The sequence below is a fragment of the Ornithorhynchus anatinus genome, chromosome 21 (assembly GCF_004115215.2).
Source record: "Ornithorhynchus anatinus isolate Pmale09 chromosome 21, mOrnAna1.pri.v4, whole genome shotgun sequence".
In the NCBI taxonomy this organism is placed as follows: Eukaryota; Metazoa; Chordata; class Mammalia; order Monotremata; family Ornithorhynchidae; genus Ornithorhynchus; species Ornithorhynchus anatinus.
The window spans coordinates 21,898,563-22,178,382 of record NC_041748.1 but is presented as its reverse complement, the minus strand read 5'-3'; the positions used below and the strand labels follow the sequence as shown (position 1 = coordinate 22,178,382).

The 279,820-nt window shown below is 56.2% G+C and overlaps 7 protein-coding genes and 1 long non-coding RNA gene across 17 annotated transcripts; 4 read left to right on the top strand and 4 right to left on the bottom strand.

The window, feature by feature from the left end:
• The first annotated feature begins 3,349 nt into the window (after positions 1-3,349).
• Positions 3,350-30,010, top strand: CABP7 (calcium binding protein 7). The gene is made up of 5 exons (XM_029049292.2): positions 3,350-3,510; positions 24,508-24,651; positions 27,678-27,790; positions 28,547-28,700; positions 29,435-30,010. The coding sequence occupies exons 1-5, from the start codon at positions 3,402-3,404 to the stop codon at positions 29,560-29,562; spliced, it is 648 nt and encodes a 215-aa protein (XP_028905125.1). The 5' UTR covers positions 3,350-3,401; the 3' UTR covers positions 29,563-30,010.
• Positions 30,011-32,508: 2,498 nt separating this feature from the next.
• On the bottom strand, positions 32,509-33,725 carry LOC120639085. Its single transcript, XR_005661269.1, has 2 exons — positions 33,686-33,725; positions 32,509-33,518 (listed from the first exon to the last, which is right to left on the bottom strand). It is a non-coding gene; the product is annotated as an uncharacterized LOC120639085 (long non-coding RNA).
• Positions 33,726-33,805: 80 nt separating this feature from the next.
• ZMAT5 (zinc finger matrin-type 5) lies at positions 33,806-42,149 on the bottom strand. Its single transcript, XM_029049628.2, has 6 exons — positions 42,061-42,149; positions 36,204-36,401; positions 35,474-35,536; positions 34,455-34,535; positions 34,145-34,265; positions 33,806-34,001 (listed from the first exon to the last, which is right to left on the bottom strand). Exons 2-6 carry the CDS (start codon positions 36,328-36,330, stop codon positions 33,872-33,874), a joined length of 522 nt encoding a protein of 173 aa, XP_028905461.1. The 5' UTR covers positions 36,331-36,401; positions 42,061-42,149; the 3' UTR covers positions 33,806-33,871.
• Positions 42,150-44,479: 2,330 nt separating this feature from the next.
• LOC100088975 (cytochrome b-c1 complex subunit 9) lies at positions 44,480-47,953 on the top strand. Its single transcript, XM_029049222.2, has 2 exons — positions 44,480-44,684; positions 47,718-47,953. The coding sequence occupies exons 1-2, from the start codon at positions 44,535-44,537 to the stop codon at positions 47,757-47,759; spliced, it is 192 nt and encodes a 63-aa protein (XP_028905055.1). The 5' UTR covers positions 44,480-44,534; the 3' UTR covers positions 47,760-47,953.
• A 9,431-nt stretch (positions 47,954-57,384) lies between these two features.
• On the bottom strand, positions 57,385-101,460 carry ASCC2 (activating signal cointegrator 1 complex subunit 2). 3 transcript variants are annotated; one of them, XM_029049386.2, is made up of 19 exons: positions 101,412-101,460; positions 75,001-75,101; positions 73,801-73,959; positions 72,698-72,868; positions 71,919-72,048; positions 70,763-70,830; positions 69,831-69,941; positions 69,438-69,550; positions 68,512-68,586; positions 66,898-67,005; positions 66,672-66,740; positions 66,468-66,542; positions 65,435-65,603; positions 64,138-64,370; positions 62,910-63,029; positions 61,510-61,731; positions 60,003-60,105; positions 58,702-58,781; positions 57,385-58,008 (listed from the first exon to the last, which is right to left on the bottom strand). In XM_029049386.2, the coding sequence occupies exons 2-19, from the start codon at positions 75,079-75,081 to the stop codon at positions 57,852-57,854; spliced, it is 2,244 nt and encodes a 747-aa protein (XP_028905219.1). In that variant the 5' UTR covers positions 75,082-75,101; positions 101,412-101,460; the 3' UTR covers positions 57,385-57,851. The 3 variants fall into 3 exon arrangements, with proteins under 3 accessions (XP_028905219.1, XP_028905220.1, XP_028905218.1); XM_029049387.2 differs by lacking the exon at positions 101,412-101,460 and adding an exon at positions 94,441-94,545; XM_029049385.2 differs by lacking the exon at positions 101,412-101,460 and adding an exon at positions 81,302-81,383.
• A 2,117-nt stretch (positions 101,461-103,577) lies between these two features.
• On the top strand, positions 103,578-200,608 carry MTMR3 (myotubularin related protein 3). Of its 6 annotated transcripts, XM_029049490.2 has the most exons (23): positions 103,578-103,752; positions 123,594-123,716; positions 152,883-152,957; positions 157,132-157,205; positions 163,124-163,213; positions 165,814-165,930; positions 169,746-169,778; positions 173,299-173,381; positions 173,938-174,104; positions 180,329-180,425; positions 181,020-181,133; positions 187,555-187,757; positions 187,873-188,004; positions 189,814-189,925; positions 190,248-190,443; positions 191,588-191,773; positions 192,117-192,287; positions 193,160-193,308; positions 194,975-196,325; positions 196,676-196,786; positions 197,122-197,210; positions 198,377-198,403; positions 200,268-200,608. In XM_029049490.2, exons 4-23 carry the CDS (start codon positions 157,203-157,205, stop codon positions 200,437-200,439), a joined length of 3,603 nt encoding a protein of 1,200 aa, XP_028905323.1. In that variant the 5' UTR covers positions 103,578-103,752; positions 123,594-123,716; positions 152,883-152,957; positions 157,132-157,202; the 3' UTR covers positions 200,440-200,608. The 6 variants fall into 6 exon arrangements, with proteins under 6 accessions (XP_028905323.1, XP_028905324.1, XP_028905327.1 ...); XM_029049491.2 differs by lacking the exon at positions 152,883-152,957; XM_029049494.2 differs by lacking the exon at positions 169,746-169,778.
• Positions 200,609-203,286: 2,678 nt separating this feature from the next.
• On the bottom strand, positions 203,287-222,515 carry LOC114806156 (acyl-CoA dehydrogenase family member 11-like). The gene is made up of 14 exons (XM_029049496.2): positions 222,235-222,515; positions 216,038-216,270; positions 214,327-214,426; positions 213,914-214,031; positions 213,644-213,786; positions 212,765-212,914; positions 212,414-212,508; positions 209,933-210,032; positions 208,353-208,493; positions 207,955-208,047; positions 206,621-206,728; positions 206,156-206,327; positions 204,948-205,014; positions 203,287-203,789 (listed from the first exon to the last, which is right to left on the bottom strand). The coding sequence occupies exons 1-14, from the start codon at positions 222,463-222,465 to the stop codon at positions 203,663-203,665; spliced, it is 1,878 nt and encodes a 625-aa protein (XP_028905329.1). The 5' UTR covers positions 222,466-222,515; the 3' UTR covers positions 203,287-203,662.
• Positions 222,516-227,106: 4,591 nt separating this feature from the next.
• On the top strand, positions 227,107-261,868 carry HORMAD2 (HORMA domain containing 2). Of its 3 annotated transcripts, none has more exons than XM_039915097.1 (12): positions 227,110-227,316; positions 227,420-227,549; positions 232,253-232,356; positions 233,424-233,571; positions 235,084-235,147; positions 235,309-235,345; positions 241,457-241,477; positions 242,146-242,169; positions 243,941-244,008; positions 245,844-245,995; positions 246,612-246,831; positions 261,093-261,868. In XM_039915097.1, exons 3-11 carry the CDS (start codon positions 232,306-232,308, stop codon positions 246,689-246,691), a joined length of 645 nt encoding a protein of 214 aa, XP_039771031.1. In that variant the 5' UTR covers positions 227,110-227,316; positions 227,420-227,549; positions 232,253-232,305; the 3' UTR covers positions 246,692-246,831; positions 261,093-261,868. The 3 variants fall into 3 exon arrangements, with proteins under 3 accessions (XP_028905350.1, XP_039771031.1, XP_028905348.1); XM_029049515.2 differs by having other exon boundaries at positions 227,110-227,325; XM_029049517.2 differs by lacking the exon at positions 242,146-242,169 and having other exon boundaries at positions 227,107-227,325.
• Positions 261,869-279,820: the final 17,952 nt, after the last annotated feature.

Sequence of the window (279,820 nt, the reverse complement as noted above, 5' to 3'; positions counted from 1 at the left end):
AAGCCGGGCCCGGACGCCGGGCCTTCCGCCGCCGCCCATCCCCGTGCCCCGCCGGGCCTCGCCGAGGCCTCGGGGCGCCGGGCAGACGGGAGAAGGGGGTCGGGGCCGACCGGCTCGCGGAGCACGGGCTCCCCCGGCTCCGGACTCTCGTCCGTACGACGGTTCCCCGTCACCCATACGCCGCCGGGTACACACAGCCCACACGCCGCCGAGTCCGTAGATGGCGTCGCGCGCATCTCCGGCACGCTCCCTTCTGGATCCAGAGACGGATCTCTGACTCTTCCACCTCCCCGCCCCCCCCCCCCGCCCGCCGGATCCCCGTATCCTAGCCGGGCCGCTCCCATACAATGCCCCCGGTACACGGGCGGCCGGGCCGCTCCCACAAAATCCCCGCGGAAACAAATATCGAGGCCTCTCCGGCCGCCTCCCCGGGTACCCGGATAGCGAGGCCGCTCCGGAGAGATGTGCGGACACGCCGATGAGCCAGGTGGCTCCCCCCAGATCCCCGCGTGCACGGTACGGTCGACCCATCCATCGTATCTGTCGGGCGCTCGCCGCGCGCCGAGCAGCGCACTAAGCGCTCGGCGGAGTACGACGCGACGGAGTCGGCAGTCACGCTCCCTGGCCTCGGCGAGCTTACGGTCGAGGGGGGGAGAGAGACTTTAATATCGACAAATGAATTCCAGAAATGGACCTAAGCGCCGCGGGGCCGAGAGGTAAATAAGGGTGCGAATTCTAGTGCAGGAGCAAGCGCAGAAGGGTGTAGGAGAAGAGGAGACGAGGGCTCAGTCGGGGAGGGCCCCCCCGGAGGAGACGGGCTTTTAACACGACCTCGAAGGTGGGGAGAGCGCCCCCCGGTGGGCTACGGAGAGGGAGGGACGTTCCAGCCCAGAGTCGGGATGCGGGCGAGGGGCCGGCGGCGAGACAGCCCGGTCGGCGGTCCGGTGAATAGGCCGGCACTCGAGGAGCCGAGGGCGCGGGCTGGGCTCGGGGGGGTGGGAGGGGTCGAAAGCCGACGGCGAGGGGCTTCCCTCTGTCACCCAGGTGCACGGGCGATCGCCGGAGGGTCTCGAGGAGGGGGGGAGACGCGGACCGAACGGTTCTGCGGAAAAGCGATCGGGTTCACCAGAAGGCCCCCGGGACTCTAAGCTCGTTCTCTAGACCGTAAGCTCGTCGTGGGCAGGAGGTTGTTCTACTGTCCTCTCCCAAGCGGCCGGTACAGCGCCCCGCACACGGCGAGCACTCAACGAATGCATTCATCTGATGGATCTTTTAAAAATCCCCGTATACGCAGATAGCCCGGGGGGGGGGGGGGGTCTACCAATTCTGCCGTACGCTCCCAAGCACTCGGCACGGTGCCCCGCGCACAGTAAGCGCTCAGAAAATACAATTAACTGATCGATTTCAAAAAATCCCCGCATACGCAGAGAGCCCAGAGGCTCCCACGGGACCCCCGTGTAGCCTAGAGCCTCCCAGGAAATCACCGTGTACGCAGAGAGTCCAGAGATTCCCATGAGCTCCCCGCGTACACGGATAGGCCAGAGGCTCCCTTGAAATCCCCGCGTGCACGGAGGGCCCAGGGGCTCCCACGGAATCTCTGAGTACACAGATAGCTCAGGGGCTCCAGTGAAATCTCCGTGTACCCAGAGAGCCCCGAGGCTCCCGTGAGATCTCCGCGTACCCAGATAGCCAGGTGGCTCCGCGAAATCCCCGTCTACGCGGCCGCCCACGTACCCGACTCACCCGGACCCACTCCTCGACGCGCGTGGCGACGACGGGTCCCAGTCTTCCGTTAGCAAACGGGGGTGGGGTCAGGGGCGCTTATCGAACGTCCGCCGAGCGCGGGACACCGTGCCAGGCACTCGGGAGAACGGCGTGGTAGCGAGCCAGGCCTCGCGAGCTCTCGGGAGGTTCCCGGTCCAACGGGGGGAGACAGACAGATGCTCCCGGTGGAGCGAGCGTGGAAGCAGACGGAGGAAGTCGGACGCGTAACGGGTCGGGGCGCGAGTGTGTCCGCGCCGCGGACCAGAGCGAATGAGCGAGTCGGCTCAGAAGACGGACCCCCTCCCCCAGGTCCCGCCCCCTCCCCAAGGGGTCCGGGGCCGAGGCAGGGGGTGGGGAGCGAGGGCCGCCAGGCCGGGGAAGGGAAGGGAGCCCCGGGAGCTCCGGGCCGAGAAGCGGCACGGCGCAGCGGCTAGGGCCCGGGCCCGGGAGCCGAAAGGTCGCGGGTACCGATCCCGGCTCCGCCGCCCGTCTGCCGCGCGACCTCGGGTGAGTCGCCGCGCTTCCCCGGGCCCGTTACCCCATCCGCGAAACGGGAACGGAGACGCGGGCCCCTCGTAGGACGAGGGACCGTAACCGACCCCCCACTGGCCCGTATCCGCCCCAGCGCTCGGCAGGGTGCCCGGCACGCAGAAAGCGCTCGACGGGAGCCACGGTCGTCATCGCCGTCATCAGACGGAGCGGGGGGCCGAGCCTTCCGAGGCCTCGGCCCCGCCGCCCGGTCCGGGCCTCGGGGCCTCCGGGCCCCGGGCCGAGGGCTCCCCGACGCCGCGAGGGCACGAGGCCGGGGGACCCTCCGTGGAGGAGGCGGGGGCCCGAGGCCGCAGCCGCGCGTCCTCCCGCCCCGGGGGCGCGGGCGGGGGCCGGGGAGGAGAGGCCGAGCGGGGGCTGGCCGCCCGCGGCCCCGGCCCCGCCGACCCCCGTGCCCTCGACGCCCCGATCCGCCGGCCCGGGGCGTCGCCCGCGCCCGGCCCCGGCCTCCCGCTCCCCCTCCCTCCGCCCTCATCCTTCCGGCCGGTCCCGCTGGGGGGTCGGGCTGGGGCCGGTGCCACCGCCCGGGCATTCCTGCGCTTCCCGTATCTCCCCGCTCAGACGTTCCTTTCCTTGGCACGGGGGCGGGAGGGGGTGGGCTTGCGTGCCTGTGTGTGTGTCCGGTGATGGAGGGAGGGAGGGAGGGAGGGACGGAGGGAGGGAGGGAGGGAGGGAGTGCGTCCTGGAGGAGGAGGAGGAGGGGGAGAGGGAGGAGGGAGAAAGGGGGAGGAGGAAGGAGGGCAGAGAGGCAGGCTCAGCCTCACCGGCGGGCGCTGGGAGTGGAGAGGGAGAGCCGGGCCGAGCCGCTCCGGGGAAACTTCGGCCCCGGGCTGGGAGGGGAGCCCCCCCCGTCCCCCCTCCCGGCCGCCCCCCGGGCCACGCCCCGCGCCTCGGCCCGGCCGGGCCGGCCGGACCGCCGGGATCAGGCGCCGCTCCCCGAACCCATGGCCGGGGGCGCCGGGGGCGCCGGGGCTCGGGCCGGGGCTCGGGCCGGACGCTAGCCTCCGGACAGCCGCCCCCTCCCCCGACGGCCCGGGCCCCCGGCCGCCGGGCCTTAAAGTTCGGGGGCGGGCGCGGGGGGCTCCAAGATGCCGTTCCACCCGGTGACCGCGGCGCTGATGTACAGGGGCATCTACACCGTCCCCAGCATCCTCTCCGACCAGCGGCCCGTCGACATCCCGGAGGACGAGCTGGAGGGTCAGTGGCCGCCCCCGAACCCCGGGACCCCCCGAGCCCCTTCGGGACCCCCGCCCCCTTCCCACCTGTGCGCCCGCCAAGGCGAGGATGCGCTCTGGAGTCGGGGCGCGTCGGGCGGCGCACGTCCGGGGGAGGGGGCCGGGGAGAGCGGACCCCCCCCCCCCCGCCGCCCCCCAGACCCCGGGCCCGGGGGACGGGGGCTGCGGGCGGACCGGGGCCCGGGGGAGAGAGGGGGGAGGGGAGGGGGTGCAGAGCGTGCCCGCGTCCGTGTGCGCGCCTCTGGGGCGGGGGGCGGGAAGGAGAGAGCCGGGCTGGGTCGGAAGAGGAGGGGGGCGAGAGCGTCCCCTCCCCGCGGCCCGGGCCCGGCTCCCGCCCGCTGCGGCAGCGGCCCCCTCCTCCGTCCCCGGGCCGGGGGGCCGGGGGGGGGGTCGGGTGGGCCGGGGGGAGAAGGGTCGGCGCGGCCCCCCCCCCGTCGCCTCCATCGCCCGGCCCGGCGCGCATCGGCATTCCGCTCGCGTCTCCGCCACGATCCCGTCGTTGGGGACCGGAGAAGGCGGAGGGGGGCGAGAGGAGAAGGCGGAGGGGGGCGAGAGGGGGAGGGGGGCCGGTCCCCAGCGCCGCCCCCCGCCCCGATTCCTGCAGCCCCCCGCCCCGGGGGCTCCGGGGACTCGCACCTTTCCGCGCGGCAACAAGTAGGTTAAGGCCCGGTGGCCCCGCATGGGATTTGGGGGGGGGCGGGGGGGTCGGAGACTCCGCTCCCCCCTCCCCCCACATCACGGCATCCCCCCCCCGCGGTGCCCCCCCCCCGGCCAGAGACCCCCCACCGTCAGGTGTCCCTCTACCGCCTCCCCGAGGGGCTATTTTTTTGGCATTCCTTATCGTTATCATTATCGTCATTACGGCATTACGCGCTCACCGTGTGTCGGGCGCCGTCCTGAGCGCTGGGTTGTTCGGCCCCCGCAGGGTTCTCGCCTCCCGGGGACCCCCGTGACCTCCGCAAAGCCCCCCGGCCCCTCGGGCGGCGACCCCGCCACCCGGAGGGCTCCCCGGATCCTCCACTGGGCCCCCCCCCCCGCCGACGGAGCCCACCCCAGGCCGCTCGCCGAGCCCTCCTCCCCCCATCCCGCCGCACAGAGTCTACCCCGGAGTCCCCCCCCCCCCCCCAAGGTTAGGGCCTCCGCTCCGCTCCCCGGGGAGGAGAAAGACCGGGGGGCCCCGCGGGCCGGACCCGGGGCCGGGAACGACAGAGAAGCCGGGATCGGGGGTGACCCGGGCCGGGGACGACCGGGGCCGGGGACGCCCGGGGTCGGGGACGCCCGACGGCGGAGACGTCGGGGCGAGAGACGTCGGGGCCGGGGCCGAGGGGATGCCGGGGTCGGAGACCGGGCCCCGCCGGGGTCGGCCGGACCGGGGCCGGGGCCGCCGGGGCGGGAGACGTCGGGGCCGGGGACCCCGGGGCCGGAGACGTCCGGGGCCGGACCCGCCGGGGCGGGAGACGCCGGGGCGGGAGACGCCGGGGGTCGGGGACGCTCAAGGCGAGAGGCGCCGGGGCGAGAGAGACACCGGGGTCGGAGAGACCGGGGCCGGCCGGATGGAGTCCGGGGCGAGCCGGGGCCAAAGCCCCCGGGGACCGGGACGCCGGGGTCAGCGGAGAAGCCCGGGTCTAGGTCGACTCTTGAGGAACCGCGGGGGGGGGGGGAGGGAGGGGCGGCGGGAGGCTCGGGGAGACAGCGGGTCGGGGAGGGAGCCCGGAGCACCCTGCCGGCAGAGGATGCGTCTGTTCTGTCGTTCCGTCGTCCTCTCCCGAGCCCTCAGCACGGCGCTCCGCACGCGGTAAGCGCTCGGTGAACGCCACCGATCCATCGGAGCGGAGGAAGCCAAGGGGCGGGCTAGGCGGGGAGAAGGGACGCCAGGGGCCCGGAGCTAGGACCCCCGCGCCCTTTCCGCTCCCGCGCCGCGTGCCCTCCCGCCCCTCTCCGGAAGCGGCCCGGCGGCCCCGATGAGCTCGGAAGGACGCCTGGACGTCCGCCGAGGGAGACGGCGACGCGGCGGGAGGCGGGCGGACGCGGCCGTCGGCGGGCCGCGGACCGGGCCCCGGCCCTCCCGGCTCCCGGGTCCTTCCCCCCCGGGGTACCCTGCCCGGAATCCCCACTCTCCCGACGGGGGAGACCGAGACACGGAGAGGTGGAGTGACTCGCCCAAGGTCACCCAGAAGGGCCAGAGGCCGGGCTGGGATCAGGACCCGGGTCTCCCGGGTCCCAGTCCCTTGCTCTTTCCTGCGGGCGGGGAGGGGAGGGGAGGGTTTCTTCAACCCTGCGGCGTGGGGAACTTCCAGAGCAGCGTGGCCCCGTCGATCAGAGCGCCGGCCTGGGAGCCCGAAGGACCCGGGTTCTAATTCCGGTTCCGCCGCCCGTCCGCCGTGTGACCTCGGGCGAGTCACTTCACTCCTCTACGCCCCGGGGACCTCGTCGGGGAAAAATGAGCCGCGAGCCCCCCGTGGGCCGGGGACCGTGTCCAACCTGATTACGTCGTAGCTCCCCCGGCGCTGAGAACACAGTAAGCGCTTGGCAGATACCGCGGAAGAAAAAGAGGCATACGGGCCCGGGGCCGGAGGGGGTAAAATTTGGAGTAGGAAGGGATCCTCGGAGCGGAAGGTCGCCTCTCTCTTTCTACAGGCAGTGTGGCCTGGGGGAGGGAGCTGGGGGGGGGGGGGGGGTAGGAGTCAAGGGAGCGCTAGCCAGGCGGGTGACCTCGGTTGAGTCGCTTCCACCGTCCGGGCCCGTCTCCTCTCCTGTGAGACGGGGCTGAGTCGCCACCCCCCCCCCCCCCGTAGATCGTGAGCCGCGAGCGGCGCCGGTCTGATCACCTCGGGTCTGCCCGAGAGCTCAGCGTTTAGTGCTTAACAGAGTCCATAATCGCCGTCATCATTTGAAGCGTCTCTCCGTGGCGGGCAGAGCCACTGCCCAGGCCGCCTCGTCGGAGCCGGGGAGACGACGGAGAAGCAGAGTGACCCAGCGGAGAGAGTCTGCGCTGGGTCTCGGAGGATCCGGGTTCTACTCCCCGCTCCGACGCTTGTCTGCTCTGCGACCCGGGGCAAATGGCTTCATGTCTCTGGGCCTCGGTGACTTTCAACTGCAAAATGGGGGTGAAGACGGTGAGCCCCGTGTGGAGAGCGGGTCCGACCTGATTAACCTGCACCCCGCGCTTAGCGCCTGGCACGTTGTAAGCGCCTAACAGAGACCAAAATTTTAGAAAAGGGGACCGAGAGGGAGCGGTGGTGGACGGGGGATCGGAGTCTGGATCTCCCAAGGGAGGAAGAGAGCCGAGGCGGTGGCGGACGGGAAACCGGAACGATCGGGGGAATCGAGTGCGGTCAGGGCGAGCGGATACGCCGACTCCCAGAGATGAGAGTCCCCTGGACTAGGAAGCTCGGTGCGGACGGGGAACTTATCTGCCGAGCCTGTTGTACCCGAGCGCTTAGCGCGGTGCTCTGCGCACAGTAAAGAACACTAAGAATTATGATATCTGTGCGCGATTCGTATCCGTTAAGGGTGAATGCTCAGTAACTGCCACTGATCGAAGGGAATGGAGGGGACGGTGTGAGAAGAGCCTGCAGGTGAAGGAGAGGAGTTAAATGCAAGGCCCGGACTAGACTAAAAGCTGGAAAACGATAATGATAACGTTGGTATCCGTGAAGCGCTTACTATGTGCCGAGCACTGTTCTAAGCGCTGGGGGAGATACAGGCTAATCAGGCTGTCCCGCCTGGGGCTCACACCTTAATCCCCATTTTACAGATGAGGTAACCGAGGCACAGACAAGTTAAGTGACTTGCCCACGGTCACACAGCTGACGAGTGACAGAGCGGGGATTCGAACCCATGACCTCTGGCTCCCGAGCCCGGGCTCTTTCCACTGAGCCACGCTGCGCAGAGGGCGGTGGAGGGAGTCGGCGGGACAGGCCGGGGTAGGGCTGGGGGGAAGGGGAGGGTCGGGTCAGGGTCGGGGAGAAGGAGCGGGCCGGATTTGGGATAGGACAGAGTCGCAGCTTGGGTTAGCGTCGGGGTGGTCTCGGTGAAAGAGCAGAGGCCTGGGAGCCAGAAGACACGCCGGATTCTAATCCCGCTCCTCCACTTGTCCGTCGCGAGACCTTGGGCAAGTCTCCGGGCCTCTGGGCCTCAGTTTCCTCACTGCTAAAAGGAGATTCGAGCCCTGACCTCCCTCCCCCTTGGACCGTGAAGCCCCGTGTGGGCCGGGGACTGTGTGGAACCTGCTGATCTTGGACCTGCCTCGGTGCTTAGCACGGTGCCTGGCGTAGCGCTTAACATGCCACTGTTGTTATTATTCCAAGAGCACTGATGATACTTATGGCTTTTGTTCAGTAATGGTAATAATGGCACTTAATAATAATGATAACGTTGGTATTCGTTAAGGACTCACTATGGGCCGAGCACCGTTCTAAGCGTTGGGGTGGATACAAGATAATCAGGTTGTCCTACGTGAGGCTCACGGTCTTAATCCCCATTTTACAGGCGAGGTAACTGAGGCCCAGAGAAGTCAAGCCACTTGCCCGAAGTCACACAGCTGACAGGTGGCGGAGCCGGGATTAGAACCCGTGACCTCTGACTCCTAAGCCCGGGCTCTTTCCACCGAGCCACGCCGCTTCTCCAGCGCTTACTATGTGCCGGGTAGACACAAGATGGTTTTGCCATCCCTGTCCCTCACGGAGTCCAAGGGGAAGGGAGAAAAAGTATTCTGTGCCCCCATTTTTGCCGATGAGGAGACTGAAGCACAGAGAATCTAAGTGATCTGCTCAAGGTCGCACAGCAGGCAAGGGTCAGAAAGGCAGGATTAGAACCCAGGCCTCCTGGCGCCCGGGGCCCGTGCTCTCCCACGGGGCCGCGCTGCTTCTCTCTAGCCCCCCCGGAGCCTCCGCTTCCGTTTCTTCTCCCTTCTCTTTGAGACCAACGTAACACGGGTCCCTCCCACCCGGGTTCCCGGCTCCAGACCCCCGAACCCGATACCCCCGGTCGCTAACCCCCCTGCCCGGCCCTTTGTGGCAACCAGGCCCTCGTGCTGTTGCGTAGCGCTTCGTAGGATAACAACAATGGCGTTAAAGCGCTTACTAGGTGCAAAGCAGCGTTCTGAGCGCTGGGAGGGGATACAAGGTGGTCGGGCTGTCCCGTGGGGGGCTCCCAGTCTTCATCCCCCTTCTACAGACGAAGTAACCGAGGCAGAGAGAAGTGAAGCGACTTGCCCAAAGTCACACGAAGGCCTCACTCCCCTATTCCTCCGCCCTCCCTCCCGTCCGTAACGTCAGCGTCTGTGACCCCGGTAGACCGCAAGTCTTGGAGGGCAGTAACTGCTGCTCCACCATCCCGTACCCCCGTTAGGGGTTCGGTCAGTGGTACCGACGGACGAATCGATCGGTTGGGAGCCGGTCCGCTTGGCTGGGCGGTCTTGGGGGGCCGGGGGGAGGACCCGGCGGCCTCGGGGGGCCAGAGATGGGGGCCTCCCCTGGATTTTCACTCCTGCTCACTTCCCCCTTCTCCCTTCTTTCCTGATTCTCAGTCCCGCCCTTCCCTGCCCCATCCCGACACCTTCTCCCAGAAGCCCTGTGGTTCACCCCATGCCCTGGGCAAGACTTCGTCCTCCTCCTGCCCCTCAACGCCTCCCTTCCGTGGATGGGACCCCCTTGGCTCTTCTCTTCCTCGTCCAGGCACCCCCTCCCCCCCCCCCCCCAACATCCTTTTCCCTATTCCTCCCCCGGCTCTCGACCGGGGAGGGCTCCGGGCAGGGCCTCCAACTCTGAGCTCCCCTCTCTCTCATGGTACGCGTCGACCCCGTACTGTGGGTCAAACGCTGTTCTAAACGCTCGGGTAGGCGCAGGTCAATTAGGTTGGCACAGTCCCCGCCTCACAGTCCAAGTAGGAGGGCGAACGGGTATTCCCACCTTACTGCGGAGGAAACTGAGGTGCAGAGAAGCAAAGTGACTAGCCCGAGGTCACGCGGCAACCAGCTGACGGAGCCGGGGTTAGAGCCCAGGTCCTCTGACTCTCAGAGCCGGGTTCCGTCCGCCGGACCCCTCTGCTTCTCCCCTTACCATTCATCCGGTCGTATTTATCGAGCGCTTGCTGTGGGCACCGTGCTAAGTGCTTGGGAAAGTATAACACGACAACAAGCGGTGATATTCGGCCTGCCCGTCCCCCTAACCGTCCCCTTTCCCTCGGCTCCGGGTCCTTCGGGGGAGGGAGAGAAGCTGCACCTGGGAGTGGGGAGAAAGCCCCTCTGCCCCTTAGCAAGATGCGGGGACAGGGGCTGGGGGAGCGGGAGAGGGGCGGCCTTCGAAGCGGCAGGGCGAGGGGGGTGGGACCCACCAAGGTGGCTCGGTCTCTGGCAAAATCCAATTCATTTACCCTGTTCTGCCTTCCCGGTTTCCCAAGGAACCGGAGGCTGACCGGAGAGGGCGAGTCGGAAGGGACAGGCGGGCGGCCACCTGACGGAACCCGCTGGAGGGGCTGGGACCCCGGCACTCGAGCCCTGGTCATAATAAGAAGAAGAATGATTAAGTGCGGCAGATACATGATAGTCAGGTCCCACTCGGGGCTCACAGTCTAAACAGGAGGGAGAACAGGGAGTGGAACACCATTTTTGCAGATGAGGGAACCGAGGCACTGAGAAGGGAAGGGACTCGCCAAGGTCGCACGGCGGGGAAGTGGTGGAGCCAGCATCGGAACTCAGGTCCTCTGACTCCCGGGCCCGGGCTCTTTCTACTAGGCCGTGCTGTTTCTCGGGAATCGCAGCTGTGGTGTTCGTTAAGTGCTCCCTATGCGTTAAGCACTGTATTAAGCGCTGGGGCACCCACGAGTTTAATCGGGCCCCACACGGGGCTCACAGTCTACGTGGGAGGGAGACGGGGATTGAATTCCCGTTCGGCAGATGAGGGAACCGAGGTCCTACAGCAGACGAACGGCAGAGCCCGGGACCGGAAGCCACCTCCTTCCGACTCGGATAGCGGACGCTTTCCCGGCCCGCAACGGGTTTACGGCCCGAGGTAGGTCAGGGTGGGTTTTCGGTGGCCCCGAAGATGCTCCGTTAGTCGTATTTATCTAGCGCTTACTGTGTGCAGAGCCCTATTCTGAGTGCCCGGGAAAGTACAATACGATCAGTCAAACCATCAGGCACATTCACTGAATACCTGCGTGCGCTGTAGTGAACGCCACTGGGTGTAGAGCACCGGGCCGAGCACCTACGGGAGGCGGAGAGCACCGTCCCGACCGCTCTGGAGACTAGAAGACACCACCGGTGTCCTCAAGGACGTTCTGGTCCAACTGACGCTACTAATGATGGATTGTCTTGGATCCATAATGATGATGACGACGACGACGGTATCTGTTAAGCGCTTCCTAGGTGCCAGGCACTGTGGTGGATACAAGCAAATCGGCCCGGTCCCTGTCCCCCGGGGACTCAATCCCCATTTTACGGATGAGGGAACTGAGGCCCAGAGAAGTGATGTGACCGAACCAAGGTCACACAGCAGGCAAGTGGTGGGGTCAGGATCGGAATAGCGGGATTAGAAGCCGGGGCCGGGGGGCGGTGAATGACGAGAGCCAGTTATCGGGGCGGGATCCGGGTCGCCCGGCTAAGTAAGTGGCGAGGGGGCGGCTACGGACCCCCTCGGGGAGGCAGAGGGCGAGCCTCGCTCGGGGTCTGGGGGAATCGATCGTATCTACTGAGCGCTTACTGTGTGCCCAACACTGGGCTAGAGCAACGTGGCTCAGCGGAAAGAGCCCGGGCTTGAGAGTCGGAGGTCAGGGGTTCAAATCCCGGCTCAGCCGCTAGTCAGCTGTGTGCCTTTGGGCGAGTCACTTCCCGTCTCTGTGCCTCAGTCACCTATCTGGAAAATGGGGATTAAGACCGTGAGCCCCGCTTGGGACGGCCCGATCACCTTGTATCCTCTCCGGCGCTTAGCGCATAGTAAGCGCCTTACAGACGCCATCGTTATTATCGTTATTACCCCTGCTTGGGAGAGGACAAGACAACGGAGCTGGGGAAGCGAGAGAAGGGAGAGGAGAAGCGTCCAGAAACATCAGTTGAAAGCGTAGGAAGGGGAAGAGGATCAAGCACTGCCCCACTGCCCCTGCATCTGCTCTGGACAGATGCCTGGGGGATTCACAGTAATGAATTATGATGAATTATAATTGCTGATTCACTATCACACTTCTATTGAAGAGTATAATCATTATTATATTTCCACGATAATAATCGTGGTATTTAAGCGCTTACTACGTGCCAACCGCTGTTGTAAGGGCTGGGGTAGATACAAGCTCATCGGGTCGGACCCAGTCCCCGTCCCACGCGAGGCTCACGGTCTCGATCCTCGTCTTCCGGATGAGGTAACCGAGGCCCAGAGAAGGCGAGTGACTTGCCCAAGGCCACAAAGCGGACGTGCGGCAGAAACAGGATCGGAACCCAGGTCCTCTGCCTCCCCGGCCCGAGATCCTTCCACTAGGGCCCGGCGATTCTTCTATCCGCTGGGATCTCTCCGGCCCCTGGGAAGGAGGCTGGAGTCTCACGCGTTCATTCATTCAGCCGTATTTACTGAGCGCTTACCGTGTGCAAGAGCACTGAGCACTTGGGAGAGGACAATGTAACACTACGGCAGACTCATTCCCACCACCCCACATGGAGCTTACAGTCTGGAGGGGAAGACAGAGATGAATGGAAAGAAATAGATGACAGATAGGGACATAAGGGGGATGGGAGGGGGGGGGGATGAGTGAAGGGAGGAAGTCTCGCCTGTGTCCATGCCAAAGGCAGTTCCTGCAGAAACCTCTCTGGCCGGGCTTGGGGAGAGGAGGGGGATGGATGGATGGATGGATGGATGGATGGATGGATGGATGGATGGATGGATGGATGGATGGATGGATGGGAAAGAAGGAAGGGAAGGAAGGGAAGGAAGGGAAGGAAGGGAAGGAAGGGAAGGAAGGGAAGGAAGGGAAGGAAGGGAAGGAAGGGAAGGAAGGGAAGGAAAGGAAGGAAAGGAAGGAAAGGAAGGAAGGAAGGAAGGAAGGAAGGAAGGAAGGAAGGAAGGAAGGAAGGAAGGAAGGAAGGAAGGAAGGAAGGAAGGGGAGAAGGAAGGGGAGAAGGAAGGGGAGAAGGAGGGAGGGAAGGAGGGAGGGAGGAAAGAAGGGAGGGAGAAAGGGAGGGAGGGAAGGAGGGATGAAGGAAGGGAAGGAAGGGAGGGAGGGAAGGCAGGGAGGGAAGGCAGGCAGGAAGGCGGGGAGGGGAGGGGAGGGCGGTGGTTTGCCCTCTGAGCCCAGCAATGAGCTGAATCTATAGAATAGAGAACTAAGAATAAAGTCTAAAGAAGCAGCCCGGCCTAGTGGAGGGAACCCAGGCCTGGGAGCCGGAGGGACCTGGGTCCTGGTCCTGGCTTTGCCACTTGTCCACTCTGTGACCCTGGACCAGTCACTTCACTTCTCCGTGACTCAGTGACCTCATGTGTAAAACGGCGATTAAGACTGCGAGCCCCAGGTGGGACGGGGCTGTGTCCGACCTGATTAGCTTGTATTTACCCCAGCGCTTAGTACAGTGCCCGGCACATAGCGAGCGCTTAATGAGCACCCGCACCACCCCCGCCACAGAAAACAGCACATTTGCAGACTGCTTTCATCCCAAGTGTTTGTTCAGTCATCACGACCTCCCCGAGAGGGCAGAGAGAGGTAGGTGGCATCGTAACCGTCTTGCGGATGAGGTGACCGAGGCCCGGAGGGGTTGTGACTACTCTCCCAGGTGCTTAGCACAGTGCTCTGCCCACACTAAGTGCTCAATAAATACCACCGATTGATCGCCGGAGGTTTCGGACAGCTGGGACTAAGACAGCGTGGTCTAGTAGAGAGGGCCCGGGCTAGGGAGTCAGAGAACCTGGGTTCTAATCCCAGCTCTGCCACTCGGCTGCTGTGCGGCCTGGGGCAAATCGCTTCACTTCTCTGTGCCTCAGTGAGCCCATATGCAAAGATGGGGAATAAGACTGTGAACCCCATGTGGGGCAGGGGCTGTGCAGTCGGTCAGTCGTACTTACTGAGCGCTTACTGGGTGCAGAGACCGCATTAAGGGCTCGGGAGAGGACAGTAGGTCGATAAAAAGGTACGTTCCCTGCCCACGGCGACCCTACGGTCCAGAGTGGGAGACAGGCGTTGATATAAATCAATAAACGATGGGTCTGGACGTAAGAACTGCGGGGCTGGGGTGGCGGGCGATGAATGAAGGGAGCGGGTCAGGGTGATGCAGAAGGGAGTGGGGGGAAAAGGACGGGAAGATTTAGTCCAGGAAGGTCTCCCGGAGGAGATGGCCCGTCGATAAGGCTTTGAAGCAGGGGAGGGTCACCGTCTTGTCGGATCTGAGGAGGGAGGGCGTTTCGGGCCAGAGGGAGGACGTGGGCGAGAGGTTGGCGGCGAGCTAGACGAGATCGAGGTACAGGGAGTAGGTCGGCATTTAGAGGAGCGAACCGCGCAGGCTGGGTCGGGGTAGGAAAGTAGCGAGGTGAGGTAGGAGGGAGCAAGGTGATAGGTCGGATCTACTCCGGTGCTTAGTACGGGGCCTGGCACGTAGTGCTCGACGGATACCGTTAAATAATAATAATAAGCCTCCCCCATCCTTCATCAGGCTCGACTCCCCCTCCCCCGGGGAATTATCCCAACATTTGTTCTCCGCCGGAGCCGGGTTCGCCGGCTCGGCACAGACAGCCGCGGCTGGGCTACTCGCCGGCTGCCAAGAATCGAGCCATCTGCGCGGCCCCCTCCCCCGCTCCCCACCCCCCATCCCCCCCGGGAGCCAGCTGGGCGCGCCATTCGGCCCGGTTCTCCAGAGAGGGGCCGGGATTCGGCCGAGGACGACGGAGCGCGGCGTGACACGCCGAGGGGGCCCAACTCCGCGTCCCCCCTAGTCCGAGCGCCCCTTCCGCCTCCCCGCCTCCCCCGGCCCGACCCCCTCCCCTCCTGGCTCTCCCGGTTCTCTCTGAATCACCCCCCCCCCCCCCGTCTCCCCTCCGGACCCCCGGGAAGGTTGTCCGAGAGGGAGTCACACCGGCCCATCACGGACCGGCGGCGGAGAGAGGCTGGAGGCCCAGGCCCGCGAAGGGGAGAGGAGGGCGGGAAGGAGAAAGACCCCGACGGGTGCACGGGTCATTCATTCCGTCGCGTTTATGGACCACTTACTTTGCGCAAAGCACTGGTCTAAGCTCTCGGGAGAGTACGACAAGAAACGCGTTCCCCGCCCACAACGGGCTCAGCGTGGAGAAGATGATAACGATCACGGGAATCGTAACGGTATCTGTTTAGAACTTACTAGGGGCTAAGAGGTGGGGTGAGCGGGAATTTCACCTCTCGTGTGCCAAAGTGTGGAGGCGGAGGGCCCAGAGAGGTGAAGCGTCTTATCCAAGGTCACCCTGCGGCTCGGCGGCGGAGCCGGGGACGGACACCCGGAGAGGCTGGGAGGGGCTGGAAGAAGCGAGGGAAGAAATGCGCAGAGGGGACAGCTGGGACAGAGACATAAGGCGAAGAGACGGAGAGACGGATACACCGAAGAGACAGAGACAGACCTGGAGGCAGACAGAGACACACAAGGAGGCAGGAAAGGAGACTGAGGCGGAGACGGAGAGAGACACAGAGAGATAGAGAGGCAGATGGAGACAGAGGGAAAGAGAGGCACGGGGAGGCAGACGGAGACACACAGTGAGACAGAGACAAAGAAAGAGAGGCAGAGACAACAGGGAGGCAGAGAAGCAGACAGAGAGAGAGAGAGAGAGAGAGAGAGAGGCAGGCAGAGGCTAAGAGAGAGGCAGAGACAACAGGGAGACAGAGAAGAAGACAGAGACAGAAAGAGACAACAGGGAGACAGAGAGGTAGATAGAGACAGACACAGGGAGACAGAGAGAGGCAGAGAGAAAGACACCCAGAGACATCCAGAGAAAGAGTCAGAGAGAGAGAGACTGACAGAGAGAACAACGAGCAGACGGAGAGAGAACAACCCGGGAAGAGGGGAGGAAATGACCAGAGAAAGGGTGTGAAGGAGAGGGGGAAAGCTGCTCCGAAGGAGGGTACGCAGTCAGCAGGGAGAGAGACGGAGAGAGAGGGGGAGAGCAGGGTCTGCCCGAAGGAGGCATTTGGGCCATCTGCAGAGGGACGGCAGGGTCTGGAGGCAGGGAAGGAGGGGGAGGCGGGGGTAAGACATGAGGAGCAGAAGCCCCCTTCCCAGGAAAGCTGGTCCAGGCCTCAGGAAGAGCTGGGGAGTCTCAGGGCCCGTGCGTAGGTTCTCTCCAAGCCCCCGGCCCGGCGGGGCCCCCCAGGGAGATTTCCATCTCTGCCCCCCTCCCCCCGGAGGGCAGAACACGGGGTGGGAGGGGCTAGAGCCGGGCTCTCACCCCCGCTCTGCCACATGTCTGCCGGGCCTCCTCGGGCGAGTCACTTCCGCTCTCTGTGCCTCCGAAGCCACGAGAAGCGGCGTGGCCCAGGGGCAAGAGCCCCGGCCTGGGAGTCAGGGGAGGTGGGTTCTAATCCCGGCTCCGCCACATGTCGGCTGGCTGACCTCGGGCAAGTCACTTGGCTTCTCTGGGCCTCGGTTCCCTCATCTGTCAAATGGGGACGAAGGCCGTGACCTCCGCGCGGGACGACCCTCGTCCCTCCTCCGGCGCTTGGAACAGAGCTCGGCACCCGGTAAGCGCTTAACACATACCATCGTCGTCATTATTGACCTCTCTGGGCCCCCCGGGGGAGAAGATTCCCCCTTACCCCATCTCTTAGACGCGAGCCCCGAGTGGGGCAGGGACCCTTGCCGATGGGATTATCTTCTGTCGACCCCAGCGCTTGACTTACGGTGGGCGTCTAATAAACGTCGGCGTGACGATAACGCCGCTTTCAGAGATGGGTCCCGCTCAGCAGGAGGGGGAGCGAGAGGAAGCGGGAGGCCTGAGCCTGCCCTTAGCTCTGTTTTGGGGGCCTTATTTACGTCTGGACGCGCGGGTTTATCGGTTTGCGGGACTGCGGGTGTATCTGTTAATCTGCGGAGGGCCGGAGGGGTAATTGTCTGAGCGGTTTATCTCTCTGCCGGTGTGACAGTGTTAAACTGCTGGGGTGTGTGACCGCGTCACTGTGATTAATTGTGTGTGTGTGGTGGGGGGGGGGGGGGGGAGGCGGTGTTTGAAGGTCTCTGTGTGGTGTTTGAAGGTCTCTGCGTGATGTTTAAAGGTCTCCGTGTGATGTTTGAAGGTCTCTGTGAGTTTCTTGAAGGTCTCTGCGTGTTGTTCGAAGGTCTCTGCGAAATGTTTGAAAGTCTCCGGGTGTTTCTTGAAGGTCTCTGCGTGTTGTTCGAAGGTCTCTGTGTGGCGTTTGAAGGTGTGTGTGTTTATGTGTGGGTTCTGATCCTGGCTCAGCCACTTGTCTGTTGTGTGACCTTGGACAAGCCACTTGACTTCTCCGTGCCTCAGTTACCTCATCTGTAAAATGGGGTAGAAGATTGGGATCCCCATATGGGACAGGGACTGCGTCCAACCCGATTAGGTTGTATTATCAACCCCGGGGCTCAGAACGGTGCCCGGCACGTAGTAAGCGCCTCACAGATACAATCATTATTAGAATTATTATTATTATTTCACCGAGGCAGCCCTGGTGGATGTCGCATTGACCTGTGAGCTGGGACTCCTGGTTTTTATTCCTAATCTGCATTCTGAGGCAGGATAAATCGAGCAGCAGCAGCAGCGACGATACGTACCGAAGGCTCCCTGGGTGCGGCACACTGTGCCGAGCGGCCGGGAGCGGACGCGGGAGGTAAGAGACACAGCCCCTGTCCTCGGAGGATCGGAAACTTACGGAGAAGACAGGCCCCAGATCACTCAATAGATAGGAGGGAAAAGATGCGGGGAAGACGGATGGGAGAAGGAGAGAGAGCGTAAATAGCGGAGGGCGTAAATCGACGCGGACTCCGGGGCTTCCGGTGACCGCGTGTAAGCCGGTGGAGTCGCGCTTTGGTTCGGAGGCTCGGTTGATGGTGAGGGCGAATCCCAAGGGGTCGCAACGACATTCCCATCGCGGCCCCATGGAAAACTCAGCCGGGGACCCGTTCTAGCCGCCCCCCGGGGCCGAGGGTCGCTTTGAGACCGGCGACGAGGCAGGGGAAGGGGAGCCGGACCCGGGTGAGAGTTGTGCGGTCGGCAGCGGCGCCTCGGGACAGGGACCGTGTCCAACCGAATTAGCTTCTATCTACCCCGGGATCTGGTACAGTGCCCGGCACATAGTGAGCACTTAAAAAATGCCATCATGATTATCTATGGTGCCGGAGGCCGCTCCCTAACGATAATAATTGCGGTGTTCGTTCGGTTTCGCGGGCGGGGAATGTGTCTGTGGTACTGTACTCTCCCAAGCGTTTAGTGCAGTGCTCCGCACTCAGGAAGCGCTCAATAAATGCCACTGACTGAAGGGGCAGAGCTGGAAGAGGAATCCAGGTCGTGTGACTCGCAGCCCTGAGTCCTTTTCATTCGGTCACACCGCTTCATTCTAGGTACTTCATTCTTCATTCATTCTTGGGAAGCAGCGTGGCTCAGTGGGAAAGAGCCCGGGCTTCGGAGTCAGGGGTCATGAGCTCGACTCCCGGCTCCGCCACTCGTCAGCTGTGTGACCGTGGGCGAGTCGCTTCACTTCTCTGGGCCTCAGTTACCTCATCTGTAAAATGGGGATTAACTGTGAGCCTCACGTGGGACGACCCGATGACCCCGGCTCTCCCCCAGCGCTTAGAACAGTGCTCTGCACCCAGTAAGCGCTTAACAAATACCGACATTATGTATTTACTTATTATTCTCTGGGCCTCAGTTACCTCCTCTGTAAAATGGGGATGAAGACCGTGAGCCCTGTGCGGGACAGGGACCGTGCCCAACCCCATTCGCCTGTAACCACCCCAGTGCTCACTACAGCGCCTGGCACATAGAGAGCGCTTAATGCCATCGTTATCGTTGTCGTCAGGAGGAGTCCGGGCAGCAGGAAATGGTCACGCAGCAGACGTGAGGCGGAGCCGGGATTAGAACCCAGGTCCTTCTGACTCCCAGGCCCTGGGCTCTAGCCATTAAGCCGCAAGGCAGTTCTCTGCCCCCATCGAGGCCGGGGCCGGAGTGGGTCGGAAAGCTGCTCGTCTCTCCTCCGCCCCAGGAGCCCCGCCGGACGAATGGATGTCTTTTCCCGCTCCTCCCGGCACGGCTCCGTGCAGAGCACTATACTGACCGCTTGGGAGAGTCCGACACGACGAACGACGAGCAGACATTCCCTGCCCACAACGAGCGCAGTACAGTTAGTACATTAGCAAAGCGTCGGGCGCCCGGAAGGCGTTAGATGAACCCCTCTGACTTGACGGCTCCCCCCGCGCCAGAGCTCCCCTCGGCGGTCGAGCTCCCGGCCAACTCTAGAAACCAGGAGGTCTGCACGCTGATCGGCGGTCACCGGGGCTGCGCCGTCCCCCACCGATCTCCGGGCCCGGGGAACGGCAGGCCACGCCGCCGCACGGCGGCCCAGAGACCCCCCCGCGCCTGACACGGGGACCCGCACGCAGGCCCACGGACACACTGACTCTAGGATGACGAAAGGGGGGAGCTATTCATTTGTGACACGGACACACCCGCGCCCTCTGGCGCTTGGGGATTTATTTGCCCTACTCTTCGTCGTCAGTGGCGCGTGGCTCAGTGGCAAGAGCCCGGGCTGGGGCCTCAGAGGTCATGGGTTCAGATCCCAGCCCCGCCGCCTGTCGGCCGTGTGACCTCGGGCAAGTCGCCTCACTTCTCTGTGCCTCGGCTCCCTCACCTCTAAAAGGGGGACGAAGACAGTGAGCCCCACGTGGGACAACCTGACGACCTTGTATCCTCCCCAGCGCTTAGAACAGTGCTTTCCACATAGCGGGCGCTTAACAAACGCCGTCATTGTTACCGAGCGGCTACTCTGTGCTGAGCACCGGACTCAGCGCCCGGGAGAGGACGACAGAACGGAGTTGGCGGACACGTTCCCGGCCCCCGACGAGGTACGGGGGAAGCGGCGCGTTCTAGGGGGAGGAGCGGGGGAGAAAGGGGAAAGGAATCGGGAGACGCGGGTTCTACCCCGAACTCCGCCTCCGGCCTGCTGTGCGACCTCGGGCAAGTCACCTACCAGCTCCGGGCCTCATCTGGATAACGGCCTTAAGATGGACCGCGACGCCCCACGTGGGACGCGGGCCGGGTCCGCTCCGATACCCTATCTACCCTAGCGTTTAGCGCGAAGCGCTTCGGAAACGCACCTCCCAAAAGGCGACCGTTCATTCCCTTGCCCATTATTTTTCCCTTCTCTTCTCCCTCCTATCTGTAAATGAGTCTGGCGCTGTTCCACTTAGACTGCAGGCTCTTAGTTGGCAGGGATTTTGTCTCTTAAATTTATGGCCCTCTCCCGACTGTTTAGTACGGGACTTGCTGAGTTGGTGCTCCGTAAATACCGTTGATTCATCGCAACCTTTAAAGCCGTAGCGAGAGAGGGTTATACGCACACACGCCTGACAACTTGAAAGCATTCACGCTCCGGGCACAGCCCCCTGCCCCGGGTCGGTGCCCGCAAACGCCGGACGAGAGTACTTAGACCGTGAGCCCCATGTGGGACTCGGATCTACCCCGGCCCTTAGAACGGTACCGGAAACATAGTAAGCGCCTGACAGATACGATCCTAATAAGATTAGGTCCTTAATGCACCCACGGGCTCTTAGTCCCCGCATTCCTGTTTTGCAGCGGGTGAAAACACCGCAGACACACACACCCGCCGCCCCCTGCCCCCCGGTTAGCACGTTGAATGGAATAAGGACATCGCGTGACAAAAACCCACACCGTCTTTTAACTCCTGACGCCGAAACGACACACAGACACGCGCGCGCCAACACCAGTCGCCTACCTAACGAGGGTGCGGCACGGCGTGGTGGGTAGAGCGGGGGCCTGGGAGTCGGGAGGTCACGGGTTCTAATCCCGGCTTCATCCGTTGCCCGCTGGGTGACCTCGGGCGAGTCTGCGGCCCTCGGTTCCCTCGTCTGCAAAAAAAAAAAAAAAATGGAGAGGAAGACTGGCAGCCCATTGTGGGACGGGGACCGTGTCCAACCTCATTGCCGTGTATCTACCCCAGCGTTGAGAACAGCGCTTGGCACACGGTAAGCGCTTAACAGGTACCGCAGTGATAATTTCAAGAGAGTGGTTCTCGGAATCGCACGCACACCCGACCGTATCCCTTTTCAGAACGCGGCTCCTGATGTAGGTCCTTGGCCCGGGTCCCGGCGCGAGAGACCGATCTCTCCGTCCGTCTCCCTGGGGGCTGGGCCGGAGAGGGCCCCCGTTCCAGGAACTGGCTAGCGATCATATCTGGGCAGCGGCCAGAGCGGGCCGAGCCCGGAAGCAACGAGGGAGCTGCCAGCCCGGGGCGGAGCCGCCGCAGTGGAGACGCTCAGTGATGATAATAATCGGAGACGGACCGCGCTGTAGTGGATCCCGGCGCCGCGCTTGTCCGCCGGGTGACCTCGGCCGAGTCGCTTCGCTTTTCTGGGCCTCGGTGACCTCGTCGGTAAAATGGGGATTGGGGACGTGAGCCCCACGTGGGCCAGGGACTGGGTCCGACCCGATTTGTCCGCATCCACCCCGGTGCTCACCACGGTGCCTGGCACAGAGCAAATGCTCAAGTACCACGTTTATTAGTATTATTAACATACTCGTGGCCCCCGTTAAGCACTAAGCCCCGTACTCGGTGCTACACTCTGTACTCGGACCCAGTCCCCGTCGTCCGCGATGCTGACGGCCTGAGAGAGGGAGGGGGCCGGGCGTCTTCTACCCGTTTTGCAGACGACGAAACAGGTCCAGAGGGGAGAAGCGTCGGCCCGGGGCGGGCAGGGGGCCAAACCAGAGCTAGAACCCCGGGTCTCCTGACTCGGTCAATTTTATCTGAGCACTTACTGGGCGCAGAGCACTGTGCTAAGCACTTGTGGAGAAGCAGCGTGGTTTAGTGGATAGCGAAGAGGCCTGGGAGTCACAAGGAGCCGGGTTCCAACGCCGGCTCCGCCACCTGTCTGCCGTGTGACTTGGGGCTAGTCACTTCACTTCTCTGGGCCTCAGTTACATCATCTGTAAAATGGGAATCAAGACCGTGAGCCCCAAGTGGGACAACCTGATGACTTCGCATCCCCCCCCCTCTCCCAGCGCTCAGAACAGTGCTGGGCACATAGTAAGCGCGTAACAAACGTCATCGCTATTCTCTGCGCCTCAGTTACCTCATCTGTAAAACAGGAATTAAGACCCTGAGCCCCATGTGGGACGGGGCCTGTGGCCTTCCTGATTATTCCACGCGCCGGAGAAGATACAAGTTAGTGTTTAGCTTACAGTAAGTGGTACTTACAAGCACCACGTTACAGAGAAGCAGCTTGACAGAGTGGACAAACCACGGGGCTGGGAGCCAGAAGGTCACGGGTTCCAATCCCGGCTCCGCCACGTGTCTGCTCTGTGACCTTGGGCAAGTCACTACGTTTCTCTGGGCCTCAGTGACCTCGTCTGGAAAATGGGGATTGAGACCGCGAGCCCCACTTGGGACGGGAACCGGCCCAACCCGATCTGTCCGTATCCATCCCGGTACGGTGTCGGGCACGGAGTAAGCGCTTAACAAATACCATAATAATAATGATAGAAGAGGCACATTCCCTGCCCACAACGAGCTTACCGTTTCGTCGGGAAGACTGCCTCCCTGTGAGGGCGGAGCGTCTCCCGTCAGCGGTCCCCGGGTCCTCTTCGGAGCCGGCTCCACGGCCCGAACCCCCGGGGGCGGCTTCCTCCGCCGGCGGAGGAAGGGGCTTCCCGGCTCTGGCTCTCCTCCTGGGGGCGAAAGGGTTACGGCGAAGACCTTGCCGTGGAAGTCGCCGGCGGACCTCCTTCCCAGAATCCCGCGGACCGTTCCGCTCGGCGACATTTACAGTCCCGGAGACGGTAATTGAGGGGAGTTATAGCTCGGGCCTGCCAGCCCGGCCCACGTGGCCGGCGGGCCGGGAGGAGGGGACGGGCTCTCCGGGCCGGAGTGCCGGACCGCAGAGACCGGCCCCCCCCCCCCCCCGGTCCCTCCGCCCCCCCCCCACCTTCCCCGCGTCTCCTTCCCTGCCAAGTGGGCTGTGGAAAGGCTACGTGGTCCGGCGGCAAGACCCCGGGACCGGGAGTCAGGAAACCCGGGTTCTACTCCCAGCTCCACCGCCGGTCCGCTGGGCGACCTCGCGGGAGTCACTCTGCCTCTCTGGGCCTCCGCTTCCTCATCTGTAAAAACGGGGACGAGATCCCAGCTCTCCCTCCCTCTTAGACTGGGAGCCCAGAGTGGGCCAGGGGCCGACGTGACTCCTGGGTCTCCCGACTTCTAACGCCAGACCTCTCGGGCCACGGTGAAGGCTGGGGCGGAGATGGGGGAAGAGAGGAAGAGGGGACGGAGGGTTCCGAGGGTCAGCCTGGGGCCGACTCCTCAGGCTAGCGGGGAAGACCTCAGTCACCGACGAGCCCGGAGGGGGACGGGATGCCCGGGGCTCCGACGCGAGGAGTGGGCGGAGAGTGGACGCGGAGAGAAATGGCCTCTTCGCTAATGAAACCGGCTCTTTCCTCCTGGCTCTTTAGCGGCTCCGGAGAGCTGGGGATTTTCCAAGTGCTTTACCGCTATTCATTAGTTGTTCGTTAGAGTTAATGAGTTAAATCCCAGGAGGGAAAGAAGAGGAGGAAAGAGGTATGGGGAGAAAGAGACGCAAGGAAGGAGGGGACCAGGGGAGAGGGTGGCCCAGGAGCGAGGAGGGAAGACGGAGAGGGAAAGGGGGAGAGAGACAGAGAGACAGATAGAGGCTGAGTGGGTGGAGATGGAGAAGGAGAGAGATCTGAAATATCGGGAGAAAAATTCTCTTCCGCCAACAAGTTAGGAACACCTCGGACGAAGGTTTTTCCTGCTCACTACCGACAGCTTAGAGGTGTGATGGAGAGAGAGAGACAGAGGCATCAAGGAAGAGGATGACAGAGACCTGAGGCGAGCCGAACGAGGACGAGAGAAAGGAACGGAGAGAGTCGGGATCTTGTTAGAGGGCCCTGGAGAGCCAGTAAAACGGGGAGGACGTTGACTAGCGCTAATAATGATAATTGTGACGGTATTTATTAAGCGCTTCCTCTCTGCTATGCGCCGGTTCGGATCCCGGAGGATCAGGTAGGACACAGTCACCGGGGCTCTCGGACTGAGCGGGAGGGAGAGCGGCACGGCGTGGGGGGGGGGGGTAGAGCGGGGGCCTGGGAGTCAGCGGGTCACGGGTTCTAATCCTGGCTCCCCCACTCGTCTGCCGGACGGCCTCGGGCAAGTCACTTCACTCCTCCGTGCCTCAGTTCCCTCATCTGTAAAATGGGGATCAAGGACCGCGAGCCCCGTGTGGGACAGGGACCGTACCCAATCCGATACGCTCGGATCCTCCCCAGCGCTCGCATCGGTTCCTGGCACACAGTGAGGGCCTGACGGATACCGTCATCTCTTGGGCGCTCGGGGCAGCGCCCGGAACACAGCGAGCGCTTAACCGATAGCCGAATTATGATTATCCCCATTTTGCCGCCGAGGAAACTGAGGCCCGGAGAAATCGAGCCACTCGTCTCAGGCGAGGGGCAGAGCCGGGACCCACCGCCCCGGGGCCATCTTCCCGGCCGGCCTCCTCGGCCGGTGGGGGAGTCGGAGGGAGAGGAAAGGGGGCTGGGGCCGGGGCGCTCCGAGCGATCGGGTGCCAGTGGGGCCGTGCCGCGACCCCCGCCCGCCCCCGTCTGACCTCCGGCTCCAGGTGGGCGCCCGCCGGCCCCCTGAAGCGGCGAGGGGCCGCCGCTCCCCTCCTGGGGTGGGAGAGGGGCCGGGGAGGGGCGGGGCGCGTGTGGCGAGCTGGCCGCCCCGGCCCTGACCCGGCTGTGTCCGCTCCCGCCCGCAGAGATCCGGGAGGCCTTCAAGGTGTTCGATCGGGACGGCAACGGCTTCATCTCCAAGCAGGAGCTGGGCACGGCCATGCGCTCTCTGGGCTACATGCCCAACGAGGTGGAGCTGGAGGTCATCATCCAGAGGCTGGACATGGACGGTAAAGACCCCCACGGCCCCCGCCCGCTGTTTTTCCCCGCTCCCGGTCCCCCTCTCCTCTTCCCCACCCGACTGCTCTCCCCCACCTTGATCCCAAGCCCCCACGTCCTTCCTTCCTCCAGCTCGGTCTGCCCAGATCTCTCCCCCCTCCTTCCCCCCTTTCATCTCAGCCTCCCTCGTTTCTTTTCCCCGGTTCCCTCTTTTAATCTGTTTCGCCTTTAAATGTCAACTGCCAAGCGGCGGGCTGAGCCCCGGAGTCGACGGAGACCATCGCGTCGGACACGGCCCCCGCCTCGCGGGGGGCTCACGGTCTGAGAGGGAGGGCGGGGATCTTCTCCTCCATCTTACAGATGGGAAAACTGAGGCCCAGAGAGGTGGAGTGCCTCGCCCGAGGTCACCCAGCGGGGGACAGAGGTGGGACTGGAAACTGGGGCTCGCTGGTCCCACTAGGCCACGCCGCCCCATGCTTTCCTCCCTGCTTCCCTTAGCTTCTCCAGTTTCCTCCTCCCCAGCAATCCCTCCTGTTTTTATCATTAGTAGAAGTCACAGAAGTAAAAGCGGTAATAATAATAATAATAATAATGCCGATATTCGTTAAGCGCTTACCATGTGCCAAGCTGGGGTAGATAGAAGGTAATCAGGTGGTCCCACGTGGGGCTCGGTCTTGATGCTCATTTTACAGACGAGGTAACCGAGGCCCAGGGCAGCGGAGTGACTTCCCCTAGGTCACCCAGCAGGCAGGAGGGCGGAGTCGGAATTGGAACCCAGGTCCTCCGACTCCCAAGCCCGGGCTCTCTCCACTAAGCCACGCCGCTTCTCCGTAGTGACACGAGATCTCCTCCGACCTCTTTTTCCCCGCCCAGGGTTCAGCGGAGGCCCCGTCTCCCTGTTCCGACGGCTCCCGGGATGCCGGCGTTTTCAAAGCCATCGGAGAGCCGCCGTCGCTCGGCAAAGGGGATATTTTCTCCAAGCGGGAGAGCCGCCCGTCTCTCCCGGGCAGACGCGCGGTGACAGCCCACGGTGCCGGGCGGGGGTTGGGAGGAGCGGGCGGGAGAGTCCGAGGACCTCCGTCACGGAGTCGGAATCCCTCTTGGGCCTCAATCCGTCCGTCCATCGATCCGTCCCCGGTATTTATGGAGCGCTGTGTGCAGAGCGCTGCGCTAAGCTCCCGGTACAATAGACCTGGAAGACGCAATCTTTGCGTAGAAGGAACTTCCAGTCTAGGGGGCCCGTGTGCTTCCAGTCTCCGCAGTCCCCTGCTCTGGGAATTCTCCGTGCCGTAGGTCTGTCGGTCTCCCGTTAGACGGAGAGGTCCCCGAGGGCAGGCAACGGGCATCTTGCTTCCGTCGTACCTTTCCGGGCCCCGAATAGAGCGCCTAGCCCTTAGCAGGCGCTCGGTACATACTCTCGATCGACGGGTCGGTCGGTCTCTGGAATCCCGGGCCTAACCAGGTGCTGCCCCTCTCTCTCGGGCTCTGAAAACTCACCCTCTCCGTCTGTGTTTTCGCTCCCGGGTGGGCTCTGGTCCCGTCCGGCCTCTCCTTCCCTCTGGGTTTTTCCTCCCTTTCTTTCGATTTTGAGGCGGAGAGACCGAGCGCTCAGTAAATACCATTGAATGAATGACCCCCCAGGTTATTCAGGGGGCCGGTGGCGGAGGGGAAACTTGAACCTGGACCTCCTGACCTCGAGCCCTTCTTCCACCCTGACCTCTCTTCGATCAAGCAGTCGATCGATGGTACTTACTGAGCACTTACTCGGTGCAGAGCACTGTACTAAGTGCTCGGGAGAGTCCAATGAGACAGAATTAGGGGCACAATCCCTGCGCACAAACAGTTTACCGTCTAGAAACTCCTCCCGTTGCCCTTCGCTCTCCACATTCTCTCGTCTCTCTCCCTCTCCCCACCTCTTTTCGGACACAGCCCCCGTCCCAGAAGGGGCTCGCTATCTCAATCCCCATTTTACGGATGAGGTGACTGAGCCCAGAGAGAAGAAGCGACTCGCCCGAGGTCACACAGCAGGCAGGTGACAAAGCCGGAATTAGAACCCACGACCTTCTGACTCCCGGGCCCAGGCTCTAGCCGCTCTGCCAGGCTGCTCCTCATGACACTACGAGCCCCCGTGTAGAACCTGATCGCCTCATATCTACCCCAGCACTAAGTACGGGGTTTGGAATGAAGTAACCTGGTATCATTATTAGTATTTTATGGTATATATTACTGCTTACTGTGTGCCAGGCGCTATTCTAAGCGCTGCGGAGGTTAGAGAAGCAGCCGTGGCTCAGTGGAAAGAGCCCGGGCTTGGGAGTCGGAGGTCACGGGTTCGAATCCCCGCTCCGCTCCTTGTCAGCTGCGGGACCGTGGGCAAGTCGCTTAACTGCTCTGTGCCTCGGTTACCTCATCTGTAAAATGGGGATCAAAACTGTGAGCCCCCACGTGGGACAGCCTGATGACCCTGTATCTACCCCAGCGCTTAGAACTGTGCTCTGCACATAGTAAGCGCTTAAGAAATACCAACATTAATTAATTACAAGATAATCAGATTGGACACAGCCCATGTCCCACGTGGGGCTCAGTCTTAATCCCCGTTTTACAGAAGAGGTAACTGAAGCGCTGTTTATTATTATTACTCTTCACAATAACAACAATCTATTGAGCGCTCACCGCGTGCGAAGCACCGTAATGAGCGCTTGGGAGAGTACACTATAACATCGGACCCATCCCCCGCCCACAACGGGCTCAGAGTCTAGAGGTCTAATAATAATAATCATTATTAGGTACTCTATCCTCGGTAGGTGCTCAGTATACCCCGTGGAGTGACTGATCAAGGGAGAACTCTGCCACATGCGACTCTATCACACTGTTCTACTGCCCCCTCCCAAGCGCTTAATACAGTGCCCTGCACACCGTAAGCGCCCAATGAATACGGATGCTTGATGGTTTGAGAAGTGGAAGGAAGGGAAGCGGGGAGAGGGGGCAGGAAGAGGGAGGGAAGCCAGGAAGAGCGGGATCCGCCGGTTTCTGTCGGCAGGGGACGGCCAGGTGGACTTCGAAGAGTTCGTCACGTTACTTGGGCCGAAGCTGTCCACGTCCGGGATTCCGGAGAAGTTCCACGGCACCGATTTTGACACCGTGTTCTGGAAGGTGAGGGGCCTCGCGTCCCCCCTCCGCCCCCCGCCCCCGCCGGACCAGAGTCCCGCGGCCGGGAGACCCCCCCCCGGGGAGGCGTTAATAGACACAGATAAGTGGTGACGGATACGGACATACGGGCCCGTGGGGCCGGAGGGGGGATGAAGGGAGCGAGGCAGGGTGACGCGGGAGCGGGAGAAGAGGAAAGGAGGGCTTAGTCAGGGAAGGCCTCCCGGAGGAGGTGCGGGTCGAGATGGGGGTGGGTCGGATCTCGGGCCGCCCCTCTGTTCCCCACAGAAGCCCCCCCGGGTGCGGATTCTAGCCGGGCAGCCCCCCGCGGGCAGCTGATTCGAGAGCCCACCCCCACCCCCTTTCCCCTGCTGCCATGCGAAGCCACCCCCGGCCTGGCTCCCCTCCAATAGGCCCGGACAGCCCGCGGGCCCTGATGCCACCGATAACCACTCGTTCATTCGATCGTATTTACCGGAGCGCTTACCGTGCGCAGAGCACTGTACTGAGCGCTCGGGAGAGGAAAACACGACGACGGACGGCCGCCCGACGGGTCCCCGCCCACATCGGCCCGCCTCCGCCGTGACTCCCGCGGCGCCCGAGCCCGGGGCAGGATTTGGAGGGGACGGTGCGGGGGGTCCCCCGAGACGAGCCCCCTGCCCCGCGGATCCCGCCCGACGGAATCCGCGTCCCTGTCTCCCGGGGAGGTCGGGGGCGGCCGCGCCTCAGCCCCTCGCTCCCTCCGTCCCTCCCCGGCCGCAGTGCGACATGCAGAAGCTGACGGTGGACGAGCTGAAGCAGCTGCTGTACGACACGTTCTGCGCGCACCTGTCCATGAAGGACATCGAGAGCATCATCACCATGGAGGAGGAGAGCCACCTGGGCACGGCCGAGGAGTGCCCCGTGGACGTGGACAGTGAGTCCGGGATCCCCGCCCCCGCTCGCCCCGGCCCCCCGAGCCTCGGCCACCCGGGCACGGCCGAGGAGCGCCCCGTGGACGTGGACAGTGAGTCCGGGACCCCCCTCCCCCCGCCCCCCCCGGGCCCCCCGGTCTCGAACCCCCCGGGCGGACCCACCCGCCCCCACTCTCGCCCCGTCCCCAGTCCCTCAGACCCTCCCGCCGGTCCCCCCCCAGGGCCCGCGCTCCCTCCCGGCTCCGCCACCCGCCTGCCGCGTGACCCTGGCCGAGTCACCTCTCTTCTCTGGGCCCCCATTTCCCCAGCGGAAAATCGGGATTCGATCCCTCTCACTTAAAGTGCGAGCCCCACGGGGGACGGGGGTCCGTGCGTGACCTCGTCGACCTGTATCTACCCCAGCGCTGAATGCGGGCGCTGGGCACCTAAGGAACGCTCAACCAACACTGCTATTGTCGTCACCCGGTTTTTTTTTCCAAATGGTATCCGTTAAGCCCTTCCAACGTGCCAGGCGCCGTGCGAAGCGGTAAGGCCGACGTCATCCCAACGGACACGTCCGCCGCGCCCGACGGAGGTCGCCGTCTTAGGAGCGGTGATAGCCTACACGATTCACGATAATTAGCGCTGACTTCTTCCCTCTGTCTCTCTCCGTCTCTGCCCCTCTACCTTCTTCTCCTCACCCCACGTCCCCCCGGCCCCGGCGGTCGCCCCCCCGTGCCCCCTCCCGCCCCCCCAGCCTGCTCCAACCAGCAGATCCGGCAGACCTGTGTCCGGAAGAGCCTCATCTGCGCCTTCGCCATCGCCTTCATCATCAGCGTCATGCTGATCGCCGCCAACCAGGTCCTGCGCAGCGGCATGAAGTGATGCGAGGGCCGGGGGGGGCGGTCGCCGACCGGATCCCCCCCAGTGAGCGCGCGCACACGTACGCCCCCGCCCCCCACCCCCAAACACGCATGCTGATCGACGCCAACCGGGTCCCGTGCAGCGGCGTGAAGCGACACCGAGGCCGGAGGGGTTGGCCGACCGGACCCCCGGACCCTCGGACTCCCTCAACGCACCCACTGATGACCGTCAACCGGGGCACGGAGCGACGCGAGGCCGGCTGACCGGATCCCTTGACCCTCGGACTTCCCTATCGCAAAAAAAAAACCACACGCGCGCACCGATCGCCGCCAACCGGGCCCTAAATAGGGGCATCAAGTGATGTGAGGGTGAGGGCACGGGCCAGACCGGACCCCCCCGAAAGCCCAGACTCCCCCAAAACACACACACACACACACACCACATAAGCAAATAAACAGCTCAGAGAACACACGGTACGGCATACAGACACGCACCTGATCCGATCCCCGCCTTCTCCGGGCCGCGGTCCGGCCCGACCCCCCAGAACCCGGAACCTCTGACCCGAATCCCCCCTCTCCGCCCTCCCGGACCGTGGCCCGAACGGGCCGCCGCGGGGCGACCGGCCGGCCGCTGTCCTCCGTGAGGGGGGATGGCCCGGCGGGGGCGGGCGGGACGGGGCCCGGCCTCCCGGCCACGCATGGCATGGCTGTGCCCCCAGGGCACTCGCGCCGGGGAGGGTCGACGCATGGAGACCCCCCGAGGCAGACCCCGGGCGCCGCGGGCCCCTGCGAGGGCCGGGCCGGGGACCCCGCCGCCCCCAGAGACCACCGCGACGACGGATGCCGATGGCGACGGTGACCACGGCTACGACGACCGAGATAACGGCGACGATGCTCTCTCTCACGCTCTATTTACGACAAACCAAAACCATCTTGTGAAGCAATACACCCCCCTCCCCGCTCCCACCCCCGCCCGGGCCCGGCCCTGACCCCGGGGCAGGTTTTCTATCCAAGTTGTGGGCATCGCATGGACCGGCCCCGTCGCCAGCTCGCCCTCCAATCCTCCTCCGGGTACCGGGACCGACGGGGGGGTCGGGAACCCCGGATCGGCCCGACGGAGGGGACGGTGGGGGGGGAGCGGGGGCCCGGGACCCCCCCGCCCCCCAGGCGGGACGCGGGTTTGAGGGGGAGATCGACCGACCCTCGGCTGTTCCAAGAAAGCGACTCGGAGCGCCCGGGGCTCGTCTCCGCCGGCGTCCGCCCCCGGGGTTCCCGCTTTCCTTTTGGGGTGACCTCTGAGCGCCCCCCTCCCACCGAGTCACCCCCTGCTGCTTAACCCTCCCCCCTCCCCCCTTGACCTTCGGTGGCGACCCTCACCCACCCCAGGGTGGGGAGAGGGAGGGACGGAGCTGGTAAGGTAAACTGTGGGGGGCCGTGGGGGGGGGGGGGATCCTCTCGTCTACCCTTCCCCTCTAGCCCAGACCCTATCTCCCGGCCTGCGCCCCCGACCTCCCCCAACCCTCTCTTTCCAGTTGTGGTCACTGGTCCTTGAGCCTGTATGTAGCATCAACCTGTTACCGTCGTTCTGGTTTTTCAATCTAAATAAAGGTGGAATTTATAAACGGAAACCAGCCGTCCCCCGGTGTCGAGAAACCGCAGCGTCCCGGAGCCACGACCATTCGACCGCAACCGTAATTCGACCGACGACGCGCGCCGCTTTAGCGTCCGTCTCTGCCACTAGACTGTACGCGGCTTAAGGCGGGGGTAACGCGTCTACAAACTGGCCTTTTTTTTTCAGATGGTATTTATTAAGCGTTTACCGTGTGCCGGGCACCGTTGAAGCCTTCGGGGAGTTGCGAGACGCTAAATTTAATCAGAGACAGGAGGCCGTAAAAGAGCATAAAAGATGTTTGCAAATGCTGCAGTCGAAAGGTCGACTGATGGGTAGACCGGAAGCTTCTTGCTGGCAAAAGGTAGGGGTTTATCTGGTAAACTTCAATACGGAAGCGGGGAAAGGTGAATTAATAAGCGTGGCACTCGTCAAGTGCTGACTACGAGTCGAACGCTCCGCTGAACGCGGGGGTGGATTTCGACGCCATCGGATCGGACCCAGTTCCCGTCCCACGTGGGGCTCGGAGGAGAGGGAGAAAAGGTACTGAATACCCCTCTTACCGATGGCAAGACTGAGGCACAGGGACGCAGAGTGACTTGCCCAAGATCACGTAGCGGACGAGCAGCGGAGCCGGGGCGAGGACCCAGGTCCTCTCTGACTCCCGGGCCCGGGCTCTTCCCGCTTTTCTTGAATAACTGAAACCACGGATAAGGTCGTTTAAAGACCCCCCCCCCCCCCCTTAGATCCCACGAGCCTGAATGAAGAGGGTGGGAGGAAAACGGGGGGGGTAAAGCGTGGATTTGGGGTGCAGGGAGGTACTTCCTGGGACTCTGAAGAAGGGGAGAGCTGTGGTAAGCTTCCCGAGGAAAGGGATCGGGTCTATCAACTCTACCGTATTCAACTCTCCAGGGCGCCCGGTACGGTGCTCCGCACAGGGTAATGCCATCGCTCGATTGACTTGGGGAGTTCCCAGATGTGGGAATACCACGGAACGATTGTGATTAAATGTCGGGGAAGAGCGGGGACAGAGGAGGGAGAGTCACCGTGATTTTTGGGTGAATCTGGGAGGATCCTCACGGGGACGGAGGAGGGTTGCCGCCGGCTGTGGCCCCCCCGGCGCTTCCCGGGGTGAAATCGACCACCCGGGGGGGGGCAGGGGAAGAAGAGGCAGCCCCTCCCCACCCCTTCTCACACACACACACACCTACCAGTGATGCTCCCCTGGCCCCCGGAAACTTTCCAGGGGAGGGTCCCCTCCCCTCCAGACCCTCCTCCGCCTCCCTGTCCTTGAGCCCCGCCACGGGGGCATGGGGGACAGGCGGGACGGGGCTGAGAACCGCAGGAGAGACCCAAGTCTCCGAGTCTGTATTATTTTAATCTCCCCTGCATTAAAAATGCATCTCGTGGGGCAGAGGGAGGCCATCCATCGAGCGGGCGAGGGGAGCCCCCGCGGGGCCGCACGGGGGAGGCGGGAGGGGACGGGGGGGGCTCCCGACCCGGCTGCTCTCCCTCCCACGAGGCGACGCTCTCATTAGCGCAACGATCCACCCGTCTGGAGCTCGGGACGACCCGGACGGAGCAGAAGCCGGAGCCGGGAAAAGGGGGAGCGGGGAGAAGCCACAGTTGGGGGCGAGGGGACCGGGAAGGGCCGGGATTTACCCTCCCTCGGGCCTCCCCGACCCCTCTCGGCAGCTTCCACCTGCTCCTCGGGCCTCAGCCGGGCTACCGTCTGACCGCTCAGCCCGGCGAGGGGCGGCCGTGGGGGGGGAGACTGAGTCCCGGGCTCGGCCCAGGGCGGGAGTAGAAGAGGAAGGAGGATGGGAGGACGCCGCGGCGGGGACCGCATATCAACCGTACTTCCCGAACGCACGCTGGGTGCGGAACGCTGGACTGAGCGCTTGGGAGGGGACGGTACGACAGAGATGATTCAAGTGGGGTGGGCTGCAGGCCGCCCCCGACGGGGGACGGGGGAGTTCAATTCCCCACCGCTGCCTGCCGGAACGGGTCCGTTCATCGTGGCGTCGTCCTCTCCCAAGCGTTTGGTACAGTGCTCCGCGGACAGTAAACGCTCAATAAATAGGGCCGAACGAATGAAAAGCCCCCGGATGTGCAGAGGGGGGGCGGGCGACCGTCTGTCCCCGGGCGATCCCCGGGATGTTTGCTTTTCTTCCTCTCCCTCCGGCCCGGGCAGAGCGGGCAGGAAGCCCGACGCCCCATCTCACCTGCAGGCGGGGAATCCCGGCCGGGCCTCTAGTGCCAACGCCGCCGTCGGGTGGATACCGACCCCCCCGGCGGGAAGCGGGGGCCCCAGCCGAAGAGGAGGGAGGTTTTCCGGAGGGGTTCTGGGGCCGGAGCAGAAGCCGGAGCTGGGAAAAGGGGAAGAAGATGGGGGAAGGGCCGGGGAGGAGCCGGCTTCAACGGGGCCAAAGGGGAACGGTGACTCCGCTCAAGTGGACACGGTCTGACCGGGGCACGGCCCCCTCCCCGACCCCGCAGCTAGTAATAAGAAGGATGGTATCTGTCAAGCGCTTACTGTCTGCCAAGCACCGTCTCAAGCACCGAGGTAGATACAAGGTAAGCGGGTTGTCCCCCGTGGGGCTCGCATTCTTCATCCCCATTTTGCAGATGAGGTAACTGAGGCCCAGAGAAGTGGTGACTTGACCGCAGGACGCTCGGTTCGCTCGATTCTTTATTGACAAGTGGGGCCCGGTGGGCCGCGTCAGCCCCACTGGGCGCCGGACTGTAGGGCCCAGCCCCCCGGGGGAGGGGCCCGCAAGGAGGGGGGCAGCTCTTGGACGGGGGGCCACCCCGGCGGGTACTGGAAGACGCTGGATTTCGCCGACAGAGCCCTGGCGGGGAAGGGTGCGCGGGGGAGAGCCGGTCAGTCGACGCGACGGCGGCTCCGGTCCTCCCCCGCGGACACCCTCGCCCCGAGAAGGTGTGGCCGCCCTCCCTCCCTCCCTCCCTCCCCGTCAGCGCCGGTCGTCCGTACCCGCTGCTCTGGGCCGCGCTGAGCCGCGAGGCCCGCCTCTCCAGCCACTCTTCGATCCCGGCCTCGGGCCCGTCCGCGCCGTCCAGCTGCTGCTGCTGCTGCTCCCGGGAACGCCTCTCTTCTGTCGGCGCCGGGAGACCGGATGACGGTAAACGCGCCGCCCCCCCCCCCCCCCCCCCCCGCGCGCAGCCCCGCCCTCCCCTGGGGGGGGGGTGTCACCCGCCGACCCCTGTGCTCGGCACGCGGTCGGCACCCCCGTAACGAGATGGATCGACGGGAAGATGGGTCCCCGCGGCGGGCCCCGGCTCACCGTGCACTTGGGCGCTCAGCCTCTCCAGATCCCGCTCTGTCAGGTGGGAGAATCTGCAGTTGGAACCAAAGTCACACTGGCCTGGAACGACAGCGTGGGTCGGTCGGCCCCGGCGGAGGTGATCGTTATGGATGACGTTGGTGTTTTAGCGCTTACTATGTGCCGACCACTCTTCTAAGCGCTGGGGGAGGTATAAGGTCTGTCCCACGTGAGGCTCGAAGTCTTAATCCCCATCTTAATCCCCAACTGAGGCCCAGAGAAGTGGAAGTGGTTTGCCCCAGGTCACCCGGCAGACAGGTGGGGGAGCCGGCATTAGAACCCACGCCCTCCGACTCCCAAGCCGGTGCTCTTTCCACTAAGCCGTGCTGCTCTGCCGATCCCCATCTTACAGAGGAGGAAACTGAGACTCAGGGAGGTTCAGTGACTCCGCCGAGGTCACCCAGCTCGGGGCAGAGCTGGGACTCCGAGACGCCCCGGCCCGAGCCCTTTCCACGAGACCCCGGGACCCCCACGAGACCTGGCCCCCGGCCTCCATCCCCTCCCCGACAAGTCCCCCGCGGTAGCCCCGCCGGCCTTCGGACAAGCCTGCCGGCGCGAGAGGCGACGTTATCCCATTTCCTGACCCGGACCCATCCCCGACCCGGCCCGGCGCTGGCGGCCGTATTTACCGAGCTCCCCCTTGGCCTACCGCTCTTCAAGGTGCCTGGGAAGGCTTCCCCTCGAGACTGTAAGCTCACTGTGGGCAGGGAATGTGTCTATTATTATATTGTGCTCTCCTGAGCGCTTAAAACAGTGCTCTGCACACAGTAAGCACTTATTGCCAGCGAGTGAACGAATGAAAGCGACCTGTCCCTTGCCCACAAGAAGCCGCTGCCCTAACGCGGAGGGGCAGAGCCGAAAACGTTCCCGGTGGGGGGGGGGGGGGTGGATTTGGAGAATCCGAGGCCCCGCCGAATCGAGGGTCGTACAAGGGTGCGGAGGGTGGGCGACGGTCCGATCCCAAATCCCCGGCTCCTCACCCGTCTGGAGAAACTTCCGGCAGGGCCTCTTGTTCTGCTCTTCCACCAGGACGGCGGCCGCGTCTGTGGGAGACGGGGGGAGACAGAGGTGGCCGAGGGCAGGACGGAGGGAAAAAGAGTGGGGGACGGGAGGGCATCGTTCCCCTCGGAACCCGCCATCCCAAGGGGGAGGGAGAACGGGGAGGAGATCCCCATTTGACAGATGAGGAGACCGAGTCGAGGAGACTCGACCGGGGTCGCCCGGCAGGCGGCCGCGTGGGCAGGGCCGGTCCTCGGCGCATCCCGTTCCGGCGGCGTGGCGGAGGACGGGTGGGCGGAGGTGGAGAGATTCCGTCTGCCACCCAACCGGCCTCGCGGGGGGGAGCCGGCCTCGTCGCAACCGTCCCCCCGAGCTGGCACCGGCAGATGCCGGGGAGGGAGGCGCCCCTCGCCCGGGCGGCGGGGGGGCGGGGAGACGTTTGGCGGAGAGGGAGGAGCCGGCTTCCCTCCCGCTTGCTGCACGCGCCTAAGTGCTCGATACACCCCACTGGCCGATTACTATCTGTCGAGCGCCAACCGAGCGCAGAGTAGAGTACGGTCCTGTCAACCCCTCGAGGAGTTCCCGGTCCCGTTGGGGAAAGGGTCTGTTTTCCGGAGCGGCCCCCCCGACTCTGAGCGAGCGACCGAGCGCGGGGCACCGCGCGAAACGCTCGGGAGGGCCGCCCCCTGCCCTCGGAGCCCAGGGACCCACCTCGGAACCGGTCGAACCAGCCTTTCTTGGCTCGGAGGTGCTGCACGCCGTTCAGGTGCTTCTTGCGGTTGTGGAGGTTGTCTTGGAAGGAGCGGTCGCAGTAATCGCAGAAGTATCTCTTCCCCATGGCGGGGCCGCGGGGGTGGACGGCAGGGGCCCCCCGCCCGCCCTACTCGACGGTCCCCCACCGGGCACGGCCTGAGGAACAAAGGAGAGGGAGGGAGAGTGGTTAGAACCCCTGACGCTCAATCCTTGCCTAACCCTAAAGGCCCCGGTTGGGTCTCGCGCCGACCCTGCTTTTTGGGTTAATGACTGTGGTATTTGTTAATTGACAATAATCACCATGATGATAATCATGGTATTGGTCAAGCGCTTACTGCGTGCCAGGCATTGTACTAAGCACTGGAGTGGACTCAAGCAAATCGGGTTTCAACGATAATAATAATAGTAATCATGGAATTGGTCAAGCGTTTACTACGTGCCAGGCACTGTACTAAGCCCTGGAGTGGACTCGAGCCAATCGGGTTTCAATGACAGGAATGATAATAATCATGGTATTGGTCAAGCGTTTACTATGTGCCAGGCACTGTACTAAGCACTGGAGTGGATTCAAGCCAGTCGGGTTTTAATGATAATACAGATAATAATCATGGCATTTGTTAAGCGCTTACTGTGTGCCGGGCACTATACTAAGCATTGGGGTGGACACAAGCAAATGGGCTTTTAATGATCATTCATTCATTCATTCAATGGTATTTATTGAGCGCTTACTATGTGCAGAGCACTGTGCTAAGCGCTTGGAATGGACAGATCGGTAACAGAAGCCAATCGGGTTTTAATGATAATAATAATGAGAATAATCATGGAATTGGTCAAGCCTTTACTACGTGCCAGGCATTGTACTAAGCACTGGAGTGGATTCAAGCCTTCGGGTTTTAATGATAATAATGATAATAATAATCACGGTATCGGTCAAGCATTTACTATGTGCCAAGCACTGTACTAAGCACTAGGGTGGATTCAAGCCAATCGGGTTTTAATGATAATAATGATAATAATCATGGTATTGGTCAGGCATTTACTATATGCCAAGCACCGAGGTGGATACAAGCCAATCGAGTTGGACAGAGTCCCTGTCCCGCGTGGGGCTCACGGCCTCCATCCTTTTCCAGATGAGATAACTGAGGCCAGGGAAGTAAAGTGACTTCCCCAAGGTCACACAGCAGACGAGCGAATTAGAATCAGAGAAGCAGCGTGGCTCAGTGGAAAGAGCACGGGCTTTGGAGTCAGAGGTCATGAGTTCAAATCCCAGCTCCGCCACTTGTCAGCTGGGTGACTCTGGGCAAGTCACTTAACTTCTCGGTGCCTCAGTTACCTCATCTGTAAAATGGGGATTAAGACTGTGAGCCCCACGTGGGACGACCTGATTCCCTTGTGTCTACCCCAGCGCTTAGAACAGTGCTCGGCACATAGCAAGCGCATAACAAATACCAACATCATTATTATTTAGAACCCGGCACCTTCTGACTCCCAGGCCCGGGCTCTCTCTGCTAAATCTCCCAAGGGCCTAGTACAGTCATCGGCTGATGGATGGACGGATGGATTTCGCCCACTCGACGAGGAGGAGCAGCCTCGGGAAAAGAGACGGCAGAGGGGCTTCAAAACGGAGGCTGAGCCGTCCCCCCGTCGGCCCCGAGACGAGGGCGTCCGACAGATGGGATCCGGCATCGCTAAGAGGCCGTCTTGCCAATAAACTGACGGGAATCGAAACGAAATCGTAAAAGATGAAACCCGAATGCGGAACCAAGCCGTTGCCGGCTGGGGGGCTGCGGGGGCGCGAGGCACCTAAGCCCCGGCTCCACCGGACGCCGAGACCCCCCGGCCTCGGACCCCCGGCCGGGGGTTGACGCCTCTCGGCTTGAGGCGAGAAGCCTTCCCTGATTATCGGAGTCCCTCGGGACCTTAGTGCAGTGCTCCGCACATAGTAAGTGCTCAATAAATAACCATCACGGTGATGTTTGTTAAGCGCTTACTATGTGCCAGGGACTACACCGAGTGCTCGGATTGATACAGCACGGGCCTGCGAGTCGGAAGGACCTGGGTTCTAATCCTCCGGCCCCGCCACCTCTCCGCCGTGTGACACTGGGCAAGGCAATTAACTTCTCTGGGCCTCGGTCTCCCCACCTGGAAAACAGGGATGGAGACTGGGAGCCCCACGGGGGACACGAGCGGCATCCAACCTGGCATCTACCCCGGCGCTTAGCACAGTGGCAGAAGCCCGGGCTTGGGAGTCGGAGGGCATGGGTTCGAATCCCGGCTCCGCCACCTGTCTGCTGGGTGACCTCGGGGAAGCCATTTAACCTTTCAGTGCCTCGGTTAGCTCACCTGCAAAATGGGGATAAGGACTGTGGACTCCACATGGGACAATCTGACTACCCTGTATCTACCCCAGTGCTTAGAACAGTGCCTGGCACACAGTAGGCACTTAAATACCGTAATTATTATTATTACAGTACGTGGCACATAAAAAACGCTTAATTATTATCATTATTACAATAATTATTATTGCTTCCCTAGAAGGCTACCCCCTCCCCACATTTTTTACAACTATATTTGTTGAGCGCTTGCTCTGTGCCAGGCCGTCCGCTAAGCACTGGGTTGGATACAAACCAAGCAAGTTGGACCCAGTCCCTGTTCCACGTGGGGCTCGCCGCCTTAACCCCCACTTTACAGACGAGGAAATTAAGGCCCAGAGACGTGAAGTGACCCGCCCCAGGTCGCACAGCAGACGGGCGGTGGAGCTGGAAGTAGAACCCAGGTCCTCCTAACTCCCGGGCCCGGGATCCATCCACTAGGCCAGGCTGTATCAATCCGAGCACTTAATAATCACGTTGGTATCTGTTAAGCGCTTACTCTGTGCAGAGCACCGTACTAAGCGCTGGGGGAGATACAGGGTCATCAGGTGGTCCCACTTCGGGCTCCCGGTCTTCATCCCCAGTTTACAGATGAGGTAACTGAGGCGCAGAGAAGTGAAGCGACTTGCCCACATGTAGCGCCTGGCACATAGTAAGCGCTTAACAAATACCACCATTACTATTTACTGAGCACTCGTTCATTCGATCGGATTTACTGAGCGCTTACTGTGTGCGGAGCGCTGTACTAAGCGCTGGGAACGGACCATTCGGCAACAGAGAGGGACGATCCCTGCCCAACGACGGGCTCCCGGTCTAAAAGGGGGAGAGAGGCAACAACACAAAACAAGTAATAATAATGTTGGTATCTGTTAAGCGCTTACTATGTGCCGAGCGCCGTTCTAAGCGCTGGGGGAGATACAGGGTCATCGGGTCGTCCCACGTGAGGCTCCCAGTCAATCCCCATTTTCCCGATGAGGGAACTGAGGCCCAGAGAAGCGAAGTGACTCGCCCACAGTCGCACGGCTGACAAGCGGCAGAGCCGGGATTCGAACTCATGATCTCTGACTCAAGATTGATCAAGAGAACCATAGATATATATTCGTCATTAATGAAATAGAGAGAGTAATAAATAATATAGAGAAATATCCACACGTGCTGGGGGAAGGGGAATGGAGAGGGGAGGAGGGAAGGGAGGGCTCAGCACTCACTTTGTGCAGAGCACTGAACTAAGGGTTTGAGGGACTACAATAATCAGGGAAGGCTCCCTGGAGGAGAAAAGGCAATGGATTTACCCTTCTGGCGGAATAATCCTGGGTTTCGAGGGGTGGTTTCCTCCTTCCCTTTTAGAGCCTGATCCAATTTGAACCCCTCCCCTCCACACGAAGTGAGAATTCACTGATAAAGGCCCTGCGAACAAGGGAAAATTCACACTCTCCTCTTTGTGATCCAGGTGTCACCCAAAAACCGCCCAGGGCAGGGACCTGGAAGTCAAAACCAAAGAGGCAGTGCCATCTCCTAGAAAGAGCCCCGGCCTAGGAGTCCGAGGATCTGGGTTCTAATGCCGCCTCCGCCGCAGCGTGGCCAGTAGAAGCGGCGTGGCTCAGTGGAAAGAGCACGGGCTTTGGAGTCAGAGGTCATGGGTTCGAATCCCAGCTCCGCCACTTGTCGGCTGTGTGACTGTGGGCGAGTCACTTAACTTCTCTGTGCCTCAGTTCCCTCATCTGTAAAATGGGGATTAAAACTGTGAGCCCGTGGGACAACCTGATTCCCTTGTGTCTACCCCAGCGCTTAGAACAGTGCTCTGCACCTAGTAAGCACTTCACAAATACCATTATTATTCCAATAAATGGGGATTCAAAAATATTAGCCTCATGGGGGACAATCTAATGACCCTGTATCTCCCCCAGCGCTTAAAACAGTGCTCTGCACATGGTAAGCGCTTCACAAATACCCTCATTATTATTTTTATTATTATTAAGTGCTTAACCAATACCACCATTATTATTATTGGAGAAGCAGCGTGGCTCAGTGGAAAGAGCACGGGCTTTGGAGTCAGGGCTCATGAGTTCGAATCCCAGCTCTGCCACTTGTCGGCTGTGTGACTGTGGGCGAGTCACTTAACTTCTCTGTGCCTCAGTTCCCTCATCTGTAAAATGGGGATTAAGACTGTGAGCCCCACGTGGGACAACCTGATTCCCCTATGTCTACCCCAGCGCTTAGAACAGTGCTCGGCACATAGTAAGCGCTTAACAAATACCAACATTATTATTATTATCAAGTGCTTAACAAATACTGCCATTAAGTGCCTAGCAAATACCACTATTATTATTGTTATTAAGCGCTTAAATACCATTATTATTAAGCGCTTAACAAATACCACCATTATTATTATTATTAAGTGCATAACAAATACCACCATTATTATTAAGTGCTTAACAAATACCACTATTATATTAAGCGCTTAACAAGTACTGCCATTATTAAGTGCTTAGCAAATACCACTATCATTATTATATTAAGCGCTTAAACAACACCACCATTATTATTAAGCGCTTAACAAATACCACCATTATTACTATTAAGCGCTTAACAAATACCACCATTATTACTATTAAGCACTTAACAAACACCATCATTATTACCATTAAGCGCTTAACCAATACTATTATTATTATTAAGCGCTTAACCAATACCACCATTATTAAGTGCTTAAGCAATACCACTATTATATTAAGCGCTTAACCAATACCACCATTATTATTATATTAAGCGCTTAACCAATACCACCATTATTATATTAAGCGCTTAACCAATACCACTATTATTATTATACTAAGCGCTTAACCAATACCACTATTAATATTATTATATTAAGCGCTTAACCAATACCACTATTATTAAGCGCTTAACAAATACCACAGAAGCAGCGTGGCTCAGTGGAAAGAGCCCGGGCTTTGGAGTCAGAGGTCATGAGTTCGAATCCCAGCTCTGCCACTTGTCAGCTGGGTGACTGGGGGCGAGTCCACTTCACTTCTCGGGGCCTCAGTGACCTCATCTGCAAAATGGGGATGAAGCCTGTGAGCCCCACGTGGGACAACCTGATGCCCCTGTGTCTCCCCCAGCGCTTAGAACAGTGCTCCGCACATAGTAAGCGCTTCACAAACACCAACATTATTATTATTATTCTATTAAGCGCTTAACCAATACCACCATTATTATTCTATTAAGCGCTTAACGAATACCACCATTATTATTAAGCGCTTAACCAATACCATTATTATTATATTAAGCGCTTAGGCAACCCCACCATTATTTTTATTAAGCGCTCAACCCACAGCACCATTATTTTTATTACTCTTATTATTTGGGCAAGTGTGCGGCTGCGGATGGCATCTGTTAGGCGCCTAGCGGGTGGCGAGCCCCGAGCGCCTCGGTTCCCTCACCCGTCCGAGGGGGATGAGGCCTGTGGGCTCCGAGCGCGCAGCGTTTGGCAGAGAGTGTGGGGGCCGGCCCCCGTTTTCCGGAGGCCTCGTCCGCGGTCTCCCCGGCCGCCCGGGGGCGGGATCAGAACCCAGGTCCTTGTGACGGCCAGACCCGGCCCGGGCTCCGCGGGGGGAGGCTACCTGCACGGCCGGGACCGGCCCACCGCCACGACGCCCTTCGCCTCGGGCCTCACGTGTCTCTCTGCCCCAGGCTCCCGGGCGTCTCTCTCCTCGGGGTCACGTGTCTCTCTCCTCGGGGCTCACGTGCGTCTCTCAGGCGTCACGCGTCTCTCTCCCCTCAGGGCTCACGTGTCTCTCTCCCCCAGGCTCCCGGGCGTCTCTCTCCTCGGGGCTCACGTGCGTCTCTCAGGCGTCACGCGTCTGTCTCCTCGGGGTCACGTGTCTCTCTCCTCGGGCCTCACGTGTCTCTCCCCCAGGCTCCCGGGCGTCTCTCCCCTCGGGGTCACGTGTCTCTCTCCTCGGGGCTCACGTGCGTCTCAGGCGTGAGTCACGCGTCTCTCTCCTCGGGCCTCACGTGTCTCTCCTCAGGGCTCACGTGTCTCTCTCCCCAAGGCTCCCGGGCGTCTCTCTCCTCGGGGTCACGTGTCTCAGGCGTCACGCGTCTCTCTCCTCGGGGTCACGTGTCTCTCAGGCGTCACGCGTCTCTCCCCCCTCAGGGCTCACGCGTCTCTCTCCCCTCAAGGGGTCACGTGTCTCTCCTCAGAGGTCACCTGTCCCACGGCTCAGGCGTCACGCGCTTCCCTCAGGGCTCACGCGCCGCTCCCCTCAGGCGTCCCGCGCCTCCCTCCCGCACTGCCTGCTGGGACTCGTAGTCCTTCCCTCCCCGCCGCCGAGGCCTCAGCGAGCCTCATTCATTCATCAATCCATCCATCCATCCATCCATCCATCCATCCATCCAATCGTATTTCCTGAGCGTTTACTATCTGTAGAGCACTGGACTAAATACCGGGCGTCACGTGCCTCCCTCCCGCACTGCCTGCTGGGACTCGTAGCCCTTCCCGCCCCGCGACAGAGGCCTCTGAGAGCCTCATTCATTCATTCATCCATTCATCCAATCGTATTTCCTGAGCGTTTACTATATGCAGAGCGCTGGACTAAATACCCGGCGTCACGCGCCGCTCCCCTCAGACGTCACGCGCCTCCCTCCCGCACTGCCTGCTGGGACTCATTCATTCATTCAATAGTATTTATTGAGCGCTTACTGTGTGCAGAGCACCGTGTTAAGCGCTTGGAATGAACAAGTCGGCAACAGATAGAGACGGTCCCTGCCGTTTGACGGGCTTACGGTCTAATCGGGGGAGACGAACAGACGAGAACGATGGCAATAAATAGAGTCGAGGGGAAGAACATCTCATAAAAAACCATGGCAACTAAATAGAATCAAGTCCTTCCCTCCCCGCGACAATGGCCTCTGAGAGCCTCATTCAATCATTCATCCATCCAATCATATTTCCTGAGCGTTTACTATGTGCAGAGCACTGGGCTAAGTACTCGGCTTAGACAATTCGGCCACAGAGACCATCCCTGCCCAACGAGGGGCTCAGTCTTTTAGACTGCCTAAAAATCTAGTCTAAGAGACTAGAGAAGCAGCAGGGCTCAGTGGCAAGAGCCCGGGCTTGGGAGTCAGAGGTCATGGGTTCAAATCCCCACTTGGCCACTTGTCAGCTGTGTGACTGTGGGCAAGTCACTTCACTTCTCTGGGCCTCAGTTCCCTCATCTGTAAAATGGGGATTAAGACTGTGAGCCCCATGTAGGACAACCTGATTACCCTGTGTGTCCCCCAGCGCTTAGAACTGTGCTCTGCACATAGTAAGCGCTTAACAAATACCAACATTATTATTATTATTAACAAACACCAACATTATCGTTATTATTAACTCAATATCGCTGCCTGTTTCCGGAGATCCTTGGGAGACTACGATACCCACCAGGCCTTGCGAGCGTTCGAAGAGCTCGCGAGGAAGAGGGTCGGCGCAGGCGCAGAACGGGGGGGGCAGACACAGAGGGGAAGGGGGGCGTCGGCGCAGGCGCAGAGCAGGAGGAGAGCGGGAGGAGGGAAGCAGGCGCCGAGCAGAAGGAGGGGGGCGTCGGCGCAGGCACAAAGCGGGGGGGGGAAGGGAGGGAACCGGCGCAGGCGCAGAGCGGGAGAAGAGGGCAGGCAGAGGGGAAGGGGCGGCGACGCATGCGCAGAGCGGGAGAGGCGGGGCAGGCACAGAGTGGGAGGGGCGTCGGCGCAGGCGCAGAGCGGGAGACGAGGGGCAGGCACAGAGCAGCGGGGCGGTCTCCGCAGAGCGGGTGGAGGGGGCGGGTCCGCGCAGGCGCCGAGGGGAAGCGGCGGGTGTGCGCAGGCGCCGAGGGGAAGCGGCGGGTGTGCGCAGGCGCAGAGCGCGGCTCCCCTTGGGCGTTGAGGCAAGATGGCGGGGGGCGAGCTGACGGGGCGTCTGTATTCGCTGCTGTTCCGCCGCACGTCCACCTTCGCCCTGACCATCGCCGTGGGCGTCCTGTTCTTCGAGCGCGCCTTCGACCAGGGCGGGGACGCCATCTACGAGCACCTCAACCAGGGGGTGAGGCCCGGGGCCGCCCGCCCGACCTTGGGCGGGTCACGGGGTCAGGGGGACCCAGTAAGCGCTCAATAAGTACGAATGAATGAACTGTACGGTTCCAAACGCTTAGACCAGTGCTCTGCACCCAGCAAGCGCTCCATACGATGGGAGGAATGAAGTGTCCATGGCAAGCGCTTAGGACAGTGCTCTGCACCCAGTAAGCGCTCAGTAAGTACGATGAGATGAATGAAGTGTCCATTGCAAGCGCTTAGGACAGTGCTCTGCACCCAGTAAGCGCTCCATACGATGGAAGGAATGAAGTGTCCATTGCAAGCGCTTAGGACAGTGCTCTGCACCCAGTAAGCGCGTAATAAGTACGATGAGATGAATGAAGTGTCCATTGCAAGCGCTTAGGACAGTGCTCTGCACTCAGTAAGTACGATGGGATGAATGAAGTGTCCATTCCAAGCGCTTAGGACAATGTTCTGCACATAGCTCTCAGTCAATGCGATGAGATGAAGTGTCCATTGCAAGCGCTTAGGACAGTGCTCTGCACCCAGTAAGCGCTCAATAAGTACGATGAGATGAATGAAGTGACCATTGCAAGCGCTTAGGACAGTGCTCTGCACCCAGTAAGCGCTCAGTAAGTACGATGGGATGAATGAAGTGGCCATTCCAAGCGCTTAGGACAATGTCCTGCACATAGTAAGCGCTCAGTCAATGCGATGAGATGAAGTGTCCATTGCAAGCGCTTAGGACAGTGCTCTGCACCCAGTAAGCGCTCAGTAAGTACGATGGGATGAATGAGCTGTCCATGGCCTCACTCTCCCCCTCCCCCCGCTAATAAAAACAACGGCCGCATTTCTTAGGCGCTCACTATGTGCCAAGCACTGCTCTAAGCGCTGGGGTAGGCGCTCATGCATCCCATCGTGCTTATTGAGCACTTACTGTGTGCAGAGCACTGGCCTAAGCGCTTGGAATGGACAATTCCTTCAATCGTATTTATGGAGCGCTTACTGTGTGCAGAGCACTGGACTGAGCGCTTGGAATATGCAATTCATTCACTCAACTGTTTTTATTGAGCACTTACTATGTGCAGAGCACTGTACTAAGCGCTTAGAGTGTACCATTCGGCCACACAGAGAGACAATCCCTGCCCGATGATGGGCTCACCGTCTAAAAGGGGGAGACAGCAAAACAAAACAAGTAGTCGGGCATCAGTAGCATCAAAATAGATATATAGAATCATAGAAATATACACATCATGAATAAAATAAATAGAGTAATAAATATGCACAAATAAACACAAGTGCTGTGGGGAGGGAAGGGTAGAGGAGAGGGAGGGAGTAGGGGGAAAGGGAGGGCTCAGTCTGGGAAGGCCTCCTGGAGGAGAGGAGCTCCGAGAAGGTAGAAGATAATCAGGTCGGACACTGTCCACGTTCCTCATGGGGCTCGCGGTCCTGATTCCCATTTTACAGATGAAGGAACTGAGGCGCAGAGAAGTGAAGCGACTTGCCCAAGGTCACACAGCTGACGAGCGGTGGATCTGGGACTAGAACCCACGACTTCTGACTCCCAGGCCCGGGCTCCTTCCACTAAGGACCTAGCACATTGGGTTTAATAATAATAATTCCGGCGTTTAACCGCTTACTGCACGCCAGGCACTTTACTAAGCGCTGAGGTGGATGGGAGCTAATCGGGGTTGGACACAGTCCTTGTCCCACGCGGAGCTCACAATCCCAATCCCTGTTTTACAGATGAGGAAACTGAGGCCCAGGGAAGTGACTCGCCCAAGGTCACAAAGCAGACAAGCGGCGGAGCGGGGATTAGAACCCATGTCCTTCTGACTCCCAGGCCCGGGCTCTACCCACTACACCGGCCTGTACTGAGTACACTCTTTGTACACAGTAAGCGTTCAATAAAGACGGTTAATAATAATACTAATAATAAGAAATACCTGTCATTCAGTCACATTTATTGAGCACTTACTATGTGCAGAGCACTGTACCAAGAACTTGGGAGAGTAGAGCAGAATTAGGGGACACGTCCCCAGAACAAGCTTACGCCAGGTTAAAAAAAGGACGAGGCGTTAAGCAGGGCAACTGGAAACTCCGCTTCGTGACCTTGGCGGCCAACTTATCAGTAATAATCATCGTGGCATGTATTAAGTGTATCTTTAAGTGCTAAATATTGGGTTAAGCGCTCAGGTAGATAAAAGAGGATCAGGTCAGATACAGTCTCCGTCCCACATAAGGTTCCCAATCCAAGGGGCGATGGAGAGCATCAACCAGAAAGAGTACTAAGTGCTTACTATGTGCTGTACACTACTAAGCACTTGGGAGAGAACAACGATTAGACCCCGAACAGGTATTTTAGCCCCAGTTTACAAATGAGAAAGCTGAGGCCCAGCAAATAATCGTGGTGTTCAAGTGCCAAGCACTGTTCTAAACACCGGGAGATAATTAGGCGGGACACAGTTTCCCACACGAGGCCTACGGTCTCATTAGGAGTGAGAGCAGATACTAGATCCCCACTTTACAGATGAGGTAACTGAGGCCAGATTAGTAAAGCCATTTGCCCCAGGCCCCCAGCAGACAGGTGGTGGAGCCGGGCTTGGCACCCAGATAATAATGTTGTTAGTATTTGTTAATCGCTTACTCTGTGCAGAGCACTGTTCTAAGCGCTGGGGGAGATACAGGGTCATCAGGTTGTCCCACGTGGGGCGCTCAGTTTTTTAATCCCCATTTTCCAGATGAGGTAACTGAGGCACAGAGAAGTGAAGTGACTGGCCCACAGTCACACAGCTGACAAGTGGCAGAGTTGGGAGTCGAACTCATGACCTCTGACTCCGAAGCCCAGGCTCTTTCCACCGAGCCACGCTGCTTCCCCACGTCTATCCACGTGTGTCTCCTTTTCGAGACCGTGAGCTCGTTGTGGGCAGGGAACGTGTCTTATCGTTCTATTGTCCTCTCCCAAGGGCTTAATACAGCGCTCCGCCCACAGTAAGCGCTCAATAAATACGACGGACTGACTGAGCCTCTCTTCCCCTTTCAGAAACTGTGGAAACACATCAAACACAAGTATGAGAGCGAATAGGAGCCGGAGCCACCGCGTCGCCGAGCCGCGGGCCCGGGCCCCACGGACCAGAGCCGGCCGCCCCCCGGCCACCGAGCCGACCTCGGCCGGGACGGCGGCCGGCGCGTTCGGCCCCGGCGGACTCCTGGCCGGCCCGCGATGGAAAGCCGGCCGGGGCGACACCGTCCCCCAATAAATGTCCGTTTTCTTCACGGCCCTGCCTCTGGTCTCGGTGCTTTTCCTCTCCCTCCGCTCCCCATCCACCAGCCTTGGGGTGCACCGTTCAGCTCTCTTCTCCCACTTCACCCCAGCTCGCACTCTTCTCCCCCTCTAGGCAGCCCCGTTGACGTCTCACGCCAGCAGGGTCACGTCCTGCCTGGATAGCCCTCCCTCGTGATATTTTTTTTAATGGTATTTGTCAAGTGTTTACTATGTGCCAGACACTGTTTTAAGCTCTTGGCTAGGTTCAAGGTAATCAGCTTAATAATAATAATGGTACTTACTATGTGCCAGACACTGTTCTAAGCTCTTGGGTAGATAGAAGGTAATCAGCTTAATAATGATAGTCTTACAGGCACTGTTCTAACCTTTTGGGTAGATACAAGGTAATCAGCTTAATAATAATAGTAATAATAGTATTTGTTAAGCACTTACTATGTGCCCGGCACTGTTTTAAGCTCTTGGGTAGATTCAAGGTAATCAGCTTAATAATAGTGATGATAGTATTTGTTAAGCACTTACTATGTGCCAGGCACTGTTTTAAGCTCTTGGGTAGATACGAGGTAATCAGCTTAATAATAATAGTAATAATAGTATTTGTTAAGCACTTACAGGCACTGTTTAAGCTCTTGGGTAGATACAAGGTAATCGGCTTAATAATAATAATAGTATTTGTTAAGCACTTACTGTGTGCCAGGCACTGTTTTAAGCTCTTGGGTAGATACAAGGTAATCAGCTTATTAATAATAATAATAATGGTACTTATTAAGCACTCTGTGACAGACACTGTTCTAAGCTCTTCGGTAGATAGAAGGTAATCAGCTTAATAATAATAGTAATAATAGTATTTGTTAAGCACTTACTATGTGCCAGGCACTGTTTTAAGCGCTAGCGCAGACACAGTCCATGTTCCACACGGGGCTCACAGTCTTAATCCCCTTGTTATACACGAGAGAGCTGAAGCACAGAGCAGGGAAGTGATTTGCCCCAGGTCACACAGCGGACAAGGGGAGTGGGATTAGAACCCAGGTCCTCGGATTGCCAGGCCCGTGCTCTATAACCCCTAGGCCACGCTGCTTACGTCCGACCAACTGCTGCTCTTACCCATCTTTAAGGCGCTTCAGAGAGCACCTCTCCTCCAGGAGGGCTTCCCCAATGAATCATCTCCCTCCTTCATTTCCCCCTCAAGTGGCACTTAAACAGTTCCTATATCACCTAGGCACTTCGGTTCCGAGAGGCGGCGTGGCTCAGTGGAAAGAGCCCGGGCTTGGGAGTCGGAGATCATGGGTTCGAATCCCGGCTCTGTTTGTCGACTGTGGGCAAGTCACTTCCCTTCTCTGTGCTCAATTCCGTCACCTGTAAAATGGGGATGAAGACTGCGAGTCTCACGTGGGACCACCTGATGACCCTGTATCTCCCCCAGCGCTTAGAACAGTGCTCTGCACATAGTAAGCGCTTAACAAATACCAACATTATTATTATTCTGACCCCCATCCCTGCCTGGAGCCCTTATGTGCATATCTTTCTAATAAATCAGTTTCCTCTCTGTAATTGGCTACGTTTGTCTCCCCTCCTAGACCAAATTTCGGGTGGGCAGGGATCGTGTCTGTGATATTCTCCCAAGTGCTCAGCACAGTACTCTGCACAAAGTAGACACTCGGTAATCAGTCAGTGGACCTGAGTCCCTACTACGCAATCTACTGTAATAATAATAATGTTGGTATTTGTTAAGCGCTTACTATGTGCCGAGCACTGCTGTACGCGCTGGGGGAGATACAGGGTCATCACGTCCCACGTGAGGCTCCCAGTTAATCCCCATTTTCCAGATGAGGGAACTGAGGCACAGAGAAGTGAAGTGACTTGCCCACAGTCACGCAGCTGACAAGTGGCAGAGCCGGAAGTCGAACTCATGACCTCTGCCTCTGAAGCCCAGGCTCTTTTCCACCGAGCCACGCTGCTTCCCGTGACTGTACCGTGCTGTACCAAGTGCTCGGAAAAGGACAGGAGAAGCAGTGTGGCCTAGTGGATAGAGCACGGGCCTGGAAGTCGGGAGGACCTGAGTTTTAATCCCCGCTCTGCCCCTTGTGAACTGCGCGACCTTGGGTAAATCTCTTCTCTGGGCCTCAGTGACTTCATCTGTAAAATGGGGATTAAGACTGTGAGCCCCCCGTGGGACAGGGACCGTGTTCATCCCGATGACCTTGTATCTACCCCAGCGCTTAGAGCAGTGCCTGGCACGTAGTAAGTGCTTAACAAATACCAACATTATTGTGGCTCAGTGGAAAGAGCACATGGACTAGGGAGTCAGAGGTCATGAGTTTGAATCCCAGCTCTGCCGCTTGTCAGCTGTGTGACAGTGGGCAAGTCACTTCACTTCTCTGTGCCTCAGTTCCCTCATCTGCAAAATGGGGATTAAGACTGTGAGCCTCACGTCGGGCAACCTGATGACCCTGTATCTACCCCGGCGCTTAGAACAGCGCTCTGCGCATAGTAAGCGCTTAACAAATACCAAGGTTATTATTATTACCCACCCCAGCACTTAGTACGGTGCCTGGCACAGCGTAAGTGCTTAATAAATACTATATATTTTTAAAAAAGGCATTAATCCCTGTTCTCAAGGAGTTTACGGTCTAGTGGAGGGGACAAGACGTTAAACTAGAGGCTGGGGAAGCAGCCAAGTCTAAAAACCTGGACATAGGTCCTGTGGCCGAAGAGCTGGCAGTGAGGACTGGAGCCAGTCGATCGAATTTATCGTGTGCTTACTTTGTGCGGAGCACTGTACTAAGCACTTGAGAGAGTAGAGGAGCAGCATTGCCTAGCGGTAAGAGCGCAGGCTCGGGAGTCTAATCCCGGCTCCGCTTAGCCGTGTGACTTGGGGCAAGCCACTTCACTCCTCTGTGCCTCAGTCACCTCCTCTGTAAAACGGGGATTAAGTCGTGGGACAACCTGATGACCTTATATCTACAGGACTTGGCACATAGTAAGCGCTTAAATACCATCATCATCATCATCATTACAATCTGACACCTTCGCCGCCCACAGTGAGTTTACAGTCTAGAGGGGAAGACGACACAGGTCAAGTGCCTCGGTGACAGACGGAAGAAAGAACAGAAGAGAGAAGGAAGCCTGGAAGAGAGAGGATTTTAGGAGAGCTTGGAAGACGGGGGGAGTGGCGGTCCGTTTTATGCCGAGGGGGGAGAAAGTTCCAGGCAGGAGGGAGGCCCCGAGCAATGGAGAGTATTGAGTTACCTTATAATACAGTCGGTGTAGACGTGATCCTCGCGCACAAGCAGCCTACGGTCTGCGAGAAGAGATGGACGTTAGGATAAATGGCAGATGTGGAAAATGCAGCCCAAGGATTAAGTGCTGGGGACCCTGGGACGGTTATCGGAGGACTCGCGGGGTCCACGGCACGAGTGCAGAGTTGCCGGGGGTGTGATTTCGGGAGGGTTTCGAAAGCAGGGAGAGTGGCGGACTGTAGGATGAATTCCAGGCTTGAAGGAGGATGCGGGCAAAGGGTCAGTGGTGACATGCAAATTCCTGAAGCATTCCATATTTTTAGCCTCCCCTTTTCCCGCCGCTCCCTCTCTGCTCCCCCTTCGCCTCCCCTCGGCACCGTGCTCGTTTGTATATATTTTTATTACCCTATTTATTTTGTTAATGAGGTGTACGTCCCCTTGATTCTGTTTATCGTGACTACGTTGTCTTTGTCCGTCCGTCTCCCCCGATTAGACTGTGAGCCCGTCATTGGGCAGGGATCGTCTCTATCTGTTGCCCAGTTGTCCATTCCGAGCGCTTAGTACGGTGCTCTGCACCTAGTGAGCGCTCAATAAAGACTATTGAATGAATGAACGAGATGGAGGTGTAGGTTGAAAGCGGGGTAGTGGGTGCCGACTGGGTCACAGAAGGAGTTCAGTGAGGTCATTTTGCTATATCGTCCTCTTCCGCGGTGCCCTGCCCCCAGTAAGTGCTCAATAAATACGACCGACTGACCGACGTAAGGTAGGAGGGAGTGACCTGAGTGAGGGTCTCGAATCATCATCATCATCAATGGTATTAATTGAGCGCTTACTGGGTGCAGGGCACCGTACTGAGCGATTGGGAGGGCCCAAAACGACAGTTGGTCGACTGGTTTCCCGCGCACAGCGAGCTTACGGTCCAGAGGAGGAAGATCTTAAAACAAAGCCAGATGTGAGGAGTTTCTGTTGGGCAGGGAGACGGATGGGCAACCGCCGGAGGATTTTGAGGAGCGGGAAGCTGTGGGCTCGACGGTTTTCCAGAAAAATAACCCGGGCAGCGGAGGGGAGTACGGGCCGGGGAGGGAAGGCTCTGGAGGCCAGGAGCACAGCCAAGAGGCCGACGCAGGGGTCGAGGCGGGATGGGATGAGATCTCGGACCAGGGTGGGTGCAGGGAGAAAATAGCGTGCTCTCGAAAGCGCTCAATAAATACCATCCATCGATGGATTTCGTACGGGTGATAGATAACCGGGGCTATGATTGACGTCCCAGGTTCGGCATCTAGGCCGCTCAAGTTATCGCCCGGGAAGTTCGGATCCGACAGTTATCTGGCAAAACCCTTAGCGGCCCTGGCTTCTCGTCGACTTCACGGTCCCGTCCCTCCTCCTGCCTCTTAGATATTCCTCACCTGGTCACGACCTGCTCCGACGCCTAAATCTGAAGTCAAAACCTCAGTTCCTCCTTCCCGAACCAACACCTGTTTGTTTTTTAATGGCATTTGTTAAACGCCTAGACACCCTACTAAGCGCTGGTGTAGATACAAGCCAATCAGTTTGGACCCGGTCCCTGTCCCACACGAGGCTCACAGTCTCGGCCCCCATTTTACAGATGAGGTAACTGAGGCACAGAGAAGTGACGACTCACGGTTATACACAGACAAGCGGAGACTGGATTAGAACCCGGGTCCTTCCGACTCCAGGCCCGTGTTCTACCCCGCCCCCCCCGAGGAGCACTGTGTGCAGACTGGGTGGTAGAAGGAGTTCAGTGAGGTTATACTGCTATATTGTCCTCTCCCAATCACTTGGTACAGTGCTCTGCACGCAGTAAGTGCTCGGTAAATACTATTGACTGACTGAGGTATTGATTTTCCCATCACCGTTAACACCACCGCCGTCCTCTGTCCACTTATCATCCCCGTGGCATATACTGTCCTCTCCCAAGCGCTCAGTACAGTGCTTTGCACACAGTAAGCGCTCGATAAACGCGACTGAATGAATTTCTGACTCCTTCCTCGCTCTTTCACCTCCTACGTTCAGTCTGCCTCAAAACGCTGCCAGTTCTCTCGGATATTTCCCAGATCCGCCCTTTCCTTTTCCCCTCATGGTCACCCCTGCTGCTTCACCTCCCAGCTGAGTGGATATTCGTTAACCACTTAAATGTGCCAAGCACTGTTTGAAACGCTGGGCCTACTGAAGGCCCTGTTGCCATCGTTCTCGTCTGCCCGTCTCCCCCGATTGGACCGTAAACCCGTCAAAGGGCAGGGACCGTCTCTATCCGTTGCCGATTTGTCCATTCCAAGCGCTTAGTACAGTGCTCTGCACATAGTAGGCGCTCAATAAATACTATTGAATGAATGAATGGAGACTCCACCAGGTTCCCTGCCTCCATTCTCTCCCATAATAACAACGGTGGTATTGGTTAAGCGCTTACTATGTGCCAGGCACTGTATTAAGCGCCGGCGTAGATACAAGCAAATCAGGTTGGACACCTAATACTACTGATGGTATTTGGAAGCGTGTGCTCTGTGCCAAGCACTGTTCTAAGCGCTGGGGTAGATACGAGTTAATCAGGGTGTCCCATGTGGGGCTCACAGTCCTCACCCCCTTTTTACACATGAGGGAGCTGAGGCCCAGAGAAGTGAAGCGGCTCGCCCAAGGTCACACAGCAGACAGGTTCTTTTAAATACCATAAAAGAAAAATAAGCCTAGTGGATAGAGTAGGGACCTGGGGGGTTAGGACCTGGGTTCTAATCCTGTCTCTGCAACATGTCTGCTGTGTGATCTTTGGGCAAGTCACTCACTTCATTTTCCCTCAGTTGCCTCATCTGTAAAGCAGCGTGGCTCCGTGGAAAGAGCACGGGCTTTGGAGTCAGAGGTCACGGGTTCGAATCCCGGCCCGGCCACTTGGCGGCTGTGTGACTTTGGGCAAGTCGCTTCACTTCTCGGTGCCTCAGTTCCCTCATCTGTAAAATGGGGATGAAGACCGTGAGCCCCACGTGGGACGACCCGATTCCCCTGTGTCTACCCCAGCGATTAGAACGGTGCTCGGCACACAGTAAGCGCTTAACAAATACCAACATTATTATTATTATTATTAAAATGGGGGTTAAGAGTGTGAGTCCATGCGGGACCTGGACTGTTTACACCCTGATTAACTTTTATCTACTCTAGCGCTTAGTACAGCGCCTGGCACATAATAAGCAGCCAACAGATACCATCGAAATAAATACATTTCTTGACTGGAAGCCCTGTGAGGTCAGTGGCTGCCTTTTGTTTCTGCCGTACACTCCCAAGTGCTTAGCCCAGCGCTCAGCTCTTCAGAGGGCACCCGCTGCAGCGCTCGGCACACGGCGGGTGCCCGGTACGGCGCTCACTAATACCCCTGATCCAACCCCACTGGCATACTGGTGGTTTCTCTTTTGAACCAAAGAGGATCTTCCCACGAAAAGGACAGAGGCAGAGTGAAGAAACAGGACGAGGAACGACGCCGTGTTAAGTCACCTAATTCTTGGTTTGCTCACGGGTGACGTCTGGTAGTGGTACTTAGTAAGCACTTACCGTGTGCCAGGCGCTCTCAGCTGCCTTTGACACTGTGGACCATCCCCTTCTCCTCCACACGTGATCCAACCTCGGCTTCACTGGCTCCGTCCTCTCCCGGTTCTCCTCTCATCTCTCTGACCGTTCATTTTCGTCTCCTTCGCGGGCTCCTCCTCCCCGTCCCCTCACCGTCGGGGTTCCTCAAGGGTCAGTTCTCGGTCCCCTTCTGTTCTCCGTCCACGCTCACTCCCTCGATGAACTCATTCGCTCCCCTGGCTTCAACTATCGCCTCTACCCGGATGACACCCAAATCTCCGTCTCCTCCCGTTCTCTCTCCTTCCCTCCAGGCCGGCATCTCCTCCCGCCTTCGGGACGTCTCCACCTGGGTGTCCGCCGGCCACCTCAAACTCAACACGTCCAAGACGGAGCTCCTTAGCTTCCCTCCCAAACCCCGCCCTCTCCGTCACTGTGGACGGCACCGCCATCCTTCCCGTCTCACAGGCCCGCAACCTTGGTGTCATCCTTGACTCCGCCCTCTCCTTCACCCCACACGTCCAATCCGTCGGCAACTCCCGTTGGTCTCACCTTCACATCACCAAGATCCGCCTTTTCTTCTCCATCCAAACCACTTCCATATTAGTACAATCAGTCACCCTGTCCCGCCTCGATGACCGTATCAGCCTCCTTTCCGATCTCCCAACCTCCCGTCTCTCCCCACTTCAGTCCGTACTTCACTCTGCTGCCCGGATCGTCTTTCTACGGAAACACTCCGGGCACGTCACTCCCCTCCTCAAAACTCTCCCGTGGTCGCCTGTCAACCAACGTAACAAACAAACACTCTTCACCCTTGGGTTCAAAGCCGTCCATCCCCTTGCCCCCTTCTTACCTCACCTCCCTTCTCTCCTTCTCCATCCCAGCCCGCACGCTCCGCTCCTCTGGTGCCGCGAACCTCCTCGCCGGGCCTCCTTCTCGCCCGTCCCGCTGCCGACCCCAGCCCACGTCCCACCTCTGGCCTGGACCGCCCTCCCTCCTCAAATCTGCCGAACAATCACTTTTGCCCCCCTTCAAGGCCCTACTGAAGGCTCACCTCCTCCAGGAGGCCTTCCCAAATCCCCCTTTTCCTCAGCTCCCCGTCCCCTTCGCCCCGACTCCCTCCCTTTGCTCTCCCCCCTCCCCGCCTCATAGCACTTGTGTGTATATATATATAATTCTATTTATTTACATTAATGCCTGTTTACTTGTTTTGATGTATACATAAATAATTCCATTTAAATTGTTGTCTGTCTCCCCCCTTTCTAGACTGTAAACCTGGTGTGGGCAGGGATTGTCTCTATTGCCGCACTACCCTTTCCAAGCGCTTAGTACAGTGCTCTGCACACAGTAAGCGTTCAGTAAATACGATTGACTGAATGAATGAAGGTACTGCATTGAACACTGAGGTAGATGCAAGATGATCAGATCAGATACGGTCCCTGTCCCACTCGGGGCTCCCAGTCCAATAGGGAGGGCTATTATAACAACTGTCATTTTTGTGAAGTGCTTACTACATATCATACTCTGGCCTGATCATCACTGGGGTGGGCAGAAAACCATCCGGGGAGAGTCAGTCTCTGTCCCACACGGGGCTCAGTCTAATGGCGGGGGGGGGGGGGGGGGGAATCGGGTGTCGAATCTTCATTTTACAGATGAGGAAAGTGAGGCCCGGAGAAGCCAAGTGACTTGCCCGAGGTCACTAAGCAGGCAAGAGGCAGAGGCGGGATTAGAAACCAGGTCCTCTGACTCCTAAATTTGGGCCAGTACCTCACCCTCCCTTTTAAATGTAGATTGTGAGCCCCTTGAGAGCCAGGGACTTTTCCCCGCCCAGTTTTACCCACACTTAGTACCGTGCACCGGGTTTGTGTTTAGAGCCCAGGCTTGGGTTCTAATCCCGTGGCTCGGTGGAAAAAGCCGGGGCTTGGGAGTCAGAGGTCGTGGGTTCTAATCCCGGCTCCGTCACTCGTCGGCTGTGTGACCTGGGGCAAGTCGCTTCTCTGTGCCTCAGTCACCTCATCTGTAAAATGGGGATGAAGACTGAGCTCCACGTGGGCCAACCCGATCACCCTGCATCTCCCCCAGGGCTTAGTACAGTGATAATAATAATAATAATAATAATGTTGGTATCTGTTAAGCGCTCACCATGTGCCGAGCACCGTTCTAAGCGCTGGGGTAGACACGGGGGGAATCAGGTTGTCCCAAGTGGGGCTCACAGTCTTAATCCCCATTTTACAGATGAGGTAACTGAGGCACCGAGAAGTGAAGTGACTTGCCCAAAGTCACCCAGCTGACAAGTGGCCGAGGCGGGATTCGAACTCATGACCTCTGACTCCAAAGCCCGTGCTCTTTCCACTGAGCCACGCTGCTTCTCAGTGCTCGGCACACAGTTAGCGCTTAACAAATGCCATTATCAATTAATCAATCTCCCGAGGGGAGGGACGTCCTCAGACGGCGCCCCGGGCCTCTGTAGGGGTGGGGACACAGTGACGCGCTGGGCTGGGGGTTTTGGCCGCCGGCACGTTGGCCAGGAAAACCATCTGAGTCGTTTCTGTCTTTGCGGCCTGTGTCCGCCCCCGACGCCCGGCTCTCGGGCCCACCGCCGTCCCACGGACACAGGCCTGGATGGTTCTAACTCTTTTATTTGCTGGTTTTGTGCTCTTCCCGGAGGCCCCGCAGGACCCCACCGCGTGCCGGCCGGAGGGGGGAGGGAGAGGTGGACGGGGAAGGAAGGGGGCGCGGCCCGAGGCCCGGAGCGGCTGCGGTGGTGAGCTGCGTCGCCCGCATCCGCCCCATGAGCCCGGGCCCGGACTGCAGGGTGAGGCCCTCTTCCCGGGACGGGGGGCTGGTACCCTGGTGGGGTGCCCGGGCGAGAGGGAGGTTTTCCTGGCCGCCACGAGCGGAGACGGAAGTGGTCCGCCAGCCCCCACGCGACGGCGGGATGGTCAGGGTAGACCAGCTGGGGCTGACGGAGGGAGGGGATGGGAAAGGGGTGGAGCAATCCTGGGGAGGAAGGGGGAGGAGGGGAGAAGACATGGCTGGGAAACCTGTTAGCCCTTCGCCCCGAGGGCCGGGGAGGGGACAGGAGCCCTTAGGAGGGGATCATGCCCTTGCTCCTCTTCCTGTCCGCCATGTTCCGCCGGTTGTGGTTGGCCCTCGCCCCCTTGTTGGCCTCTTTCTTCCGGCGCTCTTGGCCGGTCTTGGGGTTCCCGGCGCCCGCCGCCACCGCGGAGCTGTCGTGCTTGTACCTGGAGCGGGAGGAAGGCGGAATGAGTCCGTCTGGGCGGTGCGCCGCCCCGGGGCGGGGAGCGGGCCGCCCGGCGCCACGCGACGCCCGTCCTCCGCGGGCTCTAGGGCCGGGGTAGCTTATCCCCACCCGCCGGACGACCGGGAAACGTGGGCCCAGAGAGACTAAGCGACCTGCCCCGAGGCACCACTGCTCGGGGCCCCGGCTGCATTTTCTTTCTGAGACAGATGGCGGGGGGTGGGGCGGAAAGGGGCAGCAGTGGACCGGCCCCCGCTCCCCGCTTCCCAGGACTCAGGGGCTCCCAACTGGCCCCAGTCTTCCCCCGCCACGTCGGGTGGAAAACGGCTCCGTGAGGGCGGCCGTCAACCTGACCCTTCCCTGAAACGAGGCCGTTGGCCTGACGCTAAGGGGCCGGGAGGGAAAGGGGAAGGGTCACTATTGCCTTCAGCCCATCTGCCTCTAGACTCTCCCAAGCAATCAGTAGAGTGCCCTGAACACAGTAAGCGCTCGACAGATATGAGACTGACCACCGAAGCCGGGCTCGGGACAGAGCCGGGTGAGGCCGACGGGCGTTCGACGCCGGGCCTCGGTCAGAGCTGGGTGAGCAACTGCGGGGGGGATGGGAGGGAGGGGAAGGGGGCGGCAGGGTGACCAGAGGCCGGCAGGGAGGGGTCACCCCGGCCCTGGGTCTCACCCTCTCCTGGCAAGGAAGGTCATCCTCCTGGCTTCGGCCCGCTCCCTCAGCACGGCTGGGTCCTGGATGAAGTGATCGGGCTGCGGGGAGGGAGGGAAGGGAGCCGGCGGGGTGGGTCCGGAGCTGCCTCTCCGCCCCGTCCCCCTCCCCGAGGCTGCACTGGGTCAACCGGCTGGGCCACCAGCCCACCCCGTCCACCTCCCTTTCCCCGGGATTATTTAGGGTGCCAGCTGCGAAGCACTTACTACGTGCCAAGCCCCGTTTTAAGCACTGGGGTGGGTAGAGGGTAATCAGGTCGGACACAATCCCTGACCCACATGGGATGATCCCCGGGTTTCTGGGATCTCTTGGGATCCGGCCAGGAGGGTCCCACGGGTGTCCGAACCGATTCCCGACGGGTCCAAGGGGGGAAACTGGAGCCCCCGGCTGAGCAGTTGGGGGAGGCAGGGATGCGCTGGCCCCTGGCAGCCCCGGCACCCGAGCACCCTACGGGGACGCGCAGTCCGCGGCCCAGAAAGGATGCTCCCCGCCCGGCCCGGGAGGCCGCTTCTTCCGGGGGCCTTCCCGGCGGTCCTGTGGCCGGCAGCCTTGTGGGCATCTGCGTTATGCCCACCAGCCTCGGTGCAACCCAGTGGTAGACCCACTGGGAGAAGCAGCGTGGCTCAGTGGAAAGAGCCCGGGCTTGGGAGTCGGAGGTCACGGGTTCAAATCCCGCCGCAGCCACTTGTCCGCTGCGTGACTCTGAGCAAGTCACTTAACTTCTCTGTGCCTCAGTTCCCTCACCTGTAAAATGGGGATGAAGACCGTGAGCCCCACGTGGGACCGCCTCATCACCTTGCACCCTCTCCAGCGCTTAGAACAGTGCCGTGCACATAGGAAGCGCTTAACGAATGCCATCGTTATTATTATTATTACCCAACCGTGATCCTCCCTCGTCCCTGGGACAGGAGGCGGGGCCCGGGCCCGCGGCCGGGGGCGAAGGGGGCCGATGAGGAAGGCTGGGATGGCGACCGGGAACGCGTGAATGGCCACGGGGGCGGGTGGGCTCACACACGGAAGGCTCTCCGACGGCCTGAGGGGCCGGGGTCCTTCTCGGCACGGTGGCCATCGCTCCGGAGGAGCGGAGGGGAGAGGACGGGTGATGGTGACCTCCCCGATCTCCTGGCCCCCGGCTGCCTTGGATCCCCCTTAGGGCTCTTCTGGAGCCAACCGGGAGCTCCAGAGGTTAACGGCACCCACGGGGGTCTTTGAGAGTTTTTCTGGAGCCCCTCCTGTCCCGAAGCCTCCGGGGAGCCCGGTACCTTTGGGGCGTCGTCCTCGGCCTCCTCTTCCTCCTCGTCGTCGTCGTCTTCCGGCCTCTCGTTGGGCACTTTGGTTCTCAGGATCCGAGGGATTGTGAAAGGCCTGGAGGAGGGGAGGGGGGAGCGACGAGGAGACAAGAAAGGAGGGAGACGGAAAGCAGAAGAAACAGGGAGGAGGAGGAACAGGGAAGGACAGAGAGATAAATCGATGATATTTATTAAGCGCTTACTGTGTACAGAGCAGCATACTAAGCGCTTGGGAGAGAGCAATAAAACAGAGTAGGTAGACACGTTCCCGGCTCACGAGGAGCTTATGAGATCATTCAAGACATGAAGAGAAGCAGCACGGCTTAAGGCACAGAGCCCGGGTCTGGGCGTCGGAAACAGCTGGGTTCTAATCCCGGCTCCGCTAACTTGTCGGCTGTGCGACCTTGGGCAAGGTCACTTGACTTCTCTGGGCCTTAGTTCCCTCATCTGGAAAACGGGGATTAAGACGGTGAGCCCCATGTGGGACAGGGATTGTGTCCAACCTGATTAGCTTCTACCCACCCCACTGCTTAAAACGGTGCTTGGCACGTAGTAAGTGCTTCACAGATGGCACCATAAATAAATGCTCGATAAATAGGATTGATTGATTACTCAACTGTTGAGGCCCGGTACGATTCTAAGGCCTGCAGTAGGTAGGTGCTCGATCAATACTGACCCGTTACTTGGCTGACTGAAGGCAAAGGTAGGTTTTTTCTGTGTTTATTTTTTTTAATGGAATTGGTTAAGCGCTTACTATGTGCCAGGCGCTGTACTGAGTACTGGGGTGGATACAAGCTAATCAGGTTGGACGCAGTCCCTGTCCCACATGGGGCTCACAGTCTTAATCCCCATTTTGCAGATGAGGGAGGTGAGGGATAGAGAAGTAAAGTGATTTGCCCAAGGTCCCCAGCAGACAAGTGGCAGAGCCAGAATCAGAACTCAAGTCCTCTGACTCCCCGGCCCGGGCTCTTCCCATTTAGGCTGAGAAGCAGCGTGGCTCAGTGGAAAGAGCACGGGCTTGGGACTCAGAGGAAGTGGGTTCTAATCCCGGCTCTGCCACTCGTCTGCTGTGTGACCTTGGGCAAACCTCAGTGCCTCAGTTGACTCATCTGTAAAATGGGGACTGAGGCTGTGAGTCCCATGTGGGACAACCTGATTACCTTGTATCTACCCCAGCGATTAGAACATAGTAATCGCTTAACAAATACCATCATTATTATTATTATTATTGGAGTTATTAAGCCTCCCTGGTTCCTTGGGGGGTTGGGGGACGATGAGGAGAAGCGGGAGGTGGGGAAGGCCGTGGGGTCTGAGACGAGCAGGGGCTGGATCTCCGCTCGGATGGACGGCGGGGAAACGGAAGCTTTGGGTGAGGAACGTTTCGGGGGGCGGACCCCGCAGGCGAGCCCAAGGACCCCAGGGAACAGGCGGGAGCTGCGGCGGGGGACACGAGGGGACCCCGAAGACGGGCGCCACCCACCTGCGGCTGATGAGCTCGTCGTCCGAGTCCACGTCGTTGGCGCCCACCTGGTTGCCGTCGTAGGTGTCGTCGTACTCGTCGTCGTAGTCGTCGCGGAAGGCCTGGCCCTGCCCGTCCTGGACGGGCACCTCGTCCACCACCACGCTGTACTGCTCGTACCGCCCGCGCTGCTCCTGCACCGCCCGCTTGTCGTTCAGCAGGCTGCGTGTGGGCTCCAGTCTCCTGAGGACCGGGCCCGGGCCACCCCGCCCCGCGGCCACAGAGATGGAGGCAGGGGGGAGGGACAGAGAAACGGAGAGAGAAAGTGAGAGGGTGAAGGGGAGAGGGAGGGAAGGTGAGGAAGAGAGAAAGCGAGAGAGAAAGGGAGGAGGGAGGGGAAAGGATAGGAAGAGACGGGGAGAGAGAGATGGGGGAACGAGGGAGAGAAGGGGAGAGAGAGAGGGAGGAGAGAGGGAGGGAAAGTGAGGAAGAGAGAAAAACGCAGAGAGAGTGAGAGGGTGAAGGGGAGAGGGAGGGAGGAAGCGAAGGAGAGAGAGAGACGGGGGGGGGAGAGAAAGGGAGAGAGAGATGGAGAGAGGGAGAGGGATAGAAAGACGGGGGAGAGAGATGGGGGAATGAGTCAGAGAAGGGGAGAGAGGGAAGGAGAGAAATGGAGAAAGAGAGAGGGAGATGGGGTGAGAGAGAAAGCAAGGGAGAAAGCGAGGGAGAGAGAAGGGGAGAGAGGGATAAAAAGGGATGGAAAGAGATGGGGAAGAGAGAGATGGGGGAATGAGGGAGGGAGAAGGGGAGAGAGAGGGAGAGAAATGGAGAAAGTGAGGGGGAGAAGGGGAGGGAGAGGGAGAGACAGAGATGGGGGAGAGAGATGAAGAATGAGTGAGAGAGAAGGGTAGAGGGAGAGAAATGGAGAGAGGGAGAGGGAGGGATAGAAAGAGACGGGAGAGAGAAGGGGAGAGAGATGGAGAGAAAGAGAGAGAGAAAGTGAGGGGGAGAGGGAGGGATAAAAAGATGGTGCGGGGGAGGGATAGAGAGACAGAAAGAGGGGGAGATATTATTGTATTGTCCTAAGCTTTTGGAACAGTGCTCTGCACCAGCAGACTGTAAACTCTTCGAGGAAAGGGATGGTGTTTCCCAACTCTATTGTATTGTCCCAAGCACTTGGTACAGCGCTCTGCACACATCAGACCGTTCCTTCGGGGCAGGGATCGTGTCCTCTAACTCTGTTGGCCTCTCCCGACTGCTCAGCACAGTGCCTGGAGCAGAGTTGGGGCCGGAACAAGTGCCGTTATCGACGTTACCCGATATCCCCCCAACCTCCACCGACGGCTGTTCCCCCGGCTGCCGCGGGCGCCCGGACCCGTCCCCCCGGGGTCCCCAGAGTCGGCGGGGGCCGCCCCGCTCACCTCCTGCCCTTCTGCACCCGCGACAGGTCCACGGAGTCCCTGCTGAACACGTCGAACTCGTCGTTCTGGAAGACGTTGTAGCGCGACGTCACCAGTGGCGTTGGGTCCGGCTCCAGCTGCCTGCGGGAGGGCACGGGACCGGGCTGGGCGCCGCGCCTCGCCCGCCCCGCTCCCCGAGGTGCCCACCGCCTGCCACTCTGCCCGGTAGCCCCGGGGTCCGGGACGCCACGAGGCCCGGCACGGCGTCCGGCATGGGCGGATGGGTAGGGGGATCCTCTCTGGTCCCAGACTGACAGAGTTCGAAGTCCCTCGCCGTGTGACAAATGAATGCCGCCTGGTCCGCCCGCCCCCGGCCACGTCTCCCCCCTCCTCAAAAACCTTCAATGGTTGCCCTTCCACCTCCGCATCGAACAGAAACTCCTCACCAACGGCTTTAAAGCAGTCAGTCACCTTGACCCCCTCCTACCTCACCTCATTACTCTCCTACTATAACCCAGCCCGCGCATTTCACTCCTCTAATGCCAACCTTCTCACTGGACCTCAATCTGGTCTATCTTGCCACTGACCTCTCGCCCACATCCTGCCTCTGGCCTGGAATGCTCTCCCTCCTCGGATCCCACAGACAATAACCCCCTCCAGCTTCCCAGCCTTATCCAAGGCCCATCTCCTCCGAGAGGCCTTCCCTGACTAAGCCCTCCCTGCCTTTCCTCCCACTCCCTTCGACGTCGCCCTGACTCGCTCTCTTTCTTCATCCCCCCTCCCAGCCCCACCACATCTATGTCCGGATCTGTAATTTCATTTATTTCTATTAACGTCTGTCTCCCCTTCTAGAAGCTCGTTGTGGATAGGGAATGCATCTGTTTATGGTTGCACTGTACTCTCCCAAGCGCTTAGTACAGTGCTCTCCCCCTTCCCCTCCCCTCAGCACTGTGCATACTTGTATATATTATTGATTACCCTATTAATTTTGCTGATGAGGTGTATATCTCCATGATTCTATTCATCTCGATGATGTTTTGTTCTGTTTCTCTTCGCTGTCTCCCCCGTCTGTGAGCCCATTATTGGGCAGGGATTGTCTCTATCTGTTGCCGAACTGTCCATTCCAAGTGCTTAGTACAGTGCTCTGCCCATAGTGAGAGCTCAGTAAATGCTACTGAATGAATGAATGCCGAGTCAACGGTAAGCGCTCAATAAGTACGACCGACCGGCCCCCGGCCCCCGGCTCTACCTGTTGAGGGTGCGGTCCAGCCGGCTCAGGGAGGGAGCCAGCCGCTCCTCCAGGATGTTGTTGATCACCTGCTCCGCGTCGTAGCCGTAGTGCTCCAGGCAGGCCAGGACGAAGCCCTCCCCGAGATCGGGCAGCAGGTCTTTCACTTGGGAAATCAGGGAGTCCAGCTCCACCCTGGACAGGTGGACCGCGGGGGCCGCCGCCCCGGCCGCCCCCGCCGTCGCTCCGGCCACCTGCGGGGCGAGAGAGGGGACAGGCAGGATGGAGGCCAGGCCGGGGCTGAGGAGGGACGGGGTCGGGGAGGGACGGGGCCTTGGCCTCGCACGGGGAAAGGATTTCCGGAAGGGTGGAGCCCCTCGTCTCTTTCCCACGGTGAACAGCAACCCGACTGGGCGGGGCACTGGTCAGCAGCAAGGAAAGCGGCGAGGCCACGGGGAAACAGCACCGGCCTGGGGACCTGGGTTCTGATCCCGATCCACCACTCGATCGCTCGGTGATCCTGAGCGCTTTTCCCTGTCCTCATCTGTAAAATGGGGACCATTCACTCATTCGATAGTATTTATCGAGCGCTTACTCTGTGCAGAGCGCTGTACGAAGCGCTTGGAATGGACAGATCGCTAACAGATAGAGACGGTCCCTGCCCTTACCAAATGCCTGTTCTTCCTTCTCTTTAGCCTGGGAATCCCAAGCGGGACAGGGACCGTGTCTGACCTGTCTTGTACTCAGCCCTGGCGTTTAGTATATAGTAAGCACTGAACAGACACCACGATTCTTTCTTTCTTCTTTTTTTTGATGGTATCCGTTCAGTGCTTACCACGCGCCAGGCGCTCTACCGCACGCTGGGGAAGCCGGTCACACTGGATGCAGTCCGTGCCCACGTGGGGCTCACAGACCTAATCTCCGTTTTATAAATGAGGCCGCTGAGGCCCGGGGACGGGAAGTGGCCTGCCCAAGGTCACGGAGCAAGCAGAGCGGCCGGGGCCGGGTTTAGAACCCAGGTCCCCCGACTCCCGGGCCCGGGCTCAATCCCCTAGGCCACGCTGCTTCGTTATTACGGTCAGAGGTGGGTATTCAGGCCCCCGGGCCCCTCGCCCTGCCCGGGGGAACTCGTGTTGGAACCGAGGGGGTTCTGTTATGACCTCCTTACACCATCCGTGACCTTGGGCTTACGGGGATCCCGGCAGGGTGGCGGAACAGGAATTCAGCGGGGCCCCCCGCCGGCCCACCGCCCTCTCCGCCGGGCACCACCGGCGGGGCCGGGGGACAAAGGCGGAGGCCCCCCCGGCGGCCGGCATACCTCCGTCTCCTCCGGGCTGTCCTCCGGGCGCTCCCCTCCGCCGCCGCAGGGCTCTGCTGCCGCTGCCGGTTCAGCAAGGTCCCGGGGCGGGGCCCGGGCCGGCCTCCTCTCCACCCCTTCCCAGGCGCCCTCCACGGCCTGGAGGATGTAGGCTGTGCGGGTCTCGTCTCTGCCCGGCGGGTTAAGGGCCCCCCGACGCTCTCTCTCTGGACCCTCCGGCCGGCCCCCGCTCGGGGAGGGCCACGGGGCCCCCTCCCCCTGGGACTCCCTCCCCCAGCCCCTGAAGAGGGCCGGTTCCCGGAGGGCGATCCCCTCGACTGGGCTGTTGCCGCCAGTCCCCCCCGCTTGTGGCGTGCCCCCCCCGCGGGCGCGCCTGGTCCCCGGATGCTCGAGGCCCCGGGCCTGGGGTCATTCCGGCCCCGCTCTACGGCACGGTGGGAAGCCGGGAGCGGGGAAGGCCGACGGCATTATGGCTCTGCGGGAGGACTGTTAAGTGCTTACTCTGTGCCAGGCACTGTACTAAGCACTGGGGTAATACAAGCTAATCGGGTTGGACACGGTCCACGTCCCACGCGGGGCTCTCAGTCTTCCTCCTCATTTTACAGACGAGGGAACCGAGGCCCAGAGAAGTGAAGTGACTTGCCCGTGGTTACGCGGCAAGTGACGGAGCCGGGATTAGAACCCACGTCCTTCTGCCTCTCAGGCCTGCGCGCTATCCACTAGGCCACGCTGCTCTTTTTGCGTCCCTGGCTGGTTTTGGGGGGCGGGGGTCTAGCCGGATCCAGGGGCCCGGGGGGGGGGGGGACGGGACGGTGGGCCTCACGGCTGTCTGACTCCAAACTCCTCATCCTGAGAGTTTCCCTCAGAGGCTGAAAGACCCCAGACGGCGGCCGGCTGACCCATCCGTTCTCTGAGCCCGGTCCCCTCTCGGACCTCCGAAATTCCGGCCCCTTCTCCGCCGGCCGCGCTCACGGTGAGCAGGTGGCCGCCGGGCCTCCGCCCCGGGGCCCGCCCCGCCGTAGCCGAAGGATACAGGGCCGCCGAGGCCTGCTCCAGCAAGCTCACGTCGTCCGCCACCGGGAACAGTTCGTCGTAGTCTCGCAGAAACCTGCCGACCAAGTGGCGGGGCGGGGTTGGGGGTGGGATCCGGCACCCCGCGGACCGCCCCCCCCCGGCTCCGCCCAACGGCCCGGGGGTATCCCGGGCACCCCGAATCGCGCCGGTGGCCCGCACCCACCTCTTCTCCTGCAGGAGGGAGGTGAAGATCTGCAGGAACTCCTCGATGAACAGCTGGATGTTGTCACAGCTGCAACGGCACCGCCGGGAATAAACGGGTCAGGACCCTCCGCCCGGCCCGCCGAAGACTCCCCCCCGGAGGGCGACGGGGCCGGTCCGCCCGGGACCTCCTCTCACGAGCCGGGACCGCCGGGGTGGGCGTGAGGCCGGGGGAGGGGGGTGTCTACCTGCTTTCCAAGATGGGTAGGAGGCACAGCTGGTTGATGAGGATGTGAAAGACCCCCACCAGCTTCTTCCGCGAATGGGAGAGTCGCTGCCACAGGTCAGCAAATAGCCTACGGGGGAAGAGAGACAGAGAGGGAACGGGGGACGGGTCGGGCCAAGCTCTCTAACCCGGCTCAAAGGCCGACCGGCCTACAGGGCTTTCCCTGCCCGCGGCCGGCTCCCCCGGCTCCGCCTGCCGTCCGGTCCAGCCGTGAGAAGCGGCGTGGCCCGGCGGAAAGAGCCGGGGCCTGGGAGTCAGAAGACCTGGGTTCTAATCCAAATGCTTGCTGTGTGACTTTGGGCAAGTCCCTTCACTTCTCTGGGCCTCAGTTCTGTTCTCCCTCCTATTTAGACCGTGAGCCCCATGAGGAACAAGGGAACGTGTCCAACCTAATAATAATAATAATAATGATGATGATGATGGTATTTGTGAAGTGCTTACTACGTGCCAGGCACTGTTCTAAGCGCTGGGGGAGATACAAGATAATTGGGTTGGACACAGTCCCCGTCCCACATGGGGGTCACAGCCTTCATCGCCATTTCACAGATGAGGGAACTGAGGCACAGAGAAGTTGTGACTTGCCCGAAGTCACAAAGAAGACAAGTGGGGGAGCTGGAATCAGAACCCTCGAGCTTCTGATTCCCAGGCCACTGCTCTATCCACTAGGCCATCCACTGTATCTAACCCAGCGGTTAGAACAGTATTTGATACGTAGTATGTACTTAACATATATCCTAAAACCCAAACAAAATAATAGTAATAATGGTAGTATTTAAGCAATTACTACGTGCCAGGCACTGTACTAAGCGCTGGGATGGATACAAGCAAATCAAGTTGGACACAGTCCCCGTCCCAGGTGAGGCCCACAGTCTTTATCTTCATTTTACAGGTGATGTCACTGAGGCCCACAGAAGTGAAGTGACTGGCCCAAAGTCACCCAGCAGTCAAGTGGCAGAGCCGGGATTAGAACCCACGACATTCTGACTCCCGGGCCTGGAGTCTAGCCGCTAGGCCGTGCTACGAAACTCCAAGTTTGCGGGAATCACCACGGTAATCGCCCACTATCATCGTTCATTCACTCAGTCGTATTTCTTGAGCATTTTCTGTGTGCAGAGCACCGTACTGAGTGCTTGGGAGAGTTACTATTATTTAGGGCCGTCGAGTCGTTTCCGATTCGTGGCGACTCCATGGATGTACTTTCCCCGGAACGTCCTGTCCTCTGCCATAATCCTCAACCTTTCTAACGGTTCTTCCGTTCTGGTCTCTCTCCATCTAGCTGGCCGTCTGCCCCTTCCGCCTTTTCCCTGGACTTTTGCTAGCATCACTGTCTCCTCCGGAGAATTCGTCCTGCGACCCATTCCCCGCCCACAACGAGCTCACGGTCCCACTACCTCAGCTGCTGGGTCCAATCCATCTCCAGTCACCTCCCACCCCACCGAGCACAGTGCCCGACCCAGAGTAAACACTTCAAGCCTCCCCTAATTAAATGAAATCGCCTAATTAAATGAAATTAAGACGCCCCCTCCACCCCCACCATCTGGGGCCGGGTGGCCCGCACCCCTCGGACCGTCCTTACCCGCTGTCCTCGAGTCTCCTCTTCTTAATGGCGGCCTCCAGCTCAGGGATCGCTGCTTCGTAAAATGAAGCCAACCTGGGAACGCACAGCCACGGCGGGTCACTTGTTCGTTCGTATTTATTGAGCGCTGACTGTGTGCAGGGCACTGTACTAGACTGCTAGACCACCCTCTAGACGGGAAGCTCATTGTGGGCGGGGAATGTCACTGTTGATTGTTGTACTGCACTTTCCCAAGCGCTTAGTACAGTGCTCTGCACACAGTAAGCGCTCAATAAATTCCACTGATCCAATGAATGACTCTTTTCCTTGATTCCCGTGGCGACTGACTCCTCCCGCTGGTTCCGAGCCGCCCGGCCTGTGGACCGCTTCTCGTCCCCTTAGCCTGGCTCTCGAATACCCAGGTCGGGGTGGCGACAACTGGATATTTTTACGCTGGCCTGGAAGCCCCATCTAATAATGATAATAATAATAACAAAGGTACACGTTAAGTGCTTACTACGTGCAGAGCGGCGCCGGGGGACACATTTCTCATCCTCCATGGGGCTCACACTCTCCCCCTCTAGACTGTAAGCTCGTTGTGGGCGGGGAACGTGCCAACCGACTCCGTTCTGTTGTCCTCTCCCAAACGTCCAGTCCAGTGCTCTGCACGCAGTAAGCCCTCCGTAAATACCACTGACCGATCGATCGATCGGTTGGTCCGGACCGGGCCTCGGCGGGGCTCCCGTGGGATGCTCCAAACCTTTCCGGGCCAATCCTCCGTTCGGAGAGGCCGGGGAGAGTCGGGGTGCGGTCTCTCTTTGGTCTATGGGGTTCCCTCAGAGGTGCCCGGTGGGAGGTGCTGGGGGACGGGGCGGCCGGGATGGCGGTTCAAGGGGGCTGTTGGAGGAGAGGAGGAAGAGGAAGGGGCACCGGGCCCAGAGTGTCACCTGTAGCAGAAGTCGTGTTTCTGGAAGGTTTGGCAGGCCTGAGGGAAGACGTCCAGAAAGGCCCACAGGGTGGTGGAAGTGTCGCAGAGGTACAGCACGATGTCCTTCAGCTCCTGGCGGCAAAAGGAAAACCGCGTCGCTCTCCAAGGCCTCCCGGCAGCTCTGCCGAGGGGCCGGGCGGGGGAGGGAGGAGGGAGAAGGCGGGGTCGGGGCGGCTTGGACGCGAGGACGGGTTTCGGATCCGTCTCCGGTCCCTCCGGGACGAGGCGGGAGTTGGGATGCCGTGGCGCGGGATGAGAGGGAGACGCGGGTCCGGGTCACCCGCGGGGTGGTTCCCCCTCGGTCGCCGGGTCGGACTCCGGAGCAGGGCTGGGCGGGGGACACGTGGCTCACCTCCAGAGGCATGTGGCTGGGGGTCGTCCGGCCTCGTTCCCCCAGTTTTTGGGGTTCGGCGGAGGCGGCGTCCCCCCGCAGGCCGCACTGACGGAGAATGCTGCCCAACACCTGCACAGAAACGGAGGCCCCCAACCTCACCCCGGCTCCGCCTCTCCGGGCCCCCCGCAATGGGGAACGGTCGGGTGCCCAACTCATCAGCCCTCCCCCTTCTTAATAATGACAATAATAACAATAATAGCGGTATCTGGTAAGCGCTATGTGCCAGGCACTGTGGAAACCGCCGGGGCGGATGCAAGCTAATCAGGTTGGACACAGTCCCTGGCCCGCACGGGACTCCCTGTCTTCCCATTTTCCAGATGAGGGACCCGAGGCCCAGAGAAGCGAAGTACCTGTCCAAGGTCACACAGCGGTCAAGTGGAGGAACTGGGATTAGAACCTAGGTCCTTCTGACTCCCAAGCCCGGGCTCTATCCACTGGGCCACATTGCTTCTCAGCCCGATTTTTCTAGACTGATCTCTCTCCACCCTCTGCCCTCGTGTCTGAGGAGGACACTCGACTGAATGTTCGACGGACTGATTCCGATCTTCTACGTCCACCTTTCCCGCTGGCCTGGGAGCCCCTCGTGGGCGGGGCCCGCACCCCGGGTTTCTTTCGTGCTCTGCAGGCGCTCAGTACATAGGGCAGACCAGCCGGGGCCCGGCCGGGGAGGTGGGCGGCGCTGACCGTGGACTAGCTGAGGAGAGGCCGGCAGCGCGTTGTGGGCGGGGAGCGTGGCGCTTGTACCGTTCCGTTGACCTCTCCTGAGTGCTTAGTGCAGTGCTCTGCCCTCAGTAAGCGCTCAGTAAATACGACTGACTGACCGGAACCCTCTTCCGCTGAACCGTCCACCGTTGGCCTGTCCCCGCCCGCCCCGGCCCTCGAGCCGGTACCTGGAGGACTGTGGGCACGGTTTCCTCCAGGTCGCTGTAGTAGCTCGCCTGCTGAACAAAGACGTTTTCTAGAAATAAGAAGCAGAATTAGGGTATTTACTAAGCGCTTACTAGGTGCCGGGCACCGTACTAAGCGCTGGGATGGATACAAGCAAATCCCCGAGGGCGGGGACTGGGTCTACAAACAGAACTGTTCTCTCCCCAGCACCCGGTCCGGGGCTCTTCACCCAGAGGACTAATCTCCTTAGGGCAGGGATCAAGTCTTCTGACTCTTCTGGACTTGTTTCAAGTGCTCCGTACAGTGCTCTGCGCATGGTAGGCTGTTATTTGAGAAGCAGCGGGGCTCAGTGGAAAGAGCCCGGGCTTGGGAGTCGGAGGTCATGGGTTCGAAACCCGGCTCCGCCACTTGTCAGCGGTGTGACTGTGGGCAAGTCACTTCACTTCTCTGGGCCTCAGTTACCTCATCTGTAAAATGGGGATTATGACTGTGAGCCCCACGTGGGACGACCTGATCACCCTGTATCTCCCCCAGCGCTTAGAACAGTGCTCTGCACATAGTAAGCGCTTAACAAATACCAACACTGTTTATGATTTAGTATTTATTATTTCCTTGAGGGTGGGGACTATATCAACCTCTTCTACTTCCCTCTCCCGAGCACTCAGTCTTTTTTCTCATCCCCCACTCCCTTCTGCGATGCCCTCTGCTCTTCCCCCTTCCCCACAGCACTTATTTATATAGCTCTCATTTTATTTATTTATATCAATGTCTGTTTATTTGTGTGGATGTCTGTCTCCTCCCCTGTAGATCTGAGCTCACTGTGGACAGGACAGTCACTCTTTATCGCTGTACTTCACTTTCCCAAGTGCCTAGTAAGCCCACACGCCCACGGTAAGCGCTTAATAAATGCGACTGAATGAAGGAAGGAAGTATCCCATGAATACCCCTGATGGAGTCGGAAGAAAGAAAGGCCCTCTCACACCGTAAGCTCGTGCTGGGCGGGGAATGCGTCTACCAGCTCTGCTGCATTGTCTTCCCCCAAGCCCTTAGTACGGTGCCCTGCACATAGAAAGCGCTCAATAACTACCACTGACCAAGACGATGGAGCCCGAGGGCCCCCGCCCCCCCGAGACGGAGCAGCCCCCGGCCGGAACTGACCGATCATCTTCTGGAGCAGGGGTCCGTTGCCCTTTCCGAAGAGCACGCAGAGGTCCAGCATCTTGGGGATGTCAAACAGGAAGTTGTCGTACAAGATCTCCCCGAAGGCGGACGGGGAGATGAAATGATCCTGAGGGAGAAATGGAGAGATCGATCCATCGGCGGTACTTATTGAGCGCTGACCTGGGCATCTCGTCGCCGACCCGTCGCTCACGTCCTGCCTCTGGCCCGGAAAACTCCTCTTAACCAACAGATGGTGACTCTCCCCGCTTCAAAGCCTCTCGGGAGGTCCAACTCCTCTAAGAGGCCTTCCCAGACTAAAGCCTCCTTTCATCTTCTCCCTCGCCCTTCTGCATCGCCCTGACTTGCTTCCTTCATTCAACCCCCCCCCTTCCAGCCCTATAGAACTTTTATTATTATTATTATTATGGTATCTGTTAAGCGCTCACTGTGCCAGGCACCGTACTAAGCGCTGGGACTTATGTCCATGTCTGTCGCTTTTTTAGCTCTCTTAATGTCCGCTTCCTCCTCTAAACTGTAAACTCGTTGTGGGCGGGGAATGTGCCTGTTTACTTCTTTACTGTCCTCTTCCGAGTGCTTAGTCCGGTGTTCTGCACACAATAAGAGCTCAATAAATACGAGTGAATGAATGAAGCGCAGAGCGGTGGACCCAGCGCTCGGGAGGGTCCAACCCAACGGAGTCGGCAGACACACGCCCTGCCCACAGAGGGCTCGCCGGCCCGAGGGGCGAGGGTCGGGGCCAGGGGGCCGGGCCTTACCCTGGACTCCTTGTGCGTGGACATGCGGAGGAAGGTGAGGAAGACGGAGCGGTGCAGACGCCTCTGCAGGTCGCCGACGGCGGAGGTGGGGGCGGCCGCCGCGTCGAACTTGCGAGGGGCCGAGCGGAGGTAGGAGTCCAGGCATTTCTGCAGGGTCTCGTCGAAGATCACCTGTGCCGACGCGGTCACGGGGTGAAGCGGGCCGGGGAAGGTCAGAAGGCAAGTCGGACGATGCCCATCTCCCCCGCTCGTCTGCTGCGAGACCTCGGATGAGTCACTTCTCTTACGCTATCTGTTAAGCGCTTACTATGTTCCAGGCACTGCCCTACGCACTGGGGTAGATACAAGGTCATCAGGCCGGACAGAGTCCCTGTCCCCCACGGGGCTCCCAATCTTAGCCTCCATTTTCTAGAGGAGGGAACCGAGGCCCGAAGAAGTGAAGTGACTCGCCCAAGGTCGCAGAGCAGACAAAGGGCGAAGCCGGGACTAGAACCCAGGTCCTTCTGACTCCCAGGCCCGGCCTTGATTCGCTAGGCCGGTTCTCTCATCTGTAAAATGGGGATGAAGACAGGGGGCCCCAAGAGGGACGGGGATTGTGTCCAACCCGATGTGCCTGTATCCGCCCCAGTGCTTAGGACAATGCCTGGCACATAGTAGGCGCTTAACAAATACTATAATAAATAATAATAATGTGGGCATTTAAGCGCTTACTATGTGCAGAGCACCGTTCTTAGCGCTGGGCGAGATACAGGGGAATCAGGTTGTCCCACGTGAGGCTCACAGTCTTAATCCCCATTTTACAGATGAGGTAACTGAGGTACAGAGAAGCTAAGTGACTTGCCCACAGTCACACAGCTGACAAGTGGCAGAGTGGAACTGGAACCCACGACCTCTGACTCCCAAGCCCGGGCTCTTTCCACTGAGCCAAATAAATGTCTCTGATCAGTTGATGACCGACATCGCCGAGGTGGAGCCCGCCGAGGGAGACTTATCCAGACCCCTGTGAGCCATCTCACCTGCCGGGGGCCGACTCCCACGGGGTCACCCCAACTGCCGCGCCCCTCATCCTCCCCTCCCACCCCTCCACCCGCCTCCCGCGTTACCTGGCACCAGAACTGGTGGTGGGGCAGCGCCAGGAGCCAGTCGAGGTCATCGGCGATGAAGGTGGCCCTTTCCAGGAACTCTTCCACCAGGGCCGGGGTGTCGCTGTCGGGGGGCGGCTTGTACAGCACGAAGTACCGCTCCGCCTTCCGGGCCGGATGCTGCGGGGACCCAAGACCCCCGTGGGCCGCCGTCCGCTGCCCCGCCCCACGGGGCCGGCCTTCCCTCCGCCCGGGCGGCCCGCAGGGCCCCCAGCAGGCAGGAGGACCATCGGTTTTCCCGGGCCCGGACCCTCGCCTCCCGGGGCCGAACCGTAGCCCGGATCCTCCTTCCGTCTGCGGCCAGAGAGGGGATGGAGAGCCGGGAGGTCCGGGCGACCTCTGACGGAGGCGGGGAAGGGGCCGGGGGAAGGTGGAGAGAAAAGACCTCGCTTCCGGGCACAAGGGGGAAGGCAGGCTGGCCCAGAGATCCCCCCCAGCTAATAATAATTATTAATATTATTATGGCATCTATTATGGGTTTGGCGGGGAGGGGCCGCGAAGGGACGAAGGCAGCACGGTCTAGGGAGTAAAGCCCGGGCCTGGGAGTCAGAAGGACCTAATAACAATAATAACTGTGGTATTTGTTAAGTGCTCACTATGTGCCAGGCACTGTATTAAGTGCTGGGGTGGAATACAAGTAAGTCAGGTTGGACACAGTCCCCGTCCCCCGTGGGGCTCCCAGTCTCCATCCCCATTCCAGATGAGGTAACTGAGCAAAGAGCAAAGGGAAGTGACTCACACAAGGTCACGCAGCAGACAAGTGGCGGAGCCGGGATTAGAACCGATGACCCTCTGATTCTCAGGCCCGCGCCTTGCTGCTTCCCACGGTCAATCAATCAATTGTATTTATTGAGTCCTTACAGTGTGCGGGGCACCGTACTAAGCGCTTGGGAGAGAAGGAGAAGGAGCGGGCCTAGCGGAAAGGGCCTGGGGGCCGGAGGACCTGGGTTCTAATCCCAGCTCTCTGCCACATAACTGGGGTGTGACCTTGGGACAGTCATTTCACCTCTCTGCCCTCAGTGAGTGCTAAATAGATCCGAGTGAACGACTGACTGTGCCGAGGTGGGGACCGGGGGCCGGCTGGCGGAGCCGGGAGGGAGTCGGGGGACGGGACCCGGAGAAACGAGCGGCCGAGGGCGGCGTGCCCGGCGGGCGACTCACCAGCGCCGGGAGAGTCCGCGGCTTTCCGGTCTTGGGGTCCTGGTCTGGGAGCTGGAGTTGATCCAGGGGCAGGGCGGGCATTATGTCACGGGACGCGACTCCTGAACCGATTCAGACACACAGAGGTCAAGGGCGGGAACTGAGGCCGGTTCGCTGGCCCGGGCGGATCGTCCCTGCTCGAGCCGGAGGGACCCACGTGCGAGCCCGCTGAAAACCACCATCAGACAACCACGGTCTGGAGACGGGTCCCAACCAGCCCCAAACCAGTCTGGGCTCTGTTTTTTCCCTGAGGAGATGTCCTACCAATTCCTACTATTCCTTCTATGGCGTAGTGGATAGAGCCAAGGCCTGGGAGTCAGAAGGTCACGGGTTCTAATCCTGGCTCTGCCACTTGTCTGTTGCGTGACCTTGGCCAAGTCGCTTCACTTCTCTGGGCCTCATCTGTAAAATGGGGATCGAACCTGTGAGCCCAGATGGGACAGAGACCGTGTCCCACTCGACGTGCTTGTGTCCACCCCAGTGCTTAGTACAGTGCCTGGCACACAGAAAGCGCTTAACAAATATCATAATTATAATTATTACCTGCCCGAGGTCACACAGCATTCATGTGGTGGAGCCGGGATTAGAACCCACGGCCTTGACAAATACCGTCATTATCATTATTCCTAATTACTATCATTTGGGTATCGGTTAAGTGATTACTGATTAGACCGTGAGCCCGTCATCGGGCAGGGATCGTCTCTGTGGCCGAACTGTCATTCCAAGCGCTTAGTACAGTGCTCTGCACATAGCAAGCGCTCAATAAATATCACTGAATGAAGTGCTTACTATGTGTCAAGCACTGCTCTAAGCGCTAGGGTAGGGGTCGGGCATAGTTCCTGTCCCTCATGGGCTCACGGTCTAAGTAGGAGGGAGAACGGGGATGGAATCCCAGTTTGAAAGCTGAGGAAACTGAGGCACCGAGAGGTTAAGGGACTTGCCCAAGGTCACACAGCAAGCCATTGGCAACGCTGGTATCGGAAACCAGGTCCTCTGACTCCCAGGTCCTTTCCAGAAGGCCAGGCTGCTTCCTACCCGTAGTGTCAGTTTAGTGTCGGAGAATATATCAGTTTATTGTCAGAGAATATATCAGTTTATCGTTGCATTGCGTTCTCCCAAGTGCTCTGCACGGGGTAAGGGCTCAGTAAATACAACTGACACAGACCCAGGCTCTACCCACTACCTGCTGTTTGCCCTCGGGTCCGTCACTTAACTTCTCTGTGTCGGTTCTCGCTTGCCCTTAGACCGTGAGTCGCCCCGTCGGGCGGGAACCGTATCCGACCTGATTATATTGCGTGAGCGCTTTGATAGTCGCCCCAGCCCCGCAGCGCTTAGGGAACTCTTTTATACTTCACGATATTACACCGCCTGAAATTTTAATGCCTGTTTTCCCCCTCTTGACGGTGACCTCCTTGTGGGAGGGGACCCCATCTCCCAATTCCGTTGTAGGGGACTTTCCCAAACGTTCAGTTCTGGCCAACTACTTCATTAAGAAAATTTACACCATCAGGTGTGAGCTCCCCAAAACACCCCCACCCTCCTCCATCGCCCCTCCTCTCGGCCCCCTCTTCAACTTTCCCATCCTTCCCAGCAGTACCTCCGGAGGAGATCTCCTCCCTCCTCTCCAATGCGACCCCCTCCACTTGAGCGACGGATCCCATCCCCTCCCGCCTTATAAAAACTCTCACCCCTTCCCTCCTTAACCACCACTTCAATCGCTCGCTCTCCAACGGCTTCTTCCCCACTGCCTTCAAACACGCCCGCGTCTCCCCCATCCTAAAAAAACCCCTCCCTTGACCCCACGGCCCCCTCCACTTATGGCCCCATCTCCCTCCTGCCCTTCCTTTCCAAACTCCTGGAGCGAGTCGTCTACACTCGCTGCCTCCAATTCCTCGCTTCCAACTCTCTCCCGGCCCCCGTCCAATCTGGTTTCCGCCCCCTTCGCTCCACTGAGACCGCCCTCTCAAAGGTCCCCAACGACCTCCTGCTTGCCAAATCCAACGGCTCCTGCTCCATCCTACTCTTCCTCCACCTCTCCGCTGCCTTTGACGCCGTGGACCCACCCCTTCTCCTCAATACGTTATCCAACCTTGGCTTCACTGGCTCCGTCCTCTCCCGGTTCTCCTCTTCTCTCTCTGGCCGTTCATTCTCGGTCTCCTTCGCGGGCTCCTCCTCCCCTCCCGTCCCCTCACTGTCGGGGTTCCTCAAGGGTCAGTTCTTGATCCCCTTCTGTTGTCCACCTACACTCACTCCCTCGGCGATCTCATTCGCTCCCACGGCTTCAACTGTCGTCTCTACGTCGATGACACCCAAATCTTCGTCTCCTCCCCTGTTCTCTCTCCCTCCCCCCAGGCTCGTATCTCCTCCCGCCTTCAGGACGTCTCCACCTGGATGTCCTCCCGCCACCTCAAACTCAACACGTCCAAGACAGAGCTCCTTATCTTCCCTCCCAAACCCTGACCGCTCCCTGACGTCCCCGTCACTGTAGAAGGTACGACCATCCTTCCCGGCTCTCCATCACCCTGCCCCCTCCTACCTCTCCTCCGTTCTCTCTTTCTACCGCCCACCCCGCACGGTCCGCTCCTCCGCCGCCCGCCTCCTCGCCGTCCCCCGGTCTCGCCTATCCCGTCGACCCCTGGCCCGCGTCCTCCCGCGGTCCCGGAACGCCCTCCCTCCTCACCTCCGACGATCTAATTCTCTTCCCCTCTTCAAATCCCTACTTAAAGCTCACCTCCTCCGAGAGGCCTTCCCACACTGAGCTCCCCCCTTTTACCCTCTGCTCCCTCTACCCCCCCCTTCACCTCTCCGCAGCTAAACCCTCTTCTCCCCCCTTTCCCTCTCCTCCTCCCCCTCTCCCGTCCCACCCCCTCGGCACCGTACTCGTCCGCTCGACTGTATATATCTTCATCACCCTATTTATTTTGTTTAATGAGATGGACATTACCCTGATTCTATTTATTTGCCACTGTTTTTTTCGAGATGTTCTTCCCCTCGACTCTATTTCTTGCCATTGTTCTTGTCCGCCCGTCTCCCCCGATTAGACCGTAAGCCCGTCAAAGGGCAGGGACCGTCTCTATCTGTTGCCGACTTGTCCATTCCAAGCGCTTAGTACGGTGCTCTGCAATAAATACTATTGAATGAATGAACGAACAGGCCCGCAACCTTGGTGTCATCCTTGACTCCGCTCTCTCCTTCACCCCACACGTCCAATCCGTCACCAAAACCGGCCGGTCTCACCTTCACGACATCGCCGAGATCCGCCTTCTCCTCTCCATCCAAACCGCTACCAGGTTAGCACAATCACTCAGCCTGCCTCGACTGTATTACTGCATCAGCCTCCCTTCTGACCTCCCAACCTCCTGCCTCTCCCCACTTCAGTCCGTACTTCACTCCGCTGCCCGGATTATCTTTCTACAGAACCGTTCTGGGCATGTCACCCCCCTCCTCAAAACTCTCCGGTGGTTGCCTGTCCTCGATCGAACAAAAACTCCCCATTATTGGCTTCAAAGCTCTCCAGCACCTTGACCCTTCTTACCTCACCTTTCTCTCATTCATTCAATCATATTGAGCGCTTACTGTGTGCAGAGCACTGTACTAAGCGCTTGGAATGTACGATCGGGCAACAGATAGAGACGATCCCTGCCCAACGACGGGCTCACAGTCTAAGAGGAGGAGACAGCAAAAGAAAACAAGGAGTCAGGCAAATGATGGTATTTCATTCATCCACTCCAACACATTTACTGAGCGTTTACTGTGTGCAGAGCACTGGACTAAGCGCTTGAAATGGGCCATTCGGCAACAGATAGAGACCATCCCTGCCCAACGACGGGCTCACGGTCTAAAAGGGGGAGACAGACAGCGCATCAAGGCAAGTAGACAGGCATCAATACAATCAAAATGAAGAGAATCATTGATATAGTCACTCAATAGTATTTATTGAGCGCTTCCTACGTGCAGAGCACTGGACTAAGCGCTTGGAATGGACCATTCGGTAACGACAGGCTCACGGTCTAAGCGGGGGAGGCGGACGGCAGAGCAAAACAGAACGAGACAAAAAGAAGACAACATTATCACGATCAATAGAATCAAGGAGAATAAACCGGGTAGTAAATAATATAGACAAATGAGCCCAGTGCTGAGGGCAGGGGCAGAGGGTTCTAATCCCAGCTCCATCACTTGTCCGCTGTGTGACTTTGGGCAAGTCACTTAACTTCTCTGGGCCTCAGTTCCCTCAGCTGTAAAATGGGGATGAAGACGGCGAGCCCCACGTGAGACAACCTAATGACCTTGTATCCTCCCCAGCACTTAGAAAAGTGCTTGGCACATAGTCCTCACTCTAGGCTTCAAGGCTCTCCATCACCTCGCCCCTTCCTACCTCTCCTCCCTTCTCTCTTTCTACCGCCCACCCCGCACGCTCCGCTCCTCCGCCGCCCACCTCCTCGCCGTCCCTCGGTCTCGCCCATCCCGCCGTCGACCCCCGGGTCACGTCCTCCCGCGGTCCCGGAACGCCCTCCCTCCTCACCTCCGCCAAACTGATTCTCTTTCCCTCTTCAAAACCTTACTTAAAAATCACCTCCTCCAAGAGGCCTTCCCAGACTGAGCTCCTCTTCCCCCTCTACTCCCTCTGCCATCCCCCCTTTACCTCTCCGCAGCTAAAGCCTCATTTTCCCCTTTTCCCTCTGCTCCTCCACCTCTCCCTTCCCATCCCCACGGCACCGTACCCGTCCGCTCGACTGTATATATTTTTGTTACCCTATTTATTTTGTTAATGAATTGTACATCGCCTTGATTCTATTTAGTTGCCATTGTTTTTACGAGATGTTCTTCCCCTTGACGCTGTTTAGTGCCATCGTTCTTGTCTGTCCGTCTCCCCCGATTAGACTGTAAGCCCATCAAACGGCAGGGACCGTCTCTATCTGTTGCCGACTTGTTCATCCCAAGCGCTTAGTACAGTGCTCTGCACATAGTAAGCGCTCAATAAATACTATTGAATAAATGAATAGTAAGCGCTTAACAAATGCCATCATCATTATTATTACCCCAGCGCTTAGAACGGTGCTTTGCACATAGTCAGTGCTCAATAAATACCAACATTATTAGAGAAGCAGCGTGGCTCAGTGGAAAGAGCCCGGGCTTGGGAGTCAGAAGTCATGGGTTCGAATCCCAGCTCTGCCACTTGTCAGCTGGGTGACTGTGGGCGAGTCACTTCACTTCCCTGGGCCTCCGTTCCCTCATCTGTAAAGTGGAGATGAAGACTGAGAGCCTCACGTGGGACAACCTGATCACCTTGCATCCTCCCCTGTGCTTAGAACAGTGCTGTGCACATAGTAAGCGCTTAACAAATGCCATCATTATTATTATTACCCCAGCGCTTAGAACAGTGCTTTGCACATAGTAAGCCCTTAACAAATGCCATCATTATTATTATTACCCCAGCGCTTAGAACAGTGCTTTGCACATAGTAGAAGCAGCGTGGCTCAGTGGAAAGAGCCCGGGCTTTGGAGTCAGAGGTCACGGGTTCGAATCCCGGCTCAGCCTCTTGTCAGCTGGGTGACTGTGGGCGAGTCACTTCACTTCTCTGGGCCTCAGTTACCTCATCTGTAAAATGGGGATTAAGACCGTGAGCCCCACGTGGGACAACCTGATTCCCCGGTGTCTACCCCAGCGCTTAGAACAGTGCTCGGCACATAGGAAGCGCTTAACAAATACCAACAATATTACATAGTAAGCGCTTAACAAATACCCACATTATTATTATGAGGAGGAGTAGCACAATGCTTGTCACATAGTAAGGGCTTAATAAAGCCAATGATTACTACTCTTATCATTACTCGAGAAGCAGCAATGATTATTACTCTTATTATTACTCGAGAAGCAGCTCAGTGGCAAGAGCCCGGGCTTGGGAGTCAGAAGTCACGGGTTCGAATCCCAGCTCGGCCCCTTGTCAGCTGGGTGACTGGGGGCGAGTCACTTCGCTTCTCGGGGCCTCAGTGACCTCACCTGGAAAAGGGGGATGAAGCCTGGGAGCCTCACGTGGGACAACCTGATGACCCTGTGTCTACCCCAGCGCTTAGAACAGTGCTCCGCACCTAGTAAGCGCTTAACAAATACCCACATTATTAAAGCCAGTGATTATTACGCTTCTTAGGTCCTCCTGAGCGCCAGGCCCGGGCTCTCCCCACTAGGGGGCGCTGCCACCTCCCGTTGGCGCCCCCCCCCCCTCCCCCCAGTGCTCCCCTCTCCCCGCCCCTCCCCCCCTCACCTGCGTCCTTAGGCGATGCGGCGGGTGGGAGAGCGGGGCCCTGCCCGACCCGCCCGGGGTCAAACGGCGCTTCCGGTGGCCGGACCGGAAGCGGCGGGGCGGCCCCCCCCTCCCTCCCCCGGCCCATGAGGCAGCGCGGGAGCCCCCGGGGCCCCGCCCCCCTCCCCTCAAGGAAGCCGGCCGCGAGCCCTCGAGCCCCGCCCCCTTTCGCGCCCAGCCCCACCTCCAGCCCTCAAGCCCCGCCCCCTTTCGCACGTAGCCCCGCCCCATCGAGCCCCACCCCCTTTCTCACGTGGCCCGCCTCGAGCCCTCGAGCCCCGCCCCCTTTGGCGCCCAGCCCCGCCTCGAGCGCTCAAGCCCCGCCCCCTTTCTCACGTGGCCCGCCTCGAGCCCTCGAGCCCCGCCCCCTTTCGCGCCCCGCCCCGAGCCCTCAAGCCCCGCCCTCTTTTCCAAATAACCACGCCCCGATCCATCGAGCCCCGCCCCCTTTCGCACGTAGCCCCCTCCCCATCAAGCCCCACCCCCTTTCTCACATGGCCCGCCTCGAGCCCTCGAGCCCCGCCCCCTTTCGCGCCCCGCCCCGCCTCGAGCGCTCAAGCCCCGCCCCCTTTCTCACGTAGCCCCGCCCCGACCCATCGAGCCACGCCCCCTTTCTCACGAAGTCCCAGTGGAGCCTCAAGACACGCCCCTTTGGGCGTCCAGCCCCGCCCCGATGCCCAAACCACGCCCCTTCCGAGCATAACCACGCCCCAAACATCAAGCCACGCCCCCTCGCCCGCCACGCCCCTAACCATCAAACCGTTCCCCTTTCGCGTCCAACCACGCCCCTCTAACAAGCAAGCCACGCCCCCTCAATCGGCCAACCACGCCCCAACAACCAAACCACGCCCCTTCCGAGCCCAGCCACGCCCCCAACCATCAAACCACGCCCCGTCACCCCGTTTCTCAAGTGACCACGCCCTTAACCATCGAGCCACGCCCCCTTTTCCGCATAGCTCCGCGAACCCTAAAGCCACGCCCTCTGTAGCCCGTAACGTGGATTCAGTTGGATGCCACTCATTCGATCGTATCTAATAATGTTGGTATTTGTTAAGCGCTTACTATGTGCAGAGCACTGTTCTAAGCGCCGGGGGATGCAAGGTGATCAGGTTGTCCCACGTGGGGTTCACACTTTTCATCCCCATTTTACAGATGAGGTCGCTGAGGCACAGAGAAGTGAAATGACTTGCCCAAAGTCACCCAGCTGGCAAGGGGCGGAGCCGGGATTCGAACCCATGAACTCTGACTCCCTCTGTGCCACGCTGCTTCCCCAAATGGTGGCATTTGTTAAGCGCTTACTATGTGCAAAGCACGGTTCTAAGCGCTGGGGGATACAAGGTGATCAGGTTATCCCACGTGGGGCTCACAGTTTTCATCCCCATTTTACAGATGAGGTAACTGAGGCACCGAGAAGTGAAGTGACTTGCCCACAGTCACACAGCTGACAAGTGGCAGAGCCGAGATTCGAATCCATGACGTCTGACTCCCAAGCCCGTGCTCTTTCCACTGTGCCACGCTGCTTCTACTGAGCGCTTGCTGTGTGCCTAGCACTGTACTAAACGCTTGGAAAGCACAACTCGGCAACGGACAGAGACGATCCCTACCCCAAAAAGGGCTCACGGTCTAGAAGGTGAACTGTCATCCCAACCTCACCCCTGACTCACCCCTGACTCTCATCAGGATCTCCAAATGTTCGCCCTAATAATAATAATGTTGGTATTTGTTACGCAAGTACTATGTGCAGAACACTGTTCTAAGCGCTGGGGTAGATACAGGGGAATCGGGTTGTCCCACGTGGGACTCACAGTCTTAATCCCCATTTTACAGATGAGGGAACTGAGGTTAAAGAGAAGGGAAGTGACTTGCCCACAGTCACACAGCTAAGTGGCAGTGCTGGGATTCGAACCCACGACCTCTGACTCCCAAGCCCGGGCTCTTTCCACTGAGCCACGCCGCCCTAACGTCCGGCCCAGCCTGGCTGGAACGGAGGTGGCAAATGGAGACGCGATTCCGGACCTCCTCTAATCCTGCCTCGGCCCCCCCCCCGTCTGCTGTGTGACCTTGGGCAAGTCGCTTCACTTCTCTGGGCCTCGCCAGTCCTCTAGACTGTGAGCTCGTTAGGGGCAGGAATATTTCTGCTCTTGTACTGTACTCTCCCCAAATCTTAGCACAGTGCTTTGCACCCAGTAAGTGCTCGATAAATACGACTGAATGAATGAATGGGGATGAAGACCGTGAGCCCCACGCGGGACGGGGACCGTGCCCAACCCGATTTGCTCGCCTCCACCTCGAGGCTTAGTACAGTGCTTAGCGCGTGGCCAGCACTTCCAAAATACCACACCGTTTATCATTATTACAAAGGTAACACAGCATAATGAAACGATTTCCTCAAAACCTCGGACGGACCGTGGTGGCTTCTGCTGGACCGGCCACCGTGGCCACGGTTGGGACTGTGGATTCTGAACTGAGGAGCCTGAAATTCATCTGCCTCAGTACCTTATCGATCGGTGGTATTTATCCATTCGTTCATTTCATTCAATAGTATTTATTGAGCGCTTACTATGTGCAGAGCACTGGACTAAGCGCTTGGAATGGACAGATCGGCAACAGATGGGGACAGTCCCTGCCCTTTGACGGGCTTACAGTCTAATCGGGGGGAGACGGACAGACAAGAACAATAGCAAATAAATAGAATCAAGATAGCAATAAATAGAATCAAGATCGAGCGCTCTTTATCGGGCGCTCACTGTGGGCAGAGCACTGTGCCAGACCCTTGGGAATGGAGTTGGTATACGCGGTCCCTGCCCACAGAGCGCTTGTAATCTTCAGAGGAGCTTATAGGTTACAGACCGCGGGCTACCCTGCAAAGAGCACCGGCTTGGGAGTCAGCAGTCATGGGTTCAAATCCTGGCTCTGCCACTGGTCAGCTGTGTGACTGTGGGCAAGTCACTTAACCTCTCTGGCCCTCAGTTCCCTCATCTGTAAAATGGGGATGAAGACTGTGAGCCTCATGAAGGACAAGCTGATGACCCTGTATCTACCCCAGCCCTTAGAACAGTGCTCTGCACATAGTAAGCGCTTAACAAATACCAACATTATTATTATCTTTGTTTTTGTCTTTGTGATTTCTTCGTGCTTTGTTTCATCTCCCCTAATGTATCTGTCCCAGACTAAGCCCCCCTTTTCCTCATTCAATCATATTTATTAAGCACTTACTATGTGCAGAGCACTGTACTAAGTGCTTAGGAAAGCACAGTACAACATTAAAGTCAAAAAGACCTCTCCAAGCCCACACAAACATTACTCATTGTGCTGCTATGGATGTTGCCCCTGCTGCTATCTTTTTGTTTGTTTGTTTTCCTCCTTGTCCCTTCATTCTTACGAAAAAAAGTCTCCCAGACATATCTTCCTGATCACAGTATGGTGGGGTGGCTTTTCTTTGGCAGTTGATGCTCTGTTTTCTTCTGGGATTTAGTGCAGTCTGAAGCTTTAAATATGAACGAATAAATGTCACTATTCCCCTCTCTACCTTTTTATTTTTAGATTGAGAGTTCCCCTGCGGGACAGGAGCCATATCTAATTTCCACTGGATATTCTTTCCCAGCACCTCTTAGAGTGCTCTGCACATAGTAAGTGCTTAATAAACGCTATCACGACTACTAATTGGCAGCCAAGGGAGGCAGCGGAATGAAAGGAGATGTACAAAAAGCGTTGTGGGAATTGGGTGACTATCCAAGTACTTCAAGGGCACGGATCCAAGGGTGTAGGAGGAATAGAAGGGAGATGGAAAGTTTGTCAGGGAAGCTCTAGACTGTAAGCTCTTGTGTCTACCAACTCTGTTATAGTGTATTCTCTCAAGTGCATAGAACAGTGCTCTGCACACAGGAAGTGCTCAACAGGTACGATTGACTGCGATAATTTGATTAGGGCTTTGAAGGTGGGGAAAGGAGCTGTCTGTCGGATGTGGAGAGGGAGAGAGTTCCGGGTCTGAGAGAGGACGTGAGTGAGGCGTTGGAGGTGAGGGAATAAAGCCTGTGGTTCATTAAGGAGGTTGGCGTTAGAGGAGTGAAGCGTGTGGGCTGGCCGGTAGTGGGAGATTAGCAAGGTTAGGTGATGTCCAGTCTGCACACTTTGCTCCTCTAATGCCATCCTTCTCACTGCGCCTCCATCTTCCCCTGCCCGTGTTCCGCCTCTGGCCTGGAACGCCCTCCCTCAAATTCCACAGACAATGATTCTCTCCACCTTCAAAGCCTTAGTGAAAGCCCATCTCCTCCACTCGGTCTTTCCTAAGCTCCCCCTTTCCTCTTCTTCCACTCCCTTCTGCGTCTCCCTGACCTGCTCCCTTAATTCTTTCCCCCTCTCAGCTTCAGAGCACTTGTGTACGTAGCTGTCATTTATTTGTTTATATTCATGTCTGCCTCCTCCCCACCCAGACTATAAGCTCACTGTGGGCAGGGAATGTGTCCGTTAATTGTTGTATAATAATAATGATGGCATTTAAGGGCTTACTATGTTCTAAGCATTGGGGGGATACAAGGTCATCAGGTTGCCCCTTAAGGGGCTCACAGTTTTAACCCCCATTTTACAGATGAGGTAACTGAGGTCCAGAGAAAGTTAAATGACTTGCCCCAAGTCAAACAGCTGAGCAGAGCCGGGATTAGAACCCATGACTGACTCCCAAGCCCGGACTCTTTCCACTGAGCCACGCTGTATTGTATTCTCCTGAGCCCTCAGTCCAGTGCTCTGCACATAGAAAGCACTCAATAAATCGGATCAAATGACTCGAATGAATGAGAACCGACCTAGTGCCCTGAATCAATCAATCGTATTTACTGAGCGCTTACTGTGTGCGAAGCATTGTACTAAACGCTTGGGATAGTACAACAACAGTTACATTCCCTGCCCACAACAAGCCTACAGTCTAGAGCGGGAGACAGGCATTAATATACATAAATTACAGATATATACATACGTGCTGTGGATTCGCATGTGTGCTTGAAGCCGATAAAGAGGAGAGTTTCTAGTCTGGTCTCTAAAGCCCCCAAATAGTCACTTTCTGCCCTTTTCCAGTCCTCCTCGCCCCCATACACACCCCCTAAAATCCCCATCCCCATTTCGCCCCCACACTCACCGGGCAGACAAGGTTAAGTAAGGTTTAATTGCTAAAGAAGAGGAACTTGTATTTCAGGGAGCAGCTGATCAGAGTCACGTGTACCCCTCAAACAAAAGGAAACGTGACGGACACACCTTTTCTCTTCTTCAGAATGGGCAGTCTGGTTCCCTCGGCCTCCTCAGACTCGGTTTTAACCTGCTTTATTTTATTTTCATTCATTCACTCATTCGATGGTATTTACTGAGCACCTACTGAGCACTGTACTGAGTGCTTGGAAAGTATAATTCAGCAATAAAGAGAGACAATCCCTGCTCACCCCGGGCTTACAGTCTAGAAGAGGGGAGACAGACATCGTAACCATTAAACAGGCATCAATGTAAATACAATTATGGATATATACACATCAAAACAAGTTAACAGTCATCAATATAAATAGAATTATAGATATGTTCTATTATACACAAGCGGTGTGGGGCGGGGGGTGGAGCAAAGGGAGAGAGTCGGGGCGACGCGGAGGGGAAGGGGTGCTGAGTAAAGGGGTGCTTAGGTCTGTATTTTACTTATTTATGTATCTTCTCATCTTTCCAAACCCTGGCTGTTACCAGTTGTCTCACCGGGCTCCCTCCTTGCTCCCCTATTGAAAATAATTTGTGTCTGCTTGTCTGTCCCCCTACCATTTATGAATGTCTCTCTATACTCGATTACTTCCTCCTATCTGTAATTTATTTTATTATCACCGACCTGGGCTAGATTGTAAACTCCCTGAGGGCAGGGAGAGGCAACAGGTCTAATTCCATTGTACTTTTCTAAGGACTCAGTACAGTGTTCTGCACACAGGCGCTCAATAAATACCTCATCCGTAAAATGGGGATTAAGGCTGTGAGCCCCACGTGGGACAACCTGATTACCCTGTATCTACCCCAGCGCTTAGAACATTGCGTGGCACACAGTAAACGCTTAAATATCATCATCATCAGGTTATGGGACCAATCTTACCGCCTGAAGTGCCTAATTATGTCTGCACTCTCCACTAAACAGTGGTTTGTTGCTATTGTTCTTGTCTGTCCGTCTCCCCAGACTGGACTGTGGGCCGGTCAGGGGGCAGGGACTGTCTCTATCTGTTGCCAATTTGTACATTCCAAGCGCTTAGTACAGTGCTCTGCACATAGTAAGCGCTCAAGAAATACTATTGAATGAATGAATGAATGGTATGTGGGTTATGTTTCTGGGTTCAGCAGCAGAAGCATCAACAGCGTTTCTATTCTGAGCCGTGACCCCGGGAGCGTACACGGAAAGCCAATCCGCCAAGGCCGGGCCTTAAAATAGACCCTTCAAGGACTCAAATTCCACTTCAACCAAGTGCCCTGAACTCTACTGGGCTCCACGCGTGGCCAGAAGGAAGCAGCCTGGCCTAGAGGAAGAGCCCAGGCCTGGGAGTCAGAACGACCTGGGTCCTCATCCCGGCTCCGTCACTTGTCTGCTGTGTGACCCTGGGCAAGTCACTTCACTTCTCCATGCCTCGGTTTCCTTATCTGGAAAATGGGGATTAAAACTGTGAGCCCGACTCTCCCCCACTTCAAAGTCTTATTGAAGGCCCATCTCCTCCAAGACGCCTTCCCAGACTGAGCCCCACTTTTCCTCATCCTTCACTCCCTTCTGCTTCACCCTGACTTGCTCCCTTTGCTCTTCCCCCTTCTCCCAGCCCCACAGCACTTAGGTAGTCATCTGTAATTTTATTTATTTGTATTGATGTCTATCTCCCCGCCTCTAGGCTGTGAGCTCGATGTGGGCAGGGAATGTCACCGTTTATGGTTGTGCTGTACTTTCCCAAGCGCTTAATACAGTGCTCTGCACACAGTAAGCACTCAATAAATATGATCGAATGAATGGACGAATGAGTGACACGGACTGTGTTCAGCCCCATTAGCTTGTCTCCACCCCAAGGCTTAGAACAGTGCTTGACACATAGTAAGTGCTTAAAAAAGACCATCATTATTAGGCCACAGGCTATCTGGCTAGCTGCTTTGGCTCTCAGGTGACAGTTTGGCCACTGCTGATCTGTAAGCCTGAGGCAGGGATCGACCACTGTGAAGGATTATTGATTCCCGATCACATTTAGTAAGCGCTTCCCTTGGGTGGTGGGAGATAATAATAATAATAATTGAGGTATCTGTTAAGTGCTTACAATGTGCCAGGCACTGGGGGGGATACATGCAAATTGGGTAGGACACAGTCCCTGGGCCACCTGGGGCTCACAGTCTCCATCCCCATTTTACAGATGAGGTGACGGAGGCACAGAAAGGTGAAGTGACTTGCCTAAGGTCACCCAGCAGACACGTGGCAGAGCCGGGATGAGAACCCGTGACCTTCTGACTCCCAGGCCCGGGCTCTATCGACTAGGCCGTGTACTAAACGCTGGGGTAGATCCAAGCTAATGAGGTTGGACACAGTCCGTGTCCCACTTGGGGCTCAGAGTCTTAACCCCCATTTTACAGAGGCGAGAGCTGAGGCCCAGAGATGTGAAACAACCTGCCCAAGGTCACGCAGCGGCCAAGTGGTGGAGCCGGGATTAGGACGTAGGTCCTTCTGACTCCCAGGCCCGGGTGCCAGGCACAAGACCACACTTCTTCTCAGTATGCCAGCTTTCACTCATTTATTCAATCGTATTTATTGAGCTCTTACTTCTTTCTGGGTTGGCTAAAATGTCCCTCGGGCTCTCTCAAGGTTCTAGTCGGGAATAGAATGCAGCGTTAACGAAAAGTTCACGTGGTGGAAAGCAGAAGACAAATAAGATATTCAAAAAGAGAACAGTTAGAAATTTGTTTGGATGGAAAGTGATTTTACGGCCTGGCATATCCTCGCTCTTGTTTCCACCCCGGCCGCCGAATCGCAGCAGGCCGGAGTCACTGAAATCGGTCAAAAAGCCGAGAGCAGCGTTCTCTGAAATCCCGTCTCAATCAGTCGTATATTTCGAGGACTTACTGTGTGCAGAGCACTGTTCTAAGTGCTTGGGAGAGGACGGTCGAGCAGCATTCCCTGCATACAGGGAGTCTCCATGGTATTGGCATGGAATGGAGATGTTTGAAACTTCAGAGGTTTCATGGCACAAAGTGAAGCAGTGTAGCGTAGTGGATAGAGCCCGGGACTGGGAGTCAGAAGATCATGGGTTCTTGTCCTGGCTCTGCCATTAGTCTGCTGTGTGACCTTGGGCAAGTCACCTCACTTCTCTGGTCCTCAGTTACCTCATCTGCAAGATGGGGATTAAGATGATGTTTTATGATGAGGGACTGGGTTCAACATGAGTAGCTTGTATCTACCCCAGCGCTTAGTACAGTGTCTGGCACATAATAAGCACTTAACAAATACCATGGGGGGTGCAACCTATTTTATTCAAAATGGAAGGAATTTGGGGTGCAACCTAAACAAAATCCACCTCCCCTCATATTAGCAAACTGGATATTTTTCTCTCTGGGCAAAAGGTGAATCACTTCACTGAAGCTGTGGAGTGAAATATGACTGATGTATAGAAGGGGATATCATCACCCTATTTTATAATAATAATAATTTTGATATTTGTTAAGCCCTTACTATGTGCAGGCATTCTACTAAGCACTGGGGCAAGATACAAAGAAATAGGGTTGGACACTGTCCCTGTCCCACACGGGGCTCACAGTCTCCATCCCCATTTTACAGATGAGGTGACGGAGGCACAGAGAGGTGAAGTGACTTACCTAAGGTCACTCAGAGACAAGTGGCGGAGGCAGGATTAGAACCCAAATCTTTCTGACTCCTGACCGCACCTCTTCTCTTTAGGCTCAGTGGAAGACATTTCTTGGAAAACAGAAAAAACCCTTAAGATTGCCATTCCTGCTCTGGAATCTGCAAGTTTCCTTGTGGGCAGGGAATGTCACTGTTTACTGTTGTAATGTACTTTCCCAAGCGCTTACTACAGTGTTCTGCACACAGTAAGCACTTAATACGATTGAATGAAGTTTAAACTTCCCATCTATCAGGTTTTGGCTTTTTTTTTTTGACTTGGATCTCTCTCTCCACCCTTTTTTGCTCTCTGTACCCCTTTTTCTCTCTGTCTCTTCTCTCTTTCTCTTCCCTCTCTGTTTCTGTCCCTTTCTCTCATATAATAATAATAATAATGGTATTTGTTAAGCGCTTACTATGTGCGTATCTCTTTCCCTCTGCCTCTACTGTTCTTTCACTCATGTTTCTGTTTCTTGGTGTGTGTGTCTCTGTCTCTTTCCTCAATCAATCAACTGTATTTATTGAGCTCTTACTGCGTGCAGAGCACTGTATGAAATGCTTGGGAGCGTACAATACCAAAGAGTTAGTAGACATGGTCCTTGCCCACAACGAGCTTCCAGTCTAGAAGGGGAGAAAGATAGTAAATTATGGATTTCTTTATAATATTTATAAGCTCTTACTGTGAGTCAAGCACTGCTCCAAGCCCAAGGGTAGATACAAGTTGATGAGGTTGGAAAGAGTCCCTGTTCCACAAGTGGCTCACAGACTAAATAGGAGGGAGAACAGGTATTTCAACCCCATTTTGCAGGTGAGGAAACTGAGGCCCAGAGAAGCCAAGTGACTTACTCAAGGTCATACAGCGGGCAAGTGGCGGAGCCCGGGTCAGAATCCAGGTCCTCTCATTCTGGTGCCCAGATTTCTATCCACTAGGTCACGCTGCTTTACATATTTACATAAGTGCTCTGGGGCTGAGGGTGAGATGCATCAAGAAGCTGCAGGGCTCAGTGGAAAGAACACGGGCTTGGGAGTCAGAGGTCATGGGTTCTAATCCTAGCTCCTCCACTTGTCAGCTGGGTGACTTTGGGCAAGTCACTTCTCTGTGCCTCAGTTTCCACATCTGTAAAATGGGGATTAAGACTGTGAGCCCCATGTGGGACAACCTGATCACCTTGCGGCATGTAGCGTGGCTCCGTGGAAATAATAATGTTGGTATTTGTTAAGCGCTTACTATGTGCAGAGCACTGTTCTAAGCGCTGGGGTAAACACAGGGGAATCAGGTCGTCCCACGTGGGGCTCACAGTCTTAATCCCCATTTTACAGATGAGGGAACTGAGGCACAGAGAAGTTAAGTGACTTGCCCACAGTCACACAGCTGACAAGTGGCAGAGCTGGGATTCGAACTCATGAGCCCTGACTCCAAAGCCCGTGCTCTTTCCACTGCGCCACGCTGCTCCTCATAAAGAGCCCGGGCTTGGGAGACAGAGCTCATGGGTTCGAATCCCGGCTCTGCCACTTGGCAGCTGTGACTGTGGGCAAGTCACTTCACTTCTCTGCACCTCAGTTCCCTCATCTGGAAAATGGGGATGAAGACTGTGAGCCTCATGTGGGACAACCTGATTACCCCGTATACCCCAGCGCTTAGAACAGCGCTCTGCACATAGTAAGCGCTTAACAAATACCAACATTATTATTATTATTATATCCCCACCCCCAGTGCTTAGAGCAGTGCTTGGCACATACTAAGTGCTTAACAAATACCATCATTAAGGGGTGCAAATTCAAATGCCAGGGTGATGCACAAGGGGAAATGATGACTTCCTCTCTCTTTTACTCCCCTCATCCTCTCTCTTCTTTCTCTCCCTCCCTCTCTCTTCTCTGACTCTCTCCCTTGATCTCTGTCTCTGTGTCTCCTCCTCTTCTCCACCCTTCTCTCCATCTCCACCCTCTCCCAATCAAAGTTCAACTCCAGCCCTGTGCCTCATTCATCCTTCTGCCTCAGCATATGATCACTGTAGTTAAAAAAAACAGGTTACACTAGTCCAACATCAACCTAGTGTACTAGTCACGCTTAACCCCAACATCCTCCTTAGAAAAACAAACGCCAAGACAAAAGTTTGGGCTTTCTATCTTCTAGACGTCGGAGAATCGAGCTGCGCGAACCGTACTGGAAGATCAAAGATGTTTAGGATGTTTGATCTTGTCCAGTAGGGATGTCTGGATTGCGTTAGCTCCTCCTCATCATCAAGCGCTTACTGTGTGCAGAGCACTGTACAAAGCGTTTGGCAGAGTAAGACAACAGAGTTGGCGGATACGTTCCCTGCCCACGACCAACTTCCAGTCTAGAGCAGGAGATCGGCTCTGTCACGTCACTTTGAGACTGTTCGAATCAATCGATGGTATTTATTGTGCACCTGCTATAATAATAATAATAATAACGGAGGCATTTGTTAAGCACTTACTCTGTGCCGAACACTGTCCTAAGCGATTGGGAGAGGGCAATATGACAATTAGCGGACACGTTCCCTGCCCATAACGAGCTTACGGTTATTTTTCTGACCTCTGCAGGTTCATGGAATTGGCTTGCAAAGACTTTTTGAGCTCATGGGTAAAAGACAGACAAGATTTGCTACGATTAAATGGGTCTCGAGCTCCTGCGCCAGGAACTTTTTCATCGTTTTATCTTAACTGTTCGACAGCATTTCCTCTTAATTTCCAGTGCATCAGTGTTGATTTTCTTTTGATGCCTGGAATTCTGCCTGGTGCCATCACACCCGTAACTGACTCTACATGAATTCTGAAGAATGATAATGCTGTTGAAAATCTGAAATAATTCATCGATGGCTCGAACAAAATAATAGCTCCGAATTCTTCTGCCTTTATCTGCATTTACATTTCAGAAGATACAGAAGATACAGGTTGTTCCTTCCAGTCTGCTGTGTGACAGACTGGGCAAGTCATTTCGCTTCTTTGGGCCTCAGTGACCTCAACTGTAAAATGGAACTTAAGACAGTGAGCTGAATGTGGGACGGGGACTATGTCCAACCTAATTACCTTGTATCTACCTCAGCGCTTAATACAGTGCCTGGCACAAAATAGGCATTTAACAAATACCACAATTAAAGATTGATTGATTTCTGGTGCTCTCTGGGAGTAAATTTAGGCCTGAGAAACAACATCGGTGAGAACTAATATTATTACTATTATTATGGTATTTGTTAAGCACTTACTATGTGCTGAGCACTGTTCTAAACTTTGGGGTAGATACAAGGTCATCAGGTGGTTGTCCCACATGGGCTTTAATCCCCATTTTACAGATGAGGTCGCTCAGGCACAGAGAAGAGAAGCTACTTGCCCACGGTCACACAGCAGGCAGGAGGCAGATTTGAACCCATGCCATCTGACTCCCAACCCCGTGGTCTTTCCACTAAGCCACACTGCTTCCCCAAGGAAGGAGTGTGGGTCTAGTGGCTACAGCTGGGCCTGGGAGTCAGAAGGACCTGGGGTCTAATCCCGGCTCCACCACTTGCCTGCTGTGTGACCTTGGGTAAGTCACTTTGCTCCTCCGGGCCTCCGTTCCTTCATTTATAAAATGGAGATTAAGAATCTGAGCCCCATGAGAAGCAGCGTGACTCAGTGGAAAGAGCACGGGTTTTGGAGTCAGAGGTCATGAGTTCGAATCCCAGGTTTGCCACTTGTCAGCTGTGTGACTGTGGGCAAGTCACTTCACTTCTCTGGGCCTCAGTTACCTCATCTGTAAAATGGGGATTAAGACTGTAAGCCCCATGTGGGACAACCTGATTCCCCTATGTCTACCCGAGTGCTTAGAACAGTGCTCTGCACATAGTAAGCGCTTAACAAATACCAACATTATTATTATGTGGGATGTGGACTTTGTCCACCCGACTAGCTTGTATCTTCCCCAGCGCTTAGTACAGTGCCTGGCACATAGTAAGCGCTTAAGAGAAACCGTTAAAAACGCAAAAAACTTTTAAGAGATCAAAGTCTCCCACAGGCACAATGCTCTCCCGCTTCTGCGCGTCACCAGTCCCTCCCCCAGGAGCCTCAATTCACACCACGTCCGAACTGCCCATTGTGCCCTGGAGTTTTTTAGTTTGTTTGTTAAATAATATCCAATCCAGGGGGGGAAAAAAAGAACCATTAAATGAGAGAGGGAAACAATGAACTGGGAGGTTTCAATGAGGTTTAAGGTTTAAATCGGGCAAGCTCTCACCTGCTCTTTTTTCTACGATCTGATACCTTTTTCAGTGGAGGCGGAGAAGAGACAGGAGCGATACTTCAGCGGACGTAGTAGGGGAGTTGGACGCCAACCCATCTTTTCCTTCCCCCACTGAAGGCTCAGGTTTGACGTCAATTGATGCTTGATAATGTTTTTGAGTGGTTAATGAGCTCCTAGCACTGACAAGGGGGCCTTAGAGGATAGGTGATTTTTTTTTAGGATGTTTTGAAGGTTGGAGGAGTGGTAGTCTGCCCTATAGTGAAGCAGTGTGGCCTAGTGGAAAGAGCCCGGGCCTGGAAGTCAGAGGATGTGGATCCTCAACCCGACCCCGCCACATGCCTGCTGTGTGACCCTGGGAAAGTCACTTCTCTGGGCCATAGTGACCTCCTCTGTAAAACAGGGATTAAGACCGTGAGCCCCATGTGGGACAGGGACTGGGTCCGACCTGATTACCTTGTGTCTAACCCAGTACTTAAAACAGCGCTTGGCACGTAATAAGCACTTAAATACCACGATTATTACTATTACCTGAAGAGGTAGGGAACTCCAGGCCAGAGGAAGGACGTGGGCGAGGGGTCGTAGGTGAGAGATGAGATCGAGGTACAGAGAGTAGTTTGGTGTTAGAGGAGCGAAGTGTGCGGGATTTAAAAATTTTTTAAATGGTATTTGTTAAGTGCTTAAAATTCATTCATTCAGTCATATTTATTGAGCAATTACTGTGTGCAGAGCACTGTATTAAGGGCTTGGGAGAGGATGATATGACAATCAACAGACATTCCCTGCCCACAATGAGCTGCAGTCTGGAGGGGCAGGCAGACATTAACAGGAATCAATAAATGACAGATAGGGACATAAGCGCCGTGGGGTTGGAAGGGGGGAATAAAGGGAGCAAGTCAGGGAGATGCAGTAAGGAGAGGGAGAAGAGGAAAGAAGGGCCTAGTCAGGGAAGGCCTGTTGGAGGAGATGGGCCTTCAAATAAGGCTTTGAAGTCGGGGAGAATGATCGTCTGTCTGATATGAGGAGGGAGGGCGTTCCAGGTCAGAGGCAGGATGTGGGCGAGAGGTCGGGGGTGAGATAGACGAGACCGAAGTACAGCATGAAGGTTAGCGGCACCAGAGGAGCGAAGTGTACAGGCTGGGTTGTAGTAGGAGAGCAGCGAGGTGAGGTAGGAGGAGGCAAGGGGATGGAGGGCTTTAAAGCCGATGGTAAGGAATTTTTGTTTGACGTGGAGGTAGATGAGCAATGGATCTAAGACTGTGAGCTCGTTGTAGGCAGGGAATATCTGTTTACTGTCATATTGTACTTTCCCAAGCACTTAGTTCAGTGCTCTGCACACAGTAAATGGTCAATAAATATGATCGAATGAATGGATGAACCACCGGAGGTTCTTGAGGAGCAGGGAAACGTGGACTGAACTTTTTTGTAGACAAATGATCCGGGCAGCAGACTGTGAAGTATGAACTGGAGTCAGGAGCAGCATGGCCTAATGGAAAAAGCCTGGGCGTCCAAAGACTTGGGTTCCAATTCCAGCTCTGTCGCTTACCTGCTGTGTGACCTTGGGCAAATCACTATCCTTGGTCTGTGTTTCAGTTGCCTTATCTGTGAGCCCCATCTGGGACATGATTATCTTCTATTTACCCAAGCGCTGTGTACACTGCTTGGCAAATAGTAAGCACTTAAACATCACAATTATTAATAGCAACAATAATAATTAGACAAAAGTAATAGCAGGAGACTGTCCAATGTGGATGGGGGGTAGTTCAGTAAGCACTCAATAAATTAATTCATTCAATCCTATCTATTGAGCATTCACTGTGTGCAGAGCACCGTACTAAGTGCTTGGAAAGTACAATTCAGCAGTAGAGAGAGACAATCCCTGCGCACACCGGGCTTACAGTCTAGAAGTGGGGAGACAGACATCGAAACAAGAAAACAGGCATCAATATAAATAAATAGAATTATAACTACTCATCAGACCAAGTAAACAGGCATCAATACAAATAGAGTTATAGATATATACGTATATACTTAAGTGCTTTGGGCGGGGGAGAAGAACAAAGGGAACGAGTCGAGGTGACGCGGATGGGAGGGGGAGTTGAGGAGTAGGGGGGCTTAGTCTGGGAAAGCCTCTTGGAGGAGGTGAGCCTTCAGTAGGGCTTTGAAGTGGGGGGGAAGAGTCATTGGTGGATTTGAGGAGGGAGGGCGTTCCAGGCCTGAGGTAGGACATGGGCCAGGGGTGGACAGAGGGACAGGCGAGATGGAGGCGCAGTGATAAGGTTAACACCAGAGGAGCAGAGCGTGTGGGCTGGGATGCAGAAGGAGAGAAGGGAGGTGAGGTAAGAAGGGCAAGGTGATGGAGAGCTTTGAAGCCAATAGTGAGGTTCAATAAATACGATTGAATATTTCTGACTTTCTCATAGCTTCCCATCCAGCTTTCTGACTTCATTCCTACTTATTGACCCTTTACTGTGTGCAAACCTGTACTAAGTGCTTGGGAGATGACAGTGTAACAACCAACAGACACGTTCCTGCCCACAGCGAACTCACAGTCTAGAGATAAGTGGGGTATTTAAGTGCCTACATGTGCTAAGCACTGTCCCTGTCCCACACAGAGCCTTGAAGCCTAAGGGGTAAGAAGACTGGGGACTGAGGAGAAAACCAAGGGCCAGAGAGGTGAAACGACTTGCCCAAGGTCACACAGCAGGCCGGTGGCGGAGCCGGGATTAGCAGCTAAAATCTCCCAGCCCCCAGGTCTGGGTTCTGTCCTTTGGACGCTGCGGCTTCTCACCGCGAGAAGACTAATGGATTGCAGTCTTCATTCTGACCAACGCGGATTTGGTGTTCAGTTGTGGGTCCCGCTGGGACGGATAGCAGAAGGGATTGGAAATCATCCATCACACCCATTCTCCTTATGGCAAGTCATTCCATCTCATGTGGCTCTTGGGTTGCCGGTTTCTAAATTGGCTCTAATAATTAGTACCTCCCTTTCGCAGATGCTGAACCTTAATTACTATTTGCAAAGCAGCCTAAGATCTTCGATGAAAGGCAGTTTGAGGAGATGGTATTGGCGTGAGTAATCAGGCTGGAATTTATTTGGGAGGGCACAGTGTGTCATATCTAGAGAGGGGAAATATGGATTTTTAATGGTAAACAACTCAAAAATTCCTCCAGATCTCACTTGGTATTTCATTAGCAATGCCTCTGGACAATTCAATCAGTTAATGAATCAGTGGTATTTTTTGAATGCTCACTTTATTTTAATGGGATTTGTTAAGCGCTTACTATGTGCCAGACACTGTACTAAGTGCTGGGGTAGATGCAAACTAAGCAGGTTGGGCACAGACCATGTCCCACGTGGAGCTCCCATCTTAATCCCCATTTTTCAGAGAGGAAACTGAGGCACAGAGAAGCAGTGTGGTCTAGTGGCTAGAGCCCGGGCCTGGGAGTGAGAAGGACCTGGGTCCCAATCCCGGCTCTTGACACCTGTCTGCTGAGTGACCTTGGGCAAGCCACTTCACCGGGCCTCAGTTACCTCATCTGTAAAATAGGGATTAAGATTGAGGTCCACGAGGGACAGAGACTGTGTCCAACCTGATTAGTTTGGATCTACTCCAGTGCTTAGCACATAGTAAGTGCTTAATGAATGTCATAAAAAAAAAAAGGTTGGAGGCAGCAATCTCCATTCCACATGGGACTCAAAAATCAGGGAATGGATTTATTGTACTCTCCCCAGCGCTTAGTACAGTCCCTTGCATAAAGTAAGCTCTCAAATATGATTGAGTGAATAAATGATTTAAAATCTAGAGGAGAGAAAACAGGTATTGAATCCCCATTTGCAGATATGGAAGCTGAGGCCCAGAGAAGGGAAGATTTGCCCAAGGTCAAACAGCAGGCAAGTGTTGGAGTCGGAATTAGAACCTAGGTCCCCTGAATCCCAGGCCGGGCTCTTTCCACTAGGCCACCCTGCTCTCCTAACTGTTGTGGATGGGCAGAAATATGGAAGCATTTATGCGTCGGGAGACTGGGAGTTAATCGGGGAAGACTTGTTGGAAGAGGTGGGCTTTCTGAAGGGCTTTGAATCTGGGGAGGACTGCGGCCTGTGGGATCTGGTGGGGAATCACGAGAACGAGGGGACGGAGACCGGGGACTTGAGAATGAGATACGATTAAAATCAGTCGGTGGTATCTATTGAGCTCTTACTTTGTGCAGAGCGCTGCACTCAGCAATAATCGATCGATCAGTGGTAATTATTATTAATACTTGTGGTAGTCGTGAAGCGCTTACTATGTGCCAAGCACTGTTCTAAGCGCTGGGATAGATATAGGGTAATCAGGTTGTCCCATGTGGGGTTCACACTTTTAATCCCCGTTTTACAAGTGAGGTGACTGAGGCACAGAAAAGTTAAGTGACTTGGCCAAAGTCACAAAGCAGATAAGTGACGGAGGCGGGATTAGAACCCACATCCTCTGACTCCCAAGCCCGTGTGCATTATATATAACAATAAGAATATTATAATTAATAAATGCCACTGATTGAGCGATTGATTACTGCTTAGTACAGTTATTAATAATTATAATATTTAAGTGCTTACTTTGTGCCAGACTCTGTACTAATCACTGGGGTGGATACAGTCAATCAGGCCGGACATAGTCCCTCTCCCAGGTGGGGCTCACAGTCTCGATTCCCATTTCACAGACGAGGCAAGCGAGGCCCAGAGAAGTGAAGTGCCTTGCCCAAAATCCCATAGCAGAGAAGTGGCGGAGTGGGGATTAGAACTCAGATCCTCCCGACTCCCAGGCCCGGGCTCTATCCACTGGGCCGCACTGTTTCTCTTGCAGGGAATATCTTTGGGATTAAGTTCAAGGCAACCTGATCTGAGCCGGTCAGGTGCTGTTAGGTGACTTGACCAAGGGCTCTCCTCCCCAATTTTAGAAACCCACTTCAAAGAGGCCCAAGGAGCTGGACAAACAACTTCAGCTTTGAGAGTAGCAGGAAGTAGCTTATAAAGCAGGTTTCTTTGAGGCGTAAGAAGGGCAGCCTAGGTCACCGAGGGAAAGAGGAAGGCCTATAGAGTCCTTCTGAAGCCCTGATTAAGTCTTTTCTCCCCCCTTTTAGTACGGGTCTATCAATCGCATTTATCGATTAGTTGCAGTGGATAGGAAACTCTACTTAGGGGTTGAGAGTTGCAACAGAGATAAAACGCATAATCCCTCACCTCAAGGAGTTTACAATTAGATTGTGAACTACCAAATTGGGTCTACCAAATTATTACACTCTCCCGAGCATTTAACACAGTGCTCTGCCCACAGTAAGCACGATCTCAGTGTCACCGGTTGATTGATTAAAAGGAATTATTTTTTTTTAAAGGCATCCTTAAGTGTTTACTCTCTTCCAGCCCCTGTACTAAGAGCTGGGGCTCATGGTGGAAGGGTTTTTTTTACATTTTAATGGTATATGCTAAACAATTACTACAAGCCTTGTGCTGTATTAAGCTCCAAGGTACAGACAAGATAATCAGGGTTGGAATCAGTCCCTGTCCCACATGGCGTTCACAGTCTAATTTTTTTTTTTAAGTGGTATTTAAAAAGGGCTCAGTCTGTGCCAGGTGCTGTATTAAGTGCTGGGGTAGATTCAAGATAATCAGGTTGGACCCACCTAAGGGTCACGGTTTTAATCCCTATTTTAGATGAGATAAATGAGACACAGAGAAATTAAGTGATTTGCCTAAGGTCACGCAGCAGACAAGTGGCAGAGAGTTGGAGAGAAAAGAATTAAATTCCCATTTTACAGATTTTTCACCTCATGAATGTAACGTGAGAAGTAGCATAGCAAAGTGGATGGAGCAGGGACCTGAGAATCAGAAGGTCCTGGGTTCTAATCCCAGCTCGGCCGCTTGTCCGATGTGTCCATACCTCACTCGGCTGCCCAGATGATCTTTTTACCGAAACGCTCAGACCATGTCACCGCCCCCCTCCTCAAAAATCTCCAGTGGTTGCCTATCCACCTCCATATCAAATAAAAACTCCTCATTATTGGCTTTAAAGCTGTCCATCCCCTTGCCCCCTTCTTACCTCACCTCCCTTCTCTCCTTCTCCATCCCAGCCCGCACACTCCGCTCCTCTGGTGCCGCGAACCTTCTCACTGGGCCTCATTCTTGCCCGTCCCACCGTCGACCCCTGGAACACCCTCCCTCCTCAAATCCACCAATGACTCCCGCCCCTTCAAAGCCCTACTGAAGGTTCACCTCCTCCAAGAGGCCTTCCCAGACTAAGCTTCCCTTTTTTCAGCTTCCACTCCCTTCTAGGTCACCTTGACTCGCTTCCTTTGCTCTTCCCCCTCTCCCGGCCCCACAGCACTTATAATAATAATGTTGGTATTTGTTAAGCGCTTACTATGTGCAGAGCACTGTTCTAAGCTCTGGGGTAGATACAGGGTCATCAGGTTGTCCCATGTGAGGTTCACAGTCTTAGTCCCCATTTTATAGATGAGGGAACTGAGGCCTTGAGAAGCGAAGTGACTTGCCCAAAGTCACACAGCTGAGAGTTGGCGGAGCCGGGATTCGAACCCATGACCCCTGACTCCCAAGCCCGGGTTCTTTCCACTGAGCCACGCCGCTTTTCTACAGGCTCACACTCTGGGGGGAGAGACAGACATCGGTTAGACTGTAAGCCCGTGAAAAGGCAGGGACTGTCTCTCTCTGTTACCGATTTGTCCATTTTCTAAGCGCTTAGTCCAGTGCTCTGCACGTAGTAAGCGCTCAATAAATCCTATTGAATGAATGACAGATACAAGGTCACCCAGACGACAGATGGCGGAGGTAGGATTCGAACTCACATCCTCTGACTCCAAATCCTCGTTCTTTCCACTAAACCACGCTGCTTCTAATAATAATAGCAATGATTTTTCAGTACACTGCAGGCATATTTGAAGTCAGCTCTGGGGTTACTAAAATGGAGTAAAATGACCTAGGTGTCAGGAGTGGTGGGGGCTGTGGGTCAGGGCCAAGCGAGCCATCGTCCAGTCCTCAATCTCCCGGGGGTCGCCTGTCGTTGGCCGGCCGCTAGGGGGCGGGGCGGAGGCGCCCCTGCGGAGCCGGCCACGCCCCCATAGCGGCACGTGATACGTCACGTCCAATCATAGAGAGCCTCCGACGGAGGCCACGCCCCCTTTTGAAGCCCCTCCCCCTCCATTACCTCATCTGTAAAATTCATTCATTCCCTCGTCTTTATTAATATTAATAATAATGTTGGTATTTGTTAAGGGCTTACTATGTGCAGAGCACTGTTCTAAGCGCTGGGGGAGATACAGCATTATTATTATTATTACAGGGTCATCAGGTTGTCCCACGTGAGGCTCACGGTTCATCCCCATTTTACAGATGAGGTAACCGAGGCCCAGAGAATAATAATAATGTTGGTATTTGTTAAGCGCTTACTATGTGCAGAGCAGTATTCTAAGCGCTGGAGGAGATACAGTGTAATCAGGTTGTCCCACGTGAGGCTCACAGTTAATCCCCATTTTACAGATGAGGTCACTGAGGCACAGAAAAGTAGTAATAGTAATGTTGGTATTTGTTAAGCGCTTACTATGTGCAAAGCACTGTTCTCAGCGCTGGGGGAGATACAGGGTCATCGGGTTGTCCCCCGTGAGGCTCACAGTCTTCATCCCCATTTTACAGATGAGGCAAGTGAGGCACAGAGAAGTGAAGTGACTCGCCCAAAGTCACCCAGCTGACAGGTGGCAGAGGGGGGATTCGAACCCATGACCTCTGACTCCCAAGCCCGGGCTCTTTCCACTGAGCTACGCTGCTTCTCTGAATGTTTTATTTATTCAGTAGTATTTATTGAGCGCTTCCTGTGTGCAGAGCACTGCACTAAGCGCTTGACAAATAGTACCAATAGCACTTGTTAAGCGCTTACTATGTCCCAAGCGCTGTTCTAAGCGCTGGGGAGGATAAAGCAGCAGCGTGACTCAGTGGAAAGAGCCCAGGCTTGGGAGTCAGAGGTCACGGGTTCGAATCCTGTCAGAAGTATGACTGTGGGCAAGTTCCTTCACTGTGCCTCAGTTACCTCATCTGTAAAATGGGGATTAAACAACGGTGAGCCCCACGTGGGACAACCTGATCATGCTGTATCTACCCCAGCGCTTAGAACACTGCTCTGCACATAGTGAGCGCTTAATACCAACATTAGCTCCTTGTCAGCTGTGTGACTGTGGGCAGGTCACTTCACTTCTCTGGGCCTCAGTGACCTCATCTGTAAAATGGGGATGAAGACTGTGAGCCTCACGTGGGACAACCTGTTGACCCTGTATCCCCCCCAGCGCTTAGAACAGTGCTCTGCACGTAGTAAGTGCTTAACAAATACCAACATTATTATTATTATTATTATTATTATTACAAGGTGATCAGGTTGTCCCAAGGCGGGGGGGGCGCTCACAGTCTTCATCCTCATTTGACAGATGAGGGAATTGAGGCCCAGAGAAGTGAAGGGATTTGCCCAAGATCACAGTTTATTCCATCAAATTTAGTGATTTATTCTGTTGCCCAATTGTCGCTGCCAATCGCTTAGTCCAGTGAAGCAGCGTGGCTTAGTGGAAAGAGCCCGGGCTGGGGAGTCAGAGGTCATGAGTTCGAATCCCCCCTCTGCCACTTGTCAGCTGTGTGACAGTGGGCGAGTCACTTCACTTCTCTGGGCCTCAGTTCCCTCATCTGGAAAATGGGGATTAAACTGTGAACCTCCCGTGGGACCACCTGAGGACCCTGTATCTCCCCCAGCGCTTAGAACAGTGCTCGGCACCTAGTAAGCGCTTCACAAATACCATCATGCTCTGCACACGCTGAATGAATGATAAATAGGAGGGAATGAATGAATGAATGAATATGGGAGAGCATACGTAGGGCGACGTCAGCCCCGCCCCCTCAGCGGAGGACGTCGACGTAAACCCCGCCCACGCGGGGAGGCCACGCCCCTCTGGGGAGGACGTCGACGTCAGCCCCGCCCCCTCATCGGAGGTCCCTGACGTCATCCCCCCTCGCGGAGGCCCCGCCCCCTTAGCGCGGGTCGTCGACGTCAGCCCCGCCCCCCGGGAGGGGCGGGGGCGCGCGCGGGCTCGCGGCCGCGCCCCGTGAGCGCGCTCTGTGTGGCCGCTGTCGCCATGTTGTTGTGGTTGTGAGAGGCGGCGGCGGAGCGGCAGCGGGAGGAGCGGCGCGGGCCGGCGCTCCGGAGCGGCCCCGGGAGGGAAGCCTCCACGTCCCGGGAGGCCGAGGCCGAGCCGGGGGCGGGTTTCAGCATGTCCGGCTGGCGGGTAAGGCGCCCCCTCGGCCGGGCCGGGCCGGGCCCAGGCCGGGCGGAGGATGGGGGCGGGGGGCGCTGGCCGGGGGGAGGGGCTGGTGCTGGCCAGGTCCGTCGGCAGGGGGCGTCCTCCCCCCCCCCCCGTAGGGGCTGTTGGGAATGGCATGGCTGTTGGGCGTCTTCACCGGCAGGGGGCGCCCTCCTACGGGAGTGGCTGTTGGCATCTCCGCCGGCAGGGGGTGCTCTCCCATAGCAGTGGCTGTTGGCATCTCCGCCGGCAGGGGGCGCTTCCTCAAGGAGGGGCTGTTGGCCTCTCCGCCGGCAGAGGGCGCACCCCAATGGGAGTGGCTGTTGGCATATTTGCCGGCAGGGGGGCGCTCTCCCATGAGAGTGGCTGTTGGGCCTCTCCGCCGGCAGGGGGCGCCCCCAAGGAGGGGCTGTTGGCCTCTCCGCCGGCAGGGGGCGCCCCCAAGGAGGGGCTGTTGGCCTCTCCGCCGGCAGGGGGCGCCCCCCAATGGGAGGGGCTGTTGGCCTCTCCGCCGGCAGGGGGCGCTCTCCCAATGGGAGTGGCTGTTGACATCTCCACCGACAGGGGGCGCTCCCCCAAGGAGGGGCTGTTGGCGTCTCCACCGGCAGGGGGCACCCTTCCATGGGAGGGGCTGTGGGACGTCTCCGCCGGCAGGGGGCCCCTTTCACCCAGCCCTTCAGTGGGCAGGGATGGTCTCCATCTGTTGTGGATTTGTCCATTCCAAGCGCTTAGTACAGTGCTCTGCACCTAGTAGGTGCTCAATAAATACGATTGAACCTTGGGCATCCCCGCCGGCAGGGGGCGCTCCCCTAAGGAGGGGCTGTTGGGCATCTCCGCCGGCAGGAGGCCCCTTCCAACGAGCCCGTCAATGGGCAGGGACCGTATCCATCTGGTGCGGATTTGTCCATTCCAAGCACTTAGTACAGTGCTCCGCCCAAAGTAGGCGCTCAATAAATACTATTGAATGAACCTTGGGCATCTCCGCCGGCAGGGGGCGCTCCCCCAAGGAAGGGCCGTTAGGCATCTCTGCCAGAAGGGGGCGCCCCCTCCCCCTCTAAACGAGCACCCCCTTGTGGTCACCGGATGTCTGTTCCTTGTTCTATCCCCCTCTCCCAAGCGCTTAGTACAGCGCTCTGCACCCACTAAGCGCTCAGTAAAAATACAATGGACTGACTCCCTCCCCCTCACCCCCGCGCTTTGCCCCTCATCGTCATCATCATTGTAATAGAGGTATTTGGGAGACACGGACAATGTACTAAGCATTGTGCTAACCCCCCCCCCCGTGTAGATACCTTTTAGATGGCAGCTCTGTGTCAGCAGGGAGTGGCTTTTCTATTGTTCTATTGTCCTCTCCCCAGCGCTTAGTACAGCACTCCGCTCACAGAGAGTCCTCAATAAAGACTGACTTACCTCACCTGGGCCCTTCTTTGTTAGGGCTCTGCCCATCATCATAATTGAAGTAGTTGGGAAGCACATACTATGTGCCCAGCACTGTGCTAAACACCCATGCAGATACCTCCTGGACAGTAAGGTCATGGGCAGGGATTGTGTCTATGGTGATGATAATGTTGGTATTTAAAGCACTTACTATGTGCCAAGCACTGTTCTGAGCCCTGGGGTGGATACAAGGTCATGAGGTTGTCCCCTCTGGGGCCCGCAGTCTTCAATCCCATTTTACAGATGAGGTCACTGAGGCCCAGAGAAGTGAACTGACTTGCGCAAGGTCACACAGCTGACAAGCAGCGGAGCCCGGATTAGAACCCACTACCTCCCACTCCCAAGGATGGAGTCTTTCCACTGAGCCACTCTGCTTTTCATAATAATGTTATTTGTTAAGCACTTACTATGTGCCAAGCAGTGTTTTAAGCGCTGGCTTAGTGGTAAGAGCCCGGGATTCAGAGATCATGGGTTCCAATCCCCCCCTCTTCTAATCAGCTGTGTGACTTTGGGCAATCCCCTTGTCTGTTACCTCCTCTCTAAAAAGGGGGATTAAGACAGTCCCATGTGGGACAACCCCATTGCCTTGCATCCTCCCCAGGGCTTAGAACAGTGCTTGGCACATAGTAAGCGCTTTAACCAAATACCACCCCCGCTGGGGTAGGTCAAAGTTAATCGGGTTGCCTCTCCTGGGGCTCACTCTTAATCCCCATTTTTACAGAAGAGCTAATTGAGGCCCCGAGAAGCTCATTAACTTGCCCCAAGTCCCAGCCGCTAAGTGGCGGAATCAGGATTAGAACCCACCACTTCCACCTGGCCAGCCCTTGCTCTTTCCACCAAGCCTTGCTGCTTCTCTCCTCCTCTCCCGAGCGCTCAGTCCAGTGCCCTGCGCCTAGTCAGCGCTCAATCAAGGTGATAGAATGAAGGAATTCAAGAGGATCGAGTCGGACAAGGGGATCCGGTCCCTGCCCCACCCGGGACTCCCCGTCTGAAAGGGAGGGGCAGCAGGGATTGACATTATCCCCATTTAACAGATGAGGAAACCGAGGCCCAGAATGAGAACCCAGGTTCTCCAACTCCCGGCTCTTTCTGCTAGGCCTCCCTGCCCCTCCAGGGACCCGGTGCAGGCAGATTCCTTCTTGCTTATTCTTTGGTAGGGCTCACAATAAATGCTTAATAAATACCGCTTCTATTATGAATTTTGCCCCTAATAAGGGCTTAATACATCGACCACCACCTCGTGTGTGGATAGATCTGCTCTCCCTATGCAGAGGGATTAATACAGTGCTCTGCAAACCTTAAATGCCTAACCCACTATTAATGGCCGGTCCCACGGGGTAATGGTTAGCTCTTTGAACCCGACAATCCGAGTTCCAATCTCCGTGGGAGCTTGGTTTTTCTCTCCTAGACCGTGAGCCCGTCGGGGGCAGCGATTGCCTCTGTCTCGTACTGAATTCTGTCTCCTGAGCGCTTAGTACAGTGCTCTCACCCAGTAAATGCTTAACAAACAGCAGATGAGCGCCGATCACGCGTGCACCTACGAGGTCCCGAGCCGCCCACCCCCGCCCCCCGGCCGGTGCCAGCCAGGCCCTTCCGTGCCCCGGGAGCCTCAGCGACGCGAAGCGGTCAAGCCCACCCCACCGAGGTGAACGTGGAGAGGATTTTTGCGGAGTTTTCCCCACGCGAGAGGGAGCGACCCAGGCATCACTCACTGCGGCACCAGCCGGGCAAGGGAGGCCCCGCTGCCGCCGCTCTCCGCCGCTAAGCGCTGCGATCTGCTGCTTCCCAATGCTGCTCTCTGCCACGCCAACGGGCCCAACTCCATCCTGCCATCTGCCCCCTCCCAAACCAGCGCCTTTTATCTGCTTTAGCTGCCCCAGCTGGGGGTGGAGGGTGGGGGGGGGGGTCCTACATGGCGATCCTTGATTGGTCCAGGCCCGTTACCGGGTAGAAGAGGGAGAGCAGGCCACACCTCCCCCAGCCCGGCAATCACCTGTCTCAGGTGGCTTGGCCCTTCTCTTCCTCCTCCTCATCCCTGGGGGGGGGAATCGCGCGAGCGGTCGCTAACAAGGCAGCTCGCTGGGGGCTCACGACACGTAAACGCTCAATACCTTGGGCGCCACCCTCATCACCCTCCCCGTCCGGAGGGCTCGAGGGCAGCGCTCTGCTCCCAGGAAATGCGGAAGAAATAATAAGCGTGCACATCAGAGCCACGCTCATTCAGTCGGTTGTATTTGTCGAGCGCTTCCTAGGTGCGGAGCGCTGTCCTAAGCGCTTGGGAGGGCGACGTCAGACACAACCCCCCGTCCACAATGAGCTCACCATCTTGGGGGGCGGACAGACGTCAATATAGATAAATAGATAAATTACAGATAGGTACAGATATCTGTAGAGAAACAGCGTGGCTTAGTGGAGAGAGCGCAGGTTTGGGAGTCGAGGACTGGGTTCCGATCCCGGCCCTACCTCTTGTCAGCTGTGTGACCTTGGGCAAGCCACTTCTCTCTGCCCGTTACCTCGTCTGTAAAATGGGGATTAAGAGGGTGGGCCCCGCATGGGACGACCCGTTGACCGTGTATCTCCCCCAGCGCTTAGAACAGGGCTTGGCACGTAGTAAGCGCTCAACAGGTACCGTTGTTATGATTATTATTACACATCTACGCAGAGGGCCGCGCGTAGCGCTCTGCGCCCAGTAAGCACTTAATAAATACTATTACTACCCTAGCCCAGGCGTGGGAGCCAGAAGGTCACGGGCTCTAATCCTGGCGCTGCCAGGTCCCGGCTGTGTGACCTCGGCCAGGTCACTTCCCTTCTCTCTGCCTCAGAAACCTCGGCGGTAAAATGGAGATTAACGCGGTGAGCCCCACGTGGGACAGGGACCGTGTCCAACCTGATTAACCCGGACCTGCCCCAGCACTCAGAACAGTGCTTGACACATAGTAAGCGCTTAAGAAATGGCATCATCCTTAGCGCAGTGCTCTGCACACAGTGAGCACTTAATAAATACTGTGACTACTATTACTGAGCGGGAAACGTGCTTGATAAATATCTTCACCCCCCCCCCGCATTACTGCCTGGTTAAAAGCTGTCCCGGGAGACCCCTCGCCTTTCGCCCTCGACCCCCCCCTACAGAGCAGACACCCCCGAGGGTTTCAACTTTTTACGGGGGAAAGTGGAACCCGACGTCAAGGCGCCTCGCTACGTGAAATTAAATGAAATTGTGGCACTCGTTAAGCACTTGCTGGGTGCCGAGCACCGCTCTAAGCCCGGGGGGTAGATCCGGCGTGGACCCAGACCCCGTCCCACGTGGGGCTCCCACTCTCGTCCCCGTTCTCCAGATGAGGGAAGGCCCAGAGAAGGGAGGTGACTTGCCCAGGGTCACCCAGCAGAGGAGAGGCGGAGCCGGGATTGGAACCCAGGCCCTTCCGACTCCCCGGCGCCGGCCCAAGCGACTCCAGCCGCCGCCTTCTCGCTCACTTCCCCCGGGGAATCTGGTCAGGAGGTGATTTTTGTTTGTGGGCCCCGAAATAAGGGGTCTTGTGTCGGAGTGTTGGCGTTTCCGGGCCAGGGCGGGCTCTCCGTTCCCGGCCGACTGAGCGGGGAGCGGGGCCCGGCTTGTTTCCTCTGCGGCCTCACTGCTGCGATCGCGTCAGCCTTCCCCACTCCAACGAAAAAGTGGAAAAAGTACAGCCGCACCGTCGGGGTGTCCCCTCCGGCCTCTGCCGGCAAGGAGACGCCGTCCCCTCCTAATTCGGGGCGGGGACGGCAAATCGTAATAATCATGGTATCGGTTAAGCGTCCACTAGGGGCCAAGCGCTGTTCTAAGCGCCGAGGAGATGCGAGGAAATCAGGTCGTTCCCCCATTTTCACCGTTACTCTTCCGAGCGTCTTAATCCCCGTTGTACAGATGAGGCGATGTAGGCCCGGAGAAGTTAAGTGATTTGCCCGAAGTCACACAGCTGGCAAAGAACCTTTCCATCTTCAAGGAGGAATTCGGGGTTCTCTCTCAAGTTTTTGGAGGACGAACCCAGAGGTGATCCCGGCGGAGGTCCGAGGAGCCGGTCGGCTTTCCTCGCTGGCGTAGCGCGCCGGTGACGTTCTCTTAATAATGATAATGATATTTATTAAGCACTTACTGTGTGCAAAGCACTGTTCTAAGCACAGAGGGAGATATAAGGTAACCGACGTGGGGCTCAGAGTCTTAATCCCCATTTTACAGATGAGGCAACCGAGGCACAGAGACATTCGGCGACTTGCCCGGGGTCACCCAGCGGCGGGGCCGGGATTAGAACCCACGACCCCTGACTCCCCAGCCCGGGCTCTTTCCACTAGGCGCCGCTGCTTCTGGTCTCGTGGCTTCTCTTTCGCTACCCTCCTCGTAAACCTCCTCGAATTTGCGGGGTACCGGACCCGAAGAAGGCGACAGGTTTTCGGTAGCGTTCTCCGTGGATGGGGCCCGGCTGAACTTCAGCGGGCGTGCCTGGCGAGAAGCGCTCTTGGCGGTGGAGCGGCAGCGCGGTCGTCCTCTGCCGAGCGCTCATCTCGGGGCCCCGCAGGCCGTAAGCGCTCAGTAGATAACGACCGGCCCGTCCCGGGCGGCGGGGGGATGTTTTCAAGCAGACCATTTAGTGGCTTCTCGCACCAGGTGGAGGAGATGGATCTCCCGGAGGCGGGACACTACCGGGCTCCGGTTTTGCAAGAAATAAATCCGGCGCGCCGGTAGCGTCAAAAGAGACCAATTTTGAATGGCGTTGGGATGTGCCGGGCACCGAACTACACGCTAGGGTGGGTCCAAGCCAAGCGGGTCGGACACAGTCCCTGTCTCCCGTGGGGGCTCGCGGGCTTAAATCCGGCCCCACCACGTGTCTGCCGTGTGGTCTTATGCAAAGAGAAGCAGCGCGGCTCAGTGGAGAGAGCACGGGCTTTGGAGTCAGAGGTCACGGGTTCGAATCCCGGCTCGGCCAGTCGTCAGCTGTGGGACTCTGGGCGAGTCACTTCACTTCTCGGTGCCTCCGTTCCCTCATCTGTAAAATGGGGATGAAGACCGCGAGCCCCACGTGGGGCAACCCGATTCCCCTGTGTCTACCCCAGCGCTTAGAACAGTGCTCGGCACCTAGTGAGCGCTTAACAGATACCAACATTATTAAATAACGATAATAGTGATTCTGAGCGCCGGATCACTTCACTGGGCCTCAGTTGCCTCTTCTGCAAAATGGGAATTAAGAGGGCGAGCCCCGACTGGGTCCCACCTGGAGAAGCAGCGTGGCTCAGTGGAAAGAGCAGGGGCTTGGGAGTCAGAGGTCAAGGGTTCGAATTCCGGCTCTGCCACTTGTCAGCTGGGTGACTGCGGGCGAGTCACTTCACTTCTCTGTGCCTCCGTTCCCTCATCTGTAAAATGGGGATGAAGACCGCGAGCCCCACGTGGGGCAACCCGATTCCCCTGTGTCTACCCCAGCGCTTAGAACAGTGCTCGGCACCTAGTGAGCGCTTAACAGATACCAACATTATTAAATAACGATAATAGTGATTCTGAGCGCCGGATCACTTCACTGGGCCTCAGTTGCCTCATCTGCAAAGCGGGAATTAAGAGGGCGAGCCCCGACTGGGTCCCACCTGATGACCTGGCATCTACCCCAGCTCGTGCTTGGCACAGAGTAAGCGCTTTACCGGTACCGTTACTATCAGTATTAGGAGTAGCAAGCGCCATTTTCCAGATGAGGGAACGGAGGCCCGGGCTCCGTCCACTAGGCCGCACTGCTTCTGTTGGCGGGGGAGGGGGTCTCCCCGGTAAGTGGAGTCTTTGCCGGTTTGCAGAGGTGGGCGTGGGACACGGCCAGGGGCCCGGCCCGGCGCAGATAGGCGCAGCTCGCCAAGCAGCCCGGCCTGGGCCGCCCCTTATCTCCGGGCCTGCCGGGTCCGGCCGACGAGCCGGTCTTCCCTCATCCCCCCGCGGAGGCCGGGATCGGCCCCGGGGAGGGCAGGTGGACGACGGGGGCCGTCGGCTGACCCCCGGGGCTCTCCGTTCTATTTGAGGTGGCGGGGAAACGGCCGATTCTCGGCGTTGGCCGGCCGGCAGGTTCTCGCCGCGTCGCGAGGGAACAAGGATGGGAGTTTTGGCGGAAGCTCTCGGCGCCCCGGGCCCTCTCGCAGGTCTTCCCCGCGAGAAGCAGCGTGGTTCAGTGGAAGGAGCCCGGGCTCGGGAGTCGGAGGTCGTGGGTTCAAATCCCGGCTAAGCCACTCGTCAGATGTGTGACTTTGGGTCACTTCACTTCTCCGGGCCTCAGTTACCCCGTCTGGAAAATGGGGATGAAGACTGTGAGCCCCCCCCCCCCCCCGTGGGACAACCTGATCACCTTGTAATAATAATAATAATGGTGGCATTCAAGTGCTTACTGTGTGTAGAGCACTGTTCTAAGCACTGCGGCGGGGGGGGGGGTACGAGGTGATCAGGTTGTCCCACGCGGCGCTCACAGTTTTCATCCCCATTTCACAGGTGAGGGAACTGAGGCACAGAGAAGTTAAGCGACTTGCCCAAAGGCACACAGCTGACAAGCGGCGGAGCCGGGATTAGGACCCACGACCTCCCCGGCGGTTAGGACAGTGCTTTGCACGTAGTAAGCGCTTACCAAATGCCATCGTCATTATCATTATCCCCGTCCCCCCGCATTTCAAGCAGCTTTCGTCAGTGGGCAACTTTTCGACGGATCTGAAACGAATGCGGTGTCCAACCAGTTCTGTCCTGCTTTATAGTAGTTATCTGTCCCGCGTGCGGAGCTGAGAGAACCGTTAGTCCCTGACTCTTTCGTAATAATAATGGCACTCACTGAGCGCCTACCAGGTGCCGTGAACTGTCCCGAACGCTGGGGTAGAGACAAGATAATCGGGCCGGACGCAGTCCCTGACGCACCCGGGGCTCGCTCTCTAAGCCGGAGGGGGGGACGGGCGTGAAATCCCCATTTTACAGATGAGGAAAGTGAGGCAGCGAGAAGTAAAGTGACTTGCCCGGGGTCACCTAGCGGACCGTCAGTCAGTGGTATCTATTTAGCGCTTCCTGTGTGCCGAACATTGTACGGCACAGCAGAGTCGGCAGACGCGTTCCTTGTCCACAAAATGGCAGAGGCGGGATTAGGACCCAGGTCCCCCGACTCCCAGGCCCGGGCTCTCTCCCCTTAGGCCCCGCGGCTTCTCCTCACCGCGTCGCTTCATACAGTCCTTCTTGAACGGCGGGGACCCTCGCCTCGGTAGCATTTCTCCACTTGAGCCTCCGCATCACGCGCAAACGATCTGCAGAGCGGGTGCAAGTTACAACGGCAGCAACGTGTTGCGCCTGCGTAATTCGCACGGTGTTGAAATGGAGTGGAGCGTGGTACGGGGGAGGAACTGGGGAGTTCGGGTCCGTAGCTGCCGGGCTTCTTCTTACCCCTCCGAGGCTGTAAGCTCCTCGTGGGCGGGGGTTGCGTCCGTTCACTGTTACTCTTCCGAGCGTTCAGCACACGGTAAGCGCTCGGTAAATAGGACCGAACGAACGAGGCTGCAGACGGAGCCAGTGGATCCGGATGACACCTCCGGTGCGTTCTCTTTATTTTTACCGACGGGGCCAAGGTTGCGATTTTCCATCCTCTGCCGACTCAGGTCAGTCATTCGGCTGTATTTATTGAACGCTTCCTAATAACGATCAGGGCGATCGAGGCATCTGTCATGCGCTTACTCTGGGCCAGGCACTGTACTAAGCGCCGGGGTGGATACAAGCGGATCGGATTGAACGCAGACCCCGTCCCACGCGGGGCTCACGGTCTTCAACCCCGTTTTCAGATGAGAGAACCGAGGCCCAGAGAAGGCAAGGGGCTCGTCCGCGGTCGCCCGGCGGACAAGTGGCAGAGCCGGGATTCGAACCCAGCTCCTCGTGAGCCCCGGGCTCCAGCCGCTAGGCCCTCCTGCTTCTCTTCCTGCGTGCGGAGCCCTGTCCTAAGCGCTCGGGAGAGTCCGGTATAACAGAGTCGGTAGATACACGTTCTCTGCCCGCAACGAGCTTAGAGCCTGGAAGGGGAGACCGACGTTAAAATAAATGACGGTTATCGCTCTGAGGGCTGATGGGCGGAGGGCGGGGTGAATAAAGCAGGCAAGTCTAAGTGCGAGGGCGACGCAGAAGGGAGAGAGAAATAGAGGAAATGAAAGGTTAGTCGGGGAAGGCCTCTTGGAGGAGATGCGCTTTCAGTAAGGCTCCGAAAGCGGGGGAGAGTCGTCGTCTGTCAGATGAGGAGGGCGTTCCAGGCCAGAGGCGGGACGGGGGGGCGAGAGGTCGGCGGCCAGACAGACGAGGTCGCGGTCCGGCGACCGTGGCCTTCAGAGGAGCGGAGTCAGGGAGCCGGGCTGCAGTTGGAGACGGACCCGGTAAGGTCGCTTCTAGGCCGGGGGCCCGTTGTCCGGCAGGGATCGTCCCTGCCGGTTGCCGAATGGCACCTTCCCAGCGCTCAGGACGGTGCCCTGCACACAGGAAACGCGCCCCAAATACGACCGAGTGACCCAACGTCCGTCTGAGTCGTCTGAGGATTAAACCCGAAGCGGATGGCGGGGCCGGGGGTTCCCGCCACTGTGGGAGCCGTTGGAATAGGTGGTCCTCGGGCGAGGGAGGGCTGCGGTCGGTTTCAGGTGGTCTTACCTCTGCTTTCGTTTTCCGTCGTGCGGCGAGTGCCGTGGTGAGCCTTTCAGCCTTTTTCGTTCCCCCCAGCGGTATTGGTTGAGCCTTTACTATGTGCCAGGCACTGTACTAAGCGCTGGGGTAGATACAAGCTCATCGGGTTGGACAGAGTCCTTGTCCCGTAAGGAGTCGGCAGTCTCGATATCCGTTTTCCAGGTGGGGTCACCGAGGCCCAGAGACGTGAAGCGACTTCCCCTAGGTCTCTCAGCAGATAAGGGGCCGGGATCCGAACCCAGACTCCCGTGCCCGGGCTCTATCCGCCAGGCCACGCTGCTTCTCCTTCGTTGTCTTCTACTCTGGAACACAGAGCGGGAGACGACGGCGGCGTTTTCCCAGGCCGGCCAGAGCTCTCTCGCTCCCAGATTTTGAATCCGAAGCCTCGAAAGGGCAGGCTGTTCGGCAGATTGCAGGGCCGGAGGTTTCAAGCCGGGGCGGGGTCACTTTTAAACGCTTGATATTCACCTCCGCATCAGCCCCACAGCACTTACGTACATTTTCCTAATCTCTGTCGATGTGCGTCGTCCCCCTCTAGACTGCCAGCTTGCCGTGGGCCGGGACCGTGTCTACCGGGTCCGCTGTGTCGTCCCCTCCCGAGCGTTCGGTAAATACCACCGGGCGATCGATCTTCAACCGGAAAAAATGACACGAGGCACCGGGAACGGGAAACAAAAAAGGCACCAGGTTCGACGTGGGCGTCACTAGGCTCTAAGCTCCTCGGGGCCAGGGATTGAGTCGAGCAGCTCTATCGTTAGTCGTTCATTCATTCAATCAGTCATGTTGATTGAGCGCTTACCGTGTGCAGAGCACTGTTCTGAGCGCCTGGAAAAGAGAGGCAATCCCTACACGCAACGGGCTCACAGTTTAGAAGCGGGGAGACAGACAGCAAAACAGGTAAAACAAAACAACTGTCGTTAGCGTAGTCTCCCAGGTGCTTAGCACACAATTCCGCCCACGGTCCGGGACCAGCAGATAATGATGATAATAATGTTGTTATTTGTTAAGCGCTCACTACGTGCAGAGCACTGTTCTGAGCGCTGGGGGAGATACAGGGGAATGAGGTTGTCCCACGTGAGGCTCACAGTCTTCATCCCCATTTTATCGATGAGGGAACTGAGGCACAGAGAAGTGAAGTGACTTGCCCACAGTCACACAGCTGACCGATTGATCGATTCAGTCATATTTATTGAGCACTTACTGTGTGCGGAACACTGTACTGAGCACCCGGGAGAGGACAGTATGATGATAAACAGATCCATTCCCTGCCCCACGGCCAGGTTGAAGTCACAGGGGAGTCGTGCTCCTCCAATTTTCCTGGGAACGTGGAGACTAAGCCGAGGATCTCTCCCCGTCTGGGGAAGCGAGGCGGGATGAATCCCGGGTGGAGATTCGGGTCCTTCCATTTTGGGGTCACCCCCGACCCTGGGACTGGGGGCTTTTGCAGCCTGTCTGGAAGTTTCCGCCTCCCACCCCCGCCGAGCCTCCCACCTCCCCCCAACTCCTTGTGCCCCAAGTGAAATGATATTAGGTAAAATCAATCAATGGTACTGATTATAATAATAATAATCATGGTATGCGTTAAGCGCTTACCGTGTGCCAGGTACTGGGTTGGGCACAAGCAAATGGGGTTGGACCCGGTCCCCGTCCCACGACTCAATCCCCATTTTATAGGTGAGGGAACCGACGTCCAGAGAAGTGAAGCGACTCGCCCAGGGTCACCCAGCAGACGCGTGGCGGAGCCGGGATTAGAACCCGTGACCTTCTGACTTCCAGGCCCGGGCTCCATCCACTGCGCCGTGCTCCTTCTCTAGTCAGACCTGAAGGTGGATTTTTCTTCTTCTCGGCCCCACCGTCCGGCACATCTTACGTGCGGAAGATTCCGAAGTTGGGAATCCGGTTTGAACTTCCCCCGTTCGGGGCCAAGTCGAGCTGGGGGCCGACCGTCTTAACTGACGACCTGGGCTGAGTTTAGGAGAGTGGTAATAGGAAGCCTCTGATTTCATTTATCTTCGAGGTCTAAATGAATTCAGCCCGTGGGCAACGTGGCGGTGGAAATGCGTAACGGTAATTGGAAATTCATCTAAGCATTTAGAGTCTCCATCGTTTGCAGTCTAGGGAAGCGAGAGGAACGGAAATCAGTTAAATTCCGCAATAATTGGAAAGGGTTGGCGCAGAGAATGGAAGGTGAGCTTGAAGTAGGGAAGTTTGCTGTCCAGAGCCGCGGGCCTCTGCTTGGTTTTCTCCCTCCGTGAGATCAAAAATCGGCCTGACGCTTTTGTGACTTTCGCGGCCCAACAGAATAACAGCAAAACCTTCGATTTCTCCTGGCTACCTTGTGGGCAGGGAGCGGCTCCCTCAGCCTCCTCATATCGGGCTCTGAGTCAGTCAGTCGTATTTATTGAGCGCTTACCGTGTGCAGGGCACCGTGCGAAGCGCCTGGGAGAGGACAACAGAGTACAGCAGACGTATTCTCTGCCCACAGTGAGCTAGAGGGGGAAACGGACGTGAATATAAATAAATACGTTATAGATTTGAACATCAGTGCCGTGGGGCCCGGAGGGGGGATGAACAAAGGGAGCGAGTCAGGACGACGCGGAAGGGAGTGGGAGAAGGAGGACTTAGGCGGGGAAGGCCTCTTGGAGGAGACGGGCCTTTAATGAGGTTTTGAAGGTGGGGGAGAGTCATGGGCCGTGGGATGTGAGGAGGGCGGGACTTTCAGACCAGAGGCGGGATGTGGGCGAGAGGTCGGCGTCCAGGTAGTCGAGATGGAGGCCCAGTGAGAGGCTTCGACCGGGGAAACGGTAGAAGAGAAGAGTATCTCCGTCAGCGCCGTGGGGCCGAGGGCAACGGCCACCTGCGCAAGGGGAGAGTGAAAGCCCGGTGGCGTTTCACACGCGGGTGGGCCGGATTTGTGTCTCGCGACTCGTTTCGGTCTTAACAGTCACGAGTAATTAGGCCGTCTGTGTCGAGCGCTTACTACGTGCCGGGCACTCTCCGGGACATCGTCTCGGCTGTTTCCGAAGACGTCCTCGGGTGGCTCAGGACGGTTTTAAGTCGCAAGAGAAGCAGCGCGGCCCCGCGGAGAGAGCCAAGGCTGCGGAGTCAGAGGACCCGGGTTCTAACCCCGGTTCTGCCGCAAGTCCGCCGAGTGATCTTGGGCGAGTCACTGGCTTTTTCTGGGCCTCAGTGACCTCCTCTGTAAAGTAGGGATTAAGACTGGGAGCCCTATGGGGGACAGGGATTGGGTCCAGCCTGACGGGCTTGTATCTTACCCAACTGCATAGCGTAGTGCCTGGCACGGAGGAAGTCATTAACAAATGTCCTTAAAAAAAATACAGAAAAGGCAGCCCGAGAAGTGGAGCGACTTGCCCAAGGTCACGCAGCAAAAAGGTGGCAGAGCCGGGATTAGAACCCGGGTTCTTTTGACGGCCGGGCTCCATCCCCTAGGCCACGCTGCTTCTACATCGATGCCCGTGGGCATCGCGGGGAATTGCCGTCCCGGCTGTATTTGGAAAAAACCTGCAAGGTTTTGGAATCCCATTTTCTCGGTTGAAATCCCATCTCCGGGCTGAGGCTCGGCACGGAATTCTCTTTCTCCCCTGCCCCCCCCATTTAAAAACAGTACCCGTTATTGTTATTATTATACTGAGTGCTTACTCCGTGCCAAGCACTGTACTAGACACTGGGGTCAAATCAGGATAAGCAGGTTGGAAACGGTCCCTGCCCCGCATGGGGCTCACGGTCTACGTAGGAGGGAGAACAGGGATTGAATCTCCGACAGGTGAGGAGACTGAGGCACGGAGAAGCGAAGTGACCTACCCAAGGTCACAAAGCAGGCAGGTGGCGGAACTGCCACAGAGAAGCGGCGCGGCGTAGTGGATAGACTCAAAAGGTCATGAGTTCTGATTCTGGCCCTGCCAGGTGTCTTCTGTGTGACCTTGGGCAAGTCACGTCACTTCTCTGGGCCTCGGCGACCTCGTCTGTAAAATGGGGATCGAGACCGTGAACCGTACGTGGGACGGGGGCTTTATCCAACCCCATTTGCTTGTATCCCTCCCAGCGCTTACTGTAGCGGTTGGCGCTTAGTAAGCCCCTAACAAATACCACAATTATTATTATTATTAATAATAACAGGGAGTTGACCTCAGGTTCTCTGACTCCCGGGCCCGGGCTCTTTCCCTCAGGCCACTGGGCTTGTTCCGAAACTGAGCTAAACTTGTGGCTCTTTTGCAAGCAAGACACAAAATGGCACTCAGCCCTCCAACCCCGGGCGGGCAACGGGGCGTGTTATTTTCCCATTAAACCGCACGCTCCTACTACGTGCATTTCAAGCAGGGTGGTGGAGCGGATAGCGCTCGGGCCCGGGAGTCAGAGGACCTGAGTTCCAATCCCAGCTCCGCCACTTACCTGCTTGTCGTTTGTGTCTTCAGTGCAAACCTTCCTGAATACGCGGACAAGCTTTTCCTTTTGAAGATACGTGTCGAAATCTCACCGCTCTTTGGATAGATCGCCCGGGTCTTTGGCGCTCAAATGACAGTTGTGACATTTATCCAGAAGCAACGTGGCATAGAGGATGGAGCCCGGGCCCGGGAGTCAGAAGGTCGTGGGTTTTAATCCCGGCTCTGCCACTCCTCTGCTGCGTGAACTCGGGCAAGTCACCTCACTTCCCCGGGCCCAAGGTACCGTGTCCAACCTGGTTTGCTTGTATCCACCCCAGCGCGTAGTACAGTGCCTGGCACATAGTAAGCGCTTAACAGACGCCGTGATTATCGTTAGTGTTGCTTAGGAGTCGCTTTCTCTGTGCCACGCGCTGACTGCGATTCAAGGTTTTGAGATCAAACGCCGTCCCTGCCCCACAAGGGGCTCACGGTCTCTCTGACCCCCCCCTTTTCCAGATGAAGAACCCGAGACCAAGGGAGGTAAAGTGACCTGCCCGAGGTCGCCAGCAGAGGAGTGGCCGGTGAATGAGAAGCAGCATGACAGACTGGAGATTGTAATAATAATAATAACAATAATGGTATTTGTTAAGCGCTTACTATGCGCAGAGCACTGTTCTAAGCGCTAGGGTAGATACAGGGTCATCGGATTGCCCCACGTGAGGCTCACAGTCTTCATCCCCATTTTACAGATGAGGGAACTGAGGCCCAGAGAAGTGAAGTGGCACAGGATAAGCGCTTAAAAAATCACAATTACTATTATTAATATTACTATACAGTGGTAGCTTTGAACGCGAAGAAAAAGATCATAATAATAATACTGTTGGTATTTGTTAAGCGCTTTCTGTGTGCAGGGCACTGTTCTGAGCGCGGGGGCAGATACGGGGTAATCAGGTTGTCCCACGTGAGGCTCACAGTCTTAATCCCCATTTTACAGATGAGGGAACTGAGGCACGGAGAAACGAAGTGACTTGGCCACAGTCGCACAGCTGACAAGTGACAGAGCCGGGGATGCTGTTATAATTGCCCTGAATATTTTCCTTTTGGGAGAGCAGACCGTTACGTGAGGTGCTAAAGTATATATTTTTTTAAATGGTTTTTTTCGAGGTGCCAGGCTCCGGACTAAGCGCTGGGGTAGATATAACCTAACCGGGTTGGACCCAGTCCCTGTCCCACTTGGGGCTCACAGTCTTCGATCCCATTTTGTAGATGAGGGAACTGAGGAAGGTCCAGAGAAGGGAAATGACATAACCGAGGTGACCCAGCAGACAGGCGGAGGAGGCGGCATGAGAACGCGGGTCCTTCTGACTCCCGGACCCGGGCGCAGGAGGTGACGATGAGAAGCAGCCTGGCCTGGCGGATAGAGCATTTGCCTGGGAGTCAGCGCTTAGTGCCCTGCACAGAGGAACAAATACCATAATCCCCGCCGTCCCATCCCCCTCCAAAAAAATAAATAAAGCCCGTGCCTCGGTTTCTGGTGGGCACGAGCGCAAACTACGCGCCGTTTCCTTCTCTGAACCGGCGGGAATATGGGGCCGAATCACCCTCCCGGCCCCCCACCCCTCGCCGCCTTCCCAGTCGGTGTACTTCCGGTGTTCGCTTCCCGCTCTCTCCTGGAATGTTTTGGTCCCTTCACTTTGTTTTTCCCCTCATACTCCCAGTCTCCGTTTCTACGGGTCTTAGGCCATTGTTTGCAGCGCTGGATGTGCTGGTTTTGTAGCCAGAGTAAACTTGGCCTTTGTAAGAAAAGAGGACAGAAAGCACTCATTTTCAAGGAATTTGCGAGCGGCTTTGCCCTCCGCCTCCCGGCCGGCGGGCGGGAGGGGGCGATGGGGGAAGGGAAGGTAAAACCGAGGGAGTGCCGGGACCTGGGAAGAGACAGAGCCTTGATTCTATAAGAGAAGTAATAATAATAATAATAATAATAGCAGTGATAATGATAATGTATGTTTAAGCGCTTACCAGGTGCCAGGCACTGTACTAGGCGTTGGGATGGATTCCAGATGATCAGGATGGACCCTGTCCCACATGAGGCTCCCGGACTAGAAGGGAGATGAGGCATCGGATCCCCATTTTTACCGGCGAGGAAACCGAGGCCCTGGGAAGTGAAGCCACACAGCAGGCGAATGGCGGAGCTGGAATAAGAACCCAGGTCCCCTGACTCCCAGGTCAGAGCTCTTTCCACCAGACCACGCAGCTTCCAGGAGGCCTTCCCAGATTAAGCCCCCCCCCGCCTTCCTCTTCTCCCACTCCCTTCTGCGTCGCCCTGACTGGCTCCCTTTGCTCTTCCCTCCTCTCAGCCCCACACCTCTTAGGTCCATAGCTCCAATTTTATTTATTTCTCCTGATGTCCGTGCACCTCCCCCGCCAGACTGTAGTCTCTCGTGGGCAGGGAATGTGTCTGTTTATTGTTGTAGTGTACCCTCCCAAGTGCTTAGTACAGTGCCCTGCACACAGTAAGCGCTCAGTAAGTAGGCTAGAGTGAATAATGAAAAGGTACAATGAGAGGACTGGAGGGATCTGGGAAAAAAGAGAAGTTTGGTTCTAGAGCCTATTGCTCCAACCCTCCTCCCCAGAAGGCTGCGGTTTGAAAAGGGTCTCCCTGTGGGCAGTCAGTCAATCAGGGGTATTTATTGAGCACTTCCTGAGTGCAGAGCTCTGTACTGAGTGCTTGGGGGAGTCCAGTACAACAGAGTTGGCAGATACATTCCCTGCCCACAAGGAGCTTGCAGGTCTAGAGGGGGAGACAGACATTAAAATAATTAAAGAATTCTGGGTGTGAGCGTTAGTGCTGTGGGGCCGAGGGAGGGGTGAGTAAAGGGGGCGAGGGGGACCCAGAGGAGCGGGAGAAGAGGAAAGGAGGGCTTGGGGGGGGAAGGCCTCTTGGAGGAGATGGGCTTTTAATGGGCAGTTAGGGAGCGCTTGGAACAGCGTTTGGCACCAAGTAAATGCTTAACAAAGACCCCATTTGTTGTTATTACAGAAGGGGGACTGGGAGGGCATAAGCGTAAGCTCACTGTGGGCAGGGAATGTGTCTGTTAGATTGTTCTGCTGTACTCTCCTAACCAGTACCGCTCAGTACAGTGCCCTGTCCCCGGTAAGCGCTCGATAAATACAACCGACTGAGACACGTGTTTGTACCTCTATTAAGTGGTCGTTACCGTGTCGCTTGAGGAGAGGCCGTGGGCCCTATTTCTGCCTCTGCCCTTGGCCACCTGTGCCCCTGTGCTTCTCCTCGGAGAAGCAGCATGGCGGCGGAGATAGAGCCCGGGCCTGGGAGTCAGAAGGTCGTGGGTTCTAATCCCGCCTCCGCCACCCGTGTGCCTGGGCAAGTCACTTCACTTTCCCTCGTCTGGAAAATGGGGATCGAGACCGTGAGCCCCTCAAGGGACAGGGACTGCGTCCGACTCGATTTGCCTGTATCCGTCCCAGCGCTTAGTACCGCGCCTGGCACATAGTGAGCGCTTAATAAATTCCATCATTATTATTATTAACTTGGGCAAGTCACCTAACCCCTCCGGGCCTCAGCTTCCTCATCTGTAAAGCGGGGAGAGGCTCCCCGCTCTCTTCACCTCTTGGCTTGGGAGATCCCGGGGGACGGGGATTGGGTGCGACGCTATCACCATCCACCTCCCCCCCAGAGCCTCACGTGTTTTCCAACACCAAGCAGCCTTTTTGGTAAAACCAGGCTTATTATCGTGAGGTTTAGAAGCTAATACCGAGGGAGGGAGAAGAATTTCCAGCTCTAATATCTGTAAAGAAATAAATCGAACCAAACCTCTCTCTTTTCCCAGATGCCCTCTCTTCCTCATTGCACCTCTCTGGGAATCAGCGTGGCCTGGTGGAAAGAGCCCTGACCCGGGAGTCAGAGGACTTGGGTTCTTATCTCGGCTCCTCGACCTGCCTGCTGTGTGACCCCGGGCAAGCCAAGTCACTTCCCTGTGGCTCAGTTTCCTCATCTGTAAAAGGGGGATCCGATACCCGATGTCCCTTCTGCTTAGACCGAGAGCCCCATTTGGGACAGAGGCCATCCTGATCATCTGGAATCTATCTCAGTGCACAGAACAGTACATAATAAGGGCTCAACAAACACTATATTGCTGTTATTATTAATAGTAATGATCATTTCTCTTATAGACACAAGCCCCCACCTCTTCCCAGAGCCCTCCACTCCCTTCATGCCGGGGGAGTGGATAGTTACTCCACTTCCCATTTCGGGATCGGGTTGAGGAACGCTGTCTGAGAGCAGGGGCCGTGTCTTTTGAAATCCCCAAGGAGCCGAGCTCAGGGCTCGGCCCGCGGGTGCTCGCTGAGCACCGTCGACGGAGAGAAGAGCGCTCGGATCGGAGGGAAAGTGGTTTTGTTTATCCTAACTCTGAACTCATCCACCTCGAAAGGCAGGAGAAAATGAATTCAGGGCAATTTCCTCTGAAATGTTCATTTTTCGAAGGGGCCCTGTGAGACGTTCAAAGAGTGCATTCCTGCAGAATATGGGTTTTCTGGTCAGCAGACCCCAACAATAACAATAATGATGATGACTGTGGTATTTTTTAAGCGTTTACTGTGTGCCAGGCATTATATCAAGCACTGGGATAGATACAAGTAACTGGACAGTCTCTGTCCCGCGCAGGGTTCACGGTCTTAATCCCCATTTTCCAGATGGGGTACCTGAGGCCCAGAGAAGAGAAGTGACTTACCCAAGATCAAACAACAGAAAAGTGGCAGAGCCGGGATTCGAACTCAGGTCCTTCCGACTCCCAGGGCCCAGCTCTGTCCGCTGATCCACGCTGCGTGTTGTGGGGGTTTTGGGATAAAAAGACATCTTGCTTAGAAATTCCCTCAGTGCACTAAGTAGTTCATTCCCTTGACCTTTCAGGGGATCCTTGAAGTACAAATTCTCTAGATCGTGGAGGGCAGGGAATGCGTCCCTTTGTTGTTATATTGTCCTCTCCCCAAGTGTTCAGTCCCGTGCTCTGTACACTGTAAGCGCTCAATAAATACAATTAACCGACTGACTGGATTCTTACTGTTGGCGCTCGCTTTCTCCCTCACATTTCTGCGTTCAAGGGAGGGGAATGTGGTCCGATTCCGTTATGAAAGCATCAAAGCCAATGGCGCTGCGTCTGGGAAAAGTTCAAGCACTTACTCTGATTATTTTCTGGGTCCCGTCTCGGTGGTCCCGGGAGTTTTGCCGTGAACAAGGCGGGCCTTTGTGGTCGGCCGGCCCTTCTGACGAAGCCGCCCTCTTTGTCTCCGTGCAGCCAACTGTCCGTCTCCATTAGAGGACGCTCCACCGCCGAGCGATGCTGGGCCTATCCAACCGGGAGAGAAGTCCCCCGCTCCTGTTGGGAACGAGATTCCAGACTGGCCCGCTCTCTCTCAAGGTAAACGTTTCGGGGTCGCCGTCGCCCCGCTCACCGCCGGCGTGGCCGTGGCGTCCGGCGTGGGGATTATCGAGTGGGTCGTCCGGTGGTGTCCGATACGGTAGCCGGTTTGCCTTCGGGCCGCCCGCTGGAGTCCCGGCCGATCCCTCGGGACTCCGGGGAGGGGTATCGCACGCCTCCATTCGGCCGTTTTTATTGAGTCCGCTTGGGAGAGGACAGTCTCTAACAACAGAACAGACACGTTCCTGTCCACAGCGAGCTCACAGTCTGGAGGAGAGACAGACAAAAGTATAGATAAATACATTTCAGATATATGTGTACCATGGGGATGGAAGGGATTGAAGGAGCAAATCAGAGCGGCGCAGAAGGGAGAGGGAGAAGAGGAGAGGAGGGCGCAGACAGGGAAGGCTTCTTGGAGGAGATGCGCCTTCAATAAGGCTTTGAAGTGGGGGAGAGCAATCATCGTGTGATGGCGAGGCGCTCGGTCGGGCCCCAGCGTCTCTGCTCTCGGCAAATCTCCCGAGATGGGATGGGCGGCAGAAAGCTGGGCATCTCAAACCGGGGGCCCCCAGGGACAATTCCATCAGAAGGCGTAGGGAAGCAGCACGGCCTAGCGGATGGAGCCCGGGCCCGCGGGTCAGAAGGACCCGGGGTTTTAATCCCGGCTCTGCCACTTGTCTGCCGTGTGGGCCTTGGCAGATCACATCACCTCTGCGGGCTTCGGTCCTCTCATCCGGGCAATGGGGATCACGGCCGAAAGCCCCGTACGGGACGGGGACCGCCTCCAACCTGATTGACTCGTATCTAGCCCGGTGTCCAGCGCCTGGCTCATAGTGAGCGCTTAACAGATACCATTGAAAAAAAAAGGGGGCTCCCATGGGCCGGATTCTCCTTTTGAGTTGAACCAGCTGGGTGGAAGATCAGCTTTTCGAGGCTGAGAGGATTCTGCTTCCCTCAGATTCAAAAAAGAACAGATCCCTAACAAAGCATCTAAAGTTTTGTGTCCGGCCTGGGGGGAGATGCGAAGAGCCTAGCTCAGGCCCGGCCTGGAGCGGGCGAGCGAGCGGGAGTCAGGCGGGAGTCGGCCCGAGAGTTGCCTGAGACCCACCGGATTCCAGAGGCGCCCAACAGGTCTGAACCCAGACCTGAAGGGTGGGGACCCGCTCCGCCCACCCGTCCCTGCCCTCCCCACAACCACCCCGCCCCGCCCCGGCATCCGGATATTCGTGTCGCTCCATGGAGCAGCGAGGCCTAGTGGAAAGAGCCCGGGAGGCAGGCGGAAGCAGCGTGGCGAACCGGAGAGAACGGGGACCTGGGAGTCAGAAGGTTGGGGGTTCTAATAATAATAATCTTGGTATTTGTTAATCGCCTACTATGTGCAGAGCACCGTTCTAAGCGCTGGGGTAGATACAGGGTCATCAGGTTGTCCCACGTGAGGCTCTCGGTCTTCATCCCCATTTTACAGATGAGGTACAGAGACCCAGAGAAGTCAAGTGACCTGCCCACAGTCACACAGCTGACAGGTGGCAGAACCGGAATTCGAACCCATGACCTCCGACTCCCAAGCCCGGGCTCTTGGCACTGAGCCACACTGCTTCCCGTCGCGGCTCTGCCACTGGTCTGCTGTGTGACCTTGGGCCAGTCACTTTACTTCTCCAGGCCTCAGTTCCCTCATCAGTAAAATGGGGATTGGGACCGTGAGCCCCATTTGGGACAGGGACTGTGTCCAACTCGATTTGCTTGTATCTCTTCCAGCGCTTAGTACAGTGCTCTGCACATAGTAAGTGCTTAACAAATACCATCATTATTCTTATTATTAAGCCACTTCATCTCCCTGGGCCTCTGGTTCCCTCATCTATAAAAGGGGGATTAAGTGTGTGGGTCCCATGTGGGACAGGGACTGTGTCCAACCTGCTAAACCTGTACCTACCCCGGTGCTTAGAACAGAGCTCAGCACAAGGAAGCGCTTAAACAAGTACCACAATAATAATAACGATAATAGTAATAATGATTATGATTACCTCGGGGTTCATCCCCGCGTCCTCTTCCCCAGCTCTCGGCCTTCTTCCCCCAGGCTTGGGGTGCCAGGGCCTCTCCGAGGGGCGCGGAAGCCAACGCCGGCCCTCAGGCTCATACTTGTCAGCTGTGTGACTCTGGGCAAGTCACAGCCTCTCTGGGCCTCGGTTCCCTCATCTGTGAAATGGGGATTAAGACTGTGAGCCCCACGGGAGACACCCCGATCGCCTTATATCTACCCCAGTGCTTAGAAAAGTGCTTGGCACATAGTAAGCGCTTAACGGATACCATCATCATCACTGTGGTTATTACTAGCACTGTTAGGGACCGCTCTTCAGCCCCTACTAGGAGCTACTGTGCTCGGCGCTGGGGTCGAGAGCGGAGAATCGGAGCAGACACGGTCACTTTTCACTGCTTCGGAAGCTGAGCCCCCCGGATCCCCACCTTCCGAGCGCCGGCTAGACGCCCGCCCGCGGCCGTTAACAGATTCCCGAGAAGATCCCCGAGGCTCCCCGGGGACCGGACACCCAGGTGGGGGGAGACACACCCCCCCCCCCCATCTGCATTATTCATCCCGCTCGCTCACGGGGCCTCCCCCCCCCCCCCCGGCCTCGCCAACGTCGTGGCCGGAGCCGGAGAGAGCGCAGCCCCGAAATGGAGGTTTCCGCCGCCCTCGCCACTCGGCCCCCGGTCTCCCGACGAGCCGGACGGGAGGCGGGACGGGAGCGGGGCCCCGGGATCGGGCCGGGAGCCGGCCAGCTGCTGACTCACCGGGGAGTAATGATAGCCGCTCGCTGGGGAAGGGCCTAGGCCCCAGCTCCGATTTCAAAGCTCCGTGCCACGATTGCATCAGGGAGAGGCCGCCAAGAAATCAAGCATGAGGTCAGTCCTGCCCCCTCCCCGCCCCCGGAACAATGGCACGGGGAGAACTCCACTTGGAACCGAGGACGCTCCGAACGACCACCCCCCCGCCGCCGCCAGAACCTCCCCCTTTTCCACACGAGAATCACGAAGGCTTCGACGCAAGGCTCAGACGTTGGCGGGGCGACAGGGGCTCGGGATGGAGCACACGGATAAGGGGAGCCGTGTGACCGAGAGGCTTGGATTAACCCAAGAAGCCCAACGCGGGATCGGTTTTCTTAGAGCTGAGGGAGTGCATTTAGCCCAGGAGTAAGCAAACATATCATGTTCACGTCAGACAGTGCAGCTCCTGTTTCAGGCTCCAACGGCCTGAGGGGAACCGAAGTAAACTCGCCGCCTCCCCGGCCCCCCCCCCCCCGAGCACGCACACACTCACCACATTCGGCAGCAAAGAATCCATCAGGCCTGGCAACCCACTTCGCTGCACGTTTCAAGAACGGAAAATCCAACGGCAAAGCCGGGCACCCATCCGCTAGCCCCCGATTCGCCTGTTCTCCGGGCGGGTTGCCCCGATAATGATAATTGTGGTTTTTGTTGGGCGCTCGCTACGTACTAAGCACCGAGGTGGTCAAGCGGAGGGGGCGGTCACAGTCCCTGTCCCGCGTGGGGGCTCGCAGTCTCAATCCCCGTTTTACCGATGAGGGAACTGGAGGCCCAGAGAAGTAAAGTGACTTGTCCAGGGTCACCCGGGAGACACATCCTGTCTCTGGCCCGGAACGTCCTCTTTCCTCGTATCAAATAATTCTTCCCCCCGGACTTCAAAGTCTTATTGAAGGCCCATCTCCTCCGAGGAGCCTTCCCTGACTGAGCCCTCCTCTTCTCCCACTCCCTTCTGCGTCACCCCGACTTGCCCGCCTCACTCATTCTCCTTCCCAGCCCCACAGCGTATATTTGTATACCTGTAATTTGTTTCTTTTTGTATATTAATGTCCATCTCCCCGTCTAGACGGTGAGCTCGTCGTGGACAGGGAACGTGTCGGTTTATTGTCGTATCGTCCTCTCCCCAGCGCTTCGTACAGTGCTGTGCACACAGTAAGCACTCAATAGATGCGATCGAACGAATGAACGAAGGAGACGAGCGGTGGAGGCGGGATTAGAACTCAGGTCCTTCTGACTCCCAGGCCCCGGATCTATCCTCTAGGCCACGCTGCTTCTCCGATGGGAGGCGGGGAAGACAGATCTTCTGGGCGTTGGGAGCCGGGGCCGGGAAAGGGCCGGGGAGTGTGTCGCGGCATATTTTTGACTCACGTTCTGGCCGGGGGCCCTATGAAGCGGCTCCTTATGCCTCTATTTTGTGCGGGATTTTCCGGGAGAGAGGAAGGAAACCGCGCTGGGGTTGGGAAAACTTTGTTTGTCGTCGAGGAGGTCGGCCAGAGAGACCGCCGGAGTGGTCTTCAGCCACAGATGCTTGTCGAGAAGTGTGGTCTGGGGGGGCTGGGGGACTGGGTTCTAATCCCGGCTCCGTCGCTTAGACGAGTCAGTTTCCTCATCCGTAAAATGGAGGTTCAATGTCTACGTCTCCTCCCTGCCCTCCACCGCCCCGTCCCCCTCTTCCATTTTAGGCCGTGAGCCTCACGCGGGGCAGGGACTGTGTCCGACCCGACCGTCGCGTATCTACACCAGCATCTACTGCGGTGCTTGGCAGGTAGTAGGCTCGTTGTGGGCGGGGCGGCACCTTTGCGCAGCGCTGTGCGCATAGTAGATTAGAGTAGATTTGGCTTTGCTGTCCGTCTCCCCCGTTTCGGCTGTGAGCCCGTCGTTGGGCAGGGATTGTCTCTGTTGCCGAATTGTCCATTCCAAGCGCTTAGTACAGTGCTGCGCACATAGGAAGCACTCGATAAATACTATCGAATGAATGAATAGTAAGCGCACAATAAATCCCATTGATCGATTGCTCGTAAGCGCTTAACTAATGCCGTAGTGATTTATTTTCGGAGCCACCTGTTGCAGGGAGGAGAGGAGGGGCAGCACGGAGGGATTTTTGATCCCCGGGGTGCTAGGTCTGCACAGGAAGCTGATTGATTAATTATGGTACTTGTTAAGCGCTTACTGGGTGCCAAGCACTGTTCTAAGCGCCGGGGTAGATACAAGTTAATCAGGTCGGACACAGTCCCCGTCCCACATGGGGCTCATACTCTTAATCCCCATTTTCCAGATGAGGGAACTGAGGCCCAGGGATGTGAAGTGACTTGCCCAGGGTCACACAGCAGATATAGGGCGGAGGCAGGGTTAGAACTCAGATCCTTCTGACTCCCAGGCCTCTGCCCTATCCACTAAGCCACGCCGCGCCCTCTTTTCCTCTCGGATCTCCCCTTGGCCTTTCCGAATCGTAGAAGCAGCGAGGCCAAGCGGGTAGAGCCCGGGCGTGGGAGTCATCAGGACCTGGCCTCTAATCCCGGCTCATTCGCTTGTCAGCTGTGTGACCTTGGGCAAGTCACTTTACTTCGCTGGGCCCCAGTTCCCCCATATGGAAAATGGGGTTGAAGACCGTGAGCCCCACGTGGGACAGGGACTGAGTCCTACCCTGATTAGCTCGGATCTGCCCCAGCGCTTAGAACAGTGTCTGGCACATAGCGCTTAATAAATGCCATCTGTCAAACTGTCCGTCTGGGAAAGCTGGCATCTATATACTGAGCAACTGAGAGTGTTCTCAGAGTGTTCTTCGTTCCCGTTCCCTCTGGGGCACATGGAGAGATACTCCCAGGTTAGTTCTGAAACAACTGGGCTTCAAATCCTGCGTTTTAAACCGTCCTCTGTGTCTCTCGTCCCTTTCTCATTCATTCAGTAGTATTTAGTGAGCGCTTAGTATGTGCAGAGCACTGTACTAAGCGCCTGGAATGTACAATCCGGCAACAGACAGAGACGATCCCTGCCCAATGACGGGCTTACAGTCTGATCGCAAACAAGTCAGACGGCTTTCCCTCCCGAAGCCCGAGTTGGCGACATTTTGCGTTCTAATCTCCCGTGTCTGCCGAGTGACCTCGGCCAAGTCACTCTGCTTCTCTGGGCCTCGGCTGCTTCCTCTGTAAAATGGGGATTAAGACTCTGAGCCCCATGTGGGAGAGGGACTCGGTCCAACCCGATGACCTCGTAGCCACCCCGGGGCTCGGTACGGGGCCTGGCCCGTAGTAAGCGCTTCACAGATACCACCGATTTCTTGCGCCAGAGCCCGCGCCTTTTCTTCCCGACCTCGATCTGCTTTCCCCTCCCTTTGATGAGAGCACGGCATTTTGGGGCCCTGGCGCCCAAATCCGCCCCGTCCTGCTTGAAAATCCAGCTCAGATGAGGAGGAGCCAGATGCTCTTCCTTCTCCTTCCCCCCCGGGCGAACTTGGATGAGTCAGTAGTTTATATTAAAGATTATACAGCAGAAACCCGAGGCTGCATTCCTGAGGAGGCAACACGGAGTTCACGCGGAGGATATTATCCTGCCCCTAGGGGGTTGAAAGATCCTTTTTTTTTCTTTTATGGCACTTTTTAAGCGCTTACTATGTGCCAGGCACGGGTACTAAGCGCTGGGGTGGATGGAAGCTAAGCAGGTTGGACACAGCCCACGTCCGCCGTATCATAGTCTCGATCCCTATTTTACGGACGAGGCCCAGAGAAACCAACGGACTTGCCCAAGGTGGGACGGCGGAAAAGTGTGGGAATGGGGAGCTACTGCGAAACGGGGGGAAAGCGGATCCCTAAAAATAATAATCATGATAATAATGGTATTAAGTGCTTATTATATGTCAAGCCCCGTTCTAAGGGCCGGGGTAGATCCAAGCTGATCAGATTGGACACAGTCCCTGTCCCACATGGGGCTCACAGCCTTCATCCCCATTTGACAGATGAGGGAACTGAGGCCCAGAGAAGTGAAGTGACTTGCCCAAGGTCACCCAGCAGACCAGTGGCGGAGCCGGGATGAGAACCCAGGTCGTTACGACTGCCAGGCCCGGGCTCCATCGGCTAGGCCACGCAGCTTCCCGGACCCCCCCGGGATCCCTGGGAGAGCCCCCGGGCGGCTCGCCGGAGCCAGGGCGTTCCCGGGAATCTGTAAACCGGGTCAGCCTCCGCGATGAGATGGGAAGCTCCCGGCGGGCAGGGACGGCGGCCTGATCTCTTCCCTCTTCCCGACCGTGTCCCGACGGCCTCGTCCGGCACCCCACCCGCGGGCCTCACCAGACTTTGCCGTCGAGGCCTCAGTGTCCTCATCTGTAAAACGGAGATTCCGATCCCCGGTCTCCCTCCCCCTGAGACTAGGAGCCCGGGGGGGGGGCGCAGGGACGGCGCTCAACCTGGTGGTCCCACATTCGTTCCACGCCCAGCACAGCGCTCGGCACGGAGAAGGCGCTTAACAAATCCTATCACGGGGACCGGGGCGGGACGTCCGGTCCCACCCGAGAGATCCACGTCCACCATCCCCGAATGGGGCGGAGCAGGAGCCCGGTCCTGCGGGGAAACGGCCGGGATCCTCCGGGAAGTTTTCCTGGCTCAGTACAGCGCATCGCTCCCAGAAGGAGCGCCGGAAATTCCACCGCCACAAGACCGCTCTTCACTCTCGCGTATCAAAGGTCACTTAGATACCTTCGGCAGAGTCGCATCCCAAGCGGCACGGTGTAGTGGACGGAGCTCGGGTCTGGGAGTGAGACGGTCAAGGCTCTACCACCGGTCTGCTGGGCAAGTCACGTCACTTCTCTGGGCCTCACTCAGTTCCCTCATCTGGGAAATGGGGATCGAGACTGTGAGCCCCACGTGCGACAGGGACCGAGTCCAACCCGACTTGCTTGTCCCCATCCCACAGAGTAAGCGCTTAACAGATAGAATTGTTATTATTATTATCAGAATCAAGCCGGACTGCCTCGCCGACCGACTGTTCAGTCATTTTGCTTTCCCGTCGAAGCTGGCTCGTTGCCACCAGTTAGTTATCCGACATTATCCGACAGTGACTCTCCCCCGCCTTCAAAGCCCTATCGGAGGCCCGTCTCCTCCGAGAGGCCTTCCCTGACTAAGCCCTCTTCCTTTTCTTCCACTCCCTTCTGCGTCACCCCGACTTGCTCCCTTTATTCATCCCCCCTCCCGGCCCACAGCGCTTAATGTCCGTATCTGTCATTTATTTATATTAATGTCTGTCTTCCTTCTAGACTGTAAGCTCACCGTGGGCCGGGATCGGGTCTGCACTTAGTACAGAGCTCTGCACACAGTAAGCGCTCAATAAATACAACTGACTGACTGATGGTTGTGAGCACAGGCCGGCCTGGGGCAAAGTGCTATCCTCGCGGGGGATTTTTGCATTTCATTCCTGTTGCTTCTCGTGGGAGAAGATGGCACTTTTTGGGCTCTCTCCGACTCTCTTTTCTTCCTTTTTTTAATCTCCTCTTTGACCCCGCCTGCGGTTTGGCGAAAATAGGGAAGGATTCCGCGCTTATTCCCTATTTTACAGGGAAGGTAAATGAGGCACAGAGTTTTCTGCAGATTCGCATTTCCTCCTGCCATTAGGACATCTGCCTCAAACTGAGACGTGTCCAAAACAGAATTCCTCAACTTCCCATCCGGGCCCTGTCTTCCCCCCGACTTTGGCCCCAGCTGCCGGAGACACTCTGAAGCCGTCTTCGTATCGGGGTCTCTTATTGCCCCCAAGGGCTGGGGTCCGGGTGGGGCTGGAAGGGTCCCGAAGGAGCGAGGTAAAGGAGGGAAGCAAGCCAAGCAGGGAAGCAGGACCTCTGTCTCTGAGTGACCTGGATTTGATGGAACTGGGTCGTTACTCTAATTGAGCTCAGAGAGTACATTTTAATCTCGAGCGGTCCGGAGATCGGAGCAGTTTGCCCCGGACTGTAAGTTCCAGAAAGATACAAAATAAGAATGGGTGGCAAAATACATCAGACAGACAAGTCATTGGCTCGCAAATCATTTGTTTCCCGTGGAGCTCTTTTTTTTTTCTTCCTGCCCAGCTGGTGTATTGAAGTGCTCTGCACTTGAATGCCAGAATTCATCTGGGTAAATATTTCAAGGTGTTTCAGCCCTTTTCATACTTGAAAACTTGCTAACGCTGAAAGAGAGAGATAAGGCTTCGCCATCCTGGCCTGCTGGGCTCATTGCCAGGTTTCTTCAGGGCTCATGGGAAAACGTTGAAACGTTTTCGTCCTTTTTTCTAATGGTATTTATTAGGCGCTCACCATGTCCCGGGCACTGTTCTAAACACTGCAGTAGATAACAAGCTAATCAGGTTGGACACAGTCCCTGTCCCACATGGGGCTCACGGTCTTGATCTCCATTTTACAGATGAGGGAACTGAGGCCCGGAGAAATGAAGTGACTTGCCCAGGGTCACACGGCAGACATATGGCAGAGGCGGGATTAGAACCCACATCCTCAGACGCCCAGGCCCGGGCTCCTTCCACTAGGCCGTGCTGAAGTGACTTGCCCAAAGCCACACGCAGCAGACAAGTGGTGGGGTCGGGACTAGAACCCAAGTCCTTCTGACTCTCAGGGCCCCGGGCCCTATCCACTGGACCGCTCTGCTTCTCTTTGTTCTCCGCTCGTCAGATCAGAACGAGAACCTACGTTTTGCCTTCTCTTAATTACATTTTGGGCAACCCCCCGAAGCACGACACAGTGAGCCCCGAATGAAAATCTTGAGTTGGCCAGAGTTCCCACTGTGCTGTTTAGCAATTTCCGGGGTCTCGAGGCTTTTCACTCGGTCAGTCGTATTTATCGAGCGCTTACTGTGTCCAGAGCACTGTACTGAGCGTACGGGAGAGTACGACACACGGCCGACCCGTTCCCCGCTCCAAACGGATCTTACAGTCTAGTGGGAGCGACAGACGTGAATATAAATAAATAATTTATAGCATTTAAAAGTATGTTCATAAGGGCTCAGTACAGTGCCCTGCACAAAGTAGGTGCTCAATAAGTGCCACTGATCGATTGATTACCTCCGGGGGATCTCTGACTCCCGATTTTGAGGGGTAACGGTCGTGGCAGGTTAGAAATGTTCGGAGAACCTGGGTTCGACCTCGCCAACGAGCGTCGAGGCCCCTCTTCCCCCTCCGCCCCCCGAGAGGTGATTAAAGGAGAACTTTGCGTGACTCCTTACCCCGTCCATCGTCGTCACCATCATCATCACCGTCTGCGACCTCGACCAAAGTAAAATTCGCAGCCCACCCCCTTCCTCCACCTCCCCGTCTTTTTAGGGTTTTTTTCCTAATAGTTTATGTGAAACGCTTTGTACGTTTGGATGAAGCACTGCTCTCAGCGCTGGATCCAAGTTAAATCAGGTTGGACACAGCCCACGTCCAACGCGGGGCTCACTTTTCAAGTAGGAGGTGTCGAATCCCCATTTTACAGGTGAGAAGCAGCGTGGCCTAGTGGATAGAGCCCAGGCTTGTCAGAAGGATCTGGGTCCTAATCGCCCGACTCCGTCCACTAGGTATGTGTCGGTGAAAAGGGCTTCCCGTATTTAGAAACGTAACATCGATGAAACCACGGAGCCCTAGGAAGAAGCGGGATTCCTCCGGCCAGAATCCTAGGGCCGGAAGAGTCCCGCGGGGGGGGAAAAAGTGTCCGGAGGCTTTCCATCAAGGCCCCAACGTCCCACTGGTTCTTAACCTTCTTCGAAACTGACGGATCCCGAGTTTCTTGGCTTAACTCTCTCAAATACCTTAGGCGCCACTTGTCTTCTAAGAGGCTCCTAGGGCTTTTAGTCATTCAGTCAGTCAGTCATACTTCCTGAGCACTTACCGCGTGCAGAGCACTGATCTAAGCACTTGGGAGAGGACAGCATAGCAGTAGAAGAGACACATTCTCTCCCCACAGTGAGCTTACAGTCCGCAGATATAACGGTTATATTTCCTGCCCACAACTAGCTTACGAGTGGTCGCGACTGCTCTATCCTGACGGTAAAATGGAGGAAAGCACGGAAGCCTTAATGGCCGATTATCCGTTTTTAAAATAACGACGATCCTTTGGGATTCTGAAGGTAAGGGAGGCTTGGTTAAAGAAGGAGCACGTCGCTACTTGTCAGGGCTCATCTTTTCTGTGCAGAATTTAATGGAAACGTCTGCAGAGAAGGCGCCTCCCTCCCCACCATAGCCTCCTCCTGTCTCCTCCCTCCCCGCTTCCTCTTCTTCTTCATTCTCCTCCCTTTTCCCCTTCCCAACAACAGGTCAAATCTCTGAATCCCCCCCCTTCCCAACACCAAGAGTGGGTTTATGCAGGGTGAAAGCCTTGAATTTTTGCTCCCCATTTGCTCGACCTGTCAAGGGATGGCGGGGCTGAGCACTTCTGGCGACAGCTAATCCGTTCTTAACGAAACATCATTTTCTGCTTCCTCACCTTTATTTTTTATCTTTTTTTATGGTATTTGTTAAGTGCTTACTATGTGCCAGGCGCTGTACTGAGCGCTGAGGAAGACACCACCTAATCCGGTTCACAGTCTTAATACCCATTTTATGGATGAGGGGACTAAGGTACAGAGAAGTGCTTACTAGGTGCCAGGCACTGTACTGAGCGCTGAAGAAGACACCAGCTAATCCGGTTCACAGTCTTAATACCCATTTTATGGATGAGGGAACTAAGGTACAGAGAAGTGAAATGACTTACCCAAAGTCACGCAGCGGACAGGTGCTGGAGGTGGGATTCGCACACAGATCTTTCTGCCTCCCAGGCCCGGGCTCTTTTCACTCCGCCAAGCTGCTGCTTTATTCGCACGAAGTTTAAAACCCGTGGGCCACAAACGGAGCTGTTTTCAGGTCCTTCAGTTTGTAGCACGGCTCTAAGATGGCTTGGCTCTTCCCGGTCATTCACTTGCCTTGATCTTTTGGAAGCAGAAAAAATTGAGGGAAGTTTTCAAGATATAAAGTTAAACTCGACGCCCCACTGTTACCTTAGGTTTTTGTCCTGGGGGTTGAAAGAAAGGTATTCTCGGGCGTTAATTCATCTCGTCTGGGGCTGCCGCCGGGCCCCTTTTTGACGCCGGGAAAGGATTTTTGGAAGAAGTCTGGACCTTGTCTGGGGCTTGGACCGCGTCTCATCTGCCTGATTTTATTAACGTAACTAAATAATCTCCTGTGAATTGACACCTCATCGTGGCAGGCGAGTTTGCGTTCGCTGCTGAAGCTTAGAGCCGGGCCATATAGGGTTACCCGTATTAGAAAGGTCTAAGCCGAAGCGTCGAAGTCTACGAGTCGGAACCGACTCGACGGCATTCGAAGAAGAAACAGAAATAGTCTCGAGGGTTCGGTTGAACGTGGACCCCGGCCTACGCCTTTCGGTATCGGGCCTATATAAAGAGTCTTCAACGGGGACTCTCCGACTTGGGACGTTTTGAGCTGGGGTCCTCATCGGCGGTATTTATTGAGCGCTTACCGTGTGCAGAGGACCGTACTGAGCGCTTGGGAGAGGGCAGTCGAAGAGAGTCGGCACACAGCGAGCCTGCGGTCTCGAGGGGCCCGTAGGACGTCGCTAAACGTAGCTGCCGATCGAGCTTTGCGGAACGTCCATGGTGAATTTCCCACACAGGCCTCCTTTTCGCCACTGACCCGGGGGCTGCGGGGGAAGGCGAGGCCAATCCGTGGCACCTGCGGGGAAACCTCTCAGGGGTACTCATCGAGCCCTTCCCGCGCAGAGCCCTGGACTGAGCGCACGGGAGAGAGCAGTACGACGGGGTCGGGAGACGCGTTCTCTGCCCACAGGGAGCTTCCAGTTTCCGGGGGGGGGGAGGCAGACGTTCAGGTAGATTCAGGAAATGGTAGAACAGGAGGAGGGAAATAGAGTAACAATTGCTACGGCCGGGAAGCGATTTAAAAAGCCTCCGTGGGGCGGAAGGGAGAAGGGTGGCAAGTTTAAAGTGGGGGGTGGGCGGGGAGAGGCCGGGGTGGAGGAGGAGCGAGGCGGCCAGTTGCCCGTTGGCCACCAAACCACTCAACCACCTTGCCTTCTCCCACCACAACCCAGCCCGCACACTACTCCTCTAAAGTTAACGTTCTCACTGTAGCGTCGCTCCCATCCATCTTGTCACCGACCCCTCGCTCACGTGCCGCCTTTGGCCTGGGACGCCCGCCCTCCTCAGATCCGACGGACACTGACTCTGACCCGCTTTCAAAGCCTTCCCGAAGGCCCATCTCCTCCAAGGGGCCTTCCCCGCCTGCGCCCCCTCCTTCCCTCTTCTCCCACTCCCTTCTGCGTCGCCCTGCCCCGCTCCCTGCATTCGCTCCCAGCTCCACAGCACTGACGTCCATATCCGTCGCTTATTGATTTCTGTTAATGTCAGTCTCCCCCTCTAGACCGACGGCTCGGTGTGTCCGGTATATTGTTCTCTTACCCTCTCCCGAGTGCTTAGTGCAGTGTTCTACACACAGTAAGCGCTCAGTGAATGTCATTCACCGACTGGCTGCCTCTCTCTCCTGTCTGCCCGCCCCTTCCGACCCTGGGTCTCCAGTCCTCTCTCTCCGAACCCCCCAGCCCCGGATTAATAAAGTATCTATGTTGAGGGTTGGGGAGGTTTGATAGATGATTGAGATTGGTGCTAGTTTTTGCCATGTCAGTAAAATTATTCCCGATAGAAGGGATGAACCTGCTGCTTCCTGACTCCCCCTTTCCAGAGGGACACAGTAACTAAAATGCATCACCCTGATTTGCTCCCTTTGCTCCTCCCCCCTCTCGGCCCCACAGCACTTCCGTTCGTATCTGTCATTTTACTTATTTGTATGGCTGCCTATCTTCCCCGGCTCTAGACTGTAAACTCTTTGTAAGCAGGGGATGTCACTGTTTGTTGTTGTACTGTACTTTCCCAAGCGCTTAGGACAGTGCTCTGCACCCGGCAAGGGCTCAATAAATACGATTACATCAATGAATGAATAAAGGAATGACCGCTCCTGGTAGTTGAGCCGCCTCTTCACCCTTGAAACTTCGCCCGCGATTGGAGCCTTTCTGTTCTGGGCTGCCTCTAGCCCGCCTCGTTTCCGAGGCCTCTTCTTGCCCCTTTTTTTCCGTCTGTCGTGTGCCGCCTCCCTCTCCTAATCTTCCTGACTCACCTTCTCTTCCCAATTCCTCCAGAGGTGGAAGAGGGACACGGCGGCCGATCTTCCCGGCAGCCCCACCCAGAAACCCGCCTCGGCTGTGGCCCCCCGCCCCTCTCCTCCCTGCCCCCACATTCATTCATTTAAGCATATTTATTGAGCACTTACTGTGTGCAGAGCACTGTATTAAGCACTTGAGTACAATCCAACAATAAACAGACACATTTCCTGTCCACAGCGAGCTTACAGTCCAGAGGTGGGGAGACAGATATTAATAGAAATAAATGGCAGATATGGACATAAGGGCTGAGGGGCCGGGAGGACGAACAGAGAGAGCTCGTCGGGGTGACGCAGAAGGGAGCGGAAGAAGAGGAAAGGGGGGCTTAGATAGGGAAGGCCTCCCGGAGGAGGTGGGCCTTCAATAAGGCTTTGAAAAGGGGGAGAATAATCGTCTGTCGGACACTCTCTCGTCCCTCTCCCGACGGGTCGCTGCAGAGACCTCAGGAGAAGCAGCGTGGCCATTATAGTGGAAGTCACAGGACCTGGGTTCTAATCCACGGTCCTGCTCTGTAACCCTGGAACGGCCCGGAACCTCTCTGGGCCTCAGTTCCCTCCTCTGCAAGATGGGGATTCGATATCTGTCATCTCTCCGCCCCAGTCTGTGAGCCCCATGTGGGACGGGATCATCGCGTACCTGCCCCAGCACTCAGTACAGTGCTCAGCACACGGTGAGGGCTCAGTAGATGCCACGGTCATTGTCATCGTGATGACGGCGATGTTGGCGGTGAGGAGGGCGATGGTGAGGATGACGACGAGGGGGAGGAGGGCAGCCTGCCCTGACTAGGGTTCGTTTTGGCCTGAGGCGGGGAAGGTAGAGTATCCTCCCCCACCCAACGCGTGCAGACTCACATGCGTGCCTGAGGAAGCCTGGTTTTTTTGTTTGTTTTTCATGTTACTTATTAAGCACTTATCATGTGCCAGGCACTGTCCTAAGCGCTGGGGTAGATCCAAGCTAATTCATTCATTCGGTCGAATCTGTTGAGCGCTCACCCCGTGCAGAGGACTACTGATCGCTTGGGAGAGTACAATAGAACGGTTAGGTTGGATACAGCCCCTGTCCCACCTGGGGTTCGCGGCTTTAATCCCCACTTTCCAGATGAGGTACCTGAGGCCCAGTGAAGTGACTCGCCCAAGGTCCCACCGCGGACAAGGGGCGGGATTAGAACCCAGCTCCTTCTGAGTCCCGGGCCTGGGTTTTATTCAATAGGCCACACCGCTTCTCCACGGGCCCCGCCGCCTGTCGGACAGGCCGACTCGGGCGCTCACCAGAAACCGCCCGAGCTGCCCTTCGCGGCTCGCATCTGCTCCCGCGTCCCTCAGACGGTCGGTCGGTTAATTGTTTTCATCGAGCGTTTTTTTTTTTACCGCCAGTCAGTCAGTCGATGGTATTTATCGAGCGCCTCCTGGGAACGGGGCACGGTACCGAGTGTTTGGGAGAGGACGATACAGCGGACTTGGTAGTTAGGTTCCCTGCCCACAAGGGACTTTTGGTCTAAAGGGAGAGACGGGCATTAACCCAAATAAATAAATTATGGCCGAGGACATAAGGACTAAGCACCTGACCCTTTGCCGTTCTAAGGCCGACGTACTCCCTGTACCGAAAGCTCACTTATCTCGATCCCGCAGCCGCCGCCTCGCCCGCGTCCCTCCCCTGGCCCGGACCTCCCTCCCGCGTCGTGGCCGACAGACCGCCGCCCTCCCCACCTTCAGAACCTTCCTGAAATCGCGTCTCGTCCGCGAAGCTTTCGTACTCGGCCCTCGTCGCGCCTACTCCCCGTCCCTTCCCCTTCTTACGCGGATTTGTACCTCGGCTTTGTCGTAGAGCCGCGCGGGCTGGCGGCCGGAGCCCGGGGCCTGGGAGTCACAGGGACCCGGGTTCATATCCCGGCTCTGCCTCTCGTCTGCTGGGTGACCTCGGGCGGATCGCTTCACTCCTTCGGGCCTCGGTGGCCCCATCTCATCTCCCCCGATTAGACTGTCAGCCCGTCAGTGGGCAGGGATCGCCTCTTTCCGTTGCCGAACCGGACATTCCAAGCGCTTGGTACAGTGCTCCGCACATAGTAAGCGCTCAGTAAATACTCCTGAATGAACGAACGAAAAGGGGGGTTAAGAGCACGAGCCCCCAGGAGGGAGGTGGACCGTGCCCAACCCGGATTAGCTGGTGTCTACCGCAGCGCTTAGTACGGTGCCCGGCACATAGTTGCAGATTGTCATTAAAAAAAGGCAGCGGTGCCGGCTGGATTCCGAGCCGGCTACGGGTGGCTGAGAAGCAGCGGGGCTCAGTGGAAAGAGCCCGGGCTTGGGAGCCAGAGGTCACGGGTTCGAATCCCAGCTCGGCCACCTGTCAGCCGTGTGACCGTGGGCGAGTCACTTCACTTCTCTGTGCCTCGGTTCCCTCATCTGTAAAATGGGGATTAACTGGGAGCCTCGCGTGGGACCGCCTGATTACTCAGTATCTCCCCCAGCGCTTAGAACAGTGCTCTGCACGTGGTAAGCGCTTAACAAATACCAACGTTATTATTATGTCGACCCCGTCTCGGTCGCTTTTTGCCGGTTTCGGCGGCGGGGAGGGGGCTTGGGGCCGCTCCCAATCCCACCCGGAGCCAAACGTGGCCCAGCCCCGCCGCTGCTGGCGTGCCCGAAGGTGGTCTGCGCTTCCTCAAACAGTCCGGCCGGTCAGCCGCCGGTCATTCATTCATTCAGTCGTATTTATTGAGCGCTTACTGTGTGCAGAGCACCGTACCGAGCGCTCGGAAAAGTACCATACAACAGTAACCAGTGACACTCCCTGCCCGCAACGCGCTCACGGTCACCTCGATCTGTCAGGCCTCTGGCCAAGCGCTGGAATGTAATAATTGTGGTATTTGTTAAGCGCTTACCATGTGCCGGGCACTGTACTAAGGGCCGGGGTGGATGCAAGGAAATGGGGTTGGGGACAGTCCCTGCCGTTCATTCATTCATTCAGTGGTGTTCATTAAGCACTTACCGTGTGCAGAGTAGAGAAGCAGCGTGTCTCGGTGGAAAGAGCCCAGGCTTGGGAGTCGGAGGTCGTGGGTTCTCATCCAGGTTCTGCCGCTTGCCAGCTGTGTGACTTTGGGCAAGTCACTTCTCTGGGCCTCAGTGCCCTCATCTGTAAAATGGGGATGAAAACCGTGAGCCCCACGTGGGACATCCTGATCAGCTTCTCCCCCCCCCCCCCCCCGGCGCTTAGAACAGTGCTTTGCACATAATAAGTGCTTAACAAATACCACCATTATTATTATTATTACTAAACGCTAGGGAAAGTACAATCCAGCAGTAAAGAGTGACATTCCCTACCCACAATAGGGCTCACAGTGTTGTGGGGGGAGAAAGACATCAACAAAGTAAGTAAAATGATGGATATGGACATAAGTGCCGGGGGGGGGGGGGAGAGCAAAGGGAGCCGGTCAGGGCGAGGCAGAAGGGAGTGGGAGATGAGGAAAAATGGGGCTTAGTCAGGGAAGGCTTCTTGGAGGAGGTGGGCCTTCAGCGAGGCTTTGAAGGGGGTGGGGCGGGGAGTGATCGTCTGTGGGATTTGAGGAGGGAGGGTCTTCCAGGCCAGAGGAAGGACGCGGGCCACGGGTCGGCGGCGAGACGGGGGAGATTGAGGCCCGGTGAGGAGGCGAGCGGCACCAGAGGAGCGGAGCGTGCGGGCCGGGTTGTCGGAGAGAGGTGAAGCGAGGTAGGAGGGGGCGAGGGGATGGACAGCTTTTAAGTCAGCGTTGAGACCCTCCGTGCCTGGCGTCCTGCGAGTGAGGCCGAAATCAACCCCTCTGGTGGAAACAGCGTTCACGCGGTCATATTTATTGAGCGCTTACTCCGTGCAGAACACCGTACCGAGCGCTTGGAACGTCCAGTTCGGCCGCAGACGGAGACCATCCCTGCCCAACGACGGGCTCGCCCTAGTGGCCTCTGCACCGTGCACGGCGTTAAACGCTGCGGTAGATAATCGCTCATCAGGTTGGATACGGTCCTTGTCCCGCACGGGGCTCACGGTTTTCACCCCCATTTTACAGATGAGGGGCAGCGAAGTGACTGGCCCAAGGTCACGCAGCAGACAAGGGGCAGACCCGGGTTTAATAATGTGGGTATTTGTTAAGCGCTTACTATGTGCAGAGCACCGTTGTAAGCGCTGGGGGAGACACAGGGTCATCGGGTCGTCCCACGTGAGGCTCCCACTTAATCCCCGATTTCCAGATGAGGTAACTGAGGCCCAGAGAAGTGAAGCGACTCGCCCACGGTCACACAGCTGACAAGGGGCAGAGCCGGGAGTCGAACCCGTGACCTCTGACTCCGAAGCCCGGGCCCTTTCCACTGAGCCGCGCTGCTTCCCCCGACCTTCTGACTCCCGGGTCCGCGCTCTACCCACTGAGCACAAGGAGCTGAGAGGCCAGAGGGGGAGCTTAAAGTCTAGAAGCGGCATTCTGTCACATTCTCAGTTGGTGGACGTCTGAGAGTGCTCTGGATAACTGAAGAACGGTGCTCCGGTATTTTGCTTAAAAAAAAAAGAAATCTAAATGGACTGCTCTTTTAGGGCTGCTTCAGACGATCCAGTTAACCCCCCAAAAGGGGGGATGGCATTTGTAACGCCTTTACGTTCCTGAACCTGTCTTGTAAAGATTCCCGACCCCCATCCAAGCCCAGAGTGATTCAGAACCAACCTCCGACGCCTGGAATTTCTAAACCAGGAAGTCCGACAGTTGATTTTTGTCCCTTAATCTGATATCTGTCTGCGTACTGACTCTCTCGGGTTTCCTCCGGCCTAGCGGTTTGTTAATTGTGGGAAGTACGTGTGAATTCCTGGCACCACGTGACCCCCTCCGTCCCCCCCAAACACACACATCCCGCCGCCCCGGGGGAATCCCACTTCCCGGCTTTGGTTCCGCGGGCATCTTTCCTTCCTGGGCATTTACGGATGACACGCTCACGGGCCCGCCTCTCCATCATCCTCATTATTATATGATTGATAGTTATAATAATGATCTCTGTCCCCCGCTTACGATGTGCCAAGCATTGTACTAAGGGCTTGGGTGGAGAGAAGATGATCGGGTTGGAGACAGCCCCGTGTCCCCACATGGGGCTCCCAGGCAAGGGACAACAGGTAGGGAATCCCCTTTTTAATAATAATAATAATAATAATAATGTTGGTATTTGTTAAGCGCTTCCTAGGTGCCGAGCACTGTTCTGAGCGCTGGGGTAGATACAGGGTAATCAGGTCGTCCCGCGTGAGGCTCACAGGTAATCCCCGTTTTACAGATGAGGTCACTGAGGCACAGAGAAGTGAAGCGACTCGCCCGCAGTCACCCAGCTGGCAAGTGACAGAGCCGGGATTCGAACTCGTGACCTCTGACTCCCAAGCCCGTGCTCTTTCCACTGAGCCACGCTGCCTCTCTTGAGCCACGCTGTTTAAAACCGAGGCCCGGAGAAGCGACGGGACTCTCTTTCAAGGGACAACGGGTAGGGAATCCCCATTTTAGAGATGAGAAAACCGAGGCCCGGAGAAGTGACGGGACTTTTTCTTTTAATGGTATCTGTCAGGTGCTTACTGTGTGCCAGCCACTCTGCTAGTAATAGTGATTGTCGTATTTGTTGAGCGCTACGTGCCAGGCTACGTGTACTAAGCACTGGGGTGGATACGAGCAAGTCGGATTGGACGCAGTCCCTGTCCCGCTTGGGTCTTAATCCCCATTTTCCAGATGAGGTAAGTGAGGCCCAGAGAAGTGAAGTGACTTGCCCAGGGTCACAGAGCAGACAGGTGGCGGAGCCGGGATTAGAATCCAGGACCTTCTGACGCCCAGGCCCGGCCTCTACCCACTGCGCCATGCTGCTCTTCGGACTGTGAGCTCTGAACTGGGCGGTGGTCGTGGGCAGCAATGTGTCTGTTGTCATACTCTGTTCTCCCGAGCACTGTAGCACAGTGCTTTGCGCACAGTGAGCGCTCAGTAAATAGGAATGAGTGAATGAATGAGCCCTAGGGTAGATACAGGGAGGGACCCAGTCCCTGTCCCACCTGGAGCTCGCAGTCTTAATCCCATTTTACAGACAAGGTAATTGAGGCCCAGGGGAGGGAAGTGACTCGCACGAGGTCCCACAGCAGGCAGGTAGCGGAGTTGGGATGCTCCCGGGCCCGGGCTCTTTCCACCGGGCCACGCTTCTTCTCTGCCGACGCGAATGAACCCGAATTGTCCATTCCAAGCGCTTAGTACAGTGCTGTGCACATAGTAAGCGCTCAGTAAATACGATCGAATAACTGTGGCCTCCTTGGGGACCCGTGGAATTGGTGCAAGCCACGGGCTTGGCCAACGGGTAATTCAAGCAGCCCGGCGTCAGTGGGTCGAACCCGGGCCTGGGAGTCAGAAGGTCGCGGGTTCCAAACCCGGCCAGTCTGCCGTGAGACCTTTGGCGAGTCACTTCGCTTCTCCGAGCCTCGCTCTCCTCGTCGGATAAACGGGGAGATCGGCCCGTGAGTCCCCCCGGGGGACGGGGACCGTGTCCAACCCGATTGCCTTGTATCCGCCCCGGCGCTTAGAACAGCGCCTGACCCACAGTCGGCACTTAACAAATACCAGTATTATTATTATTATAGTTCGGTAAAGTAAAAAAAAAAACAGGGTGGCATTCGGCGCAACAAGCTGATTAGTCTTGAATCTCCCCCAGCGCCTAGAACGGCGCTTGCCACACAATAAGCGCTCAACAAATACCACATTTATGATTAAATACCTTTTTTAAAAGAAGACGGGGAGGGGGGGGGGAGAAAGGCGCACCCGGGGAAGGAGGGCCCCTCCGCCTGGGGGTCTGAGCGGAGCCCCAACTCGGGGCCGGCCAGTTCGCTCCAGTCCGCGGCCGCCGCTGCCAACTGGATCGCGGGGGCCGTGACCCGTAGCGGCCTCTCTTACGTCCCGTGGGTCCGTCCGCCGGAGCGCTTGCTGTGCGCAGAGCACCGTACTGAGCGCTTGGGAGAGCCCCGGAGAACAAGAAACGGACACATCCCTCCCAGCCCGCGACGAGCTGCCAGTGTAGCCGAGGAGACGGCGGGGCGGACGCGGCCCGGAAGGATCAGCTCACCCGAGTCGTTCCGTAGGATTTCATCGGCGGCGTCGGTATTTACTGAGCGCCTCCCGCGTCGGAAGAGCCATCCCGGGCCCCTGGGTGAAGACGGAAGAAGCAGGAAGCCTCCCTTTCCCTCCCCTCCCTCCCAAAGCTCAGCTGCCAGTGAGGCGGGAGCGGGTTTCATTCGTTCAGTAGTATTCCTTGAGCGCTTGCCGTGTGCAGAGCACCGTACCAAGCGCTTGGAACGGACAGGTCGGCAACAGATAGAGACGGTCTCTGCCCGTTTGACGGGCTTACGGTCCGATCGGGGGAGACGGGCAGACAAGGGCAATGGCAGTAAAATGAGTTTAGAGGATGACCACGGCCTAGTGGCTACGGCCCGGGCCTGGGAGGCGGAAGGACCCGGGTTCTAATCCCGGCTCCGCCACGCGTCTGCTTTGTGACCCTGGACCAGTCACTTCCCTTCTCTGGACCTCAGTTCCCTCATCTGGAAAATGGGGATTGAGACCCTGAACCCCACGTGAGACAGGGACTGTGTCCTCCCCGAATGCCTGAATCCACCCCGGCGCTTAATAGGGTGCCTGTCGCGCCGAAGCGCTTGAGAAATCCCCTGATTATTATTAATTATTATCGCCTGGTGCTCCCCTCTCTTTTGCCGCTCGGGTCCCGATGGGGGAGAGCAGGGCCACAGATGTCGCCCACGTCCGGAGATGAATAACGGATTAAAAAAAGGAGACGGAAGCCTTGACGACCCCGCAGCGTCCGCTGGGGGAGAGGGAGAAGAATGGCAGCTTGCTTTTCTCCCCCACAGGTTGTGCAATAATAATTGCGTCATTTGCGAGGCGCTTACTGTGGGCCAAGCACCGTGCCGGACGCCGGGCTAGGTACGAGGTCATCGGGTCGGACGAGGACCCCGCCCTAAATGGGGATCGCCGTCTTAAGAAGGACGGACATCTGGTCTTCGATCCCCTGTTTATTAATAATAATAATAATCATCATGTTGGCATTTGTTAAGCGCTTACTATGTGCCAAGCACTGTTCTAAGCGCTGGGGTAGACACAAGGGAATCAGGTCGTCCCACGTGGGGCTCACAGTCTTCATCCCCATTTTACAGATGAGGTAACTGAGGTACGGAGAAGTTAAGTGACTGGCCCCCAGTCACACGGCTGACAAGTGGCAGAGCCGGGATTCGAACCCATGATCTCTGACTCCAAAGCCCGTGCTCTTTCCACTGAGCCACGCTGCTTCTCTACCAGAGGAGGGGGCCGAGGCCCAGAGAAGGGAAGTGACTTTCTCGAGGTCACACAGCAGGCAGGTGGCACAGTTGGGAATAGAAGCCAGGACTCCCAGGCCCGGGCTTTTCCCACCAGGCCACAATAAAATAATAATAATAATAATGACGACGATGATGATGGTAGTGGTAACATTTGCTAAGCACTTACTATGTGCCAGGCACTGTACTAAGCACTGGGGTGGATACACACGGATCACACAGACCACCTACGGCCCGCAGTCTTAATCCCCGTTTTGCAGATGGGGGAGGTGAGGCTCAGGGAAGTGAAGTGACCCGCCCAGGGTCACACGACAGACAAGTGACCCGCCAACCAGTCGGTAGGCTTTATCGGATGCCCATTCTGGGCCAAAACGTCGTAGGTAGCGCTTGGGGGAGCCCAGCGGCGGGAGATCGATTCGGGGAACGGACCGCCGCGGCGAAATCAGAGGTGGGCTTTCGCACGGTCAAGGCGGATGGGCGATTTTGGCTGCCTGCGCTCTTTCTCTCTCTGTCCCGCCCCGGTCAGCCCATTTCCGTAGGCCCCGGGGCGGAGGAAGCACGGGCCGGGGAGGCAGGGGACCCGGGTTCCAATCCCGGCCCCGCCCGCCGTGTGACGTCGGGCGAGCCACTTCATCTTCCCGGGCCTCAGTTCCCTCCTCCGTAGAACGGGGATTCAGCACGCGTACTCCCTCCTGCTCAGACCGTGAGCCCCGATCGGCGTGCATCTGTCCCCGCGCGTCGTACACTGCCCGGCCCGTCGTAAGCGCTTGCTAAAATCCCCCAGTCGCGAACGGATCGCCACGTTTAGCCGAAGGTCGTGGTCAGAGCCCGGGGTTTGAGTTCGGAAGACGGCTCTCGGCACCTTGGCCTTTTTCCGTCTGTTCGCGGCCCGTTTTAGGAGCCGAGAACGCCGCCGCTCCTTATCCGGGACTTGCAGCCGGGCACGGGAATGTTGGTGAACGTTGCAGGAGCCCGTGGTGAAGAGAGATTTCAAGAGCTCGGAGGGAGAGGCCAGGCGGCCTCTCCCTCTGCCGCTCTTTCTTGGCCATCTCTTGAAATGGAGCCGTCGCATCGATTCCCTGCTCCCGTTGACGGGCCGGGGCCGTCGCCCCCCGCCCCACCAATGCACGTCTTTAAAGCCTCTTCACGAGCAGGAGAGACGGCGCTGCCGAGGGTCTCGAGAGCAAACGGAATTCCCCGGCGGCTACGGCGGGGTTCAGACCGCCGTCCGTGAAGCATCCGGAAGGCCGAACGCGTTCTCATTCACGCTTCAATTCCTTTCCGACCATGCCCGGAGGTTCAGACCGGATTTTCGTAAACCTCTTCTCGCCGCCGTAACCCTCCTCTTTGGCCCGCGAGCCCCGTGGGGGACAGGGAAAGGTGTGGCCAGACCTGGGATCTCCCGCGGGGCTTAGTAAGGACGCGGTACCCAGTAAGCGCTTAAGAAAACGCCCCGATTCGTTGGTCACCCTTTCGTCGACAAGGAGTCCCCCAGCCTGTAGAAGCTCTAGAGGTCGTGGGTTCAAATCCCGGCTCTGCCGCTTGTCAGCTGTGTGACTTTGGGCGGGTCACTTCGCTTCGCTGGGCCTCAGTGGCCTCGTCTGTAAAATGGGGATCACGACTGCGAGCCCCACGTGGGACAGCCTCATCACCTTGTGTCCCCCCCCCCCCCCCCCCCCCGGGCACTTAGAACAGTGCTGGGCACATAGCGAGCGCTTAACAAATGCCATCGTTATTGTTATCGCTGACGAGAAGCGGCGTGGTCTAGCGGAAAGAGCCGGGGCCGGAGAGTCAGCGGGTCGTAGGTTCAAATCCCGGCTCCACCGCCTGCCTGCCGTGTGACCTCGGGCAAGCCACTCCGCTTCTCTGGGCCTCGGTTACCTCATCTGTAAAATGGGGGTGGAGACCGTGAGCCCCGGGGGGACGGGGAGTGTGTTCAACCCGATTTCCTCGTACCTACCCTAGCGCTTAGTACAGTGCCCGACACATGGTAAGCGCATAACAAATACCACCGTTATTATTATCGTCCTCCCTCCGATTCACGCAGGAGCCCGCTGGGGGACAGGGGCTGGGCCCAGCTGACTCTCTTGTCTCCGACCCAGCGTCAGAACAGAACCTGACACCTGTGAACACTTCAGGGCCGGAAAAAAAGGAGATTTCCAGTCACATCGAATAAAACTGGAAGGTTTGGCGCACTGGAAATACGTCACCCAGGCCGCGGTAGGCCACGGAGGTGTCAAGTTAAGACGAGCGGCCCCTATCACGTTTCAGAGCCCGGCCCCCGGCCCCGCTCTGTAACGCGTAGACTCCGACTACGACAGCGACTCCTTTGAGGCACGGATTCTGGGGGCGCGGGCGGCCGTCGGGGGGCCGGGGGAACGCGCCCGAATTCGAGGGGAAGCGGGAAACCCTTTTAAAAGCAGCGACGGCAGGGGGAGTTTAATAATAATAATGTTGGTATTGGTTAAGCGCTTACTAGGTGCGGAGCACCGTTCTAAGCGCTGGGGGAGATACGGGGTCATCGGGTGGTCCCACGTGAGGCTCCCAGTCTTCATCCCCGTTTTCCAGATGAGGGAACCGAGGCCCAGAGAAGTGAAGTGACTCGCCCACAGTCACCCAGCTGACAAGCGGCAGAGCCGGCATTCGAACCCACGACCTCTGACCCCCAAGCCCGGGCTCTTTCCACCGGGCCTCGCCGGCCGGGGCCCTGGTGGTGGGGGAGGGAGAGGAGGAGGCGAGTTACTCGGTCCAGCGCGTAGAACACAGTAGGCGCTTAAGACATTCCATCGACATCATTATTATTATTATCACTATCGATCCGCCCCCAGGTAAATAACAAGGGAGGGGCGACGTTCATTTTACTTTCGAGGAAATAAGTCGGGTACCCCATCACAGGAGCAACCTGACACGGTATTATAATAATGTTGGTATCCGTTAAGCGCTTACTATGTGCAGAGCACTGTTCTAAGCCCCGGGGGAGATACGGGGTCTTCAGGTCGTCCCGCGTGAGGCTCACAGTTAATCCCCATTTTCCAGATGAGGTACCCGAGGCCCAGAGAAGTGAGGTGACTTGCCCACAGTCAGCCAGCTGACAGGTGGAGGAGTTGGGATTCGAACTCGTGACCTCTGACTCCCAAGCCCAGGCTCTTTCCACTCCTCCTCCTCATTATCATTACTGTGATATCTGTCAAGTGTTTCCACGAAGCACCGGGATCGAGCCAAGACAATCAGGTTGGAGCCTCGTGGGGTTCCCGGGCTAAACGGGAGGGAGAAGGGGCGTCGAATCCCCATTTTACAGCCGAGGAAACCGAGGCCCAGAGAAGCGAAGGGACTCCCCCGTGGGCTCGCGGGAGGCAGGCGGCAGAGCCGGGTTTCAAACCCGGATCCTCTGACTTCCGGGCCCGGGCTCCTTCCAGAAGGCCACGTGGCCTCCGCTAAATGCGGTAATTATTAGGTGCCGTACACCGGGCCCCGCGCTGGAGTCGTCACAGAGTAATCTGACGCCAACCTAGAAGCAGCGGGGCTCAGTGGAAAGAGGCCGGGCTTGGGAGCCGGAGGTCATGGGTTCGAATCCCGGCGCCGCCGCTTGCCAGCTGTGGGACCGTGGGCGAGTCACTTCACTTCTCTGGGCCTCAGTTCCCTCATCGGGAAAACGGGGATGGAAACTGTGAGCCCCACGTGGGACGACCCGATCACCTTGTATCCCCCCCCCCCCCCCAGCGCTTGGAACAGTGCTTTGCGCGTAGTAAGCGCTTAACAGACACCACCGTTATTATTATTAGTACCACTGTGAGGATGATTATTATAAGCAGCGTGGCTCAGTGGAAAGAGCCCGGGCTTGGGAGTCAGAGGTCGAGGGTTCGAATCCCGGCTCCGCCACCGGTCAGCCGGGCGACTGCGGGCAAGTCACTTCCCTTCGGTGCGCCTCGGTGACTTCATCTGTAAAATAGGGATTAAGACCGTGATTCCTCATGCGGGACAACCTGCATCTCCCCCAGCGCTTAGAACAGTGCTCGGCACATAGTAAGCGCTTAACAAATACCGACGTCATTATTAGTACTACTGTGCACACGGTAAGTGCTCAGTAAACAGACTGTAAGTTCGTCGTGGGCAGGGAATGTATCTTATTGTTATGTCGGGCTCTCCCAAGCGCTCAGTAGAGTGCTTTGCACACAGTAAGCGCTCAATCACTACAGTTGAAGCGATCATAAGGCTTCAGCCCACAGTTCCTGTTAGGGACCTCCGAGCGGTCCCTCGGGATGTCCCTTCTTCACCCCACTTTCCCCAGGGGACATCCCTTTACCCCGTCTTCCTCGGTTCGCTAACGTTCGTCGCTCGCACGTGCCGAGCTCCCTGCCTCGTCTTGTCTTACGCCGTCGAGTCGTCTCCGGCCCACGGCGACGCCACGGGCACGCCCCTCCCGGAAGGCCCCGCTCTCCCTCTGCCGCCGTTCCGGGGGTGGATCCGCGGGGTTTCCTCCCTAAAAATCCGGAAGCGGTCGACCCGAGCCCCCGCCCTCGACTCTCTCCCGGGCCGCCGCTGCCCGGCACGGGGGAGTTTCGACTGGTAGCCGCCCGCCAGCCGCCGGCCAAGCCGGGAGTGGACTGGACGGGCCTCCGCCGGACTCTCCCTCCCGTAGCCGAGACGGGTGGAGGACTGGAAGCTCTCCCTGAGAGTGAAATGAAAGGAAGACACCACCCTCTAGACTCCGAAGCCGCTTGTGGCCAGGGAACGGGCCCACCAATTCTGGGTTGTCCCCTCCCCGGCGCTTAGCACGGGGCTCCGTACACGGTCACAATAATAATAACGGCGGCATTTGTTAAGCGCTTACTGTGTGCTGCGCACTGTTCTAAGCGCCGGGGGATACAAGGTGATCAGGTTGTCCCACGTGGGGCTCACAGTTTTCATCGCCATTTTACAGATGAGGTCACTGAGGCACCGGGAAGTGGACTCACCCGAAGTCACACGGCGGACAGGCGGCGGAGTCGGGATTCGAACCCGTGACCTCCGCCTCCCAAGCCCGGCTCTTTCCACTGAGCCACGCCGCTTCTCTGTAAGTTGCTTCTGGAGCAAGGGCTCGATTGACCGGAGAAGCAGCTGGGCCCGGAGGATAGAGGAGGACCGGCCTGGGAGAAGGGTCTGGGTTCTAACCCCAGCCCTGCCGCCTGTCCGCCGTGTGACCCCGGGCCGGTCACTTCACCGGGAAGCAGCGTGGCTCAGTGGAAAGGGCCTGGGCTTCGGAGGCGGAGGTCACGAGTTCGACTCCCGGCTCTGCCACTCGTCAGCCGGGTGACCGTGGGCGAGTCACTTCACCGCGCCTCAGTCGCCTCATCTGTAAAATGGGGATTAACTGTGAGCCCCACGTGGGACGGCCTGATTACCCTGTACCTACCCCGGCGCTTAGAACAGTGCGCGGCACATAGTAAGCGCTTAACAAATACCGACATTATTACCTCACTCCTCCGGCCCTCGGTTCCCTCCTCCGTAAAATGGGGATTCAGACGGCGAGCCCCGTGTGGGACGTGGACCGCGTCCAACCGATGGCTTTGAATCCACCCCAGCGGAACCGGCGTCCCGATCCGGGCTCCGCCGCTCGCCCGCCGCGTGACCTCGGTCAAGTCACTTCACTCCTCCACCTGCAAAACAGGGATGAAGACCGTGAGCCCGGCAGCGGGACGGCGGACCGCGTCCGACCCGATCGGCCTGGGTCCCCAGCGCCTGGGACGGTGCTCGACACGTAGCAGGCGCTCGATAAACACCGTCCTCGTCGGCATCGTGTCCGTGGAAGGAGGAGGAGGAGGAGGATGGGGGAGGGGAGCTGGGCGTGGCCCCACCTATTTGAACCTGTTTCCAAACTCACTTCCTCTCCGGCGACGAGGCCATTTCCTCTCGCCTGGAAGGGTCCCGCCCGAGCCGTGTAAGACCCACGCCTGACCCTTAATCGCCCGAGCTCCGGAAGACGTCTCATTTGCCCCGCCTCGGGGAGGGTCTGTGGCAGGTTGAGAAATAAGTGAATTTGCCGCCCAAGGGTCTCCTCTTTCCGGACCCCCGAAAGATCGGTCGACGGGTCGCTCCCGGAGCCCGGGCGGGTGGCCGCCTAGGCGGAAGACTGGAGGGCAGGGCGCCGTCGGAAGGGCGCAGCGGGGAGAGACCGGAGTGAGGAGAGATCCAGGCGGCGTGGTCTGGCGGACGGAGTCCGGGTCTGGGAGCCAGAAGGACCTGGGTTCTAATCCCGGCTCCGCCGCCTGTCTGCCGGGCGACCTGGGGCGAGCGACTTGACTTCTCCGGGCCTCGGTTCCTTCGTCTGTAAAATGGGGATGAAGACCGGGAGCCCCGGGTGGGACCCGGATGGCGTCCAACCCCATTCCCCAGTGCCTACTGTTACTACCGCCGCTGACAGCGATAACGATGATGGTGTCTGTTGAGCGCTTACTGTGTGCCGAGCACTGGGGTAGATCCGGGGTAATGGGGCGGTCCCACGCGGGGCTCGCGGTCCCAATCCCCTTTCGACGGATGAGGTAGCCGAGGCCCGGAGAAGTGAAGCGGCTTGCCCGGGGTCACCCGGCCGACGAGCGTCGGGATCGGAACCCCCGACCCTCTGACTCCCGAGCCCGGGCTCTTTCCACCGAGCCACGCCGGTGGTGGTCTTTGCGGAGCGCTTACCGTGCCCTCCAGCGCCAGGCACGTAGGAGGCGTTTAACGAATACCGGAAAGAAAACGACCGGTACCAAAACTCCCCACCGTCCTCGGAGGAATCCCAAGCGGCCGGTCGGCGAGAGGAGAGAGGCACGCGGCTTTAGAGCGCGGGGTTTGGTTTCCTTTTCCAGATTTCAATGTGAGCTCCGCCGGCCACCCACCGCCTCCGGGTTGCGGGGACGGCCGCCGCCCACCCCTCGACCGCGGTAAGCCCGTCGACTGTCCGCCTTCCGGTGTCCGGGCCCCGGCCGACACCCCGGCCACCCGGTCTCCGCCGTTGACCCCGATTCCGCCGGTGGAAGCGGCCGCTTCGGCGGACGGGAATCCAGGAGGCCCCGAGACGGAGCGGCCGCGGCGAAAGGAAGATGGTTCCGCGGCGGGCCGGGTCAGACCGGACGGTTCCCGTCCCGCGGTCTGGCTCCGTCTTTCCCTCTGGGGGTCCGGGGCCGGGCGGGACCACCCAGCTGCCGCTCCCGGGCGGCACTTTTTTTTTTTTTTTACGGCATTCGTCAAGCGCTTACTACGTGCCAGGCACCGTCCTAAGTGCCGGGCACCGGCGGATCAGGTCGGAGACAGTGTCCGTCCCACGAGGGGCTCCCGTTCTCGGTCCCCGTTTTACAGAAGAGGGAACTGAGGCCCGGAGAGGCGGAGTGACTTGTCCGAGGTCACCCAGCGGACAGGTGGCGGAGCGGGGATTGGAACCCGTGACCTTCTGACTCCCAGGCTGTTCTCCATCCACTATACCGTGCTGCTTCCCGTGTGCAGAGCAAGCCGCGTGGGCTACAGAATCGGCGTGGGCTGGAGGAGCCGCGCGAGCTAGCGGCTAGCGCCTGGGAGTCAGAAGGAGCTGGGTTCCGATCCCACCCCCACCACTTCTCTGTTGTGAGACCTGGGCCAAGTCACTTGCCTTCTCTGGGCCTCAGTTCCCTCATCTGAAAAACGGGGATTAAGACTGCGAGCCCCATGTGGGACGGGGACCGTGTCCAACCTGCTTTAGAAATAATAACGTCGGTATTTGTTAAGCGCGTACTATGTGCAGGGCACTGTTCTGAGCGCTGGGGGAGATGCAGGGTCATCAGGTTGTCCCGCTTGAGGCTCACGGTTAATCCCCATTTGACGGATGAGGTGACTGAGGCACAGAGAAGTGAAGTGACTCGCCCACGGTCCCACAGCTGATGAGTGGCAGAGCCGGGATTCGAACCCATGACCTCTGGCTCCCAAGCCCGGGAACCTTCCCACTCACCTCGGCGCTCAGTACAGTGCCTGGCACGTAGTAAGCGCTTAACAAGTACCATTGTTGTTATCATCATCATTATTACTGGAGTTCTGCCGCTCCCGCCTTGCCTGGCGCATTCGTCGTTGAGGATGCCGTTACTTAGGTTTGAGAGCACAGACGTTAAAAAAGAAAAAAGGGGGGGATTTTCAATCCCTACTCACGGAACGACGAGGAAATCAGCTTGGGGCCACGGGAGAGATGGGTTTCACGGGAGGCGAAATATCTCTGTGGGGTGAGGTTGGATCTGGCCCGGGTGGAAATCGGGGGTCTGGACCAGCCCGCTCCCGCTGAGGTCGCCGCCCATTAGCCACCGGGGCTCCCTAGCCCAGGGCTCACCAGTCCTCGGAGCCGTGGCCTCGCTCCGCCGGACCCCTCCCTGACTCGCGGCCTGGGAGTCGGAGGGACCTGGGTTCTAATCCCTGCTCCTCCACCTGTCTGCTCTGTGACCATGGGCAAGTCACTCGGCTTCGCCGAGCCTCAGTTCCCTCATCTTTTAAATGGGGATCGAGACCGTGAGCCCCACGTGGGCCGGGGACCGGTTCCAGCCCGATTCGCTTGCACAGCGCTCAGCGCGGTGTAAGCCCTTCACAGATACCGCGATGGTTCCGGCTGACGGCCTCACCGGAGAGCCACGCGACCTCAGCCGGGTTTGGCCCCGGGGCGGCCCCCGAGCCTCGGGCCACCGGGACCGTCCCCGGATGGGTCGGATCTCTGGGCGGGGCGTCCCAGCGGCCCCGGAGCCGCTGTTGACGGGAAGAAGGGAATCTCATTTTCTGGAATCATTTAAATTATGGTAGCTTCGGGGTGGGGGAATGATGGATCGGGTTGCTTCGTGAGTTTTCTCGCCGCCCCGTGGCTCTCTAAATATTTTTTCGGCCTGCCTAACCTTCATAAATAGCCGACCGCGCCGGGGCTGATGATTTCCCCGAGAACCGTTCGCTTGGAGGCGGATTTCGGGGACAGAGTGGGACGTGGAAGGAGGCCCCCGCGGTCCCCGCCCGGGGGAGTTGGAAAGGAGCTCGTGAGTTGGCCGGCCGGAGCCGCGCATTTCCAGTCGGACACCCGGGAGAATCCGCAGCTCCCGGCCGCCCGGCGTTCAGAGAGACGCGGATCCGCTCAGCCGATAAGCCGGCGAGGCGGGCGGCGGGGAGGGGCGCCTGAGCCCGGGCCCGCCTCGACGGGAGCAGGGCCCCCCGCAGGCCTCTCCCTGTGGAAAACCACCGGCTCGTTGTACTGTCTCCGTCATAAATTTTGCAGAGAAACCTTCTCTCTCCACGACGGAGACCACCCGGGTGGACCCGCGGCCCCCGGCCGCGAGCGTTTCTAATTCCGTGGCGATGGTTGCCGTCGGGTTCCCTGTCGGAGCAGGAGGAGGAAGCCAAGCTGTTCCCATTTCTCTCTTCTTGTGACTCTTGGGAGGTGGGGGATTTTGATGTTTTATTATTCTTTTAAGGCCACCGATGGAGCCCGTACTAGGTGTTAAGTGCGGGGGTGGGTACAGGAGGATCGGAAAATCAGCGTGGCTCGGTGGAAAGAGCACGGGCTCGGGAGTCGGAGGTCGTGGGTTCTAAACCCAGCTCCGCCTCTTGTCTGCTGGGTGACCCTGGGCAAGCCACTTAACCTCTGTGCCTCAGTTACCTCATCTGTAAAATGGGGATTAAGACTGTGAGCCCCACTACCTTGCATCTGCCCCAGCGCCCAGAAGAGTGCTTGGCACGTAGTCGGCGCTTAACGAATACCAACATTATTATGCCTGCCGTGTGACGTTGGGCAAGTCACGTCACTTCTCTGGGCCTCAGTGACCTCATCTGTAAAATGGGGACTAAGACAGTGAGGCCCACGTGGGACAACCTGATTACCTTGACTCTCCCCCCGCGCTTAGGACAGTGCTTGGCACATAGCACTTAACAAATACCATGATAATAATAATTGTTATTATTATTAGTACGCCTGCTGTGTGACACTGGACACGTCACTTCACTTCTCTGCACCTCAGTAACCTCATCTGTATAATGGGGATTAAGAATGTAGGACGGGGACAGTGTCCCACCTGATTAACCTGTATCTATTAACCTGAATCCACCCTAGCGCCTATAACAGCGCGTAGCACATACTAAGTGCTTAACGAGGACCGTAATGATGATCATTATTAATTATTAGACGGGGCACCGTTCCCGGCCCACACGGAGCTCACGACTCAAGCGGGGGGGATGGCGGGCCTCGTCCCCATTTTGAGATGAGGAAACCGAGGCCCACGGGGGTGAAGCGGTCAGCCCAGCACTTGGCCCTTGACTTGGATTTGCCCTCTCTATTTACCCCTCCCTCAGCCCCACACCACTTAGGTACGTACCTGTCACTTACCGATATTAATGTCTGTCTCCCCGACTAGACTGTAAGCTCACTGTGGGCCCAAGTGTTTGTCTCTCTCTCTCTCTCTCCCCCTCTCGGCCTGGCTCTACGTATGGGCAGAGAAGAGAAACAACGTGGCTTAGTGGATAGCGCCCGGGCCTGGGAGCCCGAAGGTCGAGGGTATTAATCCCGGCTCCGCCGCATGTCCGCCGCGTGACCTCGGGTAGGTCACTTCTCTGGGCCTCGTCTGGAAAATTGGGATGAAGAGTGTGAGCCCTGTGTGGGACGGGGACTGGGTCCAACCTGACTGCCTTGTATCTACCCCATCTTGGCGCATAATAAGCACTGAACAAGTACCCTAATTATTATTATTGTGTGTGTGTGTGTCTGTGCATCCTGGGCCCAGCTGAATGTGTATTTGCGTGTGTGTTTCGGGGGGGGGTGGGGGTGTCTGTCTGTGCATCCCGGTGCCTGGCGGGGGGAAAGGGGTGTGTGTATGTGTGTATGAGAGAGAGAGAGAGAGATTTTCGGCCCCACCTCCGATTTGAAATGACCAGGTGGTCTCCCTGCTGGAGTTGCAGATAATCAGCGGGGGCACCGGCCAGACCCCTCCCCTATTAGCGTCCTCCCCAACCGCATCCGATCCACGAGTCCCCCTCGCCCACGCCGAGCCAGTTTACCAACGGGGACTCGTTGTCAGACCACCGAAAACGGGCCCCCGGGAGCCCCCTGACCCCTCTATCTTTCTTCTCCAGAATTCAGAGGCCGACCGTGACCTACTCTGAGGAGGAGCGAGGATCTGCCCTCCTCGTCTGGACCTCCTGTCATGGTAAGGCCAGGACGGGGGAGGCGGCGGGGGGCTTCGGGACCGGGAGGCGGCCGAGCGGCGGCGTGCCCGAGGTTCAGATTTCCGGCGTCCGCTTCCAGAGACTCGCATCTTCTGCCCCGCCCGTCCCCCTCTTTCTCCTCTCCTCGTTCTGGGCTCGGGCCAGTCACTCTCTCTGTCTGTTTTTCCTTCGTCCTCCCGATCCGTGCCGTGACTTCTCTCCTTCGAAGGAAATAATCTCCCACGGCTTCTCTTCCTCCTTTCCCGGCGCCTCCTGTTCTCTCCACGGAAGATGGAGCAGTTTCGCTCACCGAAGCCGACGGCTGGAGCGGCCGGGGCGCAGTGAATAGGGCGCCCCTCGCCGGCTCTGGTCTCAGCGGAGACGCGCCCGTCCGGGACCAGAGAGCGCGAGGCGGCCCGGAGACCTCGGGCAGTTCCCTCACACGGGTTCTCGGGCCCGGAGCCGGTCCGTCTTCCCGGCGTCGTCGCCATCTCTGGACAGAGGGAGGGGAGGGTCGCGGCGTTGGGCGGTCGGGCTGGGGCGGTGATCCCGCCGTCCCCTCCGACCCCGGCACAGCCCCAGCCGGCCTGCGTCAGTCCCGGCGTATTTCCTCGGTCTAGGCCGCCCTCGGCTCAGGCACCGAGAAAGGAAATGGAAAAAGCCAGTTCAATTTCAAGCTTCATTAGGGACCCCCGGGATTGGGGGGGGGGGGGGGGGCGGAAAATGCTTTTTAAAGTGGAGAGAGAAGAGAACAAGTCGGAGAAGTAACTTGGCCGGGTGGATTAGACATTCAGACCGGTGCAGTGGAAGAGGAGAAGGATTAAGGTCATTGATAGCGTCTCTCTTGACCGAGAAATAGCTTCTGTTTTCTCGTACGTAGTCATCCTGAGGTGTTTCCAGTGAATGGGGACGCCATCTGGTGACTTTTGCCGGTTTTTAGAAATCCCGGCTTCCGAGGAAGAGGAGCCCAGCCGAGCGGAAGTACTGAGGCAGAGCATCAGGGCTCTCGCTGCCTCAGAGTTATAGATAAAAACTCTGGGTGAAAGCTCTTCGGGTTTTTTTGTTTTTGAGCTCCAAGATGTTTGCCCTTCCTCTGTCACCAGTCTGGGCGGTGATGCCTCTTTCCAGTAATCAATCAATCAGGTGTATTTATTCAGCGCTTCCGTTTGCAGAGCACTGTTCTGAGCGCTTGGGAAACCTTCGTTCAATCATATTGAGCGCTTACTGGGTGCAGATCACTGCACTAAGTGCTTGGGAAAACATTCTTGCATTAAATCGTCTTTTTCGAGCGCTTACTGGGTGCAGAGCACTGTACTAAGCACTTGGGAAGGCATTCATTCATTGAATCGTATTCTTTGACCGCTTACTGGCCGCAGAGCGCTGTACTAAGCACTTGGGAAGGCATTCAGTCATTGAATCGTATTTTTTGAGCGCTTACCGGGTGCAGAGCGCTGTACTAAGCACTTGGGAAAGCATTCAGTCATTAAATCGTATTTTTTGAGCGCTTACTGGGTGCAGAACAGAGTACGATACAACAGTAAACAGACACGTTCCTTGCCCACAATGAGCTTAGAGTCTAGATGGGGGGAGACAGACGTTAATCGAAAAAAAATGAAATGACAGATATGTACATAAGTGCCTTGGGGCTGGGAAGGGAGAAGAACAGAGGGAGCGAGTCAGGATGACGCAGAAGGGAGTGGGAGATGAGGGAAAGCGGGGCTTAGTCTGGGAAGGCCTCTTGGAGGAGACGGGCCTTCAGTAAGGCTTTGAAGCGGGGGAGAGAAACTTTCGGATTTGTGCCGGGGGCGGGGAGGGCGTCCAGGCCAGGGGCAGGACGTGGGCGAGGGGTCGGCGGCGAGAGAGGCGAGATCGAGGCACAGTGAGAAGGTTAGCATTAGAACAGCAGAGTATAAGAGAGTCGGTAGACACGTCCCCCGCCCGCAGTCAGCTTACAGTCTAGAGCACGATGCCGCCTCTAGCTAACTTCTTCCAGACCGGCACCAGAATCCACCTCCTCCCCCGGGTCCAGAAGTGAGAAGGCAGTAATAACGGTGGGAAGTTTATTAAGCGCTTACTACGTACCAAGCCCTGTGCTTAGCGCTGGGCGAGATTCAAGGTGACGAGGTTGGACGCGGCGCCTCGCTCACTTGGAGCCCCCAGTCTAGACAGGCGAGAGAACGAGGATTTGATCCCCACGTTACAGATGAGGAGACCGAGGCCCAGAGAAACATAGGCATCAGCCAGCGTCACCGAGGAGGAGGCACGCGGCGGAGCCGGCATTGGAACCCAGGTCTTCTGACTCCCAGGCCCGGGCTCTTCTCGCCAGGCCACGCTGCTTCCCCATTTGCAGTCCGTGTTCATTTAATCCCTGGTTTGGGCCTGTGCCCGCCCTCTCCCCTGCCACAGAAGCGTCCACTTCTGGTAGCCAGAGATTCACAGTGGCCGTGCGGTCCTGAGCCAAACTGAGGCTTCCTCTTCCCTTTCCACTTGGGAAGAGGAAGATCACACTTGAAGCACAAAAACGCCTGCACGCACCCCTTTTTTCCCCACAGTTCACCAAGTAGGGGTGACCTGGAGTCATTCCTGAACTCCTTCCACCCAAAGCACTTGCCACAGCAGCCTCCACTTCCTTCCTTGATCCCCTCCAATCTGGCTCCCGCCCCCTTCACTCCACCAAAACTGCCCTCTCTAAATATCACAGATGATCTTCGTGCCAAATCCAACAGCCTCTCCTCATCCTGTTCCCCTTCGACCTCTCAGACGCCTTTGACCTTATCGACCAACTCCCCCCCCCCGGAAACATTATCCAACCTTAGCTTCACTGAAACTGTCCCTCTTCTGATTCTCCTATCTCTGGCCTGGCTGCCTGGCCCGCGGCCTCCCTGACCTGCTCTGCTTTAATGATTATAATGATAATTACCGTGGTGACCGTCCAGCACGTTGTCGGGCGGGGATTGTCTCTTTCTGTTGCCGAATTGTACATTCCAAGCGCTAGCGCTCTGCGCACCGTAAGCGCCCAGTAAATACGATCGAATGAACGTGCCAGTCACCGTTCTAAGCACTGGGTTGGATACCAACAAAATGAGGTTGGACCCAGTCCCTGTCCCACGCGGGGCCCCCGGCCTCGATCCCCATTTTCCCGGCGAGGGAACTGAGGCCCAGAGTAGTGACGTGACCCGCCCGGGGTCACCCAGCAGGCACGTGGCGGAGCCGGGACGGGAACCCAGGGCCTTCCGACTCCCGGGCCCGGGCTCGGGCCTTGAGGCCGCGCTGCCCTGGGATGCTGGGGAACAGATCCCCAGGGCGGGCCCGGCGCCGGAGAGGAATGGTGTAATTGGGTTGCCAGCAGCGGCAGGCACTGCCCTAAATTCCTAAATTCCAATTAACCCCGCTTCCCAGAATAAAACCTAACCCATAAAAAAAACACAAAGGCTTAACCCGGACCTTTATTGCCAACAATTCTGGAGGGGGGGCAACCTGAAGGGTGTGTTTTAAAACTTGCAGTGTCCTCCTATAGAATCTGAGAGAGATTGTACTTTCCCAAACGCTTAGTACAGTGCTCTGCACGTAGGAAGTGCTCAGTAAATATGACTGATTGAGGGTTTGATCTAGGCTATACTCATTCATTCATTCATTCAGTCGTATTTTTTAAGCACTTGCTTATTAAGGGCCCACTGCCGGGATGATAACGTGCCCGAAGGAAAAAACCAAAACGATGCACTCAACACCCCAGGTGGCCTTTCAGTGGGGTCGACTTGCCGGTCCATCGCAGGACACCGGACTGAGCGCTTGGGGAAGCGCGACACAACCGCAAACCGTGACCTTCCCTGCCCACGACTAGCTAAAAGCCTCGGGGAGGGAGGGGGAGAGACAGACATCAATCCAAATAAAATGACAGATAAAGACATAAGTGCTGTGGGGCTGGGAGGGCGGGGACGAGCGAAGGGAGCAAGTCGGGGCGACGCAGAAGGGAGTGGGAGGCGAGGAAAAGCGGGGCCTAGTCAGGGAGGGCCTCTTGGAGGAGATGGGCCTTCAATGCGGCTCTGAAGCGGGGGAGAGGAATCGTCTGTGGCCTTCCAGGCCTAGAAGCCGGGGGGACGGCGGCGAGACAGGCGAGATCGGCCCACAGTCCTCTAGACTGTAAACTCATTACCGACAAGGAGGGGGTCTGCTAATTCTGTTGCATTATACTCTCCCAAGCACTCAGTCCAGGGCTCTGCACCCACTAAGCACTCAATCAATACCACGAATCGATCGATGAATGCCAGGCGGGGCCGCGCCCTCGCACCGCTGCCCCAGAGGTGCCCGTGTCGGAGGCCGAATCCGGGACCGAGTGGAGCTTCGGCCCGAACCAGTCACGGCCCGGTCTTCTCTGCCTCGCGCCGGCCGAGCGCCTTTCCTCGTTTCTCCTAAACTGCCAGCTCCGCAGTTGGGGGAACTCAGTTCCTCGACGGATATTTCCGATAGGCTAAATTTCTTCGGCCGGGCCCCCTGCCAGGACGACGGCGTGCCACAAGCCAAAAAGAAAAAAAGGGCCGCGATTCCCTCAACACCCCAAGTGGCCTTTCTCTCAGAGGAACCTAGAGCACCCTCTCTGGAATCGGCTTGCGCGTCTGGTTTCTGTCGAATCGTGGTCTGGAGAAAGTCGTTGACGACGGGAGTGACGGAGGTGGGAGCGTTAAAGGAGTAGAGCTCGGGAGGTTTGCCTCTCGTGGGGTGGGGTCAGCCGGGTCGGGATTCGATAGCTTTCGGTCAGCCGATCAAGCTGCGATATGGATCGAGCGCTCGCTGTGTGCACAGCACTGGATTTAGCACTCGTGCGTTCGTTCAGTCCTATTTACCGGGCGCTCACTGTGTGCAAGGCACTGTACTAAGCGCTCGGGAGAGGACAGTAGCGTCACCCCGTGGATAGAGCCCGCGCCTGGGAGTCAGAAGGAGCTGGGTTGTAATCAAGACTCTGCCACTTACGTGCCGTGTGACAACGGTCACTTCACTTTCCCGTGCCTCAGTTCCCTCATCTGTAAAATGGGGACGAAGACTGTGAGCCCCGTTGGGACAGGAACTGTGTCCAACCTGATTAGCTCGTATCTCCCCCCCCCAGCGCTTAGCACAGTGTCTGGCACCTAGTAAGCGCTTTAGAAATAGCTCTAGACTGAAAGCTCCTTGTGGGCAGGGGACGTGTGTGTTTATTGTCACAGTGTCCTCTCCCAAGCGCTTAATGCGGTGCTCTGCGCACAGTAAGCGCTCAGTAAATACGACTGAACGAGATGCCGTTACGGTCTAGAGGAGGAGGCGGACATTAAAATCAATTCCGGTTGTCAACAGATGGACCACGGGGTTTGACTTCTCCGAGCGCTGACTTCAGTTTTGTCTGCGTCAGCCCTCCGGTTTCCGTGGTCACTTTTAGGGGGCCCGCGCCGGCGGGGGTGACAAGACTTTGAGGATACGTCTTTCCCGTGCTCGCTGCCCGTCTCGAACCCCGGGCCGACCGGCGGCCCCAATCGCGATGGCCTCAGCGACCTGGGGCCCGGACCCCCGAGGGCAAGAGTCGCTCCGCCCCGGTCAGGGGCCGCTGCGACGAGCAGGGCCGGGACCGGAGAAATGACCCCACGACCCTCTGCTCTGAAGAAGCGGCGTGGCTCAGTGGAAAGAGCCCGGGCTTGGGAGTCGGGGTCATGGGTTCGAATCCCTGCCCCGCCCCTTGTCAGCTGGGTGACCGTGGGCGAGTCACTTCACTTCTCTGGGCCTCGGTTACCTCATCTGGAAAATGGGGATTAAGGCCGTGAGCCTCACGTGGGACCACCTGTATCTACCTCGGCGCTCAGAACGGTGCTCTGCACATAGTAAGCGCTTAACAAATACCAACATGTACAGTAAGCGCCAAAGAAATGCCAACGTTATTATTATTATTACTGTTTAGGATGAAGAGACACAGCACAGCCTTGAATGCATCCAGGCCAATCAGATCTTCCCCCGGAAGCAGCTCATCCGAGAGGAGGAGAACCTCCAGGTAACCCCCAGCCGGCTCCCGGCCTTCCCTTCAGACGGGCAAACAGCAGGTCGGCCGACTGCCCCCTCCGAAGGAACGGCGTCGCGCGGCTCGAGGGATGAGGAGCGGTCCCCAGATCCTTCCTCGGACAGCTCCCGGTTTTTGTGGAAATGAAAGGAATTTCCTCTCCAAACCCGACCCGCCAGCCAGTCTCCCCAGAGTCGAAACCCTCCAAAATTCCACCGAGCCTAGTCTCGCTGAATTCCCCGCATCCCAAGCGGTACCGACCCATCAGCCGCCTGGAGCACACGGGCCCTCGTTTAGACCCGTCCTCGGCCCGTGGGTGCGTGTCGTGGCGAGAGCCCGGGCTTGGGGGTCAGGGGTCATGGGTTCGAACCCCGGCTCTGCCACCCGTCGGCTGGGTGACCGTGGGCAAGTCACTTCACTTCTCAGTGCCTCAGTTCCCTCGTCTGGAAAATGGGGAGTAAGACTGTGAGCCTCACGCGGGACACCCTGATTACCCTGTATCTCCCCCGGCGCTTAGAACAGTGCTCGGCACGTAGTGAGCCCTTAACAAATACCAACATTATTATTATTATGTATTTACTCCATTGCAGATTCGGTGATTGATATTTGACAGGTAGGGAAGTATTTTCACTCTGGTCTCCCCCGTTGGAACATAAGCTCTTTAAGGGAAGGGGCTGTGTCCCTTTTGCGTTTTGCACTTCTCACAGTAGCACTGTGAGAAGCGCCGTGGCCTAGTGGAAAGAGCCCGGGCCTGGGAGACAGATGACCTGGGTTCGAATCCCAGCTCCGCCACCCGTCTGTTGGGTGACCTGGGCCTAGTGACTTCGCTTCTCCGGGCCTCGGTTCCCTCGTCTGCAGATCCGGGGCCTGTTCTCCCTCCCCCGAAGACTGTGAGCCCCATGTGGGACCTGATTATCTCGTATCTACCCCGGGATTTAGTCCAGTGCTTGGCACGTAGTACCACAGTTCATTAATCAGCCCCGGACAGTGCAACCAGTGAGTGCGCAGTAAATGTCGGGACTGTGAAAAGGCCAGTTTGCCTGGATTTTCCCACTTCTCAAGCCCTCCTAAAATCCCATCTCCTCCAAGAGGCCTTCCCAGCCTATGCTCTTCATTTCCCCGCTCCGCCCTCCCCTCTGCGTTGACTAAGCACTCCGCCGTTTCCCCCTTAAGCATCTTAACATCCCAGCCCCACAACCCTCGTGGACCTCTACCCCAGTGCTTAGAACAGTGCTCTGCACATAGTAAGCGCTTAACAAATGCCAACATTAATTAATTAATTAACATTCTTCTATTCCTCTGTTTCTCCAATCCTTAACCTATTTTCATGGCCGCCTCCCCCTGTAGACTGTGGGCCGGGTTTATGTCCAAACTCCGTCTTACTTTACTTTCTCAAGCGCTTCTTAAAGTACAGCGTGGCTCGGTGGAAAGAGCCGGGCTTGGGAGTCAGAGGTCATGGGTTCGAATCCCGGCTGCGCCACCTGTCAGCTGTGTGACCGTGGGCAAGTCACTTCATTTCTCTGGGCCTCAGTTACCTCATCTGTAAAATGGGGATTAACTGTGAGCTTCACGTGGGACAACCTGATTACCCTGTATCTCCCCCAGCGCTTAGAAGAGTGCTCTGCACATAGTAAGCGCTTAACAAATACCAACATCATTATTATTATTATGTCCACAGTAAGCACTCAGTTAATACCGTTGATTGGTTGATTGAAGTGATAAGGAGAGTTATTGAGCCTGAGCCATTTTGCCCAATTTTTAAATGATCATTTAATAATAATTATTTAATAATAGTACGTCTGTTAAGTGCTTACTATAGGTCAAACACCACCTAAGCCCTGGGGTACACACAGGTTAATCAGATCAGACACGGCGTTTGTCCTACGTGGGGCTCACAGTCCGAGTAGGAGAGAGAACGGGGATCGAATCCCCATTTTACAGTCGAGGCCCGGAGAAATGAAGTGGCTTGCCCAGATTCACACACAGCAGATCAGTGGCGAAGCCGAGATTAGAACCCAGGTCCTCTGACTCCCACGCCCGGGCCATGTTACTCCCCTGGGGTTCATCTGATTCGCTAGCTTTGGGCACCCGCACTGTGATGCCTTCGGGGATTACGAGCTCGTTGCGGGCTGGGAATGTCACTGGTTATCGTTGTATTGTACTTTCCCAAGCGCTTAGTAGAGCGCTCTGCACACAGTAAGCGCTTAATAAATACGATCGAATGAACGAACGAGGGAGAGAAATCCTCGGCAAGGTCCCCGCTGTTGGTCCTGTCAGCCCAGCCCGGGTGCGAGACACCTTGCTCCTTCAGAAGTGAGTCGGTGGCCGGATCCTGGGCCTCCGCCGCTTGTCCTCTGGGTGACCTTGGGCCAAGTCACGTCACTTCACTTCTCAGGGCCTCGGTTCCCTCATGTGTAAAATGGGGATGAAGAGCGTAAAGCGCATTTGGGACATGGACTGTGTCCAACGTGATTAGCGTGTATCCACCCCAGCGCTTAGAAGGGTGCCCGGCACATAGTAAGCGCTCAACAAATACCCTATTTTTAAAAACCCACAAAGGAAACGCTGACAGGACGTCTTCTGTCCTCCCAAAGGTGCCCTTCCTGGAGCTGCACGGCGAGAGCACGGAGTACGTGGGGCGAGCCGAGGATGCTGTTATCGCCCTCTCCAATTACCGACTTCACATCAAGTTCAAGGAATCTCTCGTCAACGTAAGCGCCCCTCGCGCTGCCGGGACGCACCACCGCCCATCCCGTGGCCGTGGAAACCCGTGGCCGTTCCCGAGGGTGGGGAAAGCGCACAAACTCGGCACGGAATTAGCTCCGGCCCGGCGGAATACCGGCCGGCATCTCTCCTCACGGCCCGACGGGACCGAAGGACCCGTGTAGCCTTTCGAAGCGACGTGGTCTAACGGAAAGAGCTCGGGCCTGGGAGCCCCATTATCCGGGTACTGATCCCAGCTCTGCCCCTCGTCTGCTGTGTGTGACCTTGAACAAGTCACCTCACTTCCCTGAGCCTCAGTTACCGCAGCTGTAAAGTGGGGGGGTTACGTCTGTGAGCCTCCTGTGGGGCGTGGACTGGGTCCAACCTGATTATCTTGTATCTACCCCGGAGTTTAGTACAGTGCCTGGCACGCAGTAAGCACCTAATACCTTTTTAAAGAAAAAATCAAATGTGGTCTGTTTAGGAAATGGCTCCCCCAGCTCTGGGCCACCAGCGTGGTCTAGCGGAAAGAGCACAAGCCTGGAAGTGAAGAGAATCCGGGTTCCAATCCTGATTCCGCCCCTCGTCTGCCGCGTAACCTTGGGCAAGCCACTTCACTTCTCTGTGCCTCAGTTACTTCGTCTGAACAATGGGGATTAAACCGTGAATGGTACGGGGGTCAAGGACCGGGTCCATCCTGGATGATTCCGTATCTACCCCGGCGCTTAGTACAGTGTCTGGCACACGGTAGGAGCTTAGCAAATATCGTAACAGGAAAGGGTGGGGGTTCCAGAATCTTACTTTCCGGCAGCCCATGGATGCTTAGATGTCAAAAGTCCGTGGCGCTCGCAATCCCCGCCAATTCCCCAGATCACCGTCTGCTTCCAACAATAGCCAGAGCAGTTGAGCGTTTTAGGGGGAAAGAAACTGAGCATTTTAGGGAAAAAAATTCAGGGGTTTCACTTAGGCTTCCAGCAGATGGAAGTTTCCGCTGTGCTCCAAGAATAGAAAGGGTCTCTTCGTCCCCCGCCACTGTAGAACCCCGGATTCTCCAAACTGTGGCAGTCATCTTCAGCCAGTCATCGTGACTCCGAACGGGGGGCGGGGAGAGGAGGGCTAGTCCTTCTTGAGGGGGCTGAAGTTCAAGGGGTTGCCCCTGAACCTGAAGTGGCCTAAACTACTCCCAGGCCTCTCTCTCGGGATGAGAAAAACAGGGTGAAAATCAGCTGGAAAATAGGAAGCCCTAGCAGCAGCCAAAAACCGGGACTAAGGAGCCGTTTAGAACCCGGCGGGACGGCGTACCTTTGGTCTTCCGGGCTCTGTCGCGACAACCTCCAGAAAGCGAGAAAACGGCCTCCTTTTGGGGAGATCGAAATCCTTCTCGTCACCGAAATCTTGGCAGAAGTTGGCAGGCCTGGCGGACGGCAGCCTCTGTTCGTCTCCTCTGGGAAGGAATCCTGGTTTAGCAGCCTGCATTTCGCCTGCGACCCGCTTAGGAGGTTCCTAAAATCAATCAAGGGTTCAGTGATATTTCCGGAGCAGTTACCGCGTGCAGGGCACTGTACTAGGCTCTCGGGACAGCGCGTTAGAACAGAGCCGGTAGGCACGGTGAGCTTACGGTCTGGAGAGGGGACGGGCGTTAATATAGATAAATGATTTATGGTAGAGAATTTTTAGGTAGAACACGAGGGCTGTGGGGCTGAGGTTGGGACGAATAACAGATGCCGAAGGGCACAGATCTAAGCGCTTCAGAAGACGCAGAAGGGAGAGGGAGCCGGGGAAAAGAAGGCTTAATCGGGGAGGGCCTCTTCGAGGAAACGTATTTATTTTATTTCACGGTACCTGGTCAGCGGATATTACGTGTCAGACCCTGTACTAAGCTTTGGGGTGGGTACAAGGAAATCGGGTTGGACACAGACCATGTCCCACATGGGGCTCCCGGTCTTAATCCCCATTTTACAGATCAGGAAACTGAGGCGCAGAGAAGTGAGGTGCCTTACCCAAGATGCCGCGGCAGACAAGTGGCGGAACTGGGATTAGAACCCGGGTCCTTCTGCCTCTCGGGTCCTGGCTCCAGCCATTAGGCCCCGCTGCTTCTGTGCCGTCAGAGGAGCCGCAGGAACGCCAATATTAATCGCTCTCCTTCTCTTTCCCGTTGGGCACCGGGGACTTCGGCTTCATGCCATGAACTGATTCGGTCCGTGTTCATTTCATTTAGTAATCTAAAGTACCAAAAAAAAAAAAAAAAAATCCTGTAGCACGGGGACACATTTTGTTGAGCGCGGACAAAGAATAGGGGAATCGGCTCGTAACCTCGAGGCACAGGTTACCGCCAACCACTTCCGAACCATTCGCTTGTAAATTCATTTTAATCTGTGGACCGAAGCTGGAAGCGTGCCTTCCTGTCAGGACAATTAGCAGGTCTGTCCGGGATGTGATCCTAAACGTTCGTGTCGAGAAAGAACCACGCTGCCTTTATTTAGTCGTATTTATTGGGCGCTTACTGTGTGCAGGGCACCGTACTAAGCGCTTGGGAGAGGCCGACTCGCATTCCCCGCCCACAGTGAGCTGCCCGTCTGAACCCAGGAGCCTCTGTGACTTTTATGTCCTCTCTATGATTTTGCACGAGTTGAGGGGAATCCCATCCCCCCAAATGGAGTTGAATACGTAGCGCCATTTTCGGGGACTAAACCGCTTGCTGAAGTGTTGAGCCAAGACGGGGGGGTCCCCCCGGCCAACACCGGGGAGGTCTGAGCAGACATCTCATCCGAACGGTGAGGGGTCCGGGCTGTGAGGGGGCCGATGGAAACCTGTGCCGTTCCCGTGACCAAAAAGACACGATTTCTGGGCGGGCATCATGACCGGGTCCCCGGGCACCCGACGGGGCGCTCGGAGAAGGGCAGTGCCAGCTGTGCCACGGGCAGAGAGGCGGCCAGGAGCCACAGAAAGTGGCATCTTCAGGTACTTTTGCATCAAATCGGGGCAGTTTTCAGGGGAGGGGAGAGTGCGCGGATGGGGAAGGCGGCGCATGCCCTTTCCCCTCGCCCCTAATCAGTTTTTCTCAGGGAGTTGTTTTTATGGTGTGGTTTGTTTTTTTTTTTTTAAATGGGCCTGGGAGTCAGAAGGAGCTGGGTTCTAATCTCAGCTCTGCCACTTACCTGCTGTGTGACCTTGGGCAAGTCACTTCATTTCTCTGTACCTCAGTTCCCCGCCTGTAAAATGGGGATGAAGACTGTGAGCCCCGGGGGGGCGGAACAGGGACCGTGTCCAACCCGATTTGCTTGTATCCATCCCAGCGCTTATTACAGTACGTGGCACATAGTAAGCGCTTAAATACCTCAGCGTGCCTCAGGGGAAAGAGCCCGGGCCTGGGAGTCAGAGGTCATGGGTTCTAATCCCGGCTCCGCAGCTCGTTAGGGCAGGTCACTTCTCTGTGCCTCAGTTACCTCATCTGTAAAATGGGGATTAAAACTGAGCCCCACGTGGGACAACCTGATCACCTTGTATCCCCCCCCGGCGCTTAAAACAGTGCTTTGCACATAGTAAGCGCTTAACAAATGCCATTATTATTATTATTTCAGCAACATGATCTTGATACATAAGGGGACGGGAACCGCGCCGGGCCCGATCGCCTTGAATCCACCCCGGCGCTCAGCGCAGGGTTTGGCTCACTGGCCAGGGCTTACCAATTGCCACCGGCATAATTCATCATCGTTATGATCATGAACAACGCGAGCAGGTGTTGAGCTGAAATTCAGTTAAGAATTCAGGTGGTTTCCCTGAGCCGTCCTCGTAATCCCGTGTTCCGTTTGTCATCTGACAGACCGCCTGTCAATCGGCTGCGTGTGAGATGCCAGTAAGTAGCCCGAGCCTGGGATGCCCTCGTCCCGCCCGGGCCCCGTAACGGGATCGCGTGGTGTGAAAGAGGCCCTCCTTTGCGGTGTGGCAGGAAGCAGCATGGCGGGGTGGACAGAGCCCGGGCCTGGGAGCCGGCTCTGCCGCTCGTTTGATGCGTGACCTCGGACAAGTCGCCACGGCTTTCTCTGAGACTCAGTTCCCTCATCTGTAAGATGGGGATTGAGCCCGCGAGCCCCGCGGAGGACGGGGACTGAGTCCAACCCCATCTGCTTGCATCCACACTGATGCCTAGGACGGTGCTTGGCACATAGTAAGCACTTAAAAATACTACAGTTATCATTATTAGGAAGGGACCGACCGCACGGGCCCTTTTTCCCATCTGGAAAGAACGCCCTCGGCTCCTTGTCCTCGGAGCGTCGCGATTAAGCGGGAGGTGACGCGAGGGCCCGGCCGGCTCCGGGGATTAGCTCCCGGCCCGGGCTTTCCCGAAGCCCCGGCTTGAATCCGAAGGGCGGTGTTCTGAAAGCGTCCCCAAGCTCCCGCTTGCGGGCGGACCTTTCCCGCTCGAGGACCTCCCCGTGGGGATTCTCCCCCGGCCTCCGCCTCGGCCGTCCGTTAACGCTCACGGGCAGGCCCGACGCCAGGAGGACGCTACTCCGTCCTGTCGGATCCGACGGCGGCGCTCCCACGAGAGAGGGGCGGGAGGTCCTCCGGGAAGGGGACGGGGTCGGACCGCTCGGGCCACCGGCTCTCGTAGACGGTCACCCTCGGAAGGGTCCTCCCTCGGGGAAGACGCGAGCCCGTTTTTCTGCCAACCTTTCCCCCTCGCCCCGCCCCGGCAATAGCGCAACCGTAAATCGGCCAGCCGGAAGAAAGCGCCTCTCGCCAGCTGCGAGGTGGGGATCGGCTTGGGTCGATCAAGCTGAAATCGCTCCCCGACTCGGAAACGGTCGTTGGACTGGAGCCGCTTCTAGGGAGGCAGCAGTCGAAGGCCAGAACGCTGTTTTCTGCGAGCGTGGGCCCGTACGCACCGTGACGGCCATGTGCCTATAGATCTGTTTACCAGCAACGCATGCTTACTAAAAAAGGGGACTGCTTCTCCACCGCTTTATTCGGTCGGGTGCCGTCAACGGCAGCAGCGTCCACGAAGTGACCCCGCGGCCTTTTACGGAGTCGACTAACCGCACCGAGTGTCTCCGATTGCTGTGTTTCGGCATGAACTTGATGGAGTGGGAGAGGATTTCTGCCAGGTACAAGGACAGTGGAGGTGCCAACTAAAGAGAGGCGATCAGATTTATGGAGCGCTTTCCGCGTGCGGAGCACTGGGCTGAGCGCTTGGGAGAGGCCAGTAAAGCAGAATAACAGATACGTTCCCTGCCCACAATGAGTTTACGGTCTAAAGACTGACTAAAGCAGGCGGAGGAGCGAGAAGAGGTGGAGAGGTCCCGAGCAGGAGAGAGCCGGACGGTCAGCGGCCTACGGTCGGGGGAGAATCAGGAGGAGAACAGATTCGGTTCAGCGCAGAGCTGCCCCCCCCCCCCCCCCCAAATCGTCCCGGAAAGATTAGCCTGCCCCTCTCCTGCCAGATCTCCAGGGCAAGCAATACCTGGTCAGCCAGAGACCAACCTGGCCCCGAAGCAGTGCAGCCTGGTGGATAAATCACCCATCTGGGAGTCAGAAGGACCCGGGTTCTAATCCCGGCTCCGCCATTTAACCGCTGCCTGACCTGGGTCAAGTCCCTTGACCCGTCTGGGCCTCGGTTCCCGGTTTGGGAAAACGGAGGTGAAGACTGTGAGCCCTATGCGGGACAGGGACTGTGGCCAACCCGATTCCCTCGTATCCACCTCAGCACTCAGTACGGTCTCTGGCACGTGGTAAGCACGAATACCATTTTTTTAAAAAAAACCAGCTGATTTGGGAGAGAATTGAAATGAGGAAGGGTGTCTGGGGGAGAACAGGGTGTGTGGGGCGGGGTGGAGGTGTAATTACTCACCAAGGTAGGTATTTCCTTGTACGCCTCCATGTTCTTCCTGGTCTGCCGTTTTGCATGCTCGTGTACGAAGAGCAGCTGGAGTATTTTTTAAATCCGTCTTTCCTAACTGCATCCGCATCACCCGATTACTTGGCAGCTGGTTTTTAATGGTAACTGTTGGGCCCGAAAACGTGATGAACAGTTTAGCCTCAACCTTTCAGTCAGTCGATCAATCAGTCACCCGTAGGCACTGAGCGCTCACTGTGTGCCGAGCACTGTGCTTAGGAGTACAGTATAACAATCAACGGACACGTTCCCTGCCTACGCCAAACTTAAATCCTAGAGGGGGAGACAGACATCAACAAAATGAATGATTTATATTATGCAATTTATAATTCAGAGCTGGGCCCATAATGGCCCGCGTCGATCTGTATCCTACATTCCCTAAGCAGCGTGGCGGAGTGGACAGAGCCCGGACCTGGGAGTCAGAAGGTCATGGGTTCTAATCCCGGCTCCGCCACTTGTCTGCCGTGTGACCTCGGTCGAGTCACTGTGGCTTCTTTGGGCCTCAGTTCCCTCATCTGGAAAATGGGGATCGAGGCTGCGAGCCCCTCATGGGGCAGGGACTGAGTCCAATCCGATTTGCTCGTATCCGACCCAAGTGTCTGGCACACAGCAAGAGCTTAATAAACACCACTATTATTATTATCATTATTCCATAACTCTCAGAGATCCCCGTTGTTCTGTTGTTATTCCAGGGGGTTTATGTGAAGAGGCAGTGAGTCGATCAAATGGTATTTGTTGAGCGCTCATAATGATGAGGATGGTATTCGTTAAGCGCTTACTCTGTGCCGGGCACCGTTCGAAGCGCCGGGGTAGATACATGGTAATCAGGTTGCCCCACGGGGGGGGGGGGGTCTCCCGTCTTCATCCCCATTTTACAGATGAGGTAACTGAGGCAAAGTTAAGTGGCTTGCCCGAGGCCACACAGGACAGAAGTGGCGGAGCCAGGATTAGAACCCACGTCCTCGGACTACCGAGCCTGTGCTCTTTCTACCGAGCCACGCCACTTCTTCCTCTTGGGGTACGACGTGACCGGCGGCCTTGGGTTGAGGACCCGAGAAAGGGGAGGGGACATTCACTAGGCGGCAAATCAGCGGAGCACGACCGATCCGGATATATCTACGATTCCCGCCACCCTCTCTCTCCCGCGAGGGCTTCCGACCGGCCTCGTCCAACGGGGGCGAGTAACGGCCGCGTGGCCTATCGGATGGAGCCCGGGCCTGGGAGTCGGAAGGTCGTGGGTTCTAATTCCTCCTCCGCCACTTGTCTGCCCGGAGACCCCGGCCAAGTCGCTTCACTTGTGTGCGCCTCGGTGACCTCGTCTGCAAAATGGGGATCGACTGTGAGCCCCACATGGGACAGGGACGGTGTCCAACCTGATTCGCTCGTATCCACCCCCAGCGGTTAGCGCGGGGCCTGGCACGTAGCAAGTGCTTAACGCGTGCCGCCGTGGGCTGAAGCGTCTTAATCTTTTTAATCGTAGGTTCCGTTACAGCTCATAGAGAGCGTCGAATGCCGTGATATATTTCAGTTGCATCTGACTTGCAAGGACTGCAAAGTGATCAGGTAGGTACCCGCTCCCCCTCTGAGGCGGAAGACTCCCCGGGGGAACGCCAGAGGCGGGCAGGGGGCGTTGAAGGCGACCGCAGATCTGGGCCCCGCTCCCGACATCCTCGGGGAAATGCCCCCTCCCCTCCCGGGAACCTGAGCGCTCTCCCTCCTCCAGACGGCGGGACCTCCTCCAAGGTCACACAGCAGACAGGTGGCAGAGCCGGGATCGGAACCCAGCTCCCTCCGACCTCCAGGCCCGGGCTCTACCCCCTGGGCCACGCAGCTTCTCCAGGGCGGCGGCTAGGGAGGGACCCACCGACCCCAAGCCTGCGGGCTCCGCTCTCCGGTTGCGCGCGGGACGAGCCAGTGAGCCCGGGTCAGAAATGGGGGCCGGCGAGGAGCAGGGACCCAGCTGGGCGAGTCGCGGGGCCTCTCTCGACTGGATTTTCCCGGGGCGCCCCGCGCCGCTTTCGAAACGGACGTGCTTTTCTTCTCTCTGGGCGAGGCCGTCCGTGGGGTCGGTCGTCGCCAGGGTCCCAGGTGAGGTTTGGGCCTGTCTGCCCTTTGACAGGTGTCAGTTCTCCACCTTCGAGCAGTGCCAGGAGTGGCTTAAGCGGCTGAACAATGCCATCCGGCCTCCCTCCAAGATCGAAGACCTGTTCTCCTTCGCCTACCACGCCTGGTGCATGGAAGTCTACGCCAGCGAGAAAGAGCAGCACGGAGACCTGTGCAGACCAGGTAAGGGGCATCACGCCCTCACCTCCGTCTGCCCTTTATTCGGACGCCCGGTGCCCTCTGGCTCCCTGCCCTTCGTCCGAGAGGCAGCCGTCTCCCGGCCGTTAGAGCCCGGGCGTCAGAAGGACCTGGGTTTGAATCCTGCTCCTCCACCCGTCTGCCGCCTGGCAGGCCTCTTCCCTTCCCCGGGCCTCAGTTCCCTCATCTGGAAAAGGGGGATCAAGACTCTTAGCTCCCTGTGGGACGGGGACTGTGTCCAACGCGCTTCGCTTCCGTCTATCCGGAGCAGCGCCTGGCACGTAGTTAAGTACTTAAAAAATACCACAGTTATTACGATCAGTATTATGGGGTGCTCGGCGCAGCCACCCCCGGTGTACTGCACTCCTCCACTCTCCACACCTTCGAAACCTTATTTTTTTTTTTATGGTATTCGTTAAGCGTTTACTCTGTGCCAGGCACTTTAATAATCTGATAATCGGGTCAGATGCAGATCCCTGTTCCACTCAGGGTTCACAGTCTTAATCCCCATTTTACGGACGAGGGAACTGAGGCCCGGAGAAGCGGGGCCACACGGCAGGCAAGTGGCGGAGCCGGGATTAGAACGCTGGTCCTCTTAACTCTACGCGGGGGCTCTTTCCACTAGGCCACGCTGCTTCTGCTTTCATTTCTCTTTCCGTGGTATTTGTTAAGGGCTTATAAGGTGCAGGCACTGTTCTAAGCACTGAGCCTGATCCCTGTCCCACGTGGAGCTCACCGTCTTAATCCCCCTTTTACAGATAAGGGAACTGAGGGCCAGAGAAGTGAAGGGATCTGCCCAAGGTCATCCAGCAGACGCGAGGCGGACCCGGGTTAAGAACCCGGGTCACCTGACTCCCGGGCCCGGGCTCTCCCCACTAGGCTACGCGGCTTCCGCAGTTCACGGGCACTGGGCGTTTTGTAGTTTAACGGCCTCAGCTAGAGAATCGGAAACCTGACGGCCAACTGGCTCTCGAGGGGATAAGGAACGCACCGCTCGCTAATCTCGGTGGATGGAATTTTAGGTTTCTTTTTTCCCCAAAAAGAAAATCGCTCTGCGTTGAGGCTTATGGCCGGGTTCTCCGGAGGGAACGGGTAGGAAGAGGAGCGGTAACGAGAAGGCAAAGGAGCCCCGCTGCCTACCTGCGAGGGGGAAATCGGAAGCAGAACCCTACCGAAACTGATGGAAGAATGAGGAGTGAGGGGCTGCAAGGGGGTGTGGGACAGGGAAGGAGCAAGATGAGGGAGTTGGAGAGTTCCCAGATCCAACGAGGGAGTTGGGCAGAGGAAGGTGACCGTCTCCTCCTTAGAGTGTCAGCTCCTTGAGGGCGGGGATCTTGGCCCCCGACTCGATTCTGTCGTTCTCTCCGAAGCGCTCAGGCCCCTGCCCGGCGCACCGTAAGGTTAGCGCTCCGTTGACGGAGCGAACGGTCCGGTCAGGAGTTGAGCGTGAAGGAAGTGGTTCTTGAGAAGCAGCGTGGCTCAGTGCATAGAACGCGGGCCCGGAAGTCAGAAGGACCTGGCTTCTGACCCCGGCTCCGCCACGTCCGCTGCGTGACCTCGGCCAAGTCACTTCACTTCTCTGAGCCTCAGTTCCCTCATCTGGAAAGTGGGGATGAAGAGGGTGAGCCCCGCGTGGGGCGCGGACTGTGTCCGACCTGATTACCTTCTATCTACCCCGGTGCTTAGAAGAGGGCCTGGGACATATTAAGCGCTTAACAAGTAGCGTAATTATTATTATCGTAACTCGGCCAAACCAGGGCTTTCTTGCTCTTGTCCCGAAACGAGGCCTCGGCTGGCCCAGTCCAGTGGTCCGTGACGGCCAAGGTCGGGTCTCTGGCGGGGCAACGGGGATGCTCCGTCCACCGTACCTATTGGGCGCTCATCTGTGTGAAGGCCATTGTACTAAACGTCTGGGGGAATACAGTACGTAGCACTTACATACGTATCCTTATCGACAGACAAGTTCAGTCCACGTCTCCCCACTCCTCAAGCACCCGTCCGTTTCCACAACAGACAGAGACTCCTTTCCATCAGCTTTAAATAATGACGTTGGTATTGGTTAAGTGCTTACTATGTGCAGAACACTCTTCTGAGCGCTGGGGCAGGCAGATACAGGGTGATCGGGTCGTCCCACGTGGGGCTCACGGTTTTAATCCCCCTTTTACAGATGAGGTAACCGAGGCACAGAGAAGTGACTCGCCCACGGTCCCCCAGCTGCCAAGTGGCAGAGGCGGGATTCGAACCCCTGACCTCCGACTCCCAAGCCCGTGCTCTTTCCACCGAGCCACGCCGAAGCACTCAGTCAGCTCCCCAGTTCCCACCTCACCTGGCTGGTCTCCTCCTGCAGCCCAGCCCGCACCGTCGGCTCCTCTAGCGCCGGCTCACTCGCTGGGCCCCCGTCTCACCTTCCTCGCCGCCGCCCCCTTTCCCACATCCGTCCCCCTCGCCCGGAACGCCCTCCGTGTACACCAGACCACCACCCTCTCCACCTTCAGGGCGTTGCTAAGGCGCCACCTCCTCCAAGAAGCCTTCCCCGATCGAGCCCTCTTTTCCCCGGCTCGTTCTCCCTTCTGCCGTCGCCCGTGCGCTTCAACCTGTGACCTCCGGACGTCCGACACTGGCCCACCCCCAACCCCCCAGCACATATTATAAATGACTTACCTGTCACTCTCCTTTTATCCGCCCCGTCGTCTAGTACAGTCCTTGGCACATAGTACACACTTAAACACCATTAATATTATTAATAACCAGAAACGGGGACATTCCCTGGCCACCATGAGCTCACATTAATAATTATTCTTATTAATGTCTCTGTCCCCCTCTAGCCTGTAAATTCGTTACGGGCAGGGAAGGTGCCCGCTAATTCCGTCGTACTCTCCCGAGCGCTTAGGACAGCGCTCCGCACGTAGTGGGCGCTCAATAAATAGCATCGGTTGACTGATAATACGGTACGACGGAGTTGGTGGACGCGTTCCCGCAGCTTCGGGGCTCCTGGTGGGCAGGGATCGTGCACTCAACGCTTGGGGGGAATCCAATACATGGCACTTACGTCCATATCTTTTGTCAACAAAAACCTTGGGTCCGTGTCTTCACAAGAACCTCCGGTGATTGCTCCGCGACAAACAGAAACTCCTCTCGATTGCGTCTGCCGACTCTGCCGGATCATCCTCTCCCCAACGATTCATTCGTTCATTCAGTCGTCTTTATCGAGTGCAGACCACTGTACTGAGCGGTTGGGAAACTACAAAACAACAAGCAGCGTGGGAGGCGGCGTGGCACAGTGGCTGGAGCCCGGGCCTGGGAATCAGAAGGTCATGGATTCTAATCCCAGCTCGCCACTAGTCTGCCGTGTGACCTCGGGCGAGTCACTTCACTTCTCTGGGCCTCAGGCACCTCATCTGGAAAACGGGGATGGAGACTGGGAGCCCCGTATGGGACAGGGATTGCGTCCATTGTCATTTGCCTGTATCCTCCCCAGCGTTCAGTACAGTCCTTGGCACATAGTACACAGTTAAACAGTGTGACATTCCCTGTCCACCATGAACTTGCAGCCTAGAGTGAGATTAGGATGGTATCTGTTAAGCGCCTACTGTGTACCAGGCACCGTAGTAAGCGCCGGGGGGAACGTGCGAGCGAATTGGATTGGATTCAGTCTTATTCCCACAACAGTCTCACCGCCTTAATCCCCCTTTTACCACTGAGGTAACTTGCCCGAGGTCACACGGCAGACGAGCGGCAGAGTAGGAATTAGAACCCGTCACCTTCCGACTCCCCCGCCAGTGCTCAGTCCGCTAAGCACACGCTGCTTCTCGCCCTGCGCACTGGAAGCGCTCAGTCGGTACCGGCGATGATTCGATCAGTTCAGAGAATCGCTCGGGGGAGCTCAGAGTCACCCGGCGTCTCCCGGAGGTCTGGGGGCAACGTTCGGCCCCGCGGGGGTGGGGGTTTCACTACGAAGCAAACGTTCAAAACCACGGTCCCCGGGGGGGACCTTGACCGTCCAGATCCAAGCCAAAGGGGGGCAGTTGGCTAGGCCGGCTCCGGCCCCTCCCGCGGTGGGTTTCCCGCGGGGTTTCCGGGTCACGGGACTCTTGCCCAACGGCACCCGGGGAGCTAATTAAGCAGCTGAGCATCATTAAAGTACAGGGCAGGGCCCTCTTTTCAAAGAGCCCAGGTGGCGTAGGTAGAAGTCGTCGGATCTTCAGAGCTGATTTTTTTTTTTTTTAAGGCCTCCAGAACTTGAAACAGAAAAAAATAAAGCAGGCGTGAGCACTGACCAGAAGCGGGCCCCCTTGAAAAATAATAATAATAATGTGGTATCTGTTAAGCACTCGGGCACTGTACTGAGCGCCAGTTCCCACCCCTTGCGCGGCTCAGTCTCTCATTTTACAGATGAGGTAACTGAGGCACAGAGAAGTTAATAGACTTGTCCAAGGTCACACAGCAGACAAGTGGCAGAGCTGGGATTAGAACCCATGAACCTCTGAGTCCCCGGTCTGTGCTCTAGCCACTCTGCCGTGCTGTTTCTATAAGCACCCCAACTCCATGGTGGAGTTCCTCGTTGGCCACTCGAGTTGTTTTGTTAATAATAATAATAATAATAATATTAATGGTATTTGTGGCTAACTGTGTGCAGGGACTGTGTTAAGCACCGGAGTGTATACGAGCAAATCAGGTTGGACTCCGCCCCCGTCCCACGTGGGACTCACAGTCTCGATCCCCATTTTACCGATGAGGGAACCGAGGCCCAGGAAAGTGAAGTGACCTGGCCAAGGTCCCAGAGCAGACGAGTGGCGGAGCCGGGATTAGAACCCAGGGCCTTCTGACTCCCGGGCCTGGGCTCTACCCACTAGACCAGGTTGCTTCTCAGGTCGACCCAAGGAGGTTAGGCCTCGCCCCCGAAAAGATAAGCGTGCTGCAGGCAGCTGATGGAGGAGTGGGCTTGGCTCCTTGGGAATTAATCCATCAATAGTATCGATTGAGCACTCACTCTTTGGGGAGCACTGGACGAGGCGCTTGGCGGAGCACCTCAGGCCCGCCTCTCCCAGCCCTGGGGGAGGGTGGCAGCCACTGGCCGGGACTTAATAATAATAATAATAATAATAATAATGTTGGTATTTGTTAAGCGCTTACTATGCAGAGCACTGTTCTAAGCAGCCACTGGCCGGGACTTAATAATAATAATAATAATAATGTTGGTATTTGTTAAGCGCTTACTATGCAGAGCACTGTTCTAAGCGCTGGGGTAGATACGGGGTCATCAGGTGCTCCCACGTGAGGCTCACAGTCTTCATCCCCATTTGACCGATGAGGGCACTGAGGCACAGGGAAGTGAAGTGACTTGCCCACGGTCACACAGCTGACAATGGCAGAGCCACCATTCGAACCCATGACCCGCACGCGCCGCATGGCTTATTGGAAAGAAGCAGCGTGACCCAGCGGGAAGAGCCCGGGCCTGGGTGTCAGAGGATCCGGCTTCTAATTCCAGCTCCTCCACTTGTCTGCTGTGTGACCTGGGGCAGGTCACTTCACTTCTCCGGGCCTCAGTTCCCTCATCTGGAAAATGAGAATTCAGTACCTGCCCTCCCTCCTCCTCAGACTGGAGCGGATACAAGTTAATCGGGTGGGCGCTTAACACAGTACCCGGCACACAGTGAGCGCTTAACAGAGACCATTAAAAACACCAAAACCCTGGGCCTTGGAATCAGAGGCTCCGGGTTCTCATCCCTGCCTGCCCCCTGTCTGTTTCGTGACCTCGGACGAGTCACCTCACTTCCGTCGGCTTCACTCTCCTCTGTCAGACGGGGATTCGTTAACTGTTCTCCCTCCCGCTTAGACCGGGAGTCCCACGTGGGACGGGGGCTGCGTCCATAATATCGGCGTTGGAACCATCCCAGCGCTTAGAACAGTGCTCGGCACCTACCACACGTTTACCCAGCACCACAGTCGTCATTATTTGAAGGCGGGAAGGGCTGTGGTTTCGGTGAATTCGTATTCTCCGGAGCGGGGCGGTCTCTGGGTGCTAATTGGCAAGTTGCAATACCCCCCCGGCCGAGCACAGTATTGTCCTTTTCCGTGGTCCCGGAGCTTCTCCTCATTCACTTGGATTTATCGAGTACTTACCCTGCGCAGAGCGCTGTACTAGGCGCTTGGGAGAGCACGATACGACCCTACGGCAGTCTCCTCACCCTTCTGCTTTGGATTCCCAGGGGAGCACGTGACGTCCAGGTTTAAAAACGAGGTGGAGCGGATGGGTTTCGATATGAACAACGCCTGGAGGATCTCCAACATTAACGAAAAATACAAGTGAGTCACCCGGTCCCCCCGCGGACCCTGGCCCAGTCAGTCAAGGGTATTCATTCATTCATTTACCGTTCTTTTGCAGTCCCCCAAGCGCTTAGTACAGTGCTCTGCAGACCGTGAGGTCTCAGTTAATACAGCTGACTTGAGGAGAGAGGCCTATCCCCGGGTACCCCCGTTGCAGTAGGGGGCATTTATGGAGCACCCACCGGGAGCCGCACGCTGCCCTAAGTGCCCGGGGGAGCGCCAGACCAGCCAGGGTCCCCCTCCTCGCCCTTGAAGGACTTAGCACTAGCACGCTTCTTGCTCTCGGACCCACCGGTCTCCCGCTGTCCACCTCCTGTTCGATTTCCCCACCATCCTCTGTTCACCGGGAGAAGCCGCAGCTGAGGTGGGAACGCTCCGTCTGCTGGGGAGGGGGACTCGTCGGGATCGACCCCTGTCAGCGGAGAACCGGAGGCGCCTTGATGGAACGAGCCCAGAGAACGACGGCTCTCTCGGGGGGCACGGGAGAGAGAGGTCGCCGACGGCTCCCGTCCCCCGGGCTTCCTCCGCCCCGCTTCCGCTCCACTGACCGTGTCCGCTCCTCCGTCCCCTCAGGCTGTGCAGCAGCTATCCCCAGGAGCTCATCGTGCCGGCCTGGATCACCGATAAGGAGTTGGAAAGCGTGGCCAGCTTCCGCTCCTGGAAACGCATCCCCGCCGTGGTCTTCCGGTGAGCCTTCCGGTCCGGTTGGGAAGAGGGAGGCAGGTGGAGGGCGTCCGGGGGCTGTCGCCGTGCGGGCCGGAAGTGGAAAAGCGCCCACCGGGCGAGGTTGGGGAGGGGGGCCGGGGGCCGGGCCGGGAGAGGAGGCGAGTCCGCCGGGAACGCCTGCCCCTGACGGGCTCTGGCTTCCGGTGGTGATGAAGGTGATGATTGTATTGCTTGCGGATGATGAGGAAGAGGATCGTTGTGCTCGTTCAGCGCTTACTCTGCACCAAGCACTGTGCTCAGCCCTGGGGGTTCATTCAAGATAGGTGGGGCGCGGTCCCTGGCCCACACGGGTCTCTCGGGCTAAGTGGGAGAGAGGTACTTCATCCTCCTTTGACAGAAGAGGAAACAGAGGGCCAGAGAAGTGAAGTGACTGGCTCCAGGTCACCCAGCAGTCGGTCGGCCAAGCCGGGATTAGAACTCAGATCCTCTGACTCCCAGGCCCGTGCACTTTCTCCCTTCTACTTAGACCGTGAGCCTGAGTGGGACAGAGGGACCGTTTTCGACCTATTTTGTATCTACCCTAGGGCTCGGTACGGGGCCCGGCACCCGTTGAGCGCTTAGTAAATGGCACCGTAATCATTATTGCCAGCAGGCCGAGCTTTAGTTCTCCCCCAGGTCCATTTTCCAGATGAGCCATGTTGTTCACAGCATTGACTGATGGACTGTTGCCATTCTCATGGCATTCTGATTTTACGTAGGAGCCCACTCAGCCGGGCACGGAGATTGAGGGGCTGTCAGGGGCCACGCCAGGCCGGGAGCCAGGGCCGCGCATTCCAGCGCTCCGACAACACCTGGGGATTTCTGGTCGGGGCTGAAGAGTCCCAGCGTGGCGGATTTCTGGGCTAAGAGGTCCTGCAGCCGGCCCCTTTCCAGTCTTCGTCCCCACTAAAATCCCTGCCCCATTCTCTCCCCAACGCTTCCAAGGGCAAAGTTGGCACCTCTGCTCTTTAATCTTCTCTTTCAGCTAGGGTCGGTTGGTTTAGCGTAGACAGGGATCGGGTCTTCTAATTCCGTTACACTGTCCTCTCCCAAACACTTAGTGACAGTGCTCTGCACGCAGTCAGCGCTCAGTCGATACCATGGACTGTTTGATTTTTGACGGCGGTAAGACTCATCTCTCTCTCGGAGCTTTCACTCAGCCTGTCATTCGTGGGCTCTCTCTTTTCTCTCTCTTCTTTGCTTTTTTTCCTACCTTCTCCACACTTAATGGTGTAATTTGCAGCCTCTTACTCTGTGCCAAGCACCATACTGAGCGCTGGGGGCCAGGGACTGTGTCTGACCTAATTAGCTTGTACGTACCCTAGAACAGTGTTTGACGCAGAGTAAGCACTTAGCAGATGCCAATTAAAAAGAAAAAGGTCAAGTGGGACACAGCACTTGCCCCTCCTTGGGCTCGCAGTCTAACGAGGACGGGGATCGGGAATTAAATTGCCATTTGATGAGGCCCGGGGAAGTGATGTGACTTGCCTCAGGTCACACGGCAGACAAGTGGTGGGGTCGGGAAGAGAACCCAGGTCTCCTCTGCTTCCCAGCCCCGTGCGCTTTGCACCAGACCACACCGCTTCCCTTTCAACACGTCGTAGGCGGGGTACGGATCTACCCGCTCCGTTATATTGTTCTGTTGTCCTCTCCCAAGCAGTTGGCGCAGTGCTCTGCACACACAAGCGCTCCCAATAAATACGACTGATTGATAGATTGATCCAGTCAGCGCTTACCAAGTACCGTAATTATTATCATTATTACTGAGCACTTGGCAGCGGAAGCAAGGTATTGTTCCGTATGCTCTGCCCAAGTCTCTTCCTCCCAAATCCCCTTCTTTCTTTTCTTCTCCTCCCTTTCTGCTCCTCACCCTGTCTCCGCCTGGCCACCCCTCCGCCAGTTCACCGACCCAAACCCAGAAGGCCCGGGGCCCGGCTCTTGCCGGGCGGGTGGATATTTCTATTTTCCGGCTCCCCGAAGCTTGCGTTTTTCCAAAGGGGCGAGGAGGGAGCGCGGCAAGGAACGAGCGGCCTCCCCCCCGCCCGAGAGAAGCAGGCGCAGACTCCCGGTGGGAGGGCGGAAGCAGAGCGGGAACACGCCGTGGGTTTGTCCCGGAGCGTTCTGCCGCCGGCACGAGCGGCACTCGCCCCTCAGGGAACAAGGAGAAATATCTCCAGATGGCCGGTGGTGCCGATCTTCTAACGCCCAGACCTCGGAGCCTGTGACGAGTGCCTCGTTAGGCCCCCGGACGTCACGCGGGTCTGGCGGACGTGATTCCTGCTGTCCCTTGAGGATTCGGCTCTTTTGGCCAGTGGTTTGAGTGAAGGGAAGCAGCGTGGCCTATTTATTCGTTCAGTCATATTCATTGAGCGCTTACTGTGTGCAGAGCCTTGTACCAAGCGCTCGGGAGAGGACAGCATAACAACAAACAGACGCGTTCTCTGCCCATAGCGAGCTAGTGGGAAGAACCCGGGCCTGGGAGGCAGAGGATCAGGGTTCTTATCTCCAGCTCTGCCAGGTGTAAAAATAATAATAATCATGATGACAACACTGCTACTTGTTAAGTGGTTACCCTGGGCCAAGCACTGTTCTGAGCACTGGGGTAGATACAAGTTAATCAGATTGGACACAGTCCCTGTCCCCTACGGGGCTCACGCTCTTAATCCCCATTTGACAGATGAGGGAACTGAGGCCTAGAGAAGTGAAGGGACTTGCCCGTGGTCACCCAGCAGACGCGAGGCGGAGCCGGGATTGGAACCCAGGTCCTTCTGACTCCTAGGCCCACTAAGCCACATGCGCTTGCTGGGCAAGCCGCTTCACTTCTCCGGGCCTCGGTTTCCTCAAGTATAAAACGGGGAGCCGATTCTCCCTTCTTTTTACAAAGGGAGCCCCATGTGGGAGCCGATGACCTTGTGTCTACCCCAGCACTTCGTACAGTGCTTAACACATAAAAAGTGCTTAACAAATACCCCAATTATTAATACTTGTTTTCTCTACTGAGACTGTGAGAGCCCCATATGGGACAGGGACTGTGTCCAACCTGATAAACTTGTGTCTGTCCCAGGCCTTAGAACAGTGCTTGACACACAGTAAGCGCTTAACAAATGCCCAAATAAAGTAAACAAGGATGGGCCAGAAATCCCACGGGGGGGCACTTTTTCTGGAAAAATGAGAAGTTCAGAATCTGGGCACCGGCAGAGGATGAAAGAAGGCTTGCTGTACTAATCGTGGTATTTGTTCAGCGCCTACTTTTTGCCAAGCACCGTACTCCGCGACTTGGCTAGACCGTCGTCGGATTGAGAATCAGGGTGCGTCCCCTCGGCACACACCTGTCCTGAGCGCGACACGATGCCCACGTTAGCGCAAGCCGAAGCGGTCGCGGTGCGTGCCCCCCGCCCCACGTGGTCGCCCCGCTTCCCAGCCGCCGGCCCCTGACCTTACCGTAACCCGGGCTGCCCGGGGCGTGGCGGCTCCTCGAGCCGTTGAACCTCGCCGTATTTCATTCAGCCAAATAGAAGTGAGGGATGAGACAGCAGAGGACTGCCGGGACGGGTCCGAGCTAGTCGGGACGGGAAGTCTGAAGAACCGAAGGAAGCGTCCGGTGGGCCGGGCGGGTGCTTGGTTCAGTGACCGGAACACAGGAGGCGCTCCGTAAATGCCAGTGATCGATACAAATGAAAGCACGGGCGTTGTAGAAGGAGAGTCCTGCCGGGGTGGGATCTTCACGGCCCTCGTGAGCAACGGGCACAGCCCCTCTAGACCGTAAGCCCGTCGTGGGCCGGGATCGTCTCTCTTCACGGCCGTATTGTACTTTCCAAGCACTTAGAACAGTGCTCTGCCCATAGTAAGCACTCGATAAATATGAACGAATGAAGCACAGCGTCCTCTCAGCGAAGACATGCGGCTCGCTGTTCATTTTCTTGGAAGCAGTTTCACCTCTCCCCCAAAGCAGCAGAGTCCCCGAAGGGCAGGCGCCCGGATGCCATTTCTAATCGAATGCCATCTGTGCCACCTTTCCAGGAGGCATCGCCTAAAGTTCTGCCCCTCCCACGCATCAGCGGAGCCACTCCAAGGGAAAAGGAAGCCCCCAAAACACATCCAAAGGAATCGTCCCTTCCGCTGGACCCCGACCGCCAATTTCGTTCGGGATGCCGAAGGAGAGCTAGAGAGCTATCGAACGGCATGCGTCAGGCTCTCTCATTGTCTGAGTAAAGGGGTGGACTCATAACAGTAGCTCAGTCAGTCACCTAATCAGTGGTATTGAGCGCTTACTGTGTGCAGAGCACTGTACTAAGGGTTTGGGAGAGTGCAACGCATCAGTTTTTATCTTGCTTTTTTGAATGGTCACTGTTAGACGCTTACCGTGTGCCAAGCACTCTACTAAGTTCTGGGGCAGGTACAGGATAATCAGGTTGGACGCAGTCCGAGTCCTCCTTGGGGTTCACAGTCTCGATCCCCCTTTTCCAGATGAGGTACCCTAGACCCAGAGAAGTAAAGTGACTCTCCCAAGGTCACGCAGCGGCGGAGCTGGGATTAGAACCCATGACCTTCTGACTCCCAGGCCCGGGCTCTGTCCGCTAGGACACACCGCGTCTCATTGGAAACGGTTCCCCATGGGGAAGGGGGCGTGCGAAACAGTCACAAGGCTTCAGCGTGGCCTAAACAGGCCGGGTGGGGTTTCTGAGCGAGGAAACCCTGTCTTCTCGGCGGCCTCCGCGGGGACCTGATCTGACAGCTCTTTAGGGGCCCCGTTCCCCGTAAAGAGATGGCAGCACAAACCTGGAGCCTCCACAGTTCCACAGGGGTGGAGAGGAAACCGACCGAGGTCCACGCGGACACCGAATCGCCCTTCGGCCACGTCTCCGTGGCCGCTCACCCTGCCGTCTGCCCACTTTCTATCCGAATGGCGCAGTGGAAACACGTAGTCGCGAGCTGGATCCTCCTTCCGTTTTGAGCCGTAATGATGGGAGATAATGGGCCAGATGGTGAGGGGCATTTTTTTCCCCCTTGGTGGACATTCTGTTCAATCACCTCACTTACTTGCCTGGCACGTAGTAAGCACTTAATTACCATTATTATTATATTTTCCGCTGCCGTATATTAAAAGGGACGGAAGCATTTTCCTCTCCTCAATCGCGATTGGTATTTATCGGGTACGTACTATATGCAAAACACTGTACTGAGTTCTTGGGAGAGAACAATAGAGTAGAATTAGCAGACACCATCCCTGCCCACGATGAGCATTTATCAAGCGTTTACTGTGTGCAGAGCACCGTACCGAGCTCTTGGGAGAGTCCAGCGTAGCAGATTTGATAGACGTGTTCCGTGCCCCCAAGGAGCTTCCGGTCTAGAGGGGGAGAAGGACACCAAAATAAATTACAGGTTACGTACATGCTGAATGTGAGGCCGAGAGTGGGGTGAATAAGAGGCAAGAGCCAATCAGTCGGTGGGATTTGCCGAGCACTCCCAAAGAGCAGAGCACCGTACTGAGTGTTCGGGAGACTGTGTAATAGAACTTAATCAGCAGAGGCTTTCGATGCTAATGGCTTACATTTGCGTCTGCTTTCCAAGAAACTATTTTCCATGCAGTTGCAACTGAGGCCAGGGTCAACCCTGCTAGCCCTGCAGATGAAGTGTGGCGTATTTAAGTCTCTGAGGTGGAATTTTAGGCGAATTTGAAGCCTTTTCCGGTGTTCTGGAAAAGGGCCACGAAAGCCAGAGAGTGCCACCCGGCAGTCCTGTCTGGAAACTACCCTAGGAAACAGGAAACAGCCCTCGAGCTCATTCCGTTCATTAATTCACTAGTATTTGTTGGGCGCTTACTCTGTGCAGAGCAGTATACTAAGCGCCCGGGCGAGGACGACAGAACAACGAAGGCCCATTCCCCGCCCGCAACGAACTGAAAGTCTATAGCTTGACAAGCCTGTGGCCGTGAGCCGAGCCGGCGTGGGGCAGTCGGGCCCCCGGAGGAGAGTGGCGTTTCCACAGGAGATCAGGGAAGGGCAGCTCTGTGGGGATGCGCAGCGCCCGTCCTCCCTGCGTTCCTCCTTCCTCTCCCGGAAGGGGAAAACCCGCAGGATCGCGAGGGATGGACGGTTCCTGGAGAAACTGCCCGGCCGGCCAGAGCAGACCCGTCCCTGCATCTCTCTGTGTTCAGAGAAGGGGCACGTCGAGGCGGCGTAGGTGCCTTGGGCCCATGCTTCCAGAATTCAGCTCACCGAGCCCCTCTCCTCCAAACGATCCAACCGAGGAGCCGGGCTCGGGAAGAATGGCTCCGTGGGAGGGACCGTTTTCCCTGAGCAGTTGGTCAGCCCCGAGAGAAGTTCAAACAGCTAGTGAAATCCCCCGGGCTTTTGCGAGCGAGGGTGCGCCTCCAGCCGACCCGTCTCTCCCCTCGTTCCAGGCATCAGAACAACGGGGCGGTCATAGCCCGCTGCGGCCAGCCCGAGGTCAGCTGGTGGGGCTGGAGGAATGCAGACGACGAGCACCTCGTGCAGTCGGTGGCCAGGGCCTGCGCTTCCGACTCCTGCTCGGGCCAGGGCAGACTGGCCAACGGCAGCTGCCCCAGGGACTTCGCCAACGGAGACCTCTCGGACGCGGAGTTCGGTACGGGCCCCGCCGGGGAACAACCGACGCCCCCGGCCGCGGGCACCGGGCCCGGGAGGGAGCCGGGCGGGGGGTGCGGCCCCTCGACTGACGGCCTCTCGCTCCCTTCCCCCAGATTCTTCCCTGTCGAACGCTTCGGGAGCCGGGAGCCTGGCCATCCAGCCCCAGAAGCTTTTAATCCTGGACGCGCGTTCCTACGCCGCCGCCGTGGCCAACAGAGCCAAAGGCGGAGGCTGTGAGTGCCCGGGTGAGTGGCGGCGGTGGGGGTCCCTGGCCGGGCACCGTTCCCGCTGCCCTGTGACCGCGGGCGCTCATTTGTCCGGCGCTTCCCGCGTGTCTCGTGCTGGCCTAAGCCCTGGGGTAGGTAGAAGACGCGCGGGGCTCACAGTCAGAATCAGAGGGAATCCCCGTTTTACAGAGGCATGAACAGACGCACCGAAAAGGTAAGTGACCTACCCAGGGTGACAAGGCAAGCCAGCGGCAGAGCCTAGATGAGGACCTTGGTCCACTGAGTCCCACGTCCTGGGCTCTTTTTTTTTTTTGGAATGGTATTATTAGACACTTAACTGTGTGCCAGGGACTTTACCAAGCACTGGGGTAGACACAAGCTAATTTTTTTATGGTGTTTGTTAGGCTCTCACTATGTGCCAGGTACTGTTCTAAGCACTGGAGTAGATGCAAGGTATTCAGGTTGGGCACGGTCCCTGTCCCACATGGGGCTCACCGTCTTAATCCCCGTTGTACAGATGAGGTAACTGAGACCCAGAGAAGTGAAGCGACTTGCGCAGGGTCACACAACAGACGAGTAGCAGAGCCGGGACTAGAACCCAGGACCTTTAGACTCCCAGGCCCGGGCTCTTCAAACGCCTCTCCAAAAAACGCCTCAACCGTCCTCCATCCCATGATCCGCCCGTTGCTAATCGTGCTCCTCCCTTCAGAGGGCTAATTCTCGGGCAGTCATGAAAGGACAAGAGGACTTTTCTCCCCCCAGCCCTTCTCTTAGCAGGGGCCAGCCATGATTGGATTCGTTAGCCTTTGAATGCTTGTCGTCAGTCTGTTTTGCCTCTGGGAAGCGGGGAGAGGGGGTGACCCCCTTCCCCGGCCCCCCGCTTCCCAGAAGGTTGCCTACCCAGAAAGCTGCTTCTCCGTCAAACTCCCGTGGTGGAAACTGGAACAGTAAACAGCTATACCCACCAAAGCACCTCTGTCCCGACCTATAACATCCCCACTGTTCTCGTCCTGGCTCCGGCCCCAGCCCGGCCCGCCCTCCGTGCCAGCCCAGGGAGCGGGGGTGGTCCATCGGGGGCCGGGCTGGGGGAGCCAGTTCCCTTTCAGGTCTGCTGTCCGTGGGGGTCGGGAAGCATTCCCCCCTCCACCCCCCTCCCGAGGTGAGGCAAGAGTCCAGGAATTCATTCGTTCCACCAGTCGTATTCATTGAGCACTTACTGTGCGCGAGAGAGTACAAAACAACAACAAACAGTCACCTTCCTGCCCACAATGACCTCAAAGTCTGGGGGGGGAGGGGGCACAGACATTAATATAAATAGATTGAATAAATTACAGATGTATGCATATGTGCTGTGGGGAAGGGAGAGAGGATAAATGAAGGGGTAAGAGCGGCGCAGAAGGGAGTGGGAGAAGAGGAGAGGAGGGCTTAGGAAAGGCTTCTTGGGGGAGAAGAGAGAAAGAAGAAAAGCGCTGTTGGTCCCAACTGGGAACTTTTAAATCCCAGAGGCGTGACAGGCTTTTGGGCCCCTCCAGGCCCCCCAGACGCAAACCCGATACACCCAGCCTCCCATTTCCACGAACGTAGCTCCTCTGGCCATTCTGACGCGGCGTCCCCGCCACACCACCCGGAAGCTCAAGCGTTGGGCCTCCTCCCGGACCAGGGAGCCACGCCGGGGGGCCAAGCTACCCTGTCTCATTAGCCGCCGGCTGCCCTGTCTGCTGCTCTTTTAGTGGGCGGGCGGGCGGGAGAGTAGTCTGTTCTCCCACTGGGGCCGGGGAGATTTCCAGTGGTGCGCGTTGATGTTGTCTTCACTGGGATTGTCTCCAGAGTATTACCCGAACTGCGAGGTGGTGTTCATGGGCATGGCCAACATCCACTCCATCCGGAAAAGCTTCCAGTCCCTGCGGTTGCTGTGTTCGCAGATGCCCGATCCGGGAAAGTAAGACTCTGCCGCTTCACGTTCACCGCGCGGCCCCCGCCGGGCCCGAGCGGGAAGGGGCCTGTTTGCCGGGCTTAGTCAGCGAAGGCCTCTCGGAGGAGATGTGCCTTCAGTCAGGCTTCGAAGGGGAGGGGAGAGTCACTGTCTGTCGGATATGAGGAGGGAGGGTGTTCCAGGCCCGAGACGGGACGTGGGCTCGGGGTCGGAGGGGACGAGGACAAGACACATGTCTGGAAGGAGCGGTCGGGAGATATCCGGGCTCTTGCGTTGGGCAGCGGTCCCGAGGTGCTGGTCAGCCATCCCGCTCTCGGTCCGCTTTCAGTTGGCTGTCGGCTCTGGAAAGCACCAAGTGGCTCCAGCACCTGTCGGTGCTCCTGAAGTCGGCGCTGCTGGTCGTGCACGCGGTGGACAGAGACCAGCGGCCGGTCCTGGTCCACTGCTCGGACGGCTGGGACCGCACCCCGCAGATCGTGGCCCTGGCCAAGCTGCTCCTGGACCCCTACTACCGGACCATCGAGGTGCGTCCCCCGAGGAGGCCGGCTGGGGCCGGGGGCGACCCTGGGATGATAATGATAGTAACTGCGGTATTTGCTAAGCGCTTGCCGTGCGCCAGGCACTTTACCAAGCGCCGGAGTGGATACAAGCCGATCGGGCTGGACAACAGTCCCTGTCCCACATGGGGCTCGCAGTCTCAGTTCCTATTTTACAGAGGAGGTAAAGGAGGCACAGGGAGGTAAAGTGATTCGCCCAAGGTCACGCAGCAGACAAGTGACGGAGCTGGTATTAGAATCCGTGACCTAGTGACTCCCAGGCCCTCTTTATCCATTAGACCACGCTGCTCCTCTGATGGTGGGGAGAGCCGGCATCTTAGGAAGGCGGTTTGGCCTGATGGATAAAGCCTGGGTCTAGAAGCCGTAGGACCTGGCTTCTACTGCCCACTCCACCACTTGCCCGCTCTGGGACTTTGGACAAGTCACTTCACTTCTCTCGGCCTCAGTTTCTTCACCTGCCACGGGGGGATTGGATCCCCGTTCTCTCTCCTATTTAGACGGTGAAGCCCATGTGGGATAGGACCTGTATCCAGCCTGATTAGCTTTCATCTACCCAGCCCTTAGGAAAGCGCTTGACCCATAGTAGGAGCTCACAAATACCGTAAAAAAAACCCCAAACAAACTCAAAAAACCAGCACTGACCGTCAATACGGCCCACAAATTAGCTGGGGAACGGTTGGGTCGTGGCTACACGTTCCTCTTTATCCTAGGTCAATCAGGCAATCAATCGATGGTATTGATTGAGCACTTACTACGTGCAGAGCACTGTACTGAGCACTTGGGAGATTACAACACAATAGAATTATCAGACAGGTTCCCTGCCCATAATGAGCTTACCGTGAGGTGTGTGAGAGAGAAGACGAGGTGCTCTGTCAGTGGGGGGACGTATGAATTTGGAGCATCCACATATCCATCCCCGTCCTGTTGGCTGGAGTACCGAAGAGCACCTTGTCCAAGTGTCCGAGGAGCCTACTTGGAAGCAGAAAGGCTTGGAAGGGTCCAGAGCTCAGAGGCTTCCGGAGGGAACACCGGGAAAATCCCAGGTCCCCACCCCAGGAAAACATCGGGGAAGCACCGCGGCTTGACGTAGCGCCCTCGGTGTCGCCCACAGGGTTTCCAAGTGCTGGTGGAGATGGAGTGGCTGGACTTCGGCCACAAGTTCGCCGATCGCTGCGGCCACGGGGAGAACTCGGACGACCTGAATGAGCGCTGCCCGGTGTTCCTGCAGTGGCTGGACTGCGTCCACCAGCTCCAGCGGCAGTTCCCTTGCTCCTTCGAGTTCAACGAAGCGTTCCTCGTGAGTTCCGGCTCGCGGCCCTACCCGCTCCCCAGCCAATCCCCCGGGGTCGGGGTGGGGGCACTTGGGTCTTCTCAAGCGGGCCGTGCGGAAGGCCTGCCCCTTCTCTCGCCTGTCCCAGGAAGTCAGGTGGACGCCGCGGGGTCCGGCGGTGACTCCTAGGCCTTGAGGAAGAAGGAGGGGAGAGTAATTACCCCCTGGAAGCCCAACACGCTCTGCGGGCGTAGTCCGGTTGGTTGTCTCCTGGGACACGGTGGAGCGGCCGCCTTCTCCCCCGGAGCCCCAGACCACCCGTCGGGTCCGCCTCGGATTCTGACCCTGGCCCCCTCGGGCGTCCCCACAGGTGAAGTTGGTGCAGCATACCTACTCCTGCCTCTTTGGGACATTCCTGGGCAACAACGCCAAGGAGCGAGGGGAGAAGCACACTCAGGAGCGCACCTGCTCCGTCTGGTCTCTGCTGCGGGCGGCCAACAAAGCCTTCAAAAACCTGCTCTACTCCTCCCAGTCGGAAACCGTACGTACCGCTCGGGCCTGGCCTCGGCGGGGGTCTGGCCTTGGGGGCGTCTGGCCTCGGGCGGGGCACGAGACCCCAGGCCGGGCGGAGGGCGGAGCCCCGGGCCAGGGGCCGCCTCTCCCTTCCTCAGAGCCCAGCTCCGGCCAGCGCGGCCGTTTCCGGCGGGGAGGCTTCGAAGCTCGTGCTGGGGAGATGGGAGGTGAAACACCAGTCGCCTTGTCAGAGGCGTTCGACCTGTGTCCAAGCCCCTCACTCTGCCCCGTCCCCTGGGCTGGGCTTCTGCGCCCCGTCCCCTCCGAGCCTCTCCCTCCCCACCGCGAGCTCCCCCTTCCCCCCCCATCTTCCATCCTGCTCTTGAGCCCTCTCCGGTGGGCTCTACCGAAATTCCTGGGCCCCGGGGTTCATAATGTTGCCGCCGACCCCTGGCTACGTGGGGCTTTGATGTGGAACCCAAGAGGTTTCTTTAGCTGGAATCGGGAGGGGGAGAGCGAGGGAGGGTGTGTTTTTTGGGAGAAGGGGAGTCCTTGTCATTCAGCTCTCCCCAGGGCCAAGGGGCTTAAATTGGCCACGGCGGCATTCAGCAGCTCCCGTTCGAGCTGTGAAAATATCTAGAAGAGCCTGACGGAATTTCCGGTTTATCCCTAATTTCCAAAAAAATGATCCGGGTTAAAGAGCATCCCCGTTCTCTGGTCCAAATCGCTCTTCCACCACGATGGCTTCCCCGAAATCCTGAAAAACCCCGCCTGTGCTTCCCACCTCGTCGAGGTAGAGCCAGGCCCTCCCGGGGGGCCCCTGAGAACAGCGGCGGGGGCGGGGAGGGTCTCCCCGGGAGCGCCCCCGACCGGTGAAACCCTCTCCGTCTCCGTGTGCAGGTGCTGTACCCCGTGTGCCACGTGCGCAATTTGATGGTCTGGAGCGCGGTGTACCTGCCCTGCTCGTCCCCGTCCACCCCCGCGGAGGACAGCGGGGCCCCCTACCCCGGCCCGGGCCCCGGTACCGACGAGCAGCCTCTCGGCGGCAGGTGGGTCCTTCCTCTCCCAGATCCACGGCCGGGAAGGCCGGCGGCCCCCGAGCCCACCGGAGGACCCTGGCGGACCGGTTCGCGGGGAGGGGAGGGGAGTTGTGTAAACTTCCCGAGGGCAGGGACCGGGAAGGAAGGGCATCCCCCAGTTCTTCCTCCTGGGGAAGCTTACGGGCGTGATTGGCAGACAGCGAACGGGAAATGTACCCCGGTCCTCCCTTGGCTGCCCACCAGGGTCCTTCGGGTCCCGGTGACCCCACGCGCCCATTTCTGTTCTTAGTGGGCCCTTCCGAGTAGTCGCCCACCGTTAGGTGAACGCTATGCGGGGCGCTGAACTAAGCGCCGGGGAGAGTCCCGTGGAGTTTTCAGGCACGATCCCGACCCTCACGGGGCTGACCGTCTAGCGTTAGAGGAAGAGGCAGTCACTAAAATCCCTTATGGGTTGGGGGATGTAAGAGAGGGAAGCTATAGTGACGAAGGTTGAGAATAATAATACTGATAATTGTGGTATTTGTTAAGCGCTTAACTATGTGCCAGACCCCACCGTACTAAGCGCTGGGGTAAGATCGAAGCAAATCGGGACAGACACGGTCCCTGTCCCATGAGGGGCTCACAAGTCTCGATCCCCATTTTACAGATGAGGTAACTGAGGCACAGAGAAATACAGTGACTTGCCCTAGGTCACACAGCAGACGAGTGGCAGAGCCGAGATTAGAACCCATAACCTTCAGGCTTCCAGGCCCACGTTCCATGCCACTACTTCATGCTGGGCCCAGAATTGAGCCTCATCGGGCATCCCGAGTTAGGGATTAAGAGGCAGAGGAAGAGCCGGCGGAGGAGGTGGAGGAGGAGCGGCCGGGCAAGGTAGGAGGAGAGCCAGGAGAGGACAGGTGTCAGAGAAACTAAGGTTAGAGGCGTCGCCTCCGGGAGAGAGGGGCGGAACACGGGGTCGCAGGCGGCCGAGGAGTCCAAGAGGATTAGGATGGAGTAGAGGCCGTTGGATTCGGTGAGGTGGGGGTCGTCGGTGACCTTGGAGAGGACAGGCTCGGGGAAGTGAGTGAAGCGGACGGTGGAGCCGGGTCGCCAGGGGGGTCAAGGAGGAAGTTGGAGGAAAGGGAGCGGAGAAGCGGGGATGTCTCTTATCCATCCGAAGAGTTGCGGCAGGAGCAGGGGGTGACGGGGCGGTGGCTGGATGGTGCGATCAAAAAAGATTTGGGAAATAGGGGAGACCCCCCCACCCCCACCCCGATGTCCCCCAACACCCCAGTCCTCCCCCTCAGCACGGGATGTCAGCGGCCCCTCTGGGGCACGTTACCTAGCCGGATGAAATTCCAAACGAGGAACGGGCCGGCGGTGCCACTGCGGAGGCGTTCGCTAGAGCGGCCTCCGGCCCCGCGGCCCCCACGGCGGACTTCATTCATTCATTCTGTCGTATTTATTGAGCGCTTACCGCGTGCGAAGCACTGTCTTGAACGCTTCCTGGCCAGCAGAGACTCCTGCAAGAGAGTGGAGGGGGCCAGAGTCGGCCCAGGCCGCCGGCACCTCGCCGCGTTCCCGCCTCGGGCCCCGGGCGCCCACCGGCTCCCCGCGGCGATCCTGGTCGGATCCCGGTCGGGCGAGCGTCCGCGGGGGACCGACACGGGCCCTCCCTCTCTGTCCCCCGCAGGCTCCCGAAGACACGGTCGTTTGACAACCTGACGACGGCCTGCGACAGCCACCCGGCCCCGGCCGCCCGCCGCAGCAGCGACCCGAGCCTGAACGAGAAGTGGCAGGAGCACCGCCGGTCCCTGGAGCTGAGCGGGCTGGGCCCCGCCGGGGAGGACCCCTGGGCCGGCGACGGCCCCGGCCGACCGGGCCGGACGCTGCCCGGGGCCGAGCTGTCCGTGGCCGCCGGGGTGGCCGAGGGGCAGATGGAGAACATCCTGCAGGAGGCCACCAAGGAGGACGGCGGGCCCGAGGGGACCGGCCCGCGGGAGGAGGCCCGCCCGGCGGCGGGCCGGGAGGACCAGAGGGACGCCCCCCAGAGCAGGCAGACCGGCCTGGCCGGGGAGGCCCCGCCTGCCGCCGAAGCTCCGCCCGGCCTCCGGCCCCCGCGGGACACCTCTGCGCTCCAAGAGCAACGGGCCCGGTCCCCCGCCCCGGGCAGCGGGACCGAGGGGGCCCCTCGGGAGGCGGGGCCGGCGGCCACCCCCCCGGAACGTCCCGCCCCCGGCGAGGCCGGCCCCGGCCGGAGGCCGCCGGATCCCGAGCCCCAGCCGGGCGGCCCCCCGCCGCTTGCCACGGGACCCCCGAGCGCGGCCGGCCCCGCCGAAGAGCCACCCGAGCGCGAGGCTGGGCCCGAACGGGGCCCCGGGGGGCCTTCCCCCAGGCCCCCTCCCGGGCCCCACCTGCCGGACGGCCAGGACGAGGGACTCGCCCCCCGGCCCAACAGGGAGAGCCTGGCCGGCAGGCCCGGGCCGGGGACCAGAGGGCACAGGACTCCCGGCGGCGGCGGCGGCCCCGCCCACGGCCCCCACGGCTCAGTGCCTTCCCGCCGCGCCTCGGCCGACCGGAGCCAGGAGACCGTCTGCAACGGGGAGCCGGCGGCCGAGAACGAGGCCCCGGAGGAGCCCCCCGCGGATCCCGAGGACGAGGCCCCGGAGAAGCCCGCGGGGCCCGGGGCCGCCCCGGCCCCCGACGGGCACCGCCCGAACGGAGCCGGCGGGAGGCCGAAGGGGGTCTCCGGCTCCGAGCCCGCCCGGCTCCCCCGGCGGAACTCGCGGGCCAAGCGGGCCCCCGGCGGGCCCTGGAGGCCTCCCGCCGCCGGCAGCCCGGACCAGCCGAGCCGCAGCCACCTGGACGACGACGGGACGCCGGTCTACGCCGACGTCATCCAGCAGCGCCTGCGCCAGATGGAGTCGGGCCACCAGCACGAGGTGGACGCCCTGAGGAAGCAGGTGCAGGAGCTGCGGAGCCGGCTGGAGAGCCGCTGCCTCAACGGCCCGCTGCGCTGCAACGGCCACTTCGCCGACGCCGTGGTGAGCGGCCGCTGCCCGTCCCCTCCGGGGAGGGGCGGGGGGCTCCCCCTCCGCGCTGGGCGAGCCCGGGCGGGCCCGTCCCCTGGCACGGGTCCCCTTCTGGAGAGGGGGGCGCTCTCGCCCCCGGGGGAGGCGGCGATGGCCTCGGCATCCCTTCGCCCCTTCCCTTGCCCCCTTACCCCAGGCCCTCCCTCTCCGGGTGCCCCTAGAGCACCTCGTTCCGAAACCCCCCACCCCCGGCAGCCCCGAAACCCTCGCCGAGAGGCCTCCGGGCCCCCCGGCCGCCCTCCGCCTTCCCTAAGCGCCCCCTCGCCCGCGCCCGCCGTTCAGCCGCGTGTGTTTGCCAACAGACTCCGATGCCCGACCTGGAGAGCAATCTGGATCCGAACTGCCTGTCTCACTGCGGCCCCGAGATTTTCTCTGAAGCCAGCTGGGAGCAGGTGGATAAACAGGACACGGAGGTAAAGACGCACTCTCTCCCGGGAGGGTCGCCCCCACCCCCGCTACCGCCCCCTGCCCCGTGACCCCGGCGGCGCCTCCCGCCCGCGGGCACCGGGTCCGCCCGGGCGGGAAGGCGAGGAGCTGCCGGAGGAGCCGCTCTCGCGCACGGGGGGGCCGGCGGCCAGTCCCCCGCCGCCCCTCCGTCCGGACGGCGGGGCTCCCCGCCCCCCGCCACGGCCGTCCCCTCATCGGATCCCGGGCCCCGGATCCTCGGACCCGACCCGGGCCGACCGGGCCGACCTGGGAGGGGTCGTTTGTGTGTGTGTGTGTGTGCGCGCGTTTGTGTCCGTTTCAGGTGACCCGCTGGCTCCCGGACCACCTGGCGGCCCACTGCTACGGCTGCGACGGGGCCTTCTGGCTGGCCAGCAGGAAGCATCACTGCAGGTAACACCGGCCGGGCCGGCGGGCCGGGGAGGGAGCGGGCCGGGTCCCCCAGCCACCCCGGCCCCTTGGTTGGCACTGCCCAGTCCCGGCCTCGGTCCGCTCGGGCACGGGGTCCCGGCCCCATCTGTCTTACCTGCCGTCTGCGGAGTCGCCCCCGAGTCCTTGCGGGTCGGTCGGGTCCGGTTGGGTCCGTGGGCGCCGGGGAGGAGCAGGCGGGCGCTGGAACCCGGCTCTGGGCTTTTGGCCGGGGGCCGCGGGGCAGACGAGCCGGGCGTTAGGGCGTGGGAGGGGGCAGCTGGGGCCAAGTCGGGGGCCCAGGGTCCGAGGCCGCTCTACCTCCTCCTCCCTCCTCTCTCCCCCTTCATCTCTTCTCCTCCTTCTGCCTTCCCTCCTCCCCCACCTCCATTCGGCGATCGGCTCGTCCATTCGCTCGTTCCCTTCATCTCCACTCGGGCTGCTTGCCTTTTTCAGGGGCGGGGGCAGAGCGGGGTGGGGAGCTCATGAAACGGCCCTTGCCAATTTGGAAAGAAGCAAGCCGAGCGGGACGATTTCCTTCTCCACCAGCTGCCGGCCCCACCAGCCCCGTCCCTGACTATTGCTCTGGGGCCGCCCCCTCTCCCACCTCCGCTCCCAGCCTGCCCCGGGGGCCGGGGCCCGCCGTTCAGACCCCTTTGGGGTTTGGTGCCTCAAACCGCACCCCAGCCGATGCCACGCTTCTCCCGGCCCCTCGGCTGCTGGGCCCGGCCCGGACGCCCCCGCCCCCCGAGCCTTACCCGATCCGTCGGCGTGGCCCCCCAGAACGGGGAGGGAGGGAGCGCCCGTGTCCCCGCAGAGTCGCCCGGGTCACGCCGTCTCCCCTCACGGGGAGCCCCCCGGGCCGGCTCTTCCCCCCACCGGCCCGGCTGGTAGACGCTCCTGGTTCGACCCGGGGCCGAAGGGGGCAGGGGCTGCGGAGGCTTCCTTCCAGGCGGTGGTAGTCGGCCGGGGTGTGGCGCCGTGCCCGGAATCTTAGAGCCCACCTTCAGGGCCGGCGGTCGCCTGGTCGGCCGGCAGCCCCACCGGCGGGGGACCCCACGACCCCAACTCCGTCCCGAGCCCCGCCGCGTGCCCTCCGCCCGCCCTCCCGTCCCCCCGATCCCTGAGGCTCTTCTCCTCCCTCCTCGCAGGGGCTCCGACGGCGCGGAGGAGCCGGGGTGAGCATTCCCGACAGCCCCTGCCTGGGTCCGCCTGCTCTCCGCTAACTCCCCCTCGCACCCTGCCCCCGACTAACTCTACCCCCCACCCCCGCCCCCTCCCTTCACCTTTCACCAGTCGGGGTTGGGGGGGAGCGCGTGAGCGTGGCCTAGCCTGCCTTCTGTCGGAATGTGGGGGGCGAACGGGTCCAAGGCCAGCCCTCGTCATCAACGATGGTGCACGGGAGGGGCAGCGACCGGCAGAAAGAAGGCCAGAGCATTTTCCGCCCCTTCCCGTCGGTCCCCGGGAGGAGGGGGCGGCCTCCGCCTCGGACCGGGTGGCCGCCCTCACGGGGACCGGAGGATTGACCGAGCCTGCCGGAGAAGCAGCCGGGGTTTGGATAGGCCCCGGGTGGGGTAGAGTTGGAAAGGCGTTGGAAGGGAGGGACGATCCGAGGGGAGGCCCGGCACGGCGCCTCTCCTCCGAGCCAGATGCCGGCCACGTGAAGCGACTAGCCCCGGCGGTCCCCACCGGAGCGGGACACGGAGGTGCCCGCCTCCTCTGCCCACGTGCCCGGTGGTCCTTTTTGGGGTGTCCCTCCCCTCCCCTCTACTCTTGTCAATCCATGGTATTTACCGAGCGTCTGCTCTGTGTGCTCACTGCAACAGCGAAAGCGGTATTTGGTCAGCGCTGCCTTACCGTCGAGCGCTGTCCCGAGCACCGGAGCGGTGTTCTAAGGATCGGGCACTGTTCTAACCGCTGGACTAAGTGCCCGTCCCCCAACCGGTCGATTCACCACCTCGCCCCCGTGCCGTCGGGGCTGTCGGTGGCCGGTACTCTTGGACTGGGTGAGTGGGGGGGTCCCGGCAGGTGAGGTGGGGTTCTGGTACAGGAAGGGCACGAGCTCCCGGCTTTTCTCAGGGTGTTGGCGGCAGGAGCCCGACATCCCGACTGTGGCCACCGCGGAGGCGGGCTGTTGGCCGGAGGAGGGGCCCCTGGGGAGCCGTTGGCTTTCATTCCCCTCCAGTGATGTTTGTCAAGCACTTAACTACGAGTCGGACGTCGTTCTAAGTGCTGAGGTAGATGCAAGTTCGTCAGGCTGAGAATAGGTCTCCTCCCGCAGTGGGACTCACAGGCTAAGTAGGAGAGAGAACAGGGACGGAATCCCCATTGTGCAGTTGAGGGAAACGGAGGTCCGGGGTGTGAAATGAGTTGCCCAGGGTCACCCAGCAGGCAAGTAGAGGAGCCAGAATGAGAACCCAGGCCCCCTGGCCCCCAGGCCCGGGCTTGTGCCACGAGCACGTTGGGGGGCCACCGGACCCTGGATTTCCCACCGAATATCTGGCATCCGCATGCCCGGTCGGTGTGACTGACCCGGTCCGTAGGCATGTGTGTGTGTGCGCGCGTGCGGGCGTGCGCGCGGCCCCGTCACGGGGCAGCTTCGTGACCACGCTGAGCGAGGGCCACCCCCGGCTGCCCCCCCCGTGGCTTCGCATGACCACCTCCGGGCCGCGGTGCTCCCCCGAGAGCCGGGCCGAGACCCCGAGGGCCGGGGAGACTCTCCGCCCGGCGTACTGTTGGAACGTGGCCGCCGAGCGGGCGACCCCGGGCTCCCGACCGCGGGCCGGGGCGCCGGGAACAGCGGGGCGTCTCGGGGCCGGAAACGGCCCCCTCCGGGCTTCGGCCCCCCCCGTGCCCCGGGGCCTCCGCTATCCGAGGGAGCCGAGCACGGGGCCCTCCGCGCCGGGCCCCGGCGGTCCGTGGCTGCGAGCGGCGATCCCTCCGTGCCCTCGGGCCGGGGGGGGCGGGTGCCCGGGCACTAACCTCGGTCCTCGGAGGCCAGTGACGTTCCCCCGGCTTCTCTCCCCCGTCTGCGGCCCCTAGGAACTGCGGGAACGTGTTCTGCGCCACCTGCTGCAACCAGAAGGTGCCGGTGCCCAGCCAGCAGCTCTTCGAGCCGAGTCGCGTCTGCAAGGCCTGCTACAGCCACCTGCACCCCCCGGGCGCCAGCCTGGACCTCGAACTGGACAAGCCCATCGCTGCCACGTCCAACTGACGGGTCCCCGCCCGCCGGGGGGGGCCGGGGCCGGGGGGGGCCGGGGCGGACCCCGCCTCCCGGGGCGGGGCCGCCCGCCCGGGAGGGACCGCGCACTTCGGATGGGGGCTTCGGGGGGCGCCCGCTCGGAGGGACGGAGCTGTAACACACACACGCACACGGCACCGGATCGTGGGCTTTCTTGGACTCTCCCCCGCCTGTCCCCCTTTCCCGCGGGCCCTCCGCCCCCGGTGTGTTTGGGTTTGCCGGAAGAGGGTGGGGCACGGGGGGGGTGTTGCAGAGGACAAGGGGGGGGCGGGCCGGTCCCCCCCCGGGGCGTTGGCCGGCCTGCCGTCAGACTTGGCCGCGGCGGAGGAGAGGGGAGGGGGGCGTTGGTCACGGAGACGGTGTGCGGGGTAGACCCAAGGACCGGGGCCAACGCTTTCGGTCGCTTTGGCTGTGCCTCAGTGGGGCCGGGGGGGGGGGGGGCCCGACGCGACTTCGGGGGGCCCGACGGCGCTTGGGGTGGCCCGCGGGGAACCTTACCTGCCGGGAGAGCCCGGGAACGTGGCTTCCTTGAAAGAGCTCCCGCTCGCGCACTCCGTTCTTACGGTGGACGCTGTCCGCCCTGGGGAGTCTTTCCACCCCCTCCCCCGGCCCCTGCAGTACCCGGGGGAGCTCCCCCGGTTTTCACGGTCACCCACGGGGAGCCCCCCCCCACCCCGTCTCTCACCGACGGGCCTACTTTTGCACGGCCCACCGGTGATGGCCGCGTCCGGAGCCCGTGTCCCGGGACGCCGTGGCCGAGCAGAGTGTGTGGCTCCAGGAAGTGAAAGGAAAGGAAGAAGGGAGGGAGAGAGCCGGCCCTTTTCCCCACGGACCCCCAGACTCTCAGAACACGGTGTGAGGGGAAGGGGCGGCGGCGAGCAGGTCTGGAGTGTGCGGAACACAGGGCCCGACTTGCACCTCAGTGGGACGTTGGATGGGTTGGGGTGCCCAGGGTCTGGACCCCCAAATCACCGGGACACTGGATGGTTGGGGGCGATGGGGGGGAGTCGAGAACGCAGGGCCCAGACCCCCACTTCACCAGAACGTTGGGTGATTGGGAGGGCGGGGGGAGTAAAGAAGGCAGGGCCTGGACCACCAAGTCACCAGGGAGTTGGAAGGGTTGGGGGGCCCCCGGCCCCCACAATACCGGGCAGCACAGACTCAGTGCGGCGGTCTCATCTGCGGCCAGGACCGCCCCCTCCAGCCAGTCGGACCTCCCGTTGGAGGTCCCGGCCTCGGTTTCTCCCCACGAAAGACTCTAAGCTGGCAGGGTAGCCTCGGGAAGGAGAGCAGCCCCTCACAGGGAAGGTTCCACTTCCTGAGCTCTTCCGCCTGCGGGTCTGAGTGTCCGGGTGCCGGGGGGGCAGGGGCGGACACCCTCCTTTCGGCCTTCTCCCCCAGACCGCCCCGTTTGGTCTCCGGTCAGCAGCCAGCCCACCGGGCGCTTGGCCGGACCGGTCCCCGGAGGAAGACCAAGGGTCCGGCCCAGGCCGGGGGCAGTGAGGTCACGCTTGGGTGTGTGCGGGCGTGTTTTCTCTCGCTACACTGGCTTGGGGGGGCGGGGGGGGGGTGCCGAGACTGGGTCCCGAAAGACCGGGGTGGCGCGGGGGGCGGGGGAGATCAGGCGGCATCCAGGGGGGACAAGGTTTGGGGCGCGGGGGGCGGAAATGGATAAGAGTTCCAGGATCAGGGAATGCGGATTCCAGGGTGTGGGAAGGGCGCCTGGCTCGGAGGGGAGGAGCAGAGCCAAGCGACCAGTCCGGCCGAAACCCCCCGCTCGGGAAGCTGGGAGCGGGAGAGGCCGGGAGCGGGGGGGCTCGGCGGAACCGGAGATGCCGCCCTCCTTCCGGAGCCGAGGAGCTAAGAGTCGAGCGAACCGGGCGGAGAGTTGGACGGGAAGAACCCGGGACAACCCTGCCGTCCGGCGGCGCCGTGCCGAGGACCGGTGCCAAGAGGTTACGATACGGGTTTCTTGGGTCTGATGTACAGTGTGAATAAACGCTTGCAGCTGTTAGTCTCCCTTTTTGATCAACGAAGCACTTTTTTAATTAATATTATTTTTCTGTGTATGTAAAGGAGGAACCGTAACTCTCCGTAGCTGTACATATAACCTCTCTCTCCCGAAGAGGAGTCGGCGCTCCTTCTATTTTTCATTTTTTTGTCAGAGCAAGGAGTAAATACTTTAGAAATTGTTAAATATATAAATAAAAGTGAATAAAGTTGAGAGTTGCGCATGGTCACCTCCGCCAGCACGCACGCCTTCCTACGTTCACCGCCCCGGCGGAGTCGTCGAGGAAGCCGTTAGGGAGCCGTTCCAGACCGTTACCCCCACCCCGTTTTAGGAGAGATGTGGCTTCGGTCTATTATTGCAGTCTGGGAATGTTTCCCGGTTTCCGCCGTGGCCCGGTCCAAAGAAGCAGGCCGTGAGCATCACTCCGGGGACCGGCGTTCGCCCCTCGCCCCCTCCCCAGCCAGGGACGTTTTGGGGGCAGCTCAGACCTGGGAGCCTCGTCTGTCACCCGCGACCGTCCCTCGCCCGGCGGGATTATTAGGGGAGGAGGTGGTGTAGGCAGGGGACTTGGATCATATGGCAGGCCTGGTGAGGGGTCCTCTGGGCCACCGGGGTGGACGGGGCAAGCCCAGCCTCGCCGGGCTGAGGCGGGGGCGACCGGCCGGGAGGCCCCCGAAAGACAACACCGTGATCCCCCCCAAGCCCCCGTGGGGCTCTAGTGGGCTTTGACGTGGCCCGTAGGTGACCCCGCAGATTCCGGTTGATGACAAAGTCCTCGTGCCCGGCTCGGACTCAAAGAGAATTCAGACTCGGCTTCTGGCTTTTTAATCGGTTTTTGGTGGAAGGGGGCCCGGGACTAACAGCTGACCTTTCACGCACGCCCCGCGCTCACCTCGTTCTTCGGTTCCGCCGATGAGGTTCGGCGCGGCCTCCCGACTGGCCTCGATGTCTCTTTTCAAGTCAGCTAGATGACGACCCCGCAGCCAAATGGGGGCCGTTGAGTCACGTCCCCGAGGCACTTAGCTGGGATACCGACCTTTCGGGCGAGGTCCTTCCCTTGCCGAAAAGCTACTTCGAACTAATTTCCATTTAAAATTCCTTCGGAGGCCGTGGCCACCGTCGGCTCGGGCCCCTGGCCGGAAGCGGGCGCCGGGCGAGCTCGGGGTGGTGGGGGGGGGGGGGGGCTCACAGCATCGTGTCGAGGAGGGGGCTTCCCTCGTAGACCAGGGCGGCGTCCATGGAAACGGCCTCTTGGCTGTAGCAGCCCGCCAGGGCGCCGGCAGCGGTGGGGCAGAGATCCCGTTCGCACCACCTGGCGGGGAGATGATAGAATAAGAACGGTGGCGTGCCCAGCACTGTGCTGAGAGCTGCGGGGAGGTATGATAAAGACGGACTGGACGCGGCCCCGGTCCCCAGGGGTCGCACAGGCTATGGGGGAGGGAGTCTAGCCCTCCTGGGTCTCCACCCTCCTGGAAGCGAGATCGTTTTGGCCCAGTCAGGACGGAGGCTTGACTCTGCTTTGGTTTCAAATGACTGATGATCTCGACCCGGGAAGGGTTCTGAAGTGGGAGGGGGTATCGTGGAAGGGGAATAATAATAATAATAATTAGGGTATTTGGTAAGCGCTTAACTATGCGCCAGACACTGCACTAAGCGCTGGGGTGGATACAGCAGATGGGGTTGGACACGGTCGATATCCCATGTGGGGCTCACAGTCTCCATCCCCGTTTTACAGATGGGGTAACTGAGGCCCAGAGAAGTGAAGTGACTTGCCCAAGGGCACCGAGCAGACAAGTGGCGGGGCCAGGATTAGAAGCCAGGCCCGGGCTCTATCCTCTACGCCATGCTGCTTCTCATATAAGGAGGCTGGGATCCTCCTCACTTAACTCCTCTTAGGAGGAGCGGCTTGACCTAGTGGAAAGAGCCCAGGGCCTGGGAGTCAAAGGACCTGGGTTCTAATCCCAACTCTGCCAGTGGCTTGCTGTGGGACCTTGGGCAAGTCACTTAACTTCTCTGTGCTTCAGTTCTCTTGTTCTGCCTCCTTAGACTGTGAGCCCCATGTAGGGCAGTGACTGTGTCCAACCTAATTAACTTGTATCTACCCCAGTGCTCAGAACAGTGTCCGATGCATTATAAGCACTTGAATACCATTAAAAGAAAGCAAGATGAAAAAATCGTGCCCGTTTCTTCATCTGACAAGGGGGATTCAATCCCTGTCCTCCCTCCTTCTTAGGTTGAGCCCCAGATGGGACAGGAACTGATTATCTTGTCTCTACCCCAGTGCTTGGCACAGAGTAAGCACTTAACAATTGCTATACAATTACTACCACCAGTTAATAGGGAGTTGGTAGGGTGCGAGGATCCAGAGCCGTCCCGGATGGAGGCTGGAGGCCGGGAGAGGGTCATGGCGGGTTTCGCGGGTCAGGAAACCAGCGTGGAGCCGACAGGCCGGCGAGGAATGGATTCTCACCTCTGCGCCGCGTAGACGTCCGTGGGGGAGGCGGCCGACGAGGCGGCGTGTTCCACCAGCAGCGCCCCTGGGGGAGGCACAAGCGAGGGTCGGGGGGTCAGCCCGGGCAGGGAGGTGGGGCCGGAGAGGGAAGGCTCTCCCTTTCCCTCCCTCTCTCCCTCGCACCCACCCACACTTACACACATTCTCACCCCACATACACAATGCAGTACGATCCACAAGCAGCCCCCCTCGGATCGCCTGAGGGAGACGTCAACAGACACAGACGCTCATGTGCACATGCAAACACGCCCACACGTACACAACACACACACACCCCCCCCCCCGGCTCCTCGCCCATGTGTTGCACAGGCAGCACCCCTGGGAAAGGCACAGGGAAAGAAGGAAAGGCCCGAGAGAGAGATCTGTCCATCTGTCCATCTCTCTCACACTTACACATCTGTACATACGTGATCAGGTCACCTGGGAAAAGGACCAGGAAGGAGGGAGAAAAGGCACACACGTATACACACACAAACACACACACACACTAGTTCACATCCTCCCCAGCTGTCTCCTGCTCCCCATTGCCAGGGACCCAGCCACTGCGGCTCCCATCACCAGACCCCGTGAAGGGAGGCAACCGCCAGGCTCACAGAGGGGAAAAGACCCCCCCCTCTGGCCCATCAGCCCCCTGAGGGGGAAGACCACCTCCTACCATTACTTCCCCTGCCTCCCGTTTCCCAGAGAGCCCAGCCACACCGCACCGGCCTCCGGTGACCCGCCGGGAGGAAACCGAGGCAGGGAAGCCGAAGGGACCCCAGCCTCTCCCTTCATTCGCTCATCCATCCGTTCATTCTTAATGAACGCCGGGTGCGGAGCACAACAGTACGCATTTGGGAGAGGACAGTAGAACAATCAAGGACACGTTTCCAGCCCGCCCCCGTCCCCGGCTGTCTGAGTCGCGAGCCGTGCAGCCCCGAGCCGGGTCCGGGTTGGGAGGCAAAAAGCTTCGGAGCGGAAGCTCCCTGTGGGCAGGGAACGCGTCTCGTGTTCCGACGCCCCTCGCCGGGCACTGGGTCCAGGTCGCCGCCCCCAGCGGGTGTTCGGTGGAGCCCACTGTTCCCCCCCAGGAAGCCGAAAGAGCCCGTGGCTCCGTCACCCTCCCCGGGCCCGGCCGCTACCCCCTCGGCCCCTCTCCCTGGCCCGTTGCCCCCGGGGGGTGGTACCTATGTAGATGCGAGCCAGAGAGTAGGCCCAATCCCGGGCCGCCGTCTCCATGGCGGTGCCCCCCAGACCCGGGACCTCCTCCAGGAACCGGTGGAGCTGCCGGAGGGCGTCCTGCAGGCGCCGGCCAGGGGCCGCCAGGGCCGGGCGCTCACGGGCGGAGTCCAGCTTCTCCTGCGAGACGAACCCGCCGAGGCCAGTCGACCCCGGGCTAGAGGGGGAGACGCAGCCAGCCCCGCTTCCCCCGGCTCACCGGGCTCCGTGTCAGTCATTTGAGGCAGCCACGTTCCCCGGGGACGGGGTGGGGGACATCTCAGGTCACCCCCCGCCCTCCTCCAAGAGTCCGTTCTGGGATCCCAGGCCCGGAGCCTGCCTCCCTAACGCCTCTCTGCCCCAGGACCACTCCGGCCCCTCGGCCCACCTGCCCCAGCTTTGCCCCGGTCCCTCCGCGGGCGCGATGCGCCCACCTGGACGGATGAGGCGAAGGCCCGGAGCACCTGGCCCTCGCTCTTGAGCTGGGCCTGCAGGACGTCCAGAGCCAGGATGTTGGTGGTTCCTTCCCAGATGGTCAGCACCTGGACGGGGACAAGCGTGCGGACAGAGGGGTCCGCCCCACCGAAGGGGAAGGGCCCGGCGGGGTCCCGTTCCCCGTTTATCGACGGCCACCCGGCCCCCAGGAACGCTGAGGAGCAGCGTGGCCTAATGGAAAGAGCACGGGCCTGGGAGTCGGACTCTACCAACTGCTTGCTGTGTAACCTTGGGGGAGTCACATCTATAATAATGATCATCGTCATAATAGTATTTGTCAATTGCTTACTATGTGCCAGACACCGTACTAAAACCACTCATCTCCAGGCCTCGGTTTCCTCAACCGTAAAATGGGGATTCAACACCTGTTCTCCGTCCTACTTCAGGCTGTGAGCCCCCACGTGGGACAGGGACTGTGTTCGACCTAATTAACTCGTACCCACCCCGGTGCTTAGAACAGTGTTGGACACATACTAAGCACTTAACAAGTCCCACGAAACGAACGAGGCAGAGGTGACCTCTGTCCTCTAGTTGGGAGTGAGGAGACCCCGACTTCTCGCTCGTGTCCCCTTTGGCGTCAGCCCCGGGACGGGGAGTCTCCGGTGGAGGCACGTCGCTGGACCCCAGAGACCCTCCAGGAAGCTGAGGCAGGGCTGTTCCGAGCGGCGTGGCTCGGTGGAAAGAGCACGGGCTTTGGAGTCAGAGGTCATGGGTTCGAATCACGGCTCGGCCACTCGTCAGCTGTGTGACTGTGGGCGAGTGACTTCACTTCTCTGTGCCTCAGTGACCTCATCTGTAAAATGGGGATGAAGACTGAGCCCCGCGTGGGACAACCTGATTCCCCTGTGTCTACCCCAGCGCTTAGAACAGTGCTCTGCACATAGTAAGCGCTTAACAAATACCAACATTATTATCCCTAGCCCTGTCTCCCCTGCTGTGCTCATTCACTCATTCATTCGTATTTACTGAGCACCTACTGTCTGCAAAGCGCTCTGCTAAGCGCTTGGGAGCCTACAAAACGACAATAAACAGTGACATTCCCTGCCCGCAGCGAGTTTATAGTTTAGAGGAAAATGACAGATATGTGCATAAGTGCTGTGGGGCCGGGAGGAGGGAAGAGCAAAGGAAGCAAGTCAGGGCGACGCAGGAGGGGCTGGGAGATGAGGAAAAGTGGGGCTAAATCTGGGAAGGCCTCGCGGAGGAGAGGGTCCCCACTCCGCCCCCGGGGGCCCAGACCAGGGGTATTCTGGGAGCGGCGGGCTCCGGGCGGTACCTGAGTGTCGCGCAGCAGGCCCGCCAGGCCCGTGTCTTCCATGTAGCCCTGCCCTCCGAAGCACTCCAGCCCCTCCGACACCACGGCCACGGCCTGCGCCACGACGGTCTCGCTCGGGGTCCCGGCCTCTTGAGGACCGCCGGGCGGGACGGGGACCGCCCTCGGGGGCTCCCCGGGGCCCGCCCCACCCCCGGCTTTGCCCCGTCCCCTCCCCCGGGACCCCAAAGAGCCCCGAAGGCAGAGGCACCCCCACTCCACAGGTCCGACCCACTCCCAGCTCACCGTGGCCCCTCGCCCAGCCCCCCTTCCCCCGGACCCCATCCCACCAGGCCCCCCTCTTTTTCCCGGTCTCCCCGCCTCTTCCAAACCCCCCGCCAAAGCTGAGCGGCCCCGGCTACCTGCTTGCCCGTGTACAGCTTGGCCACGGAGGGCAGCAGACGCAGCAGACGTTCTTCGGATGGGGTGGCCTGGTGGGTCTCCTCCAGGCCCAGCAGCCTGGCCAGCTCCATAGCCAGGAGAAACCCGCCCCGGGTCTCCACCTGGGGACCGACGGTAGGCGGGCAGCGAGGCCGTCGGCCCCGGGGGGCGGGGGAGGCAAATTTATTTATTTCTATTCATGTCTGTCTCCCCCTCTAAACTGTGAGCTCGTTGTGGGGAGGGATTATGTCTGTTCATTCATTCATTCATTCAATCGCATTAATTTAGCACTTAACGGTGCACAGAACACTGTACTAAGCACTTGAGAAGTACAATTGTTCTATCGTCCTCTTCCAAGAGCTTAGTCCAGTGCTCTGCCTACAGTAAGCGCTCAATAAATATGAATAAAAGAGTGAATGAATCAAAGAACAACGCCCGCCCCCCCCAACCCCGGGCTGGGATCATCCAGTGATGACGAGCTCCTGCTTTTATAATAATAACGGTAATTAAGTGCTTACTACATGCCAAGCACTGTTTTATCCCTTCTTTCCCCACCCCAGGCCTCCCCGCCTCAGCCAGGTGCCCCCAAGGCTCTGCCAAGACGCCCCCACCCCGCTGGTCACGTGGTCACCCAGACCACCCACCCGGGGAGCTTTTGGGGGGGGCCGGGGCCCGGCTCTCCCCAGTTTCAGTCCCAGCTCGGCCCCTGGCCTGCTGCTGTGTGATGTAGGGCAACTCACTCAACCTCTCTGCCCCTCAGCTTCCACATCTGTAAAAGGGGATGAGGCACCTGTTCTCCCTCACTCAGACAGTGAGGCCTCCGGGGGACGGGGGCTGGTTCCCATCTGATTATCCCACCCCAGCGCTCAGTAGAGTGCCTGGCACAGAGGGAACGCTTAACAAATACCATCATTATTATTATAGTCATCTGTCACCCCTGGGGGAAGTACTGAGAAGCAGTGTGGCCCGGTAGAAAGGGCGGTGGACCTGAGTTCTAATCCTGCTTTACCACTCATCAGCTGTGTGACCCCGGGCACGTCACTTAGCATCTCTGGGCTTCAGTGTCCTCATCTTTAAAATGGGGAGAAGTTACCCGTTGCCCTGTTTGCCAAGCTCTGTGCTGGATCGGGACCTGGGCCCCAACTGACTATCTTGGATCTAACCCCGATGGCTAGCACAGCGCTTAGCCCATAGGGAACCCTTGATCAATCATCGCGGCCTAGAGGACAGAGCCCCGGCCCGACAGCCAGGAGGACTGGGTCCTAATCCCAGCTCTGCCGCTTGTCTGCTGTGTGACCTTGGACATGTCACTTCACTTCTCCGCGTCTTAGCTACCTCACCTGAAAAATGGGCACGAAGACCGTGAGTCCCACCCGGGACAGGGACTGTGACCAACCCGATTCGCTTGTATCCACCCCAGCGCTTAGTACGGTGCCTGGCACATAGTAAGTCCTTTACAAATGCCACAGTCGGCCCTATTATCGTTATCATCATCCATCCGGTCGTGATGCTAAATGACTCGGGGGGGGCGGGCACCCCTCGGTCCCTACCCTCACCTCACCTCCATGCGGGCCAGGGTCTGGGTGTGCAGGGGGTGGTCTTTGATGAGCTTCCCGAACACGAACCGCTTGCTGGCATAATCCCGGGCCAGGTTGACGATCCTGCAGCGAGGGAAAAACGGCATGGGGTTACGGTGAGCCGCCAGCCGATGGTCACAAGGGGAAGCCCGAAGGCCAGCCGGGCTGAACCGCTACCTGACGGCCAGTCGGTCGATCAGTCGATTGTATTCATTGAGCGCTTACAGTGTGCAGAGTACTGGACTAAGCACTTGAGAGAGGACAGTTGTATTCATGCGATTCATCTGTAAAAGGGGGATTGAGCCCGCGAGCCCCACACGGGACAGGGATTGTGTCCAAACAGATTTGCTTATTTCCACCCCAGTACTTAATATAGTACGTGGCACACTGTAAGCGCTTCTCAGATATCACAATTATTATTATTACAATATAACTGACACAGTCCCTGCCCATAACGAGTTTACAGTCTAGAGGGGGAGACAGACATTAACATTAACTTCTCTGTGCCTCAGTTACCTCATCTGTAAAATGGGGATTAAGACTGTGAGCCCCACGTGGGACATCCTGATTCCCCTGTGTCTACCCCAGCGCTTAGAACAGTGCTCGGCACATAGTAAGCGCTTAACAAATCCCTACATTATTATAAATAAAATGAGAGATATATACGTAAGTGCTGTGAGGCTGGGGCGGGGGGGATGAATAAAGGGAGTAAAAGAGAGTGAAGCAGAAGGGAGTGGAAGTAAAGGAAAAGAGGGCTCAGGCAGGGAAGGCCTCTTGGAGAAGATGGGCCTTCGACAAGGCTGTGAAGGTGGGGAGAGTCATTGTCCGGCAGATATGAGGAGGGAGGGCCTTCCGGGCCAGAGGTAGGGTCAGCGCTTAGAACAGTGCTCTGCACATAGTAAGCGCTTAACAAATACCAACGTTATTATGTGGACGAGAGGTCGGCGGCCAGATAGATGAGATGGAGGCCCAGTGAGAAGACTGGCATTAAGAGGAGTGAACTGTCTGGCCTGGGCTGGAGTAGGAGAGTAGTAAGGTGAGGTGGGGGGGGGCGGGGCAAACCGAGGCAAGGTTTTAAAGTGAATTATGAGGAGTTTCTCTTCGATGCGGAGGTGGATGGATAACCACTCGAGGTTCCTGAGGAGTGAGGAGACGTGGACTGAACGTTTTTATAGAATACCAACAAATACCAACATCATCATTATTATTATTACTTGGATTAACGGGGTAGTAATTTGGAAGGAGAGGAAGAGACGGATTTTAGCCACCAGGGGGAGCCCGAAAACCAGCCAGGATGAACTGCCACCCGCCAGCCGCCAGGGGGAGCAACGGGCTTTTAATGGTAATAATAATAATAGTAATGGTATTTGTTAAGTGCTTACTATGTACACAGCACTGTACTCATCTGCTCAACTGTATATGTTTTCATTACCCTATTTATTTTGTTAATGAAATGTACATCGCCTCGATTCTATTTAGTTGCCATCGGTTTTTACGAGATGTTCTTCCCCTTGACTCTATTTATTGTCATTGTTCTCGTCTGTCCGTCTCCCCCGATTAGACTGTAAGCCCGTCAAATGGCAGGGACTGTCTCTATCTGTTGCCGACTTGTTCATTCCAAGCGCTCAGTTCATAGTAAGCGCTCAATAAATACTATTGAATGAATGAATGAACCCTGGTCCTCTGACACCCAGGCTGCTTTCACTAGGGTGGTTCGGTGGAAAGAGCCCGGGCTTGGGAGTCAGAGGTCGTGGGTTCTAATCCCGGTCTCTGCCGCTTGTCAGCTGTGTGACTTTGAGCAAGTCACTTCACTTCTCTGCGCCTCGGTTACCTCATCTGGAAAATGAGGATTAGGGCTGTGAGCCCCATGTAGGACAACCTGATTACACTGTATCCCCCCCAGTGCATAATGTTGGTATTTGTTAAGCGCTTACTATATGCAGAGCACTGTTGCGCTGGGGTAGATACAGGGTAATCAGGTTGTCCCATGTGAGGCTCACAGTCTTCATCCCCATTTTACAGATGAGGTAACTGAGGCACAGAAAAGGGAAGTGACTTGCCCACAGTCACCCAGCTGACAAGTGGCAGAGCCGGAATTCGAACCCATGACCGTTGACACCCAAGCCCGGGCTCTTTCCACTGAGCCACGCTGCTTCTCTACAGTAAGCGCTTAACAAATACCATTATTATTATTATTATTAGTGTTAGGAGGAGCTGTTCAGAAGGGCCGCTGGTGGGCTGATTTGGGCCTGGACCGCCCCCCACTAGGAGGCTGCAGGACTACTAGGGGGCACCACTTTCTCACAGGGACGTTCCACAAACCCCCCTGGGCAATGTTCACCCACCTCTGGGGACAGAGCATTCATCATCAGTGGGATTTATTGAGCGCTTACTGTGTGCAGAGCACCATACTAAGGGCTTGAGCACCATTCTAAGTGCTTGAGCACTGTATTAAGAGCCTTCACCTTCTCATGGAGGCCACGGCGCTGATCACGTTGTGGATCCTGGTGATGGCCAGCATCTTGGCGATGGTGGCCACGCCCCGGCCCTCCGCGGAGATCTGAAAGCCAAGCGGAGGTGGGCCTGCCGTCACTGCCGGCACCGCTCGGAGCAGGGCCACGAGCAGGGGAGCGAGGAGGGATTCTCCGGGCCGAGGGCAGCCCTGGATCCCGAGGGACGAGAGGGGTGGGGGCCGAGCCCATCCCGGAGCAGGTCGGAGGCGTCCGAGAACGCGCGTCTCCAGGAGCCCCGGAGAGCGGCCCGCCTGGGTCTCTGGAGGCAGCCCCCTGCGGCGATCCCCCGGGCACGTCCTTTACCTGGTAGGCCTCGGCTCCGTCCAGCAGCAGCTCCGCCGTGGGCATCTGCCGGGTGCCCAGCTTGTCCTTGAGCCGCTGCACCTCAATGCCGTTCAGCCGCCCCTGCTCGTCTCGCAGCTTCAGGAAGAAGAGGGTCAGCCCTCGGGTCCCCTGCAGCGCCGGACAGAGCGGGACAGCATCAGGGCCCCTGGGGTCGCCGGACAGATCCGGACCGGCTCGGGGTCAGGGTCCTGGGGTCGCCGGAGAGGACGGGGTCGGGGAACGTTGGGGTCACCGGACAGAGCAGGGCAGGGTCAGAGGTCCCACGGTCACCAGAGGGGACAGGGAAAGGACCTCCCGCTTGTCAGAGGGGAACGGGGTCAGGGCCCTGGGGTCACCAGAGAGGACAAGCCACTGGACAGAGTAGGACAGGGTCAGGGGTCCTGGGATGACTGGAGAGGACAGGGAAGTGGCCTCAGGGTCACCACAGTGAGACAGGGTCAGGGCCCTGGGGTCAGCCAAGAGGACAGGAAAGGGGCCTTGGGGTCACCGGACAGAGAGGGACATGGTCAAGGGGGCCCAGGATAACCAGACAGAGTGGAACAGGGTCAGGCCCCTAGGGTCACCGGAAAAGACAGGGTCAGGGGCCTTGGGGCCAACTGACAGAAAGGGTCACGGTTTGGGGCTTTAGGGTCACCAGAGTGGGATGGGCAGGGCCCTGGGGTGGCAGAGAGGAGAGGGTCAGGGATTTCAGGATCCCCGGACAGAGAGGGCCAGGGTTAGCGGCCCCGGGGTCACCCGCCAGAGCGGGCCAGGAGCAGGAGCTGGAAGTAGAAGCGGTGGCCGGGAGAAGCGCGGCCCCGGAGCGGGGCCGAGCCCTCCGCCCTCTCCCAGCCTGACCTCCTTGACGCAGTTCTGGTCATCCACCACCCTGGCCAGGGTCAGGGTCACGTCGGCGTCGGTGGCGGACGTGAACCACTTGTGCCCGTAGAGCCGGTAGGTGCCGTCGGCCTGCGCCCGGGCCAGCGTCTCCGTGCCCAGGGCTGAGGGGGTAGGGGGGGAGAAGGCCGGTGACGCGGAGGCCGTGGCCGCCCCTGGGGCTCGGGGTCCCGCCCGCCCGAGCCCGCGGCTCTCCCCCCGTGGCGGGGCAGGGCCAGCGGGCCCACTCACCCACATCCGAGCCGCCCTTGCGTTCCGTCATCCACTGGCCGGAGGTCCAGAAGCTCTGGGGGTCCCGGGAAGTCAGGTGAGCCAGGGCGGCCCCCGGCGGCCCCGAGCACCGCACCGTCTGCAGAGGGGCAACGGATCCGTCGATCGATCCGACGCCAGGGGAGACGCGGGGTTTCCCCGCCACAACGGCCACCGGCAGGGGCTTGAGCCCCCGCCCCCTTCCCACCTCCCCGGGCCGAGCCCATGAGCCCCCGGCTCCAGCCGGTCTCCGAGTGGCCGCCCGTGGGGCCAGGAGGGGAGGAGACCGAGGAGGGGGGTGGTCTCCAGCGCCCCGAAACCGGACACCGGGTGCGAGGGACTCGGCCGGACCCTGGGAGAGGTCTCCCCGAGAGCCGCGCCTGCCGGCCACTTACCTCCAGGACTTTAGCCGCCCCGTCGGTCATGGCGAGGGGGCAGGAGAAGAGGCCCGAGGAGGGCACGAACAGGTACAGCTTGGCCATCTGGTAGACACGGCTGGGCGGAGATAAACCGGGAGGTACTTGTTAGGCACTTACTTTTTGCCAGGGACTGTAGTCAGTGCTGGAGTAGACGCACGTTAATCCGACTGGACACGGCCCATGCACACTGCACACAGGAAGCTCTCGATAAATTGAGCGAGAAGCCGAGTCGCTCAGTGGAAAGAGCACAGTTTGGGAGTCGGAGGTCGTGGGTTCTAATCCCCCTTCCATCACTTGTCAGCTGTGTGACTCGGGGCAAGTCACTTCACTTCTCCGCGCCTCAGTTCCCTCATCTGTAAAATGGGGATTAAAACCGTGAGCCCCACGTGGGACAACCTGACAACCCTGTATCGCCCCCAAAGCTTAGAACAGTGCTTGGGACATAGTAGGCGCTTAACAAATGCCATTATTATTATTATTATGTGAGGCTTGCAATAAATCAATCAGTGATATTTATAGAATGTTAACCGTGCAAAGCATTATACTAAGCACTTGGGAGAGTATAATTTAACCAAGTTGGTAGACATGTTCCCTGCCCACATTGAGTTTACAGTCTTAATCCCCACTTTACAGATGAGGGAACCAAGGCCCAGGGGAGTGAAATAACTCACCCAAGGTCACGCAGCAGATGAGTGGTGGATCCGGGATTAGAACCCAGGTCCTCTGACTCCCGGGCGCGGGCTCTATCCATGAGGCCACACTGCCTCTCCCAGGAGGAGCGCCCTCCCACACTCTGCCCTTCACTTGGGGTGGCTGATCCACCCACGGTCCCTCAGGGATTCACTCATTCATTTCCAAATTCCCCCCCGGTCCCCCCAATCGGGGCTGCTACCTGAGAAGCAGCATGGCCTAATAATGTTGGTATTTGTTAAGCGCTTGCTATATGCAGAGCACTGTTCTAAGCGCTGGGGTAGACACAGGGGAATCAGGTTGTCCCACGTGGGGCTCACAGTCTTAATCCCCATTTGACAGATGAGGTAACTGAGGCACAGAGAAGCGAAGTGACTTGCCCACAGTCACACGGCTGACAAGTGGCAGAGCTGGGATTCGAACCCAAGACCTCTGACTCCAAAGCCCATGCTTTTTCCGCCTGGGCCCGGGAGTCAGAAGGACCTAGATTCTAACCCCGGCTCTTTCACTCGTCTGCTGAGTGACCTTGGGCAAGTCACTTCACTTCTCTAGGCCTCAGTTTCCTCACTTGTCAAATGGCGATAAAGACTGTCCCATTTGGGACAGGCACTGGGTCCAACCTGATTAGTTCATATTATAATAATAATAATAATGACCTTAAGGGTATTTGTTAAGCACTTACTATGTGCCAAGCAGTGTTCTAAGCGCTGGGATAGATAGAAGGTGATCAGGTTGTCCGACTTGGGGCTCAGTCTTAATGCCCATTTTCCAGATGAGGTAACTGAGGCCCAGAGAAGTAAATTGACTTGCCCAAAGTCACCCAGCTGACAAGCGGCAGAGCCGGGATTAGAACACACGACCTCCGACTCCACAGCCGGTGCTCTTTCCACTAAGCCACGCGCTTCTCTCATCCGCCCCAGCGCTTAGTACAGCGTCTGGCCCACAGTAAACGCTTAACAAACACCAAAGTTCTTATCACCGTTACTACTGTGATTACCTCCAGTTGGAGAATCGCCTCTCGAAGGCCTCGGCCACGAGCCCCTCGTGGGCGGCCAGGTCTTTCATCCTCCTCCAGGCGGGGCTGGTGACGATGCGGTCCACACGCCGGCCCCAGGCGTCATATTGCTGCAGCGAGGGCGGGCACAGCTCGCACTCGCGGCCCAGGGCGTCCACCTCCTCGGCCACCAGCTCCCCGAAGCGCTGCAGGTCCTCGTGCACGGCGGCGAACACCTGCGGGGAAGCCACGGCCCTCAGTCCGGGCCCCCGACCCTCCGAGGAGACGGGGGTCCCCGCGAACCCTCCCGTCCCCGATCCAGCCATCGTGAATCGCACCTCCTCCGAGAGGCCTTTCCTGCCGAAGCCCTCATCTCCCGTATTCCCTCTCCCTTCCGCATCATCCTTGCACTTGGATTCGCTCTCTTTATTCAGGCCACCCACAACCCCCCAGCACTTATATCCACTTATAGAGCCCGGGCCAGGGAGTCAGACATCATGGGTTCGAATCGCGGCTCTGCCTCTTGTCAGCTGTGTGACCGTGGGCAAGTCACTTCACTTCTCTGTGCCTCAGTTACCTCATCTGTCAAATGGGGATTAACTGTGAGCCTCACGTGGGACGACCTGATGACCCTGGATCTCCCCCAGCGCTTAGAACGGTGCTCTGCACATAGTAGGCGCTTAACAGATACCAACATTATTATGGGTTCTAATCCCGGCTCTGCCACCTGTCTGCTGTGTGACCTCGGGCAAGCCACTTCACTTTTCTGGGCCTCAGTGACCTCATCTGGAAAATGGGGATCAAGGCGTTCACTTTTCTGGGCCTCAGTGACCTCATCTGGAAAATGGGGATCAAGGCGGTGGGCCCCAGGTGGGACAGGGACTGGGTCCAACCTGATTTGCTTGTACCCACTCCAGCGCTTAGTACAGTGGCTGGCACATAATAAGCGCTTAACAAATGCCACAATTATTATTATTACCATCACCATTATCATCATAGGGCTCCTTTCTGCCAGTTTTGTCCTCTGTAGAATGGGGATTCAATACCTGTGCTTACTCCCACTTACTTTGGGAGCCCTGAGTGTGACAGGGACTGCCTCTGACCTCATTATCCTTCCGCTCCTCCAGCATTTATCACAGGGCTTTTTTTATGGTATTTGTTAAGCGCTTACTAGGTGTCAGGCGCCGTTCTAAGCGCTGGGGAAGATACAAGCTAATCGGGTTGGACACAGTCCCTGTCCCACGCGGGGCTCATAGTCTTAATCCCCATTTTACAGATGAGGTAACCGAGGGCCAGAGAGGTGAAGCGGCCTGCCGAAGGTCACTCATCAGACTAGTGGCGGAGCTGCGATTAGAACCCAGATCCGCCCAGGCCCAGGCTCTATCCACCAGGCCATAGTGCCTGGCCCACAGCCAGGGCTTAATCAATACCGCAAGATTATGATTATTGCACAGGGGAAGTAATTGAGAAGCAGCATGGCCCAGTGGAAAGAGCCCAGGCCCGGGAGCCAGAAGATCTGGGTTCTAATCCTGACTCGGTCACCTATCCGCTATGTGACCTTAGGCAAGTCATTTCTCTTCTCTGGGCCTCAGTTTCCTCAAATGTAAAATGGGAGTTTAACACCTGTTTTCCCTCCGATCTTAGATCGTGAGCCCCATGTGGGACCGGCCTGATGATCTTGGATCTACCCCAGTGCTTAGAACGGCGCTCGACGGATTGTAAGCACTTAAGAAATACCGTTTCTTTTTATTGAAAAAAAGTGTCTTTGGGCAGAGGGTCAGCCAGTGCCGTGTTCGATTCTGGGCAGTGGAGCTTCCCAGTGGAATCCCAGCTACCTCTCAGCTAGTTGGCAGGCACAACTGTTTTCCAACCCAGAGCTCTAAAACCCAGGATACTGCTGGCCTGATTTCCATTTGAGATTCCAGTACACAGTCCCCTCCCATTGCCCTTGACCCAGTTATTAAATCAAACTCTTCTCTTGGGCCACAGTCAACATTCCCTACCCTCTCTGGTTGAGAGAAGGGGAGGAAAGGAAAAATAACCCGTCAAACCCCCTCTAGACTGTAAGCTAGTTCAGGGACCGTGTCTGTTTATTGTTGCATTGTACTCTCCCAAGCACTTGGGAGAGCGCTCTGCCTGCAGTAAATCACTCAATCATATTTATTGTGTGTTTGCTATGTGCAGGACACTATGTTAAGCGGTTGGGAGAGTACAAGCAGACACATTCTATTATTATCGTTCTATCGTTATTATCATTGTTGTTAAAGTACTTGTTAAGCACTTATTAGGTGTCAAACAATGTTTACGAGCTGGGGTAGATAGAAGTTAATCAGGTCAGACACAATCCTAGTTCCAGATGGGGCTCCCAGTCTAAGTAGCAGGGAAAACGGGTATGGAATCCCCCCTATTTTGCCGATGGAGAAGCTGAGGTTTGGTTTGGTTTTTATGGTATTTGTTAAATGCTTACTCTGTGCCAGGCACTGTACTAGAAGCTGGGGTAGATACAAGATCATCAGGTCGGACAAAGTCCCTGTCCCACATGGGACTCACAGTCTTCATCCCCATTTCATAGATGAGGTAACTGAGGGACAGAGAAGTGAAGCGTCGTGTCCAAGGTCACAAAGCAGAGACGTGACAGAGCCGGGATAAGAACCCAGATCCTTCAGACTCCCAGGCCCGGGCTCTAAACACTAGGCCATGCTGCGTCTTTGTTCAGAGGAGACACAGAGCACTCCCCCGTTTCCCCTCTGCTCCCTCTACCCCCCCTTCACCTCTCCGCAGCTAAACCCTCTTCTCCCCCCTTTCCCTCTCCTCCTCCCCCTCTCCCATCCCACCCCCTCAGCACTGTACTCGTCCGCTCGACTGTATATATCTTCATCACCCTATTTATTTTGTTTAATGAGATGTACATCACCCTGATTCTATTTATTTGCCACTGTTTTAATGAGATGTTCTTCCCCTCGACTCTATTTATTGCCATTGTTCTTGTCTGCCCGTCTCCCCCGATTAGACCGTAAGCCCGTCAAAGGGCAGGGACCGTCTCTATCTGTTGCCGATTTGTACATTCCAAGCGCTTAGTACAGTGCTCTGCACCTAGTAAGCGCTCAATAAATACTATTGAATGAATGAATGAAAGTGGCTTGCCCAAGGCCACGTGGCAGGTACGTGGCAGAGACGGGATTAAAAACTTGGTCCTCTGGCTCCCAGGCCCCTGATCTTTCCACTAGGCCACACTGCTTTGCTTCAGGGACATTGTCCAACCTGAGTATCTTGTAACTCCCCCAAAACTCAGTAATAATAATAGCACTTGTTAAGTGCTTACTATGTGCCAAACACTGTTCTAAGAGCTGGGGTAGATACAGGTCAATCAGGTTGGACGCATTCCCTGTCCCACATGGGACTCATGCTTTTAATCCCCATTTTACAGTTGGCTTAACTGAGGCCCAGAGAAGTGAAATGACTTGTCCAAGGTCACATAGCAGACAAGTGGCAGAGCCAAGATTAGAACCCAGGTCCTTCTAACTCCCAGACTCATGCTGACTGCACTAGGCAATGCTGCTGGGACTTAGTACAGTGTTTGGCACACAGGGAGTGCTTAGCAAATACCATTTTTTGAAAAAAAGCCCTCAGTCAAGTGTTCTGCACAGAGTAAGCGCTCAAAATATACCACTGATTGATCGACTGATAAATGTCTCTTGTCTTTCCCCGCTCCCCAGCAGACATCCCATAGATCCGTCCTTCAGACGAGAGTCTCCCGCCTCGGTTCCTTTCCCGCCCCCCCCCCCCCAATAATCGAGGTGCTTGTTAAGCTCCTATCATAAGCCAAGCGCTGCGCTAAACACTTAGATACACGTTAACCTGGTTAAACCCGGTCCCCATCCCACATGGGGCTCAGAGTCTAAGGGAGAGGAAGAACATGTACTGAATCCCTATTTTACGGAGAAGCTAATAGAGGCACCACAATTATGATTATTCCTATTATTCTGTCTTTGCCTACAGAACCTGTATACATATCTGTATATTATATGTGATAAATTATTTGTCTTAGTGTCTGTCTCCCCCTCTAAACTGTGAGCTCACTGTGGGCAGGGAAAGTGTCTCCCAACTCTGTTGTACTGTGCTCTCCAAATACCCCGTCACACAGAAGGTAAGCCGCAGAGTCGGGATCAGATCTAGACTGGAAGCTCATCGTGGGCAGGGAATGAATCTGTTTATTGTTCTACTGTCCTCTCCCAAACGCTTCGTACAGTGCTCTGCGCACAGTAAGCACCAAGGAAATGCAAATGAATTGTATAAATCAGAATCCAGGCCCTTTGCCTCCCAGGCCGGCGATTCTTATGCCACCGTTTTGCCATTCCACATGCCACCCCTCCTTTATGGTCCTTTAAAAAATGCCACCTCCTCCTCCTCGATACACCCCTACATTGGTCCATAAACCCGCCGATCGCCCCTTCCGACCAAAACCGATGAGCCTGGTCTCGCAGGGAGGGGTGGAAGAGCGCTCGCTGATTAACCGGGGTTCTGACCCTGGAAGGTTTCCTAATCTAGAGGGTGCAGGTCAGGCTCAGCCGAAGAACTACTAGGTAAGAGGTCAAACAAAACAATTCTAAAGTAATCAGAGCCTTCTGACCTCCCTCCCAAAAACAGAACGTGACGGTGATTGGAACACGGTAGTGGTGGTGAGGGTGGGAGGGGAGCGGTGGCCCAATCCCACGTCCACACCGCCCCTTAAACACCGGACCGGATCAGTCGGGGCCTGACCTACGTGGGCCCCGGGGCAGCGTGCGTGGTTTCGGTCCCAGGCTTAGTGGAAAGAGCCCGGGCTTGAGAGTCAGAGGTCATGGGTTCTAATCCCGGCTCTGCCACTTTTCAGCTGTGTGATTTAGGGCGAGTCACTTCACTGTGTCTCAGATACCTCATCTGGAAAATGGGGATTAAGACTGTGAGCCCCACATGGGAAAACCTGATCACCTTGTATCAATCCCACTGCTTAGAACAGTGCTCTGCACATAGTAAGCGCTTAACAAATACCATTATTATTATTATTATTATTGCCCCAACCCTGCAGTGTGACAGTGATTAAATCCCGGGCCTGGGAGTCACAAGGACCCGGGTTCTAATTCTGGCTCTGAAACTTGTCTGCTGGGCGACCTTGGCCCAGTCACTTCGCTTCTCTGCGTCCTTATCTGTCAAATGGGGATTAAATCATTAATTCCTTCATTCAGTCGTCTTTATCGAGTGTTTACTGTGTGCAGAGTACCGTATTAAGCTCTTGGGAAAGTACAATATACCAATGTAACTGACAGATTCCCTTGAGTTTACAGTCTAGAGGGGAGACAGACACGAAGAGAAATAAATAAACTACAGCTATGGACAAAAGTGCTGTAGGGCTGGGAGAGGGGAAGAGCAAAGGGAACAAGTCGGGGTGACACAGAAGGGAGTGGGAAATGAAGATTAAGACCGTGAGCGTCACGTGGGACCAGGACTTTGTCCAACCTGATTAACTTGTATCTACCTCAGTGCTTAGAACAGGGCCTGGCATATAGTAAGTGCTTAACAAATATCATTTAAAAAAAAGCAAAAGCCCAGTCTCCAGTCTACTCCTAGCCCCCAGCTCCAGTCCCCAACCCTCGGCCCAGCCCCCGGCCCCCAACTCCCACCTGCTCTGCCCCAGCTCCCAACCCTCAGCCCAGCCCCCAGCTCCCACCTGCCCAGCCCCAGTCCTAGCCCCTGGTCCCCAACCCCCAGCCCGACCCCCAACCCTCAGCCCAGCCCCCAGCCCAGCCCTCAGCCCTCAGGAATAATAATAATGTCGGTATTTGTTAAGCGTTTACTATGTGCAGAGCATGCTGGGGTAGATACTGGGTAATCAGGTTGTCCCACGTGAGGCTCGCTGTTAATCCCCATTTTCCAGATGAGGGAACTGAGGCCCAGAGAAGTGAAGTGACTTGTCCGCAGTCACACAGCTGCCAAGTGGCAGAGGCGGGATAGGGACCTATGACCTCTGACTCCCAAGCCCGAGCTCTTTCCACTGAGCCACGTTGCTTCTCTGCCCAGCCTCCAGCCCCCCGCTCCCACCTGCCCAGCCCCAGTCCTAGCCCCCAGCCCCCACCTGCTCAGCCCCAGTCCTAGCCCCGACCCCAGCCCCCAATTCCCCCCTGCTGAGGCCCAGCCTCCCCCCCAGGCCCCCCGGGGCCTACCTGAGGGGGCAGGCGGGCTCGGAGGTGCGCTCGCAGGAGGGGGTCTTGGCGATAGGGGTCTCGGAGGCGGGGGCGGCCCTGGAAGAAGACCCCGATGCGGGATCGGGAGAAGGGGGCGGCGGGGCGCGGGTCCGGCCCCCCGGGGTCCCCCGGCTGGGGGCGGCCCAGGTAGGAGAGGCCCCGGCCCGGAGGCCCCCGCAGGACCGGTCCCGGACCCCGCAGCCGCGACATCGACGACCCCCGGCACGGCCACACCACCGGCCACCACCACCGGCCTCCGGGGGGAGGGGCCCAGCCGGGACCCCGCCCCCGGACCCGCCCCCTCCTCCTTCCTGCCGCCTGCCACTCAATCGGACTCCTTGAGCCCTTCCCGGGGGCGAAACACTGGACTGAGCGCACGGGAGAGGCCAGCACCACCATAAACGGTCACACTCCCGGCCCACATCGAGCTCACGGGCCAGAGGAGGTGAACGGCCCGTGACAAAAATGACAAAAAGAAACGATCCTATTAAAATAAAATAAACGATCCTATTTATTGAGCGCTTCCTGTGCGCAGAGCACTGTACTAAGCGCTAAGGCCAGGACAATCCAACAGTACAATCCAACAGTGAACAGATTCCCTTGCCCACAACGAGCTCACGGGCCAGAAGGGGAAAAGGCCTTCGTCCATTCATTCGATCCTATTTATTGAGCGCAGACAGTGACTGTGGGCAAGTCACTTAACTTCTCTGTGCCTCGGTTACCTCAACTGTAAAATGGGGATTGACTGTGAGCCTCACGTGGGACAATCTGATGACCCTGTATCTACCCCAGCGCTTAGAACAGTGCTCTGCACATAGTAAGCGCTTAACAAATACCAACATTATTATTATTATTATTAGAGCACTGTACTAAGCGCTCGGGAGAGGATGGCACCACAATAAACGGACACATTTCCTGCCCACAACGAGCTCACAGTCCAAAGGGGGAAACGGCCTTCATCCATTCATTCGATCGCATTTATTGAGCGCTTCCTGGGTGCAGAGCACTGTACTAAGCTCTCGTGAGAGGACGCACAACGATAAACAGTCACATTCCCTGTCTACAACGAGCTCACAGTCCAGAGGTGGAGAAAGGCTTCATTCATTCATTCATTCATTCATTCATTCATTCATTCATTCATTCATTCATTCAATCGTATTTATTGAGAGCTGATAGTGTGTAGAGCACTGTATTAAGCTCTCGGGAAAGGACAGCACCACAATAAACAGACAGATTCATGCACACAACGAGCTCACAGTCCAGAGGCAGAGACAGACTTCATTCATTCAGTCATATTTATTGAGCACTTCGTGTGTGCAGAACACTAGACTGAGCACTCGGGAGCAGACAATCCAACAATAAACAGACACATTCCCTGTCCACAACGAGCTCACAGTCCAGAGCAGGAAACAGACTTCATTCATTCATTCATTCATTCATTCATTCATTCATTCATTCATTCATTCATTCATTCATTCACTCGTATTTATTGACTGCTGACTGTGTGCAGAACACTGGACCAAGAGCTTGGGAGAGGAAAATCCAAAAGTAAAGTGACATTCCCTGACCACAAAGAGCTCACAGTCTAGAGGCAGGGAGGCAGACATCAACCTAAGTAAATAAAATGACAGAAATGGACATAAGTGCCGTGGGGCTGGGATGGGAGGGAAGAGAAAAGGATAAATAAAATGACAGATAAGGACATCAGTGCTGTGGGGCTGGGAGGGTGGGGGAAGAGCAAAGAGAGCGAGTCAAGACGACGCAGATGGAAGTGGGAGATGAGGAAAAGTGGGGCTTAGACTGGGAAGACCTCTTGGAGGAGGTGGGCCTTTGGTGAGGCTTTGAAGGCGGAGAGAGTCTGCATCTGTGGGATTTGAGGAGGGAGGGTGTTCCAGGTCAGAGGCAGGACGTGGGCCAGGGGTCGGCGGGGAGACGGGCGAGATGGAGGCCCGGTGAGAAAGTGAGCGGCACCAGAGGAGCGGAGTGTGCAGGCTGGGAGGGAGAAGGAGAGAAGCAGGTGAGGTAGGAGGGAGCAAGGGGATGGAGAGCTTTAAAATTAATAGTGAGGAGTTTTTGTTTGATATGGAAGTGGATGGGCAACCGCTGGAGTTTTTTGAGGAGCGGGGTGACATATCCTGAACGTTTATATAGGAAAATGATCCAGGCAGCAGGGTGAATTATGGACTGGAGTGGAGGAGGGAGGAGGCAGGGAGGTCAGCAAGGAGGCTGAAGCAGTAATCAAGGCAGAAGAGGATAATCTTCCCCTCTAAACTGTAAGCTCGTTGTGGGCAAGAGTGAGTCTGTTTTTTTGTTCTAGTATCCTCTCCCAAGCACTTAGTACAGTGCTCAGTAAGAGCTCAATGAACAATTGGATGAATTGGCCAGACTGACAGGCAGTCACCTATCCATGTACTCCTGCAAAAATACCTAAACCGTACGGGGTTGTTATCGCTCCCCCACCGTGCTCCCCGTCTATAACACTAACCCAGCTCCTGCTCTCTCTACAGTCAGCATATCTCTCCAAGGCTCAGCTCTCTTCTTTCTCCCTAATAATCATCATCATTATGGTATTCGTTAAGCACTTACTATGCGCCAAGCTCTGTTCTAAGCTCTGGGGTTAGATACAAGGTAGTCAGGTTGTCCCTCATGGGGCTTACGGTCCCCGTTCCACGTGGTTCTCAAAGTGTCCATCCCCATTTTCTAGATGGGGGAAATAAGGCGCAGAGCAGTGAAGTGACTTGATCAAGGTCACACAGCAGAGAAGTGGCAGACTCAGGATTAGAACCCAGGACCTTCTGACTCTCATTTGTCAGATGAGGTAACTGAGGCACAGAGAAGTTAAGCAGCTTGCCCAAGATCACACAGCTGATAAGTGACAGAGCTGGGATTAGAACCCACACCCTCTGACTCCCAAGCCTGGGCTCTTTCCACTTAGCTACGCTGATTCCCATTTCTCCCTGCCGACTCTCTTCAGTCCATTTTTACTTTCAGTACTTCCACAGAGTAGGAAAGATCAGGAAACTCAAAAATTGTACAGAGAAAAAACTTCTAGGGGAACTTTGGAATAATCTCCATTTAGGAGCTCTCTCCAGCACTATCGACAACTATTTCCACCATAAGGCTGGTGGTGTGCACCATCCTGTTAGAATTTATAACAATTCTCCGTGAAGAACCCTACTGCAAACTACGGGATCCCGAATGGTCACCCCATAATCCCATCTCCACCCAGTGTTCCCAGAAAATACTACCACTTAAAAGAAAATACTTATTCGTGAGTAGCAAGCCATTATGCAGGGGAGGGGGATTCAGAGACCTCTCGTCTTTGGACCCACATCAATTTTAGATGGTAAGATCATTATGAGCAAATAACTGGACAGTGGATCTTCATCCACCTCCGCATAAAACAGAAACTCCTTACCATCATTCAATCCCCTTGCCTCTTCCTACATTATCTACCTGATTTCCTACTTCAGTGCCCGGTGTGGGCAGGGATTCTCTTTTTATTGCTGAATTGTACTTTCCAAGTGCTTAGTACAGTGCTCTGCACAGAGTAAGTGCTCAATAAATACGATTGAATGAATGAATCCAGTCCGCTCACTGCATTCCTCCAATGTCGACCTACTCCCTGTATCTCAATCTCCTCTCTTTCGCTGCTGACTTCTTACTCACACCCTCCCTTTGGTCTGATATATTCCCTCCCCCTTAAAATATCAGAGACCATCCCTCTCCCGACTTTCAAATCCTTATTAAAAGCACATCTCCTTCAAGAGGGCTTCCCCGACTAAACCCACATTTCCACTAATAATAATGACGGTATTTGTTAAGCGCTTACTATCTGCCAAGCGCTAATGACCTCTCAAAATGGGGGATTTGTTCCCTTTATTCACCCCACCTTCAGCCTTTCAAAACTTTTGTCCACATACAATAAATATTTATTTTAATGTTAGTCTCCCTTCTAGACTGAGCTCTCTGTGGGCAGGGAACATGTCTACCGACTCTGTGGTATTGTACTCTCCCAAGCGCTTAGTACAGTCCTCTGCACCACGGTAGGTGTTCAATAAATGTGATGGATTGTTGGGGATTCAATACCGGTCCCTCCCCCTTCAAAGTGTGAACCCCAGATGCAACAAGAACTGTGTGATCTCACTGCATTTTATGCACTTCAGTGCTTAGCACTGTGTTTGTCACATAATAAAAGGTCAACAAGTACTTCAATTTAGTTTTATTAATGGAAAAGATTTGGGGGTGTGGCTTCCCAACTTTCTCCCCATGTCGGGAGAGAAGAAATAGGGCCCCTGCTCTCAAGAAACATGGAAAGGGAGCTCAAGTCCGCTGGGGCCCCGGGTAGATCCACAGGGGGTCAATAAATAGCATTGATTACTGTACTGTCCTTTCCCAAGTGCTTAGTACAGCACTCTGCACATAGTGAGAGCTCAATAAATAGTATTGCTTATGAGCTTAATAATGATAATAATAATAACGGTTTAGTTAAGTATTTACTATGTGCCAAGCACCATTCTAAACGCTGGTAGATACAAAATAATCAGGTTGGACATGGTCTCTGTCCCACGTGGGGCTCACAGTCGTCATCTCCATTTTACAGATGACGGAACAGAAGCTCAGAGAAGTGAAGTGACTTGTCCAAGTTCGCATAGCAGACAAGTGGCGGAGCCGGGATAAGAACCCAGATCCTTCTGACTCCCAGGTCTGGACTCTAGCCATTAGGCCGTGCTGCTTCTCTAATAATCGATTGATTGACTGGGGGGATGGAGGAATGCGAGTGCGGAATGCGGAACGCCGAAGCCATTTTGTCCGTTGTGGAAAAGACAGTTGGACTTTTGGACAGTTGGACAGTTGAGGCTGAGGACCGAGTGGGCAGGGCCGGGGTTGGGGTGCGGCCTCCTATTGGTCCAGACCTTCACCCCCCCCAACCGTCCTTTTGTAAGAAAAGTGGGTGAGGGGAACGAGCTGTCAATAACAGACGGTAACGGTCGCTCTGGTGGACAGAGCCTGGAAGCAGAACCAGCAGACTCTACTATTCTCTCTTCTCGAGCGTGGAAGGTGGGGAAGGTGAGGCACGGTGGTTTTTACTGAGCGCCAATAAAAGCACTGTACTAAGTGCTTGGGTGAGAACAGCGTCATTTTTCCTCCTTTACACCTGCAGGAGAGTCAGAGGCCATCCTGCGGGCCGCAAGCCGGAGGAACCCATTCCTGCGACTCCTAGAGGACCCGAAGGCGGCTGCCGTCGGGAGGGAACGGACCGCATCGGACCGGACAGGACCCAGACGGACATGGTAGGAGGCCCTCAAAGTTGGCATCCGCTCGCCCGCCTGTCACTCTTTAAGAAGCAGCACGGCCTAGAGGATCGAGCTCGGGCCCGGGAGTCAGAAGGACCTGGCTTCTCATCCCGGCTCTGCCGCTTGTCTGCTGGGCGACTTTGGTCAAGTCACTTCACTTCTCGGTGCCTCACTCACCTCATCTGGAAAGTGGGGATTAAGACTGTGAGCCTCAGGTGGGACAGGGACTGTATCCGATCGGGTATGTTTGTACAGCACTTAGTTCAGCGCCTAGTATATAATAAGCGCTTAACAAATACCAAAATTACTATTTGGTGGTCAACGGGCTGGGGGGGGGGGGGGCTAATGGGGCCTCTGATTCCGCATGGCTTGTTAGGATATTGTGATATGCTGTGTGTGTGAATGCTCACATGATTGGAGTGGTATCCAATGTCACACCGTGTGCACACACAGTCTGGGGAAATGACTTTGGAGATGATGCTGCATTTATCTTTAATCAAACAATCATATTTATTGAGCACTTACTGTGTGCAGAGCACCTACTAAGCACTTGGTAGAGTACAAAATAACAGAGTTGGTAGACACATTCCCGGATCACCATTCTTAGACTGTGTAACGCGAACTACGGCCAACCTGATAAATTTGTATTTACTCCAGTGCTTAAAAAGTGTGTTCATAGTAAGCATGTAAACAAAGAGCATAATCATGATAAGAACACTAATGAGCTTTCAGTCTAGAGGGGGGATGTAATGTCGTTCACTCAGCACAACCTGAACAAAGTGTGATGTCAGCATGGCGTAGTGGATAGAGCACGGGCCTAGAAGTCAGAAGGTCACAGGTTCTAATCCTGGCTCTGCCACCTGTCCGCTGTGTGAGCCCGGGCAAGTCACTTCACTTCTCTGGGCCTCTGTTCCCTCATCTGGAAAATGGGGATTGAGACTGTGAGCCCCACAAGGTTCAGGGACTGTGTCCAATTTGATTTCCTTGTATCCACCCCAATGACAGGGCTTGGTACACGGTAAGCGATGAACAAATACCACCATTATTATGTCACAGGTGACCCCAGCAGAGTGAACACCAACAATCCAAGGGGAATAGGACCAAGTTCCCACCTGACCCTTTCTTCCTACTCCTTTCTGCATATCTTCCTTCACTCTTTCCACTCGGTGAAATTCTCATTAATCACTGACCACTTCATTATTAAAAAGTAAAACCAAGGTGATTTCCTATCCATAGGTGATTGATCACCACCCAGTGAAGTTTGATCAATGTAATAATAATTATTATATTTAAATGCTTACGACATGCTGGGGTAGATCCCTGTTAATCAGGGTCCACATGGGACTCACAGTTTAAGTAGGAGGGATAACAGGGATTGAAGGCCCATTTTGCAGATGAGGGAACTGAGGCCCAGGAAAGTGAAGTGACTTGCCCCTAGGTCACACAAGCAGGTAAACGGTGAAACCGGGAATAATGCCTTTTCCACCAGATCACACTTCTTCATTTTTCTCCCATTAAAGAATTCCCACCACCTGTTTTTTCCAGTTGGTTTTCCAGGGAAAATGAGCCTTCTTATGAACCAGGGATCCTCTTATCAAGTACGCATCAGGCATAGCTACACACTCTGGGCTTTATACATCGTAACCTCTGCGGCTGGTGTTGTTTCGACCCAGCATTTTGGGAAGCTACTTGCTTTAATTGCTAAGGAGCCCAATTCACTTCTCTTGTGAACCCTAATTCCATCCTAAGATTCAAAGTGAAATCAATCAGTCGACTATATTTATCAACCCGTTGTATTTATTGAGCGCTTACTATGTACGGAAAATGTTCTAAGCCCTTGGGAAAGTACACACAAATATAACAATTTACCAAGTGAAGAACACTGTATTAGGGGCTTGGACAAGTACTATATTACAGAAATAATAGAAATATTCCCTAAATCCCTCTCAAAATAATAATAGCCTTTGTATTAGCATTCAATGGGGTTTACTGAGCACTTACTGTGTGCAGAGCACTATACTTAGCACTTGGTAGAGTACAAACAAACCGACACATTCCCTGCCCACAGCAAGCTTACTGTCTGTCTTCTGTGAGACTTTGGGCAAGTCACTTCACTTCCCTGGGCCTCAGTTCCCTCATCTGTAAAATGGGGATTGAGACTGCGAGCCCCATGTGGGACAGGGATGGATTTGCTTGTATCCATCCCAGCGTTTAGTAAGCCTGGCACACAGTAAGTGCTTAACAAATACCAGAATAATAATTGTTATTATTAGAGGACTGTGTGGAGCTAATTACTGGGGAAGACACAGGATAAAATGGTTGACACAGCCCCACAGTTATAAATAGGAGGAAGAGGTGATGAAGAATTTGAAGGAAAAAGAAATTAAGCCACCTGCCCATAGTCACAGAGCAGGGAAGTGGCAGATTCGGGATTAGAACCCACAACCACTGGTTCCACAGCCCCCTTTGCTTTCTATTAGGCCACACTGCTTCTCAGGGCTTCAGTTAATGTTGATTATATTAACGAGGGTGTCATGTCACCCGTCTCCCCTAAGCGCATCTGATGCCCACGGGATCCGGGACTCGGATCGTGGCCTGAAGGCCGAGTTTGGATTCGACTATCAAGATCTTCAAAGAACCCTCTTCCTCCAGCCTCCCCCCCAAAAATTGCAATCAATTCATTAGCACCGACTCCCCAAAGGATTCTACTCCCACCTCGTGGCCGTTGTTAACCCAACCTTTCAACCAGCTCTACTCCCTTGCCAGGTCTGAGAGGCAAGGGATGTGATGGACGCCGAGTGGAAAAAAGCAATCAGAGAAGTGCCGAGGCCTAGTGGGAAAAATACTGATTTCGGAGTCAGAGGGAAGGAGAAGCAGCATGGCGTAGTGGGTAGAGCACGGGCCTAGGAGTCAGAAGGTCGTGGGTTCTAATTCCGGCTCTGCCATTTGTCTGCTGTGTGACCTTGGGTGAGTCGCTGCACTTCTCGGCGCCTCAGTTATCTCATCTGGAAAATGAGGATTGAGACAGTTAGCCGGCTGGGGGGCAGGGACCGTGTCCAGCCCGATTTGCTTGCATCCACCTCAGCGATTAGTAGAGTGCCTGGCACACAGGAAGTGCTTAACAAACACCCCAATTATTATTATTATTATTATCCCAGTTCTGTCACATAGGGGCTTTGCAAAGTGGAGTGACTCATTTCGTCTTGCTAGACCTCCGTTTTCATAACTGTTAAACGTGGATCAAATCCCCATTCCCCCTCCCTTTTCAAATGGAACTGGAACCGTACCACACCTGATTATGTTGGATCTTTTCTCCCAAACCCTTAGTACATTGCTTGGCACAGAGTCAGCGCTGAGCAAATACCATCGTAATTATTTCTCTTGTTCTCAGATCATTTGGGGCAATCAAGAAGTTATAAGCTTCTTGTCTGTCACGCCACCTACCCCTTAGTCAGTACCATCATCATCATCATTATTATTATTATTATCACATCCTCCCTCTGGCCTGGAACTCTATCTCCCTTCATATTCCGACAGACGATCACCCTCCCCACCTTCAAAGCCTAACTAAAAATCCCATCTCCAAGAAGATTTCTCTAATTACCTCTCACTGCCTCACCCTCTTCACCCACTCTTCCCTTCACCTGTTCTCTTGGGAGCGAACTCCTTAACCGCTCACATACAGATCCATGTGCAATTTATTTTGATATCTGTCTTCCCTTCTAGTCTGGAAGCTCCGTATGGGGCTAGGGACTCTGCCCTGCACAAGGTAAATGCTCAACCAATACCACTGACTGAAAGGGGGACTTGAGAAGAGTTTAGAGATTGTTTTATTTTGTTCTTCCAAGATACTGAGAGAGCAGAGAAGAACAGCAAATGCCGGTGTAAAAATATACCACTTTGAACACAAATGAGTGTATCAATGCTCATAAAATGAGCATCCGTAAAATGGGGTCAAGACGGTGACCCCCGCGTGAGACATGAAGTGTGTCCAACCTGATTAGCTTGGGTCTACCTCAGCACTTAGTTCAGTGCCTGGCACAAAGTAAGTGCTGAACAAATAGGAAAAAAAATCAAAAAACAAAGAAACAGGTCCTCAAATTGGTGTCTGAAAGAAGTAGGTCACCCTCTACCTTCTTCTCTCTGAACCAACTGTAGACAAATAAGGGGAGAGACTCATCAGAGAAAATAAAGTCCAAATAATAGATGTTGGGTAAAAGTCAAATAGAAGAAACAACCATCATAACTCATTTTAGGCTATCTCTCACTGCTCTCTTTCACTTTCAAAGATTCCCCAGATGCCACAGAGAGAATACAAGTCTTTTCCGTGATAGAGAAACTAAAGCCCACAGAGGGCTTTAAGCAGTGGTCAGTAGGAATTCAGCAGCAGAGTGGAAAGAAGACCATCAAGAGCTATCTGTTGGGTGTGTGGCTAAACTCGATCAGTCGTCCACAGGTTTAGGCTGGTGGCCTAAACTAGCCAGCCCGGGGAGTTGTTTCTATTTTGACCGCTTGGCTAAAATTCTGCCTTCTCATTCTTGGTTGTGGCTCTTCCAGTCAGGCCCTCTGGCCCCGGGCTCATGAGACGCTCCTGGACAAACCCACCCATATAGAGTTCTTTCTTGCCAGCATCATCTGCAAAATCCAAAGAGCGCTAAACCATGCCGGCGACAAATAACACATTTTTTCTTTTTTCACAGATCATAATCAGAAGAGGCAGACCTTGATAGACATCCACCCAAGCCCAAAAATCATGGCCACTGCTCAACAACTTCACCCTGCTCAGAAAAATAAGATAAATGGGGTAAATCCAATGAAAACTTTTCTAGTTAGTTACTCCCCGCAAACATTCCGGTCCGTGGCAAGCCTGTGCAATATCACCTCGCCCAGAAAGGGTAGAAATGGTCGCAGTGCCTCGGTTTGGTCTTCAGAGACCAATTGACCTGATAATTTTGCATCCACTAGATCAATCACCATTATCCTGTCCACTACCACTAGCAGTCCAGCACTCCCATTTTGCCAAGCTTGAATGACCCTAATGTACCTATCCTGAACCTCTCTCACTTCCCCTAAGCGTAGCTGATTTCAATGTCCGTCCCCCTGCAGACTGTAAGCTTCCTGTGGACAGGGACTGCATCTATCACATTGATTGCATAATAATAATAATTATTACAATAACTTGTTAAGCGCTTACTATGTGCCAATCACTGTTCTAAGCACCGGGGTAGATCCAAACTGGACAGAGTCCCTGTCCCACAGGGGGCTCACACTCTTAACTCCATTTTGCAGATGAGGTAACTGAGGCCCAGAGAAGTGAATTGACGTGCTCAAGGTCACACAAGCAGACACGTGGCGGAGCCGGGATTAGAACCCAGGTCCTTTTGACTCCCAGGCCCGGGCTCCAGCCACTAAGCCACGCACGGGCCCTCCCAAGCACTTGGTAATAATAATGTTAATGTTGGTATTTGTTAAGCACTTACTATGTGCCGAGCACTGTTCTAAGCGCTGGGGTAGACACAGGGGAATCAGGTCGTCCCACGTGGGGCTCACAGTCTTAATCCCCATTTTACAGATGAGGTATCTGAGGCACCGAGAAGTGAAGTGACTTGCTCAAAGTCACACAGCTGACAAGTGGCCGAGCCGGGATTCGAACCCATGACCTCTGACTCCAAAGCCCGTGCTCTTTCCACTGAGCCACACGTCTCCTCTACATGTAGCACAGTCCTCCACATGCAGTAAGCGCTCAGTAAATACCAGTGGTGGATGGACTGATTGATGGCTCTATTGCATTCTACTCTCCCAAACGCTTAGTACAGCCCTGGAACTCCTAATGCTCTTTTCAAGTCTTTATTCTCTGCACTTTGATTCTAGTGGACAAACATTAAAATCCCGAGCAAAATTATCACCAGGGAGGAGTCGCAGCTTGTGGTGAAGCAGATCTTAGCTATCATCCTGTCCTCCATTACCTACCTAAGGGGGCTGTTTCCAGAATCCTCGTACCGGACCTACTTTCTTGATGGTAAAACTTTAGATTGACAGTTAATTCTTCCGCGTGTGTTTCGGGGGGTCGGGGGAGTGGTCGGGGAAAGCCCCTCAGCTCAACAATGGGTGTCTCCCCAGATGGGGATCGATATCCCACAGGATAAGTTCGGGTGGGCATTTTTTTTTTTTTAGTGGTACTTGTTAAGGGCTTGCTATGTGCCAACCACTGTTCTAAGCACCGGGGTAGATACAAGATAGGTTGGACACAGTCCCTGTCCCCACATGGGACTCACAGTCCAAGTAGGAGGGAGTAGGATTGAATCCCCATTTTACAGATGAAGCAACTGAGGCCCAGAGAAGTGAAAGCGACTTGCCCCAGGTCACCCAGCAAACAGGTGGCAGAGCGGGGATTCCAACCCAGATCCTCTGACTCCCCAGGCCCAGACTCTTCCCACTAGTCCACGCTGCTTCTCATCTTGGGAACAGTCCAGCGTTTTGGCGGTGTAGCGCTAAACTGAAGTGTAATGGCTGCATTTTCTCTCTGTAACTGATGGCTGAAAACAGTCTAGTTTCAGGCTTCTCAGGGCTAGGAACTCATCAGAAGCCTCTGGTTTCTGGGACTCTCCGGATATCCTAATAGCCCTAATAGCCTAATTGGCGAGCAGCCTCATCCCCAGTCCAGAAAGGGGACAACAGAAAGCCAGAAAAAGGAAGTTGTGTCCTTCCCCACCCCCCGACACCCACCTCCACATTGGAAGCTTTGTTTTCCCCAAAGACAGAATCCTACCTGGGTTTCCACCTGATGGAAACAGGTTTGGAAGAATCATAAGTGAGATCTTTCCTTCTTGCCTCGCCATCGCTCCTCCTTCTCCTTCTCTGTGTCTATCTTTTCCTTTTTAATCGTATTTGATAAACTGAGACCTTGAGAAGTGAAGTGACATGGGTTCTAATCCCGGCTCCGCCACTTGTCAGCTGTGTAACCTCGGGCAAATCACTTCATTTTCCCTGGGCCTCAGTTACCTCATCTGTAAAATGGGGATCGAGACCGTGAGCCCCATGTGGGACAGGGATTGTGTCCAACCCGATGTGCTTGTACCCACCTCAGCGCTTAGTACAGTACCTGCCACATAGTAAACACTTAATAAATACTATAATTATTATTATTTCCTGCCCGAGGTCATACAGCAGACGAGTGGTGGAGCTGGAATTAGAACCCATAGCCTTCCGACTCCCAGGCCTGTGCTCTATCTACTACACCTTGCTGCTTCTCAACTAAGCTCTGGGTAGATACAAGCTAATCAGGTTCTACACAGTCCAGGTTCCATTTCTCAGGGGAAAGTTGGGAGAAATGAAGAGGCAGCTGGTCAAGGAGCACCCTCTGGTATGTTCTCCAGGATAGATCTCCAAGATGGGGGTAGATTGAGCTGGAGATTTCAAAAGCCCGTGGTCAAAATTGAAGCCTGTGGTCCAGAAAGGATTTTCAATGTGGAAGTATGAAAGCTTGTCACATCAATAGAATTTCAGGCTCTAACTTCCTCTATTTTTGTAGGAAGAGCGTACAAGGTCCTTCACGAAGATGTAAACTTCCCCGGCGTGAACAAGATTATCGAGTGGTAAGTACCTAAAACTCAGCAGAGTCTGTCCCAAGATGTCCCACTGCCCGGGTGACAATCCGAACTCTTCGATCAGTCCTTTTCTTCAGACGGGGGTTTTTGTCGGGCTCCGATGTTACCCGGACTTCACCTGACTCGTGTGCCTGGTTGTTTCTTGACAGGGTCGAAGGTTGTTTTCAAGCTATGGAAAGGAAATATGTAAGTCCATTTTTAAGTTTATATGCGGGGACCAAAGAAACGACTTCTTTGGCTTTAGCGACCAGATTGATGCTCCTCGTGGGCAGGGGATGGGGTCTCCTGACTCTGTTGTCCGGACTCGCCCACGAGCTTAGCCCAGTGCTCTGCACACAGTCAGGGCTCCATAAATACTGCGGGTCGGTCAATCGATCGACTAGATAGGTCAGCGCATCATCATCTGCGTTTTAAAGCCGCTCTCTCCACACCTCAACGGTAAACTGCAAGCCGTGGGTGGGGGGCGGCAAGGCGGGAGGCTTCATCGCCATCAGGAGGAAATGGAATATTCTTGTCCTTCCTCGCACATCCATATCTCTTCTGACCACAGGGCTTCCCGTGAGGTCATCGAGTGATAAGCAGGATGTGGGATGGCCAGACAAGAATCTGTTTCTGGGACTCTGAACCTGTTCAGAATAGCGGCCACTTGTTCTGGAGATTAAGGCCATTTTGCCCCGTGAAGAGCAGATTTGAGGTGGAGACTCTCTGACGTGTGGGCAGAGCCCCCTCCCCCAGACCTCCCCCTTCCCATCGCTCGCTCAATCCGGCCGTTCAGAGCGTCGGGGGGTGAGGCGGAGGAGTTGGGGGGCTGAGTGGCCCGTCTTTACGGCCCCCCAGCCCTCCCCTGGGCGACTTATCTGGTTCCAGGGCAGGGACTGAGGCAACAGGTCCTTTTGCATCTGCCCTGTGCGGCAAGTTGTGGGGAGAGAGGGGTGGTCCACTCCAGACCGGGAGACCAGACCTTTCCTCCACCCTGTAGTCAGCAGGGCCTGGGTTCTACTTCTGACTCCATCACTCGTCTGCTGTGTGACCTTGGGCAAGTCACCTATGGGCAGGGTTTGTCTCTCTTTATAGCTGTATCGTATTTTCCAAGCACTTAACACAGTGCTCTGCACACAGTAAGTGCTCAATAAATACGATTGAATGAATGAATGAACCTCACTTTTCTGGGCCTCAGTTCCCTCATTTGGGCTCCTTGCCGTGGGCTTCAAGTTGCCCAACGGCTCACTCCACCTTCCTTGCCGGCTCTCTAGACCCTAAGCTCCTTGCGGCAAGGGTATGTGTCCGTTACATTGTTGTATTATCCTCTCCCAAGCGTTTAGTGCAGTGCTCTGAGCACACTAAATACCATCCCTATTGCCACTGTTCTCTCTGCCCGCCGTCCCCAGGCAATGAACTAAAACTGATCAGGATTGGCGGGATTGAAGCGGAGAGGTGAGAGCCACAGAAAGAAAAGGAGTGGTGTGACCTAATGGGAAGAGTCAGAGGGCCTGCGTTCTAATCCTGACCCCCGGCCCCCTCCGGTCTGCCCCGTGACCTCGGGCAAGTGACGTCACTTCTCTGAGCCTCAGTTGCTTCCAACTGTCAAATGGAGATTCGGTGCCTCTTCTCCCTTCCCCGTGACTTAGATTTGAGTTTCCGGTAGGTCGGAGTCTGTGCGCGACGTGACTATTTTGTCTCGACCCCAGCGCTTACGCACGATGATGGGAGGCAGGGAAGCGAGCGCTTAACGGCTCGCACAGTGATTATCCCTGTGCTGCGTCTAGGGTGGAGACTGGTGGGGGGAGAAAGGGTCGCCCAGCTGCCCGAACTTGGAAAAGCTGTGGCAGTCTGGAACCAGGGACTGTGGAAATTGGAAGTGCAGTCCCAGGCAACTGGGAGAAAGAGCTCAGTCGGAACACGGCGAGGTTCTTGGAAGAGCAGTGGCGCGTGAGACGGAGTGGCGCGCCTAGAAAAAGAGAAGAACTGCCAGATCCTTTTGTGGTTTTTTTAATGGTGTTTGTTGAGCACTCACTCCGTGCCACAGACTGTACTAGTCCCCTAGGGTAGGTAGAAGCTAATCAGGTTGGACACAGTCCGTGATTGTCCCAGAGGAGCAGCGCGGCTCGGTGGAAAGAGCACGGGCTTGGGAGTCAGTGGTCATAGGTTCGAATCCCCACTCTGCCGCTTGTCAGCTGGGTGACTGTGGGCAAGTCACTTAATCATGTTGGTATTTGTTAAGCGCTTGCTATATGCAGAGCACTGTTCTAAGCGCTGGGGTAGATCCAGGGTCATCAGGTTGTCCCACGTAAGGCTCACAGTTAATCCCCATTTTACAGATGAGGGAAGTGAGGCACAGAGAAGTGAAGTGACTTGCCCACAGTCACCCAGCTGACAAGTGGCAGAGCTGGGATTCGAACCTATGGCCTCTGACTCCCAAGCCCAGGCTCTTTCCACTGAGCCACGCTACTGAACTTCTCTGTGCCTCAGTGACCTCATCTGTAAAATGGGGATTAAGACTGTGAGCCTCACTTGGGACAATCTGATTACCCCCAGCGCTTAGAACAGTGCTCTGCACACAGTAAGCGCTTAACAGATACCAACATTATTATTATGTGGGGCTCAGGGTCTTCATCCCCATTTTACAGGTGGGGTAAAAATAATAACTGTGGTAATTAAGTGCTCACTATGTGCCAGGCACTGTAGTAAGCACAGGTGTGGATACAGAGAAGCAGCGTGGCTCAGTGGAAAGAGCCTGGGCTTCGGAGTCAGAGGTCATGGGTTCGACTCCCAGCTCTGCCACTTGTCAGCTGTGTGACTGTGGGCAAGTCACTTCACTTCTCTGCGCCTCAGTGACCTCATCTGTCAAATGGGGATTAACTGTGAGCCTCACGTGGGACAACCTGATTACCCTGTATCTACCCCAGCGCTTAGAACAGTGCTCTGCACATAGTAAGCGCTTAACAAACAAATGTCAACATTATTACAAGCAATTAGACGCAGTCCCTGTCCCACACGGAGCTCACAGTCTTAATCCCCATTTTCCAGATGAGGTAACTGAGGCCCAGAGAAGCAACCCACACTGATGGGGTTAGATACAGTCCCTTTCCCATGTGGGGCTCACACTCGCCACCCCCATTTACAGATGAAGGAATCGAGGCCCAGAGAAGTGAAGCGACTTGCTCCAGGTCACACGGCAGACACTTGGCGGAGCCGGGATTGGAACCCAGGTCCGTGCTCGGTCCACCGGGCCGGCTCCAGTCCTAGGGGACAGAACCCGGCTGGCCTGGGGTGGGGGTGGGGGGGGGGTCTCAGGGAGGTCCTTCTTCAGAGAGAAAACCCGCAGGATGAAGGGCAGCAGAAAAGTGGGGTGGGGCAGGAGAGGGGGGACTGGGCATTTCCAGTGGTGGCCGCACGGTGTCACCGGAGCTTCACGGGGGAACCCCAATGGGGAGGCACCCACCAATTTACCGGGTGAAGCTCCAGCCCAACATCCTAACCCTTCCCTCATCCAGTCGTATTCCCTGGAGAAGCAGCATGGCCCAGTGGCTAGAGCCCGGCCCTGGGAGTCAGAAGGTCATGGGTTCATGATCACCCCATCCCCTTGTATCCCCCCCCAGTGCTTAGAACAGTGCCCTGCACGGAATAAGCGCTTCAACAAATACCACTATTATTATTATTATTATTCCCTGTATCTCCCCCAGCGCTTGGAAGAGTGGTCTGCACATAGTAAGCGCTTAACAAATACCAACATTGTTATGGGTTCTAATCCCACCACCACTACTTGCCCTCTGGGTGATCTGGGGCAAGTCACTTCTCTGGGCCTCGGTGACCTCTTCTGGAAAATGGGGATGGAGACTGTGGCCCCCTCCACCTGGGACAAGGGACTGTATCCCACCCGATTTGCTTGTGTCCACCCCGTGCCTGCCATATAGTAAGCGCTTAACAAATACCGTTATTATTATTATTGAGCACTTAATGTGTGCAGAATGCTAAGTCATCCCCTTGATTCTATTTATTGCTATTGTTCTCGTCTGTCCGCTCCCCCGATTAGACTGTAAGCCCGTCAAAGGGCAGGGACTGTCTCTATCTGTTACCGATTTGTACATTCCAAGCGCTTAGTCCAGTGCTCTGCACAGAGTAAGCGCTCAATAAATACTATTGGATGAATGAATGAATGAATGAATAGGTTCTTGGGAGAGCACACTATAACAAGGCATCATGTTTTTGAGCCCGTCATTGGGCAGGGATTGTCTCTATCTGTTGCCGCAAGCGCTTAGTACAGTGTTCTGCACATAGTAAGCGCTCAATAAATACTATTGAGGGAATGAAGGAATAACAATAAATGGACACATTCCCTTGCCTACCACGAGTTTCTCAGCCCTCCACCCTGTCCTTTTTCCATTTATTATTACTAATATTATTAGTATCATTGCTATTATTGTTATTACTATCGATATTTTTGAAACCTACCGTTAATGGACACTTACTCCCTGCAGAGGTCTGTACGTGGGAAGCAGCATGGCGTAGTGGATTGAGCACGGGCTTGGCAGTCAGAAGGTCCTGGGTTCTAATTCTGGCTCCGCTATTTGTCTGCTCTGTGACCTAGAGCAAGTCGCTTCACTCCTCTGGGCCTCGATTCCGTCATCTGTAAAATGGGGATTGTGATTGTGAGCCCCATATGGGAAAGAGACTGTATCCAACCCCCTTAGCTTATATCTATCCCAGCGCTTAGTACAGTGCCTGGCACATAGTAAGTGCTTAACAAATACCATTTAAAAAAATAGATGAGGAGGCATGCTTTACTCTCCTCACCAGGGTCTCGCAGGAGTTGGGTGGCCACAGATGTTTGAAGACTTTAAGGGAAAGATTCTTCAAACTCCCACCCCAGGGCTGCTAAATGTGGGATGGGCCTTTTTTTGTTGTTTTACCGTGAAATAAGGTAAAATTCTCTTCTTGGAAAAACTATTTTAGATATTGTTTTAAATTAAAATTCCACCTCCCATCCAGGTACATCTTTTCAATCATTTTTGTCCCTTTTTTATGGTATTTGCGAAGCGCTTACTAGGTGTCAAACACTGTTCTAGGTACAAGTTAATTAGGTCAGACACAGGCCCTCACAGGCTTACAGACTAAGTAGAAGAGAGCACAGGCATTTAATCCTCATATTCCTGTTGAAGAAACAGAGGCACAGAGAAATTAAATGACTTGCCCAAGGCCACACAGCAAGCAGTTCCCAGAGCTGGAATTAGAACCCAGCTCCTCCAACTCCCAGGCCTGTGCTATTTCCTATCCCTAACAGTATCCCCTCTCTCTCCCCACTCCCCATTGCCTTTACAGTGCCTGGCACATAGTAAGAGCTTAACAAATACCAAAATTATTATTATTAAGCTTCTAGTGGTGAAAATGCCAGTGGCGGTGATGGTGGTGGTGATAGTATTTATTATTGAACTGTACTGAACACTGAGGAAAGCACAACAGAAGCTCAAGACATGTTTCCCTGGTGGGTGTGGTGTCTGCTGGTTATTAAGAATCCAGACAAAGCACTTCCCGTGTATCACCACGAGGCTCGGTACTGTTAACCAAAAATGAGCCAAAAGAGCATGCCTTCCTATAAAGCACGGGACGTGTGGCCACCCCAGAAGGGAGGATGGTAGGGTAGTGACTTACCAGAGCACAGGGAGATAGATCCCATGTGGCCCCCAGGTCACGCGACAGCCCCTCACCCTCCCGGTATGTGTTGGGGGTGGGGGTCCCATCGGTAAAACCTTCACCATCCACGTGTCACCTGTGCGTTTAGCATCCGGACTTCGGTAGCATAGGGTCGAGCCGACGTTTCCCCCGTGGATCAGTTGCCCTGTTTTGGGACACTTACTGGGCCTTCTGGCCCCTGACTACCTCGGGGAGGGCGGGCGGGGGGCAAAGAGACAGGAGCGGTTGAATTTCGGCTGCTCGATCCATCACTCAGTCACACCATGAATGCCTACACTGGTGCACAGCACTGTCCTGAGCACTTGAGGAGACAGAAGCGGCTGAATTTAGGCCGGTCGATCCATCACTCGGTCACACCATGGTATGTAATGAGCACCTACGGTGGTGCAGAGCACTGTACTGAGTGCTTGAGATCGGTCGATTGAGTCAGTAGACACGATCCTCTCCCACAGGGTGCTGACAGTCTAGCGGGGGAGTCAAGATGCCAAAAATAATTATAAGTAAGGAAAAGCAATCTTGCAGGCAGTCTTCCTGGGTTCCTTCTGGTTTCGAGATTGTTAACATCTAGAGAGCTGATGGCGTGTTTTTTTTTTCTCTCTTTTACAGTTACGCAGTGCCATGTTTACAGTAAGTGGAGATTTAATGACTCTTGTTTCTCTTTGCTCACCATTCTTGGAAAAAGCCAAGTTCCTTTCCCTCATCATGGGCAGTTTGTCTTGAGGCTAAAGGATCTTGTGGCATTTTCAGTGGGATGGGAAGGAGTGGTAAAGAGTAAATGCAGAATCTGTAGGAGAAAAGAGAGTGCATTGTGTGTGTCCTAGAAAGGGCAGAGAGCATTTTTTAAATATCCAGCATCGCGGCGTTAACATCATTTAGTCATTCTCAGAAGCCGGGCAGTGTCGGGACTAGGAGGAGAGTCTGCAAACTCTCTGCTCACGTGTTCTCCCTGAAGCAAATGTCAGCTTAACCTTCAGGGAAGTAGATGGACCATGCAGTTGAGGACAAGGGGAGTAGTAGGGAAGGATCGTGACTTGGAACTGAGAGTTCTTGAAAATAACATCTCATCTGTGGAATTTCTCGGCACCTCAGGGAGCGCAGTAACCAGCGAGCACTCCTCAAATTCTTCCTGCCCACCTATCTTTTGCCAATGCCCGGTGTCCTCTTTCTCAATCTGACCGTAAAATATCGATCATTGAATTCTCATTCGGCGGAAGTCCTCCCGAAGGCATGCTCCGTGAGAGTGACCTGAGTAATTTCTTTTTTTTTTTCTTTTCTTCTTTGTTTGAAACCTTCAGATTCAAAGCTATTCGAACCAGAAGGTGAGAAAATCACATTAAACATCGGGTGAGACAAAGGCCTATCTAAACTTGAAATCGGCTGGTCTTGCGGTTACAGCAACTAAGATGGTTCTCTTGGATTACTCCCTCAAACAGCCGAGCCAACGGAGGCGGAGATAACCGTTGGCTCCAACTACACAGAACAGGGCTACGTCAGGAGTTGGATCCGAAGGCGTCCAAACGATCTAGATGAGAACGGCGAGGTCGATCCCGACCTCCTCCCTTCCAGAAGCGAGCCAATCCCTAACTAGCTGGCAATTAGGCCGACCAAACCAACCAGGCCGTTTTTCATCCTAAAACCACAGTTCCCCATCCTCTGCGGGAACCTCACAGGCGGGAAAAGACAAGGGTTCTTAGTCCCCAAGTGGGCTTGGTTATTCCTTTCATGCCCTTTGGGCGGTCTGCTTTCCCTCGTCCCCTTAGGATGTTTTCCAGAGGGTAGTGTGTCTTTTCTTCTTCTTATGGCATCTGTTAAGTGCTTACTATGTGTCAAACACTACTGTGACCGCTGGAGAAGACACAAATTAATCAGGTTGGATACAGTCCCTGACCACCATGGGATCTCACGGCCTAAGTCGGAGGGAGAACAAGTATGGAATCCCCATTTTTCAATTGAGGAAGTTGAGGCACAGAGAAGTGACTCTCCCAACACAACAGCCGATTGGCAGAGGCGGGATTAAACCCCCAAGTCTTCTGACTCCCAGGCCCGGGCTCTTTCCTCTAGGCCATCCTGCTTCTCTTGTTCTAAGTAGGGCAGGAAATGGGCCACCTGGGCCTCAGTTCTAGGAAGGCCTTTACTGCCCACATGACTCTCCCTGCATAAGCAGTCACCCCAGTTGATGGGACATGCATTCCCAGCAACCAGTAGGAACTTCCCCAGAAGCAAGAAGCAGTGTGGCGGGCCCTCCTGCCACCCCAGGGCCCCCCACCCCTGCTGACCCTTAAAAAAAGGCCTCCCCCAGCCCCCCACCCCCACCCCGGGAATCCACGATGTAGGAACCAGTCCGGGCCGGCTACCCTGCCCCCGCAAGCCAGGCCCGACCCTGTCATGGCTGCCTCTTCCGCAAACCTTTTCCGTAATTTTGGTTTCAGTTTTTTTGGTTATCACAATTCCCCCCAGTAAGTTTCCCAATCCTATAAAGATGTCTTTTAGCGTCAGTGTCAAGGAGGATTTAATGGATACCGTTTTAGCAATCTCTGTAAGTAGAGCAGGACAAGAAAATCAAAGGTTGGCAGCCTTCTGTTGCAGAAGAGCCAAACAAAACGAAACCTCCGTCTCTTCCTCCCCTTGGCCTCTCTTGCCAGGGCAGCCGGGGCGCGGGTTGAGGCAGGGAGAGGACAGGAGCTACAGGAGTTCACACAATAACCCTGTGAAAATGGGACCTCCATCCTGGCTCTCCCACTGGCCCGTCTCTACCTCAAAGGAGGGGGGCTGCCCAGCTACTTCCTGCCCTCCTTCCCTGTGGCCCTTGGCCACCATGGCCGGTCTGGCTCCTCAGCCATAGGTGGCCACTCCTGGCATCTACTGAGCATCATCTACAAGCCGTATGGCTTCTTGATCCTAGGCCCCTTCCCGGGGCCTCCATTTCTTTCTTTTGGTATCCACCTACTGCTTTTTTTTCCCTCTGAAAGTAACAACCACATAGAATAGCCAATCAACTTGCCTACGGACGCTTTCGTTTGGCAAGAAGACACACTGTATATGACCCGGTTTTTAAACTAACATATATCTCTTCTTCCTTTGAACTCCCAGAATAACACCGAGGCATACATGTTCTATTTCGACTACCCCGAAGAAGGAAACGAGATGAATTTATGGAGGTAAGATGGCCTTTTTAAAATAATTTCATAGCCAAGTATATTCCCAAGAGTGAGGCTGTGATCACCGACCAGTCCCAGTTCAGGGTGAAGTCTTTGGTACGTGTTCTTTAACCCCCAGCCTCTGTTGGGATTTCTGAAATCCCCAAATGAGACGGTGCTGGTCGAAGACTTCTTAACCGGAGCAAGGGATGTTACCAAAAGTTAAAATCTTTGACCGACAGAAGGTCCCAGAGACCAAGGAAGGAAGGTCTAGTGATGACGTTATCCATGTTAAAAGCAACTCTAATTTGGGTCTTCTGAAAGGGAGAACTGGGGTATTCTCAAGTAGCAGGGTATTTCAGGGGCCAAGACGACAAAGCATCCCAGTTAAATGACTTGCCCCAGGTCCCACAGCAGACAAGTGGCAGAGCCAGGATTAAATCCCAGGTGCTCTAACTCCCAGGCCCGTGCTCTTTCCCCCTAGGACATTTGAAGTCATTTTGGGGGAGGGAAAGGAGAGAGTTTGCAAAGGAAAGTCCCAGCAAGTAATTGTAAAAGGATGATGGTCCAGTGACTGGAGGGTCATGTAGAAGTGGGGAAGGAAATAAGTCTGCCTGGGCTGGAGCAGAGAGTCTGAGTTGGCATGGAAAAGGATGAGGCAAGTGAAAAAAAGAGGGAACCGGTCTACCGAGTGCCATGGAATGTCCAGCTGGGCAAGGGACATCAACTGGGAGCCGCGGTGGGCTCTTTAGGAGGCTGGCGATGGTCAGGTTGACACCTGAGAAAGATGACGAATCCCGATTTGACCGAGGCAAAAAAGTGAGGCAACATGAGAAGCAGCATAACGTAGTGGGTAGAGTAGGGGCCCGGGAGTCAGAAGATCATGGATTCTAACCCTCGCTCTTTGTCTGTCTGCTGTGTGACCTTTGGCAATTCACTTCACTTCTCTGGGCCTCAGGTACCTTATCTGAAAAATGAGGATTGAGACTGTGAGCCCCATGTGGGACAGGGTCTGTGTCCAACCTGATTTTCTTGTATCCACCCCAGTGCTCAGTAAAGTTCCTGGCACATAGTAAGCACTTAACGAATGCCACAGTCATCATTATTATTATTATTATTGAAGCCCAGAGAAGTGAGGTAACTTGCCGAAGGTCACACAGCAGGCCAGAGGCAAAGCCGTGATCAGAACCCAGGCCCTCCGGCTTCCAGGTCCAGGCTCTCTCCTCTAGGCCTCAGTGCCTCTTGGTTTCAATCAGGGAGTCTGGGCTTAGTTACTTTGAAGGTTGAAGGGCTTTCTTTCTCACAACTGGGATATCGAGTCCAGTTGTTCTCGAAGCTACAGGGAGAGCCCCGAATACAGTGGGGACGGCAGCCCCATAAGGCAGTTTTACAAACGGGGAAGGCAACGGGGGTCATAACTTAGAGCCGGAGTGTGGTCTAGTAGAGAGAGCCTGGGTCTTGGAGTCCGAAGATCTGAGTTCTTATCCTGGCTCTGCCACTTGTCTGCCGGGTGACCTTGGGCAAGTCATTCCACTTCTCTGTTGTATCAATTACCTCACCTGTAAAATGGGAATTAAGACCATAAACCCCATGTGGGACATGGACTGTGTCCAACCTAATTAACTTGTATCTGCCCCGAGGCTTAATGCAGTGCCTGCAAATAGTAAATGCTTAACAAATACCATAAAAAGTGAGACAGCGGCAGAGAGAGAGAGAGAGGATCCCTAGAAAAATATCCTGAGGTTTCACATCCGTGAGCTCTCTCCCCTGCAACGCTCAGCCAAAATATCATTCATCTTTCATTTAAATTTGAAAGCTGCAATAGAATCGTGTCCCACTCTCTACTGTTTTGACAGTCACAGCAACCAGGGCTATGGTATGGGAATAACCTCGGAGGTGAAACGATCTATCCCACTGTTGGTTGAGAAATTGTACCAGTTGTACCACAAACTCAGCTCCCTCCCCGATAATGTGGAACTGTCCATGAAGCTCTTCTATTACAATGACGGTAAGTGGGACTCTTGCAGGTGTATTGTCTCTCACGGTTCCAGCGGGAGCAGCAAGGAAAGGCTTTTCGGAGCACCCACCTTGGGAAATCCCAGACAAGTCCCCACCCTCAGGGAGCGCATCCCCTAACGGGGAGAGGCAGGGGGGAGGGGGAAACGAAAGCCTTTCCAGACACCCCACAGCAGCATGGCCGAGTGGAAAGAGCCCAGGACTGGGTGTCTAATCCCGGCTCTGTCACTTGCCTATTGTGTGACCTTGGGCAAGTCGCTTCACTTCTCTGTGCCTCAGTTTCCTCCTCTGTAAAAAATGGGGATGAAAACCGTGAGCCCCATGTGGGACAGGGACTGTGTCCAAACTGATTACCTTGTAGGTGCCCCACGTCTTAGAACAGTGCTTGGCACTTAGTAAGCACTTAACGAATACCATAAAAAAGAATATTTCTGGGTTCCGCCCCCATGTGACGTGACGTGACGTGACAGAGACACTCCTGCAAAGCTCCCCAAGCCCTTCAGAAACTGCTCCCTGCAGCTTGACGTAGCATGGGTTGTTGAATTCCTCGGCTATGTGGCCTCATTTCTTTTTCTTCCTTTATTTCTTCTCCCGCCTCGCCTCTGCAGTGACCCCAGATGATTACCACCCGTTGGGTTTTCAGGAGTGGGAAGTCCCAAGGAGGTTGAATTTAACCCCCACCACTTGAACATGAAATTGGTCTCCACCCCATACCACAAGGTGCAACTGAAAATCCTCACGGACAAGAACCTGGAGAACCAAATGGGTAAACTTCAGAAGCCTGGCGCTACTCAAGTGGTAACGGACAAGGAAGAAAAGGCCATTCGGGTAAGGTAGCATCGAGCAACGCCCCCTTGCTATGATCCGTTTCCGTTTCCGTGATCAAAACCCAATCCGAGTACCCCTGCGCCCTACCCTTATGGAGCTGACAACATGGCCTCATTTCTGGGAGTCTTGGAATTACTTTCTCAGGTACATTTTGGAGAAGGATGGAGAAAGATGGAGGAAATGGGTGGAAATGGTTGTCCTGGAAGATGAATATGATCTGAACAGCCCCATCCGGTCCTCAGGTCTAATGAAGGCATGCGGCAGCGCCCGTCTCTCTGAGCTGGCATCTGGTGGTCCCAAGGGGGTTTCAGGCACCAAGAGGAAATGGGCTGGGATGACGGGGAGTGTTTTCAGACACCAGGGAAGGGTTTTTGAATGGAAGTTGGGTGGGTGTCCAGTAAGAGAGGCTGGGGAGTTGGGAGGATGCTACATCATCTGGGAATTCTAGAATGGAGGCAAGAGAAGACTCCAGGAAATGGTCAGCTTTCCTGGGTGGAGGTCGGCCCAATCGGGGCACCTTTGGTCGGCGGGTGACCGTGGGGGCTGGGGTCTCCATCTGCCCGTTGTTCGATCAGTGCCGGTTATCCAGCTCCTGCCACAGTGAGCCCTCGGGAGACTTGGCAGACACGATCTCTGCCTTCGGGGAGATTACAGTCTCTACCCTGTGCAGACTATGGGACTGAGCGTTCGGGAGAGTCCCATAGAGTGAGGAGTCACGCTATGCGGTTTTGAGCGGGAGACAGGCACTGAAAAAACTAGGGGCAGGAGAAAGTCATCCATTGAGTTTCCTTTGGAGGTGCGGATGTGTACGCTCTGACGCTCAAGGATAGAACCCTCGCTGCTGGAGTGAAATCCAAAATGGTGACCCCCAGAATATCAGGAGGATCCCCGGCCCGGGCGCTGGCCCCTCTGATTTCAATGGCATACGTTCGACAGCGTGCGATCCAAGAGGGCAACCCCCTGAAAGGCTTCCTCAGTAGCCACTAGTCAGAAACACGAGACCGCTGAGTGAGCCATGGCTCTGGTGGGAGGGGGGAGTCATAACCTGTGGATGGGGGCTCCGCAAGGGGACCCTGCAGCAGGAAAGGGAGCAAAGAAGGGTACGGGGAAAGAAGAAACAGACCTAAATGAACAGGCTTTCCTGGAAGACAGGTGAGGCCAGCAGAGCGAGGAACTGTGGAGAATCAGGCGGACAGAAGGGGAAAGGTGTCCGTCTGGCACACCCCTTTCCACAGCTCCCTTCCCCCACCCTCATACGCCTGCCCCCCACCCTCCATACCGCAGAAACCCCCCTGCCCCCCTTGCCAACTTCCCAGCTACTTCCCCCGAGCCATCTCTCCTGCCGGATAACTGGGCCGACCAAGGAGGATTGATCTCACACACCCCACAGATGCCCCTTCGGGCTCCCAGGACTGTTGTGAGGGATATTCTGACAGGGCAGGGGAAACAGACTCAGGGTAGGTTTGATCACCAAAAAAGACGGAGGAGACCCTCTGTCAACACAGAAGAGGGTCCCTTTTGAAGCCACTTCAACAGTCCCCTCAACCCCAACCTCCCTGGCCATCTCCACTCTGAAGTCACGCAGATTTTCCTTACAAACTTCTTCTTTTCCTCTTAAACTTCCTCTTTTCCTCTTGGAAAAAAAAAAAAAGCCAGCAGAAAATCTCTATTCTTTTTCGGTCGTGCTCTGTAATTGTCATTCCCTGGAAACCCAGCCCGAGAGGATCGAGACCTAAGTGACTCTTGCTCATCGGTGAGAAAAGTCATCCGTTTGGGCATGAATCGCCGTAGATCATGCCCCAGAGTTACTTCTCCGGGCTTCCTGGTTCCATTTGAAATTCAGGATTTGGGAAAAGTGAGAAGGAAGATGGGGATCAGCGTAGGAACCCAGGCTGATGGGGGATGGACACTGCCAACTCTGCTTCACACTTCATCCATCTAACCCAGGATGAAAACTAAGGCAAAGAAAGCCCACAGAGTTCCAGTGGGTATCAACAGATGGATTCCACAATTACAATGTCAGTCCAGTTTTTACCAGAGCAGGCTATAATCTTTTCAGAAACAGTGTGGAAACAAACTAGTATTTCCTAGTGGAGACAGCACGGGCCTGGGAGTCAAAGGACCTGGATTCCAGTCCCAGCTCCTCCACCTGTTTACTGTGTGACTTTGGGCAACTCATGACTTCACTTCTCTGGGCCTCAGTTCCCTCATCTGCAAAATGGGAATTCAGTATGTGTTCTCCCTCCTACTTAGACTGTGAGCCTCATGTGGAATGGCGACAGTGTCCATCCTGATTATCTTGTATCTTCCCCAGCGCCTAGTACAGTACTTGGCACATAGGAAGTGCGTAAAGAATGCAATAATTAATTATTAGATGCTCTCTTCTGGCAATTCTGGATTACCCGAATGTAAGGGTCTGTGGTAACTGGGTGGGATTTTTCCTTGAGGGAGATTCTGTGGATAAGTTACCCGTTGGCTCACAAAAGAAACCACAGAGGAAATCTCGTCCAGGATCCGGAGTTTGGAATTTGCCACATTTCTTGCTACTTTACCAGATCAGTTGGTCTTCCAAGAGTTTTCCTTCATTTTGATTTCCAACTCTCAAATCTAATCGATGGAGTTAGTGTTCTTACCAAGGCTGCCGTTGGGAAGCGTCTCTGCATGTTTAGGCTCTAAACCTTTAGTGAATTCACAGCCAATCAGGTACACACAAAGAAGAAAAGCTGCAGAGTTGGGCTTTCCCGCTGAAGGGAAATTAGGTGCAAATCAATCAATCATTCATTCAATCGTATTCATTGAGCCCTTACTGAGTGCAGAGCACTGTTCTAAGCACTTGGGAGAGTACGAAATAACAGAGTTGGTGGGCACGTTCTCTGCCCACAACAAGCTTACCTGAGAATGAACTTTATATTTTCAGTTGGTAGTCAGTCTTGTACCAAATCATCTACAAATATCAGGCTTGTGCAATACGCACCCCACACTTAGTTTTTGCCCAAGTGGTAACAATAATAATAATAATTATGGTATTTGGAAAGCACTCCTATGTGCTGAACTCTATTCTAAGTGCTGGGGGAGATACACGGTAATCAGGTGGTCCCACGTGAGGCTCACAGTCTTTAATCCCCATTTTACAAACGAGGTAACTGAGACACAGAGAAGTTAAGTGGCTTGCCTAAGGTCACACAGCAGACAAGTGGCGGAGCCGGGATTAGAACCCATGTCCTCTGGTAAACGTTCTTCTGTGCAACTCTTAGACTCAAAGTCTGTTGCACTTTAGTGTATGGAACTTTGAAAGCTACACTTTTGCTGATCGAATCTTTTGGAAGTAGATTTTCCTTGAAGCGAGAGCGCTAGGTTAAAGGTTAGATAGCCTAGGGAAGCACTGTGGCCTAATGGATAGAGCCCGGGCCTGGAAGTCAAAAGGACCTGGGTCCTAAACCCGGCTCCACCACTTGTGTGCTGTGTGACCTCGGGCAAGCCACCTCACTTCTCTGTGCCTCATTTGCTTCATCTGTAAAATGGGGATTAAGATTGGGAGCCCCGGGTGGGGCATGGACTGTGTCTACGCTGGTTATCTTGTACTTATTTTAGTATTTAATACGGCCTCTGGCACATAGTATGTGCTTAACAAATACCATTTTTAAAAAGTGGAAAATGTCTCTTCCCAGGGGAAAGAGTTTTGGAAAGACCTGGGCTCTGCTATTCAGTTGGCTCCGAAGAGGAGCGCGTATCCAGCTGATTGAATTGCCACCCAGATAGCATTTTCCAGAAATGGTCAGAGGTCATTCAAATGCACGTCGGCCCATTTAGGGAAACAAAGAGCCCCAGATGGCCATGTGGTCGCCACTATGTCCCGCTCATCAAAAAACATCAGGTGGATTTGAGGGATTCAAGGGAAAGTCTAGATTTAATCCCAAATGTTTTTTTGAAATACTCCCAACTGGGGCTCAGCCTCCGGGCCTCCGGGAGGTCTCAGAGCATCCCGGCCGATAAGCCCTGGGGAAAAAATGTGGCCTAGTGGATAAAGTACCGGCCTGTGAGTTAGAAGGATGTAGGTTCTAATCCCGGCTCTGCCGCTTTGCAGTGTGATCTTGGGCAAGTCCCTTAACTTCTCTGGGCCTCAGTTCCCTCCTCTGTAAAATGGGGATTAAGACTGTGAGCCCCATGTGGGATTGGGATTGTGTACAACCTGATTTGCTTGTATCCATACCAGTGCTTAGTACAGTACCTGGCACATAAATATCACAATTACTGCAATTGTTATTATTATTATTATTACTATCATCAATATTAATAAGTCCTCCAATCAGATTAGCTTGTCTCCATCTGGGCCAGTTTGAATTTTAAGCAAACCTCCATCAAAAATCAGTGTAATCGCTAAAAAATCTCCGAGCCTTGAGTCTGTTTCCTCCCTAAATGCATCGAGGAGCAGCATGACTCAGTAGAAAGAGTACAGACCTGAGAGTCAGAGGACCTGGGTTCTAATTCTGGCTCTGCCAATAGTCCTCTGTGTGACCTTGGGTAAGTCACTTCACTTCTCGGTGCCTCAGTTTCCTCATCTGTAAAATGGGGACTCAGTGCCCATCCTCCCTCCTATTTAGATTGTGAACCCCATGTGGGACTGGGACTGTGACCGACCTGATTTGGCTTGTATCTACCCCAACTACTTAGAACAGTGCTTAGCGCATAGTAAGTGCTTAACCAATGCCATAATGATGAGAGTACTATGCCTTTTAGAGGTTTTTCTGAAGGGCGATGGAAATTAAGGTTGCCAAATTGCTCTGAACTTGAAAAGCACTGGATTTTGAAAAACAATGAACTTGAAAAGCACTGGATTTTGAAAAACAATGAACCCATACGATCCCTGGAACAGAAAATGATCTCAGGGTAAGTCTCCTACTTGGAAAGAAAACGTCTCCTCTGCCTAGAGGAAGGAGATTCGCCTGGAACAATGACACTATCTGGAATATTTGCAAATTTTTCCTACAAGCCAACAGGGTATCTTATCAGAACCCAGCAGGACATCTCTGCTCAAACCCAGCCCACACTGGTGGAGGGGGACAAAAATATCCATTCAAGATAGATCCAGAGCTGGCCCTCCACGGCTTTCCTTTTAACTCTGTGATCCTCAACTTGGTTACTTCCTGGCTTTTGTTGCTTTGTTTCCAAATTCATTTCAGGGACTTTTGGTAATTCTATCACTGGTTATTTTTATTTTCTCAAACACGGATTTCTCCCCGGGCCTCCACCACAACCCCCGGGGCTGGGTGGAAAAATCTGCTGCCTGCAGGGAGGAGTCCAAGAGTAAACAAGTGTACGGAGCTAGAGCTATGTAGAGCCCGCCTTGATCTTTCACCATCTCCCCCCAACCGAGATCTCTCCCCAAGTCGGGAGGGTGGTTGGAAAGATCTCCCCAAGTCGGGAGGGTGGTTGGAAAGGCCAACGTGGCCCCCGCTAGACTGGGTATCCACAAAAGCTGCCTCTTTGCTGCGTCGTGTTGTCTTGGCCATTAGCTCCCCTCCAAGTTTCTGCTCGGAAATAAGCTTTCCTTCCTTGGTCGTGGTACGGCAAGCCCAGTTCCCATCTTGTTTTCGGCTTGGCTGCCAGGGCATCCGAGGCTGCCCTTCGAGGGGGATCCTCCGGTGGCAAGGCGGTGGCCACCACGGTCCTGCATCCGGAGAAACTGAATGAGAGGACCTCTCGGTCCCAGCCAGTGTAAATGGGAAGGGGGAAGAATCTGAAAATTTCCCACCAGAAAGGAGGATCAGAGTCAGCGGGGAAGCCGATAGGGCCGCGGCGGATTGCGAGACCTCGGGATCCTGGGGATTAAACAATGTGGGAGTGGGATTTGATTTAAAAGGAAAAAAAGAGCCTCTCAAACAGCTTTGTCTTTACTTCACGGCCCTCCCTTTCACCTTGTAATTCTTCCCCTTGTTCTTTTTCTTCCCCTTCCAATCCCAAAGCTGATATGACCTCGACTTGGACTCATTTCGATGGGCCAGCGATTTTCTTTCTTTTTTGTTTTTCCCAGAACTCTTGATCCAGTCAGGGTCCCTCCAGATCTCTCCCACTTGCACCTTCCCCAGGATATAAAGGGAGAAGCTTCCCTTCCTGAACCCTCTGAAGATTTCTCATTCCTACCCCGATCCTAAAGTTTCCCTAGTCTGGAAGGAAAATTCAAAGTCTCATCTGGCCCAAGACGTGACTGGGCCTCCATTTCATCCTAGGCCAAAACATTCCCCACCTCCCCCCCCGCCCCGCCCCGAAAAGAACATTCCTGGGTATCTCAGATTCAAGGGAAGTGTTTTTAGGCTACTACTCTCCTTCCAGGAGTTCTCTAAAGGCCTTCCTCGAGGCCATGAGAGAAGAAACAGGCCCTGGATGATCTCTCCACCCATTTAACCACAGATCAGCTCTTTGGATGTCTATGGGGCCCTCTGGCCGACGTTTGAGTCAGTTTCATTAAATCTCCCTGGGAATTCAAGAGCAGAGGGAAACCAGGTCTCATTTCAGGCGGAGCCTAAATATAAAACTAAAAGCCCCGGGCCGCGCTGTGCTTTTTCCGAGGCGCTCAGACCCTCCGCAGACATTATGTCATGAATCCTCACTGCCTCCCTGTGAGGCCCACGGCAAATATTCCCATCCCTGTTTTTTACAGAGGTGGAAAATGGGATGGAAAGACCGTCCGTGGCTTCCTCTGGCCCCGCCACCCTGACTCTCGGTCTCTCCGCCCTGCCCGGTTTCTGCTCGGGATGTCAAAGAACCCGTCGAACACCCTTTCGGGTGCCTTTGTAGCTTTGGGGATGGCGTTCAGGGGGCAGAGCTTGTGCTTAAAGGGTCACAGAGGCCTGGGCACCCTGAAAACTAGTCTGCCTTTTCCTCCATCCTGGGGAAGCAGGGAGTCCAAACCATTCGAGTACCTGAGGTTCTGGGGCTTCCCCTGGACCTTATCTCGGGGAATACCAGAAGCGTCCCTCCGACGCCGTATGTCAGATGCCGCACTGACAGAGCTAAAGAGAGAGCCCCAGAGTGGGCGGACATGAGGAAACGCCCTCTGTCCCCTAAATGAGAGGCCTTTCACGGAAACAAAGTGAAACCGACAGGTCTGGAGTTGGTCGACGCAGGGAAATCCCCAACCTCCTAAGATTCCCCCCAACGGGACTCTAATCCAGAGATGGGCATTCTCAGGAAGGATGATTAAACTCAAGGAACCTATTTTTAGATGCAGTTAAACTGCCAGGTTGATTTTTGACTAGTGTCAGCTAGAGCTCCGAGAGAGCCCAGACCACTTGGCCCCGACCGGACCATTAGCCATTACTTGCAGCATCTATTCCCACCACCCCAATCATCCGATTTCGGGTCCTGGCCTGCCGGAGGGGACTCTCCCTCTTCAGGAACCCCCTTGTCTCTTTTAGATGCCCCCCGCTGTCCCCCGAAGGGAAGGATCTTCTGTTCTAGATCTAGTGGTTCCGAGCTTGTCGGTGATTCCCGTTTGGTGGTTCTGAGTTTGTCGGTGATTCCCATTTGGGTTTATTTAAAAAATTTTTTTAGCATTTTGCTACCTGAAATTTCCAGCCAGTTTCGAAAGGTCTGATGCCATCAAGGCTGCTATGTAACAGCAACAACAAAAGTAAAGAAACAGATCTCCCGACCACTAGCCGACGCTCACGTCGTAACATCATTTTGTTAAGCGCTGACTGTTCTAATCGCTGTGGTAGATTTCAGTTAATGGGATCGGACAGAGGCCCTGGCCCATGTGGCGCTCACAGTCTAAGTAGGAAGGAGAACAGGTACCGAATCCCCATTTTACGGTTAAGGAAACTGAGGCCCAGAGAAGCCAAGTGACTTATCCAAGGTCAGACAGCCACCAAATGGCAGAGCCGGGATTAGAATTCAGGTTCTCTGACTCCCAGACCGGTGCTCATCCCGGCTCTGCCACTTGTCAGCTTGTGTGACTGTGGACAAGTCACTTAACTTCTCTGTGCCTCATTTACCTCATCTGTAAAATGGGGATTAAGATTGTGAGCCTCACGTGAGACAACCTGATGACCCTGTATCTACCCCAGCACATAGAACAGTGCTCTGCACATAGTAAACGCTTAACAAACACCAACATTATTATTATTAGGCCATGCTGCTTTTCAGAGCAGTCATAAAAACAGACTACATCAGCTGTGGATAGGCGTTAGGTGAATCTGTATTTCTTCCCTCTCTCTGGGTTCATTGAGTATTTACACCTCAGGAGGTGTTGGATAATGGACCCCCAGTTGCCATAATTTTTTATGGTATTTGTTAAGCATTTTCTATGTGCCCAGCACTGTACTAAGCACTGGATGGGGAAGGTGCCTAACACAACTGTCTAGTACTCTAAATCAATCAATCAACCAAGAGCATGAAGTGAGCACCTCTCATCAGCAGAGCACTGTAGGGAATGTGTCGTAAAATTGTTATATTGTCCTCTCCCTAGAGCTTAGTACAGTGTTTTGCACACTGTAGGCGCTCAATAAATACAACTGAACTGAACTTGTAAGCATCTGGGACTGGAGCATAGAGTTGGGACTGGAAGCTCTTTGTGGGCAGGACACGTTTTGAGCAACTCTGTTACACTGTACTCTCCCAAGCACTTAGTACGGTGTTCAGCCCACAGTAAGCGTTCAATAAATACCACTGACTGATTGAATAGGAGACACGATCCCTACCCCTGTTGCGGGAGACGGGCACCCAAATAAATTATCAAGAGGGGGAAGTAATGGAGTATCAAGATATGAATCCATGAGCTGTGGGAGGGCTGGAGTCACCAAGGTGCTTAGGGGGTGCTGACGTTGGGAAGGGGTTACGGGGGAGACGTAGGAGGGGGAAATTAGAAATGAATTCTCCAAACCAAAGTGGCCAAATCTGAGCGGAGTAGCGCTGCCTCTTCCCAAAATTCAGGCAATTCCACTGGAAACCAAACAGTTCCACCACAGCATGGAAAATATTTAGGGCTTGGAAAAGACTTTCAGTATGGTATGCATTAGCTATAGAATCCCGAAGCACTCAGAGCCTAAATCACTATAGTTCCGTATCGTCGTTTCATCTTTCGAATGTGTGGGTGCGTGTTATTTTTGGAAGGAGACTACGGGTCCCCAGAATGCTTCGTGGCAGCATTCTGCACTCTTCCTTCTCGTGGGTCGGTTTGGTGACCCAGAATCTTGGCAGAAGCCGAAATTGCCCTCAGCTCTAGGAAACGCCTCAGCCCTCAAGCCCCTGTGCACACCCCCGAAAAAGGGTCCGGAGAGAGATCTGTGGGAAACCGGTGTTGATTCCCCTCACCGAGAAATGGCCTGGGCAGGGAGAGGGCCGGGGAGAGGAGAGGCTTCCGGAATGATGACTTGAGTTTTCCAGGGAGGGGTCGGGTCTTTCTGTCCTTCCCTTCTTTTGTGCCAGCTCCCAGAAGGGGCTGATCATCGGGGGGATGATCCTGGGGTGTGACAAGCTAAGCCTGACAATCAAGTCTCTTACACTTCCGACTTCTCTCCGGCTCCTCGGTCAGCTCTGCCCCCGGCAGATCGGGGTCAGAGCCTGTCAAGTAGTTGAAATGAATCCAAGATTTAGCGGGGGAAGACCTCCTGGAGGAGGCGGGACTTCAGAAGGGCCTTGGGGATGGAGGACAGTGGTGGTCGGCTGGACTCGAAGTGGGAGGGAGCACTGAGTAAGAGGCCGGCGGCAAGACAGCACTGCCCGGCGGAAAGAGAATGGGTCTTGGTGTCGGTGGACTGGGGTTCTAATCCCGGCTCCGCCACTTGCCTGCTGGGTGACCTCGGGGGAGTCGCTTAACATCTCTGCTCCTCGATTCCCTCATCTGTAAAATAGGGATTAAGAGTGTGAGCCCCATGTGGGACAGGGACTGTATCCATCCTGATGAGCTGGTATCTACCCCCTGTTTAGTACAGTGCCTGGTACAAAGCAAGTGCTTGACAAATACCATTGTGAAAAACAAAAGAGGGGCAGATGAGGTTGAGACTGGGTAAGTAGGTCGGTGAGGAGCAAAGTATGTGAGCTGGGGATAGCCGGGGAGAAGCTGGGGGAAGCGGATAGAGGCGGCAGAAGGACCTGGGTCTAATCCCAGCTCTGCCACTTGTCTGACTGTGTGACCTTGGGCAAGTCACTTCATTTCTCTGGGCCTCAGTTCCCTCATCTGTAAAATGTGGATGAAGGCCGTGAGCCCCACGTGGGAGAGGGACTGTGTCCAACCTGGTCTAGCTTGTATCTTCCCCAGCCCTTAGAACAACGCCTGGCACATAGCAAATGCTTAACAAATACCATAAAAAAAAAAGATAAGTGGGAGGAAGGGGGGTGGTGGAGGCCCTCGGGTATCGGTGTGCTTTTCTGCTGTCTGTCTCTGAAATCGCCTTTGCGGCGGGAACCATTTATCGTGGGTTGGTTTGAAGCCAGCCCGAGGCGATTATCACTCTGTCAGCCCGCCGGACGCAAACTTGTGACCCACATAGAAGGGCCGTGAGAAGTCGAATCTCTAGTTACCGACTCTGTATCTGTGGGGCTGATCTGCTCATCCGCTTTTCGAAGCCTCAGCAAACCCAGGCCCAGCCGAGCACGTCTCACCCCACCTCGGTGTCTGTGCCGACGGCTTTGTCGGACTCGGGGTCAAGTCGGACCTGGAAGGAGCCCCTCCGGGAGTTCTGTTTCGGGTCCGTCCGGACGGTCCTCCGCTGGCATCTCACCGGCCGGTCGGGCATTTTGTTCACAAGCTCGCTGCCTTTTGAAAGGATGATGCAATGGGCATTTTTTTCTGTGTTTGCAAATTGTAAGCAGATGTTACAAATCCCATAAAGGGTAGGACCCAAAAAGGCTCCCAGGAAAGATTACACACTTTCACCAGTTTTTCAGCTTGCGGAACTCGACCCCGGTCTTTCACGATAAAGTTTTCACCACACAAACCTGGAGGAAAACAAGTGTTAGGGTAACAGGAAATGTCACTAGGGCAGGATTCCTGGGCACATAGAGGTTACGATTTCTGACGACGGTCTCGATGCGTCGAGCCCAACTCTAGGCGCCCTCTCGCCGCTTGACCGAAAGGCAAACTCAGGCCCCGAATGACCACTCTAAGAGGGAAGGGAAGATTCCAGGGCCTAGAGGGATTCAAATCTGGCCAGGTGTGGATGCCACCAGAGAGCCCTGCTGACCTCAGCGGGGAGCAAGGGCCAGGAGCAGACCTCCCAGGCAGTCGGGAATTAATGCCCAACTCCCCGGCCTACCCCCCGCCAAAGCGACACTCTGAAATGGCCCCGAGACCCAGAAACCATCTCGGACTTCACGGGGGCCAGCCGGGAGTGGTCCCTGCTGGCTGAGTGAGCGACCAGCCGGAGGTCTTTCCAGTCACGCACCCGCCCCGGGCCGGCTCACAGTGGTATCGACCCTTGAGCCGGGATCTGCCAACTGGCTTCCCAATCTAGGAGGAAGTCCGAAACACCGAGGTCTCTCCGGCCTAACGATCCCAGCACTTCCGTCCACATCTGTAATATACTTATTGTGTTCAAGTCTGTCTCCCCCTCTAGACTGTAAGTTCGTTGTGGGAAGGAAACGTGTCTACCAACTCTGTTGTACTAGACTCCCCGAAGCGCTTAGAGTACAGTGCTCTGGACACAGGAAGCACTCAATGAATACTATTAACCGATTGACATCCAGATGAACGAGGTAACTGTCCATTCTGATTCCTGTTGTGGAATAGATGGGGTCCAGGAGACCCAGAATGGTCACCCGAGGCCTGTGATTTCAACAAAACAGCCATTCTAAAACACCGCGGTTCCGATCACTGTGTCCGCCGCCGGAAGGTCACCCTGACCTCCGGGCTCTTGACCAATCAATCCCCTCCTTCTGTTCACAAGACTGGGAAAAATGTCCCAGACACCCTCAATCTCCCTGACTGCCTCCGTACCAACTCAACCAAGGCACCACGCTCTCCCTGAACTTCTGAGAATCATGATGTGCCCTCTTCCTCTGGAGAGCCACATCTTTTACACAACCTTGGGCTGTGAGCCCATGAGGATCAGGGGTTGGGTCCCACCAGAGTAATTCACGTCTGGCCCCGATGCTTAGGACGGCGCTTGGCACACGGTAAGCATCTCAACAACACCTTGACCAACGTCATTATCGTCAGCCAGCCCGCCACCGGCAAATCCGGATCCGAGCTCACGGGCAGGGATCATGTCTACCAACCCTCCTCTCCCAAGCATTCATCCAGCGCTCTTGCCCCCAGGTAGCGCTCAATAAATACCCCCGATGGGTTGACGGATTGCTGAACGGTATACAACTTTCCCTGCGACTTTCAGGCCCACATTCGGTAAAGATGGAGACGATTTCGCGTTTGAATTTCAGATCTGCCCAAACAAGGCCTCGCAGCAGGCCAATCAGATCCCATAACCATGGCGTAATCAATTCATCTCCCAGATAAAGGAAGTTTGGGTGCTTGCCTCTGTTTTAGACGGCCCCTGTTTCCTTTCATCCAGGGCAGACTATTCCAAACTTTGGCATACTTAAGCAAGTCGGTTTTCAGATAAGGAGTCCTATTTGTTTTCTTAGCATTTCGCTGCTTCAAACAGTTTACCCCGTGGCCTCAGCCAAAACGAACCCAAAGGGTTGTTCCAGAGGACACGAGGCTGTCTGCTGAATCCTATCCCCACCGGGGCTTTATAAAACCAGCGAGAGGACAAACCGATCCTCAGAACCAACCTGAACAGCTTGTGTCTGGTGTCACTGGGCCCTTGATTTATTTACTGACTTCTCACGTAATAAGGCACGTTGGCCCGGGACCGCGAGGGAGACCTATACTTTGAAGAGCAGCGGAGCCTAATGATGGAATTTGTTAAGTGTTTACTATGTGCTGGGCACTGTACTAAGTGCTGGGGTGGATACAGGCAAGTTGTGTTGGACACAGTAGTAGTGAGAGCCCGGGTCTGGGAGTCAGAAGCACCAGAGTTTTAATCCTGGTTCCACCACTTGTCTACTGGGTGACCTTTTGCACGCCACTTCGCTTCTCTGAAGCAGCGTGGCTCAGTGGAAAGAGCCCGGGCTTTGGAGTCAGAGGTCATGAGTTCGAATCCCAGCTCTGCCACTTGTCAGCTGTGTGACTGTGGGCAAGTCACTTCACTTCTCTTTACCTCATCTGTAAAATGGGGATTAAGACTGTGAGCCCCACGTGGGACAACCTGATGACCCTGTGTCTACCCCAGCGCTTAGAACAGTGCTCTGCACATAGTAAGCGCTTAACAAATACCAACATTATTATTATTATTCTCTGGGCCTCGATTCCCTCATCTGGAAAAAGGGGATGAAGACTGTGAGCCCCACGTGGGTCAGGGACTGTGTCCAACCTGATTAGCTTGTGTCCACCCCAGCACTTGGAACTGTGCTTGGCACTCAGTAGGCGCTTAACAAATACCATTTAAAAAAAAAGGAAAAAAGAACACGGGGTCTCTCAGGTGCCAGGATGCCAACTTTTTGCCCTGAGGTCTCCTGAAAAAGCCACGACTGGCAGAGAGACCCTCCCTCCCTCCCAAGACAGGTCCGCTCCGGCGAAGGAGCCAACCCTCCCATCTAGTGGCCAGAGACATGAGCATCAAGAAAGTAGGCTGGGATGGAAGGATCCGAGGGCATTCTCGGAGAAGGTGGTTGTGTGCCCCGCTTTCTTGCACTCTGCAGAGCCCGGGATATCGCCGAAGCCCACCCAAGTTGCGAAGAGCTAAGGCGGGAACTTTCCCATCCCGCGGTCACGCACTTTGGGCTGGGTCTGGCGGGAGCCCGGATTGACGAGGCCCAGGCCGGGTGAGCGAGAGAGTGAGTCAGAGCCGTGGGAGCCTTCTCCAGTCGGGATCCAGTGAGCCAATAGGCAGAAGTAATCAACTAGGCCGAAATCCGACGCCAGCCCCGGTGAATTGGAACGGAGACCCAAAAGTCTCCCCTGATTTCACCCCTCCATGAGACACGGCTCCAGGCCTCTCCAGGCCTCTCCACAGCCTCAAGAGGGCCAAGATACCATCCCCTCCACACGCCGCCCCCTGCACCCACCCCGGGAGCCTTTTGGCTCTTGAAACTCGGAATGCCGGGCTCCGATCCCACCAGCGGGCCCACGGAGAACCGGGTTTGGATCGGTTACCCGGCTCGGGGGAGGGGACCTCGGTTTTCCCGACCCATCCCGGCCCACCCCTGCAAACCCCCAGATTGCCCGGCGGTAACCGTGATTCTATTCTGGCGATTTCCCACAGGTGGACAAGCGGGATACGGACAAGGACAAGGAGGAATTTGTGTTTCCAAGAATGAAGAGGTTGGTCAGGAAGTAGAAGAGACCTTCCTGATACCCGGAGGAGCGTGGAAACAAGTTAACGGCTTCCCGGTTGTTGTTGTTGAAAGTCTTTTAATGTGAAACAAATATGCACAACCTCCCTGTTGGAAAGTAAGAACCTTTACAGTGTGTTAAATTAGCTGGGAATAGCCTCCTTAGTTTGTTAGTGTTTAGCTTTATTTGCAGTAAGAGTATTCTATAGCCTGTCCTCTCCTACCTCAGTGGCAGGGACAAGGAGAGGGAGACTCCCTCTACTGATCCTTATTTTTCCCCTTTTTGCCAAAGAGAGCAAATTCCTTTTGTCTTACTGATTTTATTTAATGGATCTGAGCCTCGTCCCTTCTGGATGGTTTGAAAGTTTTCTCCATTTGGCTAGTGTCTTTACACCTGCAAGTCGGTTTTCGAGGGGGAATGGAGGTGGGATGGGAGGTTCTGCTCTTGGGCTCGCTGCTCTGACCCTATGCCTCAGTTTACCTTCAAAGAGGACACAGATAAGTAGCTAAGAAAATTTTTCTCGGGGATGTTTGCCTCCCATAGAGTTAATAATCTAAAAATCATAAGGATAAGTAAAGTAATAGGTTTTAAGTAGGTTTTAACGCAATGGAAAAAGTAGCCACAGAAATAAAAGACTTGTTCAAATTTCATGCCATGGTGATCTCGAGAGCCTGAATTTCTTTTCAATAAAGTGTATTGAGATCACCTTGAAATATCGAGTCATCGATCTTCTCAACGCAAGCCGCTCCAAAAAGCAAAGCTAACTCCCCCTGTACATTCCAACCCGTGTCGGTTTAGATTTTTGCACAAACCAGTAGTATTCACTGAACGCTAACTCTGCGCACAGCACTGTCCTCACTCCTTGCAGGGTACAGTACTATAGAACCGACAAGATCCCCGCCCTCAGGGAACTTACACTGGAGAAGGGAGTCAGACGCTGAAATAAATTAACAGCAACAGATTTGTAAAGCTCTGTACCTATGCGCTCTGGGAGGTGGGAAGAGTGAGTGCCTCCGATTGGAAAGAAGGGATTATTCTGCACAAGAGAGAAATTCGGCTCTCCCAAGCCTTTGGTTTCCAAACGTCTCAGGTGACCAGATTCTTGCTCATCCATTGGAGTGGAAGCTTCTTGAGGGCAGGGAATGTGTCACTTGCCTTGTGTCTCCTAATGGCTCGGTACGGGGCATTCCTCCAAGGGAGGAATAAATAAATAAATAATAAGTATTTATTGACCATCACTATCACTCCAGGGCTTAGAACAGTGCTTTGCACCTAGCAAGCGCTTAACAAATGCCTTCATCATCACTACTGCCAGTAAAGCAGGGTGGAAGTTGGCCCTCCAAAGGACAGGGCAGTAAGAGCGGGGGACAAACCTGGGGTTTGGTGGCAGAGGAAAAGAAGGAAAAGGCTGTCGGGGTCAAAGAGTCAACTCCCTAATCTCTAAAGATCTCAGACCCAGTTCTTTTTCAGAGAGGGGGAAAGAAGAAGAAAGGAAAGGAATCTATAACTTTTATAGACTATAACATCATAGCCTGGACAGGACCCCATTGTCTTTTTTAAACAGTATCTGCTAAGCACTTATTATGTGTCGGGCACTGTTATAAGTTCTGGAGTAGATACAAGATAATCAGTTTGGACTCGGTCCCTGTCCCACATGGAATCGTATCTCCATTTTACAGATGAGATAACCGGGGCACGGAGAAGCAAAACGACGTGCCCCGGGTCACACGACAGTCAAGTGGTGGAGCAGGGAGTAGAACTCAGGTCCCTCTGGCTGCCAGGCCCGTGTTCTATCCACTAGGCCGTGCAGCTTCTCCATTTTAAATGGTGCAACTAAATCAACTGTCAACACTTTTAGGACTTAGTTTGTGTTTCTATAGTCATTTCTGAGAGGATTTCTTCTTTTCTTGTGGTAAATTATACTTACATTTTTGTCCTTAAAAGCAGTATCGTATAAGATGAGTATGCCAGAGAGACAAGTATATTCACAACAGGAAAGCGAGTGGGCCCAAAACCTCCTTTGATTTCCCCCAAATGATGCCTGTAATTCAAGCAAGCTGGATTTTTTTTTTTAAGGGGACGTTAAGACACACTGGCTGTTGACTAAAAGCTGGTTTAACTGGTGAGAGGTGTTTTGTCTGCTATGGGCTCTCAGTTCATCTAAAGTAGTGAAAAGTCAGAGCTTTAATTCCACTTCCCTCAATTTACTGTTGAATGTCTGGTTTCACTCAGTAAGCAGGCCAGATCTCCAGTGTCTCTCTGCCAGGAAGAGGTCAAAAATATTAATTACTGTCTTACCTACATCCTCACCTATCAAGCTATGGATATGAGCACACGCCGGGCTCTCGTTGACAAGAAGCACGAATCTGTAGTTTCAAACTAAGAGATGTGGACTCTTTAGGGATTTCCACATTTTCATTGTAACAAAAAAAAAAAATTTAAGTTTTCAAAAAAGTCCCCAAGGTGTCAGTGGAAGTTTAACCCACTGGGATCCAAGGAGAGGAAAGGCCAAAGATTGTCTGATAGGGCTGGGGTCCGGGGTCCGGGGTCTGCACAGGCCCAGTGGATTTCCCCAGTGGGCCTGAAAGCAATGGACTGTTAATTTGCCTGCAAAATCCAGGCATCGATGCCAGCAGGTCATCAGGCTAATGAAAGCCCCGTAGGAGTCCCGAGGTCGGAGCTGAACTCACCGCCCCGTCCCGGGGATGGTCCTCGCCAATGGTCGTGGTGACCCCTGGAGCAAGGGGCTTTGGGTCAATCTACTTTTTCCACGAGGGCAAGAGCATTTTGGCAGCCCGAGCCTCCCCCTACCATCCTCCACCTTCCTGACCTCGGCCGGAGTCCCACCCCATCAGATGCAGGGACCCCGTGGGCCTTTCCAAACCACCCCAGGAAGTCTCACTGAACGGGAGCTGTGAGGTGCCGAGGTCTGTCGGTCAGTCAGTGGTATTTATTGAGTGCTTACTGTGTGCAGTGCACTGTACTGAGCGCTTGGGAGAGGGCAGCAGAACAATATAACCGACACATTCCCTGGTCTAAATGAGCTTACAGCCTAGGGGTCCTCAGAGTAGAGCTGGGGTGAGGTCCCGCCTGGCACAATCAGGATGTGGGCATTTTTATGTAGCACTTCCTCTCCGTACCAATGCCAGAGAACGCACAAGATAATCAGATCAGATATGCACGGAGCCCACTCTTTCTTTTTTATGGTGTTTGTCAAGCGTTTACTATGTACCAGGCACCACACTAAGCACGCAGTAAGCGCTCAGTAAACACGATTGAATGAAGACAAGATAATCGGGTTGGACCCGGTCGCTGTCCCACACAGGGCTCACAGTCTTTATTCTCATTTTACAGATGAGGTAACTGAGGTACAGAGAAGTGTAGTGACTTGCCCAAGGTCACACGAACAGACACGTGGCAGAGCCGGGATTAGAACCCACGTCCTCTGGCTCCTAGGCCCGGTCTCTTTCCATGAGGCCCTGCCGCTTCTTCACTCTTCAGTCTCAGAGAGAGGCAGGAAGAGCGAGGATCTCATCTCCGTTTTACAGAGGAAGAAAAGGAGATCCAATCATACGTATTGAGCTCTTACTGAGCGCAGAGCACTGTACTAAGCGGTTGGGAAAGTACGACATAACAGAGTCAGTAGACACTTTCCCTGCCCACAGGGAGCTTAAAATCTAGAGGCCCAGAGAGGGTTCAGGGTCCCATGGCCAAACTGGGATTAGAACTCGGATCTCGTGACGCCCAGCCCCAAGCTCTTCCCACCAGGCCAGCAAGACACGTTGAGAAGTCAGCGGGCATCAAGGCTAGTGAAATGGCTGGAGGGGCGCCGAGGGGAGCGTGAAACTCACGGGGGCTTTTCAGTTTACGTAAAACTAACGCATCTCAGCAGAGCTAACCTACCCCGACACTCTGCTTTACAGAGAATTCTCCTTCCACTTTCTTTAGATTCTTCCCAGTCTCGCAGCAAAAGGCTTACAGATCAACTTTCTTCTCAGAACCTTTCTAAATTTAGACTATCCTTTAATGTAGAAGTGGTGTGGTCAGGGTTGTTACTGAGAATTACAACCCTCAGTGCTGTCATCGCATCCCAGAATGCACCTGCCTTTCTGAGCCACTCCGAATGTGGCTCAGGGCCCATGTTCATCTGACCTTAGTCAGTATTTTTCTCGTTTCTAGGTGCCCCAAGAGAGCCTCCCTCTCTCGGCTTGGGCATTTATTCACAATCACATCCGCTTATGGGAGGGAACTTGTTTCAAAATAGATCCCATTAGCGGGTCCCAAACTTCAGAAATGGCCAAGCGTGCAGAGCCTGGGATTCGGGACACCCGGATTCTCAACCCAACTCTGCCACTGGCCTGCTGCGTGACTGTGGGAAAATCTCTTAACCTCTCAGGGCCTCCATTTCCTCCTCTGTAAAATGGGGATGAGATTCCCCAGGGAAGCGGCGTGGCCTAATGGCAAGTGCATGGGCTTGGGAGTCAGAGGATGTGGGTTCTAATCCCGGTTCCTCCACGTGTCTGCCGTGCGATCTTGGGCAAGCCACCTAACTTCTCTGGGCCTCAGTTCCTCATCTGTAAAATGGGGATTAAGACTGTGAGCCCCAGGTGGAACAGGGACTGTGTCCAACCTGACCTTGCATCTACCCCAGTGTTTATAATAGTGTTTGGCACATAGTAAGCACTTAACAAATACTATGATCATTATTATTATTATTCCCGCTCTCCCTCCCTTGCCGACTGTGAGATCCGAATGGGGCAGGGACTGTGTCTGACCTGATTAAAATGATCATTATTATAATTGTACTTGTGATTTTTTAGATGGTATTGGTTAAGTGCTTACTGAATGTCAAGCACCGTTCTAAGCGCTGGGATAGATACAAATCACCCAGGTGGGACTCAATCCCTATCTCATAGGGGGATCACAGACTAAGTAGGGGGAAGGACAGTGTTAAATCCCCATTTTACAGTTGAGGACACCAAGACACAAAGAAGTTGAATTACTTGCCTCTGGACACAAAGCTGGCAAGCGGTAGAGCTGGGATTAGAACCCAGGTCCTCTGGCTCCCAAGCTCGGGCCCTTCCCACGAGGCAATACTCATCCTCAATTTATTAAGCACTTACTATGTGCTAAGCACTCTACTTATCGCTAGGGTAGATACACGCTAATCAGGTTGGACAGAGTCCCTGTCCCACATGGGGCTGACAGTCTTTTTAGGAGAGATCTGATTATTTTCGTGTAATCCCAGTCCTCAGGACAGTGCTACGCACCTAGATAGCATTCTTTCAGTGCCATTATTATTATTTTTAGTCATCTGAGCCCTAGTTGTGTTGAAAGGCAAATACTGGACTGAACTACTACAAGGAAAGGAAACCCTTCTAAAATTCCAAGTGGACTGGGGAGACTGGGAGAAGAAAGCAGCAGAGAACACCAGAAACCTTCAAGAATCGTTTCCCCTCTCACTTCCGGATGGTGTTGTTAAGGACGCTAGTCCTACTTTGGCACATGTCTAGGAAACTACTTCTTGGCCACAAGGAGTTCTACTCTTCGTCGGCACCGAGACCTCAATGTGAAAGTAAACGGTATGTGAGCACCAAATATCTGCCACACATTCTACTAAGCTTAGGATAGTAGCAGGAGGAGGAAGAGCAACAGCAGTGTAGTATCTTGATCATCCCATAAGTACATGCTCTGTACTGAGCGCTTAAGAATCTACATCTCCAGCCCTGATTTCTCTCCCTCTCTCCAGTCTCACATCTCTTCTTGCCTTCAAGACATCTCTACTTGGCTGTCCTCCCTTCACCTCAAACTTAACCCGTCCAAAACAGAACTCCTTATCTTCCCACCCAAACCCTATCCTTCTCCTGACTTTCCCATCACTGTAGCCGTCACCACCATCCCTCCTGTCTCACAAACCCGTAACCTCGGCGTCGTCCTCGACTCCTCTCTCATTCAACCCACATCTTCAAACCATCTCTAAATGCTGTGAGTTCCACCTTCACGACATTGCCAAAATCTGCCCTTTCCTCTCCATCCAAAGGGCTACCGTGGAAATACAATCACTCCTCCTATCCCGCCCGGATTACTGCATCATCATCACTGACCTTCCTGCCTCCTGTCTCTTCCCATTCCAATCCATACTTCACTCTGCTGCCCAGATCATTTTTCTACAAAAATGTTCAGGACACATCACCCCTCTCCTCACCAAACTCCAGTGGTTGGCCATCCACCTCAGCATCAAACGAAAACTCCTCACCATGGACCTCAAAGCCGTCTTCCACCTTGCCCCCTCCTACCTCATCTCCCTTCTCTCCTTCTACAACCCATCCCGCACACTCTGCTCCTCTAGTGCCGTTAACCTTCTCACTGGGACTCAATCTCTCCTATCTCACCCCCGACACCTGGCCCTCGTCTTGCCTCTGGCCTGGAATGCCCTCCCTCCTCAAATCCGATAGATAATTACTCTCCCCACCTTCAAAGTCTTATTGAAGGCCCATCTCCTCCAAGAGGCCTTCCCAGACTAAGCACTGCTTTTCCTCGTCACCCACTCCCTTACTTGCTCCCTTGGTCTTCCCCCCCACCCCCAGCCCACAGCATTTATATCAGATCTGTAATTTTCTTTATCTGTATTGATGTCTTTCTTCCCCCTCTAGACTGTGAGCTGGTAGTGTGCAGGGAATGTGACTGTTTATTGTTGCATTGTATTCTGCCAAGGGCTTAGTCCAGCAATCTTCAGACAATAAGCGCTCCAGAAATACGATTGAATGAATGAACACAAAACAAAGACACATTCTCTACCCACAAGGAACTTGCACTCTAACAAAAGTGTTTACTTCAAAGCGATGTTTTTTCTCTTCCCTCCCCGGACACCTCATTTCCACAGATTGTCGAACTCAAGATTATAAGCCTAATTTGCACAGCGATGAAACCCAGTAAAGCTTAAGAGGAGGGAATGTCTTTCCAGAAGGAAGGAGAACCTTCGTAAGCAGAACCGAAGAAGTCACAGTCCGGGTTGAAGCTCTCTGGGGCGAGGGCGTGACGGAAGTGAATTCTCACGCCATCCCTCCTCCCCTACATTCCATCGCTTCCTGGTTTCTGCCTCTCTTGTCCGCTTCCTGCCTCTCCCATCCGACGTTCCGGCGCCGGGTTCGGCTTCTCCGAGAGCACGGGTTTTGCCCGCAGCCCCGGAAGGTGTAAGATGCCAAAGTCCGATAACCAGAGAGATTATCGGTACCTGACGATCCGGGAACAGGAAGTGTGGGAGGAGAAGTGTCAGAAGGGGCCTCAGGGCCTGCAGCTCCTACTTCCGTCCATCACCTGGGGGCAGGGCATCGGGCCAGTCAGGGTCTCTGGGCCTCAGTTTCCCCTTCTGTAAAGTGGAAGGAAATCACTCGCCCTCCCCCTCTCCACTTCCCCCCCGAGATCCTGAGGATCAGTGAGATGGGGGTTGGCGGGCTCTGCCTTCTCTGTGAAATCCCGGGGGACACTAGCTCTGTATCTCCCTTTCATTCATTCGTTCAATCATATTTATTGAGCACTTACCGTGTGCAGAGCACTGTACTAAGTGCTTGGAAAGTACAATTCCGCAACAGAGAGAGACAATCCCGGCCCACAAAGGGCTCACAGTCCAGAAGGGGGGAACCGGGGCTTTCCCTCTCAGCATTCTCCTCTCCTGACAGTCCCCGGCAAGTTATTCAGCTGCAGGTTTCAGCAGTTGCGTTGGCATTCTACCCTCCAGTTGAGTGTGGCCCTGTCAGGAGAGGAGAATGCTGAGAGGGGAAGTCGCTTGTCCCCTTTCCAGACTGTGAGCCCTTTATTGGGTAGAGATTGTCTCCGTTGCTGAACTTTACTTCCCAAGCACTTAGTACAGTGTTCTGCACACAGTAAGCGCTCAATAAATACGATCGAATGAATTGAATGAATGAATACATGTCCAACTGGGGAGCCCCTCATGCTCAGCCTAACCAGAGCACCCCTCTATCCTGGGGAAACTTGGAAATGATCCCCCAAACATTAGTTAGGACCCCTACGACACATCTTTAAATTCTATAATATGAATTATTTATTCATATTAATGTCCGTTTCCCCCTCTGAACTGGCAAACCCCTTTGTGGGCAGGGAACAGATCCGCCAACTCCGTTGCCTGGAACTCTCCCGAGCTTTAATACAGTGCTTTAGTTCTCTCGACTGTGAGCTCGCTGTGGGTGGGGAGTCTGTAGTGTCCCCTCCCAAGCGCTTAGCCCAGTGCTTCGCATGCTGGAGGCGCTCAGGAACTACCATTGAATGAACGAATGCTCTTGCACACAGTGAGCGCTCAGTAGAGACCAATGACTGGTTGACTGTAACGAAGAGAGGTCCTCCGGCTGGAGAACTGGAGCTAATCAAGCCTGAAAAGAGGGGTCTGAGTGGTCACCCCGGTAGGGTAAGGCTGTACTAAGGCCCCCCCCCCCCCAAATGACGGCAACCCCCCCCAACTGGCGCCCCCTGGTGGAGCAAACGTGCACCTGAGGCCCTGAGCCAGCGCCACCTGGTGGAGCCATCGGGCACCTGCGGCCCTGCGCCGGCGGCCCCTCAGCATCATCTGAGCCACTGAGGACTCCTCAAAAAACTCCAGTGGTTGCCCATTCTCCTCCGCATAAGCCAAAAACTCCTCCCCCTTGCCTTTAAAGCCCCTAATCACCTCATAATAATAATAATGTTGGTATTCGTTAAGCGCTTACTATGTGCAGAGCACTGTTCTAGGCCCCGGGGGAGATACAGGGTCATCAGGTTGTCCCACGTGAGGCTCACAGTTAATTCCCATTTTACAGAGGAGGGAACTGAGGCACAGAGAAGTTAAGTGACTTGCCCACAGTCACACAGCTGACGAGTGGCAGAGCCGGGAGTCGGACTCATGACCTCTGACTCCGAAGACCAGGCTCTTTCCACTGAGCCACGCTGCTTCCCCGTCTCCCCTTCCCAACTCGCCTCACTTCTCTCCTTCTACCACCCAGCCCTCCCACTTGACCCCTCTAGGGCTGACCTTCTCACTGGGCCTCCATCTCGCCCGTCTCGCCGACGACCCCTCGCCCACGTCTTGCCTCTGGCCTGGAACGCCCTCCCTCCGCACATCCAACCGACAATGAGTGTCCCCCATCTCTGTACTGCATCTATAATGTTGGTATTTGTTAAGCGCTTACTATGTGCAGCGCTGGGGTAGATACAGGGTAATCAGTTGTTCCACGTGAGGCTCACCGTCTTCATCCCCATCTTTCAGATGAGGTCACTGAGGCCTAGAGAAGTTAAGTGACCTGCCCACAGTCACACAGCTCGGGATTTGAACCCATGACCTCTGGCTCCCAAGCCCGTGCTCTTTCCACTGAGCCACGCTGCTTCTCTATGCACTTGATAATAATAATTATGGTATTTATGAAGCGCTTACTATGTGCCGGACACTATATTAAGCGCTGGGGTGGATACAGGGAAATCGGGTTGGACATGGTCCCTGTCCCACATGAGGGCCACACTTTTAATCCAAATTTTACAGATTAGGGAACGGAGGCACGGAGAAGTGAAGTGACTGACCCAAAGTCACCCAGCAGACACGTGGCAGAGCTAGGATTAAAACCCATGACCTTCTAACTCCCAAGCCCGTGCTTGGATACTTGATATCTGCCCCGCCCTCAATCCCACCACACTTACAAACATATCCTTGCGTTATATATTATAAATTCTTTTTTTCTATTAATGTCTGTCCCCCTCTGGACTGTAAAGTCATCATAGGCAGTGAACATCCTTCCTAACTCTGTTATATTGCCCTCTCCCAAGCGCTTAATACAGTGCTCTGCACAAAGTAAGTGCTCGATAAAATCCGTTACCAATACGGTTGCTGGTTCGGTTGAAGATGGCTTCTTAGAAGCGGTCCAACGAAAAGGCAGCTCACATTTTTTCTGACCAAAAGACTGATTAGCATAACAGCTTGATGCAATTATTACAACTGGTTGCGGATTCAGAAAGGTACATTTTTCTATAATGACTGGTATCATTTTTATTGTAATATCCCTCTTCTATCAAACAACTTTAACTGAACTTCATAGGTGTCAGTTTACAGTAAGCAGCCCTTGGGTATACTTGGAAATTTGTCAGTTGAGATTTCCCGTTACAGCCGGGCTTCTGTGACAAGTTTTAACTTTAAAGTCTGTATAGTTCTTTTTCACAACTTTCACAATTAGTTGTTGGGAAAAGTTATGCTCATGGTAAGAGGACATTAGCCTCTGACCTAAATAAGTTCGTTAAAAAACAGGAAAATAGCTTCATTTCTCCTCGTGGATGATTTTAAAAATGAAAAGTCTACAATTTTTTTTTTTTTAACGGTATCCGTTAAGTGCTTACTAAGTGCCAGGCACTGTACTAAGGAAGTAGCGTGGCCTAGTGGAAAGAGCCTAGGCCTGGGAGTCAGAGGGGCCTGGGTTCTAATCCTTACTGTGCCACTTGTCTGCTGTGTGACCTTGGGCAAGTCACTTCACTTCTCTGGGCTTCAGTTCTCTCATCTGTGAAATGGAGATCAAGATTGTGAGCCCCATGTGGGACATGGACTGTGTCCAACTGATTAGCTTGGATCTACCCCAGCGCTTAGAACAGTGCCTGGCACATAGTAAGTGCTTAACCATTACCATGAAAAAAAGTGGTGGGGTAGGAGCCTTTAGTACAGTGCCTGGCACGTGGTAAACACTTTACAAATGCCATAATTATAATTATTTTGATCAGATTGGACACAGTCCACGTCCCACATGGGGCTCACGATCTTAATCCCCATTTTATAGATAAGGTAACTGAGGCCTAGAGAAGTGAAGTGACTTCTCCAAGGTTATACAGCAGACAAGTGGCAGATCTGGGATTAGAACCCAGGTCCTCTGACTCCCAGGCCCGGGCTCTTTCCACTAGGCCACGCTGCTTCTCTACTTCACCTGACACCCCTTCTGTCCTGGTTGGGCCTTCCTAAACCAAGAAAATGGCATAAATATTCATTTATCTCAATTTGAAAAGAAAGCACGGCTTAGTGGCTGATTCCCTTGTATCTATCCCAGCACTTAGAACAGTGTTCGGCACTCAGTAAGCCGCTTAACAAGTACCATTTTTCCCACCATAAGTTTGATACTTTTAGCTTACTTTTACCATGTTGTTCTGGTGTCTTGAGAGGTAATATTTCCTGATCACCTAGTGGGTACCATGCACTGTGCTAAGCACTTGGGAGAAAGAGCACCACAGAAGCCCAACACACATTCCCTATCCTCAAGAAGCTTCCATTCTAATGGAGAAGACCGGTGCAAAAATATTTACGACAAGCAGTGCCCGGTGGTTCAGTTTCCTGGAGGGAGAGAAGAAATAATGAGGAAGATGCTCACTGGCTTTGTATCCTCCCAGGCAGTAGACTAAGGCTTTGTAATAATAATAATAAGAATAAGAATAACTGCAGTATTTGTTAAGCGCTGACTATGTGTCGAACATTCTACTAAGCTCTAGGGTAGAAAACAGATAATCAGGTCCCACATGGGGCTCACACTGTAAAGAGGAGGAAGAACGGCTATTCAATCCCTATCTGGAGATGAGGAAAGTGAAGTGCAGAGAAGTGAAGTGACTAGCCCAAGGTCACACAGCAGACAGGTGGAAGAGCGGAATTAGAACCCAGGCCCTTCTGACTCCCAGGCCATGCTCTATCCCCTACACCACTCTGCTTCTCTCACCGTGCGCTTTCCCAGTGACTTAAGGTGACCATCATTATTATAATAATGTTGGTATCCGTTAAGCGCTTACTATGTGCAGAGCACTGTTCTAAGTGCTGGGGTAGATACAGGGTCATCAGGTTGTCCCATGTGAGGCTCACAGTCTTCATCCCCAGTTTGCAGATGAGGTCACTGAGGCCTAGAGAAGTTAAATGACTTGCCCACAGTCACACAGCTGACAAGTGGCAGAGTCGGGATTCGAACCCATGACCTCTGACTCCCAAGCCCAGGCTCTTTCCACTGAGTTACGCTGCTTCTCTCATATTATCATTACTACCAAGGTCATGAGTTCTAATCCCAGCTCTGCCGTCTGCTGTGTGACCTTGGGTAAGTCACTTTCCTTCCCTGGGCCTCAGTTCCCTCAGCTGTACAATAGGGGTTGAGACTGCGAGCCCCGCAAAGGACAGGGACTGTGTCCAACCCAATTTGCTTGTATCTATCCCAGTACTTAGTACAGCGCCTGGCACATAGTAAACGCTTAACAAATGCCATCATTATCATAACTGAGGTATTAGCTGTGTGCTCAAAATCATCATCAGTGGCGATTATTTAGCATTTACTACGTGGGAGAGTTCAATCCAACAGAGTTGGCAGACATGTTCCCTGCCCACAACGAGTAATGTGCTAAGCACTGTACTAAATACTGAGATAGGTCCAAGAGAATCAGTTCGGACAGAGCCCCCGTCAATGCTGAAGATAGATTATAAAGTTTCTTTCTCCCTGGCTTGATAGTCGCAGGTCCATGGGAAATATGTGCCCTAGAAAAAAGAAAACCAGCCACAGTTCATGACCGACGAAACATAAAAGCGAAATCGCCTTGGTCATCTAGAGGGTTGCGTGCCATTTTCCTCCAAAACACTGGCTGGCCCGTCCACTTGGGCTTCGTTTTCACGGGTTTCTGGGAAAGGATGATTCTCTTGAAAAATCTTTAGGCATGTCAACAGGAAACCCCGAGGGGGCCTCAACTCAACCTCTCTCTCTTTCTCTTTCTTTGATATGAGGCCTCGAAAGAACCCTGTCTCCTTCAGGACACAAAGAGAAAACTCTAGCCAAGCTCGTTGTAATAACTGCGGCATTTGTTAAGCGCTCACTCTGTGCCGGGCACTGTACTGAGCGCTGAGGTGGATGCAAGCAAATGGGGTCAGACAGTGCCTGTCCCCCGTGGGGCTCACCGCCTCAATCCCCATTTTACGGATGAGGAAACTGAGGCCCAGAGAAGTGAAGTGACTTGCCCAAGTCCAGACAGCAGACAAGCGGCGGGCCGGGATTAGAACCTACAACCTTCTAACTCCCAGGCCCAGGCTCTATCTATTAGGCCGCGCTGCTTAACCCCGGGGCCCAGGGTTGGGCGCTTGGAGGGGACGGGAGGGCGACTCCTCTCCTCTCCGACGGAGTTTGTCTGAGCTGGCGACAGGAGCCAGAGCCCAGGGAAAACAGTCAAAACCCAGAAGGTTGGGGAAGGATCAAACGATCGACCGTCGACGGAAAGAGCGGCGGGAACGGGGCCTTCAGAGATAAAATGAATCAACCTTCCCACCGCCCCCAGCTTACCTCCTCTCCTCCCACCCTTCCCTCGGCTACCACCACTTCACGGACAGAGAAGCCAAGATGAGGGCGGAAAGCCAACAAATTTTAAAGGGCCCGTCTAGGAATGACTTTAGCAGGCCCAGAAATTTCCACATTAAAGAGGGCTGCTCAGTTCAGAGCGTGTTACTCTTTCAAGTTTCCTGTCAGAGGAAACACCGACAGGTCGAGGCGCTCCCAAATTCTGCCAGATCTCGGCTGGGCCCTCGAAACCCTTCTTTAAGACCAAAACAGAAGGCACACACCTCCTCCAGGAAGCCTTCCCTGATTAACTGCCCCCCCCAAAACCCGAGTGAAATCGACTCGACGGCCAGCTTTAGGCCTCACGTTTGTGAGGGTGACGACACTTGGTATCTATGTGCACATTCATTTTTTTTATGGTATTTGCTAAGCGCTTACTATAGGCCGGGCACAGTGCTAAGCATGAGGCAGCTGGGTTGGATACAGTCCACGGCCCACATAAGGGTCACAGTCAATCCTCATTTTACAGATGAGATGACCGAGGCACAGAGAAGTGAAGTGATTTGTCCAAGGTTACACAGCCGTCAGGCGGCGGAGTCTGGATTAGAATTCATGTCCTTCTGACTCCCAGGCCCGGGCTCAAACCACTAGGCCACGCTGCTTCTCAGTGGCATAGTCAGTCAGTGGTATCTATTGAGCCCCTCTTATGCAGAGCACTGTGCAAAACACCTGGGAGAATATAACATGATCCCTGCCCTCAAAATGCTCGCAGTCTACTGAGTGCAGAGCACTGTACTGAGCGCTCAGCCGGTTCGACTGAAGTTGATACGATCCCCGCCGTCCAGGAAAATACATTCAATTGTTTACTCTGCTTCCATGGTTTATAAGTAATTTTTATGTCTGCTGTCCCTTTTAGATTATTAAATCCTTGAGAACAGAGAATATGTTTTGGGCTTCTAATGTTCCTTCCCAAGTGTTTCACAAAGCGTGGCGCACTCATAAATACCGCTTCGACTATCCCCAGAAAATTGGGTTCATCCCAATTGTTAAATCATAATGAAAAAAATCAGTCCCTTGTGCCTTTCCTGTTTATGTCTTTGCACTTCGAACTGGACCCTACAGCTTGAGCCACTCGTGGCCAAAATAGATCGAACTGGAGAAGCGGCATGAAGTCAAAGGACCTGGGTTCTAATCCTTGCTCTGCCACTTGCTTGCTATGTGACCACGGCCAAGTCATTTGATTTCTCTGTACCTTTTTCCTCCTCAGTAAAATAGGGAATTAATATCTACTTCCCATCCTATTTAGACTCTGAACCTCATGTGGAATAGTGGATGTGCCTGACCCGATTATAATAAGAAGAATAATTATTATTATGGTATTTGTTAAGCACATACTACGTAGCAGGCACCGTACTAAGCGCCGTGGCGGATACGATCAAATCGGGTCGGACGCAGTCCCTGTCCCACGTGGGGCTCACGGTCTCAATCCCCATTTTACAGATGAGATAACTGAAGAAGTGACCTGCAGGCTCACACAGCAGACAAGCGGTGGAGCCGGAATTGGAACCCATGACCTTCTGACGCCCAGGCCCGTGTTCTAACCGCTACACCACGTTGCTTCTCCATCCTCCCTCCTGCTTAGGCTGTGAGCCCTATGTGGGACAGAGAAGCGGAATGGCCTAGTGGAAAGAGCCCGGACCCGAGAGTCAGAGGGCTTGGGTTCTAATCCCAACTCTGCCAATTGCTTGCTGTGTGACCTAGGGCAAGTCGCTTCACTTCTCCGTCTCTCAGTTCTCCTGTTCTCCCTCCTATTTAGATTGGGAGCCCCATGTGGGACAGGGATTGGGTCCAAACTAATTGGCTTGTGTCTATCCCAGCGGTTAGAACAGTGCTTAACACATAATAAGTGCTTAACAAACACCATAAAGAGGGACTGTGTCCTACCCAATTAATTTGCGTCTGCCCCAGAGCTTAGAATAGTGCTTGACACACAGTGAGCGCTTAGCATATACCATTATTTCAATTATTTTCCAACACAGGAGCTGAATCTAAACGGAAGGCAAAGATCCCAGTATTAATCAGCATGGAATTTACTGAGCGACTCCAGAGGGCACCGCGCTGTATTAAGCGGTTGTGAGATACAACAGAACCACCAGTCCACAAAGAAGTCTCACTCTAATGGGGATCCACCTGTGCACGACCTGAAGTGCGTTGTCCAAACAGTGCTTCCCATCAATCAGTCGAGATAATTTATTGAGCGCCTATGTGCTGAGCACTGTACTACGCGCTTGGGGGAGTGCAACAGAGTTTAAAAAATCCCGTCTCGGTCCTCAAGGAACTGACGATCTTACGGGGGGGACGGCATCATTTACGGATACACGAAATACTTTATGAAGAGGGGAAACAGAGCGTGGAAAGATAGAGAAGTGAATGAAAAGATCCTTAAATAATTGAATAAGCGTAAATGATACGGTTGACCCTAAGGGAGGCTGTAAGGGGGAAATGTTAAGGTGGGATTTGAAAGGAAGTAATGTGGAGAGAAGAAAAAGTAAATCCGGGAAGGCTTCCTGGAAGCAGGGGGAGTCAGGAGGATAGTGGATTACTTAACAGAGGTATAGGAATTGACTGAGCAGCTCCTTGTCGCCGTCTAAGAGCTTAAAGACAGTGTTTGGCACCCAGAAAATGTTCAGTGAAGACCACTGAAAATACCAGTAAAGTACACCCTTCTAGGCTCTTGGAAAAGACAGAATAAAGAAGTGATCTGTTACCTACCCTCAGGACACTTACACTTCAACAGGGTGGTTAAGATATCGCTTCTGCCTCTCCGGTGCTCCCCGGAAGCGTGGGCAGAGCCTTGGCAGGAGTCCAGCACAGCACCAGGGTCAGGCTTCAGCCTAGAGAATAATAATAATGTCAATAATGTTGGTATTTGTTAAGCGCTTACTATGTGCAGAGCACTGTTCTAAGCGCTGGGGTAGACACAGGGGAATCGGGTTGTCCCACGTGGGGCTCACAGTCTTCATCCCCATTTTACAGATGAGGTGACTGAGGCCCAGAGAAGTTAAGTGACTCGCCCACAGTCACCCAGCTGACGGGTGGCAGAGCCGGGATTCGAACTCATGACCTCTGACTCCAAAGCCCCTGCTCTTTCCACTGAGCCATGCTGCTTCTTCAATATTAAAAAACAATAATAATAAGTGTGGTATTTGTTAAGCACTTACTGGGTGCCAAGCACCGTTCTAAGCGCTGGAGTAGATACACGGTAATCAGGTCAGACACAGTCCCTGTCCCACTTGGGACTCACAGTCTTCATCCCCATTTGACAGATGAGGGAACTGAGGCCCAGAGAAGTGAGGTGACTTGCCCAGGGTCAGGCAGCAGAAAAGTGGTAGAGCTGGGATGAGAATCCAGGTCCTTCTGGGTTCTGAGCTCACTGTGGGCAGGGAATGTGTCTATTTATTGTTATATCGCACTCTCTCCTGTACTTAGTACATGCTTAGCACTCAGTAAGCGCTCAGTAAATACGATTGAATGAATGATTGAATGAATGAAGAAGCAGTGTGCCCTAGTGGATAGAACCCCGGCCTGGGAGTCAGAAGAACCTGGGTTCTAACCTGGCTCCTCCACTTGCCTGCCTGGTGACCTCGGGCAAGTCGCTTCACTTTTTCGTGCCTCAGTTATCTCAGCTGCGAAATGGGAGTTAAGACCGTGAGCCCCGCACGGGCCATGGGCTGCTCAGTTTGTATCTACCTTGACGGTTAGTACAGCACCTCCACCTAGTCAGCGCTTGACAAATACCATTAGAAAGCCAAAAGTTTGGCGACTGTGAAAGGAGGCGGAGGGTTGAAAGGGAGCGACCTAAGCAAGCCCCGGCCCAACACGGCTCGAGGTGGCTTAAGAAGAGACACCGGGGAGGGGAGAAGAAATTAGAAGGCAGAGATCGAAACGAGTGAGGAGTGAGAAGAAAGGAGGCCCGGAACATTCCGAGGATGCAAAGCCAGGACAAGTTGAAACTGAACCTTTCCTTGATCGGGAGCCAGGAGAGGTGCCAAGATTAGAAGTTCTAAACTTGTCCTCCTTGACAGTAGTTACTCCCACTAATGATTGTGGTATTCGTTAAGTGCTTACTACGTTCCAGGTGATCCATAATAATAATTATAACGAAGGCATTTGCTAAGCGCTTACTACAGGCCGGGGTCCGTACGAAGCGCCGGGGTGCATACAAACGAATCGAGCTGGACTCGGTCCCGTCCCATGTAGAAGCTCACAGTCTCAATCCCCATTTGACAGACGAGGCCCAGAGAAGTGACTTGCCCAGGGTCATCCAGGAGGCAAGTGGCGGAGCCGGGATTAGAACCCGCGACCTCCGACCCCCGGGCGCGGGCTCTTTCTACTTGCCCATACTGCTCCTCGATCAGATCGGACGAAGTCCCCAACCCGCACGGAGGATGGAAATTGAGTCCCCATTTTACAGACGAGGTAAACTGCGGCAACAGGAAGTGAAAGGGCTCATCCAAAGTCACTCAGCAGGGAAGAGGCAGAGTTGGGATTAGAACCCGAGTCCCCTGACTTCCAGGCCCGTGCTCGTTCTCTAGGCTACAATGCTTCTCTAGAGAGGAGTAGGATTTATTGAGCGTCCACCGGCTACCCTGTACTAGACGTTTGGGAAGGATAAATCGAGCAAGCGATACGTTCCCTGATCTCAAATGTCCCCTTGCCGACCTCTCTGAAGGGTATGTTAGCAGGGAGAGGGCCTAAAAAATGCTAGAGGAAATTATTCAGGAAAAAGAGGGCCTCCTTAGAGGTCAGTCGGGAAATGTGCAAAGCAGCTGTTTGATGGTGGTTCCAAACTAACCCCGGACTTCGGCGAGCTCATAAATTAGGCAGAAGTGAGGTTTTATAATGACATGTTTTGGAAATAGAGTCATCAGTCTTGAGAAACAAAGGAAATTGTCCCTGGGGAGGGAGAAAACAACAAGGTTCGAGAGTAAAATTGAGGGAAGATATGAGCTTTTTTTATTAGTTTCGCCCCTGCTCCACTCAGTCAGGGGTATTGATCGGATGCCTACTGGGGGCAGAGCACGGTACTAAGCGCTTGAGAGAGTATATGGAGAAGGAGCACGGCCTAGCGATCAGAGGACCTGGGTTCTAATCCCAACTCTGCCACTTGTCTGCTGGGTGACTTTGGGTAAATCACTTCACTTCTCTGGACTTTAATTCCCTCATCTGTGAAATGGCGATTAAGAGTGGAAGCCCCACACGGGACGGGGACTGTGTCCAACCCGATTTTCTTGGATCTACTCCAGCGCTTAGTATGGGGCCTGGTGCATAGGAAACACTTAACAAATAC

Coding starts and splice junctions, on each gene's coding strand:
- CABP7 (XM_029049292.2), top strand. CDS start 3,402: ATGCCGTTCCACCCGGTGACCGCGGCGCTGATGTACAGGGGCATCTAC. Junction 27,791..28,546: donor TTGACACCGTGTTCTGGAAG/GTGAGGGGCCTC, acceptor CCCCGGCCGCAG/TGCGACATGCAGAAGCTGAC. Junction 28,701..29,434: donor GTGCCCCGTGGACGTGGACA/GTGAGTCCGGGA, acceptor CCGCCCCCCCAG/CCTGCTCCAACCAGCAGATC.
- ZMAT5 (XM_029049628.2), bottom strand. CDS start 36,330: ATGGGGAAGAGATACTTCTGCGATTACTGCGACCGCTCCTTCCAAGAC. Junction 34,266..34,454: donor GCTGAGCGCCCAAGTGCACG/GTGAGCCGGGGC, acceptor CGGCGCCGACAG/AAGAGAGGCGTTCCCGGGAG. Junction 34,002..34,144: donor AGCGCGGCCCAGAGCAGCGG/GTACGGACGACC, acceptor CTTCCCCGCCAG/GGCTCTGTCGGCGAAATCCA.
- LOC100088975 (XM_029049222.2), top strand. CDS start 44,535: ATGGCGGGGGGCGAGCTGACGGGGCGTCTGTATTCGCTGCTGTTCCGC. Junction 44,685..47,717: donor ACGAGCACCTCAACCAGGGG/GTGAGGCCCGGG, acceptor TTCCCCTTTCAG/AAACTGTGGAAACACATCAA.
- ASCC2 (XM_029049386.2), bottom strand. CDS start 75,081: ATGCCCGCCCTGCCCCTGGATCAACTCCAGCTCCCAGACCAGGACCCC. Junction 69,942..70,762: donor CCGTGCCCACAGTCCTCCAG/GTACCGGCTCGA, acceptor GTTTCTGTGCAG/GTGTTGGGCAGCATTCTCCG. Junction 67,006..68,511: donor AGGAGACTCGAGGACAGCGG/GTAAGGACGGTC, acceptor CTTCCCCCGTAG/GCTATTTGCTGACCTGTGGC.
- MTMR3 (XM_029049491.2), top strand. Junction 173,382..173,937: donor AAGGACTGCAAAGTGATCAG/GTAGGTACCCGC, acceptor GCCCTTTGACAG/GTGTCAGTTCTCCACCTTCG. Junction 192,288..193,159: donor ACTCCTCCCAGTCGGAAACC/GTACGTACCGCT, acceptor CTCCGTGTGCAG/GTGCTGTACCCCGTGTGCCA.
- LOC114806156 (XM_029049496.2), bottom strand. CDS start 222,465: ATGTCGCGGCTGCGGGGTCCGGGACCGGTCCTGCGGGGGCCTCCGGGC. Junction 208,494..209,932: donor AGACCCTGGCCCGCATGGAG/GTGAGGTGAGGG, acceptor GTCGGTCCCCAG/GTGGAGACCCGGGGCGGGTT. Junction 206,729..207,954: donor GCCTGCTGCGCGACACTCAG/GTACCGCCCGGA, acceptor GTCCCCGTCCAG/GTGCTGACCATCTGGGAAGG.
- HORMAD2 (XM_039915097.1), top strand. CDS start 232,306: ATGGCCACTGCTCAACAACTTCACCCTGCTCAGAAAAATAAGATAAAT. Junction 235,148..235,308: donor GTGAACAAGATTATCGAGTG/GTAAGTACCTAA, acceptor GTTTCTTGACAG/GGTCGAAGGTTGTTTTCAAG. Junction 241,478..242,145: donor TACGCAGTGCCATGTTTACA/GTAAGTGGAGAT, acceptor TGAAACCTTCAG/ATTCAAAGCTATTCGAACCA.